The following is a 288,358-nucleotide window of genomic DNA, read 5'->3' as shown; positions in this document are numbered from 1 at the left end:
AATACAGATTTGTTAAGGCGTTTCTGCAGTTCTGTGGTGTGCTCCTCCCAACTGAATTTATTATCAAGTTGTAATCCTAGGAATTTAAGACTGTGAACCTCTTCTGTCTGCTCTTCTTCGTACTTTATGCATATGCTGGATGGAAAGTCTTCATATTGCAGGAATGCAGAAGAAAGGGCCACAGCAACAACTTCTGAGTAGCAGTGACCAAAAAAGTCGGTTTAACATTGATCGATGTGAGGCACTGATTGCAAGTAATTTGCTTAAATCAAAATATACCAGATGAATCAACATTGTGTAAAAGTTACATACCGACAGTGTACGTAAATGTTCTGGAAGAAATATGCAGTGAACTCAAGGACAGCATTATCTGGATTTCAGTTGATGAAACTACAGACACTTGTGGCTGTTACATTGCAAATTTAATTGTTGGTGCTTTAAAACAAGAGCCGCGTTCTTCATATTTAGCAACCTGCAAAGTACTCAAAAAAGTAAATAATTGTGTGATTGCCAGATTTGTGAATGAGCGTATTAGAAAATATTTACAGAATCTTCTGCAGATGAAAGAGTGTTTTTGTTTATTTCAAATGCTGCTCGCTATGTGGTCAAAGCAGGGAAAACCCTCCCAAGTATTTTATCCCAGTTTGAATCATGTGATGTGATGTGATTTGCTCAAGGAGTACATCGCTTTGCTGAAGAAGTATGTTCCACATTTGTGAATATAAATAAACTGATTTCATCCACAAAGAAAGTGTTTCTAAAGGCTCCTGCTCGCATAAAGACCTACAAAGAAAAACCAACAAATGTGCCTTTACCCCCCGAACCGGAGGTAACTTGTTGGGGTATGTCGGTCGAAGCTCTGTTGTTTTACAATGAATATTTCAAGGCCATTAGATGAGTAGTGAACAGCTTCGATAGTGCAGAGGCTTTGCCAGTTTGCCAGTGCAAGGAAGCTTTTAATGTTTCTGGTATTAAAAAAGACATTGCTGTGATAAGTACTCATTTTTCCTATATACCTGCAAGTATTAAAAAGCTTGGAACTCTAGGCTTGGTGTTCAATGAATGTATTCAGTTAAGGAATAAAATTATTCTAGTGAACACCTCATTGCCAGAGGAATTCCCAAGAAAACTTAAAGAAAAGTTTGAAAACATTTTAAACAATAATGCAGGTTTGAACCCTTGTGCAAATTGATAGTTTATTGATGGGATGGGTGAACTTTTACCAGAAGCAATAAGTGCCAACTTATCGCCTAAATTCAAATACTACCCAGTTACCTCAGTTGTAGAATGGTCCTTTTGTGCATATAAAAATGTTTTGAGGGATTTGAAGATACAATCTTAATACTGAACATTTGGACCAGTACTTGCTCATTTATATTTGCAATAGTAGAAAAATGTAAAACAAATTGTAAATGGTGCTTTGGTCCAATAGTATTAATTAAAAGTTAATGCTGTTCAAAAAAATTTATGATTGTATGTTGTTTTTTAAATGAAATATTATGGAGTTTTTGAGTGTGCCCCACTGCGTGCAATATATCTCGAAGTTGGTACTGTACATATTGATTGTTTTGCTGTGACTCGCTCACATCACATCCGCTTGTTACTGACAACAATAGCAAAGAAGGAACAATTCTTGAAGCACAGTATGCATCCCCATTTTGCAAATTTTTAGAAAATAATCCCAGAAAGGCCCCTTCCTAACCTTTACCAGAAAGTTTTCAGAAAATGATAGTGTTTTAAATGTTCAGATTTTGTGCATGGCTGGCGCTCTTCCTCACAGGAAGATATGCACAGGTTTGTATTTGAGATACAATGCACACAGTAACTACCATGCTTTTTTATTATTTGATCTTGCATTTTAAGGTTTTTTATGATGCATATAATCCAGTCTCAAATCGTAAGCTTGTACACTATTGTATTTGTTTAAGAATACCTTCAAGATAGCTCTTGGGCACATTTACTTGTCCGCAGATATTATTGTTCACCAACTCTTTTTTAACGGAAAAAAATTTGAAGGCAACTACTGTAAAACCAGAAAGACCAATAGCCATGAAAACTAGCGATCTGTCATACAAAATCAACACGGACAAACATGAAGAGCCATTGGGTAGTCAAAAAAATGAAACAAAAACATACATCGCTTAACCCCCATCTAACATCCTGCAGTGTCATCATATATCTCAACAAAACAGGAAAGCAAGAAAAACAAAATAATATTCTTTATACTCAGTTTAATAGACCTCATAACAACCATTAACTCCCATTACTAGTTAATTGTTCTATAAGGCTGTCTGGTTAGTTACACAATCTTCTTCTATTGAAGAACGAACCTGCTAATTACCGATCAACACCAAAAGCTGCCGCTATAAGTCAAACACTTGTGTGCTAAATAACAACACACATTTGGATGTTGAATAATGATGATGAGACTCAGCATCCCCACATAGACACAGAACTTATTCTTGTAGGCTTCCCGTATCAGAATGAGGTTGCCCAGCACACAGGGATTCCAAATGTCAGTTTTGATATATTTATATACTACTGTAATAAATCTTCGTCCATTTGGCCATGAAGACGTCTCTTCTGTTCCCAAGGAGGGACAACTAACTCACTCATCAATACGACCAGGTCCTTGTGGCCCCTGAAATATTTTAAGATTTACGCAGTTTTACAGATCAGGGCTGTAGCTACAGTTTGGTCGGCAGCCATCACTACTGGGAGTTACCGCCATAATCTCTCGCATCTCTGCACTTAATTACAACACAATGCAGAATTCAGAAACTGCTGATGAACATCCATGCACAGGCACAGGTGCATAATTTATAGTTCTTTCGGCCTGTCCATACTTGAACTGTAGCTTGTCCAATCTCCATGGATCCCAAAAAGCTTTCTGGAGAAACTATTATCCACTGAAATTAGTCACTGCATCCTATGACACTCTGGAGCTAAGACGTGTGTGCGAGAGAGGAGGAGGGGGGGGGGGGGGGCGGGGGAGTGGAAAAGGCGCACGCGAGAGAGAGAGAGAGAGGGGGGGTGGGGGGGTGGAAAAGAAAGGAGAGTAAGATTATAAAATGAAAGATTGAAAAGCAAGAAAATTAGATCTTATAGAAAGGGAGGCATTACAAGAAAAAGCATAATTTTAATTGAAAGTGCTTGATTTGTTTATTAATTTTGGAAGGATGGTGTGAGAGCGAGTAAGGTTAGAGTGTAAGAGAAAGAAAGATGGGAGGGGAAATTAAAGATGAGTAAATATTAGAAAAAATCTTTTCTATGTTTTTGGGAGGGTGCAAGGGGTATCAGTAGAGGGGAAGAAGGAGATGAATTTGAAACAACAAAAAATAGCATTAAAATCACTCTGTTTATTACTTTTCAAATACGTAGGCAGGGAGCAAATAAAAGGGAAAGGTAATATTTAAAAAAATGTATTTAAAAGCAACTTATGTCAGTTAAAAAACATAATTAAAAGCCAACTCATATTCTCTAATGTTAGGTAAGATATTTTCTTCCACTGGCTCTCACTGACAGAAAGTTGAGAAAAGAAGTAAATGAAATCGAATGTTTTTAGTGTTATGACATCTTGTCCAGAATCCACCATTATTTCTAACTTGTCTTGACATGAAATCTCTAAAGTGTCACACACATTTGCGAGAAGAGGCTTCAAGAACACAGTCTTAGAGAATGTCAGCTACAGCCAGTTAGTTTCTTGGCCAAATATGTGACTGTGTTCGTGTAACCTCAACCCATATATCCTTCATGGGATCCGTGTTTCAGGAGCTCATGGCGGCCAGTCCATGACCTTAATGCTCGTGTTGGACAGCTGCTGCTGAATGAATGTGGACTTACGCACAGGAGAATGATTTTCCTGTAATCTGAATTCTCTTTCAGTGCATAGCATTCACACTGAAGGCTGCCATCAAAGTCTTCACTATACGTGAGTACTGCCTGGAATCGTAAGTTCCCTCAAATCTGTGAAGTACTCCTGCTTCGTATGCAGAAATCCGACCCCCACAGGAAATTGATAGTCACCTTGGTCTTCTAGTCATCACGACATATTCTTCATGATGTCTTGACCCTTGCAATCTGCAAAGCACTGTTGGGCAGTTTTTACGCATGGAAAACACCATCTCCTCATTGAAAATTACACTTTTCCACACCATGTTCATATTGAGCTCTGTAAATTCCAGCTGGAATAAAATATTTTACTGTTTGAGTTTTTCTTTCACTGTGGAGGTTTGTGCATGCAGTCCAGCTGCCCTCAGCCTTCAGTGAATTGTGTCATTGGAACCAAGGAATATGATCTCTTGCTGCAACTGCTTCACAATTAGTGAGGGAAGCTGTCAGGTCTTAACGTGCAAGCTCTGTGTTCTCCTGGTGTGTGCTTAGTCTCTGCCTGCCTGAGCCAGGAACTATGTTGTTAGTGCCTATTTAAACCTCATTCCTCCACGACATCTTTGCAGTAGTACCTCCTGCCAGAATCTCTAATTGAAAACGTGCCTACTTCAGTCAGAGCAATGATTCTATCTCTTAACTGCATGCTCCCAGTGAACCATTGTGACTAATGACCCCAATGATATTTCTGCTTGCTGCTCTTATACTGATAACTGTGTAGGAAGTAAACATATTTTGGTTAAAGGGTGTGGCAGTGGTGACAGTCTGAAGGAAGACTTATTAAAAACGTGTTGCTGCTATAATTCTGCGCTTGCGCGCGTGGCTCCGGTCTGAAGAGGCTGAATGTCAGTAGTTTGCATCTGTAGCAGGCTTGTTTCTTTGAAACATATGTATCTAAACAAAGAAAGAGAATCTATGTCAAACCTCCTGTTGCAAATGATAGTAATAGTAGATTTGACTTTGCTCATAGGCATGTTGAGTTTGTGTAGTCTTTTTGCATAATTAGTGAGTACTAATAATGATGATAAAACACAGTGAATGGCTGTTTGGCCCAATTGTCGAATGCCATTTTCAAGAATATGACCCATAGTAATACATATGTCTCTAATGTCAAGTTCTTAAACAAAATTAAAAAGCATCATGCATAATGGAAAATGTTGGAGCAAATAAATTTATAATCTGTGTCAGGCTGTCGTTGGTTTGTCCTGAATGACATGCATTTATTGGAACCAGAGCCTGAGTCTTATTGGTAAAAGTGATCTGTCACACTTCAGTAACCCTAAATGGTAGAGAGTGAGCCCTTATAAGCACGTTCTTTTAAGATCCATACCCTCTGTGCCTCTTATTTTATGGTATCCAGGTGTTCTCCCTGCAATTTGAACATTCAATCAGGTCCATAACTGTGTCATGAAGTAAGCAGTCCTTAGCACATGGGACTAGGGGAATACAAAGTGAGCAACTGGTATCCCAAATATCAGGAATCAATTACCCTTTCCCTCTGTCTGACGCCGTGCTCGGCCCAGTTTTTGCCAAATGGTGTGATTTTTCTGTCATTTTGTCTACAGTGTACCAATTTTTTTTCTGCTGAGTGTACACATTAAATCTGTGTGACACATTACTGAGGAAGGAAAAAAATCGAAGAATTTAAGTTTCATTCTTGAAACATTAGATTGATGGATTAAGGATCAGTTTTCACATCCCTTCATCACATATGACTTATCTAGTGATGAAGTTCTGAGAAACAAAAAATTCAAATTTTATTTAATTAAATGTAATTCACATACATCATTCCTGTTTGTGTGAATTTAAATGTACTGTTGGCAAACCTTGTCAGTGTATTATAATCAGAAGTGAAGTAGTTAGTGCAGTCACATCTTTGTGAATGTAGTATATTATTAATAGGTCCTTGAAACAGATTCCCTATATTTCTCCATAGTTTCTTATTACTCACTTTTCATTGTTGTATTTTGTGTTGCTTAATTTCTTTGTAGGTTGTGTGAATTTGAAGCCAGTATGCCACCTCGTTTAGGTGGTGTCCCTAGCTCAGCATCGTTGGGCTCCAAAGGATACTTTCCGAATTATTTCAGTATTGGTCGACAAACAGGTATTTTATCAATTTCAGATGCAATAAAATCTTCCAAAATTAGTTTCTTGTGTAAGGAATTTTAAGTGATGTGTGTATATCAGTCATCGCAATTCAGTAGTATAATTATGAAACTGTAGTTTATTTGATTTGAATCTTTTCATATGTTTTCCACCCCACTAATTATTATTATTATTATTATTATTATTATTATTATTATTATTACAATGAACTATTTAAAATGTATTCTTCAGGTGTAATTCCGAAAAGGTTTGAAACTGGTGCAAGGAACAAGCACAAAAAAATTTAATGGCTAATGAAATACTTTAAGTTAGGAAATGTTAGCTGCTACACATTTATAATGTTATTATGATAATCACTTTATTCATTAATGTGTGTACAAATTCAGAGAGAAAGTAATCTGTAATAATTAAAAACTGCAGATGTACAATAATTTATAATTCCATAATAGCTATTGTACCTTAAATACAAGGTGATCAATCATTAACGCAACCACTTTTGTGGCATATAGCTGGATGGTGAAGCTGGCTGCTGTGCCCATGGTGTGAGATAGAGAGGAGGTCCACAGTAAATATAGTATGAGTGTTGCACAAGTTATTTCTAACATACATAACATAAATGTTTCAAAATAAAATTATATTACATGTATTAAGCAAATAGATGCTTGAACTGTCCCCCTTCATTGTTCAAACATTTCTTACATCTGTTTAGGAAATTTCTCATTGCACTCTGCAGTTCCCTCTGATAAATCACGGCAATTTCTTGACAAATGTTAGAATTAAGTTCATATAAAGTGTGTGGATTTGATTGATACCCTTTCTCTTTTAATGCCGCTGCCCCCCCCCCCCTCCCCCCTCTCCCCTCGAAATAAAAATTGTAGTGTTTAAATTGGGCGGGGGGGGGGGGGGGGGTGATGCAAGAGGAGGCGATGTGTTGTTAGTGATGTTGGAACACATCATGAATTTCTTGCAATGAAAAGATGGCTGAATGTGCCATCACAGAGTCCTGTTGAGAGGTCATGAAAGCACAGTCTCTCTCAGTTAAGTGGGGGAAAAAGGGAAGGGGGTACAAAACGTATTCCACATATCTCTTGCTGTTCGTTGTTCCTCTAAATAGAGCCTAGTATTCTCTCACCACTAATAGCACACCGCACTTGTGTTTTTTGATCATGCAGGTGTGCCTTGGGTATTAAGTTAGTCTCTTCAGAATTCCAGTAATTGTTATTTTGTGAATCAATGTATCCACTTAGGTGGAACCATGATTCATCTGAAAATAAAGTTAGGTGAGGGTCAGTTCCCCCATCATGCAAACCTATTCAAAATCCATTCACAGAACAGCAACATTTTTAAGGGTCACCCAGTTTAAGTTCTTGCACTGCAGTTATTTTATAGAGCTGTAACTTCAGTAACTTTGAACACAGCCATAGCCCATTTTCTGAAAAAGATATTGAACTGATTGTCTAGGAGACCTTTCCAGAGCATACCCAATGTTGTCGAGAGCTTCTTCTGTGAGTACTATATGAGATTGTCTTTGCTTCCTATCAAGAACACTTCCCGTTTCACAAATTTATTTAGCAATTGATGAATTGTACTCCAATTATGAACTTGAACATCAAGAAATTCCTGTTGAAATAATCTCCTAACAGCATACACTGATTCTTGTACACATGTATGGATCTTTCAGGAATACACTTTGGCAGGTAGAATACTTGTATTTCACCATTTTACTTGAAATACTTTCCCACATTACACTGTATTTCATCATCTAACAAACACATGCTACCTGCACAACAATTCTACACAAACAAAGGCTTCACAGCGGAGGGGGAAATATACACGCTACCAGCAATGTCGCCCACTGGCTGACTGTGGGGCAAAAAATGCGTGCCAGGTGGTTAGATTAAGGACAAATCATCTAGTACATTATAACACCAAATTGGGTTGTTTTTGATAGTGCACATCTTCTGCAATGAAGTTTTTCAAAGCTTGTAGTAACACTCTGCATTCTCTTATAAATAGCTTTCTGCAGGGTCTGTCCACTCCTAAATGTAAATTTGTGGTGCTAAATATCATTATTCTATCCATCAAAAATGTAAATTATTTTACACCTTCTTCAAATACATGTGGTCTGTTCCGTAGGATCCAAAAATTGTCTGTTTATGAAAATCTAACTGTAGTCCAAATATTGTTTTAATAATTTGAATAAACTGATGTGCTGTATTTTGTTAATTTATTACCAAAAGGAAATGTTTTAACAGGCCCATCCAGACAACATGATGAAACTCGCCAATGCTATATGGGTATCAGCTTACCACAACAATTGAGTGTTCTTTTTCCAACAGAAGAGTGTCATTCACAACAACACTCTGTAGCAACTATGAGGCACAGGTGCTCAGTGTCGTTTAGTGAGATGGATGAAGTTGCAGAAACAGGTACTTAAATTATTTTAGGAGATTGCAAATTGAAGTTATGTTATTTTTTTTTTCAAATAAGAAGTAAGGCATATATTACATATTGTGCATGCATACATAGTCTCACTGTGTATTTGAATGGAAACTCTGGTTCTTGGTATTTCCACAAAGTTTTTCTAACTTGCTTGGCTGTATAAGTAAATTTTCCTGGAGTATCATCTTAGAGGTCATGCATTTTACACTGCAAGTTTGTTATTTCTTTATAATGTATTTGTTTCAAATGGATTATAATTCAAACAAAATGATAATCATCATGAGCTATTTGTGTTAATGAAATTTGGACGTATCCATCTGTAGAAAATGGTTTTAAAGGGTAACACTCTATTCAAAGAATGAATGATAGACATTTCATAAATATTGTGGTACATAGCTTCTTCTTAAATGTAAACACTAGATTGTAACAGCACTGCTAATGTGCCGTCACATGCTTCCATTATTTGACAGATTTAGCATTCAGTGTATATGAATTCCTTTTCTAGATATTCCCTCAACTCCAAATTGTTTTCACTGCATTGTCCAAAGAGTAAATGAATATACAGTTGTATGCAAATGAGAACAGTTCCTATTTTCAAATAGAGTAACCTTTAATTTAGACTGTATTGTAATATTGCACAAACACAATATCAGAATTCCCACCAATCAACTTTTAATTAGCTTCCACATGAAGGAAAACACGTAAACACTGTATGACGTAGTAGTCAATACAGAGACACAAAATCATGCTGTACATTAAGGCATTGTCTCATCATGGAAGTACACAATCATCACATAAACATTAGAGTGGCTGAGGGCCCAACATACCAGCTTATATGCAGCTGTTTTGCACATGGCGTAGCACTTGCTGCTCTGTCTGTACCAATGTAAGGTGACTTCTTCAGGCCAGCTGTGGAGACACACACAGTTTAATTATGCATCTCACTGTATAGGGTCACAATACTCCTTCCCTCTTGGAAAAATTGTTCACTGTAGAGGTGTCCATGTTTTCACGAGAAGGCGCTACTGTTAGAGCAGGTGCTTTGCCACCAGAGGAGAATACAATGTGAAATAGCATGGGTGTGGACAGGTGGGGTGCCCACTCCCCCGTGAGAGACACTGTGGCCGCATCAGGAAGGAATTTATGATTGTAAACAGTCTTTCCGAGAAAGGTCCGCAACTCTTTGACACTAGTGGGATGTGGAAAAACCACAGTGGCATCGAAAATGCTGGTGTAAAACCTTGACACCAGCATGCAAGACTTCATAATAGAGATAGACACTAGATGGCTGAAAAAATTGTGATTTTTCCCAAGTTACTTTCAAGCCAGTGGCCTGCAGCAACATGAACAAAGCGCAAAGGTTCCACAGGTGTGCATCTGTTGAGGTACCAGGGACCACAATATCATCCAGGTAGTTAAAGCACCATAGCATGGAGGCCATGAGTTGCCCCAAAAATTGATGGAAAATTGCACTGGCATTGGTATAACCCAAAGGGGGTATTCACTATGAAAATACATTTGTAATCATCATTCAAAGACGATTGCAAGTAGGCTTCTGACAAGTCTGTTTTGGAAAAATATTGGCCTACAGAAAGCTATCCTAAGAATTCATCCTGATAGGATATCAATAATAGACTGTGAAAATCACCTCAGAGCTGAAGGTTGCCATTATGTTCTGTGACAGTTACCAACATTGTAGACCGTTCATTAGAGGAGACAAGCTTGAAAATACCCAAGGATGTAAGTCGATCAAGTTCTGCTTGGACTTGTTCCCGTAAAGCTATTGGGATTTAGCAGGCACAGAAAACAGGGTCACATCATCGGTTTCATTGTGATGTAAGCCTTGAAATAAGTAACAAACTTGAACCCTTCCAAAAACAGTGAGGAAAATTCTCTGCAGAGCACATCCAGTAGTTGATTTGGAACATGATCTGATACCAGATGCACTTCATCAGAAACAAAAAAAATCTAAAAATTTTGAAGGCGTCTAGCCCAAATAAGCTTTTAGTGTTTGCATCATCCACCACTAGAAAGGTCAAAGACTGAATAACTGCCGTATACATTACATGAGTAGAAAACTATCCCAGTATGGATATTTGTTGTTTGTTGTAAGTCACCAACTGATGAGAAACAGGGGATAACAGCGATGATCCGAGATCCACATAGGTTTGAGAATTTAACATAGTCACTGCAGCACCCTTGTCTACTTGCATTTTTAACAAATTGTGCATTTTTAACAAATTGTGCATTTTTAACAAATTGTGCATTTTTAACATCATGTCCATAAGATGAACTTGTTTGGGGCTACTGTCACTTGAGAAACCAGTTCACTTCCATGTTCATGTGTCTGATGCAGGAGGTTGAGCGTCACACACAGAATCAATATGTCATTTTTTTGCAATAGTTGCATGTCACACAACACTTTGGACGTGCAACTCACTCATGTTGAACAAAACGATAAGGGCAAGATGCAAGAGGAGCACAAGGCCGCTGTTGAAACACTCACTGCTGTTGAAACACTCACTGCTGTTGAAACACTCACTGCTGTTGAAACACTCACTGCTGTTGCTGTTTAGCACAGCAATGCCCCATGCATCATGGAGACCATGATTGCACAGCCGTGATGTCATCCTCCTCCCCCCCATGAGCTAACCGACCATGGCTGATGAGGAGGAGAATCAATGGCCACTACGTCATACCAAGCTTTTGTCTGATTTCCTGCTTCCCTAGATACCCCAAACAACTGGGCAATGTACAAAACCTCTGTGAGAGGGGGATTTTCACATTCTAAAATGGCATTTGCAACTTCCCTATCAGAGATCAAGAGTATTGCAGCATCACGAACGATGAAATTAGTGTACAAGTCCCAATGAGCTTCAGTAACAAACTGGCAATGATGACTAAGCCTGTGATGTTCTGCTGCTCAAGCTTTGTGCGAATGTTATGGCCGCTTTTGACAACAGTATAACTCAGCATGAGCAACAACAACATGGATATGTTTGCATTAATAGTAGAGAGAAACTGATATATTTAATCAAAAGAGAGACTAGCAGGTTCCCGAAGAGGAGCTAGCTGACACAAAAGGTGATAAACACAAGGAGAAATCCATGACAAAAGCTGTACACATATTGGGGTTGATGACACCATTGACATATAGGCCATAGTGAACTGCGAAACTGAACATGCTGAGTAGAACACAACACTTGTCACCAAAAATATTGTAATATTGCGCGCGCGCGCGCGCGCGCACACACACACACACACACACACACACACACACACACACACACACACACACACACACACACACACACACTGTGTGTGTGTGTGTGTGTGTGTGTGTGTGTGTGTGTGTGTCAGAATTTCCACCAACCAACTTTTAATTCTCTTCTATATAAAGGAAAATACTTGGACACTGAATAACATTGTAGTTGTTACGAACACATGAAATGAAGGATTACACTAAGGCACAAACTAACAGTGAAGTATAAACATTAGTGTGGCCGAGGACCCAGCATGCTGTCTTATATATGGCTGTTTTGCACACAGTATAGTGATTGCTACGCCATCTGTTGTGCTGATGTGAGGCTGCCTCTTTAGGCCGGCCATGGAGATTCATGCTGTTTAATTATGTGCGCTCACTGTTAAAGGTTAAAACAGACTATATTGGTGTTTTCATGTGCATTAGATGATTTTATATTTTTTTCTTATGAGAAGTTTTCAACACCTTATGTGTGGCTGTCACTTTAACACTAGTATTAACTCTCATGAACCTAGGAAGTATTTCTTTCTTATTTTAGATGAACCTGTTGGAGCAGATTCGTTGTTGGAATCATCTTCATCTTCATCAGAAACTGAAGACTTGGATGGTGGCTTAAAGGAGGTGCAGAAACCTGTGTCCAAACCTTACCATCATCTGTCAGCAGCATGTTTAGCCTGTTGTCGCACTAGAAGTAGGAAAGTTTCATCGAGTTCGTATCGTCATAGAACAGGTAGTATCTCATTAGTCTCATAAGAAAAAACTCTGGTGTGATATTTACATAAAGAAGTGAGCTCTACAATGTGCTCAGAATAGTAGAAGAACAGAATTACTCTGGATACACTTAGTCACTCCAAACAGCTGTGAGGAATTATATAAATAAGGTAAAACTACAAGGAGACAGTATGGCTGGCCAGTGCCTTCAGGTGCCAGAAATCCTAAGTACCCTTCTAAAAGTACAAAAAACGAACATATCTTTTCTTGGCAAGGAAAGAGGGGAAGATTAGAAATGAGGAGCAGGTCACTCGGGCTCTGGGATGAGAGGGATTCCCCTGTTGTCAAAAAGAGGGAAGTGCCACTGTTCGATTTACCACTGATACTTTATTCATTTCATTACATGTACTTGCATATGAACAGAGTTGGCAGTCATTTGCAACAAGTGCTGATCTTCAGTTTGTCATTGTAAAATTCTTGAGTGTCTGCCCAGGCTCGTTGTCATCTTGAGGTGGTTCCCGATGACTGTTGCTCTGCTCTTGTCGACAGCCTATATCTGTTGACCATTACCCCCTCCATCATTCTGCTCCCGTCAGGGAGCTTTCCACAAAAGGACTCCTTGGAACTGATAAGCAGGAAATCAAGAACCCGTCCTTTCCTGCTCAATGGGTATTATGAACAGATGGGCAACATTGCTGTAGGGTGTTATCTGTTGCTGGTTATGATGAATTTGTTGAGGGAAGATTTCAAGGAGGAGGCCCTGAAGCAAGCACAACTTAAACCAACATGTTTCTACTTTTATGTGGATGACGTGCTCATCATTTGGCCATGTGAGTGGGGCACCTTAGATGAATTTCTCCATCACCTCAACTGACTTCACCCCAGCATACAGTTTACCATGGATGTGGAACAGAATAGTGCCCTCCCATTCCTTGATGTCCTGGTGAAACAGAAACCAGATGACGAGCTAGGCCACAGTGTGTACAGAAAAACTACACAGACTGATGTGTATCGACAGTTATCCCATGGTCACACGAACTCCCAACATGAAGTCATTTTACACACACTTTTTTCACAGAGTGCAATCCATCTGCAGTCAAGACAGCCCTCCAACTCAACTGAAACAGTGAGGTGTGCACCTGACGACGACGACGACGACGACGACGACGACTGTGCAGACACTGGACAACACGGTTCACAGTTGAACATCACTCCCTACAGCAGTGTCATTCCGAAAAAATGGGTGCAGCAGAAAACAGATAAGGCCTGTGTTTAAGCAGATTATACCTAGACAATGGCAGGAAGAAAAAGAGATGCACAAACCACAAGTGTGCATACTGTTTATTGGCAATATCTCCAAGAAAGTCTGGAGAGTCTTGGAGTGAAATAATGTGAAATGTGTATTTTGTCCACCCCCCAAGACAGTCACTCTACTAGGTCCAGTAAAGAGTGATTGAGGCCTTCGCACACAAGCTGTGACCAAATCTCCTGCTAGTGTGGGAAAACATACTTTAGGGAAACTATGCGCAGTAAAAGAGAGGGGCCGTGCACACGTACACCAACTGAATTACACCAGAGCATTAAATCATCCATGGTCAATCATAGTATAAAAGCTGTAGATTACAACTAAATCAATATATGTAGGCAATCTTCCTCAATCTGGGATTGTGTGATTGTAATGGCCTTTGAAATTAGGGTCCAGGATAATGTAATTAATAAAGATATGGCCTATAACTGAGTCAGGTGTGGAATCCTGCACTGTGCCAGAGAAAGAAAAGCATTCCTCTACAGTGAGATCTGCACCTGACGACGACGACGACGACGACGATGATGACTAAGATGATGATGATGACTGTGCAGACACTGGACAACACAGTTCACAGTTGGCATCACCCCATCATCACTCCCTACAGCAGTGTCTTGGACAGCAAAAGGACAGTCATGGAGGGTGACCAACGTATATAATATGCTGACAAGTGCACGCGCACACACACACACAAATGCACCACAAAAATGGGGAGAGGAATTGAATGCCAAAGAAACTCTCCCAGGTAACATGGGTTTATTTAGGAACACAGATCAGGATGGCAGATTGAGACATTCACCCACTTTTGATTACAGGTGTAATGTTTCATAAATGGGGTAATTCTGTTCTGTTGTAATGAATTGAACACAGATAGTGACCTGCTGTTTATACAGATTTCATCATGCAAATTTTCCAACAGACTGTTCTTGTACTGGAAGTAGTTTAGGCATTTATCAGTATTCATAGCTATTCAGGCTCATTCTGCTTTCTTTTACTTTACAGATACTGAAAGCAGCTGTGGTGGAGCTGATAGTCCAGTTATTTTAAATCGTAAAGGCCGGACCTGTAATGCTGCTATGCTGGTTGCTAACTCAGGTGGAAGTGTGGACAGCAACACCTATTTGGAAATACGTATGTTAATAAAGTTTGGTCTTGAATTGTAGGATGCTCACTGTATTCCATGACATAGTCTTTTTTTATGATTTGGTGTTCCCCCTAAAACATTGTTTTACCTCTATATCCAACACTAGCCAAATCCAAGTTTGTAATTAGAAAGCCCATATTTCAGATTTTGGGCTATAATCATGCTGATAGTAAATTTCTCATGTCTTGATAAGTCACCCCAAGTGAATAACAAGGTAACTCAGTGACAAACACAGTGACTAGTTATCAGAAGGTACTTCATGTGCAGTGATACAGCTGTTCATAGAATGGTAAATGCTGAAACAAAAAATAGTGTTGGTTTATCATCTTTGAGTCTCACTAATAATATGATTCTTTGGTTAATATATATCGAAATTCATTATTTATGGTTCCATGATACACCTGATGTTTCTATTGCTTCTACATTGTGTTACATTATTTTTGCTTTCAGTTTTGTCTTACGAAATCTCCACAACCACTTTATAAATTTCCCCCCAATGGTTATATGCTTATTGTGCTGCTGTTAATGTCTTCTGTTGATTTCACTGACAGCCTACATGATTAAATGTGGAGAGCAGTGAAAGAACATAGGTGCACTGTATTGCTTACAATTTTCAACTTGAAAGGAAGGCAGTATATAACATATGGTATATGAAATGACAGTTGATGAAGTATTACTTTAAATACCAATAAAATGCCATTGTAATTAAAGTGACAGTGAAACAAGTAAAGAGATCTGTCAACATTCATTGTGTAGGCCCAAGAGTGACATAGACTTCTGGCTTCATTTACGTATGGTAGATAGTTTCTTGGAAGACTACAGTTGTCAGATTCAGCAATCATCTCCCCCACCTCCCCATCCATACACACACACACACACACACACACACACACAACAACTACTACTACTACTCCCCCTCCACCTCCCCCCCTCCCCTATCCCCTCTGCCTCACCCCTCCTCCCCTATCCCCTCTGCCTCTCTCTCTCTCTCTCTCTCTCTCTCTCTCTCTCTCTCTCTCTCTCTCTCTCTCTTTCAAACCTGTATTTTCTATTTTTGTACTGAAGAAGACACCTGGAACTTAAAGTATTTTAAGTGTTTACTTCATTTCTCGATCATCTATGCCTCTTAATGTTTTTTTTATTTTTTTTAACGTTTTGTGCAGCACCAACCCAACAAGAAGAAGATGAAGATATTGTCTTGAGCAAATCCTTCGTTCGGAAACAAATCTTAAAGAACATAGAACGTATGAGCAACCCAGTGTGGACCAAGATATCAAAGCAATCTTTGCTACAGTAAGTAATTACATCTCATTTAATTTAAGTGCTTTTTGTGTGGGTTGTCCTACTCATTGTCATAACTGAAAAATGGTTCAACATTGTTATGTGAAAATGACTGTTGGACACTATAGGATGGTGTAGTGGTCTTCCTTCTGAGACCTTCATAAAATTGATGTATTTAATTATACCATAAATTAGAAGTAACGAGATGTTTTAATTTTTAAAACTGATGTTTTACCCAGATTTTCACTCTCATACACAACATAGAACTAGTGGGATATGAGCAACAGCTCTTACGCAAAAATGTAACGTGTCTTACAGCACTGGGTATGAGATTTCATGTGTCACGTTATTCCATGAAATGAGTTGCCAAAATATTTACATTGTAAGCATAACCTTTCTTATATTAATATTTGTTTGTTTTTACGGTCGCATGAATAGAAGCAAGACCACAAGAGTTGAATATGACACAAGTGTGGCCACATTCAGGGCACTAGTTTTGTAATGAATATTTGTGACATGTACAAGATGTTGAATAACATTACATGACAGTTTAGATTGCACAATCATAATAAGGGTGTTTCAAAAAGATCCATCGGATTTCTCAAGACTATATCTTCTACATGAATGAAATTAGAAACTTCAGATAAATTTTTTAAGATGTGCATAGAGGTGGAAAAAATCTTTGTTTTCAAAAGAACCATCTAATTATGTGTCCATCACATGCATGAACATACAACCTTGGGGTGCATTCTATAATTACGGGGTTAAGAATAGGCCTGCGGTATTCCTGCCTGTCATAAGAGGCGACTAAAAGGAGTCTCAAACATTTTGGCCCTTATGTGATGGTCCCCTCTTGGGTTTCACCTCCATATTTCAAAATTATTCCGAAGAGTGAACCAATTGAGGAAAAGCGCCTTACTTGGTGCATTGTGTCCATTGTGCGTTGAGACCTTTAGCCAGATTATTCGTTGTTGCATTGCAGTCCCACCTGCTCTCCATCTCTTGGGCATGGATACATTCCTGGGTGCAATTTCCACCATGCACTGTGCACTGACGACAACCATGGACTACTTGTCAGCTAATATCCAGCACGGTAGCCTGTCTGTTGTGCTGGGGCTGCCATGTACCCTGTTTGTTGTAGCCCCCTGACAACACTGATGCTTGCATCGTTAACTCCCCATGTATGCCAAGGAGTAAATGCCTATCTCCCTGGGGCATCGGGACTCCCGGCAATGGCCATGCTGCCAGGTGGCCCTTGATGTGGCTGGGTGGCGCCCGTGGGGAGGGCCCTTGGTCGGAGTGGGTGGCATCAGTGCGGATGACCCACAATGAAGCAGAGTCTGTCATCTGTCGCTGGTCCTCAAGCAGCAGTCTCAAAGCGAGGAAAGCATCAGTTCAATGCCAGGAAATGTAATTCGAACTCGTTCCCCTCCATGGCCACACTGTGGGAGGAACGTCAGGCTAAAGAATGCCATGAGCCATATTCTCCCCGATTCTTAGTTTGTATGCGTTCTGATGGGGAATCTTTCACCACTTTGAAGCCTCAGTTCTTTGTTGAACATTTACAAGACAAGTATGTGGAGGTGGACCGTTTGTCCAATATGTGTTCTGGGTCTGTCCTAATGCGGACAGCATCATCTGCTCAGTTGAGGATGCTCCTCACCTGCGACCACCTGGGTGATGTTCCTGTCTCCATAACGGCCCATAAAAGTCTCAACATGGTCCAGGGTCTTAGCTTTCACAAAGACCTTCTGCAGTCCGATGATCAGATGCACGCCAACCTCGAGCGACGAGGTATTCACTTCATCCAGCGCATATACAGGGGCCCGGAGGACAATAGGGTTGCCACCGGTGCCTTCATCTTGGCTTTCGAGGGGGACACCTTACACAAAAAAGTCAAGGTGATGGTATATCGCTGCAAGCAATGTCCAGCCATACATCCCTCCTCCTATGCGGTGTTTCACGTGGCGTAAGTTTGGACATATGTCTTCAAACTGTAATTCCAGCCTTATATGCTGCGATTGTGGACGTCCTTCTCATCCTTACGCTCCATACCCTCCCCCTCCTGTCTGTGTCAACTGTGGGGGCGCCACTCCACTTGCTCGCTGGAGTGCCCAGTTTTCCAGAAGGAATGAAAAATAATGGAATACAAGACCTTGGATCGTATGACCTACACGGAGGCTAAGAAAAAGTTTGAGCGGTTAAACCCAATCCGCATGTACGCTTCATATGCCGGCGCAACTGCACAAGTTTCCAGTTCCTCAGTGACCACACCTGCCGCATCAGCAGGGGGGCTCCTCCTCTCACTGTTGCTCCCACACCTCCATCTTCGGGAGCAATGCCCTCCCGACCATCGGGGCCGCCGGTCCCTGCATCTGAGCTGAAGGAGTGTCCCCCTTCTTCAGCCCCTCTCCCATGTACGGGGTCCCTTGGGGCTCTACCCTCAAAGGCTCCACATAGTGTACAAGTGGAACTTAGCCAGTGGCTCAAGGAGCTGCAGGTCGAAGGGCTTCCCACTCTTCGACTTTACCTGATGCTGCTTCTGGGAAGCCCTCTCAGTAAACTTCGAAAGAGCGGCAGGAGGACAAACGGAAGGTGAAGAAGAAGAAGAAGAAGAAACAACCCATTCCACCGAAAGAGGTTCCGGTGGTCCCCACTCCACCACTACCCACCAGTTCCACCTCTGAGGACGAGGTGGAGCTTCTAGTGTCCCTTGAGGATCTAGCTCTCGTTGATGCCTCCGATAAAATGTTCCTAGCCATTAGTCCTCCACCAGTGGCAGCAACTGACTCTAAGGAGTAACCTGCATTCTCCATCCTTCCATGCCTTCATAGAACACAGAAAGCATTATCCTCCAGTGGAATTGCGGGGTTTTTTTTTTCCACCACTTGGCTGCACTAAGACAGATTTTGAACTCAACACCTGCTCTCTGTATTGCACTCCAAGAAACCTGGTTCCCAGCAATGCAAACCTCTGCCCTTCATGGCTATCGTGGTTTTTATAAAAATCGGACTGACTGTAACAGGGCATCAGGTAGCGTATGTCTGTGTATCCTTACCTCTGTTTACTCTGAATCAGTGCCTCTTCATACAGCTTTAGAGGCTGTTGCTGCGAGGATAAGGACAACCTTGGATATTACCGTCTGTAATGTCTACCTTCCTCTGGATGGTGAAGTACCTCTTAATGAATTGGCTGCTCTGGTTTCCCAACTCTCGCCACCATTCCTACTGTTGGGGTACTTCAATGCCCATAACTTTTTGTGGGAAGGCGCCATGATTACTGGTCGGGGTATAAATGTCGAGAATCTTCTCTCTCAGCTCGACCTCTGCCATTTAAATACAAGAGACCCCACACACTTCAGTGTGGTTCATGGCTTTCATTCGGCCATTTACCTCTCGCTTTGCAGCCCAGGACTTTCACCATCCATCCATTGGAGGGTTGGTTCATAGCGACTTGTGTGGTAGTGACCACTTTCCAATCTTCCTGTCACTACCCCAGCCTCACATTTCTGGACGTCTGCTGCAATGGGCTCTCAATAGGGCCAATTGGCTGGCTTTCACATCTGCTACCACTGTTGACACTCCCGCTCATGGCGCTATTAATGTGGTGGTCGAGCAGGTCACTGCGTCGATCATATCAGCTGCAGAACTCACGGTTCCTCTTTCTTCCTAGTGCCCTCAGCGTAAAACTGTGCCTTGGTGCTCACCGGAAATCGCTGAGGCCATCAAAGAGCGGCATCCATCGTTGGAGACTCCTTCTTTTTAAGCTGCTCTGTGCCCCTGCCCATGCCCAACGCCTGATACGACGACAGAAGTAGGAGTGCAAGGAACGATATTTTTCCTCCATTGGTTCTCGTACCCCTGCCTCCCAGGTGTGGACTCAGATTTGCCGCCTTTATGGTTACCCGATCCCGCTGGGGGTGCCTGGGATTTCAGTAAATGGGGCAGTGTGCACCGACTCCGGTGAAATTGCCAAGTTATTTTGCTCAGTGTTCTGCATCTACAAGTTATCACCCGGCTTTTTGTTCATTTAAAGAGCGGACAGAACAACAGCACTTGTCTTCCACATCGCACCATCCTGAGCCATACAATGCTCCTTTTACTGAGTGGGAATTCCTCAGTGCCCTTGCCCATTGTCCAGACACAGCTCCAGGCTTTTGACCGAATTCACTCCCAATTTCTCAAACATCTGTCTGTGGCCTCACTGCATCAGATTTTGTATATCTTGAATAGCAGCCCCGTCCCAGTGGCAAGACAGCGTCATCGCCCCAGTGTTGAAACCTGGGAAGAACTCTGCAGCATTGGACAGCTACCGCCCCATTAGCCTCACCAATGTTCATTGCAAATTACTCGAACGAATGGTGAGCCGTAGGTTGTTGGCTCTTGGAGTCTCGGGCCTCCTGGCTCCATCCCAGAGTGGTTTCTACCGAGGCCACTCAATGACAGATAATTTAGTGTGCCTTGAGTCTGCCGTCCAAAGGGCTTTTTCCAGGTGCCAACATCTGGTAGGCATCTTTTTTTATTTACAGAGGGCCTACGACACAACCTGGCACCACCACATCCTTGCCACGTTGCATGAGTGGGGCCTCCGTGGCTCGCTCCCAATTTCTATACGGAACTTTCTCTCCCTACGTGCCTCCCATGTTCAATTAGGAGGCTCCTTTAGCTCCTCCCATATCAAAGAGAATTGGGTCCTGCAGGGCTCTGTATTGAGAATTCCACCATTTTTAGTCGCTATAAATGGCCTAGCAGCAGCTGTAGGGTAGTCATTGTCGCCCTCCTTATACGTTGGCGATTTCTGCCTTTCTTTCAGTTCCTCAACCATTTGTGTTGGTGAACGCCGACTACTACAGGGAGCCATTCAGAAAGCGCAGTCATGGGCTCTCGCCCATGAGTTTCACTTCTCTGCCGACAAGACCTGTGTTTTGCACTTCTGTCGGCGACTTACAGTCCGTCCTGACCCTGCACTTTTTCTTGATGGCCATTTACTACGGGTATCACTTTTTAGGACTGGTTTTCGACACCCGACTAACATGGCTCCCCCAAATTTGTCAGCTTAAGCGAAAGTGCTGGCGGCATCTTAATGCCCTCCACTGCCTGAGCAACACCATTTGGAGGGCAGATCGCTCTACATTGCTGCAGCTCTACAAAGCCGTAGTTCAGTCACGACTCGACTATGGGAGTGTAGTGTATGGTTCATCAGCACCCTCGGCATTGCAGCTGCTTGATACTGTGTACCACTACAGGGTCTGTCTTTCAAATGAGTCCAGTGGCCAGTCTACTAGTGGAAGCTAGAGTCTCTCCATTGCACATCAGGCGCTGCCAACTGATCGCCCACTATGCGGCATATGTCCATAGCTCTCCTCAGCATCCGAATTACCGTCTTTTGTTCCCGAGCACTCTCAGGGTGTATACAACCCGGGACAACCGGAAGATCCGGGAAAAACTCGGGAATATTTTCATCCGGGAGAAAACCGGGAAAAACCTGGGAATTGTTTAGAATTCCGGGAATTTTTCATTGTTTTAGTTTTCAGTTAAATTTTTGTGATTTTGACTGGTAAGAACCATTACTCTAACAAAGGAAATTACTGTATCCCGCTACTACACAAAAATACTGCAGCAAGAAAACATGAACGAGAGGAAAAAAAACGAAAATAAAACTTAAGTTGCAAAGGAAATGAATGATATACAACAACAAAACAGTGCTCATACAAGCATCTGCCAACAGCAAAGTGTGTCAAAGGCTTTAGGAAGACTGCAATGCTTCATAACAACAAATTGCCTCCGATGAGCGTGATGTGACAACTGTTTAAATTAGATTCGTTTGGGCAGTTGTGGGCGGGCTCTTGCGCATGCGCAGTTGAGTTGCGTATGAGTAGTACCTTCTCCCGCTTCTGGATACAGAAGTGTGGCTGGGCGCCACTACTTAATATTGCCCCAGTTGGGAAGTAGTAGTAAATCTGGGGCTGATGCACAGAGCAGTCTGAGTTGAGGTGGGTCGTCTCCACGTGACCTGTGTTTACATTAAGTGATTTTGTTGTTTCCTCTTCGTTTGTTGTTGTCACGTTAAATCATAACAAAACAGATTTTTGTGGCCGGGAGTATCAAATGAATTAAAATACGTTTGCATAATTACGATAGGCCAAAATATGTTATTAGTTTCAGATATTATTTCCACCTTGCTGACTGTCAAGCTTAATCGCCTTGCAGAACAATGAAGTTATTTTTGCCGGTTTGCTAAAGCGATTTGGCTTTCATTATACTTTTCTTCTGAGGCAGTCAATTTACTTGAAACGAAGTATTTAATTTCACACTATTGGCTAGTTTCAACAGTTCGCTGCATTTCAAGTGCACGTATGGCATTATGCCATAATAAAGAACCAAGCATGAGATAATACAGTACTGGTACTCCAAGAAAATTTACATATGAGTGTCCATTTTAAGTCGAATTATGCATTTTAGTATGGTTCACGAAATTCCGACACTCTTGAAGTATCCTCTGATGTCTTGTTTCTTTTATGACATAATGTAATATCTTTTAATGTTTTACACGTACAAACATATATATGGGCTTTCTGCATCATCGTAGCAGCGCAAGCGCGGTGACACCTGTTATCTGGCGCTCTCTTGCAACTGCTGAAACGAACCTATTTTGTACAGGTCGTGGGAAAATATTGCGAATGGTGCTTTCAAAAATGTTACATTCAAAACAAATTTCCTTTTACGCAATATGAACTATGTGCGAGAATGTACGATGAAGTTCTTAAATGACAAAGCGTTTGACTCTGATTTAAAAATCAACTCTTTAAGGAAGACTATTTAGAAGAATTTCGAGCCCAGAAGATCAGACATTTACGTCGTAATTAAACATTTTACTGGCACATTTGTGTGATGTATCTTAAAGTGTATCATGCGCAAAAAAGATAAATATTATATGTGGAAGCTTAACTTCTCTTCCAGCTTATTAATCTTTGAGACTAATATTATATGTGAATGCTATGTATATTAATTTAAACGATTAACTTTTCTTATTTGTATGTTCGCACTACTTAAGAATGGTCTTGGTATTGGCTGACTATATCACGCGTCCTATGCTGTCATCAGCTGGCGAGATCACGACATGAGCTATGACTGGTCTACAAAGCGCATCATAACCTCGATTTCAATGCTTCGTCAGGAAATTCTACGTCAGTATATAAAACCATAAACATTCAAATACACCCTGACTGTGGTTCATCTCCCGGAACAGCGGTCTCAGTCAGGGATAACGATCACTGTATGTGTCCATTCCCTACTGGTTGAACTCGAGTTCTTTCCTTTCCAGCATCTAGTGCGGGTCCATACACATATGCCTCCATGGTGTATGCCTCGGCTGAAACTACGGCTGAACCTATCACGTTTTCATAAGGACTCTGTTCTCCTCCTGAGGCACTCCGCAGTCACTTTTTATCTATCCTTGACGAATCCCGGGGTTCTGAAGTCACCGATACTTACGGCTCGCTGGTTGATGGTTGCATAGGCTTTGCCTATGCTCACTCAGCCTGTATTGAACAGTGCTCCTTGCCAGATGGCAGCAGTATCTTCACTGCCGAGCTAGTGGCCATTTCTCGTGCCCTTGAGCATATTCGTTCCTGCCCCAGTGTGTCCTGCCTGGTCTGCAGCGATTCGCTGAGTGGTTTACAGGCCATTGATCAGTGCTACTCACGCCATCCTCTGGTAACAACTATCCAGGAGTTGGTTTATGCCCTTGAGCGATCTGGTCGATCAGTAGTCTTTGTATGGACCCCAGGGCATGTGGGCATCCCGGGCAATGAGCTCGTTGACAGACTGGCCAAACAGGCCACTCCTAAGCCGCTTCTGGAGATTGGAATACCCGAACCTGACCTCTGATCGGTGTTACGCCGCAAAGTTGTCAGGATTTGGTATGCTGAATGGCGCAGCTTAGTTACACCCAATAAATTCCACGCCATCAAGGAGAGCACAACTGAGTGTAAGTCTTCTCTGCGGCCTTCTCGCAAGGGCCCTGGGGTCCTCTGCCGCCTTCACATCGGCCACACGTGCCTGACACGTGGCTATCTTCTCTGGCATGAGGCCCCACCATGTTATTGCTGCAGTTCACGTTTGACAGTGAACCACCTTTTGGTGGACTGTCCACATCTTGCTGCCTGAGACGGAATTTTAATCTCCCTGACTCCCTTCATTCTATTTTAGGAGACATTGCCTCTACAGCTAACTTGGTTCTATATTTTCTACATAACACTGGTTTTTATTCTTCGGTTTAAGTTTTTTATTTTTCTGTCCTTTGTCTCCCTGTGCTTTCTACCCTTGTCTTTTTAGGTTAGAGATTTTAATGTGTTGCAGAGTGGCTGGCTCATCCTTTTTTTATCCCTGTGATCAGCCATCCCAGGCCATCTGCTCTACTGTTTTAAGCTCTTCTGCCTGTTTCTTGTATGTCTGTGCTTTTCCTGACTTCTGTTGTCCCTAGTGTGTTTAGCTTTGTGTTTTTACTTTTTGTCCATCTCGAACTCCTGTGATGTCCCTGTACGTTTTCAGTTTTATCCCATGGACTTAGTTCAATGGAACAAGGAACTGATGACCAAGTAGTTTGGTTCCGTTATACTTCAAACCAACCAACCTACCTATAATTACCTTTAGGTTTTCATTTATACAGTATAAATGTTGAGTATACCTTCCAATGGCTGCTCAGTAAACATCCACACAATAGTTAAAACTTGGCCCATGCTTCTGTGTCAGTGTTGGTTAGCACATTCACTGCTGGTACTATGCATCATCATACTTCACCCAAATTTTTTCGGAAGGTGAGGTACATACATGGAGTTTTCTCAGACTGACACAAAAACCTTAGTAAAATCAGGTGATTTTGGATACCAATGGTGCAACGAGAGATATGTATGCCCTGTATGGCTGATCCATTATTCAGGTGGCTCGTTGTTGAGAAATACCGTTCTCATATTTGTCAGTGTAGTGGTGTACCATACTGCTGAAAAATGATATTTCTGTCATGTTCTGTTAATTTTGAAAAAAGCCAGCTCTACAACATATCAAAGTATGTGATTCCTGTCCTTCTCTGGAAAAAAGACAGAGCTTTTCTGGCAAAATTGTGCGAAACAAATGGTGCTATGAAGTCTGTCTCCTGTGCTCGACTATCTACATCTACACTCCACAAACCACTATGGAGTGCATGGCAGAGAATACTTTCCATTGTACCAGTTATTAGGGTTTCTTCCCGTTCCATTTACATATGGAGTTCGGGAAGAATGATTGTTTAAATTCCTCTTTGCGTTCTGTAATTAACCTAATATTGTCCTCACGATCACTATGTGAGTGATATGTAGGTGGTTGTAGTGCATTGTTAGTCATCATATAAAACCAGTTCTTCAAACACTGTAAGCAGACTTTCTTGGCATACTCTATGTTTCTCTTCAAGAGTGTCAAGTGAATTTCTTCACTGCCGCTGCAACACTCCCAACACCACCCATGGGGCAGACAAGCCTGTGACAATTCATGCTACCTGTCTCTGTGTATGTTCTATTTGGTATGGGTCCCACACATTTGAGCAAAATTCTAGAACAGGTAACATGAGTGATATGTAAGCAAACTCCTTTGCAGACTGATTGCATTTCCCCAGTATTCTACCAACAAACAGAAGTCTACCACCTCCTTTACTCATGACTGAGTCTACGTGATAATTCCATTTCATATCCCTACAAAGTGTCACACCCGGGTATTTGTATGAGTTGGCAGATTCCAGCTGTGATCCATTGATACTATAGTCATAAGATACTCTTTTTTCGGAGTGAAGTGCACAATTTTACTTTTCTGAACATTTAAAGTAAGTTTCCAGTCTTTCCACAACTTTGAAATCTTGAAGATCTACCTAAATATTTATACAGCTTTTTTTAGGCAGTATTTCGTTATAGATAACTGCATCATCTACAAAAATCTTGAGGTTCTTATTAATATTATCTGCAAGGTCATTAATATACAACATGAAAAGTAAGGGTCCCAACACACTCCTCCGAGGCACACCTGAAGTTATTTCTACATCTGACAAAGACGTTCCATCCTAGAAAACATGCTGTGTCCTCCCTACCAAAAAAGCCTCAGTCCAACCACAAATTTTGTTCGATACCCCGTATCACCTCACTTCCAATAATGAGCATAGATGTGGTACTGAGTCAGATGCTTTTGAGAAATCAAAAAATACTGCATCTACCTGGCTGCCTTGATCCAAAGCTTTCAGTATGGCATATAAGAAAAGGGTGAGGTAGGTTTCGCATGATTGATGTTTACAGAACCCATGCTGATTGGCATGGAGGACATTGTTCTGTTTGAGATACCTCATTATATTTGAGCCCAGAGTATATTCTAAGATTTTACAACAAACTGATGTCAAGGATATTGGATGGTAGTTTTGTGGATCACTTCTACTACCCTTCTTGTAAACAGGTGTGACTTGTGCTTTCTTCCAACTTTTGGGCACAGTTTTTTGTTTTAGGGATCTGTGATAGATTATAATTAGAAGAGTCTCCGATTCAGCTGCAGATTCAGTATAGAATCTGATAGGGATTCCATTGGGCCTTGGAGCTTTGTCCAATTTTAGCTGTTTCTTGACACCATTGCCACTAATACTTATTGCACTCATTTTTTTACAAAAATTAAATTGGTCCACTTCTCCTAGATGTTCTTTTAAAGATGAACATGTCAAAATGGAATGAAACATTTCAGCTTTTGTTTTGATACCCTCAACTTCAGTTCCAGTCTCATTTGCGAGCGATTCAACACTAACTTTGGTGCTGCTAACAGCCTTTACATATGACCAGAATTTCTGTGGGTTTTGTGGAAGATCATTTGACAATATTCTGCTACAGTAGTCTTTGAAGGTTCACACATTGCTCCCTTGACAGGCAAATGCATTTCAGTCAGCATCTCTCTATCTATAGCACTATGCTTTTTTACATCTATTATGCAATAGTCCTGTTTCTTTAGGAGTCCCTTCAAAGTGACTGTATACCATGGAGGGCCGCTCCCATTATGAACATGAACTGTTCTGCTTGGTACGTACCTATCCAGTGCACAGTCATCTAGTCTTTTAAACTTGAGCCATAGTTCCTCTACACCGTCCTGTCTTGTGCTGAAAGTTTCAAGTTCCTGATTGAGATATGACTCCGCAGTTCTTTATCTACTTTACCGAACATATATATCTTTCTACTTATTTTAGTTGTCTTGGGGGGGGGGGGGGGGGGAGCATTCTTTTGAAAGTTACACTTATGCTTCTGGGTCTCCTACAGCACTTGTTATTTGGACAGAATAAAGAGTCGCGTAATCTAAAAAACCCTTGTATGCACCCCACACTCAGGCAGCTTCATCTGTAGCTCAAACTGATCTGTAGTGCACCCCTACAGTTCTCAACCATATTACACAATTCCAGGAAGTTGCCGCCTAGCTTGTCAGAACCTTCAAAGTCTCTGGTTTACCCCTTCCCCTCAACTAAGAACCAGGGGGGCCACAATCAGTTCTGGGGACAATACTGCAAATTATGAGCTTCATGAAACTTAATCTGCGAGGCTGGTCTTCTCAAACTTTCTTGCCAGTCACTGGAATGATGCAACTGTGATCTTGGATTACAGGCATCATTTGTTCTGACATGTGCCACAGTCTGCAGTTGGCTGCAGTGTAATCCCTCAGTAGTTGCTGGAATAGCATCTTCAACAGGTTGAATGAGGACCCTAAGCGTACACACTGATTGCACCTGGTGTTCCTTCCTGTCCCTTGCTTCTATTTCCCTTATGGGGACCATTATTCGCCATACCTTTTAACTTCCAATGAGTGATAGATCCCTACCCTTTTGCATCTGCCATCACTTGAAATAGGACTTAACAGTTTCAGTGAAAGACAACACTTCGAATTGGTTGGTTGGGAGGATCAGTGTAACACCCTGAGTCATCCCTGATTACTGTGTCCCCTGCATAGGACACCTAGATCTACCATTGACACACCACTGGCGATCAAGTAGACAATTAAGGACAGATCTCATACTTCCTGAAGAGGAAACAGGGCTTACGGGAGAGGATAATACTTGAGGTATCTAATGTACAACAGATACCGGTACATGACACTCAGGAACTCTCCCAACAAAGCAATTTGCAGCTGCCGCCGTTGCCAGGGCAATTTTCACCTGCTTGTGAATGTCAACTAACTCATCCCATGTTCAAAAACAGTGTTCACAATGGGGCTGCATTGTAGCTGGTGTAAAGCGTTACAACACAGTGAACAAATAACTTTAAACTGAGCCATTTAACGTGTTCAGCTAAAAAATTACTAATTCCCTACAAGAGTTGAAGCAAATATACAAATAGAGATTTCTATTAAGGCAACCGAAAAACCTTTGGTAAGAATTACTGGTTTCCTAAAACTTTTTGAGTTTAATTATTTTCGGTAACAAACTCGAAAGAGAGTTAATTTACAATAAAAATAGGTAATATACACTCATTGTGAAATGGAAAACTTAGATGTAATACACTATCTTAGTTACAGTATGTGCTACACTAACTAAATCACAAATACTGGTTTACTGCTAATTAGTTTATGCACAGGACAGTGCTAACTTCTTAATATTCTCTGAAATGAATGTTTACTTGCATTGATATACACTGAAATTTGGGTTATCTATTCTTTCCCATTAACTGTGAATGACAAATGATTTGCTACAAAATAAGTTATCCATAACACTCGTATCATAAAAATTTAAGAAATATAGTTTTGTAAGCATCTGAAAATTTTCAAAAGTAATCTGTTTCTCATGTAATTATTCAATAAAATTAGAGAATAATTGTTCTGAATGAAGATGAGCTTATTGTTTCCAAAAAAGTGTACAAATAAGTTTAAGCCTACAATTGACGATAACATTATGAGTTTATTATCTCTCACAAATGTTTGAAATTTCATAATACACATATCAAAAAAAAGTTTGGCATCACCTCGGTTCCCAGAACTCCTGAAGATAGTCATTAACTGTGGGTATTGTATCACAGACACAGTCCCTTTGACTGTTGAGATGTCACTAGACCCGCCCAAAACTGTAAACTACCATGCATGAGCAGTGCCTATTAGACATTGGATGTCCAACATCCGATCAGTTCCAGTCATTCCATCAGGGGGGAGGTACACGGCTCATGTTGTCTGTGTAGTTCAACCATATCTAGACTGTCAATACCGTGGTTCGATCGCGTCTGCATTGTTACTTCGTGTCAGGAAGGGCTTTCAACAAGGGAAGTGTCCAGGTGTCTCGGAGGGAACCAAAGCGATGTTGTGATGCCATGGAGGAGATACAGATGGTGATGACATGCCTTGCTCAGGCTGCCCAAGGGCTACTACTGTAGTACCAATGGATTATGGCTCATAGGAACCCTGACAGCAACACCACCATGTTTAATAATGCTATTTGTACAGCCACAGGATGTCATATTATGACACACACTGTGAACAATAGGCTGCATGATGTGCAACTTCACTCCCAATGGCCATGGCGAGGTCCATCTATGCAACCACAACACCATGCAGCGTGGTATGAATGGGCCCAGCAACATGCCTAATAGACCGCTCAGGATTGGCATCACATTCTCATCACCGATTAGTCTCACATATGCCTTCAACCAGACAGTTTTTGGATACGTGTTTGGAGGCAACCCAGTCAGGCTGAACGCCTTAGACACATTGTCCAGCTAGTGCAGCAAGGTGGAGGTTCCTTGCTGTTTTGAGGTGGCATTACGTGGGGCCAGCATACGCCGCTGGTGGTCATGGAAAGTGCTGTAATGGCTGAATGATATGTGAATGCCATCCTTCGACTAATAGTTCAACCATATCGGAAGCATATTGGTGAGGTATTCGTCTTCATGGATGACAATTTGCACCCCCATCATGCACATCTTGTGAGTGACTTCCTTCAGGATAACGACATCTCTCGACTAGAGTGGCCAGTGGCCAATTGAACGTGCCTGGGATAGATTGAAAAGGGCTGTTTATGGATGACGTGACCCACCAACCACTCTGAGGGATCTACGCCGAATAGCTGTTGATGATTGGGACAATCTGGACCAACACTTTGATGAATTTGTGTGTAGTATACAATGACAAATACAGGCATGCCTCAATGCAAGAGGACGTGCTACTGGATATTAGAGGTACCGGTGTGAACAGTAATCTAGACCACTACCTCTAAAGGTCTCGCTGTATGGTGGTACAACATGCAATGAGTGGCAGTAAAAAGGGTGAAAATGATGTTTATGTTGATCCCTATTCCAATTTTCTGTACAGGTTCCGGAACTCTGGGAACCGAGGTGATGCAAAACTTTTTTGATGTGTGTATATCACAATAAAAAAAAAAGTATTGATACAATCAATGAAAGATTATGCAGCAGCAGTGCGAAGCATAAAATATGCGAATCTGGAATGTCAGACCACCACATTAATCTGCCACACACAGTCTCTCACAAAGGAAAGTTCCAAAGTCGGTTTTGACATATAAGTAAATGTGCAAATCACATGTATCTTTTACTTAGCTAATTGTATGACAACTTCTATACTGGTGTGCTGAAGATGAACACTACAGCATCAGTTTATCTCAGTCAAAATCATGAAAGTGTACACCACCAACATAGCATGAAAGCCTGGAGGAGGTAACAATGATACATAGCTCTTCAGTAACCCATATTCCTACATTGTGATGTTTCACTTTTTTACTTAAATGGAACATAACCTAATCACTGAACACTAAATTTGAAAAGGAAATTCTCTTCCATGCCCAAAACGAATCCACAAAACTCTAGAAAACTCATGAAAAGTGGAATTATATAGGAAATTCTTTTATACTCATTATGTGTTTATTTTTTTCATAATTTACTGTCACTTACAACTGATTACTGAAAAGAATAACATATGCATGCAAAATTGATGAAAATATATCCACATAAAGGATAGACAAGTGTTTACACCACAGCTGGATCAAAATGCACCCATTTAAAAAAATGTTGTGAAATGCATCCCTTACTGTGTGTTTTGATGAATTTCAATATTTTGTAAGTTATAGGGTTGATATGTCACCATTATAACAGCTCCAATCATATGTGAGTTCTATTTAATAGAAATATTTTGTTTCACAGTCTTGTCATATCATTATTCTAGCTGTTAACTAATATGCCAAAATATTTCTAATGTCATAATTTTATTGAAATATTGTGTGGATTAAATAGAACCCACAATGAGTTAAGTAGACTGCAGCTAAAGTCTACAACAACAATGTATAATATGTTTGATATTCTTTTGTATATTTTACTCCTAATTATCTCAAAGTTAATTGTACTGCTGATTTTTGATTATTTTTCAGATTAAAACAAAAATATCCAGCAAGTTTCCAGGATGTTTGTCTGTATTCAGAAGTATCCTATAAGTTGGCCCATTCTACATATCGTCTTATGGCACGGCGTTTTATCCAAGAACTTTTCCTCGACTTGACTTTTGATGTGGTATGGAAAATTCATTTGAAGTAAAACTATTTCTTAACAGTAGGTTAAAAACCCCCTTCATTCCATAAACTGACAATTAAGAAGATATCCTTTATGTTTGAAATATTTGTAAAAAAATGTGACAGTTACACTACATACAACTCTACTTTTTCATATTATCTTCCCTGTAGGAGATCTTTACAACAGTTTCATAAAAGCGGTATATTTGTAGCACTATGACCTCTAGTGTTCGTGCCATGTGACATGGTACATAATTAACCCTCTCCCATTGTTAATGCATTAAAACTCAATGCTCACTTGTTTGTGCAGTCATATGTATATTAATGACAGTACAGAGCCAGGTTACCCTTCATGGGAATATAGCACATACAGTGATGTGCGAATTTCTTGTGTGATGCTGTTAATTATGGTGTATGAGAACTACAAATGAAGTTAATGTGAATCCACTTGCCGAGATACTTTCAGTGGCAGGGGTCTGGGAAGAGGTCTGCAAGCAGCAACAAGAGAGTTTTCTGAACATGTTTTGTTGGATACAGGCTGCCACAGTGAGCTCAAATGGTCAATGTGTTGAGTTATATGCTGTTGTGTACCGAGTTATATGCAATTGTTTGTTCATGAAATGAGATCTATCATGTTAAGCATGTTTGTCTTGTAATTTGAAAATCAGTTATTTTGTCAACATAAAGACATATATATAATAGAGGGAAACATTCATCATGGTAAAATATATCTAAAAACAAAGATGATGTGACTTACCAAACGAAAGCTCTGGCAGGTTGATAGATACACAAACAAACACAAAAAATTCAAGCTTTCGCAACCAACGGTTGCTTCATCAGGAAAGAGGGAAGCAGAGGGAAAGACGAAAGGATGTGGGTTTCAAGGGAGAGGGTAAGGAGTCATTCCAATCCCGGGAGCGGAAAGACTTACCTTAGGGGGAAAAAAAGTTAAGTCTTTCCACTCCCGGGACTGGAATGACTCCTTACCCTCTTCCTTAAAACCCACATCCTTTCGTCTTTCCCTCTCCTTCCCTCTTTCCTGATGAAGCAACCGATGGTTGCGAAAGCTTGAATTTTGTATGTATGTTTGTGCCAGTACTTTCGTTTGGTAAGTCACATCATCTTTGTTTTTAGATATAAAGACATATATATTTATCTTTATGTGATTTTACTTCAGGAAAGTTCACATTTGCACCTGTGTTTGCTTGAGCTCTAAATATATTTTGAGAATTCTGCCTTGAGCAAAACACAATGGCTTGTTTCTCATCTCTGTACTCATATATGTTGTGCCTTAGTGTTATTACAACATCATCAGGTATGTTTCATTGTTAATATTTCTGTCTGTTTTCTGTGGATGACAGTTGTGTACATGCTAGTTTTGGGCAATACATTTCAATTTGGTGAGTGTTTTGCTGTAATTGCTGATTCACATTTCATTAAATTGACCAGCAAAATCCCTATTTGATCCTAGGAAATGATAGCCATGATTTTTCGATTCAAGTACAGAGATTACTTGAAATTTTCTGATTTTGCAAACCTGATTAGGGCCATTGTTTTGACTGTTGTTTTGATTCTGTTTGGTGTAGGATATCTCATTATCTGTAACAATGTGGGAAAACAAACAATTTACAGCTTGTCCATAGGAATCCAAAAACACCTATCCATTTGACATTTTTTGCTATTTGTGTTTATGCATAAACAATATCAATGGGCACATTGGGCAAAATTTGCAATATCTAAGCTTTTCCATGATAACCGTGTAAATAGTATGCATCAAACATGAGGAAATTCACCATGCATAGCACCAGTCGTCAACAGATGACAGTTTTTGGTCCACTTGTTGCACGATTTCATTAGTCTTGATACTGGACCTATCACTCGGATCTTCATCATTCACATTTGTATGGACACTTTTAAGTCTCAGCACCATTGTCTAACCTTTCCTTTACTCACTACTAAGGCCTATAAATTAGACAAACTTACAGTATGCACTGTGTGACTGACAATGAGTTTCAAATCCTTTATGACACATGGTCAGACAAGTACTTAATCAACACAGTGACTTTTGAGGCTTCTTAAACATATAATAAATGGTGCTTTATTCATGGTAGTTTCTTCTCAGCTGCCAACATTTTAATATAAGCAAATGGCTCTTACTTTTTAAATATTCATCGTACATCATCCTTCCAGTGCCTGCAATAGTAGCAGACATTTTCTTGTAATGGAAGTCTGTCCTAATCTTTTTACTATATAACATAGTGGCCTTAGATGAGTGCATTGTCTTCAGTCCTTCAGTCCTTTAGTCTTTGACTGAATATTGTCACTAGAAATGCACTTACAAATTGATGAAACAACTGTAAGCAGCAAAAAGATTGAAATTTTGCAATTTGGTCAACTCGTCACCTATTGAGCTGCATACAAACTGTCAGTGATTCCTCAGTTGCAGTTAATTCGATAAATGTAAGTTGATTATTTTCAGTTGCCTTCTACTAATGTCACAGCACCAAATGACGTTCTACACTCAAACTTTAAGTTTGCATTATGCAGAGATTGTACATGTCGATTACAACTGTGTTTTTTATACCATGTAGTTTTTTTTGTAAATACTAATGTGATAACAATATTAAGAAGATGAAAGATCACTACTCACCATGTAGCGTAGGTGGTGATTCACAGATTGACACAAAAAAAGACTGTCAAGTAAGCTTTGAGCCAAAAAGGCCTTCATCCGAATTAGACAACATACACACAAACACACACTCACAAACACACACTCACAAATGCAACTCACACATGCATGACCACAGTCTCTGGCTGCCTGTGCGTGAATTGCATTTGTATCAGTGTGTGTGTGTGTGGGGGGGGGGGGGGGGGGGGTCAGATAAAGACCATTTGGCTGAATGCCTACTGTATTTACTCGAATGAATCTAAGCCGCACTTTTTTTCCGGTTTTTGTAATCCAAAAAACTGCCTGCGGCTTAGAATCGAGTGCAAAGTAGGCGGAAGTTCCGAAAAATATTGGTAGGTGCCGCCACAACTAACTTTTGCCGTCAAATATACAGGGTGGTCAGAATGTGTGAAATGCTTGTAGGGATGTTACAGGGCAGGTTGTACTGAGACATAAATGTTAAGAAAGAAATTCGATACGTTGCTCCGTTTCCCAGTTATTTAGCATAGAATTTAGCCAATCGCGGCGTCGCGCGCTGTCATTCAAGCGGCCTGCCAGGGCGGTGTTGCCCAACGAGTGATTTGTCTCATTAGTTGAAACTTGAATTTACGCGTGCAAAGATCTGATTGACTAACTTCAGTGCTAAATAACTCGGAAACGGCGCAACGCATCGAATTTCTTTCTTAACATTTATGTCTCAATACAACCTGCCCTGTAACATCCCTACAATTATTTCACATATTTTCTGACCACCCTGTATGTAGCGTTACACAGGCATGCTTTGAAGGCACAAAGATAAATACTGGCGTCAAAACCTCTGCGTCGGTAAATAAATTAAAAAAAAACAAAAAAAAAAAGTTGAAAGGCGAGCTTTTTTCTCTGCCCCGAGTTTCTACCACTGCATTTTCATACATTATCCAACGAAGTAAATAAAAATTCCGTATTGTTCACCTTCGAATGTAGCAGCATTTCAATTTACTATGAAAATTCGACTGGTAAGACTAGGATGTTTGTCAATATGGCCAACTCTACGTTCTGAATTTTTTCCTACCTGTGAGAAGAGATGGTTGTTGATAGGAACTTTTATGAATTGTGAATCACATGCAGTATTCTCTTCACCATAAGAATAATACGAATATAAACTTTTTGCCATGTATTCTTTCGTGTTTGCTGCTATCTCATTTAAATCCTGTCTGCCTAATAAACTACGAAAGTAGAGAGAGACAACAGCAAACGTGGAAGAATATACATATCATGTCATGTTTATACTCGTATTATCCTTATGCCTAATAGTGATACAGTCAGAAATGAAGCACGGCAATTGACTAGATTTTTAAATCTAAGATGACTCTAATTTCTGTGCAGAATGTAATGTACTAAAGAGGCAAAGATTTTCAAACGGAGAAAAATTTTCGCTAAACTCTCGTTCAGAACATCAGCTATCATACGCAGTCTATTATTTGCTTTTTGTTGATCATTATCAAAGAAAGCAGCAGTGTAAGTAACAACAAATAGCAGCCTCTTGCCATGGTTTCGCTAATGAGACAATTCCTGTCTCTTTTTATTGTAAGCGGCGGAAGCACGCACAAAAGCAAGCCGTGCTGCGAGCGGCGACAGGCCGTAAACACTCATTATCAGAATGCGACAAACAGTGCACAGTACAGTAATGCATTTTCAGCTGAGTGACGTAAACACCTATAACAAAGAGAACAGCACTTATCAGATCAAGGACAAATAAGCAATCGATTCAAACAAGATGAAGCACGTGGAAAAGGAAGGGTACCCGTATAAATACGGACGGAGCGCCTGACGCATAGCAATGGCTACCTGGTAAAGCTTAACTGCTGAGTTTATGACTCGAACCAAACTACTGTAGCTGTATCGTCATTCATTCGACCTAAATTGTCTCTCATATTACAATGGACCAACTTTGTTTCGATTTGGGGGTGCGGCCTAAAAATTTTCTCTCCCCTTGAATTTCGAGTCTCAAATTTCAGGTGCGGCTTAGATTCGGGAAATATTTTTTTCTTGATTTCGAGTCTCATTTTTCCAGTGCGGCTTAGATTCGAGTAAATACGGTAGTTGTTTAACAGTCTTTCTAGTGTGCCTAACTGCAACTTATCATCTCCACAATATGGAGAGTAGGACTCTTTCCTTTTCATAATATTGTGATTATTCCATCCTGGATTTTCCACTGTTTAATGTAGTCACAACATATTCAGTTGCTTTGTTTTCCCAAACACTGTCAAATTAGATTGGGTAATGCCAGGAAATTAGATTAGGAGATGAGACACCAAAAGTAGTTGATAAGTTTTTTTTATTTGGGCAGCAAAATAACTGATGATTGCTGAAGAGAGGATATAAAATACAAAATGACAGCAAGGAAAGAGTTTCTGAAAGAGAGAAATTTGTTAACATTGAGCATAAAATTAAGTGTTTGAAAGTATTTTCCTAAGGTTTTTGTCTGAGTGTAGAGTTGGACAGAGTTAAAAATGAGTGATCAACTGTACCACAAGAAGAGAGTAGAAGCTTTTGACACATGCTACAGGAGAATGCTGAAGGTTAGATAGGTAGATCAAATAACTAATGAAGAGGTACCGAATCTAAACAGACAACTCAACTAAAAGAAGGGACTGGTTGGTAGGTCACATCCTGACACTTCAAGGAATTGCCAGTATGCTAATGGAGGGAAGTGTGATGGGAAAATCGGGGGGAGAGAAAAATTGTAGACTGTGACCAAAGCTTTACTATACTAAGTATGTTTAGAGGGATGTAGGTTGAATTAGTATGCAGAGATGAGAGACTTGTGCAGGATAGACTGGTGTAGGAAGTTACATCAAAGCCATCTTTGGACTGAAGATCACAAGCATAACCACCAACCACAAGATTTGTATCAACCAAGATGTTGAACCAAGATATTTTGAATAGAGCAGTACACTTCTTAACAACATTTGAAAACTCTTAAAAAGTGGGTTCAGTAGTATACTTATTTTTTATGTTGAAACTTTTTGAAAATCTTTTGAGAAATGTGGTAAATTTGATGGGCAAGGTGGCTGAAATCCACTATTGTGGTGTAAATACCACCACCTAGGGCTCAGACTCAAAGGCTCTCTCATTATGTCAACTGTTTCGACTGTTTACTTATCTACAATGCAGAATTAACAGGAAATAGCATGTATAGACCTGCCTGCTATGTTATAACTGCTCATTACTTCTTAACCTTTATTGCATGCAGACATGTATACCAATGACAAAAAGCTACAATTTATTTCAGTAGCATATCTGTCAGTATAATAAAGCAGTATAAAGATATCTACCTAGATTTCTAGTGTTACTCATGCCAGGATTTTGTATGCATCTGGACACTAATTCAAACAGGCAGATTGAGGCTGAAGAGGAGAGCTGTAGCTGACAGAGCACGCAAGGAAGCGACTGTGATTCTGTTGCTCATCAATTTGCACAGTTGCATAAGACATATTTCCAAGGGATGTAGCACGAGCCAGATGTCTGTCATTTATATCTTTCATTGACATAAATTACACTCCATTCACCTGTCATTACAACAGGAACTCTTAGATTGTGACTCTAAACATTGTATTGAATTTTGTCATTCTACTCTGCAAAACATGAGGCAAAATGGTAGTATAAATTTCTGTAATATACAGTACTGGGCTACAGACAGTTCCTATTGGATCATCATGTGCAGTGGCAGTGGCTGTAGAGCGTATGTGAATGGTGCAGCCTCACAGGTGATTTCATTGTGACATCTCACTTCACCTCAGTCAGCCATGTTAAATGTAGATCATTTTAACAGCTGTCCAACTTTCATTTCTCTTGTTCTAACACAAACAATGAATGGAAAAAAATTCTCTGGTCATTGGATAGGACACAATCCTGCAGTTAAAGGCCAGCCAGGTACTCCTCACTCCTGTAGGTTTCTTTCTGTGGGGAGCACCTAGCTTCATTCTGTCATGAATCTCTAACCATAACTGATGTTATGCACCACTATATCATCCATTGAAATAATCTTGTTTGTTTATCTGTGTCTTAAGCATTGATTGGAAATTTGTGTTGTAGCTAATGGGAAACAGTTTGAGCAGTTGCTAAAGTGAAGCATAACAACATCTTTTTTAAGGAAAGTATTTCTTTGTAGGAGACTGGTAGTTATCAAATCATAGTGAATGAAGTACTCAGTTAATTGAATACACATGTGGTCACAAAGGTTCTCCCCATCGAGATCGATGGGGAACTCCTTGGAAATAACAAACCGTGCAGGACGTTCAGCTTGATACCGACTCTTAAAGAATGCATATAGGACCCTGTTGATGTAATGGGGTGCTGAGAACTGATGGAATGTAACCAAATGCAAAAAAAGTCTGATGTGGACCTTACCGTGAAACTGGCTATTTTTAAAGGCATAGCTGCAGATAGTGCGATAATATGTTTTATAGGCAAGGAAAAAACAAACATCTAGAGGGTGAATTTGTCCAGTGGTTCCATGTGGTATGAATTTCAATGTCACACACTTTTCACGGGGGATAGTATGCTCTAAAGTAGTATGATTTTTATATGCAGATCAGGAATCGTGCAAAAACAAGTCATTTTGACCAGCTCTTGTCCAAAAGCAGTGCTCACACCATAGTTGTAGTTCTCTTACACCCATTTTCCCACTCTTGCTGTGACGTAAATATTTCCTACTGCCCTTGTGCAAGATTATGCACACAAGAAAGAATCGTAGGTGGCAGAGCACCTCCAACTTCTCGCAGCACAGTAAATAACTTTCTAGCCAATTTACCATACAGATTAACAGTTGGCATAATTGATATGAATGCATTAGGGGACTGATATTAGTTGATCTTGATACAACTCTCCTGGTATCTTTAGTTTCCAGGGTTCCTTTCATATGCATTTCCTTTTCAAATTCTGATTGGTTGGAGTTGAAAGCAAATTCCTTGCTGAACAATGGAATAAGTTTGTTTATCTCATCTACAAAATTTCAGGCTGATTCTGCAGTTTGCTGTGCATTGTCAAGTTGATGCTTTGTTTCAAATTTTGTTACCTTATGCCTTCCAGTTCTGTAGCACTATTTGAAGTAATGCAATCATCCACTGCTTCCCTTGAATTCACTGTGCATAACATAGTAGGTGACTATCATGCACATCCTTTAAATTGTATTGAATATCCATAGTTTTTCTTATGTACTGTGCAGTCATATTGCTGCAGATTTATTCTAAACTTGGTCATAATTGTGAATAGTGTGTGTCTTTTTTTTCACTGCACTGCAGATAATCTTCCATATACATTATTATGTTTAGCATCCACTCCTTGGACAGCTGTTGTCCTTTGTATTGTCATCAGTGTACTTCTCATATACATTGTCTGCACAGTCAAGTGTATATGACACCACACATTCCACTGACTCGTGTTGCAGAAATGCCAATAGTTCATCTGACACTTGTTTCTCATGCTGCGAAATTTCTTGGATCCATTTCTGACGAAATGTTGACTTCGGCAACTGTTGTTCTAGGTATAAAGCAATGTTTACTTTGTTTATCATTGTTCTGCTTTGTTTCGACACCACTAGCACTGTAGCACTGCTGTGAGTTACTTGTCAACTAAGTAGTTCAACTATGCTCTGTAGCCTCATGCTGTGCTCACCACTGGATGCCTCCAGTCCCACCCCCTGTTGCCATTAGCAACCAATATTGCGGTCACTTGTTTAGGTAATATGTGGGGCATCAAGTGCCGCAACAGTGGCCTTTTGCGACCTCACACTCGAGGGATTCCTTATGAGTAAATACACATCAGATAACCTTTTTGCCAACACAAAATCAAATTCAGATCTTTCTACATATTGAAAATGCAGCTATTTCCACAAATACTGCTCACTTAAACATATGGACATACACAGTTTTGAAATAATTATCCTAGGGTCCTTCATGTGTACTAGAAGTCTACATGCTGTTCTAGTTGCAAAAGTCAGAGCTGACGCTGCATCTCTGTCTTATAAAGTAGGACAAGTTGAAATAACTTTTATCTTCGTAGTCTCTCTGTATCTACATGCTGCATTTGATGATGGAGCCTGACATGTGAGCCATGTATAGTGGTGTTTACACCACAATAACTGTGTCCATGTACCTAGCCTCGAAACATTGCACAAAAGTAGCTGAGCAGTATGCCAAAACTATCACCAGGATTAACAAGCGCTATTTAAAGTTGGACACAAGTTTTATCACTGTCCACTTCTTTTCTACAGCTTTCAAAAACCATTGAGAAAAATATGTTGTTATGCACTGTAGTTTCTCAGTTGATACAAGAGTTAAAAATGTTAATAATATAATAAAGAGATACTCCCTCAATATATTATGATTTGCTGAAAACCATGTTTCGATATCTTGAACAGTTCAGGTAATAAAAGTAGTGTTATGTTTATGCAACTCATTCTGTTTTTATAAAAGAAAACATCCAAGAATTTGGTGCCTTTGCAGAATGTGGCCTTTCTTGAAATAAGTTGAAGACTTCACCAATCTGCCGCACTTCAAGAAAGGCCACAATTTGCAATAGTGTTGGAACGTAGGAGGATTTCTTTGTAATCAATAATGTGTGTCATATTTTTCATTTCTTTACACTCAAAAATGGTTCAAATGGCTCTGAGCACTATGCAACTTAACTTCTGAGGTCATCAGTCGCCTAGAACTTAGAACTAATTTAACTTAACTAACCTAAGGACATCACACACATCCATGCCCGAGGCAGGATTCGAACCTGCGACCGGAGCAGTCGCTCGGCTCCAGACTGTAGCGCCTAGAACCACACGGCCACTCCGGCCGGCTTTCTTTACACTCTGCACTCTCATTCTGCTACATTTTTATTGCAACAGAATTTGTTATTCTGTCAGTATTAGGTTAAAATGGTCTTGCTACTTTTGTTTTTCCATAAAACACTTCACACAAAACAATGTGGTTGATCAATAACCTGTCATTGCATGTGTTAAAGATTGTGTATAGTTCTTTAGTAAAGATTTTTTATTAAGAATTTCAACTACCTGCAGTTCACCGGTACAACAGAAACATATGTGCTGTTAAAAATGACATTCGATCACTGCACCTTCACTCCCTAAAATTAATTTTAAACATTTGTGAAAGTATTTGAAAGTGTAGCTTGTAGAAATAAATTTTCCTTTCTTTTCAGTTATACGAGGAACCAGTTGCAATTCTGTCATCGCCAGCTTTATCAGTACATTCGAGAGACGATCCATCACTACCCCTACTTGCAAACAAGGATGCTAAAGATACAGAAGACATCATGTCATCTGCTTCAACTCCTACAGTATATGTCAGTGATGTTAGCAATATTACTGACAAGTCAAATTTTCCATTTCCAGTGGGTTACAGAAATGAGAACTATCCTACCGGAGATACTAGTCAGAAACTGTGTGTTGATAGTGTTTCTCTCTGTGCAGCTGGTGATGAACCAAACGTATATCTGGATTCATGTAGTGGTTCAACGGCTTTGGTAAATGTGTCTCAACAAAGTGAATGTGTAAAACAGTTAACGAGTGATGTGTTGTCAGGAGTTAAGTTTCCTACTACTCAGTATTCTGTAAATAATAGGCTTGGACTCAAGTCACAAGCACAAATTCAGCAGTATTCAGGGCCCTTACATCAGGATAATGGGGATATACCAATGATAGATGAAGCTATTAATTTTACCTGCATTGCATCTACTGAAATATCACGAACAGAGGGAGGTTGTGAGCATCCAGATTTGTATAAGGAAAGGAGTTCTTTGTCAAATAGAAGAGGTATTACACTGCCAAAAGTGGGTATCATTGGATCTGGAGTACATTTACAGAAATCTGCTATAGAAGTAGATGAACTGCTTGGTAAAGGCAATGCTTCCTTACGTATAAATGGTGAAGACTGTGCATTGGGATCTTCAAGACTATCAAATGTTATTAAATCTGAAGACTGCAACGCACCATCCAGTGACAAAACTCTGTTGACAAATTTAGGGGCCAAAGTCATTAAAGAAAAAGAGAACAGTAGGAATGGAAACAGTCCAGAGAAGTTGTATGATGTTAATCGAACAACCAATGAGACAGCCAATCGTAGCTCAAGTTCCTGTGATCATCTAGACTCCACAACTAACCAGTCTCCTTCAGAAGCTGTGATATTGGACAGAGAGGCTGGGCAGTCTTCCAACAAATCTCCAACACCTACCTCTTCCTCTTTTTTACCATTAACAGACATTAACAATGATGTAAACAAAGATAAACCCACAGTGGTTATAAGGCAGCGTAAAATTGCAACTGTTTTGGCACCTAATATATCACTCACAAATTTCAATTCAAGCATATTTTCATCAGCTGATAAACATGAAGACTCAAATGTTCCTAATGACATAAGAAGTAAAACAAGTGCTGTAACTGAAGTCCTCAGTAACAATACAAAATGATGGTAGATGATTATGTGATCCACAACTAAACCAAAGTTCAGGATGTTTTGTGCCATTCGATTGTCTTTCAAAATAAAAAGAGCAGAAAATTGTTGACCTCGGACATAAAAATAACTGTTCAAGGTTTTCCTCTTTGTAAATCAACTGGTACTTTCCCTATGAATTACCTGAAAGACAATTGTTCCAAACATTTGATTTTTAATTTTTTAGATCTGTCACTTTATATGGTGAATGGATTAAAACCTGTGATATATTACATAAGTGTGAAAATCTTTGGGGAAAATGTACCAATCAATTAAAATTCTGTTTCCTGTTAAAAATGCAATGTGGCCAAAATTGTCAAATAGTAGCGATTGCAAAATATTTTTAGACTATATTTAATATTGAGTGGTGTGTACAAAACCGATATTTATTTGCTGTGGAAATTCCTGTTGTTCAGCTAAACTTATTTATTGCTTAAGTTTCTAAATATGTAATATTGTTAAACAATTTTATTTTATTGTTTGAGAAACATTTTACTTCTGCTGACTGTTTTATAATAAATGCGCCTAAGAAATAGACTGTATATGATTCTAGTCAACCCAAGTAATTATTGTAATAACATAAAAATTGTACTTAATTTCTGTTGCAGTGTGACTTCAGATACTGACAAGAGTACTGAAACTGTTTATTTGTAATAAAGTCTGCCCAGTAGGGCATCTCTCCTAATTCTTGTGTTGCTTATTCTGGAATTTAATGTTAATTTTCATAGGAACATCATCATTCAGTTTTAAGTGTTGTAGTCACTAAATTTGCGTTATGATTATGTTTGAAAACATTCCATTTACAAATTCAGAGGAACTAAATATTAGACTGAAAACAGGGGTAATTGTTTTAACAGTTTGCGTTACTGTAGTGTTACCAAGTCAAGTTGACAGTCCATAAACTGAAATTATACGCAGTATACATGTTCACTTTGTGATAACTGGAAGAAAGAAAACTTCTCAACTCTGAAAGTATGGACTCTGGTTCTTGATTTCTGTAACCTCTGATAACACACATGTTGACAAAGATGTGTTGGATAAATAAAAGTACACATTCTGAAAGTACCCACAATGAAGGAAATTTACTGTCATCAGTGCCCTTGACTATGACTCTGTTATAGTTCTAGTTAATAGAGCAAATTGGATAACAGAAAAAAATGATTATTTGTGGAGTCAGAAAGAGCAGTAGGTTCTATGTGGCATGAAATTTTTGAGTCCTAAATGCAAGGGTAAGTCAATTATTGTCCACAAAGTAGTTATAAAATTTTATTGTAATCAAATAGGAAACTTACAAGAACATCATTTTCTGACATAGTCTCCTTGCGTTTGAACACACTTGCTCATAAAAGAAAGTTCTTGGTTGAGCTGTGAGCCAGGAATGCACCACTTCTTTCACTGCTTCGTCTGAGGCAAATCAGCAGCCTCTTAATGCCTGTTTGAGTGGACCAAACAAGTGATAATCAGAAGAGGCAAGATCGGCACTGTAAGGAGGATTATCCAGTACTTCAAATTTGAGTTTCTGGAGCGTTTCAGCAGTGTGGGCAGCAGTATGCGGACGGGCATTGTCATGCAACAACACAACACCTTTTGACAGCAATCCTCAGTGTCTGCTTCGAATTGCAGGCTTTAGCCTGCCAGTAAGCATCTCACTGTAACGCACACTGTTTATTGTTGTGCCCCTTTCCGATAATGTTCCAGTACTGGACCTTGTGTGTTCAAAAAACCATAAGCATCAGTTTTCCTGCAGACGGTTGGGTCTTGAACTTTTTCTTGCACAGCGAATTTGGATGTTTCCATTCCACACTGCGCCGTTTACTCTCCAGCGCATAATGATTGATCCATGTTTCGTCACCAGTAATGATCCTGTCTAAGAAGTTGTCCCCTTTGTTACCATAGTGATCCAAATGTTTCTTTGCAGATGTCCAAGCATGGAAACAAAAATGACAAGATGAACAGAAAAGGTTTTGCTATAAGATCCGTAAGACAAAATAAAACTAAATAAAGTAAGAATAGAGTATAGTCAGCTCTTATTGAAAACAACTCAGAAAAAGTTATAGTAAAGTTATTATTTAGTTTGCTGATTCATCTTATATTTTCAGTGTCTAGTATATGCAGAGGTGCAGCCCAAGCATGTACAGTAACTGCAACCATAAAGTATGAAGGTGAGTCAGTGTTTTCTTTGTGAATACATAATGAGCTCAGCTGGAGTTGAAGACATGCATTTCATGTGAGGAATAATGGGCAGAATGACGTATCATATTGATAAACTGAAGGAAAACGTGTGAAAAAAATCAGGTCTGGAATGGAAACAGTGGATCGTAATGTACGCTTTGCCACACACCGTAAAATATAGATGAAAACAATTTGAAAGTAAAAAAAAATAAAAAAAATTGTACTGAGCATACCACCACAAATACTGTGTGTTTTCTGTATGACACAAAATCAGCTAGTGATACCCCACAGTCTCACAATTTAATCATGTTAAAAATTTGTGGAACAATTTAGAATCCTTCGTTAAAAGGAATCAGTCTGCAAATATAAGTGGTCAGGCGAAATCATTTGTAGAAGCTTGAGGTAAAATATCAGCAGTGGAGAAACTGAAACTAGTGGAATCGATTAATAAATGCTTTCCAGGAGTACTTATGTAGAAGAAACAACACTTGCATTTGGGATGATTATTAGTCTCATACAGAGTAGGCTCTTGTTAAGTTTTCTGTGCATACTTTTGTCAATTTCAGATTTTCAGCCTACTTTATATTGATACTATAGTAGAAATTTATCCCCACATCTACATCTATATGACTACTGTGCAATTCACACTTCAGTGACTGGTAGAGGGTTCACTGAACCACCTTCATAGTATTTCTCTACCATTCCACTCTCAAACAGCACCTGGTAAAAATGGACACTTTGGGTACAAGCTCTGATTTCTCTTATTTTGTAATTATGTTCTTTTCTTCTTATGTGAGTTGGTGTTAATAAAAGGTTTTCACATTCAGATGAGAAAGTTAGTGATGAAATTGCATGAAAATATCTCGCTGCAATGAAAAATGGCTTTGTTTTAACATAACCTTCAAAATCAAATGACCTTCATTCCAGGTTACATATTTTTTCTTTTTAGATTTCCAGTTACATTCAATTTATGTTAGCCCAAGAATTTGGCCTCATAAACTGTTAAAAGAAGTATTTGTGCATCTAAAATGGGTGACTGCCTGGAGTTTGATATTATTTGATGCAATGTTTAATATTTAATTACTTCGTTTACTTCACATGTGAAACAAATATGCAGCATATGCAATCTGTGGTGCACATTGTTGTTAGCACATTGATTTATTTCCTTGAGAACCTCCAGTGCAAAATCTTGGTGTCCAAATGCACTTTACACTTCATGTATGTCAAGATAGATCGTAGACAGATAAGTGAGAAAACAACTACATCAGGCTACTCCAAATGAAGCTGATCTAATGAATGCCATAGTTATGGCAACACAATCAAATGCTTTTTATCCCTAACATATGTACAAAAATATTATTCACCCTGGAAAATGAGTAATGTACTTTCAAACAACGGAAGTTCTAAGGTGGAATAACAATAGTATTATGAAAAAGATAGCTTTCTACTCACCATATAGAGGAGACATTGAGTCAGTTGCACACAGGTACAATGAATAGACTACTATACATTTAAACTTTTGGCCAAAAGATCTGAAACAAAACACACACACACATTCATACAACTAACACACACAAAACCACTGTCTCGTGTTATTAGTCATACATGTACCAGTAACCTGCAAAGAAGAGTTGCTGCTGGATGCCTAATGTCTTGAAATGCTTCATGGTTCCTAAAATGGTGAATCAGGCATGTTACATTTCGTCTTTCTAAACTAATATATTGAGAAAAAATGTGCCGTTGTACTTAATATTTTGGTATACCCGTGAAATATTACCAGGCCCTTGATTATCTCTTTTTTTGTATCAATATGCATTAAAAGTATTGCTTATAGTATAGCTACTCATGCCAAACAAGTAATACAGTTCAGTGAAAAGACCAAATTTTCATCGGGTATTGTGTGCCATTGTAAGCATGCCAGATTGTACATGAGCAATTCACTGTGTCTAGATTGCATCTCCGTTTATGTCTTGGCCGAATGCCTTCGTTCACCAGATGTTTAAAGTAGTTGTTTACAGACTCCAAGAGTACGAAGGATTTATGACATCGTGAGTGTGCATACATTCCTGAAAGTCTCATGAGGCATGCTTTATTAGAAAGACTTTGAAGTTTTTGAGTTTATTGAGATAGACACTTTTATTTCCCAACCCTATTTCTAACAAAGTGATTGGCATACATCCAAAAGTGAGGGATATGACCTTTAAATTTGCCATACTATAAGAAATAAAAAATTATAACTGCATACAGTGTGTATTCTTTAACACCTAATGTCATTTCTTGCTGTAGATCTTTGTGGGTCATTAGTACTTACACAATATTTAATTTCCTCTACCCTTGTGAAACTACTGTTGGCTGAGTTTTCCCAGTAGACTTGGTCAGTTAGGTTTCTACCTGCATTATCTGTGCATAAGGTGGTTGCATACCTGTTGGGTGTTACCTCGCTTCAATTGCTTTGTTTTGGTATGCGGTCACTGTCTCACTGGATTCCTCTCAAGACCAGAAGTGTTGGACAGACTAGAAATTGAGTGACGATATATAAAGGACAACATAACCTACAAAACAGTATTAAGGTACCAACATTCTTCAGCATGTGTCATCATTTGGATGTGTGGGAATTGTACAATACAAGGACCATCAAAAACAAGACAGAAGCCATGTATGAGTACTGTGGAACCATGCGTACATGATAATGCAGTGATTGCTTGTCTATGAGACAACCCCCAGAAGTGTGCACTCTGTCCACAATCTATCAAACTTGTGGCTCAGGAATATGTACAGAGATCAGGAAAAATTTCAAGGGTCACTTCTGAAATGACCGATGAAACGTCAGTGTCTACTGTGTCTGTGACCTCACTTGAAGATCAATCTAGTCTCTTGAATGCCACATTATCAGATCCATCCAACACTTCTACAAAAATTTCTGACAAATGTACATGAAGTTGTCGTTAGACCTGTTTGTGCTTCAGGAGCCTGGTTATTTATGTTAGACACCCAATACTGGAGGAAAGTTTTTCACTTCATTTGTCCTAGCTACAAGCCAACTAACTGCCATGGTATGAGTACCACATTGCTCAATGCTCAATATCTAAGTTTTTACACTGTTGTCACAGATAAGATTAAACATTTAAATGCTCTTGCTGATGGATGGACAGATGTGTCCATTTTCTTTTATGGTATTTGTCCTGGTGACTGCAGAGAAACAGCACAATTACAGATATAAAACACCCAATGGACTAACAGAAAAATGTGTTGTTCTAATTGTGTGTAAAAAGAAAAAAACAAAAAACAAAGAGAAGCCTTCGGCTCCAATTTTTTTCTTGTACACATTAGTTATGTTTCTTTCCATACCAGTGCTACCAATACCAACAGTAATTCTACAATCTAGTACGTCATTTATATACTGTAACACAACTACTAAACAATAATTTTGGTAGAGTGCTACTCTAGTTTCCTTCTTACAAGAATTAATTTGCTCTGGAAATATCATTCAGGCATCACAACTTGCCTTCTAGTTATTTCTGCATAGTTTTACCCTTCAGGATCTTAAAGATTGCTTGTAATCCCATGGCAATTTTAATAGTCCTTGTCATGGAGGGTTCCCTCAGGAAATATAATGCAAATATAGAAGCCATGTTGAGCTGTACTGAATCACCGAGTCACCTTTAATTCATGTCAGTAAATTACTCTCTGACTTTCAGTATGGTTCAGAAGATGCTTTAACCTATATGTTAGCTATAAAACAAACTCCAGTGCATGAAAACTGAATGTTGGTGAACATGAGCATATACAGGACATCCATAATTAAAATTCCAGTTTCAAAATGTTGTAGAAAGAGAACCATTGCTCAGAATAATGTCAAATTTGAATAGAATATTATTAATACAGGAGGAAATGACATGGAACAAAAAAATTAACAAACATTTGACCATTAGATGGTACCGTAAGCATCAGAATATGTACACCAACAGACATGCAGTGCACAGCTGTTCCTCAGTTTGTTCTGAGACTACTTGCATTGTGATTGTCTCCATGAAGGAACATGTGCTGCTGGTAAAACTCCTTTACAAGAACGGTGACTTTGTGCCAGTAGCCCTGCAGAAGTTTTGGACACTCAAGGGTATGAAAAAAGGCATTAGTCTCATGTCTGCTAAGAATCTGGAGAAAATGATAAAAAAATAAAAAATTAGAAAATACAGGTTCTTTTCAAGTGCAATATGGCAGAGGGAGGAAAGCAGTTGATCCATTGTCTGTTGAAAGTGTGGCCACAGCATCGCAGGACGGGTCAAGTAGTGGTGTGTGACCATGCAGTGCACAGGGAATTGCTGAGTGTTGGAAATGCCTGTGAGCGTGGTGCACAAAATCCTACATCTACATCTACATGGATACTCTGCAAATCACATTTAAGTGCCTGGCAGAGGGTTCATCGAACCACCTTCACAAGCCTCTATTATCCCAATCTCGTATAGTGCGCAGAAAGAATGAACACCTATATCTTTCTGTACGAGCTCTGATTTCCCTTATTTTATCGTGGTGATCATTCATCCCTATGTAGGTTAGTCTCAACAAAATATTTTCGCATTCGGAGGAGAAAGTTGGTGATTGGAATTTGGTGAGAAGATTTCCTCGCAATGAAAAACACCTTTCTTTTAATGATTTCCAGCCCAAATCCTGCATCATTTCTGTGACACTCTCTCCCGTATTTCTGTATAATACAAAATGTGCTGCCTTTCTTTGAACTTTTTCTATGGTAAGGATCCCACACTGTGCAGCAGTATTCTAAAAAAGGACGGAGAAGCGTAGTCTCCTTAGTAGGTCTGTTACATTTTCTAAGTGTCCTGCCAATAAAACGCAAACTTTGGTTAGCCTTCCCCACAACATTTTCTATGTGTTCTTTCCAATTTAAGTTGTTTGTAATTGTAATACCTAGGTATTTAGTTGAATTTACGGCTTTTAAATTAGACTGATCCTGTGAAACATCTTGCATTGTTATCCATACAAAATTACCCATGCTCATGAGTTGCTTCCTACTAGATCTCCAGAAAGTGTTCAACATGGTGCACCATTGCAGGCTGTTAAAGAAGTTATGAGCATATGGAATAGGTTCACAGATATGTGAGTGGCTCAAAAATCTTGAAGTTATAGAATCCCGTATGTTGTCCTTGAAAGTGAATATTAATCAGACACAAGGTTATCATCAGGAGTGCACCAGGAAAGTGTGGATGGATTGCTGTTATTCACTATATACATTAATAATATGGCAGACAGGGTGGACAGCAATCTGCAGCTGTTTGCTGATGATTGTGGTGTACGGTAAGGCGTCGTCATTGAGTGACTGTAGGAGGATACAAGATGACTTAGACAAAATTTCTCCTTGGTGTGATGAATGTAAAAAATAATGTAAGTTAATGTGGATGAGTAGGAAAAACAAACTTGTAATGTTCAGATACAGCATTAGTAGTGTCCTGCTTGACACAGTCACATCATTTAAATATCTGGGCACAGTGTTTCATAGCAATATGTAATAGAACTAGCATGTGAGGATTGTAGTCAGAAAGTCGAATGGTTGACTTCAGTTTATTGGAAGAATTCTAGGACAGTGTGGTTCATCTGTAAAGGAGACTGCATATAGGATGCTAGTGCAACCTATTCTTAAGTACTGTTCGAGAGTTTGGGGTCTATACTAGGTACGATTAAAGGAAGAGATTGAAGCAATTCAGAGGTGGGCTGCTAGATTTGTTACTGGTAGGTTCAAACAACACTCAAGTGTCACAGAGGTTCTTCAGAAACTCAAATGGGAATCCCTGGAGGGAAGGTGACATTCTTTTTGAGGAACACAACTGAGAAAATTTAGAGAACCAGCATTTGAAATTGACTGCAGAACGATTCTGTTGCCTCCAACACACATGTCTCGTAAGGACCATGAATATAAGACACAAGAGATTAGGGCTAATATGGAGGCCTATAGCAGTTGTTTTTCCCTTGTTCTGTTTGTAAGTGGAGCAGGAAAGGAACTAATGGTTGTACACAGTATCCTCGACCACATGCTGTAAGGTGGATTGTGGAGTATCAATGTAGATGTAGATGTAAATGACCTGCCAGCAAGACAAATGTTCACTTTGGAATTTCTTGCTCACATGGAAATGGACAATGAATGACCATGAAACACTCTGTGGACAGACAAAGCCCATTTCCACCTCCAAGGACATGTCAATATGCAGAATATGAACAACAGAAAATCTGCACACATATCAGCCAGTACCACTTCATTCTGCAAAGGTGACTGTGTGGTGCAGATTGATGGTGTCATTTATTGTAGCCCTGTAGTTTTTCAAGGAGATAAGCCCTGCAGGTTCTGTTACCTGTACCGTCACTCGTAAACACTGTGAGAGTCCTTTGCACATCAATAGTAATGAGGATAATAAGCAAAGGACACTATATTAGTAATGTGTTGATAAGTCGTGAATTTGGGTCTGATGGGAGGGATATTAGGGTAGCTTGTGCACATGCGATGCTCACTGTGTACGAATGGTGTAGTGCTCGGCACATCTACCTAGTAAGCAGGAGAGCCGGGTTTGAATTCCACACAGCACAAATTTTCAGCTTCCCCATTGATTTAAATCAGTGCTCAATAGCAGCTAATTTCATTAATTCCTTTGTGTCTTAAGTTATGAATCATTTGCTCATCTAGGATTTTTATATGTTGGCATCACCATGGGAAAGTTAAAGAAGTCAAACTGTGGGCATTGCCTGGGATCTTAGTGTGAAAAATGAAAACACTAATGCTGCTTACGGTTTCACAGAAGAAGGGAAAAAAGACCCCCATATTAATAGTGGGGTATAAAAGTAAAAATAGAGGATGTATGCATAACAAATATTGACAGATTTTTTGAAGGTGGTATATGAAAATAAAGACTGCAAAGTGTTTTAAAACTAGACTTCAGAAGAAGCAAAAAGACAGCTATATTAGACATAGAAAAGTTTGTGTATTTTGGTTTTTATTCTTGATACAAACAGTTATGAGGTTTTCCAATGTTACTATTATAGAAGGAAAAGTGCAACAGAAGATGAGTGGAGCAGTAGGAGTACTATCAGAGGTAGTACTAACTATGGAAAACATAGGGAAAGAAAATACTCCAGATTTGGTAGAATTAATGAAAATTATTTTGGTTCAGTTGAGTGAGTTTAGGAGCTTGAAATCAGAAAATAGTGAACAGTTTCAGAAGGCCATAGAGAAATCAGTGGACGGTCACACAATTTCAGGGTAGAAACTAGTGAAATTTAGAGAACATTAGGGGAAACAGTGAGAGACTTAGCAAAGTTGTGTGTAATCTTGATGAATAATAAACAAATTGTCGGTTTAAAATCTTATGTTGAGCTTAAAGGTTATATGTTCCACAGCGGATGTAGTTGGAGACAAAGTAGGTAGTTTAGTAAAGTTGAATTTGCCAAAGAAAAAAGTAAACGTGAAAAGAACTTTGATGAGATTGGAAATGTGATTAAAGATGAAGATGATAACTTCAAGACAGAACTATGTAATATGAAAGAGGCTTTAGAAAATAAAAATGTAAGCTAACTTATTAAGCAGAGGGAAAACGGACTAAATTAAACTCAAAGTTAAATGAAGTGCAAAGAATGTGACCACTGATGTTTGTATTTGCAAAAATGATGTGTCTGTGTGAGAAGGTGAACTTACCAATGGGGAAAAAAAAGAAGTCTTAAAGAAAATCTATTTTAACAGATGTGAGAAGGTGGTAGATTATCAACAACCGTAAACAGGTAATTTGTGTTGGTAAGGAAATGTCAAACATAGAAAATGTTAAAGTAGGTGTGCCTCAAGGATCTGTACTGGGGCCCTTCCTGTTTCTGATAATGATCAATGACCTCCCCTCATTTATTAGATCCACCTTTATTGTATGCAGATGATATGACTTTTCTTCATAGCAGTAACAATCTTAATGATCTTAAAACCTGTTCTGAAAATACACTCACTCATGCAGCATATTGGTTCAGAGCAAATAGTTTCCTGCTAAATGAAAATACACTCCTGGAAATGGAAAAAAGAACGCATTGACACCGGTGTGTCAGATCCACCATACTTGCTCCGGACACTGCGAGAGGGCTGTACAAGGAATGATCACACACACGGCACAGCGGACACACCAGGAACCGCGGTGTTGGCCGTCGAATGGCGCTAGCTGCGCAGCATCTGTGCACCGCCGCCGTCAGTGTCAGCCAGTTTGCCGTGGCATACGGAGCTCCATCGCAGTCTTTAACACTGGTAGCATGCCGCGACAGCGTGGACGTGAACCGTATGTGCAGTTGACGGACTTTGAGCGAGGGCGTATAGTGGGCATGCGGGAGGCCGGGTGGACGTACCGCCGAATTGCTCAACATGTGGGGCGTGAGGTCTCCACAGTACATCGATGTTGTCGCCAGTGGTCGGCGGAAGGTGCACGTGCCCGTCGACCTGGGACCGGACCGCAGCGACGCACGGATGCACGCCAAGACCGTAGGATCCTACGCAGTGCCGTAGGGGACCGCACCGCCACTTCCCAGCAAATTAGGGACACTGTTGCTCCTGGGGTATCGGCGAGGACCATTCGCAACCATCTCCATGAAGCTGGGCTACGGTCCCGCACACCGTTAGGCCGTCTTCCGCTCACGCCCCAACATCGTGCAGCCCGCCTCCAGTGGTGTCGCAACAGGCGTGAATGGAGGGACGAATGGAGACGTGTCGTCTTCAGCGATGAGAGTCGCTTCTGCCTTGGTGCCAATGATGGTCGTATGCGTGTTTGGCGCCGTGCAGGTGAGCGCCACAATCAGGACTGCATACGACCGAGGCACACAGGGCCAACACCCGGCATCATGGTGTGGGGTGCGATCTCCTACACTGGCCGTACACCTCTGGTGATCGTCGAGGGGACACTGAATAGTGCACAGTACATCCTAACCGTCATCGAACCCATCGTTCTACCATTCCTAGACCGGCAAGGGAACTTGCTGTTCCAACAGGACAATGCACGTCTGCATGTATCCCGTGCCACCCAACGTGCTCTAGAAGGTGTAAGTCAACTACCCTGGCCAGAAAGATCTCTGGATTTGTCCCCCATTGAGCATGTTTCGGACTGGATGAAGCGTCGTCTCACGCGGTCTGCACGTCCAGCATGAACGCTGGTCCAACTGAGGCGCCAGGTGGAAATGGCATGGCAAGCCGTTCCACAGGACTACATCCAGCATCTCTACGATCGTCTCCCTGGGAGAATAGCAGCCTGCATTGCTGCGAAAGGTGGATATACACTGTACTAGTGCCGACATTGTGCATGCTCTGTTGCCTGTGTCTATGTGCCTGTGGTTCTGTCAGTGTGATCATGTGATGTATCTGACCCCAGGAATGTGTCAATAAAGTTTCCCCTTCCTGGGACAATGAATTCACGGTGTTCTTATTTCAATTTCCAGGAGTGTAAAACTCAGCAGATAATCTTCACTCTAAAAGACAAGCCACTATCTTATGACCCTAGTTCTGTTAATTTCCTGGGAGTTTATTTAGACAAAAAGTTATCCTGAGGCCAACATGTAAACTATATTAGTAGTAAGCTATCTAGAGTAATTTATTTATTAAGACAACTCAGAAATTGTGTACCTGAAACATACATCAGATCATCTTATTTTGCATTTTTCCAAAGTATAATATCCTATGGCATTATCTTGTGGGGTAACTGTAGTCATATACATGACATCCTATTATTGCAGAAGAAAGCCATTAGGATGATTACAAATTCTTCACATAAGGCTCACTGCAAACCCTTATTTACTAAACAAAAAAATATGACAGTAATAAACCTCTATATATACAATGTCTTAATCTTTACGAAGAAGAACCTACAAGATGTGAAACGTAGAGAAAATGTACATTGTTACAACACAAGAAGCATCAAACACATATACACGCCTTACCACAGACTATCAAAATCAATAAATAGCTATGAAGTCACAGGGCACAAACTATTTAATAAGCTGCCACATGCTATACAGGATCTTCCTGAACATACATTCAAAGAAAGACTGCATGAATGGTGTATTGCCCACCTGTTCTATGATATCAATGAATTCTTCAACTGTAAAATGCAGTAATCCAACAGATGACCCACTGTACATTTATTGTAGTATAAGCTAAAATATTTCAGTAGTCAATACCTTATCACACTTTATTATAAATTCTAACTTCATTTGACATTGTCAATTGCTGTTTGGCCTAAAGACAATAAAATCTTTATTATTATTATTATTATTATTATCATATAAAACATGTCTGTAGGGAGAATAATAAGAATTTGATGATTAAATAATGTTGTTGTTGTTGTTGTTGTGGTCTTCAGTCCTGAGACTGGTTTGATGCAGCTCTCCATGCTACTCTATCCTGTGCAAGCTTCTTCATCTCCCAGTAACTACTGCAACATACATCCTTCTGAATCTGTTTAGTGTATTCATCTCTTGGTCTCCCTCTACGATTTTTACCCTCCACACTGACCTCCAATCCTAAATTGGTGATCCTTTGGTGCCTCAGAACATGTCCTACCAACCGATCCCTTCTTGTGGTCAAGTTGTGCCACAAACTCCTCTTCTCCCCAATGCTATTCAGTACCTCCTCATTAGTTATGCAATCTACCCATCTAATCTTCAGCATTCTTCTGTAGCACCACATCTCAAAAGCTTCTATTCTCTTCTTGTCCAAAGTATTTATCGTTCATGTTTCACTTCCATACATGGCTACACTCCATACAAATACTTTCAGAAACGACTTCCTGGCACTTAAATCTATACTCGATGTTAACAAATTTCTCTTCTTCAGAAATGCCTTCCTTGCCATTGCCAGTCTACATTTTATATCCTCTCTACTTCGACCATCATCAATTATTTTGCTCCCCAAAAGCATAACTCCTTTACTACTTTAAGTGTCTCATTTCCTAATCTAATTCCCTGAGCATCACCCAACTTAATTAGACTACATTCCATTATCCTCGTTTTGCTTTTGTTGATGTTCGTCTTATATCTTATCATTAAATCATATTATGACCAATTTATACCAGACTTATCTGATTTTAGAAATTATTATATAGCTAATAGTTCATGGAAGTTTCATTGTGGAAAAGTGCATGTTAAGTCAAGGTTGTTTGTGATATAACTATTTGAAAAGGTGAAAGGAAATTTGTTAAATGAAAATTATAATATTATGAAACGGATAGATCGCTACTCACCATATCATGGAGATCATGAATCACAGACAGGTGCAATAAAAATACTGCTAAACAATTGAGCTTTTGGCCATACCACCTTCTTGTAAAGTAAACAAAACACACACATTCCTGCAAGCACAACTCACACACACATGACAACTGTCTCTGGCCACTGAGGCCAGACTGCAAGCAACTGCAGATTATGGCAGAAGCAACTGGTTGGTGGGGTGTAAGGAGGAGGCTGGGGTGGAGGTGGGGAGGGATAACAGGATAGGGGTGGGGGACATAAAATGCTGCTTGTGGCACCGTACAGGGACACAGGGGGGACAGGGTAGGACAGCTGGATGCAATCAGGAGGTTAGATGGGGGGGGAGGGGGGGGGAGGGAGTGGAAAGTGAGAGAAGTAAAGAGACTGTGGGTGTGCTGGTGGAACAGAAGGCTGTGTAGTGCTGGAGTGGGAGCAGGGGGAGGGGATAGGTGGGTGAAGGACACTGAATAATGAAGGTTGTGGCCGAGGGGGGGGTTAGGGAACATAGGATATACTGCAGGGAGAGTTCCCACCTGCATAATCCAGAAAAGCTGGTGTGATAGGAAGGATCCAGATGGCGCTGGGTGTGAAGCAGTCATTGACATGAAGATCGTTGTATTGGGCATTGTGCTCAGCCATTGGTTTCATTCAGTTTGAGCAACCTCCCAATTCATTTTTGACTATTTTTCTCATTAAACAGTCAAGACTTGCTATAAGCATAACATCATAATACTCATAGACAATTTCTCATATTTTGACATAATGTAAGTGCTAAACTGTTATCTCCACATTATAAAATATTCTGACCATAGTGTATCATTTCTCAAATAATAATCATCCATCATATGTTCAACACCTTCAAAAATAACAAAACAACCCCTCAACATATTTCAAAAATTAATCCAGTTCACACATAAAGTTACTCATGTAAGACTTGCTTCTCACCTGTTATAATTTTCAAAGACTATGTGGTCTGAAAAATAGTCTTCTCAACTTAAGAATTACCGACAGCAAAATGTACTTTAGATAGTTACAGAAAAGTTGTTAAGGTTTACAGTTACATCTCAGTATTCTCTTCTCATAACAAAATCTTTATCAATGATTCTATTTAACAGCTATATTCAAATGCTATATTCAAATGCTGAATACAGACCTCGAAAACAATAACAGTAAACCAACATGTCCGACTTCTAACTTTCCTGTTACAAATATAGTAGAAAAGTTCCCCAAAATCCAGAATTTAAGTTTATGTATTTTCGATGAAACTAGACAGTACAGCAACTCAATGAATACCTAGTGTCATCAAATGCAAAAACATTTCTCCTCAGAAACATCCACAAAATATTCCTTCTCAAAATGCAGGACTATTCTTCACTATACAAGCATAAATGTAAATATACCTTTTAATCATAGCAGTGTAAAGTATCTTTAGTGTAACCATGTTTCAAATACTTCCAGATTTAATCATTTTGACATAAACTTCATTTCAAAAAGAAAAGAAACTTTTGGAAAAATAAATAACAAACCACTAGCTCAGGGCTTTACATACACCAGTCACATGGTATACAAATGGGTGTATACCTCTGAAGTCTATGAACTTAGAGTGTACATAAATCATCACTATTCTTGAAATCATCTGTGTCTGCTGCTAACTTAAATTTGTTTGAATTCACTTCTTTTAACTTGTTGTTACACACATATGTCGAAAAATACAAAAGTGGCATGGAATATCTCTGAACATAATTTTACACCAAATAACTACAAGCACAACACAAACTCATAACACGTTTAGATTCTCACAGTGCCATTTTTACCTTTCTTATTCTTTTGAGCAAATAAACATTTTCATTGGTACTTACATCTAAATAACTTTTCTTTCCATAGTTTCATTCAAGTTTACGAATACAACAGTATCTTCTTTAGAATAGATTTGAGATATCAATTTGCTAATAGTTTGCATTTGTTTAAATGTTACCCTTTTATTTAAATGTTCTGCTATTTTAATTTCTTTTCAATGCCTTTACTTCTGCTTCTGTTAATATTTAGGTAAACTATGGGTACATTATTGGTAAAACCTTTAATTTCATTTCTGACATGCGAAACAGTTTGTTGAATAACAACACCCCTTGTTACAAACCTATCTACACTGAGAACTACATTTTTGTATCTATTGACAAAATTACATTTTCTGCAGTGCATATGTTTTCAACTTCATTTACCTAATTTAATTCTACATTCACAATTTGTTTTCAACAAGACCGATCCATGCATCTGATTGTCTGTGCCATGGTTATACTGAAAGTTTCCTTTTAGTTTCTGCAACCTGATTAATAAAGTTTAATATCTCATGTCAAAAATTTTTAACTTTGTACTTGTGGCATCGATTTTTACCCCTTAAATAACTTTTTAATGCTTCAGTTCTTCTGCCCATTGACTGATCTAATCTGTTCCTTAGTTCAGTTTCTGACATCTTTATACTACTGCTTAACTCAGTTTTTGACATCTCATTTCTGTTATTTGTTTCTTTCACATTGCTATTTAGATCATTTTCCATTGCTTTGATTTGTCCTCCCAGACATCACGCAAACTGTTTAAAAAGGGCTGTGTTGTCTCCTAAAAGTTCTCTGTGATCAAAACCTCGGAATGGACTGCAAGCACTACTAACATTCCTGTCCACTGCTCCTTCATCATAACTCTGATTAAGTTCTACATTATTATTCAAATTTATTTCTGCCTCACTAAGATTATCACCAATTTCCATGTTGTCTTTCATATCTAATTTTGTATAAATACTTCACAACCTGAAAACGAAGTCTTTCACATTACCTAAGCACTGCTTTTCAATACAAAACAGAAAAAAATTAAACCTGTAGTAATTATCTTTTTCTTTGTTCATAACAATGATGTCCCATGTAATCAATTTCCATTCATTCAGTTCGTTACATTACTTTATTACTAGGTCTGTGTCATTTACCAGTCATGACTGGACAAACTGTGTCAGGATTACATATTTAAGATTTGGTTACAAAAATGGTTCAAATGGCTCTGAGCACTATGAGACTCAACATCTGAGGTCATAAGTCCCCTATAACTTAGAACTACTTAAACCTAACTAACCTAAGGACATCACACACATCCATGCCCCAAGCAGGATTTTAACCTGCAACTGTAGCGGTCACGCGGTTCTAGACTGAAGTGCCTAGAACTGCGAGGCCCCACCGGCCGGCATTTGGTTACAATTTTATATAACATACAGAAAAGTATTCACAATAAGGGCAGACATAAGATATGAGTACAATATTATTTTGTCCATTCACTTTGGACAATATTGAAAAATTCTTCAATAGAATGTAATGGGTGTTCTTTCAAGTTCTGTGCAACTGTCCTTTTGAACAATCCTAGTGGCAGAGAGTGCACTTGTAGGTCCAGTGTACTGAACATTTTTAGGGCTACCCCTGGAAAACTGTCTTGTGTTCCAGTCAATCAACAGCTTGGTACTTCAATGTTCCTCTTGTTGCGGGTGTCGTGATTATGAATGTCTTTTGCCTTGTGCTGAAATCATCTTGGTTTTCCTTTACACTGCTGAGGCATACAAACACATATTAGCTTAATACTGTCATTATCCGTAACCTGGTAAATGTAGGTTTGCAGTGCTCCTGTTTTTTACTTGATGTAATGATCCTGACAGCTTTTTTGGAGCATTAACACCTCCTTACAACCTGCAGGGTGTCCCCATAACAGCAGACCATAATTAATATGGTTATGAAAGAGTGTATAATAGAATGTTAATAGGCACTGGTCAGTTAATAAACCTTTTAGATTTATTAGCAGAGATTGGAGCACACATACTCTGTGTGCTTGTTCATTGTCAGTTTTCCGTCTGTCATGAAGCCTAGTAGTTTGACAGCCTCCATGTTATCCTGGCAGCTGACGTTGCTGAGACTGCAAATCATGTGTTGGGTTTTTTCTTGATTCATTTTTGTCTTATTTTTCATGAACCACTCTTTAATGCTTTCAAAGAGTACATCTGCTGCCAACAGAACTTGTTCAGCCATTTTCACCTTGGCAAAGAGTATGGTATCATCAGCAAACTGTAGAATGTCATATATACAACCTATATTATTCACATAGATAAGGTACAGGAGATGTCCTATGATGGATCCCTGGGGAACATCATGCTCCAATATTTTGCTCTTGGGACGTTGCTCCATGGACTGATACTATTTGTCTTCAGTTTTCAAGGTAGAATTGAAGAGTAGTTAGGACCACACCTTCAACACTTGAGCTTATTAATCAATATCTTGTGCGAGATGCAATAAAATGCCTTGCTCAGGTCGCAGAGTGTCTATGCCACACTCTCTCTATCTTCAAACCCGACTCTTATCTTCATGAATAAGTCCAGTACTGCTGAAACTGTTAACTTTCCCTTGCAAAAACCATGCTGCGTGTCTTGTAAGAGTTTATTGTTTTCAAAGTAATTTTGTATCTGATGTTTTGATACAGACTCCATGACTTTAGCAAGAATGGGTGTTATTGAAATAGGTCTGAAGCTGGTCGCTTTGCATGGGTCGCCTTTTTTGTAGACTGATATTATCTGTGCCACCTTCAGGAAATCTGGAAAGACACCAGAAGATAAACGCTTGTTAATTACTGTGGCTAATGGCTGAGCAACCTCTGGTATTATCTTCTTCGGTGCTGTGCAGGGCATACCATAGATATCTGGACTCACTGAAGGCCTATAGAAGTTCACTATTTTTACAAGGTCCTCAGGGTGTATTTCATCCCAGTTTTTAAATGTGCAGCTTACACTTTTTATATTGGCCATGGGATCTAAGCCTGAAACTGGAATTTCATTTACCGTACTTTCCACTATGCTAACAAAGTACTGGTTGAAGGCATCCGGACTATCATAATTTAAGACAGAAGTAGGATTTTTCCTGTGCTCATTTACCAGATTCCATGCTGCTTTACATGAATTATGAGCCTCTTTAATGAACTTGTCACTGTGTTTCTTTTCTGCTTTTTTGCACCCTTCACTGCCTTTCTGCAGATTTTTTGGCTCTTAAATAGTTACTGTGAAGCAGGTCTTTAGTCAGAAGATCTACGGCTATTTTCATATGGTCTCTGAATATTTTGGTGATGCATTGTAATTTCTTTAGCTCAGATGTATACCACATCTTGCCTTTAATGGGGTTTTCCCTTCATTGTGACCTTTTTGCAGGGTTATTCTTGGAGATTTCTGGTCAAATGTCATCAAATTTTGTACTTAAGGTTTGGAACAGACATTCCAATGAGTCACAATACCCCATTTCTGCAAGTTTCTGTTGTCAGTTTACACTAGACAGTGCTGCTTTAAGGTCATTAAATCTTTTTTCTTTGATAGCCATTTTACTGAATGTGTAACTTGAGTGCCATGTGATTGGTTGCAATTTACTTTTTCTCTCCATACTAAGCTCCATTCCTTGTCAATAATGCTGTTGTCACCATTTATGTTCATAATTTAGAATTTTGCATGGAATTTTGGTTTTTTGGTACATAGTAACTGAAACTTAAAAAATTGGTTAACACATTTTGACTTTTTGAGCATATCCCAGCTCCTCCACCATATTAAAATGTAACTAGCCTTAGTGGCTACATTTCAGTTACTTAACTTGTTCACTGTCAAACAGATATTGAGGTGTCTAACTCAGCTTTAATGTACTGTAGTTCCTCCACTGAAACTATCAGCTGGGTTCAATTTTACACATTGATGGGTGATTTGTGACATGTTCACCAATAAATAATGTAGTCAAAGCGCACAAAATACTTTTAAAATATGTTTTTTTGCATCAAAACAAAAATACAGCTGACATGGACTTAATACAAAAAAACTGACATAAGATTGATGCAATACTAACTTGATACTAACTTGCAGTGTCTACCGGCACAAATCCTTATATAAGATGCAACAATTACATCATCACTTCATCCATCATTTAAATTGGACATAATTGAACTTGCAATTAAAATTCATATTCTTTCATAAAACTGATTATGAATTTTAACTTTACAGATCATTATAATATCTCTGATACAATTAGTATAATGAAATATCACAGTTTTCATATTAAAATAAGTGTATTTATATTTGTGCATGAGTAATGAGAAATTTTCTTTTTGCTTTACAAAAGAAACATATATTCTGTTGTCCCAAACTAGAGAATACTTTCAGGATGAATTGCTATTTAATGTTTTCTGTGTTACCATTCTTTCAAGTTTAATGGAGAGTTATATGCATGAAACTTGAATATATTTATGTTGTCATGAAAATGAAATGAATATTCTATTGTTGTACATATGGTCAACCTGCCATGTGCTAGTCAAATTGGGGGTTTCTTTTTCTGTAATGTTGAATGCTTAATGCTGCCATCTAAAGAAGATTATGTCCTGTAGCACAAAAGTGCCGATGGGAAGATATATTGCAAGAACAACTATCAATGACAGAACACATCCCTTCGAATTTTTGTTTTATCAGCATGTAGTCAGATCAGTAATGTTGTTCTTGGATGGGATTTATTGTAGGCATCACAAACTGCCATAATCTGTAGAAATCAGAGTTCCAGATTGATGAAGCTGTTTCAACAAGCACACATAACAAAGATTGCTCTGGGCACTTGTTGGCCATTAAAGATGTTGGTACCCCACTGCCATCAATGAGATGAGTTCCCGTCATCAATCTAGATTTTCAGTCAAACTGTGAAGCTTTGTAGATTGCAAAAAGCTACTCAGGCTAAAATAATAAATCTACCTGCCAATGATGATTGTAAGGATTGTAGGTTGTCAAGGAGAACTTTGGTTCACAAGTTGTCATGAGCAACCATGACTCATACCCCAAAGTATCTGCATAGGAACAGTCAAACCAGTTCAGAAAGGGCCACTTAATACCATCAGCAAAGAATCGTGATCTGCTACCATTACAGACAATAAAGGAGAGGAAGCTACAACTGAACTGCCTGACTAAGAAACAACATCTGCAAGTAACAGACATTCTGCGCCAATTTTCAGATGTTTCAAACCTGGAGTGGAGATATAACAGATCAAGTACCCCAGGATAAAACACCATGACAACACTGGCGACTGTCCACCAATAATCGAGTGCTTGTATAGTGTGTCACCAGCTACTTGAGAATTGACAGTGATATGTCATCCCACTGTGCATGCTCATCTCAGTAAAATCATTAAAGAGAGATGTGATCAATTGGAGTCATATGTAGATGCATGTAAAAGTTTATTAGTCTGAGTTTGGTAAACACCACATCAAGATCCGAGTGAAAAATCATGAGATATTTGAATTTTTATGTAGCTTAATGGTGCAGATCCACGTGCTCCAGCAGCAAGCATGGTCAGCGACTGGTGAGAGGAATGGGTACTGGTGCCCAGAAAAACGCAAGTCAGCATGATGGAAATTCAGACTATGGCCGCTGGAAGTGTTCAATGGCTGGTGTATGAATACTAACAGTATGAATACTAACAGTGAAAAAACTAAAAATATTGCTTAGTTCACAGAGATGGGCATCCCTGTGCTATGACATGGTGGAGGAATCCAAGGGAGCAAAGAAGGAGAGAGGAGTAATGGTGCATGATAAAGTTACACATTGTCATAGTTAGGAGGGAGGAGAAATTCTGTCAGGTATTGTTCTGAGAGTGACTCCACCGGAGCGATTAATTTAAGCTGGTATAATACTCAGTGCATTAATAATTATGGTGTGACATCACTAACATTAATATTGGCAGCAGTGGAGGTGAGGCATCATTGTTAGGAGAGAACATGACTGGAGTTGGAGGGGTTCAGATGTGTGACGAATGGCAGCTCCACATTTATAATATAACAAGATTTGTTTTTGCCCATATTGAGTCAGTAATGTCTAATCCACAAAACCTGAATAGGAAGTGAATCTGCTTGGTGTTGACAAAGTATATTTTGAATCATGATAACACACACAGACAATGATGATGGTAGGTAATGAATAAAGCTTGTGGTAGGTTAGATGCCATTGCTTCATTGCATGTTGGTAAGTAAAAAGCTTTGTCACTGTCTCAGTGTTGTGATTTTATCATTGCTGACGACCACTTGGTTGTGACGGTAGGGTTAGTTCATTTGTGCGCCTTGGAGAATATTGGGTTAATAATATTGGCCCTCAACAACACATTATGCTTTTACCAGATTTGTCTGCCATTCATTTATGGATGTACCAATCTCTTCCAGGGAGTTGTGTGAGAATAATCAATTATCAGAGTACATACATGACAACACAACATGCTAGCAGCTGCACTGCAGGTAACATCAGGAAAGTTTAACAGGTCGAGGAGGTGCAGATGGACTTTGAAGGTGCAGAGCCAACAGGTAGTTCTGCTGTTCAGTTGAGCCACACACCCCTGTTAGATTTCGTCTTCCTGATACAGGAGCGATTAATTTAAGCTGGTATAATACTCAGTGCATTAATAATTATGGTGTGACATCACTAACATTAATATCGGCAGCAGTGGAGGTGAGGCATCATTGTTAGGAGAGAACATGACTGGAGTTGGAGGGGTTCAGATGTGTGACGAATGGCAGCTCCACATTTATAATATAACAAGATTTGTTTTTGGCCATATTGAGTCAGTAATGTCTAATCCACAAAACCTGAATAGGACGTGAATCTGCTTGGTGTTGACAAGGTATATTTTGAATCATGACAACATACACAGACAATGATGATGGTAGGTAATGAATAAAGCTTGTGGTAGGTTAGATGCCATTGCTTCATTGCATGTTGGTAAGTAAAAAGCTTTGTCACTGTCTCAGTGTTGTGATTTTATCATTGCTGATGACCACTTGGTTGTGACCGTAGGGTTAGTTCATTTGTGCGCCTTGGAGAATATTGGGTTAATAATTATGGCCCTCAACAACACATTAAGATTTTACCAGATTTGTCTGCCATTCATTTATGGATGTACCAATCTCTTCCAGGGAGTTGTGTGAGAATAATCAATTATCAGAGTACATACATGACAACACAACATGCTAGCAGCTGCACTGCAGGTAACATCAGGAAAGTTTAACAGGTCGAGGAGGTGCAGATGGACTTTGAAGGTGCAGAGCCAACAGGTAGTTCTGCTGTTCAGTTGAGCCACGCACCCCTGTTAGATTTTGTCTTCCTGATACAGGTGGTTTGTTTCTGGCAAATTGTTGGTTAGGGTTGGGACAGCAGTTATTTTATCCTGTTGTCAACTGATGTGTTTTGTTTTGACTGGCACTAAAAAGTTTCTAAATGTTTGAAAATGGTGTGTCATCATTCTGGGAAGCAACATGGAAAGTGTGATATAATTAATGATTGAGTTTTTAATTTCTCAAATATTCACCAAGAGTGAGTTTTTAGTTGTAAACTCAAAACTGACAGGTGACAGCTGGAGGTCGAAAAGTGTTCTGTTGGTGGCAAAAGAGAGAGTAAAGTCATAAACATTTGGTCATAAGTGGTCCTAGCTGGCAGATAGGATGTGATGGTACCAGGGCATGCAGCACGGAACAGTGGTTCAGCCATTCAGCTCAGCAGCGGATACAGCTGGAGCAGCAGCAGATGACGCAACAATGAACTCTTCATATTCTATATTCAGCTGTTGGTCACACTAGCAACTGTACAGAACATAATGGTCCAAATTGCGAAATACCCAGCAGATTCCATTTCACCAGGTGGAATAGAGGGTATAGTTGACACAGATAGAATTAAGAGAGAGCTAAGCAGTGCAGAAGTTTTCAATCCCGATATGTACTCAAGAAGAGGAGTGTATGAGTAGGAAATGGGGTTAATATCTCCAAGAATAGTATCTTTTGCAATGTTAGGGAATGTCAAGAATTAATTAGAAACAGAAATGATTACAATCAATTCCAGTGTGTAAATGGAAATAAGTGGGGTTAAGTTTCATGTGTCAGTGGCAATGAAGAAGTTAAAATCATATGTAAAGCATGATATAAAAGAACAGTTTGCCCAATACTGAGTAGCAGGTTGCTGTAAAGTTGAAAAACATGGTTCAGATATGAGCATTGTGCACAAAAACTGTGATGCATGAATTAAGGAACTGAAGGAAAGATTATGAAAAGGTTGGAAGCTAACGAAACTCCCTCTTTTGCTTTCACTCAGCAAATAGGGCTAAAGTATTCAACACATACAAAGACAGGGTCCAAGAAATAAGTTAATATCAGTGATAAGATAATGCTTGATCAATGCACTAATTTTGAGGAGGTTCAGACTAGTTTTTTATCAGCTGTGCCAGCTGTTCTGTTTGAAATGACTCACATACTGTTCAATCAGTGCCCAGCTTCCCAATTGGAGCATAGTTTCCTGTAATTTACAATTTCCCTCATCATTCCTTCTCGAAATTGATGCTGCAACGTGTCATCAACGTGCCTCGCCCCTTTGGCCATACTTTTGGCCTTATGCTGTCGACTAGAGAATAATAAACACTCACAGTAAACCAAAGTCCATTTTGACTCATAGATCTACAGTAAATTCCCTTCATGTCTGCCGAAATTTCTGTCAAATCACATACAAGAAGTTTACTTTGAGCTCCTGAGCTCCTCCCACAGCTCCAGTTTAATAATTTTTAATAGCACACACTGTCTATGACTTCGCTTTAGTTTAGATGCTAGGTCACAACTGTCCACAAATTCTCTAAGTTCATCTTGGAATTAACTTAAATGTGTCAGACAAGACTATGTGCTGAGTGGGGACTTCACTACATTCAAGATTCATATTAGATGTTTGTGTGTTTTTTTTTTTTTTTTTTGTTCTTTTTTCAAAGTCGTAGACCACATTTCCATACCATTTTGTGATTCAGTCAGGCAGTGGCACTGTGTTGATTTCTCATGCAGGTGTGGAGTTTGATTTCTGTGTGGTCAGCACGCATGTGCTGCTGACTCAGTTGTCACTGACCTCAATCTCGAGTGTTGTAACTGTTGCAAAAGATGTCCTCTCTCGTTTACTGCTGTGGCACGGGAGGGTGATTTATTCTTTCTTCTTTCTCATTTCTTTCCTGTGGTACACTAAAAAGGACTGCTCTGCCTGTTGACTGAGCCTGACCTACCTAGAAAGCTCAAGCCAATATGTCCTAAGACAAAGCTTGCTAGTTCTCCTAAGGGAAAATCCTATCTTCTGTACTCTAAGGCACCTTACATTACAGTAAAGGTACTCATTCAGGAACTGAAGCCTGGACCCCACACCTGACACCAGTTTTATACGGAGTGTTCAGAAATTCTCATTACAAACTTCTAGGACTTGTGTAGGGGAGTGGGCACATAATATTTTGAATAGGAACCTATGTCTGGAAACTTACTGTTGCCATGCTACAGTAGTTTGAAAACATGTTTGCTACACAATGTCTGACTCTATCACATACCCTTTCCACCACAATTATGCAACGGCTTTGAGAAAGAGTATCTTTACCATCAACGGGCTTGACTGTGGTGCTCCAAGAAGATGCTGCACACCTGAACTGGAAGAGGCCATACTGCACCACATTGAAGAGAACTGGTCAATGAGGTCACGAGCAATTTCTTTGACTATTAGTGAGTGGAATTGTAAAACAAGTGGTGTATTGGGTCATGCATAATTAATTACTTTTACAAGTGGCCGCATTACCAACATGTTTTTAAATGGTTGTAGCATGGATATGGTACGTTTTGGGACATGAGTTACAATTCAAAATATTATCTACTCAGTCCCCTCTACAAGTTCTAGACATTTCTAACGGGAATTTCCGAACACTCTGTGTGTCATAATCTGCCGTGGGTCATGACATACTTAGTAGCTCACGCTCAGAACAGAGGTGACGCAGGATTTTAGGTAATCCATTTCGTGGTATGCGAGTGGCTGCACACAAGAAAAATGGTGGTGGGGTCAAGCTGTGATTTTCCAGGGCTCTGTGGTTGGAGTCAGTGCAGAAAGACGTGGTTGTTAGGCGTAGGAGGTAGATATGGGGATGGTATGGGAAACGAGACTCTGAGTTGGTTTATCGGTCTGCTTTTTACTGCTTCTTCACATGTTTGCAATAAACATGCAGAAGAGCAGAGACACAGGTTTATAAAAACGTAGATGGGGCGTACTAGATTCTCCAGTAAATTACAAGAACAAAAGGCCAACCTGGCTTATAACTTTGTTAAGATTTGGGTTTATACAGTACAGTATGGTACTACATACCACGAACCATGGAAGTGGCAGACTCTATTGCTCTAATCAAACCCTTGGGTTCACATACTTGTCACAGTGAAAGTGACATACAGACATAGGTACATGTGGAAAAATGTATGCTGGAAACCAATAATGCTAATTTTTAGGTACCTACCTGCAAGCGTATTGCTAGTCCCTCTTAGTATACAAGGTTAACTGAAGATAATGCTAACTCACATGGGTTCCACAGTAGGCTGTCAGTCATCCAAGGCTAGAATTCCTCTGATTGCTGGTCTCTTGAATTCTTGAACTCAGCCTTGCTTGGCATTTGAGGGCCTCTCCATATGGTGTTTGGGGCTGTTTGCTTACGGTGGTGACTGCATCACTTTTTACTTCCAAATCGCAATCAGTGAGCATCAAATCTGTGGTTTCTCAGAGCATATGACTTCTTAATGGTCTGAGGAGAGTGGATTGCACTGTATGCCTCTACCTAAGATATAAGGATTACTGTTAATATTCATACATGGACTTTTTTTTCTGGCAACTTTTCATTATTCAGTCATTACAACGTGCTTTGGGAAGCTTCACTATCATGCAACTCTGTGCAACTGAGGTGAGTAGAACAATTCTTCCATTCCTTGTTCTATTCCCTTCCTCTTTTGTTTTCTCTATAGTACTTTGTAGTGTATACGTGGCATCAGAGAAATTTTCAGGAAGTAATTGGTAGGGAAGTTATTGAAATGACAAGAGAATATATGAAGTAAATAAGAGGTAGATACAGGATGGACTGCAGGTAGTATGAGAAATAAGGAACTACCAAAGTTAGATCAGTGTCAATACAGGTTGTAATATAGGGAAATTAACGAAGTTAAGATGAAGTAGAGACGAGGCATAATTCCAGATAAACCAGGATGTTGGAAGCAACTCTCCAAGGTACAGGGTATTATGTATAACTATACATTAAGAACTATATGAAATAAAATCATCATAACTTCTGAGAGGTTTGTGTTAGGACGCTCAAATTGTGTGGTTTTCCACAGAGCATGATGGGAATTAGTTGGCCATTTGGATGTGAAAATGTGTGAAATGAGCAAAATTGGCGCATTTGGGGACTGAGAGCCCACATTAAATGATCGCAAAGTCTCTTCACCCTAAACAGGTGATGTGTGGTGGCCAGTCATGGAATAATTGGTGCAATATTCCTTGATGGCATGGTGACTACCGAATGGTATGTGAAGGGTTTGGAAGATGATTTCATCCCCATTATCCAAAGTGATCCTGATTTCAAGAAGCTGTCATTCATGCAACATGGAGCTTAACCCCATCGAAGTAGGAGAGTGTTTGATGTCCTGGAGAAGCACTTTGGGGACCACAGTCTGGCTTTTGGGTACCCAGAGGCCACTGGCATGGGCCTCGATTGGCCGCCATATTCTCCAGAACTGAACACATGCTACTCCTTCATGTGGGGCTAATTAAAGTCAAGGTGTGTAGCAATAACCCCAAAGCTATTGCTGAGCTGAAAACAACCATTTAGGAGGTCATTGACCGCGTCAATGTTCCAACACTTGCAGAATTTTGCTATTTGTCTGTGCCACATCATTGCCATGATGGCAGTCATATTGAACATGTCATAACCTAAATCTGACTATCTGTAGTGACATGTTGACTAAAGTATATGCACATAGTAGTTTGTAACTAACTTCCTTTTTTTTTCATATAGTTCAATAATTGTCACACTGTATTTTCGTACGTGTTTTTGTAGACTGAGTGAAAAAAGATTAAAAGAGGACTATGTCTAATGGAAATTTAGTTTGAAACTAAGGTAACGGGGTGAAATGTATAATACGTACCTGGATGAAGTTCTTGTGTCAAGGAGATGAGTGCTTTGTTTTGCAAACTATTGATTGGTCAGTAAATGTGATGCAGTAGGCTAAGGAAACAGAAATTGAGCAGCATAGTGTTAAGTGGAGTAAATTATCTATGTAATGTTTTTGGTAAACTATAGACTGAGACACATAAAGAACCAACATAGCGTTAAATGTTTTAATGTGCATAGTTCCAAGGTTGTAAAGATGAAATAAAGAATGAGCAGCCATTAGTGCCAGGAAAAAGGGTAGAATATGTTGTCTACATATATAAAGATCTGGGAATTAGGTGAACAAAGTGAATGCACTCAACAATGTGTGATATTTGGTGGATCAAACTAAGATATTACAGGGACTGACTGAGTAAAGTAGGTGGAGTAACGGGTGGTAGTTTTTGGTCAAAGTAAACCATGGTGAATAATAGCAGTAAGCTACCAATGTTTTCCCATTCATGAGTAAATGTATTTAAAAACTATCTGGAAAATGTAATCGCACAAAGGGACTGGATCTAGCTTGGAAGCAAATATTGTTATGTGGTAAGGCAGTGAGTGGCCTTCAGGCCTCATTGCAAGGCAAATTTCCTGAGATTTGTGAACCAAGCCCACAGTTCAGAAAGAGAGTTATGGAATAGGGATTGGAGCAGACAGCGGCATTCAAGAGGAAGAAGGCAGCATCATTGCAGAGGTGGCATGCAACAGTACCCGCCTGTATCTCATGCCTACTGTTAGACCTTAAAGTGGAGAATCAGAGTCACTTCCCCCACCCACCAATATCTTTTCAGTCAACATACCAACACTAGCTTGAGAAACTGTGTGGTGAACTCAAGGATGGAGTGTTAGGTATAGCAATAGAGCAACTGTGAAAACAGTATATACATCACATATACAGATGGTCTTATTGTAATTTGATGCATTAGATTTAAGTTCAGATTAGATATACAGAGTGATTATAATTAAAGTTCCAGTTTCAAAATGCTACAAAGAACCACAGCTCAGAATGAAGTCAAATTTGAACAGAATATTATTGAATAAAGGGGAAACACTATGGGGGGGGGGGGGGGAGTTTTCCATTCCATGGCACTGTAGCCAACAGAGTATGCAAAATGAAAGACATGGGGTACACGTATCTTCCTTGCTTTGCGTCTGAGACAATAGGCATTACTGTATCAATACAGGATCGCAAGCTGCTGGTAAAACTTTTTATGAGAACAGTGACTGTGCCCCAATAGCTCTACAGAAGTTCCGGAAGCTCAAGGATTTGAAAAAAGGTGTTGATCCGATGACTAAAAAATGTCTGGAGAAAATGATTATGAAACTCAAAATGACAGGTTCTTCTATGGTGCAATATGTCAGAGGGAGGAAAACAATTGAGCTGAAATCAGTAGAAGACATGGCCACAGCATTGCAGGAGAGGTCAAGTGATGCTGTGCATGGGGGACGGCCTGAACTTTAGACATGCCAGTGAGCATGGTGCATGAAATTCTACAAAACATCCTGCATTGTTATCCATACAAAATTATGCATGTTCGAGACTTACTTCATGCTGAACTCCATTTGCCCTACAAGTCCTTGCTCGCATGGAAGTCAAAAATGAAGGGCCATGGAAAATTCTGCTGACAGATGACGCCCATTTCCACCTCCAGGAATATGTCAATACACAGAACTGCAGAACATGTGGAATGGAAAATCCTCTTGAACATCAACTGGTGACCGAGTGATGTGGAGTAGTGGTTAACACACTGGACTCACATTCGGGAAGATGACTGTTTAAACCCCTGTCCAGCCATCCTGATTTGGGTTTTCCGTGATTTCCCTAAATCACTTCAGGCAAATGCCGGGATGGTTTCTTTGAAAGGGCATGGCTGACTTCCTTCCCCGTTCTTCCCTAATCCGATAGGACCAATGCCCTCACTGTTTGGACCCCTCCCCCAAATCAACCAACCAACCATCAATCGGTACTGCTCCATTCCAGAAAATTAACAGTGTGTTGGTGGTTGACAACATCGTTTATTGCAGCACCATATTTTGTTGAGGAGATGGGTCCTATGGGTCCTGTTACCTTTACTGGCACTGGTAAATGCTATGAGAGTCTTTATCACAGCAACACTTTCCAACCCCTCAACAGCATGTAAGTGTGGGTAGGATCAACTTATACAAAACTAGCAGTCGCTTGAAGATAGGAGCCTGCATACAAAGATTCAAACCTATACAATCAAGTGAGGAATCGAAGACAAAACTTCAGTTTCCTACATATCATTTCCATAGGTGTGGTGAAGAGAAGATGAGAATAATTATGCGGGTACAAAAACATCTGAGCAGTCATTCTCCCGTGCCTCCTGCAGGAATAGAACAGGAAAAAACTCTGATATGTGCTGCAATGAGGATTATTCTCTGCCATGTACTGCACAGTGGTTTGCAGAGTATGGACGTATACGTGACCAACGAACCTAGCAATCCTTCGCAATTGCTAAATACATATGGAAATTGGATACACATTGTACTCTCCTCCTCCCTCCTGTCTCTGTCCATCACCTCCAGTACCCTCTCCCTTTCCATCTCCTCCTCCCTACTCTCTCTCTCTCTTTCTCTCTCTCCCTCCCTGCATCTTCTCTCCCTCTCTCTGCCATCTCCTCCTTCCCCCTCTCTCTGTCCATCCTCTCCCATCTCTGTTCAACTCCTCTTGTCCTCTCCCTTCTCCAACCTCGAGCCTTGTTTATGGTTACTGGAAACGAAACCTCGATTGAGAATTAAAGCTGTGTAAACTGAATGACCAAATCGATTGGGATCTTTGGTACATGTGGTATGAAGAGACATCTCTAGAGCTTCCAGCTCTGTGAGTATGGTAGCTGCAATGACAGTATTTCCCACAGTTTTAATCTGTGAATGGATAAGATTATTAAGTTATAACTTTCCTGCTTTCTGTTACAACCGAGTGCGAGGAGGAAAACAAAAAATACATTGTGTGGATACAATTTTTATGTAAAATTATGTATAAAGACATAGAATATATGCACGAGAATCGATTTGTTTAATGATTTAAATGCCCTTTTATCGTAGTTAAAAGTGACTGCGGCAAAGAAAACGAAACCGCTCATTTCCCCAGCAAAGCATAGTCATTTCTGTCTCACAGTCATTTTTAACAGAAAATGTGTTCATTGTTGTTTAAAAAAATTAGCCTATGTCCATCTCAATCGTGTAAAAATCAAGAGGTAAGTCAGTTAAGAACTTTTCGTAATTTTTATTAACAACATTATGCTCTTTATATATTATATACAATTATACACCATATATATATTTTTAAAAATGTAGCCTATGTCCTGCTAAATGTTAATTAGAGTACAGTATCGTGCAAAAACCTGAAGTGAATTCATCGAGAATTTTTCGAGATTTTTGCTAACAAAATTATGCTCTTTATATATTATATACAATTATACACCATATATATTTTTAAAAACATAGCCTATGTCCTTCCAAATGTTTATTAGACTATCGTGTAAAAATCTAAAGTGAATGTATCAAGAATTTTTCGAGATTGTTGCTAACAACATTTCCCTATTATATATTTATATATATTTATATACCATGTAGTATATTACAAATATGTACCGTAGCCTATGCCTGTTCAAACGTTTATTAAAGCATCGTGTAAAAATTTAAAGTAAATCACTCGAAAACTTTTCGAGATTTTGGTCCACACATTTCACAGCCGTTGTAGCAGCTCCTGCAGAGTCATTTTGGAAATATCAGCCGTCATTTTCCTACAACCTGGCTGTCCAGATCACCTGATCTTAATCAGTGTGACCACTAGCAGTGGAGTTTTCTGAAAGATGCTTTTTGTTCAGTGCTCCAATTACAAACGTAGTTGACTTAAGGGCACACATAGCGCATCACATTCTGAAGGCAACCCTTGTAACAGTCTGAGCTGCTGTGGAACATGCTGTATGTCGATTTCAACTTGTGGCAGAAACCATGGGATAGCATATCTAACATGTCTTGTGCCAGTCTCAGGACAGTTAAAAACACCGATTTCATTGTTGCTTTTTATGCCGTTTTTCCCTCAGGTCCTTTAGAAACTGATTTTATTGTTGCTTTTTATGTGGTTTTTGGTCTCAGGACGATTTGAATCTGATATAATTTTGCTTTTTATTCGGTTTTTGGTCTCAGAATAGTTAGAAACCTATGTCATTTTTGCTTTATATGCGATTTTTTGGTCTTTGGACAATTATAAATCGAATTTTGGCATCCGATGTGGTGCGACTTTGCCATTGTGGATGGTCTTACCTAACAGTGCCATAACTGTTGAATGCTAAACTTGTGCTCTCGCATTGTACGGTACGGTTGATTTAATGTGAAACTCACACCATAACCGTTATATTGGGATTCATCTGCCATTTGTCGCCGTACCCATTTACCCTATAATGCTTACAGTGCCATCCAGTGTAACCATTTCCGCTTTTTTTGTTTTGTTTTGTTTCTTTAACGTTTCCCCCCTCTTCTGCATCTACGTCACTACTGTGCAATTCATACCTAAGTACCTGACAGAGTGTTCTTCGAACCACATTCACACTATTGTTCTACTATTCGACTCTCGAACAGCGCACAGGAAAAATGAACACTTAAATCTTTCTGTACGAGCTCTAATTTCTCTTGTTTTATTATGATGACCATTTCTCACTTAGCAGGTCGGCGACAATAAAACATTTTCACATTCAATGGAGAAAGATGGTGATTGAAATTTCGTGAAAAGATCTCACTGCAGTGCAAAACACCTTTGTTGAATAATTTCCATACCAGCTCGCTTATCATACCTGTGACACTTTCTCTCCTATTTTTCAATAAGTCAAAGTGAACTGCCTTTCTCTGGACTTTTTAGATATCCTCTGTCAGTTCTATCTGGTAAGTATCCCATACCACACAACACTACTCTACCAGTGTCAAACAAGCGTAATGTAAACAATCTCTTTAGTAGACCTGTTGCATCTTTTAACTATTTTGCCAATAAAACACAGCCTTTGGTTTGCCTTATCCACAACATTATCTGGAAATCTAGAAACTTGGAAGTAATTTGAGATCTCCTGTCGATAGCACTCATTACTTTGTGTGAATAAAGAGCTAGTTGTATTTGCATCTTGTAGTCGGATGGGCACAGCCCAGTGGTGCTTCATATACAACACAGTAGATCCATAGCCTTCATTTTGCTGAACAAGAACTATGTGGCAATAGACCATTACCTTAGTATACGTTCTAAAATCTACTGCATATTGACATCAGTGATATGGGTCTGTAATTCTGTAGCTTACTCCTATTTCCTTTCTCGAGTGTTGGTGTGTCCTGCGCAACTTTCCAGACTTTCGGTATGCATCTTTCATTGAACGAGCTGTTGCATATGATTGCTAAATATGAGGCTATTGCGTTGACATGCTCTAAAAGGAATCTAAATGATATGCTGTCTGGACTGGAAGTCTTGCCTTTGCCAAGCGCTTTAAGCTGCTTACTACACAAGTTATACATGTTGGCAATTGTTCTTGATCCGAATTGTGGAATATTTATTTCGTCTTCTTTGGTGAAGGAACTTCGGAAAATTGTGTTTAATAATGCCGATTTAGTGGCGCTGTCATTGGTAATATTGTCGTTGGTATCACCAGTGGCACTGACCTGATCAGTATAGGACAGAGATTGGTGACCATGATGTCATCTAGAGACTATGATTATTAAAGTTAATAAATCAATCAAGATGGCTAGCAGGGTATATTTGCTAGAAAGAGGAGATAAGCAGTTGTTAGCATCCCTCTTGGACAATGAATTGACATGATTTTGTTCTAGTATGTTGGATGTAGAGGGATTATGGACAAGGTTTAAATGGATTGTAAATCATTCTCTGGAGAAGCACGAGGGCTATTCAGAAAGAAAGGTCTGATCGGTTGAAATGGGTGCCATAGTGAAAATAAAACATGTTTTATTTGCAACAGATTCCTTCACTTTCCAGATACTCCTCTACATAGTCATCACTCCAAGTTAGACATTTCTTGTAATGTTGTACCAGCCTTCCAATACCCTCAGCGTAGAAGTTCGCCACTTCTCTGTGCTGGCCTTCACTTCATTGGCTGTACCAAAATGATGTCTTCATAGCCAGTGGTCCTGGAGTTTGCGACCGAGTATTGTTATGCAGAAGAAAATGCATGACAGGTACGTCATATGGGGTTACATGAAATCAGGTGAAATCTCGGTTGGTTGGTTGATTTAGGGGGGAAGGGGGGTGATCAAACAGCGAGGTCATCGGTTCAATGGGATTAGGGAAGGATATGCAAGGAAGTCAGCTGTGCCCTCTCAAAGGAACCATTCTGCCATTTTCCTGAAGTAACTTAGGTAAACCACTGAAAACCTAAACCAGGGTGGCCAGACATGGATTTGACCCGTTCCTCCTGAATGCAAGTCCAGTGTGATAACCATTGTGCCGCCTCGCTCAGTGTGATATCTCACAGTGGGCTCCAATATGTGGTGGGAGACACTATCGTTTTATGCTTCTTTTCGTGCTCCCTGTGTGCTCAGAACTGAAAAGAGCGACGTGATGTAATCGACAGGCATACTAGAGACACTGCCCAATATATCTTCAAGTGTGCCCCAGGGAAATGTGTTGGAACCCATGGCTTTCATGTTGTGTATTAATGATATTGCAGACAATATTAATAGTAAAATCAGGCTTTTTGTAGATGATGCAGTCAAAGAGAGAAGCCGCATAAATACTAAGTCAGCTCTTGATAAGATTTCAAAGTGGTGCAGAGATTGTGAACTTGCTCTAAATTTTCAGAAACGTAAGATCCCACACTTCACAAAATGAAGAAATGTAGTATCCCATGACTTTAATATCAATGATTCACTATTGGAATAGGCCAACAAATACAAATACCTGGGTGTAACACCTTGTAGTGATATGAAATGGAATGATCACATTGGTTCAGTAATTGGTAGTGACATGAAATTCAAAGATCACATAGGTTCAATCATGGATATAGCGGGTAGTAGACTTCAGTTCATTGGTAAAATACTGTGGAAGTGCAACCAGCCTACAAAAGAGATTGCTTACAAAACACTCATGCGACCCATCCTAGAACATTGGTCAAGTGTGTGGGCCCCAAACCAGATAGGACTAACAGGGGATATTGAACATATACAGAAAAGGGCAGCACGAATGGTCAAAGGTTTTTAATTCTTTGGAGAGTGCCACAGAGATACTGAAGGAGCTGAAATGGCAGACTCCTGAAGACAGACATAAACTATGTCGAGAAAGTCTATCAAAGAAGTTTCAAGAACTGGCTTTAAATTATTATTCTAGGGATATATTACAGCCTCCTACACATTGCTCACACAGGGATCATGAGGATAAGATTATAATAATTACTGCACTCACAGAGGCATTCAAGCAAACGTTCTTCCAACACTCCATAGGTGGCTTACTTTCTGAATAACCCTCGTATGTACTAGTAAGTGGATTATGGATGGACTCACCATAATTTAAGAACGAAATTCGGGGCTGAGGAAGCAAAGGCTGTTCCAATGTCGGTTTACAAGAGACTGTGCAATTGACGAGATGCAAAAGTTAGAAATTCGTGCAGCTGTAAAAAGATGGATACAAAGCATATAATAACTACTTCCGTCATATCTTAGCAACAGATCTTGCGAAGAACCCGAGGAAAATTGTGGTCCTACATCAAGTCACCAAGCGGATCTAATGCTTCTCTCCAGTCACTTGTTGACCAGTCAAGTGTGGCAGTAGAATATAGTTAAAGGTAAGTCGGAGAGCCAAATTTCGCGTGTAAGAAATCGCTCACAGAGGAGACTCGTACAAATATGAAGTTTTTTGACCATCACACAGTCTCTTATATGGAGAACATAGTAGTAAGCATCTGTGGCATAGTGAAACAACTGAAGCAGTTGAAAGCAAATAAGACGCCAGGTCGGGATGGAATCCCAATTGGGTTTTACAAAGAGTATACTCTACAGCACTGGTCTCTTACTAAACTAGCTTCCACCGTGAATCTCTCGCCCGGCACAAGGTCCCAAGCGACTAACAAGCAAAATTTCAGATTTGTTGCAAAATTCTTGATCATACTTTCTGTTCGAATGTAGTAAATTTCCTTAAGAAGGAGTCCACGAGTCAGCAGTTTTAGAAAGCACCACTCTTGCGAAACTCACCTTGCCCTTTGCTCACATGATATCCTATGAACCATGGATGAAGAGCAACAGGCAGATTTCATACTACTAGATTTCTTAAAAGCATTTGACATTCTGACCCACTACAGACTGTTAACAAAAGTATGAGAGTAGTATGTATGTCTATTCCAACTCTAATGCAAAGAGCATTTCCAAATCAAATTTCCAGGATGCTGACCAAGAACCCAATTTCCCTGTTCCCCCAACCAATACCCAAATATTAAATTCTGCATAAATACTATGGAAACAAAAATGAAAAACAAAAGCACCCCATCTTCAAGCCACAAGTGGCCCGTCGGGTTCATCTGACTGCCGTGTCATTCTCAGCTGAGGATATGGATAGGAGGGGCATGGGGTCAGCACACCACTCACCCAGTTGTTATGATGGTTTTCTGTGACCGGAGCTGCTACTGCTTGGTCAAATAGCTCCTCAATTGGCATCATAAGGCTGAGTGCATCCCAAAAAACGGCAACAGCGCATGGCGGCCCAGATGGTAACCCATCCAAGTGCCAGTCACACCCAACAGTGCTTAACTTCGGAGATCTGACAGGAACCGGTGCATCCACAGTGGCAAGGCTGCTGCCCCAAACAAAGCTGAGCTATTTAAGAAACTTAGAAAATTATAGCAAAGGAAATCTAAATTTAAATAAATCAAAAATACAAATTTTAAAAACCTTATTCAAATTCAATAATGTGAATTGGACAATGTTTATTTATTTTTTTATCTCATGAAACAAAATGTAAATTTACAAGTCTGTCTAATTTATCATCATCATTTTTTGTGATTTTAGTATTACAATCTGGAAGACTAATCTTATAATTCACATCTAAAGATAATAAAATTCTATCCCCAAATAAAGTAGGTACAAATTCAGCTTTTGAAATGCTATAAGATTTATGTTTCTTAAGCTCTGATAATTTAGTGAACACTTCAGAACAACCTTTAGTATTATTATTAAATTCACTTAACTGATTTTCAGTGCTAACATTCATGGAAATTTGTATTTATAAAGAAAAAATTTAAAGAATAAAGAAAATTAAAATATTTTCAAACATATGGACAACATTGTAATTTTTGAAGAATCTCAGTTTTCAGTTTTTATCTTCTTTAATTTTCCGAAAATATTTCAAAAAGAGATGAAAACAAAAAGATAAAAGTTCTTGAATTTTTTTATAATTTTTTATTCATTTACTTAATTAAAAACATTCAGTAAGCTTTCTATGCTGGGAATCATTTTACTTACTATACATAATAACATATGCAATAGTATAATTTGGAATATTCTCATCAGAGAATGCACACAATTTCATTGTTGTTTTTTGAGTAGTTAAAACCTTCTTTCTTCTAGTCATCCATAAAGAGGGTAATTTAAATAAAATTTAAAGGACTTACATTTACATCATTACTTAATTGAGCTGTTCTTTGAAAATCTCTAAAATAACGATACACTTTTAAGTAACTATTTGTGGATCAATATTCCATAATCCTTGTGGAAAAGCTTCATTTCTTCCATTTTTACCTTGGATATTTTTTAATTTAACATGATCAAATAAAGAAGAAACAAGTAATTGATTATTTTCTCGATTAGTTAGGAAAACAACAAGAATGAAGTATGGCACACCTAATTCTGTAGAATTATAATAATTAGTAATATCAAATTCAACATTTCTTTTTCCCTCTAAACCAGCAAATTCAGTTGTTTGAAGCTCAATGAAGGAAATTGGAATTTTTGGATTTTTTAGTCATTCTTGTTCTAATTCAAGTGAATATTCTGCTTCATATTTAATGACAGGAACATGAATTTCCATACTTTTTACAACAATTTTACCATCCTTTGGAAGGATAGAATTATGATTATCTCAAGTCCAACGAAGAATTGAATCTTCTTGATCTTTTCTTGAACTGCAAGTAAAAATAACATTTAAATTATATTTATCATGTATTTGTTGGTGGATATTTTAAGTTTCACGATTTTAAAGAACAATGAAGTAAATATTGGAATAAAGATAAATTTGGTTTTATAACAACAGATATGACAAGGAATAAATAATCATAGTAAAAATAAAGAAAATATTAATACTCTTTAAAAATTGAACATAAACATAAAATATAAACATTGAATATAAAAAATAAACATAAATGTAAAACACAAAATAAAAAAGTTTATGATAATTTAATTCTTAATAAATGTTCTCAAAATACAATACAAAAATCGTTAAGAAACCAAACAAAATAAAAAATTAAAAGAATAATTAAAAGAAGAGTTTAAGAAAAGGAAAAAAAACAAGTACCAAATATAAAAAATTTGAGAAAGTACATCAGCCTGTTATAGATACAATTGAAAAAGTTAACCAAGGAACTGAAGGATTTTGTGAAAAAGTTTTAAAAGAAATTTGAGAAACTACATCAGTTGAAAAACTTGTAATTGACATTATTTAGATGAACTTAATGATATTCGTCTACATAAATCGTTTGATGATATTCCCAGTAAGTATGACTGCATATTGTGTGAGTCAGATATAAAAGATGTGTTGGAGAGTTATGAAAAAGATAGAACAAAATTTAAAGCAAAGGTGTTAAAAAATAGATATAAGTGAAAAAAATTAGGAATTTATCAATCATAGTATAGATCCAATTTTTGAATTATCACCTGTTGGTCATTATATAAAATTTGTTAAATTACCACTAGACTTTAATGGCGATAAAATAAAAATTGGTGGAATAGAATATGAAGGAACAGATGGATTAATGAAACTTTAAAGTAAAGAACAGATAACAATGGATGATTTAGGAACAGAATTTGATTGACTGTATTTACAGAACTATCCAAGAATTATGTTTGACTCAACTCCAGGATATAATGAAAGGAATCAAAATAAAATAAAATCAAGTAGAGGAAGTAAATACAAATATTCGATTAAAACAATTGTTGGTGAATATTTTCATAGTTTTTAAGAAAGAAATTTTAAAGATTCATTAGAAAAAGTTGGTGAAGGGAGTAAAAAATGTTCAGAAAAACCAGTCCAATATGTATGTATGAATAGTTTTGGAGATTTAAATGATAGACCAACACTAATCCAGGATGAAGAATTAGCAGGAAATAAAAATTATTATAAAAAACTGGAATAATGCAGATGTTAACAAACAAATTTAACAATTTTATTATTAATAATCGCAAAGAAATTCCTTATTTAATTATATTTTGAATAAATTACCACATATGTTCTGGAAAAGTGAAAACATGGAAAAGGTCTAGTAAATTGGTTTCTAAATAATTTACCAATGCCTGAGATGCATCTAACCAGACTTTTTACTAAACTAGAAGAAAGATTATGTTGAGGAGTTCAAGGAAGTAATCCATTAGATGAAAATTTAAGGAACATGATATTGCTTATCCAGATAATTACGATTTAGAAACAAGACATGAAGCAGTTAAAGAATTTCATTTATTTGGAAAAGAAACAATGCCTGTCGCTTGATAAAAATGGATGAGTTTTATAGATTTCAAATTTATTTCTTAATCTATATAAATGAATAACTTTTCAACTGATTATGCTTTGCTACCAAGTGTCAAAACAAAACCAAAATCAGTTAAACTTAAACTCAAAAATGATAAATTAAATTTTGTAGAAACATTTTTAACTGATGTTAAAAAAAAAGAAATAAAGAGAACAAAACTGGTGGAAATTTACTTGTTTCATTAACTATTCCTCTTGTGAAAAGTTTTATTGCATATCTAACAGAAAAGAAAGAAGATGAAGGACTAACACAAGATGAAGTTGGATTTCTTACATTATTATTAGAGAATTAACCTTATGCAGCAACAACTTGCTCACATGGTGGTGGAACTGAAGCAGTTGCAAATGCAGTTATAAATAAGAAAAAAGGTGGTAAAGAATTCGAACCACAAAAAATATAATTTGAAAGTGGAAAAGAAATGAAAATGAATAAAAAATTCAGAGAAAGAATTAAAAAATATAATTATCCTGTATCAAATTTTGAGTTATGAGAACCAGTTATACATATTAACAATTAATCATTTTCATGGTGTATCTATGACTGATGAATTACATACAGAAGCAAAAAAATTAAAATGTCAAATAGTAAGTTTAGATACTTCTGATCATGTTCGCACCACTCAGTTGATTTGTGGTTATAAAAATAGAGATATAAAATTGGTTTTTGATTCGTATGGTGGAAATATTCCAAAACAAAATAGTTAAGTATTTCGGAAAATTTTATGTTTACTACACTTCAACAGAATTCAAAATTTCAATTAAGTAAATTGTGAACATTTGTATTTATTTGGTTATTATGTATGAATTATAAGTTAAATGATATTTTAAATTTAATCAATTGACATTTTAGAATAAACTAACTGACGATTTGGAAAAAATAAAAAAACCTGAATCGTTAGAACGTAAAGATTTTCAATCAAAAATTAAAAATCTTCAATCTTCAGAATATACATAATTAAATGGTATATTAGACAAATTCATTTTAAATGCTAAAGTTATGTTGGTTTTTAAGGTAGAAGACTTGCACATATGAATGATCCAGTACATGCAGGAGATGTAGTAAAGAAAATAATTTACAGATGAGTTATCAAATCTTGTTACAAAACCTGATTATACAAGTATTTTAAAACAGTTGAATAATTATATTAATAAAGAAGAATTTAGTGATTCCTTTACAAAAATGGAAATTAAAGACATGTTTCTGGAATAGATTTAAATCCATACTTAAAAAGTTAATAAAACGTAATCATAAAGTATAGGATAAACAAATTCTTGAATTTACTTTTATGACTGGAGGCAAACAAAAACATAAACACAGATTTTAAGTTTGATCATTTTGATATTTCGATTAGTGTTGAAAACAGACTTTATAAAATAATTTCTGAAATCCATGGAATGAAAATCTTTCACAAATCAAATTTTCTAACTGTAATATTAAAAGAGTAAGCTACAATTGTTACAGTTGATGTAAAGTTAATTGTATTTGGTGAAATAATTTAACTATTTTTAATTCTTTATAAATGAAGGAGGATAATCACACTTATTGTTTGAAATGCAGAAAGTATACTGAAGCACTTCATTCTTACACATTAACAACTAAAATGGAAATCAAAGAATTGAAGGAGTTTGTTCAAATATTGAAACTAAAAAGGATAATTCGTTAAGAAAATTTTGTAGTTGTTTTTGAACTAATGAGTAATGATTTACATAAATCAATTACAAAGAACTTGTAAAGAAAAATGTAATTTCTTTTTGAATAGATGAATTATTGCAATCTGATTTAGTCGAAATGGGTTCTGGAAAGTTGAAACGAATTTCGAAAATTAATGAAGGATAAAAATATTTATTTACTGTTATAGATATTCTTTGAAAATTTGCTTGTTCTAATCCAGTTAAAGACAAAGCAGATGAAAATATAGGTGATTCTGTTTAGAAAAAATTAATCACTAGATCACCAAAAAATTTGAAAGCAGATAATGGTAAGGAATTTTATGACAAAGAATTTCAAGAATTAATGAAAAAATTTAATATTAACCATTATTCAACTTATAGTGAGTTACAAGCAACGCTTAACACTTAAAGATTGAGCATGGAAGAAATTTGCTCTTCAAGGAAATTATAAAAGGATTGACTTAGTTTCGAAATTAGATGACAAACAGAACAAGACAAAACATTCAACAATAAAAATGGCATCCTCGGAAGTAAATAAAAAAACTGAAAAATCTTGTTGAAAACCGTTTATGTATTAGAGATTCGTTAGATACTGAACTGAAATATAAAACAAGAGACAAAGTTAGAATTACTAAACTCAAAGGTCTTCTTGGAAAAGAATATACAGCAAACTGGTCAAATGAAATTTTCGAAATTGAAGATGATAATGATTCCAATACAATCATATGTAAATTGAAAGGTTTAAACGGTGAATCAATAAAATGAATTTTTTATGAAAAAGAATGATTTAAAACGAATTTTCCTTGAGAAAGTTTTAAATAACAAAGCTAATAAAGTTTAAATTAAATGGTTGGGTTTCGATAATTCACACAATAGTTGATTAAATAAAACAAAAGTAATTTTTTAAAATGTTAATAAAACATCTTGTATACAAATGAATATATACTGAATATAGTTTTCCTATTGTTTATTGTATCATGAAAGAAAATAAGGTCTATTGTGATATTGACATAAAGGTTAACAATAACAACTTAATATCAAAGTTATTTGAGGATTTTAAATTTGAGTTGTTGTAATTTTATGATATATTTAATAAATTTTGTTTATTACAGCCACATAAAAATACTTATGAATGTTGTATGGAATGCAATTATGGAAAAAAGTACTTGGAAATTTAGTTTTATATTTTAAGAATCGTTTGTTAATTTAATTACATCTTCAGCCAATTGTTCTCTTGAATAATTATCTAAAATGTTATGGCAAAATGTAACATAGCAGCATATTGTATCTACCACATAATATGTTTGTTGTATGTATAAAAAAACATATATTACAGGCCACTGAAGATGCTTCCCAAATAAAAGAAAAGAAACACATATGGCAATAAACAAACTGCCTTCAGGCAGTTGCATAGATGGAACATACTTCCACGAATTTATAGTAAAGGAAAGATGGAAAACAGAAAAAATTATGATACCCAATAGAATTTTCAAATTCAGGCACATACATCGCTGTGTTCAGAAAATAAGCACCTTACAGATGATATCAGAAGATAAACGAGAGGAATTCGTAGATGAGGCTTTAAGTTACATTTAAATCTTATGTGAAGAACATGGCATTTCTATTGAGCTTCCAGTTTGAATTAGGAGGTGCATTTGTGGTGACAGAAGTAAAGATGATGGCTTAATGTACAAAGATGAATTAAAAAAGAAATGATTTCTTCATTAAATGAAGTAAATGCTGAAATTCATGAAAGTACCGAGGAACTTCATAATTTGGCCTAAATACATGTATATGTAAGGTCTGCAATAACACTGGGCATCCACCTAGACCGACCTCCTCAAGATACTGACAGACAAGAGATTAAACTTGAGAGTGTGCATCCTTCAGCTTTCGTAGCTACAACTGACTATAAGAAACAACTCACTGACCCTGAACCACTATTTACATTAAAGTTTATTTATGAGTCCAAACTTCCAAAAGATTATCCAACACGTTTTTATAATGCTAATTGTGAGGGAAAATTCTCTAAGTTGAAATTACAAAAAATTATTTAAGATCAACAATGGGCACATTAAAATTAAGAAATCTAGATTTTTCCAATCGAACAACAGTTAAAAACTATGCCTTAACCACAAATTAAAGAGTTTACAGTGAAAGAAAAACGCTCAGTATATGATTTCAGTTTAAGAAAGACATTTTATTTTGTATTAATTTGAAGCAAAGACAGAACGTCACAGATTTTTTTGCATTCTGATTCACTACATGACTTTTACAGTCCATGTAAGGTAAGTTAGTGTATCTGTGAACTCTAAGACCTCATACTGATCCTGAATGTTACTATGTTTCAAGTAGATTTGTGTGTACAAAGTGCGGTCTTATATCCTCATATCATGTGTTCCCTCTGTATGGGAGAACACAAAGGCACCTACAGACTAAATTTTTCGTTCGGCTATGGAAACACTTCCCAATGCTGAATACACCAATGAAATCGAAGTTAACGCGTTAATATTCATTCTTGTGTCAAAATTTTCAGTGAAAAGGGAAATAATTTCACGACATTGCCACTAACAAGGGAATGGTCAGACTTGTATGTTGATAACCTGTGTTGCTTTTTTTACCACTGTGAGTTAACACTGCAAGAAGTTTGTATTCAGAATTTTAGCTGCTGACATGACCTGGAAGCCTGTAAACAATTTAATGAAGTAAGACATTACTGTCACGTGGTTTCCGCGCTTATAACTGCATCTTGTACAACCGTGACCTCTCTCGCTACTTTATACCAACGCCATCCAGGGACAAGGTGGCGTTAGCTATGCTCCACTCTCTTGCCACAGCAGTGAGAGAGCTGATTCAACCAGTGAAAGCGATCGTATGATAATTAAACATTCGTTGAGAAATATGGCTGATATGTTATCTACAACATTCTTTCGAAATAGCTATGAAATAGACACAAATAAATATACGGTTTAGAACAAGTCCAAAATTTATTTCTTGTAATTATCGCAAAAATGCGATATATTGATACTATGTTCAAAACATAGGTTTTTTGTGCACCAAGAACATACAAGCAAAGACGACATATGACAGCCCTGCGACTCACAGACGTTGTTAGATGTCTATAGACAAAACTGGGCTGGTGTTAGGAATGAATCAGGCCCAGTATCAGTATCAGTATCGAGGAGTGCCACGCATATTTAATCAAATTCTGAAACTGTGGAGAGCAAAATTGATAATGTACTACTGATGGCAGCTTGAGAATATTGTCACAGTGATAGACAGGAAGTTGCAGTGATCTGCACACAATAATTTTCTCTGTTAGTTTTCTGTAAAATGCCTTCCACTGAGGGAAAAATTCTCTGTCTAAAGGTTGAATTACGTTCGTCATGCCAGGTGGAATCTGAAGTATCTCTACTTCTTTGTCAGGGTGGGCTCGAAATAAAGCTGTTAATGAATCAGACCTTTTATGACCTGACCACGAATCTAGAAGGAGAAAGATTTGTTCCCGAACAATGGAATAAAAGCATAACGCATGAAAAGTGTAACGTTTTCATTTCCCATTTTTCCAGACTTCGATGCGTCTACCACAAGATTGTTTGCGTAGAACATTGTCCTTTTGACACGTGGTCCAAAACGTCCAGTTGGTTCTTGAAGACACACATATAGTTTAGGCAGCAATGAAGCATCCAGACCAATAATTATTATAGGCATTATAATGGATGAATGGGTGAGTGTAGTCGTGGACTGCTCAATCGCCTCAATATGTTTTTTCCCTTTGAATGACAGTGTTCTTTTCGCTCCCATTTCTTTTTGAAAACGTGACTGGTCTGCATTGTACAGGTACGATTCACTAAAACTAGCGATCTTATTTTTTGCATTATAAGAAAAGCTTCTATAATTTCGATTTGTGTCACTTCATTTTCCGACCTGTTTCTCGATACAAATTTTGTTATTTTTCTTGCCACAATTTTATGTAATGTTTTGAAGCGACTAATCCAACTTTGCGAAGCTGTAAATTTTTTAGCGCCTATTGCGTTGGCAATCTCTAACGCCCAATCACGCAAAGTTGTATCGGTGACACTAAATGCCTGTTGTCTGGCATCAGTAAATAACTCAAAAAATCGCTCATTTATCTCTGTCGCAATTTCCACTCGACTCTTACGTCGCCCAGTGACTTCCTTTTCATCTATACAATTCGCGTTTAGAACGGACAAAGCGATACTTATTTTGAACAGTACCTCCACGTAGGCGTTTCTTACCACTTTCGTTCAACCAATACGTTACCTCTTTTTCTTTGTCTGATAAGGTAATTGTAGTTGCTGGTGTTACTTTCGGAGATAATTGATGATGGTAAGTGGCACTATCACTCGAGGAGTCTTCATGAGTGCAACTTTCGTTGGTGTCTTCGCCGTCTGCAATATCGAGTGTTTCAGTTGTTTCTAGCCAGATGTCTGTACCATTTAAATGCTCGTCTTGAAGTTTAACAACCATGTCGCACAACACATAGTCTTCACGCTTCATTTTGCGTCTGAGGTATATCTCCATAGCAAGCAGCAAATCATTTACAGGGTTTGCATCACCTGTGAGGGGAGATTGAATGTTCCCCGTAAAGTGGCTTGCGGAGTATAGATGAACATGTACAGAACATCTTTCACATCTCTAACCAGTTTCGCCTCCAGCCATCCTGATTTAGGTTTTCTGTGATTTCCCTAAATCGCTCCAGGCAAATGCCGGGATGGTTCCTTTCAAAGGGCACAGCCGACTTCCTTCCCCGTCCTTCCCTAATCCGATGAGAACGATGACCTCACTGTCTGGTCTCCTTCCCCAAAGCAACCCAACCCTCTAACCAGTTTCAGGACGGTATGTTTCGAAATACGTACCAGAAATTAAAAGGACTTGCATGCCACAGAAAAGAATATTCGTTTCCCCTTTCCACCAAAACCGAGCAGCGAGATTCCTCTTTAGTGAACGCCGCTATAAGACGGCCGCACATCCCAACCATGCGCACAACGCTCGCGACTCGCCATTTCCAGGGGTGGCCAGCCGTCACTACAAGCGCCAAGCAGGAAACACAGCCATGTTTGTGATTTTTTTAGGTGACTTCCAGTTCATGTCAGCAGCTACAATTTTGCATACAGACCTTTTGCACACTTAAATAACAATGCTAAAAAAAGCAATAAATATTTCGGCATGACAAGTCTAACCATTCCCATGTAAGATCCTATCAATTATGTACTCAATTTACTTGTGTCATCGAGAAACGTAATGTATTCTGTAAGACAGTCTACAATTCCCTGTAAAGGCATTCCAAAACGAGTTTTAAAAAGTTCATTCCGTTTATTATTATTTTTTACAAGTACTAGATCAGTGTTACCGATCTTGAACACAGGTGTTCATTTTCGAGGGCATAACTTCAACACGCAGTGATGTTCGAAATAATTTTTGAAACAGTTTGCTAGAACGCTCTTTCGTGGTAGACTCGATCAAGCAAGCTTTTGCAAGCAATATCGCAGGTGCGTTGAGGGGCCCTAACAGATCGTTTTTACTATACGCCATAAAGTTGTTACAAATAATTAAATAACGTCATTAGGTACTTATAAATAGAAAGTTCTTGATTTTGATGTCAGTAATGCAGCTCTTTTTGAATTGGTTGTTCTCTGACAGCAACCTGATCCAAATCCAAAACATTGTGAAACTTTGACATTCCTTCTCGTCCATGAGAACATCAGCTGCCCTCGATCCTGTGTTCAAACTGAAGTGCGACACATTCTATTTTGTTACTAAAAGTAATCTTAACTATGACAGATCGGTAAGGGAAACTTAAATTAAATTAAAGTTACTCTTTAATTCGTTAGAAGAATGCCACTGTTTTTATCCCTAGCTACAGGGAAGTCCACTCTCTAAATTGAAAGCCTTCTCCAACTAACTATTAGCTCTATGACCTAATATAAGCCTGACACCAAAAGATAATAGAACAACACATAAGTGTTACGAAGCTGCTTTGGGAACTCAAATGGGAATTCCTGGGGAGAAGGAGACGTTCTTTTCAAGAAACACTGTTTTAGAAAAGTTAAAGAACTGGCATTTGAAGCAGGCTGCCGAACGATTCTACTGCCGCCAATATAAATTGGAAGTAATGCCCACAAAGATATGATACGAGAAATTTGGGCTCACAGGGAGGCATATGGACAGTTGTTTTTCCTTCTCTCTATTTGCGAGTGGAACAGGAAAAGAAATGACAAGTAGTGGAACAAAGTACCCTCTGTCACGCACCGTTTGGTGGATTGCGGAGTATCTATGTAGACATAGATGCTGAAGTTAATACATAAGAAGTCAGCCTCGAAAATTAGAGCTGTTAACACATCTGAAACATGCAACCTTTACCCTGAAGGAATCTACCTGCGTTCTATACTCTGCCAGTGTTTCTTATTTGGTCGTAAAAATCTCTAGTCTGGAGGATATTCAGTTTGCATTAAATGTGTCAGCCAGCAAGTGCTGTGGTAACTGATTGTCTGGCTTCCACCCCCATGGAAGCATTCCATTGGCTCGTTCCCCTCTTCTGCTACTGATACCATCCTCCCTGCTTCTACCCCGTTCCTAATTGGTGACACTTAGTGACATAACCACACTATACTATTACTTCCAAAAAATGCTACGATAAACTGAAAAGTTTGTAAATAAAGGTAAGTTGTTTAGGGTGGTGGCATTTTTTTGAACTCAGCAAAGCCAGGTTTAACTGAATTTGTCCCATCAACTAACGGTAAGCCGACACATGGAGCGCGCCTGTCCATAGGCAGACTGGATACACATTGTTTAATGGGAAGTGGAAACGCCTACTTAGCTCCCAGCAACAAGGAAATATTGTAGAACAAATGCTCGGCAAAGAACTCCACAAACTTAAATGAAAATAGCAGAATTTATTGCTATGAATGCCCTTTACCAACAGGCTCAAAAATTATATATTACAAATTACTTACTTCTCAAAGAAAGAATGAATAAATTTTCTTCCTTCAAAGTATTTTAAATATATGAAGCTTTTCTTTGCTGTTATGGACAAGTCACACAAATACTTCATATAAATAATATTTGAAAACGATTTCTTCAGCATAATGGAAAGCATAAGTGAGATACAAAAAATTATGCAGGTAAAATAAATAGCAACGTCTCTATCTAATTTTAATAAGCTTAAACCAAACACTACTACACATTGTCAAAGATCTCTATTATTTTTTACTCAACTGCCAAAAAAGGGGCGTGATAAATGTAAGGTTCATACTAGTTACCAGATTTCGACACTAATTCATTGAGGATTCCAATAGCTATTTCCTAAAGGACTTCATCCTTAAGTTTGTCAGTAGTTTATTGATGGGAGTTTTGGACCAAAGAGCATTTTGGATTAAAAATTCCAGGTTAAAAACCAACTGTCTAACTTCGCAGTTTTTCCCAACCAAAAATTTATCCATACCACAAAAAAATGTTCATTTAAAAATGAACAACAAAGTTGACCTAATTTTAAAAAGTTACAAAAATAAAGTAAAGGAAATTTTTAATTTAATAAAAAAGGAAGAAAATTTAAAAATTTATTAAAAGTCAATAACACGACTCAGACAATTTTTATTTGTTTTTTAGCTTGATAAATAAAATTTAATCCAACAATTTTATTTCATTGATCATCATCATATATAACAATTTTACTATAACACTCTGGAAGAATAATTTTATAATTACCATCTTAGAGTAATAAATCATTTTTCGCCAACCTTATTGCCAAAATTTCAGTTTTTGAAATGAGGTAATATTTATGTTTTATCACTTCTGATAATTTAGTGAACATTTCTGAACATCCATTACAGTAATTTTTAAGTTCAGTTAATAGATTTTCAAAGAAACTTTTTAGGCTAATTTTGTATTGATGTTATTTACATAGAAACAAATTCAAGAAATAAAAATTATAACGCTTTCCAAGCGTTTAGAAAATATTTCAGTTTTCTAAAATCTAAATTTTTTGTTTTTATTTTGTTTAGTATTCTGGAAATATTTAAAAATGTAATGAAAACATGAAGTTAAAAGTTCTTCAATTTTTTCTAAATTTCCAATCATTTATGTAATTATACATTTTCAGTAAGTTAAATTCTTTTTCCATACATAGAATATATGAGCTACTATAATTTGTAATATTTTAATTAAGGAATGCACAATAGATTCATTGTTGTTCCTTGAGTAGTTACAACATTCATTCTTCTAGACATATTAATAACAAAAATAGGATAATTTTAAATAACACAGAATGAACTTACATATTTACATCACTATTTAACTGTGTTATTCTTTTAAAACTCTAAAATATTTACAAGCTTTTAAGAAGTTACTTGGTGGTTCAAGATTTAATAATAGTTAAGGATGAACTTCATCTTCCATTTTTAAAGTAGATATTTTATAATTAGACATTACTGAAAAAAGAATAATATTCTGATTATTTCTTCAGTTAGTTTGGAAAACAGTAAGGTATAGCAAATGCAGTAGAATTATAATAAGTAGTAACATCCAGTACAAAATTTCTTTGTCTCTATAAACCAGCAAATTCTGTTGTTTGGATTTCAAAGAAAGAAATTGGAATTTTTTAATTTTAAGTCTCTCTTGTCCTAGTTCAAGTTCACATTTTGCAACAGGAACACGAATTTTATGCAACAGTTTTTGAAGTGTAGAATTATCATTTTCAGTAGTCCAACGAAGACTAGAATTTCCTGATATTTTCTCAAACTCCAAGTCAAAATCTCCTTGCCACATAATTTCCTTATACTATTTAACAATCCACCAAGTGATTGTAAAGGATAAAGAACTTTGTTTGATTTTAATTTTTCCATTTCTAAGAGAATGTCCTTCTATACTTAATTCATTTGAAAGGGATGAAGTTAATCGAATAAGAGTTGAAGAAGGAAAACAGGATGTTCAGTTTTAGATAAAATATTATTTCTTTTTTGATTGTAATAACATTAAATAAAATAAAAACATAACTTTCAATTAATTTAATATTTGATTTACCATCGATTGCATAAAAAGCAATTCCATCTGTACGAATAACATCAGAAGTCATATAATATGGCCAACAAATAGGATGAACCCAACCATCACCAGTGTAAATATTGATTTATGTGTCAATGTTAGGATGATTTAAAATGTTATTAATTTTCTCATTAATGGGAAATGACTAAAATTGCTAATTTTCTATTTGGACCATGATTTATTGAGGAAAAAAATTATTAATTCATTTCAAAAACAACTTTTACATAAGCACCATTAAAATCAATCAAATTTCCATTTTCATTTGTCTATTTATTTCTAAATTTTGAATAGTAACAGAAATTGTAATGTTTGTATGGTGAATTGGTATATAAATTATTGGAATATTATATCCAGAATCAGGTTTAAATGAATCACTAATATTAGTTTCTCAATGAAAATTTTCATTATGTTTCACAAACATCCCATCAGCAAAAAATAAAATTTGCATTTATTTAGTCATTGATTGATTTTCGTAATATTTTTATCAACAGTTCTTTTATTAACTGTAATAATTTAGTTAGTAAACCCTAAGACTTGCCAACACAATCTTCTTTACCCATTAATAGTATCATACCACTTTCATTAATAATTATGTTTGAAATTTTATCTTGTGTAAAATTAATATTTGGATTTTTGGAATGGGTAAATTTTTTAAAATTTTTCAAATTACGTCGACCTACAGGAACATCTTCATCACAGTAAAATTTTGAATTTTCAATGTAATATTAGGAGTTGAAAACGTTGAATGAGTACCAACAATGAAACAGCTTTGCAAATTTCTCTAACTGGAACAGTTAGTCTCGCTTCCAGAGCAGATGAATTATCACTCAACTGAAACAATATAGTCATTTATATAAGAAAAATTATCTAAATAATGATGGATTGGAACTGAAATGAAGAATTCCAAAGAAATAATTAAAGACAAATAATGGTAAAATTCTACCAAATTCTATTCGACTTGCAATAATACACTCCTGGAAATGGAAAAAAGAACACATTGACACCGGTGTGTCAGACCCACCATACTTGCTCCGGACACTGCGAGAGGGCTGTACAAGCAATGATCACACGCACGGCACAGCGGACACACCAGGAACCGCGGTGTTGGCCGTCGAATGGCGCTAGCTGCGCAGCATTTGTGCACCGCCACCGTCAGTGTCAGTCAGTTTGCCGTGGCATACGGAGCTCCATCGCAGTCTTTAACACTGGTAGCATGCTGTGACAGCGTGGACGTGAACCGTATGTGCAGTTGACGGACTTTGAGCGAGGGCGTATAGTGGGCATGCGAGAGGCTGGGTGGACGTACCGCCGAATTGCTCAACACGTGGGGCGTGAGGTCTCCACAGTACATTGATGATGTCGCCAGTGGTCGGTGGAAGGTGCATGTGCCCGTCGACCTGGGACCGGACCGCAGCGACGCACGGATGCACGCCAAGACCGTAGGATCCTACACAGTGGCGTAGGGGACCGCACCGCTACCTCCCAGCAAAGTAGGGACACTGTTGCTCCTGGGGTATCGGCGAGGACCATTCGCAACCATCTCCATGAAGCTGGGCTATGGTCCCGCACACCGTTAGGCCGTCTTCCGCTCACGCCCCAACATCGTGCAGCCTGCCTCCAGTGGTGTCGCGACAGGCGTGAATGGAGGGATGCATGGAGACGTGTCGTCTTCATCGTTGAGAGTCGCTTCTGCCTTGGTGCCAATGATGGTCGTATGCGTGTTTGGCGAGGTGCAGGTGAGCGCCACAATCAGGACTGCATACGACCGAGGCACACAGGGCCAACACCCGGCATCATGGTGTGGGGAGCGATCTCCTACACTGGCCGTACATCTCTGGTGATCGTCTAGGGGAAACTGAATAGTGCACGGTACATCCAAACCGTCATCGAACCCATCGTTCTGCCATTCCTAGACCGGCAAGGGAACTTGCTGTTCCAACAGGACAATACACGTCCGCATGTATCCCGTGCCACCCAACGTGCTCTAGAAGGTGTAAGTCAACTACCCTGGCCAGCAAGATCTCCGGATCTGTCTCCCGTTGAGCATGTTTGGGACTGGATGAAGCGTCGTCTCACGCAGTCTGCACGTCCAGCACGAACGCTGGTCCAACTGAGGCGCCAGGTGGAAATGGCATGGCAAGCCGTTCCACAGGACTACATCCAGCATCTCTACGATCGTCTGCATGGGAGAATAGCAGCCTGCATTGCTGCGAAAGGTGGATATACACTGTACTAGTGCCGACATTGTGCATGCTCTGTTGCCTGTGTCTATGTGCCTGTGGTTCTGTCAGTGTGATCATGTGATCTATCTGACCCCAGGAATGTGTCATTAAAGTTTCCCCTTCCTGGGACAATGAATTCACGGTGTTCTTATTTCAATTTCCAGGAGTGTAGAACAAGTGACTAAGGAAAACAACATTAATATTTGATAATTATATTATATCACCTGGATGGTTAATCTAAGAAAATTAGTCATTTGCATGTTTATTCTGAAAGTTTAGATAAACCGAAATATCAAGAATGAACAATAAACATGTTGAAAAATCGATAATATATTTTTTTTACAAAAACGTTTTATTGCAAATAATGATTAATGTACACCATTAGATGAGTGAGTAGATAATTCGGTTGTAGTTTTTGATGATTTCATGCTGGAAATATAGTTAGAGTATATTTTACTACAAGAAGAATTAAAGCAATAGATTGTTTTTATAGAAGTCAAACATTTTCAAGAACACCAAAATGATTAAAAATAATTTCAATTTTTTAAAATAATTTTTTACGCAAGATGTTACAAATTTCAAACATATTTATCATGATTTTTAGTGGATATTTAAAGTTTGATGAAATTAAAACAATTTGTAGTAAATGTTTGAATAACGATAAATTTGTTTTATTACGACAGATATGACAAGATACGCTTAATGAAGATATATATAGAGAAAATAGTAAGATTTTTTAAAATGTTGAATGGAAAAATTGAGCATCAACTTTGAAGGAATATGGTAAACATAGTACCTGAGCATGAAAGATAAAAATGAGATGTTGAACATAAACGATAAACAAACTCGTTGAATGTAAATGTTAGACATGAAATCTGATAAATGATAATTATAAACATCAAATATAAAATTAAATATATGATTATCACATTTTTTCTTTAATAAATGATTGCTAAATATGACTTACATATTGTTAAAAAAGACAAACGAAATAGATGAGTAAAAGAACAATTAAAACAAGACTTTAAAAATAGAAAAACCAACCAAGAACAGTGTATGAAAAATATTAACACAAGAGCTTATTACAATTGGAAAAGATATTCAAGGAATTGAAGGATTAGTAGAATCAGTTTCAAATGCTACTGAAGAAAATAGAGAAGGTAAAAAACAAATATGTCCTTATAATCAATATTTTCTGGAAGAATTTCATAATATTCCATGAATTTAACAATATGAAAGTCCACATTTCGACAATACATTATGTGTAACTGAAATGTGTAATTTTATTAATAAATAAGAATAAGTTGTTACAGTCAAAAAGAACAAAATTACAAGAAAAAATGTTAAAACTAATCAATCATAGTGAGGATAATATTTTTGGGTAAGATCTGTTGGTACTTTTATTGCAAAATTAATAGTAAAATTTAATGGCGAAAAAACAAAAGTTGGTGAAAAAGAATATGAAGGAACAGATGGATTAAAAAACAACTAACTAGAAAAGAAATAACTATGGATGATTTAGTTATAGAATTTCATTCTCTTCATTTACAGCTTAAAATAAAAATTATCATAATGAAAAAGTTCGAATAACACAAATGTTAACTAATTTATTTAGTGATTTTATTATTAATGATTCAAAAGGAATTCTTTATTTAGCCATTTTATTGATTAATTTACATTACACATTTTGGAGAATTGGAAAATATGGAAAAGCAATAGTTAATACTTTAATTAAAAAAAATTTTAAATTAATTTCCTTGGTTATAAATTCTGTAATATAGAACAAACTTAGAAGACAAATTAGCTAGAAAGGATAAAGTAATTAATTAAAGAACATGGTATTTCTTATAGAGACAATAAAGAATTAGAAAAAAGGCATGAATAGATAAAAAACGAATTATTTGCAAAAGAAAGAATGCATGCACAAGATTCATCATTAGGTGTAAATAGTGCTGCAACTCGAGTTAGGGTAATATTGGTTGGAAAACGCAAATTATGAAAAGGGTTAAGATGTTGATAAAAAGGATGAGCTTTTGAAAGTTCTTCATAATTTTTAATCTATGTAAATGATATCTTTTCAATTGATTATACTTCCTTACATAGTATCAAAACTTTAAAAAATCAATTAAATTTAAAAAGAATAATTAAGATTTAAATAATTCTGAACCCTTTTTAACTGGTGTTCAGATAAGAAAGAAAGTGGAAATTTGGCTGATACATTAGTTGTTCCTGCGAGAAAAAGGTTATTAAATATATAATGAAATAAAAAGTAACAAAAACACGCTGGTGAATTTTTAGCATTAGCTGCATTACCATATTTAGCCACTATTCGTCCACTTGCTAGTTCTTCTGCAGCAATTGCAAATCCAATAATAAATAAGAAAAAAAGGTGATAAAAATTTGAAGAAGAAAAAGATCTAATTTAGTAATGGAAAAGAACGAAACAGATATCAGATGATTTCATAATCCTTTGATATAGAAGAATTATTTAAACAATTAAAAATTTGATAATTTTATGGTGTTTTGTGGTTGATGTATTACCTAATGACATAAAAATTTTAGAATGTGGAATAGTAAATTTAGGAACTTTTGATCATATTGATACTCATGGAATTTATTATTATACAAATTCAGATAAAAAATATCTTTTTGATTAATTTAGCGGAAATTACCTAAACCACTAGTTAACTATTGGGGAAAAAATAATCTTTACTACAAAACTTTGATAATGTAATTTGTGGACATTTGTGTAAATTTGTTTCAAAACTATTAAGCATGAGGTATAAGATTGATGTTATTGCAAATGTAATAAATTTGTTTTTTTTGGAAGTAAACTCTATAACGATTTGAAATATAAAAGATTTTCAGTCGTTAAAACTAAAAATCAATAATGATTTAATTTCAAAAATTAAAATTTTTCATCTATCAGTAGACTCAAAAATAGTTAATGTAATATTGAAGAAATAATCAAATGTTTTTAAAGTAACTCAAAGTTATATTGGATTTAAAGACAGAAGGATTGCGATTGTAAATGATCAATTGTAGTGAAGAAACATTATTTACAGAATGAGATATCTAATCTTGTTTCACACCCTGAATATACAAGTAATTTCAACAAAACTCAATAGTTATATTACTAAACAAGAAGTAAGGAACTACTTTACAAAAGAGGAAACTTAAAAATCATTTAAAAATAGATTTAGCTCCATAGGTAAATCAGTTAAAGAAAATTAATTATAAAGTACATGAAAAACAAGTTACTGAATTTACTTTTATGGCTGGAGGTGATCAAAATTTTACGGTGTCAACGAATATGATTTTACTCCTAAAAATTTTCTTGTTTTGGTGAAAACATAAACAGAGATATTTCGATGAGTGTTGTTGAAAAAGACATGACAAAATACCTCCTGTTATCGCAAGAACAACAATAGTGCACAAATCCAATTTTCGAATTGTAACTGTTACAGTTGATGTAAAGATAATGGTATTTCATGAAACAGTTTAATTATTTTTATTTTAAATAGAGAATGATAACATTATTTACTGTTTGAAGTCCGAATGTTTACTGAAACAGATAATCCTACTACATTAAGAACCAAGTATGAGAAATAAAGAACAGATGGAATTTGTTAAGCTTGTTAAACTAAAAGGTGCCAATTGGTTAAAAAATTCCAGGTGAAGTACTAAATATTCGTGTACAAATTATGAATGAATTATATAAACCAATTGTAAACAAATTAAAAAAGAAAGGTAATTTCTCTCGGAATCGATTTTTTGTGGCAAGGTGATTTAATAAAAATGGATTCAGGTAATCTGAAAGGAATTTTTAAAAATAAATAAAGCATTTATTAAATGTTATAAATGTTTTTTTCAAAATTTGCTTCTGCTATTTCAGTTAAAGGTAACAAAGGTAAAAATATCATTGATTTTTTCTATAAAATATTCATCCCTAGAAAAACAATTTGCAAACAGGTAATGGTAAAGTAATTTATAATAAGAAATTTCAACAATTAATAATGAAATTTAACATTAATCTTTATTCAAGTTTTAATGAATTAAAAGCAGCTGTGTTGAACGATTTAATAGAACACAAAAAATATGTGGAATAAATTTGCTCTTCAAGCCATATTAATTGGCTTGTGTTAGTTTCTAAACTAAATGATGAACATAACATTACTAATCATTCAACGACAAAAATTGCCCTGAAAGTTGTAAATAGCGAAACTGGAAAAATACTCTGGGAATACATCAGACCGCTTATTGAAAACTGTTTACACAACAAATATCTTAGATTCTGAATCTAAATATAAAATTGTTGATAAAGTATGTATAAGTAAACTGAAAGGAACCTTTGAAACAGATGTACTGCTAATTGGTCAAATGAAATTTTCGGAATTGAAGATGTTAAATTTTCCAGTCCAATCACTTATAAATTGAAAGATTAATACAGCAAATAAATAGAATGAAATCAGTCTGAAGTATAACTATTGAAAACGAATTAACAAGGTAATAAATTTTATTTTAAATTGTTGGGTTTTCACAATTTGCTCAATACTTCAGTAAATCAAACTTACCTAACTTTTTAAAATGTTAATGAGAAATTATATATATAAATGGAGTTAGATCCTGAAAATCGAAAATTGTTAGTTACTGATTATAATATTCATAATGTTCACAGATTCATTGCGGAACGTAGAGTTTATTTGACATTCAAATAAAGGTTAACAAACACAACTTAATGTCAAAATCGTTTGGACATTTTAAATTTCATTTGATGGAATCATATAGGATTTAATGAATTCTGTTCGTTAGACATAGATAATAATTTTTATGAATGTTATTTATGAAAAAAGTTTTTTTCTCTAAGAAATGGCTGCTAGATTATTTATATCCTCATGCAATGATTCTCATGAACATTTATTTTATGTTTTGAAATAATTTTGATGGCAAATAATTTTTAAATTGTCTTTCATTTCTTGTGATTAATTTACTGAATTTGGTACATAATTAACTCCAAAAAATACTTCGCAATTTTGATGCCTGTAGCCGATAATATCTACTGAAATTTTGTACATTTTCAAATTGTGTTTGAATAATGTAATATCTTTAATTAAAGTCGTGTAATTTCAAAATAACAAAGGTTGATCTTAAATTATTTTCACTTAATTGAGGAACAATATGTGACAATAATTTGATTATTTGGTTATTTCTTCAGTTTATTATTCCAAATGCATGACGAATTACTTCACTGAAACATTCTATACTGACACTTTTGATTTTATTTTAATTATCCAGCTGAGTTATTTTCTCTTTCATTTTATACTCACCATGTATTGTAATGGTTGGTAATACTTCTTTATGAAACCAATCATGATAATGTTCTGCAAATGGTATTGTGAACCTATATCTAAAGAATATGTAGCAGGTTCATTAATAAATTTTCTATGTGGATGAATATTTTTAGGTACCAGTGAAGCACAGCACTTGAAATTTTCATATGTATTACAATATAATTGTATAAAATATTGTTTTACAGCATCTTGGTAGTATTTATATCCTAAAGCATCACCAACTACATTTGCAAAAAACTGAAGGTTAATTTTTTCATCAATAGTTATTAACAGTTAGTTGTTGTTATATATATAAGTTTGTTACTTTTATACCTATAAGTGATCTCAGTTATATACAGTAAAATTTAATGAATATTTTTATGTTCTAATTCCAATAATTTTTTTTCTTTATAAATGTAAATTGAAAATACTATGATTTGCGCATTGTGCTATCAAGATAAAGTTATACATAGAGAAATGTAAAAAAATAAATCAGAATATACCTTCAAACAAGTTGTAATGATTTTAAAACACAGAAAAAAAGAACATCATCATAACTGGCAAATTAAAACTTTTCTTGTGAAATGCATGAAAAGAAAATTAAAATTTCTCGAAAGATATTAATAACTGCCATCATTCAAAATTGCAAAACATAGCTTTAATTTTCCAACAAAATAAAGGTTATCATCTTTTAACTTATTTATAATGACAATATAGTAATGTATTAATTCCATCTTGTAATACATCACATTTCTCGTCATCACCACCTAAAACAATTTTGTTACATTTAACTGTGTAAAGTTCATTTTTAAGTGATGTAATAAAATGCATTTTTATATATTGTCTTATTTTGTCAGTTAAACATTTTTTATAATCATCAAAAGTATCTTCAGTTTTCACAACATATTACTTAGCTCCTTTAGATTTTTTCTCCTCTTTATCAACCATGTTATATGCATACATTTTCCTTCTTAAACTAAATTGTTCTACCATAATTTTTACACAATTCTCGTCTTTCATTTTTCCTAAATATTTTTATTTACTAGAAGAAGTCCATATATATTATCTTTTCGATAACCGCTTGTATCAAAGTAATCAACCATTGATTTCATAACCTCTTAAAAATCTATGGTCCTTACAAGATAAATGAAAGAATCAGTATCCATATGTTGTTGTTGCTGTTGTCTTCAGTCCTGAAACTGGTATGATGCAGCTCTCCATGCTACTCTATCCTGTGCAAGATTCTTCATCTCCCATACTTACTGCAACCTACATCCTTCTGAATCTGATTAGTGTATTCATCTCTTGGTCTCCCTCTATGATTTTTACCCTCCAGGCTGCCCTCCAATGCTAAATTTGTGATCCCTTGATGCCTCAGGACATGTCCTACCAACCGATCCCTTCTTCTAGTCAAGTTGTGCCACAAACGTTTCTTCTCCCCAACCCTATTCAATACCTCCTCATTAGTTACATGATCTACCAACCTAATCTACAACATTCTTCTGTAGCACCACATTTCGAAAGCTTCTATTCTCTTCTTGCCCAAAGTATTTATTGTCCATGTTTCACTTCCATACATCCCTACACTCCACACAAATACTTTCAGAAACAATTTTCTGACACTTAAATCGATACTCGGTGTTAACAAATTTCTCTTCTTCAGAAACGCTTTCATTGCCATTGCCAGTCTACATTTTATATCCTCTCTACTTCGACCATCATCAGTTATTTTGCTCCCCATATAGCAAAACTCCTTTACTACTCTAAGTGTCTCATTTCTTAATCTAATTACCTCAGCATCACCCGATTTAATTCCACTACATTTCATTATACTCGTTTTTCTTTGGTGATGTTCATCTTATATCCTCCTTTCAACACACTGTCCATTCTGTGGAACTGCTCTTCCAAGTCCTTTGCTGTCTCTGACAGAATTACAATGTCATTGGCGAACTACAAAGTTTTTATTTCTTCTCCCTCCATTTTAATACCTACTCCGAATTTTTCTTTTGTTTCCTTTACTGCTTGATCAATACACAGATTGAATAACATCAGGGATAGGCTACAACCCTGTCTCACTCCCTTTCCCACCACTGCTTCCTTTTCATGGCCATTGACTCTTATAACTGCCATCTAAGCTCTTGATATTCATACATGTGACTCTCTTTTCTCCAATGGTCTCTTTAATTTTCCTGTAGGCAGTATCTATCTTACCCCTAGTGTGGCAAGCCTCTACATCCTTACATTTGTCCTCTAGCCATCCCTGCTTAGCCATTTTGCACTTCCTGTCGATCTCATTTTTGACACGTTTGTATTCCTTTTTGCCTGCTTCATTTACTTCGTTTTTATATGTTCTCCTTTCATCAATTAAATTCAATATTTCTTCTGTTACCGAAGGATTTCTACTAGCCCTCATTCTTTTACCTACTTGATCCTCTGCTGGCTTCACTACTTCATCACTCAGAGCTACCCATCCTTCTTCTACTGTATTTCTTTCCCCCATTCCTGTTTATTGTTCCCTGATGCCCTACCTGAAACTCTGTACTACCTCTGGTTCTTTCAGTTTATGCAGGTCCCATCTCCTTAAATTCCCACCTTTTTGCAGTTTATTCAGTTTTAATCTACAGTTCATAACCATTAGATTGTGGTCAGAGTTCACTTCTGCCCCTGGATATGTCTTACAATTTAAAACCTGGTTCCTAAATCTCTGTCTTACCATTATATAATCTATGTGATACTTTCAAGTATCTCTAGGATTCTTCCATGTATACAATCTTCTTTTATGATTCTTGAACCAAGTGTTAGCTATGATTAAGTTAAGCTGTGTGCAAAATTCTACCAGACGGCTTCCTTTTTCATTTCTGTCCCCCAATCCATATTCACCCACTATGTTTCCTTCTCTCCCTTTTCCTACTCTCGAATTCCAGTCACCCATGACTATTAAATTTTCGTCTCCCTTCACTCTCTGAATAATTTCTTTTATCTCATCATACATTTCATCAATTTATTCATCATCTGCAGAGCTAGTTGGTATGTAAAGTTGTACTACCGTAGTAGTTTTTTCTCCTGATAACGACGTCCTCTTGAGTAGTCCCCGCCCGGAAATCTGAATAGGGGACAATTTTACCTTCGGATTATTTTACCCAAAGGACGCCATCATCATTTAACCATACAGTAAAGCTGCATGGCCTCGCGAAAACTTATGGCTCTAGTTTCCCCTTGGTTTCAGCCGTTCGCAGTACCAGCACAGCAAGGCCATTATGGTTAGTATTGTAAGGCCAGATCAGTCAATCATCCAGACTGTTGCAACTACTCAAAAAGGCTTCTGCCCCTCTTCAGGAACCACACGTTTGTCTGACATCTCAATGGATACCCCTCCGTTGTGGTCTGTACCTATGGTACAGCCATCTGTAGCGCTGAGGCACACAAGCCTCCCCACCAACGGCAAGGTCTATGGTACATGGGGGTAGGAGTATCCATATAATATATATCAATATTTTAACAATATTTTTGTTTCATAGCTATACAGTGAAAATTGTACATATTTATTTTCGACATATCTAGAATACTCATTCCAATATAAATTGGTTAACTGAACATAATATTTATTTTCTTTATATGAACTGCTACTGTATTTTCTTAAAATACAGTAGTGTCTTCATAGCTAGGTTTTGATTTATATTTCTTATATTTTCTAGATCTGTTATTATTTTAATATTTTGTCTCCTGGTATTTCTAGTATTTTACATTTCTTTTGCAAACACTGAATTATTCATTATCTTGTAGAAATCTCTTTCGAAATCGTTAGCTGCCTTTCTTCTTTTTTCTATATCAAAATCAATTCATTTCTTCAACCAATCTCATTGTTCAGAAGATAATATTCTATGAATTTTCTTTATTTTTAATCCTACATTTAAGCATTGTTTATAATTTTTATAATATGAGGTATGTTTTTCTTTATTATTTAATGTTGTTAATAATTTACTTCCTCCGTCAGGCTTTAATGGTAAATCTAAATGTAAATCATGTAATTTCTTTTGGTATTCTAACTCAACTTCTAAAATATGAACATATTTATATTCATCATCTATTTCAAGTATTAATTGAGAATTAAAACTTTCTGGTTCAACCCAACAGAAATTTTTAAATACCTACAGTTGAGTAATTACCCAACTATATAAAGTATCTGCATCTAGATATGCAAAGGATTTGATTGTTTTTTATCTCAGAATATTACATTTATGTATTATCAGAATTAGGATATTTTTAAAAATTCTCAGAAATTTACCTCGAATTCCTTTTTCAAGTAATAAAACTAAATCATAATTGTGTAATAAATGTAATTCACTTTTTTCATTTTTACCATAGATTCCCAAGATAATCCTTGGGCTGTAAAATTCCAATGTGGATCAAGTTTATAAGTTTAATAGATGTATCTTTATAATATTCAAAGATGTCTGCTAAAATTAAAACATCAGATTTATTATATTATTTTGTATATAGATCTATGTTGAAACTTTCCGACCGAGACTCGAACTCAGGACCTTTGCCTTTCGCAGGCAAGTGCTCTACCATCTGAACTACCGAAGCACAACTCACCCCCAGTACTTAGAGCTTTACTTCTGCCAGTACCTCGTCTCCTACCTTCCAAACTTTACAGAAGCCCTCCTGTGAACCTTGCAGAACTAGTACTCCTGAAAGAAAGGATATTGCAGAGACATGGCTTAGCCACAGCCTGGGGGATGTTTCCAGAGTGAGATTTTCACACTGCAGCGGAGTGTGCGCTGATATGAAACTTTCTGGATAGATCTATGTTTTTAATATTGAATAAAATCATTCTGTTTTGGATAATTTAGTTTCTTGTAATTTTTCTTCAGAGTACATATGTTCATAAGGATAAACTCCTTTTTTAATTATTAAACCTAACTGTTCACCTTCAGAAGATATTGGTATTTATCTAAATTTTCTTTTATGAGATTAGAAGATAATTTATCAATACTTTGAACTTGAATGCATCCAAAAATCTTAATGTTAATCCATCTTCATTGTATTTACTAAAAGAAATATATTTTTGTTCATTGTTTGGAAAAATGCATGAGTAATTTTACTATCTATTGCTACTTCTTTGAAGAACAAATGAACATTGTAATTTGTTAAATTTTGAATATAAACTGGAATAAATTAAGGATTTTGGTAATTAAGATTACAATCTTCATGTACAACTCCTCAACATTTTCCTGTTAAATGGCAATGATCTCTTACTTTCTTTTCACCAAAAATAAATTCTTTTTCACAAATAAAACAAGTTTCTGAATTTTTAAAATTGATTACATATTCTTTAGTCATTATCATTGGAGTATTTCGTCTATATATTATAACAATTTATCTAGATTAGATAAGATTTGAAAGAATTTTTTGCTACATCTTTACCAGTACATGTAACAGGATTTTTATAATCACCATTAGAATACTTAACACAATAACCGAATGAAATTGGTAAATGCTTTTGATATTTGTTAATATATGATTTTTCAGGATTTGGTTGACAAGTGTTAATATCTTTTAACAAATATTCTAAATCTGCATTAATTACAAAAGGTATCTTTAATGAATAATTTTTAAATTAATTTTTTTGTCCTTTTTTATTTTACTTCTTTATATTGTTCTTTTCAATCGCTTTCATGAATCGATAATTTTTCTTGTGAATTATAAATTCTTACTCTGTGTTCACTTGTTTGTGAACTTATTAATCCACATAGATTTATTATACAACAATAACTTGAATTATTTTCTTTTCAAATTAAAAAAGATTAACGTGCTTCTCCTATTTATTTTGTATATGGTAAAGAGGATATGCAATAATTTTTTCTTCTTCATTGCTTGCTGTCTGCAGCTCATGGTCTAGTGGCTGACAGTGCTACCTCTGGATCATGGGGTCTCGCGTTCGATTCCTGGCTAGGTTGGCGATTTTCTCCATCCAGGTACTTGGTGTTAGTGTAGTCCTCATCATCTGATGATCATTCAGGAAGTGTCGAGATTGGAACTGGAATGATTGGGAACTTGTACGGGCTCTGATGGCCTCGATGTTGAGTGCTCCACAAACCAATATCATTATCATCTTCTTCATTGCTTTTGTATGCATAAACATTTATTAAAATAATTGATTTCTTTACAAATTTTGGAATATATTTTAACTGAACAAGAAAATTAATCTTCTCTTTTCGAAAAAATGATATAATTCTAATCCTATACTTTTATAATTATTAACTCTTTCTACATGATGATTAGCTGGATATAAAGCTGATATTACTGAGTAAGAAAAACATTTTTGATCTGCATTTTTTGCATTAATTACAGCTTTTTTTATCTTGAGTTGCTTTTGGTAAATCGATATAAGAAGAACCGTAAATTGGATTGCTTTAATAATATTTAATTCTAAATCATCTATATGAGATAAAGACCAACCAGATCCTTTCCTTTTCATTTCTTCCATTTCAGTTAATATTTTATTCTTTGATTTTTGATAATAATCTTCTGGATCATTTGTCCTTAATAAAACTTGATGAGTTGTCATAAAATTAAATTATTGTATTCTATCTTGATTACTAAATTACAGTAAAATTTCATACTAACTTTAACTGTTGTTCTTTGTATTAAAATATTCCTTAATTTGGTGATTATTTCTTCTTAAATTTGATTAAAAAATATTGTGGTTCGACACTATTATCATTACTGTTGATTCCATAAGGAATTATTCTGGATTGAAAAGTAGAAACTTTTCTATTAATTCGTTCGGGTGATTGGAAAAAATATTCATCATCTAGAAAATCGAAACACAGTAAATATTTCTCATAATCTTTGTGCTTAATTTCTTGATATTTATCTACAAGATGCTTTTGAAAATAATTCTTATTATCGTTACTATTAATTTTACCCTCAGACCTACTAATAAGATTAACTCTCGCTTATTGAGATTAAAATATTTTTTAAATTTTTCGTTTTACAGATTTTAAGAAGATCATCTAAATATTTTTTACTCAAATCGTTATCATTATTTATTTTATTTGAGATTTTTATGGGATCAATTTGTTCTCTTTTTTAAGTTTAGAGTAATATCTTTTTTCATTTTACAGATATGGTGAAGTTCTTTTAAAGATTTTCTGTTCAGTTCATTATTGTTATCATTGTTGTTAATATTGTCAACCGGATTTACTATAAAATTGATTAAGTTTTGCTTATTAAGTTCAGAATAATTCTGCCAATTTACTGTTTTAGAAATTGATCGAAGTTCTTTTATAGTTTTCTTTTTTAGTTCTCTCCTATTCATTTCTTTTTTCATTCTTTCTTATTGAAATAATCAATAAATTTCATCAGGTCTTGTCCTGTTACATTTGTATAACCATTTTCTTTACAATAATTTTCTAAGTCTCTATAACTGAATCCATTTGATTTGATTTTGGCAGAGAAGCTAAAACAACTTTGGTCTAAATTGCCACTGCCCGCACTGAAGCAGACTTTATTGTGCAGTATTGCCCTCTTTACATCTAGTAAAGCTAACCAATTCCCTTAAATAATGCAAGTAGTCCTTTTACCAGTTCTGTGTTAGACACAATTTCCTCAGATCTAGTTGTCCTGAAAATTCTGGTCTCCAATGCTATGCATTCGAAGATTATGTGTGATGCAGTTTCTTCACCCTACATTTAGGGTCTTCTTCCATTATATCCATTTTATGTAGGTGTTTTTTGAAATTCCCAAGGCTCGACATCAGTCCAACCATGAGTTTAATCTAATTCCTGTTCAAGCCCAGGATTACAGATCTTATTTTTGGCATCACTACCTTACCATGTTAATGTTTATAGACCTTGGCCAGTTGGTGATTGTCAGGACAGGTTCCAGTCCAATGAATGGAGACTTTGCCCGCATCCTGGCCAATCTGTCGGCTTGTTCATTGCCACCAATCCCTGAGTGGTCAGGAACTCACACTAGATTTACCCTATTGCTTCTGCCTAACTCCACCAGAGCGCTGTGACATTCTGCAACAATCTTAGATCTTGTTGCAGGAGCTGCCAATGATTTCAAGGCTGCCTGGCTGTCTGAATAGATGTAGATGCTATGGTCTTTGTAGCACCTACGCATATTCTCTTCCACACACGCCCTAATTGCAGTAATTTCAGCTTGAAATACTGAGACCAGTTTTCCTAGAGTCTTGGCTGAACCCTGTACACCCTGGCCCCAGCTCTTGTTCTGATTTTAACCCATCAGTGAACCAGACAATGTCCCCAGTGCGGTGTTGAATTGTTTTTTCCCCACTGCGCCATGCTTCCAATTATTATATTGTAAGGCTTGTTCAAGCAGTTGGGAGTTATTATATAGTCAGCCGACATTTCCCCAGCCACTCCTATATTTACTTCACTCACTATTTTAGTGTGTAATTCTGGATATCCCAATGAGGCATGTCAAGCTTGGCTTCCATCCCAGCAGTTGATGTGCTGCTAATTCCGCCTGTTATGGCTAAGCAGGCCAGTCACTGCGCCTTAGCAAGCTCCTTAGCTGCAACCTGCTGTTCTACCTTCATCCACCCCACTATGGCCCCATAGGAAATCCTAGTTCTAACCATCGTGGTGTATATCCAGTTTGTACCTCTGGGGCTTAGGCCCCAGTTTTTGTAATAAGCCCTTCTGGTACTCATTAGAGCACCTTATGCCTTGGAGCAGATGCTACTAATCTGAGGGGTCCATGTTAGTTTCTCATCCAAGGTAACCCATAGATATTTCACTATCCCCTTCACAGATACAGTTTCAGCGAAAAGCTTTACATTCCAACTTGAGTGTTGGATATGATTCTTAGTTAGTGATACCACAACAGTCTCCTTAGGATTAATCCTTAGATCCTGTTTAATGCACCAGTCTTGCACAATCTCCAGTGCACCTTGTGCTATATTCCTGAGTCAGTATTACTATGACAAGATCATCTGCATATCCTTGGCAAAAGCATTGTCTGGAATTTAGTTCCTCAAAGAGTTTGTTCACCACGAGATTCCGCAACAAAGTGGACAAAACTCCCCCTTGTGGACAACCTCTAGTGGTGTTAATTACCATCTTTTCATTCATCATGGTGGCCCCTATCTTCCTTCCACTAAGCATGGTCCTAGTCCACATACATATAGTCGTCCATAGGTCATGCACATCTGCTGTCCTTACCACAGAATCGAAAGTTGTGTTACTAAAAGCCCTATCGATGTCCAGGAAGATGCAGAGGGCTGTTTCTTGAAAGTGAGGTGCTTTCTCCACCCTCCCAACAAGTTGATGGAGAGCTGTCTCACGTGATTTATGTGGCTGATATGCATGTTGGTTTGAATGTAGAGGAGCCCTAGTTAGCCTCCTCTCCCCAATATGCACATTAACCAGTTTTTTCAATGTTTTAAGAATTAAGGAGGACAGACTGATTGGTCTCATATCCTTGGGCTTGGTATGATCAGTTCTCCCTGGCTTTGGAATAAAGACAACTTTCACTGCCCTCCAGGCATTGGGAAAGATTCCTGCTGGTAAGTTCTGCATAGGACTCTTATAAGATTCTCTTCTGCCTATTGCTGGAAAGCTGGAAACATTCTATCTGGGCCTGGTGGCTTGAATGGTTGGAATGTTCCCACTGCCCATTGGATTTTACTGAAGTTGATACTCTCTTTGGCCGATTCCCAGTCCTCTCGTCGAATGCCTGAAAACCACTGTCTCTCAGGGATCACATTCTGGTCTATGTTATCCGCCAGAGCATATTGAGGAAAGTGAGTTTTGAGGACCAGTTCCAGTGTCTCATGTGCTGCCTTTGTATATTCCCCATCCTCCTTCTTCAACATACCTCTTGGATTAGTTGATACTATAATGATGATTTTGTGAAGTCTGGCTTGAGCAGCCATAACCTCCATTTTCTCACAGAATGCCTTCCAGGATTCCTCCTTTCCTTGTATAATTGGAAGGTTGTATTTTGCACATTGTCCTTTACGTCTCTCAAGGTTAAATAGTCTTCATACCTGTTTTCTTTGCATTTCCAGGTTATTGTTCCATCAAGGCACACTCCTATTCGTGCACTTCTTGGTGATTGAGCAGTTGTCCTGGTATGAGCTCACTATGGCAAAGTTTACAGCTTCTGCTGCTTCCTCAAACTCTACTGGATTCCTTATTGAGGTTTTAATTTCCGATAAGCTTAAGTCAGAGTCCCTCCGATATGCCTCCTAGTCTGTTTTCTTGGGATCTCTATAGGCTGAGGTCTATCTGAATCCTATTTCAACCTTGAATTTAATATAAATGTGGTCCGATGAGGAAGGCCCTGACACCATTTGCCATTGTTTAACATAGCTGCCCAACATGATGGAATCAAAGGTTATGTCAATTACTTCTTCCCTTCTGCTATTCCTGAATATAGGTTTGTCACCCCTATTCAGGACCTCCAAGTTGTTAGACAAGAGAAATTCAAGAAGATACTCACCACTACTGTTAATGTCCTTGCTGTCCCACATTAGGTTGTGGGGATTGGCATCATATCCAACCAACAGTTAGTCACCTTGCCGATGCCAGGCTTTTGTCAGTCTTCTCACCTCCAAAGGCTGTATGCTGAGGCCAAAACAATTTCCCTCGTGATATCTTCCTCACATTGCTGCATTTTGATGGTCACCAGGTCCCTGGAACTGGAATCCATCATTGGCATGAATGAAATTCCATTTTTCACATAGATGCATATTCTGGAGTTTCTTAGATTTCTAGCATAAATCAGCTTACCTCCAGTGCCACCAAGGTCTGATACACCACATTATATGTAGGGTTCTTCTACCAGGGCCATGTCCACTTGATATCTCCCCAGGCTATGGCTCAGGGGCAGCAGTGGCCCCCTTACTGCACTGCAGATTAATCTGCAGCACCTCAAGTCTCCATCTTGCTGCCATCACTGGCTTTGAGGTCTTTGATTACCCTGATGGTGACCTGTGGGAACCTTAAAAACAATGTCAGATCTCACTCTCACATCACTTTCAGTAACTTCTCTTCGACCTCCACCACCAGGGTTCATCCTTCCAATACAGTCTGGTTGACTACTCTCCAATCCTCTATCGAGGCTTTTGGGTTCTGGAGCCTTATTTTCTCAAACAGAATCTTTGAAGAGACATCCTTAAGGATCTTTGGTACCCATATTGAAACCTTTGAGGTCTTAGGAAGCTCAGCTGCTGTCTTGACCAGCAGCTTCACATTGTCCCATGGGGATATTATGGGTACCTTGTCCTTGAGCCATTCTACCATATGCACCCCCTTGCAGATAAAAATGAGGACACCGTGCTCTAGATAGACCCTCCTGAAATTGGGTCCTGGACCAGCTTCCCCTCCCCCCCCCCCCCTCCGCCCTCCCAATCTTTTCAAAGAGGACCATCTGTATGAGCTTCTCCTGCTGTGCGGTGATACCTACCAGTGGATAGCCTTCCTGTCATCTTAAAAATCGAGACTACAGTACTAAAGGTCTAGGAGTGGATAAGGGACATTGTGGGTCACTCTTAGTCTGATCCATCAACTAAAGCTTTTCTGCCAGTAGATCCTCCACGCAGATATGCAAGCCTCTCCACCTGCACGTACAGAGCTTCACCAAGGTGGTGTCACCTGGAGAGGACTGAATCCATACTTTCCTTTCCTATAATTTACTAAGTTTTTTAATAGCTCAATGTTGTTATTCAATTTGTTTTTGTTGTATTTATATAGAATGAAATTTGATTTTATTTTATTAAAAAGTTTACAGTTAAAATGTATATAGGGAAGGTTTGATGATTATTATTTATAAGGAATGAAATTTATTAGATTTGTAAATTTTTAAATGAGAATTTTTTTGGCATAAGCAAATAAGGTTTGATGTTTCTCGTTTATAAAAAATAAAATTTATTGGATTTGTATATTTTTAAATGAGACAATGGGAATTTGGTTTTCTGCAGTATAGGTAAATGAGGTTTGATGGTTCTTATTTATAAGGATTAAAATTTATTAATTTGTAAATTTTTTAATGAGAAAATGAAAATTTCGTTTGGTGGGTGCAGATAAATTTTTAGTTGGGCAAAACTGCGAAACTAGAATCTTTGTTTATAACCTGGAATTTTTAATCCAAAATACTCTTTGGTACAGAACTCTCATCAACATACTACTTTTGTCCAACTACTGTAGTCAATATCCTGCCCCACATGGTGGACATATCTTTTTCGCTGGAAACTCTTTATTTGTTTGAAGATGACAGATATGCTCTTCCAAAATTTATCATTATTATAGCATTTCTGACTATCCAGATGTCAGAATTCGGTTTCCTTTCCTTCTTTTTCCTCTTCTCACTTACTGCTTCTGTTAGAATGCTATTGTCATTCTTTGTACTTCGACACCTATATTCTTCTAAAGCATTAGTATCATCACTGCATACTGGAGAAATACAGTACTGCTGTTTTCCGTTCATTTTTCTCACATACCTGCAGACAGGACTCTCTGACCTACATGCAACGCCATAAACCTCACTTCTGCCACCTTCATGTATGGTAGCAACAACAATTGCTCCTATTTAGTTACAGGAAGTCATTATGGATGATTTATTTTTATAACCCTTCGCTCATGTAGTAATTTATTATGGTCGTCTTTTTTTGTTACCTCAGCCCTCGGATTTGTTTCATGGGCTTCGTGTCCTTGAAGACATTCCAGATGAGCAGAATGTCCATCCTTAATATTATGATGCAATACATCACGCTAAAGTCCTCATGACACTGTCATTATTGTTCAGGAACAGGGGGGCATGTATGAATATGTTCTACAAACGTGACAAAACGCATAATATCCTGAAATACATGTACAAAACCGTACAAGTAAGGAAGTTCTAAAATAATTCGTCTAAAGTAACGCAACTCAAAATATCATCAACACATCATCGCGACTAATGCAATTCACACTACAATCGAGAACATCGAGTTTACGTATGCAGGCTAACTAAGGTTAAATTAGAAAATACCGAAGTTTGTATGGCCAAGGCATGGAAAAGGCACGAATCTTTCAATTTGCAGTATACTTCTGACGGAAAGAAATTGAATAATAATGAGAGAAGCATGTTTACCATCTCGAGTGTGGGCAGCGTTGATGTGAATTTGGTACGAATTTCTCTCACTGCTCCCTGCCTGGTTGATTTTGGAAAGCATTAACTCGTCTGGCAGTCGGAACTTAATGCAGAAAACCCTCCCTTGTTGTATACCATCAACTCGTTTAAGTTGCTAGCTGCTCTGCACAACGATTCGAAAACAAAGAATATCTGAAATTTGTAGAGCACAGTGTCTTGCGCTAGGTTAGGTGTTCGGATCCGATCTTGCACGATTCCTTTTGCTACTAACGAAGTCAAGATTTCGCAACGATGTAGGCATTGTCAGGCAACTCTGCTCTCATAACAGTGATTTGCGAGTGTGGGACTGATTGATTCTGCTAAAATCGCCTGACTTATTCTTGTTATCTCGATTAAATATTCTGAATAATTCCCATTTTATATATCACTGCGAATTAGTGAGATAAACGTTTTTGATTCCAAAAATGTCGTTTCTTCTGTGAGCTAGCCCTACTTTCACCTTTCATTTTGCGAGCCATCTACCTCAGCTACGATTACGATGAGAAAGTGTTCACTGCAGCAATGCCTCGTCCACATAGTTGTTAAGTGTTGCCAGCCGGTGTGACCAAGCGGTTCTAGGCGCTTCAGTCTGGAACCCCGCGACCGCTACGGTCGCAGGTTCGAATCCTGCCTCGGGCATGGATGTGTGTGATGTCCTTAGGTCTTAGGTTAGTTAGGTTTAAGTAGTTCTAAGTTCTAGGGGACTGATGACAACAGATGTTAAGTCCCATAGTGCTCAAAGCCATTTGAACTATTTTTTGTTAAGTGTTCCCTTTCTAAAACGGTGGCAGCTTTCGAAATCAGTTCCAGTTCTTCAACAAAAATTTTATCTTATCACTTCCTTTTGCTTCTACTTTAACTGAGCTGCTATCTGTCATAAGCCAAGTGATGAATCTTAACATGTCATATGTCTCTAGGAAGCATCGTAACAGTTGCCATAGTCGTCTGCATCGCGAATACCACGTTACATCATCAACAACAAAAAATGTGAAGTCTCTGTACAAATTCGAAGCAACTATCAGTGATATGAATGTGTATTTTGTTCACCATCTCAGTATCAAACAAGATGGCATAACCCACAGGAGCAATGAACAAGCTTCTTAGTATGCATTACCTATGGTGGATCTGGAGGCGGAAAGCGAATGACACTGCACAACTGCACTGTTTTGATTCTGCTTCAGTAGTGACACGTTCAGTTTGTCTCTGTGAATGCACGATTTGGTTTTTTATTCTGTGATACTGATGTATTAGTCTATCACACATAATACCTCCACATTTTGCTGGTATTCCTGAAATTTTAGATATGTATAACACTAGACTGGACGTAGAGGCAATCCATTTGAGATCAACAGTATGTGGTATCTTACTGTTTATTGGCATTTTGTACAAGGTCGTTTTGCACACATTTTGAGTTTTGTTCAGATACGTTTCCGTCGCAAGCCGAACAGCATAATTGTGCAACTCATTTGTATTTTTCAATGGTGTATTTCACTGTCGATCTGAAGCTGTCCCTTACATCGGCGTCCAGTAGCGCCTGCTGGCTGGAGCAAGCTGTGGATAGCAGTGAGGACACTGTGAGCTGGCCATGAAATTCTTCATATTGCTATTGCAGTTGAGACTTGGCAGTATTGCTGACGATGTTTGGCACTTCGTGATCGTTCACTCACTTTCGGGATTGGTGCTGAGTGATCCTGCTAAATACTTGTAATATTCTGTTTTCATAATGGCGAATTAATCTGAATAATCATCGCGATTATACGAGACAGAGATAGTGAATTTAATTTTTTGACTCAAGGAAGGTAATTCTATACTTAAATTTCAACCACCAGAACAATGGCAGAAAGCTAAACAAAGGAGTGTCATGTTTGGTGCGTCGTGCTATGCTCACGTCATAATCTAAAGCAAGGGTAGTCAATTGCTGGTTCAGATCCAGTAGGAGCAGCGATGTGTTTCGCCTCGTTTTATTTTCTCTCCCTCTGGAAATAACTAGAACGGAATTCAGTAACAAAATGATAAGAAAAGGTTTGCACTGAGCCAACTTAATATCAGCCTTTTTTTATTTTTTCTAATTTCTAATTATCAACATTCTTCCATAATGCAATAAACTTCATTGATTATTGGACTCCAAAAATGGCTACTTCACATAAGTAACAACTGTTCTTATCTTTAACGTCACCTTATGAAGCTCAACGAGCAATATTGCGCCAGCCTGAGCGGCCGAGCGGTTCTAGGCGCTACAGTCTGGAACCGCGCGATTGCTACGGTCGCAGGTTTGAATCCTACCTTGTGCATGGATGTGTGTGATGTCCTTAGGTTATTTAGGTTTACGTAGTTCTAAGTTCTAGGGGATTGATGACCTCAGATGTTCAGTCACATAGTGCTCAGAGCCATATGAACCATTTTGAACCAATATTGCGATGAGAGAGATCTCCTTGCAGTTGTTCTCTACGTGTCTCGGATAGCAAGGACAGGGTGAGTTCTCAGTTGTAATCGCGGTGTGAGGCAGTGCACTGCAGGTAATTATTTTCGATTTTATTTATTGCCACTGCAAATCGCGAGGAGAAATTCTTTAACGAAGTCTGAAGAAAACGCTAACACAGGGCCGGCCACGGGTGCCAAACCTCACGCGTGCAGTGTGTGGGGGCGGCTGGAGGTCCAAGGCCCGACCTGTCACTCGGCTTTGCTCTGTCCTTCTTAGAAGTACTCGGAATGGTGCAACACTTTATTTAGCGTTGCAGTGCGGCATTTTGCGGTCGGCACAACTATCTGAGTTCACCAGAATCGTGGTGTCAGCAGTTTATCCTTGGCTATTTTTTAGTGGTATGAAGGATGTTCACAGGTCCAGTGGCTGAGCACACAAAGAGATGCAGTCTAGCGATCTATGGTCACAATATTTAAAATTGAATGGGAATGACAGAGGAGAGGAACAAGAATCCTCAATTTGCATAAGCGACTGGTATCACTTATTTGCTACGAAACGACATTATAGTACCATGCAGAAAGAATCTATACTTTAAACAATGAAAGAGAAAAAAGCTACAACTATCGACACAAGGACTCATCGTTCGGGAGTGTAAGGGTAAGTCAAATGAAAACCTTAAATATTTTTTTAAATATTATTTATTGTGCAGAAGTGGTACAAAGCTGTACCACTTTTCAACATAATCTCCCCCCCCCCCCCCCCCCCCATTCACAATGCAAGTCCTCCAGCGCTTACAAAGTGCATAAATTCCTTTAGAAAAAAAATCTTTTGGTAGTCCGGGCAACCACTCATGCTGTTGACAAATATGAAACATAAAACCAAGTCGCATGCAGTGCAGCTACACTGCCATTTAAACGCGGCGCATTCGCAGTTTTCCTCTTCTCCCCCTCCTCGAGCTCAGACAGCGTGCCGTGGCGTTGGGGGAAATGTGAAGCGAGGATGAGTGCTTTGACATTTGGGGCCAGACACGGCCTAAGAGCCGAAATCTCGGCCGCCCATACCTTAACACATTAAATCTTCTCACAAGCATGACTCAGTAATCTACGTTAATGGTCGTAGGTGTCGGCTGCGTGAATACCCCAAGCTTCTTCACTCTACAAAAGTCTCCAAAGAACTTCGACTTGACAGTACACCATACAAATTTGAGTTTTGTTCGTCACGTAGGGTCCACATGTCAGGGGAATAGCTATGAAGTGAATATACTTCCTCGTTCCTAAATCTGTCAATAATGATTAGGTGCCATTGTAGATGTATGACACTAACGTTAGCAGCTTGCTTCCAGCAGAGGGCAGCTGCAAAAAGGGGCAATGTAGTTGGTTTAAATCTAACTGAATACCTTAAATATCACTTTAGATGGATGTTAAGTTCTCCATAGATCCAGATATGGACCTCAGAATGCGCAGTGTGCCTCGGTTATTATAGAGCATACTCTGCAAGGTATTCGCACAGTTTGTCACATACACTGATCAGCCAAAACATTATGACCAATGCCCACCGCGATTTTGGATGTTGCCTGGTGGCATTTGGGCATATGATGCAGTAACAAAAGTTTGTAAACACAGCAGACACAGACAGGGAATCGCGCGAGCGAAAATATGTGCTGCAAACGAGGAAATCCATTGAGATAAGCAACTTTGACAAAGGGCAGATTATTATTATGCAGAGCCTGTGAATGAGTACCTTGAATGTTCACGTGCTACTGTCTTCAGCATCTATGGAAAGGGGTTGAAGGAGAGTGAAACTACTGCTAGGCATTAAATGGTTGGATGTCCACTCCTCTTCACAGAACATGGGGTTCGGAGGCTTGTCTGCTATGTAAAGTAGCATAGGCAGTAATCTGTGGCATCTCTGGCAAAAAAGTACATTGCTGGTGCACGTACAAGTGTTTCGGAGTACACTGTTTATCGTACATTGTTGAACATGGAGGTCAGCAACAGACCACACATGTGTGTTCACATCTTGACTCGACGATATCGGCAATTACGATTGCAGTGGGCATGGGACCATAGTGATTCGAATGTCGATCAATAGAAACAGGCCGGCTCTTCGGGTGAATCACGTTTTTGTTACACTACGTCAATGGTCGTCTCCACAAACGCCGTCACCGATATGAACGGCGGCTCGAAACATGCAGTGCACCATGGACACAGGCTGGTGGGAGCAGTATTGTGCTATTATGCCATGAGAGACAGTCTCCTGTGCTTGCGTGGGACCTGTGGTAGTAGTGGTAGATAGGCTGACAGCTGCAAACCACCTGCATCCCTTCATGCTTGCAGCAGTAAGATTGTTCGTGTTTTCGAGCCGGAACTGTGCTACAGTGGTTTGAGGAGCCTATAGCGAGTTCAGTGTTGATGTCTAGGCAACCAAATTCGCCTGATGTAAATCCTATGGGACCTATCTGGGTCGCTATCGGGCGCCATCACCAAGTATGAAAATCAGCTGCCTGTTATTTACACATAGACATATATAAATCTGCACATGCCGCCACAAGCCTACCAACAAACTGTCGGGTCTCTGATACACAGGATCAGTGATGTATTTCATTCCAGGGATGGACAGACAAGCTTTGCTGACTACCTATGGCTTGACGAAAATATACCAATTTCTGATGAAAAAATATGGAACAAATAAACAAGATATAAAGCATTAAAAACAACGAGGTAAGGTAGTCAGACTGAAATGCAAACTATGAAATTAATTTTGAGCCATACTCATGCTCTTCATACACTGGGGTTACAAAAGTCATGGGATAGTGATAGGCACATACACATATGGTGGTGGTATTGAGGACACAACCTGCAAATGGCAGTCCACTAGCAGAGCTGTTATTTATACTCAGGTGATACATGTGAAAGGGTTTGAGATGCAATATTGGCTGCATCACTGGAATTATCAGACTTTACACATGGATTGGTAACTGGAGCTGGAGATATGGAAATTTCATTTTGGTGGTCATTAGGCACTGAGTCCACAGTGTCAAGAGTGTGCCAAGAATACCAAATTTCAGGCATTACCTCTGATCACCAACAATGCAATGGCCGACGGCCTCTACTTCATGATCGAGAGCAACGGCAATTGCTACACCACGAAGATGACGTGCTACAGACGTGAAATTTAACCGACAGGAAGAAGATGCTGTGATATGCAAATGATTAGATTAGCTTTTCAGAGCATTCACACAAGGTTGGAGGCGTGGCGACACCTACAACGTGCTGACATGAGGAAAGTTTCCAGCCGATTTCTCATACACAAACAGCAGTTAACCGGCGTTGCCTGGTGAAACATTGTTGTGATGCCTCGTGTAAGGAGGAGAAATGTGTACCATCACGTTTCCAACTTCGATAAATGTCAGATTGAAGCCTATCGCAATTGCAGTTTATTGTATCGCGACATTGCTGCTCCCGTTGGTCGAGATCCAATCACTGTTAGCAGAATATGGAATCGGTGAGTTCAGGAGGGTAATACGGAACGCCGTGCTGGATCGCAACGGCCTCCGTATCACTAGCAGTCGAGATGACAGGCATCTTATCTCCATGGCTGTAATGGATCGTGCAGCCACGTCTCGATCCCTGAGTCAACAGATGGGGACGTTTGCAAGACAACAACCATCTGCATGAACAGTTCGGCGACATTTGCAGCAGCATGGACTATCAGCTCGGAGACCATGGCTGCGGTTACCCTGGACACTGCATCACAGACAGGAGCGCCTGCTATGGTGAACTCAATGACGAACCTGGGTGCACGAATGTCAAATCATCATTTTTTCGGATGAATCCAGGTTCTGTTTACAGCATCATGATGGTCGCATCCGTGTTTGGCGACATCGCGATGAATGCACATTGGTCACAGGAGTCACTACACCTGACGAACTGTGGTATCGTGTTGAAGCTGCATGGGCAGCTGTACCTGTACAAGCTATCCAAGCTCTGTTTGACTCAATGCCCAGGCATATCAAGGCCGTTATTATGAGCAGGGATGGTTGTTGTAGGTACTGATTTCTCAGGATCTATGCACCCAAATTGCGTGAAAATGTAGTCGCATGTCAGTTCTAGTATAATATATTTGTCCAATGAATACCCATTTATCCTCTGCATTTCTTCTCGGTGTAGCAATTTTAATGGCTGGTAGTGTAGTTCGGCTACTTGGAGACTATTTGCAACCTTTCATGGACTCCAGGTTCCCAAACAATGATGGAGTTTTTACAAATGACAATGCACCCTGTCACTGGGCCACAATTGTTCGCAATTCATTTGAAGAACATTCTGGACAATTTGAGTGAATGATATGGTCACCCACTGAACATTTATGGGACTGAAAGTTCTGTTCATGCACAAAATCTTGCACCAGCAATACGTTTGTAGTTATGGATGGCTATAGAGGTAGTATGGCTCACTACTTCTGCATAGACCTCCCAACAACTTGTAGAGTCCATGCCACATCAGGGTGCAGCACTATGCCAGTAAAAGCAGCTCCAACACGATATTAATAGGTATCCAAATTACTTTTGTCACCTTAGTGTATTAATGTAATACAATACTCATCATATAAAAACAGGTCATCTCCCTTTGTTGCAATCAAGCATGAAATGCAAATTGCAGACTTTTGTTGTTGTTGTAACTTAACAACAGTAAAGCATTTTATACTCTGAAAAGTGATGAGCAATAGCTGGCGCTTTCGACAGTATGAGGGAGAGCAGTGTCACCGTGGCAGCTGCTGCTGGAGGCCAGCAAATGGGCCTCGGAGAGCTCTGTGCTTGCGCCATTCAGAGGCAGACAGTGTGCCAAGAAATCTTTCACAGAAATGTTACTGGGTGGAACTGTTATTAACAGTGTGTCATAAACTGAACTGCATTATTCTGCGTTACTGTTACACTAAAGATGTCTGCATTCAGATGAAAGATACTATAAGAATTTAGGCAACAAGGGGTTTTTAACGCGAGTCATTGCATTCAAATGATGCACTGTTTACTGATGTACAATGGGTGCAGACGTAGGATAACACCTCGAACAGAAGACTAGACTTCCTCCAAGAACTACCACAGCCTACAATATTGCCATCTTGTGGAGATAGCCAGACTTAGACTATTATCAGTGAAGCCAGTTTATTTGTCCCATGTTGCAGTCAGCGTTCAATTGAACTTTGTGGTGGTTGGCTGCTGGCCAGGTTTCATGCGAAAGATTGTACATCCCATTTCTCTTCATCTACAATGAACCAGTTGGCCACAGTACAAAAACCAGATTCTTAGAGGTATGGCAGCAAAGAAATGTAAAATGAAATGAACATACAGAATACCATAACGCAAAATTGAGCAATACATGCTACGTTATTTGCTCACTATAATCATCCTCTAGTGAGAAACCAGCAAAGCATGCATATCATGCCTGCTTTGACTCTCACATTAAATATGGAGTCACATTTTGGGGAAAACCTAAACCAGTAAACGCACAAATGCAAAAATGGACCAATAGAATGATGTTTGGATGCAAACCTAGACACTCATGTAAACCTCTGTTTAAGATATCTGGTATTCCACCTTTATCATGTATACAGGGTCTGTCCCAAAAGTTCCCAGCATGATTTTTGGTAGTTGGCAGCACTGGCTGGCTTCAGACAGAGAAGTTGGTGAGGAACCTAAGCTTCATAACAAGACCAGTGTCAGTAACCTGGGGCAATTGTCAAGGCAGAGTCACGCTCTGCACAGTGGTATCTACTGCACACTCGTCAAGCAAAAAAGGACAAGTTTTTGGAGTGGTGTTATGCATTCAAGTTGTGCGTCAAACTGGGAGAGCCAGAGCAAAGACGCTCAAAATGCTGTGGAAAGCCTACAGTGAAGGGGTGTTGAAACAAAGCCACACTATTATGTGGCACAAGAGGTTCTGGGAAAGTCATGAGTCTTTCAATGCTGATAACAGCACAGAACGCCCATCAATAACACAAATGCATGGCCCTGTGTAAAAACTGCATCAAGTTGTGGACAAGAACTAATGATTAAGTGTTTGAATTATTCCAGAGGAGTGTGGAATACCCAAAACAACTGTTCACTTCATTTTAACTGAGGTTCTTCAAATGAAAGTCTGCATGAAAATGGTGCCGAAAGTCCTCACAACTGAGATGGAAGAGCAGCGTTTGGTTAAGTGCCAAGAATTGTATGTGCACTATGAAATGGACTCAGAATTTTTAGACAGAGTGATCACAGGGGACAGCATGTGATTTTTGAGTATGATACTGAAACAAAGCATCAAAGCAGCGAGTCACACACCAAGTAGTCTCCTCACCAGAAAAAAAAGCAAGGATATTTGTGGTTCACAGTCAATTTGTGCCATAAGAATGAGTTTTACTCTGAAGTGCTCAAATAATTGTGCAATGAGGTTCGACACATCTGAAGAGAAATTCATGACAGTTGGATTGTGCACCATGACAATGTCTCAAGCCACACTGCATTCATTGTCTCCGAGTTGCTGGTGAAAATATGTGGGTTAACGCTGCCCCAGCCACTCTACAGCTCCAATCTGGTGCCAGTGGATTTCTGCTGTTCCCGAGGATGAAAAGAATCCTGAATGAAACTCAGCATGATGTGCAGTAAGCAGTAAAAGCAGCTGCAATGGCTGCACAGAAGGAGATTCCCATTGGCGATTTTTAGGTTGCCTTCAATTATCAGGTGAAGTGTTGGCGATGATACATTGAACCATGAGGATAGTACTTTGAAAAGTTCTGAGAAGATTGTAAACTGATACTGAATAAATGATTTAAAAAATTCATTCCAGGAACCTTTGGGACAGACCCTGTATACATTATACATACTTACTACCCAGTCGTCACCAGCACTGTAGATCATGTACTGAACTAACAATCAATCTCCACTGCATTCTGTCTGTTGCTGTTAACTCCGAACTGACTACATTCAGAACTTCTGCTTCTTTCTTTACGTCATCTTCCCATCTGTTTCTTGGCCTACCTAGTGAACTTTTTATTATAATGTTGGTAATGAAAGTTCGATTACGGCGTAGGATCTCTATCTGCATTATGGAAATCCTTATCCACTATCTACTTTATTGAAACCCTTATATTATTTAAAATAAATGTAACAGATAAGGAAACTTGCATACCGTCAAAAATTAGCTCATCCGTCATAAAAGCATTTAATGAGGTCAAACCATTGTAAAATCTTTAAAGCCATATTTACATCAACACTGTTTTTATTCCATTGAAGAATAGTTAAATTTATGAAGTGTTGTTGTTGTTGTTGTTGGGGTCTTCAGTCCTGAGACTGGTTTGATGCAGCTCTCCATGCTACTCTATTCTGTGCAAGCTTCTTCATCTCCCAGTACTTGCTGCAACCTACATCCTTCTGAATCTGCTTAGTGTATTCATCTCTTGGTCTCCCTCTATGATTTTTACCCAAAACGCTGCCCTCCAATGCTAAATTTGTGATCCCTTGATGCCTCAAAACATGTCCTACCAACCAGTGCCTTCTTTTTGTCAAGTTGTGCCACAAACTCCTCTTCTCCCCAATTCTATTCAATACCTCCTCATTAGTTATGTGATCTACCCATCTAATCTTCAGCATTCTTCTGTAGCACCACATTTCGAAAGCATCTATTCTCTTCTTGTCCAAACTAGTTATTGTCCACGTTTCACTTCCATACATGGCTACACTCCATACAAATACTTTCAGAAACGACTTCCTGACCATTAAATCTATACTCGATGTTAACAAATTTCTCTTCTTCAGAAATGCTTTCCATGACATTGCCAGTCTACATTATATATCCTCTCTACTTCGACCATCATCAGTTATTTTACTCCCTAAATAGCAAAACTCCTTTACTACTTTAAGTGTCTCATTTCCTAATCTAATTCCCTCAGCATCACCCGATTTAATTTGACTACATTCCATTATCCTCGTTTTGCTTTTGTTGATGGTCATCTTATATCCTCCTTTTAAGACACTGTCCATTCCGTTCAACTGCTCTTCCAAGTCCTTTGCTGTCTCTGACAGAATTACAATGTCATCGGCGAACCTCAAAGTTTTTATTTCTTCTCCGTGAATTTTAATACCTACTCCAAATTTTTCTTTTGTTTCGTTTACTGCTTGCTCAATAGACAGATTGAATAACATCGGGGAGAGGCTACAATACTGTCTCACTCCCTTCCCAACAATTGCTTCCCTTTCATGTCCCTCGACTCTTATAACTGCCATCTGGTTTCTGTACAAATTGTAAATAGCCTTATGCTCCCTGTATTTTACCCCTGCCACCTTTAGAATTTGAAAGAGAGTATTCCAGTCAACATTGTCAAAAGCTTTCTCTAAGTCTACAAATGGTAGAATCATAGGTTTGCCTTTTCTTAATCTTTCTTCTAAGATAAGTCGTAAGGTTAGTATTGCCTCAAGTGTTCCTACATTTCTGCGGAATCCAAACTGATCTTCCGCAAGGTCCATTTCTACCAGTTTTTCCATTCGCCTGTAAAGAATTCGTGTTAGTATTTTGCAGCTGTGACTTATTAAACTGATAGTTCGGTAATTTTCACATCTGTCAACACCTGCTTTCTTTGGGACTGGAATTATTATATTCTTCTTGAAGTCTGAGGGTATTTCACCTGCCTCATAAATCTTGCTCACCAGATGGTAGAGTTCTGTCATGACTGGCTCTCCCAAGGCCGTCAGTAGTTCTAATGGAATGTTGTCTACTCCCGGGGCCTTGTTTTGACTCAGGTCTTTCAGTGCTCCGTCAAACTCTTCCCGCAGTATTGTATCTCCCATTTCATCTTCATCTACATCCTCTTCTATTTCCAGTACATCGCCATTGTATAAACCTTCTATATACTACTTCCACCTTTCCGCCTTCCCTTCTTTGCTTAGAACTGGGTTTCCATCTGAGCTCTTGATATTCATACAAGTGGCTCTCTTTTCTCCAAAGGTCTCTTTAATTTTCCTGTAGGCAGTATCTATCTTACCCCTAGTGAGATAGGCCTCTACATCCTTACATTTGTCCTCTAGCCATCCCTGCTTAGCCTTTTTGCACTTCCTGTTGATCTCATTTTTTAGGCGTTAGTATTCCTTTTTGTCTGCTTCATTTACTGCATTTTTATATTTTCTCCTTTCATCAATTAAATTCAATATTTCTTCTGTTACCCACGGATTTCTATTAGCCCTCGTATTTTTACCTACTTTATCTTCTGCTGCCTTCACTACTTCATCCCTCAGAGCTACCCATTCTTCTTCTACTGTATTTCTTTCCTCCATTCCTGTCAATTGTTCCCTTATGCTCTCCCTGAAACACTCTACAACCTCTGGTTCTTTCAGTTTATCCAGGTCCCATCTCCTTAAATTAGCACCTTTTTGTAGTTTCTTCAGTTTTAATCTACAGTTCATAACCAATAGATTGTGGTCAGAGTCCACATCTGCCCCTGGAAATGTCTTACAATTTAAAACTTGATTCCTAAATCTCTGTCTTACCATTATATAATCTATCTGATACCTTCTAGTATCTCCAGGATTCTTCCATGTATACAACCTTCTTTTATGATTCTTAAACCAAGTATTAGCTATGATTAAGTTATGCTCTGTGCAAAATTCTACCAGACGGCTTCCTCTTTCATTTCTTCCCCCCAATCCATATTCACCTACTATGTTTCCTTCTCTCCCTTTTCCTACTGACGAATTCCAGTCACCCATGACTATTAAATTTTCGTCTCCCTTCACTACCAGAATAATTTCTTTTATCTCATCATAGATTTCCTCAATTTCATCATCATCTGCAGAGCTGGTTGGCATATAAACTTTTACTACTGTAGTAGGCGTGGGCTTTGTGTCTATCTTGGCCACAATAATGCGTTCACTATGCTGTTTGTAGTAGCTTACCTGCACTCCTATGTTTTTATTCATTATTAAACCTACTCCTGCATCATCCCTATTTGATTTTGTATTTATAACCCTGTATTCACCTGACCAAAAGTCTTGTTACTCCTGCCACCGAACTTCACTAATTCCCACTATACCTAACTTTAACCTATCCATTTCCCTTTTTAAATTTTCTAACCTACCTGCCCGATTAAGGGATCTGACAGTCCACGCTCCGATCTGTAGAACGCCAGTTTTCTTTCTCCTGATAACGACGTCCTCTTGGGTAGTCCCCACCCGGAGATCCGAATGGGGGACTATTTTACCTCCGGAATATTTTACCCAAGAGGACGACATCATCATTTAATCATACAGTACAGCTGCATGCCCTCAGGAGAGATTACGGCTGTAGTTTCCCCTTGCTTTCAGCCGTTCGCAGTACCAGCACAGCAAGGCCATTTTGGTTAATGTTACAAGGCCAGATCAGTCAATCATCCAGACTGTTGCCCCTGCAACTACTGAAAAGGCTGCTGCCCCTCTTCAGGAACCACACATTTGTCTGGCCTCTCAACAGATACCCCTCCGTTGTGGTTGCACCTACGGTACGGCCATCTGTATCGCTGAGGCACGCAAGCCTCCCCACCAACGGCAAGGTCCATGGTTCATGGGGGGATTTATGAAGTATACTATACAAATACCAGTACGTTCATGTATGAAGTATATTATTTATAATTGTAGATAAGTATGCAGACAAATCACCTTCAGCTGTATATCTATAAACTTACCTTTCCAATGTCTCATGCATAAGCTGCTTTTGTAGACAACAGGACCATAGCAAATGCAATATGAGTAGGTGCTAAAACTATGCATATCTTTCTGGTTTTACCTCTTTCGATACAGTTTATTGTAACGTGTCAGGGAGAGTTGATTGCTTTAATCTTTCCACATAATGAACATCTGGGAAAGATGAATTTCATGTGTCTATTTGTTGACATTTGATCTGGAAGTATATAAGGTATAATCTGCGGTATTCAATGTGTCTTGACTGTGTGCAACCCTTCCAATAGCTTCTCCTCAGACACAATTCTGCTTTCACCTAAAGTAATAAGCTCTTAAGAGAAAACAGTTGGAATTTTGTTAGAATAATGGTTCAGTGAAAGCATTAATTTCCAAAGGTGAATGAAGAAGACAGGACAATATTTGGCTTTTGGAAAAGTGGTATTAGCAGTGCAATGCACAGCAACGGTAGTCTGTACATGATCAAGGTGAGGATAAAATGATAATATGTTCAAACATTTTCAGATTAAAACAGAACTGGAAAGGTGTCTTGCATAAGGTGGAGTTCCTCGTCCTATTTTGAAAATATCAGTATGGAATGGCTAAAAAGGAAAATATCCTCAAACACTAGCCAGAAATCTCATCACCCATTTTCTGGATATTTAAGGAATAAAGGAGCTGCTGTGATTTGGTCATTGGAGTTTTTCTGAAGAAACTATGGAATACATAGTAACATATACCAAACATGAGATGGCATGGACCAAAATATAAGCACACTAGAGCTGCAGGTGATCATCATTTACTCCTGGCAGTAACACTGTAGAAATTTCAGTATTTGTAGGCTTATCTTACTTTGGTGGAGTGTACAAAATGAGGATTATGCTCACCAGTGAAATCTTTCACCAGTATTTAAAATTTTTTTGAGAGACTGTGCCTGGACCTTATATTAGATTTCTCACTACAATGGTAACATTTGGCACTACATAAAGATGTGCTAGAGAATAATGCCATTTTATAATCACGATCCATGAATTACATCATTACTCTATGAAGAAATGTTTTAAACTACAGAGACTATCACTGTGCTGTATCAGGGCACATATACCGACAAGAAAAAAAAAAAAAAAAACTGATTTTTCTCGGATTTCCCAGTTAAAAATGCACGTTTTCCCAGGTGAAAATACACATTTTCCAGTCTAAAATACACTTTTTCCTTGGAACTGTAAAACTTATCAATCCTTTGAATGGTAAACGTTTCATACACCGATGTAGAACCTCCTGACACTTTAGGAAAAAAAAATGTGCATATTGGAAAGATCTTCGATGCATTGTAACATGTGCGCTGCATATGAATTCCACCAAGCACAGCTAATTAGCTTCCAAAGCATTGAAATCGATATTGCGATGCGCTTTTGTCAGCCAATCATAACACATGTAACGTCCTTATGCCAGCCAAGAGCAACAGCATTAACACACAAAGAGGAAAAGTTAATGGTTTAAATTAATATACATGTAGTATAGCTACAGGAAAGGCTAAGCTTTCACATACATATTATTGTTCTTTTTTGCACATGTTTCCCTTTGTGATAGAGCCAACACGAATGTGCCAGCAAAATTTTAACTAATGACATAAATGTCTGGACTTCTAAGCCCAAATTTTTTGTAAGTTTTGAATGAGAGTCAAACACTCTGCAGTTTAAGAAATTCATCACACATTCTCACATTCATCTTGAGTAAGAGGAATTTTGCTTTGAAAGTAAACTTTCTCAAACCACCATTCACAAAATTTTCCCATGAACTGTTGGAAAGAGATTTGCTTGACCCATGCCAGAGTGTGCCAGAAAACACGCATTATTGCGCATTCGCATCTACAATGTCATAGGAAGCCACTGCTTGGGGTATGCTCTGCTTGTAGGCCTTTAGTAGCATTTCTGTTTGGGATCTCGTGTGTAGTGGGGCATCACATGACCACGTGCAGCATGTTGTTTGGAGGGGACATATGGAGTTATTGTTCTTAGGGCAATTGTTAATCATATCCCATCCACATAATGAATGTAAAATAAGAAAGCAGTCCTTCACATATATTCATTTCAAAACACAACTCTACAATTCAAAGCACCCAAATATTTTGCTACATGGTGATTTTAATGTAGATTTTTTAAATTCGTCATCTGTAATACTGTTGTCTAGCATTTCCAATCAAATTTACATCCATTCAGGAGGTTATAAGGAGGAAAGAAATTTCTTACAAAAATAAAAATAAAAGTTTTTCATGACTTTTTCAAACTGTATAAAAAATTAACAAGGTTATTTGTGGAACCAAGAAACTGTATAATTGGCAGTTTATATTCTACTGCAGGAGTAAATATAAAGCCTTGTTGAGGGTTAAAATGATAAAACACGGTGTGCTGCTAGTCTATTATTTAGCAAAGGATGGCATTTTGTAAATTTAAGATGTAAACAACACAAATTAAGCAATAATGTCAAGCGTAGAGGAGGTACCTGAGAAGTGTTGAAACATGTCTCGTGACTGAAAAACACTGTGTTCCACGGAAAGTTTATATGTAAAATTCTACTAAAGATGTCAATATATTGCAAACAAAACATTTTATTCAATACTACTGCCCAAATTTTCCTGCCTATTCACCTTCAAGTGAATATTGACACAAGTTCATACATATACATGGTGTTACAAAAAGGTACGGCCAAACTATCAGGAAACATTCCTCACACACAAAGAAAGAAAATATGTTAGGTCGACATGTGTCCAGAAATGCTTACTTTCCATGTTAGAGCTCATTTTATTACTTCTCTTCAAATTACATTAATCATGGAATGGAAACACACAGCAACAAAACATACCAGCATGACTTCAAACATTTTGTTACAGGAAATGTTCAAAATGTCCTCCGTTAGCGAGGACACATGCATCCACCCTCCGTCACATGGAATCCCTGATGCAGCCCGTGAGAATGGTGTATTGTATCACAGCCGTCCACAATACGAGCACAAAGAGTCTCTACATTTGGTACAGGGGTTGCGTAGACAAGAGCTTTCAAATGCCCTCATAAATAAAAGTCAAGAGGGTTGAGGTCAGGAGAGCGTTGAGGCCATGGTCCACCTCAACCAATCCATCGGTGACCGAATCTGTTGTTGAGAAGCGTACAAACACTTCGACTAAAATGTGCAGGAGCTCCATTGTGCATGAACCACATGTTGTGTCGTACTTGTAAAAGCACATGTTCTAGCAGCACAGGTAGAGTATCCCGTATGAAACCATGATAACGTGCTACATTGAGCGTAAATGGCAGAACATGGGGCCCAATCAAGACATCAACAACAATGCCTGCCCAAACGTTCACAGCAAATCTGTCTTGATGACGTGATTGCACAACTGCGTGCAGATTCTCATCAGCCCACACACATTGATTGTGAAAATTTACAATTTGATCACGGTGGAATGAAGCCTCATCCATGAAGAGAACATATGCACTGAAATGAGGATTGACACATTGTTGGATGAACCATTCGCAGAAGTGTACCCGTGGAGGCCAATCAGCTGCTGATAGTGCCTGCACACACTGTACATGGTATGGAAACAACTGGTTCTCCCGTAGCACTCTCCATACAGTGACGTGGTCAACGTTACCTTGTACAGCAGCAACTTCTCTGACGCTGACATTAGGGTTATCGTCAACTGCATGAAGAATTGCCTCGTCCATTGCAGGTGTCCTCGTCGTTCTAGGTCTTCCCCAGATCGCGAGTCATAGGCTGGAATGTTCCGTGCTCCCTAAGACGCCGATCAATTGCTTCGAATGTCTTCCTGTCGGGACACCTTCGTTCTGGAAATCTGTCTCGATACAAATGTACTGTGCCACAGATATTGCCCCGTGTTAATCCATACATCAAATGAGCATATGCCAACTCCACATTTGTAAACATTACACTGACTGCAAAACCACGTTCGTGATGAACACAAACCTGTTGATGCTACGTACTGATGTTCTTGATGCTACTACTGTAGAGCAATGAGTCACATGTCAACAGAAGCACCGAAGTCAACATTACCTTCCTTCAATTGGGCCAACTGGCGGTGAATCGAGGAAGTACAGTACATACTGATGAAACTAAAATGAGCTCTAACATGGAAATTAGGCTTTTCCAGACACATGTCCACATAACATCTTTTCTTTATTTGTGTGTGAGGAATGTTTCCTGAAAGTTTGGCCGTACCTTTTTGTAACACCCTGTATAGTGTGAAGAGGTCTTACATTATGTCATAAAACAAGCAAGACATCAGAGAAAACTCCATGAACATCAGAATTTAATAAACCATACCAAATTCCATTTAAAGTGCACATACCTATGTCCAGATTCACAATGAAACAAGTCCTCACCTAGTATTGACCAGTTGCCAGTACCGGTTTTGTATATCTCATGTCTGGTTCTTTATTATGGCATAATGTCACATATGCCAGAAAATGAAAATGTGCTCTTGAAATTCAGTGAACAGTTGAGACTAGCCAATAGTGTGGAATGAAACTGTTTCAAATCAATTGACTGTCTCTGCAGAAAAGATTAATAAACGCCAAATTTCTTTAGCAAGCCAACAAAAATAACTTCATTGTTATGTAAAGCGATTAATGTTTGATTGCCAATAACATGGAACTAAAATAAAATCAGAAAACTGAAACTAATAACATATTTTAGTTTTCTGTAATTATGTGAGTGTATTTTAATTCACTTGATAGCTTCCAGCCACAGAAATCTATTTTGTTTTCATTTGATGTGAGAGCTGTAAATGGAGAGAAAACAGTAAAATCACAAAATTTAAATGTGGGTCATGTGGAGACCTGCCTAAGTGCACCATCTATTGGTAGGAAACACATCAACATGACACCTCACACCCATTATAAGTAGCAGTTCAACCACTGAAATAACCCTCTCAACAGATATAAACCTCACTCTGATCTAAAACTGAACTTTTTAGTCATATTAAATTTTCTATTTTCTCAATTATACTTGGTGAAAAAAAAAGATGTTCCTTCACTTCTGATTTCACCCCCAGCAAATAGGAATTCCATTAATGTAAGAGGAAATAACTTTTCTCCATAAATGTCAGATTACTCAATCATTATCCCAAAACAGACAATTTCATAAGTTGACATGAATAGTTGCAGTGTGTATTAACTTCTGTCCACTCTATATTGATTATTATAGAAAGTTCTGATTTATCATTCATTAATTAACACAAGAGCACGCATGCACCCCGCACCCCACCCCCGCCCACCCCGCCCCGCCCCCCACGAGACATCACTCTAAGGCTGTGTATCATTGACTCTACCCTTGATTATGGCTTCAGTTTGGCAAGGAAATGAGTCAGTGCATTTCTTGGAGTATGCTATATCCAGCTGAAGCCACTCACTGATTAGATTCTGAAGAGTCATCATATGGTAGGATGTTGATTGTCGTAATTCCACCCACTGTTCAGAAGTCCAGTATCCACCCTGTGTGATATATAAACAGGATTATGTTCAAAAGATTCAGTGGAGTCTGATATTGTTATCTTATCCATGGAAAGGGCAATGCTACAGTTATGTGGGACAAGCATGGTTATGTTAAAGAGCGGCAGTTGTTACGGTCTGATCCATTGTATCACCGACTCAGTGCTGAGCTGACAAATAGAGTAGAGAGGAAGACTAAAAGCCTCGTGAAGAAATGTTCCTTGTTGCAAGAGTATATCAAGAGCCTTTACTTTTGTAGTGCTATGCCCTATGTTATATGGCCAAAGATCCAGTAGGGAGGAGTTGCTCTTGCACCTTGTCAATAATATTGATGGTCTGATAGACTGTGTAGTGAAACACCTTGCTAATCTATAAAGGCCCCTACTAGGCTAGTGTGAGCACCACATTAAGAACTTGGCAGATTCTGTTATGCTGATTAGAGGACTGCATTTCAATGACACCAATATTTTAGTAAATTTTCATTTGGTTCTCTCTTCTCTCAAGTGTCTCTGTTTGATCAGTTACAGTTAATTCAGGTTAGGTTTGGTGTTGAATTAACTAATCTTTTTTGACATGTGTTGACCTCCACTTATTTTTTGTTCAATGACCAGTTCCATGAGCAGCAGTCAGATGGAGTTGCGATGGGAAGCCCTATTATTGGCAACCTGTTTACGGAAAATTTTGAAGAATAACCTCGAGTTGGCAGCATTGAAACCTGCATACTATTTTTAGATATGTAGATGATACGTTTATTGTTTGATTTCATGCATGTGAGAATTTAAACAGCATTTTAGAACATCTGAATTCACTCCACCTGTACTTTTGCTTCACTATGGAGATGCAGAAGGATGGCGGACTTCCTTTCCTTGATGCTGTTTATATGTAGGCAACTCACACTGATTAGTATCTTCAGGCTGATAGTTGTCACCACCAGACTTAACGTGAAGAGGTACCTTGTACCTTGGTTTATATAGCTCATATCATCTCAGACCTTGAAAGTCTGTCAGCTGAAATAGCCCACCTTGAAGTCACATTTTGTCAGCTTATAGAAAAAGACCGATCAGACATGTGCTGCACTACAGACCAACCATGAATGGGTATGTGGTTGTGATGATAATGAGGTGGCACCTAAGACTATGGGTTGCCTTACACAGGTGGTTTTTCCAACACGATCTGTCATATTCTGTGGAAACACAGTGTAAAGTGTGTTTTGATCTCTGATTAGGGTCCTTTTAGAGTCTATAAAGAGTGATCTCAGTCTGCGTAAGTTGGATGTCTACTGTACCCTTGCAGTTGTGTCATGTCATCATGGGTCAGACATCTTTGGCTGTATGGTGGCTCTAGTTGTGTGTGTGTGTGTGTGTGTGTGTGTGTGTGTGTGTGTGTGTGTGTGTGTGTGTGTGTGTGTGTGTGTGTGTGTTTTTTGCATATGCTTATTATGGTACCTTCTGTACCCGCAAAACAAACATTACAGAACCACCCCAGTCTGAACTACAACCTCAAAATACTACAGGTTAAATGCCACATTGGGGCAGCAGTGAATCATTTTAAAATAGCTAAAATTGTGACTTGTTGGGTCACACAACCAACTATCTGACACAAACACACCATATCACAGCCATGATTTACGTCAGTATGAAGGGTCACATCACTGCTTGATATCACTTCTACACCGTCTACAGCGCTCCAATGTAACCAGAGTGCTCTTTCAAATGAGTACCAAGTGATGCATTACTGGCATCAGGGGAAGAACCACAGTGGTAATGACCAGGGAAAGGTCCTCAGACATTGGCACTGTGAGGATCTGTAACCTCTGGGCTGTGGGCTCAACTCCAGTCCACAACTAGTAATGAAGGGTGAATCTTTTACAATGACAGTCACTTATGATAGTGAAACATCAGAAAAATCTTTAAACAAATGTTGGCAAAATGTCCCGAGATAAAAACTAACAGGCAATACAGCAACAAGTGGCACAAAAGCTTCAACAATTTAACAGTGTATAGTGTACACAAACTGCATTGTCCCATTCATGGTTGTTCTATTAAAATGCAGTTTTCCTTTCAACTCACACAGGTGCCTGTATGCAGTGATTTTTCTATGCTAAAAAGAGAATTGAGAAAGAGGTTTTTAATCAAGAAACAGAAATTATACAAAGCACAAGGGTGGTAGGGTGGTACAAAATTAGGTTTTTTAAATTTTTTTTAGCAGTTTTCACAGTTAGGCAGAGAAAGGAGATTGAGGTTCATATGCAGAATACCATGAGACAGTAAAATGGTACATGTCATATTTGTCAATACATTTTATTTTGTTATTTGAAAAATTTAAACTCAATGAAAATATAACAAAAAATAGTGGAAGACTGAAATGATCTGCAGTATTTTTAACAACACTGCAGATAACAAAATTCTTTGTTTTGCAATTCAAACTGGCTCACTTCATGAAAAGTGCTTGTCTTGTAAATAATAATATTATTACTTCACTAAATTTTTTCTGCAGTTCATTTCAAAAGTAATTATGTTTGGTCTAGAGCAACACTTATCACATTACAGATATTTTTCAGAAAAAAAATACAAGAATGAATTAACATTCAATTCTTGGCCATGCCAAGAATACCAATTGAGACTTTAAGGTGATGTTGTGTTTCAGTCACTTTTTCAGCCTGTTCATGGCTGTTTCTTATTACTAATAATAGTCTTTTGAACTAGTCACATTAAAACTTTTATTTAAAATATTTGTACTACTATAATTCCATGTAATTTAAAGTAGGAATACAAAATATAATTTTTAAAATACAAAGTCAGACATTACTTTTCAACATCACATTCACATTGGCAAATCAGTTCATCGTATACCCTTCTTCTTGGTGTTCCCTTCTCAATAGCCAAGGAATCAACACTAAGTAATAACTCAAAGACTAGCAGTCTCAATACTGGACACCTTAAGACTAATTAAAGTCAGTAAAACACACTGCAAAATAAATGAGGCTGATATTCCAATTTCAGCAACATGTAAACACCATTTCACCTTTTGATTATTTTTTATTGTACTGAGAAAATAATCTTCCAGAAAGCCCTCTTCCATACCAGTCACCTATAATTTCCACATATAATGTATGATACAAAGAAGTTATTTTAATTTTGTTTTGTTTTCTAAATGGTTATTATATTGCAGCCTCCATGAACTCAACAGTGTACAACACAAGTGGAAAATATTATTAAAGAGAACAACTCTTGTGCACAAGAAAACATTGCAGTTCTATTTTAGAACACATAAGAAATAATATAGCTTTGACAACATGAACAGAACGTAGCAGAATAAAAGCTAATGAAGGAAGTCAGCAATATTCTGTGACCATTGTATAGGTGGTGCAATTTACTTTACACTTACATCCACCCAAGCCATGTTCAACTACTTTTTACCCCCAAATGACCTTCAGACACTTATCCTCATCTCCTCATACAAACAACAAACATTGTTACTAAGAAATACAAGAACCATTTTGGTACCAAATCAAAATACATAGGTAGGTGTCATGCTTAAACTGGTATCTGCTTACTACAGAGAGAGAGAGAGAGAGAGAGAGAGAGAGAGAGAGAGAGAGAGAGAGAGAGAGAGATATGGGGTAGGGGCAGTGGGGGGCAGGATATGGAGAAGGAATAGCAATAGTTGATTATGTTCATGTAACAGAATATTCTATCACAAATACACTTTGCCTGCAGGTTTTTTCCCTACACAGCAGATACCAGTGTGCTGTGGCAGTGGAGATAGTTTCGTATCTGTAGCCTTTTAAGACTTTGTCCATCCTGAATGCTGACACTACACAGACTGTCCAGGCAAGGAGACACAACTGCTACCTGCAATGAAAAAAAAAATTATTTTGTATGATATTTCTAGGAACTATATTTACCATTTTGTGTGGAATTGCATTACAGTACAAACACAAAGCCTGCATTCACCAAAAAGTATGTAAAACTTTGTTAAATATTCTTTTATTGATACTGTCAAACAGCTTTTCAGCATTAAAAAGAAAGGGGGTGAAGGCACCAGATAAGACTGAATCTCAGCCAAAATAAAGATTGTGCATAAAGGAAAAGGGAGAGGAAGTGGAAAGGAGAGGAGGGAGTATCAATAATGAAATGTACAAGCCACAGATATGAACTGTACAGTTGTGTATTAATTCAGTACCACTGCACAGACATGAAATACAAGAACAGAGGTAACAGGTTATCTGTCACCATAAAAAGTAACATTATAGACAGTCAAAGAGATGTCTTGAGTCAACGTAAACAATTAAAAATAGTGAGATTCCAATAATGGTGATTAAAATGGTGGAAAATACTGCTGGTTTCACAAGAAGTGACATAGTAATTTGTAAAAAAAATATTGAGCACTATTAGAGGGGAACACAGGCATCATAGTAACAAAAAGTTGGCATAAATTTGCAAATGCAGTAGATGGGAGAGTAGTAAGCATGTGTTATCTTTTGTTTCTTTTATCACAAGCAGGTGAGAGTAAGTTGGAGAGAAATAGGAGGATGGGTGAAGCTGAGGACCCAAGAAGTGGACACAACATACACTACAGATGTTGACAGGCATACGAGGAAAGGAAGAGAGTAGGAGACAAAAATAATGAAAGGATGGCGAGGCAATGAAAAGACAACACCACTGTACAAATAAAATAGAACAAAGCAGGAAAAAAAGTACAAGTGTTGCAGAAGTTTACAGAACAAGAAATTTTCCTAGAGCAAATTTTCAGCCATGACTGATGATCTATCAAAACAAAAATTAGCTCCCACTTTCTGTGGCAGTAGTATAGAATTTTAACATTAGCTGAGCTAATTGCTCACATTTTCCTGTTTTGTGCTGCACAATATATAGTACCACAGGAAATAAGCTTCAAACCTAATCATTTTGTTACTTTCAGTCATAATGGCTATAATTGTGAATCGTGACTGTGTGGTATGATTATTTATTTCTAGTTTCTGCTACCAGTCACTTTTTTATTTTATGTTTAAGCCAACATAATACAATACATTTCCAACATGTTCTGTTCACCTTCAGAGAAATGTTACATACAGAGAAATGTTACTTAAAATAAAGTTTTAAACTAATCTAGAACTACTTGTTGTCCACTGTTTGTTATTGTAGCAGCTGGTGTGTGTGTGTGTGTGTGTGTGTGTGTGTGTGTGTGTGTGTGTGTGTGTGTGTGTGTGTGTGTGTGGAGGGGGGGGGGGTGGGGGGGGGGATCGGGCTAGAAATCTAAATCAGTGATATCTTCTCTTCTGCTTGTTTTCTTCCTTGTGGTTGACTATGTACGATATCACAGCCTGTATAGGATGCAGAGAGGTTTGTGCCAGTTATGTGTTATGACAATAGTGTGAAAGGTTTTTATATGACAGTTGATCACTTACGATTTCATTGTCTTGCTGCTTCACTTGCATCACTGGTGTAATGGTGGAGCTGTTAATTGACATTACACTATTGCACACTGTATTTTGTCACTGATTGGCAACTTAATTCACGGCACAAATTGCTGCAACATTATGCGCACAACACAAGATGGCGGACTGTAGCATGCAAGTCTGTATTGATTATTGAGGTTTTGTATCGATATTCTTGGTACTGAGAGATTTGTAGTCAATTATTCACATTGACAGATCTTGAATATATTGAGTTAGAGCTGGCTTAAGACTGTTTAAGAATTTTGAGGTTTTGAATTTGGTTATTTCATTAAGAATGTTATCTCCATGCTTTGTATTATGTATGAAAATTTCCATTTCTTCCATGATATCCATTGTTTTACTTTTTCCTATTTTGTGTAAAATTTCAAGGTTGTATTCGATTTTTAAAAGGTGTTCTGTGTCTTTAATGTGTGCTACTGCTGATTTGTTACATTTATCAAGCTTGTAGCAGTCTAAATGTTCTTTGAATTGGCTTCTGAAATTTCTGCCTATTTGGCTGAATTAATATTTATTACATTGGCTGCAGGTAATTTTGTAAATGCCAGATGCATCAAGACTTGTATCTGGTGATTTTATATTGTGAATAAGCTTCCTACATAGGTGGTTGTTGGTGCTGAAGCTTATTTTTACTTCTGTGTTTTTGAATAGTCTTGCTAATTTGTCAGATACTATTCCAAGATATGGCATTTTTACATATTTGACTGCTGGGGATTTGTCAGTTGTGAGTGTAGTTTGATGTTTGTTCAGTTTATTTTTTATCTGTTGCGACATGGTATTAATTAGAGAAGGATCATATCCATTGTTTATTGCAGTATATGTTATGGTTTCTATTTATTGTTGGAGTTCTGTATGTTGAAGTGGAAATTTGTGTACTCTGTACAGCACTGAGGTATAAGCAGCTTTTTTGTGGGGGTGGATGAGTAGAGGAGTTTGATATAGTGGTGGCAGTGCCAGTAGGTTTCCTGTAAATATTGAAAGCTAACTTTTGGTTCTGTTTTGATATTTTTATGTCAAGAAAAGGTATGGTGTTGTTTCCTTCCTGTTCAAGGCCGAATTGAATATTTTTATGTAGGCTATTCAATTTGTTAAAAAGGTTTGTCACTTCATCCTCTGTGCCATCAAATAGAATGAGGTTGTCATCTACATATCTCTTATAGAATTTAACTTTGTTTGCGATGTTAGCATTTAGTGTTGGAATTTTATTTTCTATATGGTTGATAAATATTTCAGCTAATAGGCCACAGAGGGCTTCCCATTGATAGTCCTTGGACCTGCTTGTAAATTTTATTGTTAAAAGAGAATTATGCGAGATCACTAAATTAAGTACATCTACAAGTTGTAGATACGAGAGCACTATCTCTGGCAGCTCTGACTGGAATGTCAAAATGTCGGAACGCATTCTGCGGTTTGAGCTGACAGAGGTAGTGGTGACATAACCATCTTTTGGGTTTGCGGCTCCTGTATTTTTTTCATGTTTCCAGTTAAAATTGTTGGCTATAAGTTCCGCCTTTTATGCAAAAAAATGTTTTTCCTTGCTACCCAAAAACAATTCAGCACCTCTGTGCCATCATCAATGGGTTTTGTTTATTGGACAACTGCAAAAGTGAATATACACTCCTGGAAATTGAAATAAGAACACCGTGAATTCATTGTCCCAGGAAGGGGAAACTTTATTGACACATTCCTGGGGTCAGATACATCACATGATCACACTGACACAACCACAGGCACATCGACACAAGCAACAGAGTATGCACAATGTCGGCACTAGTACAGTGTATATCCACCTTTCGCAGCAATGCAGGCTGCTATTCTCCCATGGAGACGATCGTAGAGATGTTGGATGTAGTCCTGTGGAACGGCTTGCCATGCCATTTCCACCTGGCGCCTCAGTTGGACCAGCGTTCGTACTAGACGTGCAGACCGCGTGAGACGACGTTTCATCCAGTCCCAAACATGCTCAATGGGGGACAGATCAGGAGATCTTGCTGGCCAGGGTAGTTGACTTACACCTTCTAGAGCACGTTGGGTGGCACGGGATACATGCGACGTGCATTGTCCTGTTGGAACAGCAAGTTCCCTTGCCAGTCTAGGAATGGTAGAATGATGGGTTCGATGACGGTCTGGATATACCGTGCACTATTCAGTGTCCCCTCGACGATCACCAGAGGTGTACGGCCAGTGTAGGAGATCGCTCCCCACACCATGATGCCGGGTGTTGGCCGTGTGTGCCTCGGTCATATGCAGTCCTGATTGTGGCGCTCACCTGCACGCGCCAAACACGCATACGACCATCATTGGCACCAAGGCAGAAGCAACTCACATCGCTGAAGACGACATCTCCATTCGTCCCTCCATTCATGCCTGTCGTGACACCACTGGAGGCGGGCTGCACGAAGTTGGGGCGTGAGAGGAAGACGGCCTAACGGTGTGCGAGACCGTAGCCCAGCTTCATGGAGACGGGTTGCGAATGGTCCTCGCCGATACCCCAGGAGCAACAGTGTCCCTAATTTGCTGGGAAGTGGCGGTGCGGTCCCCTACGGCACTGTGTAGGATCCTACGGTCTTGGTGTGCATCCGTGCGTCGCTGCGGTCCGGTCCCAGGTCGACGGGCACGTGCACCTTCCGCCGACCACTGGTGACAACATCGATGTACTGTGGAGACCTCACGCCCCACGTGTTGAGCAATTCGGCGGTACGTCCACCCGGCCTCCCGCATGCCCACTATCCCTCGCTCAAAGTCCGTCAACTGCACATACGGTTCACGTCCACGCTGTCGCGGCATGCTACCAGTGTTAAAGAATGCGATGGAGCTCCGTATGCCACGGCAAACTGGCTGACACTGACGGCGGCGGTGCACAAATGCTGCGCAGCTAGCGCCATTCGACGGCCAACACGGCGGTTCCTGGTGTGTCCGCTGTGCCGTGCGTGTGATCATTGCTTGTACAGCCCTCTCGCAGTGTCCGGAGCAAGTATGGTGGGTCTGACACACCGGTGTCAATGTGTTCTTTTTTCTAGTTCCAGGAGTGTATTTTAGGTTATAACTGATCTAAGAAAATGAGACCTAATGACAGTTTTTGTTCTTACCTTGATTTTACATTATATGGTTTTGCAGGATCATCTGTATGAAGTCCTGCATTGATAGGTTGTCATCTGCAAGCCAGACAATGTAAATGTGAATTTAATTAGCGAGTTAAACTATCCTTGATTTTTAAAAAAATATTATTTTGGTTTGGCAACATGTTTTATGCATATATTTGTTATTGCTCACATTTAGTTGTGTACTTGGCATTGTTTCAGTTTTGATCACCTTTTCACTTCGAAAAATGGGAACTTTAATTTTGTTTAGTTTTATATATATATATCTGTGTGTGTGTGTGTGTGTGTGTGTGTGTGTGTGTGTGTGTGTGTGTGTGTGTGTGTGTGTAAGCTCTTTTAGCAGATTTTGATGCCTTTTCTGTGAACTCAGGACATGGGAGACACCCATAGTTGAATTCAATTGATCAGGAATATATGAACTCACATGCAACACTTTTCAGTCAGTATACACAGGATAAACATGCAGGAACTTTATAAAACAAGATATTCAGAACACCTCAGAGCCCTAAAAAATAACAGCACCCATAGCACATTTGCTGACCACCTAATAGCCCATAATCATTATCCAACTACAATAGCAAAAGACTTAAAAACACTGAAATCCAGCCACAGCTTATACCCCAAACAAACATTGTGTAAAGGCACATTATTTAAAACATTAATGGCACTTTACTGCATAGTGAAAAGGCAATTGCAAAACCAAAAATACACAAAAGGATCAGTCACAAAAAATGTGAGTAGTAACAAATATATACACAAAAAAATGTTACCACACCAAAACCACATTGGGGGGGGGGGGGGGGGGGGGGGGGGGAACAAAAAATAAAAAAATGAGGGATGGGTTAACTCACTCATAAAATTCACATTTACACTGTCTGGTTTGCAGATGACAAGCTATCAGTGCATGACACCATACAGATAGCGTGCGTGTGCTTTCTTTTCTGAATAAGGCTTTGGCTGAAAGCTCACTGTGTAACAGTCTTTTCGTTGTGCCTGTCTGTAGCTCTGCATGTCATATTTATGCTGAGTAGCAATGTATCATTTCCTAATATTGCTGATGAATAATGGCTTATTGATTAACTGTTAGAAACATGAGAAACACAACAAAATATGAAAGTTCAACTAGGAACGTCATGATGACAGAATAAATATAAACCTAGTGATGGAAAACATGACCCACTATGGAACAAGTTGCAACTGATAGGAATTTACTATAAGCAGCCTAACATTTATTTAGATTATCTCAAGGCCTATGAGAAAGCATGTGACACGGAAGGTCCTACAAGAGCCAGTAGTCATGTATGGCGGCATGCAATAACTATTTCCGACTAGTTTAATAATTCTTGACTGTGTGTTTAAAGGCATGCAAGCTCTCGATAGCACACAACAAGTTAAGACTTTTAATGGGTACATTTTCAATTACATATTGATTTCCCATGAAGCCAAACATTTGCGAAGCGTGGCAGACATGCTGACTAATATGACATCCCAAGTTCACTGCGCAGCCCATACTTCTTGTGGGCATTGAGATTATCTGTAACAACTTCACCATTAGTAGGTAATTTAATCGCAGATTCTGTACATATATCGTTATCTTGTTCTAGATGTGTGGCACAGTTGGCAGCTGGTGCAATATTTTTATCTGCAACCTTGCCTTTACGGAGGAGCATGATATTTTCAAAGGAGGTATAACAACATTTTTGAGAACAAAAACGCAAAGGCAGCAATATAAAATCCACAAAGAGTAAGATTGGCAAAATCTCTTATTAGTACAAGGGGCCGAAAACTAGGTGAGATTCTGCTGAATTTATTACTCATTTTAGGACAAAGATTCTGATAATCAGAAGCTTGTTGGGGGTGACATCATCTGAGACTACCTAGGACAACAAACACGAGTCTGAAAAGTGGGGCTGTGGTGTGACAACAAGAGTAACATTTCCCTACTGCTTGCCATTTCCAATGTATTTTGCTTCTACAATGCCAAACACACATTGCATTGCACACACAGTCTATAAGATTTTCATATTTCTGGAATTTACACAGCATTACAATCTTGTTGCAAGCTAATGAGCTGTCCTTTATGCACCCAATGACACACATAATAGTATGGACATCATTAACATGCACCCTACAATGTTCCTCTTGTGGGTTTAGAGCAACACGTTTCAAAACATCAACACAAACAATAATATAATATTTAACTGCAACATGTTGAGGAAGAAAGGAACATTAGGGTTCAACATCCTGCTAACAAAGAAGTTATTACGAGACTGAGCACAAACTCAGAACAGGGGATGGATTGTGGAAGGAAATTAGCTGTATCTTATTTACAGAACCATCCCAGCATTTGCCTTCAATGGTTTGAGGAAACCGCAGAAAATCTACATCTGGCAGGCTACATGAGAAATTGAACCTTGGCCCTTCTAAAATTGGGTCCACAGAGTGGCCACCGAACCACATCTCTAGGTATCCCATACTGAGACTTATAAGCAATAATGCTAGATTATATAATACATACCACCAAAACACTTGCTTATCACATCAGAGCAAACGCCTCTGTCGTCTCCTCTGAAGCCATAACACTGTAAAATGAAACACAATGGGCCACAGAATTACAAATACCGCAAATCCTGGAGGAACTTGACGAAATGGCCACCACCTTGGCATGTTGCGACTGGCTTCCTTCTGTAAAGAAGAAAAAAAAAAGCAACTTGTTAGCTGTGTAGTCATCCTGCCTGAACTCCCCCCTCCCTCCATTGTAATTATTCTATTTCTTCTTATTTAGTTTATTTTATTCCTATTTAATTTATTTATCTTTCTACCTGTGAGCCTTTCTTCCATTTATAATCTATTTATTATACTTTACTTCTATTTTTCTGTCAACTTGCAAATTTTCTTCTCCTCCTCCTCCTCCCCCCTTTTTTCCCCCTCCATGTCCATCTTTACTTCTCATTCTGTTTCTCCTCAATCATCTTTGAACTCAGAGCATTAGTGAGCAATGTGAAATCCTATTTTTATCCATCAACTCTCTCTGAAACACTTTTCTTTATCTTTGTCTCTCTTACTCCTTGTACAAGATAAGTCCCTCTTACTATGGGTCCTGAGTAACCTGCTGGTGCCCTTCCTTCCACCACCACCACCACCACCACCACCACCACCACCACCACCACCACCACAACAACCTTTTTCTTTTTCTTCCCTGGAGAAGGTATGCTTTGTTTAAAAGCTACGAGTGATTATTTTTAATTTTTTTTAATCATCTGTCCTGGGAGTTGTCTCTCCTGAATGTAAGAACTAAACAAGCAAACTGTATCTGAATTCACCAATTCTTATCATATTCAGTTTTCTTTCATATTCATTTAAGATAAATTATCTCATTTAACTGGAGTAATCCTAGAAATGAATCTGCTTAATTTTATATCCATATAATATTAATTAGTTACTATAGTTGTTATTTGACTATATACTGCACAGCATGCAGTGTAACATAATACTACTTACTCGAATTGTTGAGACAGTGTGCTCTAGATTTCCCATCCGGCCACAAACATCATTCAAATCTTTCTGCAACTGAACTACAGCTGTTCTTAATTTATCAGTGACTTCCAATGGTTCTAGCAGCTTCTGTAGTGTTTCTTCTGCAGTCTCTGGAATACACTGATCATCTGTTGATAAATAAACTAATATATGTCTGCTCAAAACGTATATTTAAGAAACCAACACAAAATTGTTACTTGAATGTATTGCAATTTAGTTTAATAACAAACACTAAAAAGAGATTGTCTGGAACATTAGATTCAATGTGGGCATATCAAAAATAAAGCAATAATTCATTTCTATAAGGATTGCAGATGAAATTGCCGTGCTTTTGTTTAGCAAATCATTTTGGGTTTCTCTCCGAGTACTTAGGGGACCCATGGAAAATTGACATTGGGATTTCTGGACTGGGATTTACATACCACTTCTTGCAGATATAAATTCAGTGTTTTAACAATGAACTTGTTCAAAAACGTTGAGAATTAATTTTTTGAAGTTGTAGAGAGAGCTCGAAGTTGAACAGGAAATAAGATCTAAATATAATGCAAACAGTGCAAGGTCCAAAATGAGCAACTATGGAATCTATATTAAATCTGTTTTACTATATCAACCTGAAGACTGAAATTTTACAGATTTTGTTACAGGAAATATTATTGTACCAATGACTAATTACAATCTGATATATGGAATATGGGATACCACCAGTATTTGCATATCAATAATTGCAAAATACTCTGTAGCAATTATACACACCATAAGTCGAGCAATTATATTGCACTGGCACGTGAATTGGTCAGGGCAGTGTAGCTGTGAACATGATTTAAATTGAACCTGGAAGGTTTTTGATGGCAAAAACTACTGCCTGTATTATACTAATATATTTAACACTCCATTTACTAAACAATTCAGCTCTGTTCTCAGGGTTACAAACTTGCAATTACTCACATTTAGCACTGTGTGCTGGCTTCCAATCACAACCTCATTATTGAATGTGGTATATGAGTCTGATGACTACAGGACAAGTTGCTGGAGATGCAGAATATTTTGGAATACTGGCACCATCATGTCTCCAAATTATATACTTGTTACTCCTAATATCCACCTATGAAAGAAATCAGTGGGCTGTTGAGGATCCATCTAAATGGCTAGAAGGATTCAGTGGAGTTGCTAAGTACAATAGGCAGTATATGACTACTTTGACACACTAGTCAAGTAGTAGTTCAAGAGCAACTGAGACATGCTCAACAGATACAAAATGCACAGCTACAGATGTGAAGGGTATCTTCACAATAGAGAACTTTTTCGAGTGGTGCCACTAGATTAATACAATGTGCTACAAAAGAGTAGCCCTAAAGAAGTTTGACAAATTTTCAAATGTCCTGTGACATTGTTAGAACAACATCAGGTTATTACATCCAATATAAGCAAACAGTAAAAAAGAACAGGTACTGAAATTTCTGACCTTAACTGGTATCAACTCCAGGCAACAGGAGGCAGCACCAGTGTTTCAAGAAGATGTGCATTGGTCTTTGCTACCCCCTCTCTATTACTGGTTATTCATTCACGTGAGACTTACACAAAAGCTATAAAACAACAGACAAGCTTCCTAGTAATCTAAGTGTAAAAGCCACATAGCCAATTAAAATGTAGAGCTGATACCTGGAGCACAGTGGAAAATACATTGCATTTTCGATGGGCACAAAAACACTGTTGTCACGAAAGCAAAAGACTGCTTGTCAAATATGCCATGAGATATTGACTATTACAATATCATCCACACTAGCCTATTGTGAGTGAACAATGACAGACTTCAGGGTGAAGACCACGATTTGTTTCATGGCTGAGGACACTTCGAACTGGGCTGCAGTTATTGCAAGTTCTCATGTAAAGGTTCTAGCAGTTACAATGAGGAAATCTTAAAACAGGGCCATCATATGGAGGTGAGGCCACCACAGACGGAAATCATCCGTGAAAGGAAATTCCACAAATATCTTCATTAAAAATCTTCCTGTCTCTGTACTAGTAGACTCTGTAGCTTTCTTTTCTGTCATATTTGATGTCTGTCAACAAAGGCTGAAAAAGACTATTTTCTGAGGTTCAACACACACACACACACACACACACACACACACACACACACACTCTTTTGAATGTTTTGAACAAAAAGTATGTCAGTCAACTGGAACACAATTCAGAATAACATCAGCAACCGAACAAGGCCTTTTAAATTTTTTATTCTTCCACATATTTCAGGCATTACAAGCAATTATAAGGTAAAGAAGATTGGAGCTCCCAACTGATTAAGTGATGTCACTAAGTCTGAGTAACAAAACTGTTCTTAGCAGTTGTGGACAACTGAAGATATTACTATGCCACAGTTCTCTACAAGATAAAATACAGTCAAAAATTCGGAATTGCAGCTGAACTGTAACCGATTATGAAAGAGCACTCACACTCAAGAAAGAAACTTACATTTCAGTGTTTATCTTCAGTATAAAAATTGGATGGCAGCAACACTGGACTGTTGATTGCTCGAAACAACCACAACTCACCTCTAATGGTGTTTGCCGAGTAACAGAAAAATCAGTACAGGAAGGTCAGCCCAGCTTCATTGAAAAAATATCATTACAAGGGTAGCTACTACCCAAGCCCCAGTATTTCCCGTCTCAACCAGGGAGACACATCGATAGGTATTTGTTGTGCACACTGTTCTGTAGCCTCAAATTATGTGAGAAGTATGCTATTGAAATATGGTCCACCAGAACAGCTTTTATTATATTTTATTTCCCACCACCAGTTTTGAGCGATGGGTCAGTCTCAGGTGGCACCTAGATACAATCAAACTATTATCAGAATATATACAGTTCTTTGTTGTATTATAATTATAACATATGGTATAAGATCTTAAACATCACGTTTAAGATATAATCTACTTTTGTTTTGTCATATTTGTGAATGTAGGCAAAAATTATAATACAACAAAAAGCTGTACATTTACATATGTATAAATATACAGTGTGGTTCATTGATAGTGACCGGGCCAAATATCTCACGAAATAAGCATCAAATGAAAAAACTGCAAAGAACGATACTCGTCTAGCTTGAAGGAAGAAACCAGATGGCGCTATGGTTGGCCCGATAGATGGCACTGCCATATGTCACACAGAGATAAACTGCGTTTTCTTTTTCTTTTTTTTTTTTTTTTTAATAGGAAACCCTACTTTTTATTACATATTCATGTAGTATGTAAAGAAATACGAATGTTTTAGTTGGACCACTTTTTTCGCTTTGTGACAGATGGCGCTGTAATAGTCAAAAACGTACAAGTACGTGGTATCACATAACATTCCACCAGTGTGGACGGTATTTGCTTCATGATACATTACCCGTGTTAAAATGGACTATTTACCAATTGCAGAGAAGGTCGATATTGTGCTGGTGTGTGGCTATTGTGATCAAAATGCCCAACAGGCGTGTGCTATGTATGCCGCTCGGTATCCTGGAAGACATCATCCAAGTGTCTGGACCATTCGCCGGATAGTTACATTATTTAAGGAAACAGGAAGTGTTCAGCCACATGTGAAACATCAACCATGACCTGCAACAAATGATGATGGCCAAGTAGGTGTTTCAGCTGCTGTCGCGGCTAATCCGCACATCAGTAGCAGACAAATTGCGTGAGAATCGGGAATCTCAAAAACATCGGTCTTGAGAGTGCTACATCAACAAAGATTGCACCCGTACCATGTTTCTATGCACCAGGAATTTCTTGGCAACATCTTTGAACATCGTGTACAGTTCTGCCACTGGGCACAAGAGAAATTACGGAACGATGACAGATTTCTTGCATGCGTTCTGTTTAGCAACAAAGTGTTATTCACCAAGAGTGGTAACGTAAACCAGCATAATATGCACTATTGGGCAATGGAAAATCCACGATGACTGCGACAAGTGGAACATAAGCAATCTTTGCCCCCATTTTATTGATGGCAATCTAAATGGTGCAATGTATGCTGATTTCCTACGTAATGTTCTACTGATGTTACTACAAGATGTTTCACTGCATGACAGAATGGTGATGTACTTCCAACATGATGGATGTCCGGCACGCAGCTCGCTTGTGGTTGAAGCGGTATTGAATAGCATATTTCATGACAGGTGGATTGGTCGTCTAAGCACCCTATCACAGCCCGCACATTCACCAGATCTGACACCCCTAGATTTCTTTCTGTGGGGAAAGTTGAAGGATATTTGCTATCATGATCCACTGGCAATGCCCGACAACATATGTCAGCGCATAGTCAATGCGTGTGCAAACATTATGGAAGGCGAACTACTCGCTGTTGAGAGGAACGTCGTTAGACGAAAAAGTGGTCCAACTAAAACATTCATATTTCTTTACGTACTACACGAATATGTAATAAAAATTGGGGTTCCTATGGAGAAAAAAAAAAAAAAAAAAAACAAAAAAAAAAAAAAAAAAAAAAAAAACGCTCAGTTCATATCTGTTTGACCTATGGCAGCACCATCTAGCGGGCCAACCATTGCGTGATCTGGTTTCCCCCTTCAAGCTAGACAAGTTTCATTCTTTGTAGTTTTTTTTGTTTGATGCTTATTTCATGAGATAATTGGCCTGGTCACAATCAATGGACCACCCTGTATATGCTGATTATAGCTTTATTGTATCTATGTGCTTTCAAATTTGAATGAGAAACAAGACAGAATAGACAATGCAAGGAGAAATACTGTATCAATATTCAGGTCATTCACCCATTAGTGCTCAAGAAGGATTCCCCCTTCCAAGAAACAGGTAATTCCCAATAAAGTGGAGAACGTGCTAGAAGGTGAGATCATTCAATCGTCTGATAGCCCACTATCCTCTCCTGTGGCCCTCATGAAGAAGGGTTGTTTCAGAAAGGAGACCACAGCAGCGAGGTCATCGGTCTCATCAGAATGGGAAGAACGGGGAAGGAAGTCGGCCGTACCCTTTTAAAGGAACCATCCCGCCATTTGCCTGCAGTGATTTAGGGAAATCATGGAAAACCTAAATCAGGATCGCCGGATACGGGATTGAACCGTCGTCCTCCCAAATACGAGTCCAGTGTCTAACCACTGTGCCACCTCGCTCGGCGGCCCTCATGAAGAAAAAAGATGGCACATGGTATATCTGGTTTGGTTACCAATGATAGAAACATATCATCAGAGAGTACATCTATACATTGCTGTAAGTCAGTGACATCTCAGACTGTTGGAAACATTATTATTATTTCTCCACAGATACACAATTTCACTACTAACAGATTATGCTGACCGAGAAACGATGGCCTCTAAAAATACAATGTTATGTTGGGTGACGTATGCAATGTTGCTGGCACCCAAACACACATGGTGCATAATATACTTTATCTGTTCAATCAGCAAGCTGCGTGTTATTCACTACTGTAATGGACTACCATTCTTGATGCTGACTGACCAGCACAAAGAATCAATCAGGATAACTACCATGGTGGACTATTGGGTAAATTAGAATGATTTGGTATACAAGAGTGAAAGTAAAAATTAATGTGCTGGCAGTCATTCAGCAATACACTTAAAGAACCTGCCAAGGTCAAAATACATGTCATCACAAGACATTGAGACTGGAAAGGGGAAGATACAACAAAAGGAAGATACTATCAAACTGTAACTCCAATTAATGGATGCAGCAGTGCATACAACAAATTACGATGAAGTATGATGAATATGACTGCTTGTCCAAATTCATTATGGCCAACTACTTTGAAGGTGTTTCATGACACTGCACCTAATTACCCTGAGACATGGTACAATACTAGACAAAATTTGACACAAATATCACTGGCCAGAGCTGTACACACTACGCTAAGAGTTTTAGATAATTCATGTGCTTCACTTACAAATGGGACATCTGGTGACCATTCCACCCGAATTTGCCTCATTTCAGAACACTGAACCTGATCTCTTGAGGGAATACCTTCACTTGACAAATGGGAATCCAGGGTCAATAGTGTGAACCAACCGTCTTAGGCCTTACATTGCCACCAAGATAATGTTGACTTCTGTGGCTGTAAAAACTGCCGACTTCCTTGTGGAAGACATTACTCTGAATCACTAAGCCCCAGCTGTAATAATCTGTGATGGTGTAAAACAAGTGCCTGAAATGATTTCACATTGTAATAAAGAGTCACTATGGCATTTTCTTTAAGAAATTCAGGAAAACCTTATACAACATAAATCTGAATGACCAGATGGGGATTTGAACTCTGTTCCTTTTGGTATGGAGTTGACATTCGTAATCACTTCATCAAGAAGAGACAAACACGAAGACATTGTCAATGTCTCCGCATTGATGAAAAGAGTTATCTTTGAACAGAGAATTGGTAGAGAGGATATAACCAGAAGTTGAGAAGGTTCAAGTACTATCACGTGAAGGCCACACAAGAAGTTCAGGATGAAGACTATTAAACAGCAAAACACTGTTTTCTGAGTAGGGGAAGCACATTCCCAAAGCCTTTGTGTCATATAGTATTGTAGCACTTACGAGTCACTGACTGACGTTGTACTGGTCCCAAGTTCAATTCAAAACTGTTGCCTGAATGTGTAACTTAACATTTGAGAAATTTAGAATAGTCCAAAACTCAATGTTATATATAAATAGGAGCACATTTCACTCACTAGGAATTTATCTGTGACATGCAATAAATATTCTTTCACTAATCAACAATCCAGCTCTCAAATTTTATACAAAATCCTGGTGTGTATGTGTCATTATTTCAAATCATGTCATAACCATCCATATAACACAATCTAAAGTATTAGGAACATAAAATATGAAGAATTGTGACACGCTTTAATTGGGCCACTGCCTCACGAACCAAAACCTGAATAAACTTTTCAACTATGGTAAGCCTCACTTGTGTAATTTCTCAAAATAAGTAGAACTTCTAGCATTGCATTACAATCAATAATAACCCTGTCATGAATGATTAAAAGTGCTAGCAACACTTGTCCTAGGAGTTCACAGTAGCTAAACTGCACAGATTTAACTGCAACAGCTTCCACAAAGAATAACTTCATAGGTCATAATATTGAGAGACACTTTCTATGCTTTTGATTTTCAAACAAATTTGTCAATTTGATTGAATAATAGCTGCATGGTGGTGTTCTCCTTCCATTGGTACCTCTGAAAGTTTGCCATGTTTCTATTTCAAATATTTGTTTGTTTACAAAACAGTTGTTTGCAAGAGGAGAAAGTATGAAATTTGGCACACTGATAAGAAATGTGAAAATGGTGAAGAAAATGCTCCACAAAAATATACACCAATGATGTGTATTACAACATGAACAAATGAAGATTATGAGGAAATGTATGATAGAGTGACAAACAGACTGCAGACTAACTAGTTACCACATTGCTTTTTCTATTTTTTTAATTACTCTCACCACTGACCTAAAATAACATCTTTCACAGCACGAACTGTATTTTCATATTCCACACACTGCACCAGCTGTAAAATTTCTAAAGAATTCTTCTGGAAATATAATGCTGATATAAAACCATTTCTGGTTTTTTGGCACGTAAAATTACAACTGATTTCAGCTTCTGAAGACGGAGGTTCACGTAAAACAGTTCTCAATTATTACAAAAACAGTAAGAGACAAGTAGCACAAAAATTTGCAATGGTAAGTAATACAAGATCAGGTGGAAAATATTAGTTTCTCCCGAGTCTAAGTCCATGCTGTCAGTACATGGTAGTCTTTCTGATAAAGGAATGAAGAGTAGTAAAATATGTGAAGTATAATGCAATATCAAGGTGCTTACCTGTTTGTATGTTTACTCGTTGACTGTTACGTTCACGAGAACGTCCTCTTTCCTGGTATGATGCTCTGGCATTTTGACATGCAGCCTCTATAGATTCAGGGTTATGCCTACCCTTCAGACTACTTGGCTTCTTTTTATAACCATTTGAGACTACAGAAGGCTGATCAGTATAGAGAGGATCACTTCCATTAACAGCATCATTCATGGTTGGTGGTGGTCTAATTGTAACTTTTAGTGCGGTTTCTTTAGGGGTATTGTCTGGTTCTGCCTGCATAAGTAAAATTATTTTGAAATTTTAAAATTTTCAGAGATTAAAAGTCTTTAAAAATCTGAAGCATATACATAAAAATAGATCAGAGTTTGGGATGAAAAATTTTATGCAAAAATCCAGTAACCAATAAAACAACTGGATATGTTACTATTTAACCATGAGCAAACCTACAAGTTTATTTCTGACAGACTTTCATTAATAGAACTAATCCTGCCCCATGACTCCACAGGGACATAGGTATATTATGGTACTTATATAGACTAACTATAAATATTATTATAATTTAAGCCAGAACAAATTATAAAGTAAAGAAGGCTCATAAACACATTTTATCTTGTATCAAAATGTAAGTTTTCAATTCAGAATGAAAAAGTACAGATCATCTTATATTGGATATTGGTGCAGTCAAATGTACATTTCAAATTAACACTACACATCAAACTGTATTCTGAAGATGCGTATGGCCAATGACTGTACCTCAACTGTGTCAATGAACTCTTCATCATCATCCTCATCCATCTCATCTAGTTGTGGTGAAGGACTGTAGCTGCTTGCTGGACTTGTCTCAAGGCTTGATGTCAAAGGATGGCCATTTGTTGTAATTTGTATTCTGCTGGGTGATGCCTCTCTTGATGCTACAAAAATAAGCAAATTAATTTGATTCATTTTATTATACTTGGTCCAACATAACAAGTAACCTTACATATATTAAAAATTTTGCTTAATCATTCTCATAATAATAATTATGTGGGATCTACAGCATGCACAAATATGACAGAACTGATACTGACAAAATTGATGAGATTAATATGATAACTGAAATTCTGGACAGAGTATAAACAGTGGCATCATGGAAACAAGGAGCTGAGGAACAACTAAGATGGGAGACAATAGCAGCAGAGGGTCAGAATATGTGGACAGAGTTCACCCAATTGCAGGCACAGGAACATTTGGGGTGTGGGAGCAGGGCCGGCGCGGGTGGTTGGGGTTGGGGTTGTGGTTGTGGTTGTGTGCGGGCCGGCGCGGGTGGTTGGGGTTGGGGGCGGGCCGGCGCGGGTGGTTGGGAGGTGGGAGTAGGCCCGGCATGGCAGGCAGAGAGGGGTTGGGTGGATATTAAGAACAGGTGTTACACTAATGTCAATCATATGCATATAACTCGTGGCAAAACATTGGTTGTAGAAGTGGTTTTAAGGGATGTTTTTGGATATTTCTCATTTAACAGCACAATAAATGATTGCAACAGCCTGGCAGAAGGTATAGATCTGTTGCTCCAGTCTATGGTGAAGCTGTACAACAAGGAGTGATCTTATATGGTTGGTTAGTTGAATTTGGTTGACTATTAGCAGAATTAGAATCTGATTTTATATAAAAGAAACATTTGATAAAGTTTCAAATAACTGCTGTAGATATGACACAATTACTAAATCTTTTTATTTTTTCTTTCCTTTATCAACAATTTTTTGTTGTTGTTGTTGTTGTTTGCGAAACAACCAGAGCTCCTAGTGAAAATAGAAAGCACTGTAGCAGAAATCATTACAGATGCTAAAAGAGGACTAAAGCCAGAGACAAGTGCAGCCGAAGTTTTTATCATAGACCCATCAGTGTTCAGAGGGGATAAGACTAAATTCAGTTGGTGGTATCATGTGTGTTGCTGTAACACAGTTTCTCTTGTGGTGAAATATGAGTGGACAGTAGTTGTGAGTTGGTACGGGTAAAGGTAGATGATACAGTTGTGGAAAAGTTGGCAGAAAGTGGAAGTCTCATTCTGAATAGGTGCCTGACACAATCTGTTCTAGCTGGTGATGACTTCAATCTACCCTTGATAGACTGGCGAAATAGTGCGGTTAAGTTGGTAGTGGACATAAAACACGGTCTGAAATTGTACTAAATTCTTCCTCCGAAAATTAGTTTGAGCAACTGTTCCAGAAGCCAATTCAAACAGTAAATGGTTGTGATAATATACTAGACTTCTTGGGGGGGGGGGGGAGGGGGGGGGGAAGAAAAGAAGCATATTGAGAACATCAAGATGGATGCAGATATTAGTGACCACAGAGTCTTTGTAGCGAGACTAAATTTCTAACATTGAAGTTCACCAATAATACATGAAAATTATTTCTATTTAAAAAAACCAGATAAAATGTGCTCGACACCTTCACATGAGACAGTCCCCAATCCTCCAAAACTATTTAAGCATAGAGCAGATTGAGGCGTGTGTGGCTCGTCTTCGTGCCATCTCTTATTTAACATCCTGTTTTCACCGTACTACCACCTCATTATGTTAATTTCAATTACTGATGTCACTAAGTTCCTGCCTTGCCAGCCCGTGAGTGACAGCAGAAGCAGTAGCAGCAGTGCTTATCGATGTAGGCCTTGCCATATTATTTTTACTGGATTGCTATTACTTCCAGGTTATTGTGCGTCGTCGGGAGGAGTTGGAAAGTGCCAGCACTGTAGTTCAGACCAGCCAGTCGGACAGTTGGGATACGGCAGAAGTTCGGTCAGGTTGGAGCGGCAGGGAGGTTCGGATAGCCATGACTCGCCCGACGGTTGCCGACACACATGGCTTCAGTGGGGACAGTCTCAGTTGATCATCGATCGTGCAAGTGTTCGTGAAACTGTGTTTAGTTTGTGTGTCTTGACTGACAAGTTAATTTAAATGTTGTTGGCGTACTGGCTCTGGACTGGTTGGTTGGTTGGTTGGTGTGGAGTAGCGAGGAAGGACAGGATAGCCATCACTCGCCCGACGATTGCCGACACACACACATTTGAGTGGCAACAACTTTGCTTTGTCCATTTGGTCAGTCTCCTGATTAGACAACGTGTATTTGGGTCATCCACCACTTATGGGTTGTCTGTGATCCATTCTTGTTGTTGTTCCAGTCTCTCCTGTTAGCATCATTTGAGTTTTTGTGCAAGTGTGGAATGGAACTGATCTTGATCATTGGTCTGTTGATTGTTTGTCGGTTGGGTTGTCATCGGATTGTGAATGGCTGGCCCAACTGCCTGTCTCACCTAAGCGAGCGTTAGTGTTTGAATTCCAGGCCAACCCTCGACCATCTGAGTGCCCTTGGATGTACTGCCCCCCCTTTTTTTATTTGTTCTTGTTTTTTGTACTTGTATGGCTTCTAGCCAATGTTTTTTAAAATTAAGGTTGCTTTGCCCTTAAGGCGTAAGATTCTTTAAGCCTTCAGCCTAATTTAAAGAACTGTTTCACACAAGACCTTTGGCATTTTAAAGGTTTTAATGTTGTTGAATTTTAAGTGTTAGGCCTTCAGCTGATTTGAATTTAACTTGTTTACTCTTTAAGTGTTTGATTCTTTGGGCCTTCAGCCTAACTGAAGAACTGTTTTAAGATAAGGCTTAGCCTTTTAAATTTCTGTTTTGGTTGAGTTTTGCCTAATTAAGAACTGTTTTATGATTTTCCTCTTACATGTTTACCTCAGTAATAAAGAAAGTTATTTTTACACGTGTGGAAGGTACGCCACGTGTCCGGCCGTGTTATGAAAATTGGTGAGCCCACTCGAGTGTTGATACAAGATGGAACTGATCCACCAAGGTACATGAAACACTGTTGCAGAAGCAACAAAACTCATGCCCAATTTAAAAAAAAAAATGCAAAATCTCTGACATTGGTGATGTTTCACAGAAGCTTGAAATTTAATGTGGACTTCAATGCAAGATGCTTAAAGTTTCCGCAACAAAAATCTCAAAATATGGCACTAAATCCAAAGAGATTCTGGTTGTATAATTAGACTTGAATGAGTAAGTAACCCCTGGTCATCGTGTGAGGCTGGTTAAATCCGATAACTTGACTTTCAGGTTGCAGGTTGCATTGTGTAGGAAAAGGAGAACTTGGTAATTTCCTTTTTCCATTTTGCAATTCAAAGAGCCCAGCCACTCTTCCATAAGACCACTGCTTTTTTATTGCATTGTCACGTGGCTGATAGCATACTGTCAGCTGTGTTTTTGAAAGAGCAGGGTTTTGCCGCATTTCCTGTCACCAGTGGCTTCTCCATTTCACCTAACATGTTTCCACAGAGCAGTATAGTGAGTCTTTCCTTGGGTATTTTTCTGCCAAGAGGGGAGGAAAACGGTGCTTCTTTTCACCTCAAATTGCTAGAGATTTTGAAGGTAATGCATGATAAAAACAGTCTCATTTCATCAGCACTGAACACACATTTCGGGTCATAATTTGCAATTAGGTTGTGCAATGTTGTCTTCCTTTCTGTTGTTAAGTTTCCCGCACATCCTTAGCTTCCCCAACACTTCATTCCACACAATGTTGTGTCTAGCTTTCAAACTGTCCAGTCATCCCTTGGATACCTTAAACTCCATATTCCCAAGCTTTCAGCACCTCACAATGTGCATGAAGAAGAAATATGAATTTTTCACTTCCTACATTATCTCATTAATTTCTTCATTCCCATCTTCTTTGCCTTTCTTTTCATTTGCCTGTTCCTTTTCATCCATTCATAATGTATATTACCCTTGTTTCTTAAAGTTTCATAAATTTGTATTTTACCATATTTTAATTGCAACATCATTTGGCCACACAGTTTGTCTTTCCCACTTACCTCAATTATCTCAGTCTTTCTGATAAGTCAGAGACACATACTTTTTGTTCAGCATCATAGTGTCACTGAAAGTGCTACAAGTCAACTGAAACTGGCAGGAAACAATGAAGGTAGTACATTTCTTTGGAGTGCTTGACCTTGCCAGGTAAAGCCATTGTTTAATAGAACAACAATCACCTCTTTCTCAGAATAGCTTTGTCAGGGCTGTATGATCTTCATGTTAAAGTAACATCCTTATATAGACAAGGCCAGTGATCTTTCCTCAGTGGTAACATCAGTCACCGAAGTTAAGCGCTGTCTGGCTTGGTTACCACTTGGATGGGTGACCGTCTGGTTTGCTGAGCACTGTTAGCAAGTGGGGTGAACTCATGCCTTGTGAGGCATACTGAGCATGCTATTTGATTGAGAAGTAGCAGCTCCAGCCACAAAAGCTGACAACAGCAGAGGGAGCAGATGTGCTGACCACATGTCCCTACATATCCACATCTAGTGACACCTATAGGCTGAGGATGACATGGCGGTCAGTCAGTACCATTAGGGTCTTCCAATACCTGTTCAGTCATGGAGGAGAGAGAGAATAGACAAGAATAACTAAGGTATACCGTAATACAGTAGTACTGAGTGAACTTTTCCTGCATCATCAGGGTGTCTACATGGACAATGAAAAATAATTCTCGGAATTTTCCTGGATTTCCCAGTTGAAAATACACCTTCTCCTGGGTGAAAATACACTTTTTCCATGTTAAGTGACAGTATAATTCTTCTTGGCACTTATCAATCCTTTTATGGTTTATGGTTTTATACACCGGCATAGAATTTCGCGGCACTTCATAAGATGAAACTCAGGGGAAAAAACACGTTTTGGAAAGATCTTTGATGTGCAGCAACATATACACTGCATATTTCCATGTTACGAAGGTATAAATTCGAATTCCACCAAACACCACATGTTACTTTCCAAAGCATTAAAATCGAGATTGTGACACGTTTTTGTAAGCCAGTCACAGCTCATGTTACCAGATGTTGCCAGCTGATGACAGCATTTGACACGTGATGTAGTCAGCCAATAGCAAGACACACAAATAAGAAAAATTAATAGCTTCAATTAATGTACAATTGTTGCTACAAGAAAAGAAAAGCTATCACATATAATATTGGTCTCTAAGATTAATAAGCTGCAAGAGAAGCTAAGCTTCCACATATATTGTTGATCTTTTTTGCGCATCATACATCACATAAATGTGCCAGTAAAATTTTTTAATAACGATGTAAATGTCTGATCTTCTGGGCTCGAAATTCTTCCTATGGTCGTCCCCAAAGAGTTTAAATGAGAGTCAAACGCTCTGTGAATTAAGAAATTCGTTGTACACTCTCTCACATAGTTTATCTTACATAAAAGGAAATTTACTTTGAAAGTAACGCTTTTCAAAGCAATATTTGCAATATCTTTCCGTGACCTATTAGAAAGGTACGTTTCAGCATTTGCCAGAGAGCGCCAGATAACAGGCGTCACTGCACTTGCGCAGCTATGACGACGCAGGAAGCCCGCATGTTCGTACGTGTGAAACATTAAAATATCTTGCATTAAAACGAATCTAATGTAAAAAACTGTCACTTCACGCTCATTGGAGGCAATTTGTTGTTAAGAAGCACTGCACAGTCATCCTAAAGCCTTTGACACACTTTGCTGCTGGCAGACGCTTGTATGAGCACTGTACTTTGTTGTTGTATATGTCGCATTTTCTTTGCGACTTAAGTTTAACTTTAGTTTCTCTCATTCAGGTTTTGTTGCTGCAGTATTATTCTGCAGAAGCAGGATACAGTATTTTTTTTTTGTTAGAGTATTGGTTCTTACCAGTCAAAATCACAAAAATTTAACTGAAAACTAAAACAATGAAAAATTCCCGGAACACAAAAGGATTCCCGGGTTTTTCCCGGTTATCTCCCAGATGAAAAAATTCCCGGGTTTTTCCTGGATCTCCCGGTTGTCCTGGGTCGTAGACACCCTGATCATACAATGAATTATTAATCACATCTTAAACTTTGCATTCCATTTCTGCAGTAGGCCTGTTCCGACTTGTACAAAAAATAAGCATATAAAAGTATATTGAATGCATTAGGACTGAAATATCTGTACAGTTTGTCCAGATTTCTGAATTGTACATGTTCTTCTTTGATCAGGTTTTACTGTAACTGACTGGAAGTTATCTAGTGAAACCTAAGTGATTTTATCGGCGCTTTGCTGGTATTAATCTATATAAATGATTTAGGAGACAATCTGAGCAGCTCTCTTAAGACTGCTGGCAGATTATCCAATTGTCATACTTTATGGTTTTCATAAGTGAAGATTGTCTTATAGAAGATGTGCACACCTAGCACAGAGAGTAGAGAAGGAAAATGTCACATGTATGTATACAATTCTCTGATTTCAGATATATTTAGTTGACAAAGAATGAACATTTTTTCACCAAATGCCACCCATAGGTGTGATCCACATGTATGACAATAGCACTTAGCACATAGGTAGACCTAGTGAAAATGTTTTTGCTTGTATCAGGTCTTAATTTGAACTTTACTTTTCTCTATCTGGTTAATATCCAACTAGAGTTCAATTCTCAAGTTGTTTCTCTATCTGGTTAATATCCAACTAGAGTTCAATTCTCAAGTTGTACCGTGTATCATAGCCACATAAATCTGTGGGTCTCCCTATAAGTAGCTGCACCACAGATTGGTAGGACCTAAGAGGAAAGAGACTACAATAAGGGTATCAGCATCAAGCTTCATTATTCACACACTGACCATATTTTCTGTATTATTATTATTATTATTATTATTATTATTATTATTATTATTATTATTATTTCCTTTCTCAGATGTTATGTCTGGTTAAAAATGGAAAGTGACGCGGACCTTGATCAAGCGTGACTTCCTTTTAACTGTACGGTATATGTTACATTGCATTTAGGAACTTTCAGGTAATTCAACATGTATCAATAATTACCGATTTCTGTAGTTGTATATATATGTTTGGATGTAGCTGTATTGTGTTGATGTACTGGTGGATATTGTGTGGTATGACTCCTGTAGTTGATAGTATAATTGGTATAATGCCAACTTTATCCTGATGCCACATGTCCTCGACTTCCTCAGCCAGTTGGATGTATTTTTCCATTTTTTCTCATGTTTTCTTCTGTATATTTATTGTATTGGGTATAGATATTTCAATTAGTTGTGTTAATTTCTTCTTTTTATTGGTGAGTATGACGTCAGGTTTGTTATGTGGTGTTGTTTTACCTGTTATAATGGCTCTGTTCCAGTATAATTTGTATTCATCGTTCTCCAGTACATTTTGTGGTGCATACTTGTATGTGGGAATGTGTTGTTTTATTAGTTTACGTTGTATGGCAAGTTGTTGACGTATTATTTTTGCTACATTGTCATGTCTTCTGGGGTATTCTGTATTTGCTAGTATTGTACATCCGATTGTGATGTGATCTACTGTTTCTATTTGTTGTTTGCAAAGTCTGCATTTATCTGTTGTGGTATTGGGATTTTTAATAATACGCTTGCTGTAATATCTGGTGTTTATTGTTTGATCCTGTATTGCAATCATGAATCCTTCCGTCTCACTGTATATATTGCCTTTTCTTAGCCATGTGTTGGTTGCGTCTTGATCGATGTGTGGCTGTGTTAGATGATATGGGTGCTTGCCATGTAGTGTTTTCTTTTTCCAGTTTACTTTCTTCTTATCTGTTGATGTTATGTGATGTAAAGAGTTGTAGAAGTGGTTATGAAATTGCAATGGTGTAGCCGACATATTTATATGAGTGATTGCTTTGTGTATTTTGCTAGTTTCTGCTTGTTCTATAAATAATTTTCTTAAATTGTCTACCTGTCCATGATGTATGTTTTTTATGTCGATAAATCCCCTTCCTTCTTCCTTTCTGCTTGATGTGAATCTTTCTGTTGCTGAATGTATGTGATGTATTCTATATTTGTGGCATTGTGATTGCGTAAGTGTATTGAGTGCTTCTAGGTCTGTGTTACTCCATTTCACTACTCCAAATGAGTAGGTCAATATTGGTATAGCATAAGTATTTATAGCTTTTGTCTTGTTTCTTGCTGTCAATTCTGTTTTCAGTATTTTTGTTAGTCTTTGTCTATATTTTTCTTTTAGTTCTTCTTCGTGTGAAGTATTGCAAGGATGGTTTGCAGAGTCCACAGGACTTTAAGCATTGTTTCATCACTGTGGATGAAACATGGATACATTACTATACTCCTGAGACCAAACAACAATCTAAACAACGGGTTACCATGGGAGAATCTGCACCAAGAAAGGCGAAAACCAGTCCTTCAGCCGGAAAGGTTATGGTGACTGCCTTTTGGGATTCGAAAGGGATAGTCCTCATCGACTATCTGTAAAAAGGTAAAACTATTACAGGTGCATATTATTCATCGTTATTGGACCATTTGAAAACCAAGCTGCAAGAAAAACGCCAGCAACTGGACTGCAAAAAGGTCCTTTTCCATCACGACAACGCACCAGCACACCCCTCAGTAGTTGTGGTTGCAAAATTAATGGAAATAGGATTCCAACTGGTTTCACATCCCCCCTATTCTCCAGACTTTGCTCCCTCTGACTGCTATTTGTTCCCCAATTTGAAGAAACAGCTGGCAGGACAAAGATTTTATTCAAACGAGGTGACTGCAGCAACTAATAGCTATTTGCAGACTTTGACAATTCCTATTATTCGGAAGGAATCAACAAATTAGAACAGCGTTGGACAAAGTGTACAAGTCTAAAAGGAGAATATGTTGAAAAATAAAAAAAAAAAGGTTTACCCCAAACATGTAATTAGTTTTTATTTTTGCACGGACTTTTCAAGCGCTCCTCGTATAACTACAAAATGTTTGCAAGATCACATGTTCCTCGATCCAGGATGTACACAGGGTGTTCATTTTAACTGAAGACATTGAAATATCTCAAAAACTATGCATTGGATAAAAAAAAAGTTATAATTCCAATTTGTTTGTCTCTGAGGGGGACATCCAACGATACCACACTTGGTCTGCCACACCATCCCATGCGTGGCTGGCGGGGCACAATTTTGATATCTTTAATGGAAACCCTTTCTGGTCTTGAAAACTGACATAGGGCTGGGATAGCGGTGTGCCGACCACATGCCCCTCCATATCTGTATCATGTGATGCCTATGGGCTGAGGAAGGCACAGTGGCCGGTCGGTACCATTGGGCCTTCATGGCCTGTTCGGGAGGAGTTTAGTTTTTTTTTAAACTGGAAACCCTCATTTTTTTTTAATAGCAGATTATAATTCTAATGCAAAATCTACATAGGTTTTGTCTGAAGCATTTTCTTCATTTCATTACATATGACACTAATCAGAGGAATAGAAATGGGTACACAATCTTAATTTACGACAGCTACCTAAATGCTGGAAGTGTAGGACAGGCCAATAATTGGTAACTTATAATTGGAAACACCATTCACACTGTTGTATTCCTCCATCTAACAGGGGACTACTCAAAGCACCACTGTGGCCATGGAGCGAAGTATCACATCATGCAGTACACTACGACTGGTGCTCCATATTGTGTAAATAGGGGCTCTAAACATTACAATACTTGTGCAGCATTTATTGCCTGCACACTTGCCTATCATTTGGAGAACAGATGTCCAAGTGAATATTGTAACCATAGAAGAAAAAATTGAAATAATCCTGATTTACAGAGAATGTAGGAGAAATGGGGAGGCTGCTGTTGCTTTGTATGCCGAGCATTTTCCAGAGAAAGCTCACTCTCTTTCATTCTTTTACAAGGTTGTGAATGCCTTTGCATCTAATAACACTGTAGAGACTCACAAAAGGAAATGAGAAGCTAATGAAATAACTGAGTAGTGGCAGTGTATCGCAAACCATCGATAAGTGCCTAACAATTACAGTGCAATTCCAGTATATTGGTAGGTACTATTGTCACAGTACTATACTATCATAAGTATCACCATACCACATGTCACTGCATCAAGAACTTCATAGCACCGATTTCCATAACCGGTCAGTATTTTGTGTATGAGCACAGCAATAAATCCAAATGACCCTCATGTTCTTTACCGAGGTATTATTTTCTGATGAGTCTACATTCACAAACCATGGCAGCATTAACTGGCACAACATGCATTACTGGAGTGTAGACAATCCCCTCTGGTTACACCAAGTTGGAGGTTGGATGCTTAAAGGGACCAAGCTACTACATCATCAGTCCCTTAGTCCTCTAACAGACAGGTTTATACGACTGTAGACCAGACAACCTAACACGCAAAACACAGGGGACAAAAACCACCAAGGTCTACCAATTTCAGTGGTAAAGGACAAGAAGAAGAAAGGTAGGCAGTGGAATAAAGGAAGCAAGGTGCCCTATCTAGGAAGTAGCCAGAAGCCCCTGAAAGCAGAGTGCAATGAGGGGACATACATCGCCCAGCCCCCACCACTTACCAGAGGTACTCTACTTTGGAATTGCCTCAGAAAGACTAGCAACAAGGACAGTGCAAGAGAAGCACACAGAGACAAAAGACAAATAAGTCTAACAGACCACACAAGATGGGGGAAGAAGAGTAAAAGAGTAGGTAGGGTAAGGACAGAGCTGGACCACTGAGCCCAGGCATGTGTAGCCCGGTCTGGGCAGAAGAGGCTGATAAGGTTAAGAGCTCTCCTTTGCAGAAAGTGGTAAAAGCCCACTTCACGAATAAAATGTAAAACCAAGTCAGCCACTGGGGCATCATCTCCTAACACCAGGTGCAGCGAGTCGAAGATATTAAGAATCCACCCCAGGGCAGCTAGGTTGTGACAGTCCAGCAAAATGTGGACCACTGTCAAACGGGTGCCACAACAACAATGGGGTGGGTTTCACTATGGAGGAGAGGGCAGAGGGCTTTGGTATGAACCGAGTCTTTTGGACTGGTAGTTTGAATGATTAGGGGAGCAGCGAATGTTGGTAGCATAATTGACAAGCTGTCGTTGGCAGCAGTCGAGGAACCCCAGCCTCCACGAGTAAGCTGTTCACAAGGCTAGTTGAAAAAGATCCTATCACGAGCCAAACCCCACAGTGGTGTGTCAGATCCACTGTCCAAAACACTGAGGGTAATACAAAACCATATGCCAGATTATCATAATGAAAGCAGGAATGTATCAGGGCTTTGCAAAGCTGCAGAAGGGTGGTGCAATCTGCACCCAGCTGGTGTTACTGAGGCAGCAAAGTGTATTAAGGTGCACTCAGCACTTTTGCTTAAGCTGACGAAGATTGAGAATTCCTGTCAATGGATAATTGCAGATCAGTCCTAAGAAGTGATAAGCCTCAACCAAAATGAGCAGTTGGTCGTCGAGGGATAATTCTGGTCACGAGTGAACAGTACGACATTGACAGAAGTGCACGACATGAGTCTTGGTGGCGGAAAATCAAAAGCCATGGGTGAGGCCCCATGCCTGTGCATTTGCAGTTGACGTTCAGTGACACCAACACTACAGGAGGAATAGTGAGGCAAAATTTGTCAGCATACAAGGGGGGTAATACTGAGGACCACACAGCTGCTGCTAGACCATTGATGGCTACTAGAAGAGGCACACTCAGGACAGAGCCCTGTGGGACCCCATTCTCTTGGATATGGGGGTACTGTGGAAAGCACCAACTCGAAAGCACCCAGAAAGCACTGCATGACAAAAATTTTAGGATTAAAATTTGGAGCAGATCTCAGATGCCTCACCCACATAAGGTAGCAAGAACGTGATGACATGTGGTGTCTTAAGCCTTTTGCAGATTGAAGAATAGGGCTATAAGGTGTTGTTGATTGGCTAAAGCTGTTCAGATGGCAGACTACAGGTAAACCAGATTATCAGTAGTGGAACAGCCTTGGTGGAAATTGCCCTGGGATAGAGGCAGAAGACCTCGAGACTCGAAGAGCCAACACAGATGCTGGCTCACCATGCATTCACGCAACTTACAGAAAACATTGGTGAGACTTATTGGGCAATAACTTTCTATCCCTAGAGCAGTATTGAGCCAATGGTGGTTTCTCCCCATTGCTTGGGAACTTGCCATCTTTAACCACATCTGGAGTGAGGGCAAGGATATGATGCTGACGGTCTACTGGTGGGTGCTTGATTATTTGGATGTGGATGTCGTCTGGCCCTGGGGCTGTATCACAGTATCGGGCAAGGACACTGATGAATTCCCACTCGCTGAATGGACCATTTTATGGCTCCAGGTGGCATGTTGTAAAAGATCATTTCTTTTGCTCCAACTGCTGTTTTAGGACATGAAAGGCATGTTGATAATTCTCAGACACTGGCATTTGATCATAGTGTAGCGCAAAATGTTTGGTGACAGAGCCTGGGCCATTGTAAACAGTGCCATTCAAGGTAATATCAGACACACCTACAGGTGCCTGTTATCCATAGACACACCTGATCTTAGCGCAAACCTGCGAAGGAGAGGTACATGGTCCGATGATTGAAACATACCATTCCCAGCATTTTTTTCATTAGGTGGCAGACATGGGCTTGGAGCCTCTTAAAGGTGATGGGCTGCTCCACTGATGGGTGCCACTTATGGCATTGCAGAGCCTACGTATAATCTCAAATGGCCTCTGCAATTTCAGAGGACCACGAATATACTATTTTTCATTGGGATGGGCCCAAATAACAGACGATCGCTAAATCAGCTGCCGAAATAAGGGCTCAGTTGTATTGTGGACTGTCTTATTGATGTCTCCATGTGGCGGGGAGTGAGGGTGAACAGCAGAGGCGAAAGCATCCCAGTCAGCACGAGAGCCCATCTGGGCAGTGTCCAGGTGAGTGACACTGAAGGAGGGACAGGAAGATTGGGAAGTTGTCAGTACCACACAGGTCATCCTTGACCCCTCCAGTAGATGGGTGGCAGAAGACAAGGGATGCAAATGGAAAAGGCTCCGTGTGCTACACTGAAGTATGTGAGGATACCAGCATTCAGGAGGCAAAGGTCAAGTTGCACCAGTAAATTTTCAAGGTCCTTATTGTGGCCAGTGACCATGGTTCTGCCCCACAAAGGGATGTGGGCACTGAAATTACCCCAGATTAGAAAATGTGGGGTGCGAGACAAGGAACCAATGCAAACAGTATGTTCTGAGACACTTCAACATCGGGAGGAAGGTAAACATTGCAGATGGTATCATCTTGAAATGCCCTTACTGAACAGCCACAGCCTCCAAAGGTGTATTAAGAGGCACAAGTTCACTATATGGAGTCTCTGGTACATGTGTGCGAACTCCACCTGACATCCTGTCATTGGTAGCATGATTCTTATAATATCCCCGTTATCCATGAAGGGCCGGTGTCCATGCTGCTGGAAACAAAGTTTCCTGAAGGAAAGTCCAGAAGGCAGGGGGAAGTGCTTAAAAGATGTCGTAGCTCAGACAGGTAATGGAGAAATTGCTATAATTCCACTATAATAATGTTGTCGATGTACAGTGAGGCCATGAAGGGACCAAGAGGACAGATTATGGCTTATGGTCACCTGCTGTCACTGTTTGTGGGGTTATGACATCAATATACATAGGTTCCAGGTTTCATTGTGTGGTGCGAACCGGGGCCTCAGGGGCCACCGGAGTCTCCGCCCCGTTGGAACAGGCAGGATCTGGTGGCATGAGGCCACTGGAATGTCCTCCTTATTGGAGGAATTTTTCTTGTCTTTCCTAGCCTTAAGAGGATTTCGATGACTGCAAGGGCTTCTCTGAATCAGTTTCAGGTAAAGTGGAGGATCGCGAAGCCTTGCAACGAGCAGCCTGTGGCTCCTTCAGCCACTGTCTGGTGTCCAGTTGTAGACCAGCAAGAACCATTGAAGATAGTGACCGGAGGAAGTCCTTCCTGGTGAGAGAAGCCAGAAGAAGGCGAGTTGTCTTCAGCTGGGAGATGGGGGAGAAAGAGATGAAGCTAGTGTTTTAATGCAAAGACAAGTGCCCAAATTTCAAGCACATTAAGCAGTGCATAGAGGGGGAACATATGGTTTTGCATCACATCAGAATACCATCACCTTGACCTTTTCAGGCAATGAATCACCCTCAAATGCCAAGATGAAGGCACCGGTAGCAACCCTATTGTCCTTTGGCCCCCTACGTACACCATGGACAAAATGTACACCCTGTTACTCCAAGTTGGCATGTAGAACATCGTCAGAGTTTAAGAGCAAGTGTCTCTGGAAATTGATGCCCTGAACTAAATTCAGACTGTTATTGGGAGTGAAAATCACCGGTGTGACACTCAGCTTGTTTTAAGTGAGGACTGCCTCTGATTGGGCAGGAGATGCTGCTTTGATCAAAACTGGCCCACTTTTCATTTTAGACATGGCTGCCACTTCTCCAAACTTGTCTTCTAAGTTCTCCACAAAGAACACAGGGCTTGTGGCCAAGAAGGAATGACCATCAGTCCTTGTACAAACCAAGTATTGTGGGGATTATTGCTCAGCTAGATGCTTAGCCCTACGTTCCTTCAATGGTGAAGCCAGGGAAGGAAACATTTTAGGGTTGTATTTTTCAGCATTGAAAGAGAACTATCCTTCCATAGAGACTGCTGGAGCCATATGGACACCAGTAGGAAATAACCTCATCCACTTCATTTGCGGCTGATCTGCCATGGTGCCACCCATTCTGAATGGGAGTTCTCCCAATGGGCACTACCCACCTGACCAATAATCCACTACTCTAAGTCCAAGTGCCCCAGTCATGATGCACACATACTCCTTGCCAGGCCTGAGGAGTTTCCAGCTCAGGCACCAACAGCGCAATCCCTGCGTGGTCAGGGGGCTACCACCATGCAGGTATTTGACAACCCTCCCCTCCCACAATGTGAGGCAACTGTGCTGGGTATAAAGTGTATTACTGTATTAAAGAGAAGGCTGCACAGATGGAAATGCATGAATGTGGAGCACACACCACATTGGGTGACCTTCCCTGCACAACCTGCACTTTTGGAGAAGTTTGACCAGCCACCAATCTTCAATTTGGTGACAGGTTAAACCCAATAATGGGGACTGTGTGTGTATTTGATGAAAACTTGTACAATATGCTGCAACTAGAAACTCGCGGCCGAATCATAAACCAGGACCAAGCAGGGTTCGCACCAAGAAAAGCATCCAATGGAGAGGCACAGGGAGAAATTGAAAGTAGAAGTATAAGCATGCAGCACAGAAAGGAAGCAATGCTGCAAAGGCTGGGGACCCATGGTAGCCATGCACATGCTCAAAAGAGAGTTGCGAGTCCCTTGGGTGGACACGGCAAGTTGACAAATGTCCTTAGACGATTAACGAAAGGTGTGGCATCATGGGGGTCAAACTCGTTGGTCCGTATTTTATTGATGGTACATTGAATGGATGAAAATATTGAACATTTTTGGAACAGGAACTACTGGTACTACAGCAGGCTGTTGCCCTGGGCATTCGACAACTTATGTGGTTACAGCATGATGGCTGCCCTGTGCATTATGCAATTGAAGTGCAGGAGGAATTAGATTATTGGATTGGTAGAGCTGGCCCTATTAATTGGCCCCCTAGATAACTGGATTTCCTTCTGTCGAAGTATTTAAAATATACGGTGTACCAGCAAGTGCAAACACGCCATGAAGACATGGTCAACTGCATCAGAAACACCTGTTCTGACATTCCTGCAGATATGGTTCTTTCCTGCATATGATCATTTGAAAAGAGGATCACTAAGTGTACTACAGTTGGCAGTACTACATTTGAACACTTATTCTTATTAGGAAAGTAGAGTAACATTTGCCATGAGCCATGGCCACCATGGGACATTAAGTAGTCCCCTGTTCAATTTGCTGGAGAAATACAATGTTTCAAATGGGGTTTCCAACAAGAAGTTATGAAATACTGGCCTCTGCTATCCTCGTAGCATGGAGGTGTGGTTCCACATGCCATTTTATATTGAAGGCCCACTGAGTAGCATGTCATAAATTACAATTGTGTACCCATTTCTAGTCCTCTGATTAAAGTGCCATCTGCAGCAAATTGAAGGAAATGCTTCAAACAAAACATAGGTACATTTTGCCTTAGAAATGTAATCTGCAATAAAAAATGGGGGTTTCCACTGCCTAGATGAACTCGTGGCTCTATATACAACAAACAGCCATACCAACGAATGATGTAGCACATGAACAGGGGTCAGTGAATAGGGCAGAATGCTCAAAATTTTTGGGTGTATATATTGATGAAAACGAGAACTGTAAGAAGAATATTACTGAGCTGCACTAACAATTAAGTTCAGCTATTTCTGCTCTTCATATAACTGCTAGCCTTGGAAACTAATTAATCAACTTCCTATCATATTTTCTGTATTTACACTCAATAATGTCTTACGGAATAATTTTCGGGTGTAACTCATCACTTAGAAAGAAATTATTGATTGCACAAAAGCAAGCGGTAAGAATAATATGTTATATTCATCCATGGTCATCATGTAAGTACCTCATCGAGTGCACATTCATATTGAAAATTTTCTTGTTCATGAAAGCTTTAATTTTAAAACGTACTTCTTTCAAAAATATAAAAAAAAATATAAAAATAAAAAATTCAGTGACAGTTTTCTAGCCCTGATTTTTCTAATAACGATAATTTACAATTCCACTTAAATAACCTGTTGGTTTGTTCATATAATTTGAAAATTTAACTTTCTAGAAATTTTTAACAAACTTTGGAAATCCCCATACACATTAAATTGCTCTCCCATCAAGTAGTAAAAAATAATTTTGCTATTTTCTAATTATACAACTCTTAGTTAAACAAACTTAGTTCACTGCCTAGTGTATCTTTGTTCCTCCTAATCTTCCTGTCTCTTGTGTTAATACCTAAACCAGAAGAGATTATTATTTTACCAGTTTTAAATTTTCTTTAATGTAGAAGTATATAAACAGGCACTGTGTACACTATTGTGTGCTCAGGAGTGAAATTGTAAACAACATGTTGGGAAAGACATGCCATTCATAAACATTAACATCACAGGTGCTATAGTTTTTAGTTTATACACTAGGAGCACTGCTGTCACATCAAGTGATGAGCCTGTCCGAGACCTTGAGTAAGTATGTGAATCAGACCCACGGGTCACCAACAATTGCCCATATCCAGTTTAAAGCAATAAATTAAATGAATGTAACAATTCATATGATATTAAGTCATTATTTATTGCGAATGACCTTATTAATTACCTACAGAATGTTTTTGAAGGTGAACATCAACAAGCTTCTTGAAACAAAGTCACAGATCACTAAATCTGTATACTGATGAGGATTTTGTGATGTGCAATAGCATGTAGTCTGCAAAAACATACAACTAGAGAGGCCAAAAATGGCCTCGTCTATTCAGATAACTGTGGATCAAAATTTTCTAATACGGATTCATGCAGAAACTACTAGCAGAAGTGAATCTATATAGGCTGATTTTGAAGCTTCGACATGTGCACAATGAACAAATTTGTGGCGATAAAAGTGTAGATCCATTTTGATAATGCTCTGACATGAGCTGCTTCCCCCCCCCCCCCCCCTCCCTCTCCCAGCAGTTACTGAGGAATAAGGGGACAGGGGAGGAATTGTTCTGCCTGTGCTTGAAAACAGCTCACAAAATTTGAAAAAAACTGAAGTTCTGCACACACTGGCAGGAAGATATCATCGACTATCCTTGTAGCAATAGAATTAACTGTAGATAAAAATCAATCTATTAGCAACACACTAGGCTATGAGGTAAAGCCTACATGTTAGTATGCTATATGAAAATCCCTCATGATAATATTAAGAACAACAACAACAGAAGCAACAACATGCACAGCTCTACTGTTAATATACTAACAACTCTTATTTGATATATGTTATACGGAAGTTCTTGTAAAATACAATTACTTTTGGATTGAAGGAGACCACTCATGAAAATGCAGAAGCATTGAGTTGTCAGTCAATAAGCACCCACAGTCCAGCTGGTACCATGTAAGGGGGGCGGGAGAGGGAGAGAGCAGCTCAACTCCCAAAGCTAGCATCTGTTGTACACACCTATTGCCAAATCAAAGCTTTAGCTTTTCTTCTTTAATCTACAAGTTTGGGTAAAAACTACACTAAACAAATATGAATGTTGGATTAGGCAAACATCTATTCCCTCGCACATCCACAACAGTATATTATCAAAAAGGTCTATTTAGAAATACACAGGTAATTTTGTAAGGTACACATGCTGCGTTGTGGGGCAAACATTATGTATGGGAATGAAGAATGCAGACAGCATAGTGCTGTGTGGCAAGCTAGGGAGAGTCCTGTTCACCATCTATATGTATGGATGATATGAATACATTGGGTGTCTCTTATGCTTTGACTTCACGTCATGTAACATGGAAATTTTATAATAATTTCTGTAAGATCATATTATGATAGCATTAGGTGTTGAAACCAGTCATTTTGTAACAGCAAAAGTATCTACACTGCAATCACTGTGTATGAAGTATGTTGTTCATTTCGACACATACAACTGCAGATATCTGCAGTATTTATTAATTTTGCAACTGTTAAAATAAGTGACAACTTTGGAATTAAAAAGTGCCAGTACTACTGAAACAAAATGGACGAACTACTTTTATCGCTGCTCAAAATCTTGATACCAAGCTATCACCACTCATGTTTCCAGATTTTTGCTTAAATTATATACTTAAAATATTCTATTTGAAGAAGCACTTTAAATAAAACTGACAAATAGTGTGGCAGCTAACTAAAACATACCAAAGGGTGATCCACTAAGGGGAGAACCAGGTTGTGAACGTATTCTTTCGATTACATTTCCAACTAAAAGCTCAAGGTCTTCAACAGGCACCGAATCATAAAATGAACCCAAGCTGCCTAAGAAGTTAGCAACATTATCCGTGTATGACATTGTCTCCACTATCTGAAACACACAATTACAAGCACTTTAGAAGCAATTACAATATGAACAACCACCACCACCACCACCACCACCACCACCACCACCACCACCACCACCACCACCACCAGTGGGCTCTAAATTAGTACAAGAGCAAGGAATACTATTCGTTAATTTTTTTCCAACCACTAATTAAAATTTTAGACTTTTAATTATCTTTTGGTTACTGCTATGTTGCACGTTGGGACCAAATACATCATCTATGTAAATTGTGAAATATAAACTCAATATGTCAACTCAAACGAAGCAAAAATGTGGCCATGTGTGAACTGGCCAGTTCTTACACTTCAGACAACTCCTTAAAATATATTCCCTCTTCACAGCAATACTAATCTTTTGGATCCATTGTCCCTTTAAAACCCTGATCTAAATCAATTTGTTTTCTTATGGTTTCAAAAATCACTTTGCAGCTGTCTAGCAAAATTTCATATATGACGATTAACTAAAAGTTTAAAGATTGGTTTGAACGCCACAGTTTTTTTTTTACAAAGCATAGTCCTGTTGGAGGTGGTATGTTCTTACTTTCTTGAACTGACTTACTTAGCCAATTGTGTGACAACACTGATGCCAAATCATGGTGCAGTGTGGCATTTTTCACATTAACTAACAATGACACAGGTGAAAGAAGAGATTAGTGACAGATAACCACTAAGTCACCTAAGTAACTACTGAAGAGTCTCAGACTGTTTCAAAGAAAAGTATTAAACAGTATACAGGTTATTGAATATGCTTATTAGCACTTCAGAATAAGTCAGTCTGTTCTAAGAATACGAATAGCAGACCGCACAAACCTTAATATGCTAAACCCTGCTGCAGAAATTCACTGTGAGCCAAAGCAAAATTAATTACCACCATGACAGAGGATACTTTCGTTAATATTTGCCTGTAATCCTTTGGACTAGGAGCATTCAGGCTCCTAGTGCCAAAATATTATTTGTGCACAGAAAAGAATAAGCCTGTAGTCTGACCTCTGGGGAAAGGGGGGGGGATAGGAGGTTTGATAGGAACCTGGGAATGCACAGATCAGTAGATCAGTCTAGACCAACTTGCTGACTCGTTAAAAGGATGGCAGTCTGAAATTGCTATCATGGAGAGAAAAATGGATCATCATGATCTAGGTGTACTTGGACTCAGCAAGACACAGTGGAAAGGACGTGGCCACTTCTTGTCTCAAGCAAAGAACACACTGTATTTTTTTGGATGTGGGTAGAAATGGCCTATAGTGACTCCTAAGAACCTCTGTAAGGCTTTCATGGGTTAAGGGCCCATTTTTGATAGAATAATCTCCACTAAACTGAAAGCTTCTCCTTGCAGTAACACATCATTTAGGTTTATTCTCCCACTGCAGCTCCCTTGGACATAGAAATCGATGCATTTTGTAAGTTGCTGGAAAATACCATGAAAAAGCTACCTAAAATGGAAATATCACTCATCCAGGGTGATTTTAATGGGAAGATATGAGACTATAGACAATGGACACATTATTGAGTGAAGCAGTTACTGGAATTTTTTGTGGGCAATGACTTGTCCACCTTTTTCCAGTATCATCCACGATGTCACTACACATGGATTTCTCCTGGTGTTAGGGTCATAAATACAATCAATTTCATTTTGGTGTGCCAACGTCATCTTACTTCAGTCCTGTATTTCAAGAGCTATCCCGGTGCAGACTATGGAAGTGGTCATAGTATGCTAAACATAAAAATACGGATAAAACAAATTGATCAAGAAGGGCAGAATACGGCAGGTTCTATTACAGACAAAAAGCTTCAAAGAGTTTGAAGAAAGAATACGGCTCAAACTCTGGCAATTAACGGAGGAAGGAGTAACCTTAGTACTCAGTGATTCATTCTTCAGACTCATTGCCTCAATTCTTTGTGGCAGTCTTATTCACCCTGCTATGCAAAGAATCATGTCTTCGAACAATAGGCAGCATGTTACTTAACTTCAAAGTATTGTAAGCTTTCATTTGAGAACAACTCGATGTTGTTGTTGTCTTCAGTCCTGAGACTGGTTTGATGCAGCTCTCCATGCTACTCTATCCTGTGCAAGCTGCTTCATCTCCCAGTACCTACTGCAACCTACATCCTTCTGAATCTGCTTAGTGTACTCATCTCTCGGTCTCCCTCTACGATTTTTACCCTCCACGCTGCCCTCCAATGCTAAATTTGTGATCCCTTGATGCCTCAAAACATGTCCTACCAACCGATCCCTTCCTTCTAGTCAAGTTGCGCCACAAACTTCTCTTCTCCCCAATCCTATTCAATACCTCCTCATTAGTTACGTGATCTATCCACCTTATCTTCAGTATTCTTCTGTAGCACCACATTTCGAAAGCTTCTATTCTCTTCTTGTCCAAACTAGTTATCGTCCATGTTTCACTTCCATACATGGCTACACTCCAAACAAATACTTTCAGAAACGACTTCCTGATACATAAATCTATATTCGATGTTAACAAATTTCTCTTCTTCAGAAATGCTTTCCTTGCCATTGCCAGTCTACATTTTATATCCTCTCTACTTCGACCATCATCAGTTATTTTACTTCCTAAATAGCAAAACTCCTTTACTACTTTAAGTGTCTCATTTCCTAATCTAATTCCCTCAGCATCACCCGATTTAATTTGACTACATTCCATTATCCTCGTTTTGCTTTTGTTAATGTTCATCTTATATCCTCCTTTCAAGACACTGTCCATTCCGTTCAACTGCTCTTCCAAGTCCTTTGCCGCCTCTGACAGAATTACAATGTCATCGGCGAACCTCAAAGTTTTTACTTCGTCTCCATGAATTTTAATACCTACTCCAAATTTTTGTTTTGTTTCCTTTACTGCTTGCTCAATATACAGATTGAATAACATCGGGGAGAGGCTACACCCCTGTCTCACTCCTTTCCCAACCACTGCTTCCCTTTCATGCCCCTCGACTCTTATTACTGCCATCTGGTTTCTGTACAAATTATAAATAGCCTTTCGCTCCCTGTATTTTACCCCTGCCGCCTTTAGAATTTGAAAAAGAGTATTCCAGTCAACATTGTCAAAAGCTTTCTCTAAGTCTACAAATGCTAGAAACGTAGGTTTGCCTTTTCTTAATCTTTCTTCTAAGATAAGTCGTAAGGTCAGTATTGCCTCACGTGTTCCAACATTTCGACGGAATCCAAACTGATCCTCCCCGAGGTCTGCATCTACCAGTTTTTCCATTCGTCTGTAAAGAATTCGCGTTAGTATTTTGCAGCCGTGGCTTATTAAACTGATAGTTCGGTAATTTTCACATCTGTCAGCACCTGCTTTCTTTGGGATTGGAATTATTATATTCTTCTTGAAGTCTGAGGGTATTTCGCCTGCCTCATACATCTTGCTCACCAGCTGGTAGAGTTTTGTCATGACTGGCTCTCCCAAGGCCGTCAGTAGTTCTAATGGAATGTTGTCTACTCCGGGGGCCTTGTTTCGACTCAGGTCTTTCAGTGCTCTGTCAAACTCTTCACGCAGTATCGTATCTCCCATTTCGTCTTCATCTACATCCTCTTCTATTTCCATAATATTGTCCTCAAGTACATCGCCCTTATATAAACCTTCTATATACTCCTTCCACCTTTCTGCCTTCCCTTCTTTGCTTAGAACTGGGCTGCCATCTGAGCTCTTGATATTCATACACGTGGTTCTCTTCTCTCCAAAGGTCTCTTTAATTTTCCTGTAGGCAGTATCTATCTTACCCCTAGTGAGATAAGCTTCTACATCCTTACATTTGTCCTCTAGCCATCCCTGTTTAGCCATTTTGCACTTCCTGTCGATCTCATTTTTGAGACGTTTGTATTCCTTTTTGCCTGCTTCATTTACTGCATTTTTATATTTTCTCCTTTCATCAATTAAATTCAATATTTCTTCTGTTACCCAAGGATTTCTAGCAGCCCTCGTCTTTGTACCTAGTTTATCCTCTGCTGCCTTCACTACTACATCCCTCAGAGCTACCCATTCTTCTTCTACTGTATTTCTTTCCCCTATTCCTGTCAATTGTTCCCTTATGCTCTCTCTGAAACTCTGTACAACCTCTGGTTCTTTCAGTTTATCCAGGTCCCATCTCCTTAATTTCCCACCTTTTTGCAGTTTCTTCAGTTTTAATCTACAGGTCATAACCAATAGATTGTGGTCAGAGTCCACATCTGCCCCTGGAAATGTCTTACAACTTAAAACCTGGTTCCTAAATCTCTGTCTTACCATTATATAATCTATCTGATACCTTTTAGTATCTCCAGGGTTCTTCCACGTATACAACCTTCTTTCATGATTCTGAAACCAAGTGTTAGCTATGATTAAGTTGTGCTCTGTGCAAAATTCTACTAGGCGGCTTCCTCTTTCATTTCTTAGCCCCAATCCATATTCACCTACTATGTTTCCTTCTCTCCCTTTTCCTACACTCGAATTCCAGTCACCCATTACTATTAAATTTTCGTCTCCCTTCACTATCTGAATAATTTCTTTTATTTCATCGTACATTTCTTCAATTTCTTCATCATCTGCAGAGCTAGTTGGCATATAAACTTGTACTACTGTAGTAGGTGTGGGCTTCGTATCTATCTTGGCCACAATAATGCGTTCACTATGCTGTTTGTAGTAGCTTACCCGCATTCCTATTTTCCTATTCATTATTAAACCTACTCCTGCATTATCCCTATTTGATTTTGTGTTTATAACCCTGTAGTCACCTGACCAGAAGTCTTGTTCCTCCTGCCACCGAACTTCACTAATTCCCACTATATCTAACTTTAACCTATCCATTTCCCTTTTTAAATTTTCTAACCTACCTGCCCGATTAAGGGATCTGACATTCCACGCTCCGATCCGTAGAACGCCATTTTTCTTTCTCCTGGTAACGACATCCTCCTGAGTAGTCCCCGCCCGGAGATCCGAATGGGGGACTATTTTACCTCCGGAATATTTTACCCAAGAGGATGCCATCATCATTTAATCATACAGTAAAGCTGCATGTCCTCGGGAAAAATTACGGCTGTAGTTTCCCCTTGCTTTCAGCCGTTCGCAGTACCAGCACAGCAAGGCCGTTTTGGTTAATGTTGCAAGGCCAGATCAGTCAATCATCCAGACTGTTGCTCCTGCAACTACTGAAAAGGCTGCCGCCCCTCTTCAGGAACCACACGTTTGTCTGGCCTCTCAACAGATACCCCTCCGTTGTGGTTGCACCTACGGTACGGCCATCTGTATCGCTGAGGCACGCAAGCCTCCCCACCAACGGCAAGGTCCATGGTTCATGGGGGGAGGAACAACTCGATAGGAAAAAAAAAGACATGAAAACTCAACATCTGTGTGTTTTTAATTTTTCCTACAAAAAGTAAAACATGTCTGACAAACTACTTCAGCAAGGAATCCACTTTTGATTCATTTGTATAAACTTTTATCAGCAGTGTAGCAGATGACTCAACTTTCAGCTTTCTGTTTCCTTTCAATCAAAGCTAGATTGTTTGCACAGTGGCATTGAGAAATAAATCATAGTTCAGCCAATTTCCTCAAACTATGAGGACTGGAACTTAAATAGTGACAACTATTTATTCACAACCAATACAAATGAGTTAATGTTTTCACCAGTGTTGTGTAGAACCCACTGCCAGCAATGTGAAAGGTGTAAGTATACTGTTAGCAGAGCCTGTTCTGCTGATGGTGAGAATGGAGCGGTCTACTGTGTGTCAAATCTCTGGAGCGATTGCCATGAAGTGGTTCCTTCATCTTCAGAATCAAATCAAAGTTGCAAGTACTTAAGTAGTGTTACTGTTTGTTTTTGGAGCATCACCTGCAACCAGCTTTGCGAAGGAAGCGGCGACACTTTCTGTGCAACCCACCCATCATTTTGCACAACAATGCACGGGCACATACAGTGCAAGCTGTGGCTGCTCTGTTCGGTCAATGGGACTGGGAAGTACTGTGCCATCCACCATACTCTCCGGACTTAAGTTATTGTGACTTTGATTTGATTCCGAAGATGAAGGAACCACTTCGAGGCATTCGCTTCAGAACTGTTCCAGAGATTTGACAGGCAGTAGAGCGCTCCATTCACACCATCAACAGAACAGGCTCTGCTAACGGTATATTATGCCTTCCACATTGCTGGCAAAGGGTTCTACACATTACTGATAACTAAAGGACAGTAACAGGTGCAAACATGTGACTCTTTAATATTGGTTGTGAATAAATAGTTGCCACTATTGAAGTTCCAACCCTCTTATTTATAAATTACATACACAAACCTTCCTCATAAATCAGTCTACATATTAGTAAAAACCAAATCAAAATCAGTACAGTAGTTCTTGGGATTCTCCCACATATACAGAAAGAAACAAATGAAGGACTTAAATTTACACATGTAGTGAAGACTTCCACTCATTATTACAAGACAAAATAATATTCTGGGGGAGTTCTTCAGTTATACATAAAATATTCACGACACAAAAATGTACAATAAGAATAGTGTGCAACATATGCCCTCAGTCTACCTGTAGACGACTATTGGAGCTGGTAGAGACATTAACAGTGGCTTCATGAGATTTGTTTAGATATTGGTTTAAGCAACCAAACATAATTAATACATCTTCACATCGCATTTATTCCCTTATTATAGCTTGCATTACAAAAAACTTTAACAGTTTGAAAATAATATTACCATTGATTAACTCAGTACAACTGTCTTTACCCCAAAGATTTGTTTGAACACTACAGTGCTTTACTAGATATGGCATTGTTTGGGTATGTCACCTTCTGACCTTCAAACCGACTGATGTACCTAGCCATTTAAAGGGGATTACAGTTTAGTATTGATTCCTACCAATGGTACAATTGCACTATTTGTTACCAGGGCTGAAAGAAGTGACAGAGTATAGAAAATTCCAGGACTTACAAGGAACCTCAGACTTTCAGATTTTTAGTTCAACTCTTACCTGACAACAACAGGGAGACCTCTGACATGCCTAACTGATTGAACTCACAGTTGGCAGGTAGATTATGTACAAAATAAAATGAAAGACTAAGATATTTTGTGTCAACATGGCTCCATTTTTGAGAAAACAATCCCTGAACTTCATTACACGTAGTAGACTCAAAATTGATGGGATCAACAGGCAACTGAAAACTGAGCATTTTTCTTTATTGTATGTGGCAATCACAAGTGTGTATTTTCCTAGAGATTGAGGAAAGAAACTTATGACTCCACCTTACGTATCCATCAGATAAACTCCCTTCAATGAAAGCATTGCTGGTGTTGTGAAAAAGGCATCTGGCTGGAGAGCGTCTGGCTTCGTCAATGCACCCTGCAGCTTTTTAACTTATATTTTTTCCATATTGAAACTGGTAGAAATAGGAGCTGGTTAATAAGGTAATCAATAAGGCATAACAACAAAGTAGGTAAATAAATTTCTCAAACAACTTGGATTAGTACGGAATTAAGATTTTAGCCCTGGCTGCCTTGTGATGACTTTTTCACTAACTTTTTCACTGACTTTTCATGTCCTCATTTCTCTTTGAACAATTACATGGGTGGTACTTGTCATATAAACATTTGAAGTAAGCAAGTACTCGTGGCACCAAGAAGATGTAGTGAATGCAGTCTTCATGCAACTACATTGTTCTTTAGAAAGATTTGGTAGAAACAGGTCTTGGTATACAGTTTAAAATATTTATTTTATAGCAATTAATTTTAAGGAATACCATGCATATGATAACATTGTCTGAGAAATCATTGCTGAAAACTGATGATGAATTATGCTATGAACTGTCTTTGCACCCCCAAAGTTGTGCAATTCCTGCTGGGTTTTCAGATGAACACTGCAATTCTGAAACATCCAAATAAGGTTGTGTACCACGCCTCACTGTAATCAACCAATGCACGATCAGTTGTCTGTGGTTCAGGCCAGTTAGTCTTTATATGGATATGCTTAATCAATAACTAAAATAATTTTTCAGCACTTTATGGGCCACATGGTTTGTGGATGGGAGCATTGGGTCAAATATGATGTGTTGAAGATGCCATCTCTATATGTAGAATTAGATTTTACGATGAATTTGTAAACCTCACAATTTATGTTAATGAGAGAGACTAGTTTGGCTTCAATTAGAAACAAAAATATGATCAAACACTGACTGCAAATGCAGAACAACATGATCTCAGATGTGAAATTCCAAAAGGGTGTACACCTAGTGACATGATCAGCAGAAAAACGAAATGTAATTACATTCAAAGCAGCTCCATCTGGCAACGCTATATATAATTTAGATTTGGTATTTGCAATAAATAGTAAGTGTTAAACAGGAAGATCATTCAGCAAGTCATTAAATAATCCTTCATTACAATAATATTTTTTGTTTCTGCACTGTACATCAACATTTTCATCAATTACAGCTATTATAAATTTTGAGGGGAATATTAATTGAAAAGGGAAGATTTCGCAATTCTGAAATTTCAAGAGAGACTGAAATACTGGAGTACTGAAATGATATTATTCAAAATGAAGATGAACAAAACAATCAAAATTTAACAACATATAAAGTTTTCACTGTCCATATGATGAAGATTTCACAACTTTCTTTCCAGTGATTACTCAGCTTTCTGCAAAAATTTACAAAAATATCAGGATATTTTCAATGATACACTAACACAATGGAGAAAAAATTATTTTTGTTACTATCAAACAAATGTTGTTAAGTAGCAGACATATTGAGGAGTGATAGAGTAATGACTGCAATATTTTTAAAATGACTCATTCAAGACATACAGTTGAATGTTCTTATTAGTGCTCACTTTTGCAGAATAATTACTTTATACATTACCCCAAAGACGATTTCAGATAATAAGGAATAAGCACATGCTAAGCAATTACTGTAAAAATTTTCCAGCATTCAAAAATATATTTTTCACATAACTGTGACATTAAATGAAAATATGTATAATTGTATGTACATCTCCTCATTTTTTGTGCCTTTGCCCCACATCGGTGCAGGGTAGGCATTGTTGTGAACAGATTTGGCATGGTTAGTTTAAGGGGTTGCCAGATGCCCCTCTTATCAACACCCCCCCCCCCCCCCCCCCCCTCCACCCCAGGGACGGAATATTTTTCTCCCAAACTGCCAGCATGTAGTGTCATGTGGAAGAGAGAGAAAGTGTCAATCTTTTCAAATCATGTAACTGAGGCACGACTAGTACCAGTCCCTTATTCACCTAGTGGGATGTGAGAAACTGCCTGAATACCACAGGCTGGCCCGCACACCAACCCTCGTTGTTAATCCACTGGGCAGATTTGATCTGGGACTGGTGCACCAACCTGTCCCAGAAGTGGCATTTTGGCATGCACAGCTATCTGAGAAGATCCGTAGGTAACTGTATGTACATGATCTAAATATTTGCAGTACATTTAGGAATGTAGTGACATTCAGATAATATCAGACACTGAGTTTTCTGATTAACCTGATCTCCATACGAAATAAGATTATCTGATGAAACTAATATTACTAATAAATATATAAGCACTAAAATTTAACTACTAATGTTTGTGTATTAATAATTTCAAACCTTCTTTAGTTCCTCTACATAGTTGTTCATAGCCTCTTCTTTGCTCATATCACCAAGCTTGCTCCACGCTTCCCACTTCATCTTTTTTACAACCTCCCAAAATGATGGACGAGGAGCTGTACATGGGCCCTCAGTTGCTTGTTTATAATATGCATAGAACCTAAGCATTAACTCATGGGATGGTTGGTATGATCCTGGAAAAAAATATTAGAATTTATTACAACATTGGTACAAAATGTGTTAGAGGAAGAAACACACACACACACACACACACACACACACACACACACACACACACACACAGAGAGAGAGAGAGAGAGAAAGAGAGAAAGAGAGAGAGAGAGAGAGAGAGAGAGAGAGAGAGAGAGAGAGAGCGCATTTAAGTTAAAGTGCATGGAGAAGTGTTAATGCATCTACAATTCTATCTATGTGCGTGCATGTGTGTATTAAAATTACAACTGCAACAGAGTGCTGTTCCAATTTCCACAGATAAAGCATAATAATTGCTTCTATATGAAAACCATTCTTGAATACCAACACTCTTTGATAATTGCCCACAACTGCAAAAACTATGGTGAATTTTAACTGAATTGGTTTCTGATTAATTTACTGTTCAGAAACTGACAAGTAGATCAATAAGGCATCTCCTTTCATAACTTAGATACCAAACACTAGTGACACCTTAGATAGTACAGCACACATCTGTTAAAGGATTAAGAATTCCTGCATTTTAGCAAACAGAACAAAGAGTTTTTGAGTTTTATTTAGTAGGAGGAAAAATTCACACTAGAGTTATCTACGAAAGTGTGGGCAGTATATACATGGCTGATGCATTACGATTTGGAATTGTTACTGTTTTAATTGTATAATTATCATAGAAAACTGTATCTCATACTATGATAAATGTCTCAAAAAATGTTGGCCGAGAGTGATGTTAGGTGAACACAATGACCAAGACAGAGTCCTGCGTACAAGTCCTTTTACATCACTCAGTTTTAATCCACAACCAACTGAGTGTATAAAACATGAATGAGAATTACTATGTTTAGATATTGCTGCTTCAGTTTTTCCTCTAGGTATTCTTCCAGAAAGCATAAAAGAACTCAGTGATTAAGCCCTGAGGCTCATGCAAAGCTGACTTGTTGCCATATCATACTGTGCTAAACGGAGTCATCAAACTTGTACTCTTCACCCCAAAAGTCTCTCTATTACAGTTATCTGAATTAAAGCCAGAAATAGAAACACAGTTGTGAACCACTTCCTTCTCTAATATATATTTAAAAAAATTAAAAAAAAAGAACACCATTCAGCCATCTGATGTAAGCACTGCAATAATTCGAACTATACATCTTAATGAAAGGATCAAACTATCAGCATAAAATGAGTCAGCAATGAATTGCTGCTTAGTTTCTTCTCTGTGCTGTAAAAAAAATTTAGATGATTATTTACAAAAGATTGACAACTCTAACTGATGAGCAGACTGGCCATACACAATCATACATCAGGTCTAACATACAAAACAGACGAGAACCTGAATCTAAAAAATGGAATGTATACAGCCAAAATGAAATTTCAAGATCGGATACTTCTGTCACTAGCAAAAATAAACGAGAAAAAACTTACGGAATGAAATCAATATATATTCAAATGAAACAAATATATGAGGCATATTTGAAAAGTGAAGACCATTTGATTCCATTTAAATGTTGGCAGCTCTTAAAGCTGAACACCTATCGATTGTTTATGAAGCTCACCTGACTGCGAATGAAAGTAACAAAAATCATTGCTTCCACCAGTTGCAAAGTATGTGGTGTAATTCAGTTATTATGCACTAAAGATCTACAGTTGCTGCAGTGTACTAGGATTTGTGTCCAGTTTATGGGACTCCAAAAATGAGTGAAGGACAGGTTTGACAGGTCTGACGGATGTGACCATAAAAAATGTACATGAAGAGTGGCCGATTCAGTACCTAGACCAGTGAAATCATGCAATAGATGGATCAAAAACTGCAATATGATTGACAGCTGATGACTGGTGTACATACACATGTATTTTATTGTGTTGAATGCACTATTACTTACACAAATTGTGTACAAGGTGGACATCGAAAATGCTTACAGGCCAACACAAAGTGCAACTTACAGGCCAACACAAAGTGCAAACCATGCCATGTGGATGAGTGTTGCTGGAGCACTGTTGACAAGAAGGACGATTTGCTTCTTCCCCATTGTTATGGGTGATAAGACATGGATATCATAGAACAACACAGCATCAAAATCATTCAACTTCACCAAAGCAAAACAGTCAAGCACTCTAAACTGTACACCAAAAAAGATATCTACTGTTTTCTAGGACAAAAAAATGTGTCTTGCACTTCATGGACCGTGGGTCAAGAATTACAGGTGCCGTGTACTGCAAAACACTTACCACAGTAAGAAGTGCCATCCAGATTAGACAGTGCAGGAAATGATTGTCAGGGATAGTCCTCCTCAATTACAATGTACAACGTTTGCCCACACAAAGTCACTTGTGCCAAAGATAAAATTCAACATTTCCATGAGGAACTTTTGGCTAACCACCTCATCTGAACTCTCATTCATGACTATTACCTCTCCTTCCACTTCAAACAATGGCTTCATGGACATTGGGCTGAAGACGACGACAGACTCAAGACTGCCATAGTCAAATGGCTCATTTCCCAGGCAAGTAACTTTCTATGCAGACAGACTGAAGAAGCTAGTGATTGATTGGAAGTGAAGTAGGGATGTATGAAATTGAAACTACCAATCCTTTTATGACAGATGTCTGAGTATGCCTGAAAAAAATGAAAGAGGCAAATGCAACAAGCATGAGGGAAAGGATGGTGCTGCAGAGAGAGTGAAAAACATTAAAGGTAAGTTTGGTTCAGACAGAGAGGGGAGGGACATAAGTAGACAAAAATACTGGAGGCAGGAACAAACACTTCAGTCAAAGCAGATGGTAAGAGTCAAATGTTTGCCACATATGTAGCATACAGAACATTCAAATGATTCTAGTGATAAAATGAAACACAATTAAAGACATCACAGGTAGCATGTGTAACATAATAAGTTAGGTAACGATGAAGTGGTTAACCAGACCTCAGAGGCATTATCACAATGATTCTACTGTGTGTGCAGTTACGTGGATGTGTTTTAAGTTTCATAGGAACTGTTATTCAACAAGTATGTTTCAGTGGTTGGGCTCCAACATACAGACCTTGACTGCCCTCTTGCTGGTTTTATGCCTGCACAGGGCACGTCTGACACTTGCTGCCCAACACCTGGAACCAATTTTGAACAAACTCCCATCATATATTAAGCACACTAATCATTCTCCAGACTGTCTACTTTCTTCCCTTCCAACTTATAACCTACAACCTACTCTTTAAATTGACAGGAGCTCCATGATTATTAACATTTTTTCTCCATACAGCAATATTTCTGTCCCCATTTATTTATAGTAAATATTTACTCTACCTTTGTGGGTGATTTCTTTTAGGTAACCATACTTTTCAGTGGAAATTTTAGCTGGTTCCATGGGACCATGAGAGACTTGGTTGTCTCAGATATTTGTACTGAGAGTTTGCCTAAACTTCTAAATTTCCTGAAGCAACATTTATTACTTTTCACTTCTCACATTTACTCAGCTGTCTTTAAAATGAGGAGGCATTTCTGTCAGCTTTTTTGCCCCTCACTTGTGACTGGAAAAAAATGTATTTTTATAACAATGTCAACTTTGGTTTCCTTGCCTGTGGGCCTTACCAGGCATGTTCTGCTCATTTCTTCTAGAGACAAAGTGTACTCAAGATAAATTAAATGTGGAATATTAAGTATGATTTCTTAGCACTACCTCTCTGAAGAAGGAATACTAAAGAAAAGGGAGAAAAAATTGAGCTGACCCCGCGTATGCCAAAGAAATCCAGGTCACATTATATCATTGCTATGCATTCATTATGCTTCATCAAGGTCTGCTATTTAGCCTTTAGCAGCAGAATTAAAAAGAAAATTGTGAAGTGTCAGCTGATACGAGGATACTTCAAGAAATAAGATACACCACTGCACAACAGTGCTGCATTTTCAGAAGTGGCTACTTGTTTCGTTGTGATATGGATAACAGCATACTTTTGGACTGGCAACTGTAAATGTACTCTAAATATGACATATACAGGACAGTACAGTTCTTGTGGGCAAACCATTTAAATTGCACATACATTCACCATGAAATTTTGGCAGTATTGAACAAAATTTAATGTTGTGTTCCAGCCATAGTGAAGTGCTGCCAATAACTTTAGCAAGTCTGAACATATGTGTGTGATGCCAACTAAGAATTCCAGATTCTGCACCATATGATTTCTATATTTTTGGAAAGCTGAAGGAACACTTGAGGAAAGAGATTTTCTAACACTGACGACATTCTCACAACGGTTCTTAAATGGTTCTGTGACCAAGGAGTAGATTTCTGTTGACATGGAACTGAACATCTGGTAGACTGTTTACAGAGACTCGGTGACAGTTGAAAAATAGTATCATGTATTTGTCAGTTTGAAGTGTAGTGCAGTATTCAATGACAGTTACCCGAGTTGACACAATAATGTGTAACTTACTTTGTTTTATGTCCCTCTTACAACTCCAACATTAACACTACTCTGTTTTCCACAATTATCGTGCAAATTTGATCAAATAAGTATCTAATTACCACATGGGAAGCCCCATGACAGTCCTGTGCAAGTACAGAGTACAATTCGTTACAAAATTTCTCACCTAAAACTGATATTCCACAACTGACAACAAAGAAATGAACTCAATCTTAAACTGTACACTTCTAAGAGTAACGTCTTAGACATCTTATACAGATAACTTTATTGAAGTTTCTCCATATATATCCAATCATCAAAATAGGCTACATATTTCATGACTTTCAGTGGTAATGTCACACTCATTCTTTCCGCATGGTCCTTCTAGTTCTCTCTATATTCATCTATTATATTATTTGGTGGTTATTTCATTTTTTCCTTATATCTTCATTTTTTTTATTTTAGCGAATAACAATAAGTTCAATTACATCTACTTACTCCAGGACACCATTTACAAAAAACATAACTGATAGTTGCTCAGTATGTGTAAATTACGTACTACACTTACCACCACCTCATCCAGTATTTTACACATTTTTCAAATATACCATATGGCTGTTCACACACAAAAAAAATTGTTGGAGAGGCTCTGCAGTGGCCACTACAAAAGTTGCACTGTAATTTGAATACTGTAGTACAATCTTAAGTAGCCTGAATCATCGTTTCCCCTTTGTTCACATCATAACTCTCTATATTTGTCTCACAGAACAGTAGATATAGAAGTCTGATTACCAATATATACAAACTACAATGATCTTGAAGAATAGTAGTTATAATAATACATTCCATAATGTCCTGTCTTCAACACTACAGGCAATTTGATCCTCCGACGTTTGAACTGACTGACCCAGTCACTAATTTGGGGGGGATGGGGGGTTTAATGGGGACTTCAAACAATGGTGCAATTCAACATAACTCTACTTTAACTCTCAGCCTATATCTTATCTACCTCTTGTACTTTCAATTCCTCCCTTGTTGAATATCTGTTCCTCAGATTTTCAGTCAGCATAATGTTTTCTTCTGCCCATTCATTCACCTTCATTCAACCAATTGTGTATCTTTTTCATTCTCAGTCGCTTGTACGTTCTGCATTTAAATCTCCCCACATTTCACCTATGTATTATATTCATTCAATTTTATTCTCTATGCTCACCACTTTATATCTAAATTTTACTCTGTAAACTAAATTCTGCAATTTAGATGCTGCAATCAATTTTTTGTGTTTTGTTTCACCTCAGTACCCTATTGTTCTATCAGTAGAACTTACGATCCTAGGTGACTTACACTTCTGTCTCCTAGCTCATCCAAATCCCTTTATCATACTATTGCTTTTTGTTTTACACAGTTCAGTTTGTAGCTTCACCTTTTTAAATGCAAATTTTAAAATTATATTTATTTTTCATCCCTTTCAAAGTTTACAAAACTTTGAGTGAATTACATAATAAAAATAATAAATCAAAAGAAAGAAATAAGACAAATTACAGTGCTCAGGAAATCAAAAGTTAATATGATTTATTTATTAATTGTATTTTGTGTCTACGATCAGATTTTCTTGATGGAAGCCATTTTATTGTGTAGGCTGTTCTTTTGTTTCGAAATAAACATTTCATTATTTAGTAATTTTCTGATTTTGCTCCTTTAGAAATTATAAAGCTGCCTGGAGCAAAAAGCAATAACATAAGGTGCAGCAACTTAGAGTAAGATGAAGTGTGTTGGCAAACTCACCAACACACTTTTTAAAATCAATGAATGGAATGCTTTACTGGAAAAGCAGGGGCATTCGGTCTCAATGTGGACATAGCCAAGGAAGGACAATTGATCTATTCTAAGAATTCATTAGCAGTTTAAAGGTTTAGTAACATTTCCTGTTTCTAATGACTCACAGAGCTTGCTAGAGTGTTGGAAGAGGTTTGCTACCCCTTGTTTTTAGGATGAAGTGTCTTAGTAGTGGGAGGTGGTCATCACTAAGTTTTATGGTCTGTTAATTCACTTGTGGTGAATTGTTAATTAAGTTTATTTTTGTGATATCCACACGAGTTGGTACCTGTACCATAGTACCTTTTTCTGTGAAGCTCATGAGGCAAGAGGATATACAGTGAGCAGTCAGAACATTATGATCACTGACGTACTATCAATATAAAACCCTTCCAGGCGATGGTGTCACCTGGTGAGGAACGACCGATACACATATGCACTGCACATGTCATATCAGTGAGTGTGCTGTCCATGTGTAGAATGGGGAAGATGAACGATCTAGCTTATATGAGCTTGACTACGGGCAGACTGTGATGGCCTGGAGGCTCGGCATGAGCATTTTGGAAATTCAGGATAAGATAGTCACTTTGCGGCAGAGTGTTCACTGATATGAAACTTCTAGGCAGATTAAAACTGTATGCTGCACCGAGACTTGAACTCGGGACCTTTGCCTTCACAGGCAAGTGCTCTACCAACTGAGGTACCCAAGCACGACTCACGACCCGTCCTCACAGCTTCAATTCTGCAGCACCACATCTCCCATTCGCAGAAGAGCTTCTGTGAAGTTTGGAAGGCACTTACATCTTACATCCCTTCATGATGATAATGTTTCCCAATGGTACTGTCATTTTTCAACCAGATAATGCACCATGTCACAGGAGTGTGATAGTGTTGTTCAAGGAACACAGTGCCGAGTTCCAATTGTTGTGGTGACCCTCCAAATAACCAGGGCTGAGCCCGACTTAACACATCTGCGATGTGATTGAACGTGGTGTCAGAGCTCATAGCCTCCTCCCTGAAATTTACAGAAATTAGGTGACTTGTATGTGCAGATGGGTGCCAACTCCCTCCAGCAGCCTACCAAAGCCTCACTGCTTCCATGCCACGATGCACTACTGTTATCTGTGCCAAAGGTGGACATACCGACTATTAGGCAGGTGGGCATAATATTCCGACTGATGGGCGTATTACGGATAACACTGACCAGTGTTTGAAGACAGCTCATAAGATCACAGAATAAGAGGAAACTCTAGCCTTCCTCAGTCCATATGTGCTTCAAGGCTGAAGTGATAACCAGTTCAAATACACTATGTGATCAAAAGTATCCGGACACCTGGCGGAAAATGCCTTAGAAGCTTGTAGCACAGTCCATCGATAATGCTGGAATTCACTATGGTGTTGGCCCACCTTCAGCCTTGATGATAGCTTCCACTCTCACAGGCATACGTTCAATCACAGCTGGAAGGTTTCTATGTGAATAGCAGCCCATTCTTCGTGGAATACTGCACTGAGGAGGGTGAGGCCTGGCATGAAGTCTACGTTCAAAAACATTCCAAAGGTGTTCTGTAGGATTCAGGTCAGGACTCTGTGCAGGTCAGTCCATTACAGGGATATTCTTGTCGTGTAACCACTCCGCCACAGGCCGTGCATTATGAACAGGTGGTCGATTGTATTTCCGAATTGTTCTTCAACAGTGGGAAGCAAGAAGGTGCTTCGAACATCAGTGTAGGACTGTGGTGGGATAGTGCCACGGAAAACAACAAGGGGTGCAAGCCCTCTCAATGTGAAACACGACCACACCGTAACAGCACCGCATACGTATTTTACTGTTTGCACTACACGCAGTGGCAGATGGCGTTCACTGGGCACCCACAGCCTGCCATCGGATCGCCACATTGTGTACCGTGATTCGTCACCCCACACAGCTTTTTCCCACAGGTCAATCGTCCAATGTTTACGCTCTTTACACCAAGCGAGGCGTCGTTTGGCGTTTACCGATGTGATGTGTGGCTTAATGAGCAGCCACTCGACCACGAAATCGAAGTTTTCTCACCTCCCGCCTGTCATAGTACTTGCAGTGGATCATGATGCAGTTTGGAATTCCTGTGTGATGGTCTGGATAGATATCTGCCTATTAAACATTACGACCCTCTTCAACTATCAGCAGTCTCTGTCAAGTCAACAGACGAGATCAGCCTGTACGCTTTTGTGCTGTACGTGTTCCTTCGCGTTTCCACTTCACTATCACATTGGAAACAGTGGACCTAGGGGTGTTCAGGAGTGTGGAAATCTCGCGTATGACACGCTGCGGGAATTAGTGTGGGTGAATAGACATGCAACTGTTGTGTTAATGACGGACCAGATGAACCAAGGGGGGATATCAATAGTGTACCCACAATTGTTCAGCAAACACTGCTGCAGTATGAGCCTCCTCTGCAGGCACCTGGTTCATGCACCCAGGCTGACTGCTGTTCATTGGCGATGAAGGCTGGAATTTGTATGTCAATACAGCAACCATACATCCACCGAGTGAAAATAGGTGGACTTTTCAGATGAAATACATTTTATGCTCCATTGGATAGATGACGATTGGTGTGTACAGTGTGAAATGTTTTATGCTCCATCGGGCACATGGCCATTGGTGGATATTGAGTGAAACGTCGGAAAGCAAACACCCTGCTATAATTATGTTCTGCGGAATGTTTTCATGTCATTCCCTGGGTTATTTCGTCATCCTGGAAGGCAAAATGGATCAACACAGGGGTGCATTTATGTTTGGGGACGAAGTCCACCCCTACATGTAATTTTTTTTTCCCTCTGCAAGACGGTATCTACCAGCAGGTCAGTGTAATGTGGCACATAGCTGGCAGTGTACGTGCATGATTCGAAGAGCACCAGGATGAATTTACAGTACTCTCCTGCCCAACAAGCTCCCCAGATTTAAATCCAGTCGATATCTGTGGGTCCACCTCGCTCAGGCTGTTCGTGATATGGGTATTCAACTCAAGAAACCTAGCACTGGAGTCGTCTTGGCTCTACATTCGTGTCAGTACCTTCCAGAGTCTCACTGACACATTCTCGCAGTGTGCTACGAATGGTTGTTATTCAGGCTTCTGACAAGTGTTCATATTAATATGACTGGACAGTGTATATTTTGGTATTAAGTGCAGTTTCCATCCAATGTAAAATGGCGGCTTGTCAAACTCTGAGCACAAGCTGGGAACAGGCCTGTTGTAAAATGCCCCCTGCGGCCAGCGTTAAGTTCCTCATTGAGGAACTTGAGGCAGGAAAGCAGAGTAGAGTCATATACCCATAATCGTGATGGAATCTTACAAATCCTGCACAAAACTACAGCGACCTAGATCTGGCAGCTCCTCGTTTCTTGTGACTGGAGCATTTTAAATTTTTGTAACCTTTGAGGAAGCATGTGTCATTAACTGCACCGTCCAGTCACATTAATGTGACCACCTGTCAGAAGACTGAATAACGAACTTTGCGGTATGAGACGTGCAGGAAGAGTGTCTGTGAGACTGTGGAAGGTAGCGACAGGAAATGTGAAATCTTAGACAGGGATATGGAGCCAAGTCAACTCCTGCGCCGTGGCCAGCTGCGCTTGTTTTCTCAGTTAAAGATCAAGGGCACAAAGAGCCCGATCGAGGTGGTTCAAATGGCTCTGAGCACTATGGGACTCAACATCTGAGGTCATCAGTCCCCTAGAACTTAGAACTACTTAAACCTAACTAACCTAAGGACATCACACACATCCATGCCCGAGGCAGGATCGAGATGATCCCACATATTCTCGATTGGGTATAAATCTGGGGTGTCTGGTGGCCAGTGGAGTATAGTGAGCTAATCCTGGTGCTCTTCAAACCACACATGTACACTGCGAGCTGTGTGACACGTTACACTGCCCTGGTGCGGAAAAACAAACTGCATGTATGGGTGCACACGGTCCCCAGGGATAGATGCATACTTTTAATGATCCACTGTATCTTCCAGAATGATGAGATCACCCAGAGAATGCCACAAAAGCAGTCCCCATACCATAACGCACCTTCCTCCAGCCTGGACCTTTCCGATGATTGTTGCAGGGTGTGTGGCATCTGTCCAATGGCGGATAAAACGAGACTTGTCTGAAAATGCCACCTCTCCCCACTCAGTGGACGTCCAGTTGCGATAAGTACTAGCAAGCAAATTCCAGCCTTCGTCACCAATGAACAGCAACCGGCACGAATGCATGAACCAGGACCCTGCTGTGGAGGCCCATACGCAGCAACGTTCACTTAACGGTCATTGAGGAGACACTGTTTGGTGGTATCCCCCTTGGTTCACCTGGGATGTCAGCTGCTCAAAAGTTGCAAGTCTATTCGCCCGTATACATCCCCACAGCCGTCGTTCATCCAGACATCTATGGCCTGTGGTGCACTACAGTTGCCTCGGAAACTTGGATAGCGCCATTCTGGCATGCACTGTACGGTTTAACCATGGCCATACACGATCAGTTTACAGACTTAACCGTTCGTACGAAATCCAATGATCTTTTTTTTTTTTTTTTTTTCCTTCAAGTCCGCCTTATCTTCCAACTGCCTGTATTGTTACATGGAACAGAAGAGGATGAAAGTGACGGCCATGACAAAAATATAATTTTTTTGGATATAATTACAGACCTCATTATTTCTCAGGGGCGGGGAAGACAAAATCTCGAGCTCTTTTTCAAATTAATTTGCTAAGTACTGTGCGTCAGCAATTAAGAGTGTGCTGAGTTTATAAGGAACTACTTTATATGCCTAAATGATTGCAATAACATAAAAGACACGCGAGAATCCCGTAACATAGTCCAAGCTGTGTCTCACCAGTCTGATTAGCTTAACGCGCACCGAACGAATTAAAAAACTGAAATGCCGTATCCTGCAACGAGCCACTTCCTCGCACCGAGGAGCACCCAACTAGTACTACGGTATTTTCTGATATTTCTCCAATCGGCTACCGAATGGAACTATTGAAGCTCTGAAACTTCCAATCATATTTCGCAAAGCAAATACTAACAGTTGTCTTGATAGCAGTTCTTATCAATACTCACCAGTTACCTGTCTTCTGTGATTCCAGTGCCCTTAAAAGACATCTCTTTTGGTAACGGAGCTTGGCAGCGTGCCATAAACACAATCACGCCCATTAAATTAGCAGCCTGGATCCGACAGTACGACTGATGGCCAAGGTTAATGGCTCGAGTTTAAAATTTGGGCACGCGCTCTCGACTAACGACGCGGAGAAGCTACTAGTCGCCCACGGCACCGATACCAGCGGCAGCTCACTACTGATCGTCCTCAATCTACAGCTGCCGCTAACAATTACAACGCGATGACAAATTATCACCACAAAAAGTTAACATTAAGATATCTTCGTGAAACAAGATCCTGTAACTTCAGTGGAACAATTCCAGTAACGATCCAATGATTGAAGTTAGTTTCTTCAACGCCCACCGGTCGAAGATTTGTACGGCAAATTCACAGAAATTAAGATTTTTATCTCGAGACCAAACTTATGAAGTGAAAATGACTGATCACAAAACAATTCATATTTCTGGTTCGAGTAATGGTCCGCTACAAGGCATTTAAATCTTAAATTACTGATGTATTGAATGACACAAACTTTTTCATAAATATTAGGTTGGTGTATATGTTCATAGCGTTTTTCTTTGTTCAATAAACCCAGCAGATACACAACAGATATTTAGTCATCAACAATATATTATCCTTCGCTGCTTACAACACCCTGCCAACGCTGAGGTAAGTTTTCGATTCCGCGACTGAAGATATCCGGTGGTTTTCAGGCCAGGAACTCGTCGAGCCATGTTTCGGAGCGCATATTCATCCGCAAAGTTAGTTCCTTGAACGTTATTCAATAGAGAGGAAAGGTAAAAATCAGAGGGCGCAAGATCAGGTGAAAGTGTCAGCATAGCATAACAGAAGCAATTCATAGTACGCCACACTGACCCTGTTCCACCAGATGCATAACATCTTTTGTGGATGCGCGCAGGTCTTTGTACAGTGAGTTACTGCTTTGTTTTGGCTCAGTCATTACTTTCTTTTCCTTATGTTAACGTAAAGATATGATATCTCGTCACCACTAACGATACAGTGGAGTGGAATGGTCGATGTTGTTCACAAGCCATTTGACGAAGAGCTTGCAGAGATGCACATGTGGGCACCCACTGATTTTTGTGATTTTTGGCTTAGAGAATGCCGTACCCATACACCCAATTTTTGAATCCTCTTCATTACATGCCAATGTCGCAAGACGGTGAAATGATAACCTTTGCCATTTCTAGATTACACTGACGGGGAACATTGTAGGTGAATGCGTTTAAATCATCTTCATCAAAACCGAAGGTCTTCCTGAACGTGGAGAGTCACTAATGTCAAACCGCTCATTCTCAAAACGATTAAACCATTTTCTTGTCATATTCTATCCAATGGCATTATCCCCTTACACTGAGCTATTTTTTCTGGCCGCCTCTGCTACTTTCACCCTTATACCGAATTCAAACAGAAGAATAAGTCAGAAATGTTCCGATTCCTCCTCTTGGCATTCCACGTTCTAGCGTCACTATTTCCACGAGACAAAATGTCAATATGTAAACTTAAATAGCAACAGCGAACTACAAATAAAAAATGACAATGGATAAATAAACCCATAGCAGCCTGAATACCAACATGTAAAACACAAACGCTACGAACTTACGCAACCAACATAATAGCAAGCACACGAGGCAACTGCTCGAAGGGAGGAAGAAAGATTAGTATTTAATGTTCCATCGACAACGATGTGATTAGAAGCGGACCAAAGTTCAGATTAGGTAAGGCTGAGGAAGGAAATAGGCCGTGCTCTTTCAAAGGAACGATGCCGGCATTTGCCTCAAATGATTTAGGGAAATCAAAGGAAACCTAAATCTGGATAGTAAGACAGGGATTCGAACCACGAATAGCGGCAAAACGTCCCCTTGCAGACGAAACCGAACATATTCTAAGCTTAGTATAGTACAGCGACGTACTGCTGTATTCTGAAAGATCGCCTTACGACGAGCAGAGGCTGAAAACGCTTGGCGACAGGTTGCAGTAAATAAAATTCGCACATCATAAAGCAGAACTCATTTTGTGACTGATATCGGCATTGCAGAAAGTTAATTTTTGTTGAAGAGTTGCGGGATTTATATCGGTGAAAATGACACCGGGATCCCAGAATGAAATTTTCACTCTGCAGCGAAGTGTGCGCTGATGTGAAACTTCCTGGCAGATTAAAACTGTGTGCCGGACCGAAACTCGAAGTCGGGACCTTTTTGTTTCACGGGCAAGTGATCTACCGATTGAGCTACCCAAGCACGACTCATTACCCGTCCTCACAGCTTTAATTCCGCCTGAACCTCGTCTTCTGCCTTCCAAACTTCACAGATGCTCTCCTGCGAAACTTGCAGAACTAGCATTCCTGGTAGAAAGGTGAAGTTTCACATCAGCGCGCACTCCGCTGCAGAGCAAAAATTTCATTCTAGAAACATACCCCAGGCTGGAGCAAAGCCATGTCTCCGCAATATCCTTTTTTCCAAGAGTGCTACTTTTGCAAGGTTCGTAGGAGAGCTGTGAAGTTTGGAAGGTAGGAAACGAGGTACTGGCGGAAGCTGTGAGTGCAGATCGTGAGCCGTGCGCTTCGGTAGCTCCGTTGGCAGATCACTTGCTTGCGAAAGGCATAGGCCCAGAGTTCGAGTCTCGGTCCGGCACACAGTTTCAATCTGCCAGGAAGTTTCGTGGTACCGGGTGGTTATAATTAAAGCGCAGCTATGCACAAGGATCCAGTGTACGCTGTAATTATCGTATGACTACGGAATTTGTTGATATTTTGTTTTCGTGCGGAACCGATTTACGCTAGAAAAAATTAATTCCAATTTTGTCCATCAAATGAAATCTGACCCTGTGAAGGCAAGAAAGAGTATGGAATTCTTTCCACGTGTAATGGATTAGGATCGGGATGTGAATAGAGAAGGTGAAACAAGTGAGAAAGGCATAATGTTGATTTCATTATTAACCACCGCTTACACAATTTGTTCAATATGACCACTGGAGGCGCCGACTAGATGCTGTACAGCGCCAGATTAGCAACTGGTGGCTAAAATTGAAACTAACTTTTTCCACGTAAATCGGTTCCGCATTAGCATATCTACCACGTTTCACTGCCGTGCGATAATTTTAGACCACTCTGGACCTTCGTGAGTACCTGCACTTGAATTTTACCCTGTAGCAGAAGCTTCTCATTTTTAGACAACTCACCCGCACAGTACGAAATTACAAAAGCTGTCTCTCGTGGTTTCAGCACGAGTCGTCTGTTCTTCTTGCTATATCTGTGTGGCTGATGACCCAACTTACTTTAAGCAAGAGGCAGAATTGGAATCAAGCAGCGGACTATTCAAGGTACACTGACGAACCAAAACATAACCTGTTGCTTAGAAGTGCATTGGTCCACTTTTGGAACACATTAAAGCAGCGAGTGTGCTTGGTATGAAATAGACAAGTCCTAGGTAGGTTTATGGAGGTATGGACCAACAGATGTCTAAGCATGTAGCATAGTACGGCCCCACCCCCCATACAGGCCTGCAACCATGGCGCGGTGGATGTTTCGATCAGGGGTTCGGTGTAATAAGAAAAGTGATTCATCCGACCAGGTGACACGTTCCCACTGATCCACGGTCCAATTTCTGCCCATAGCAATCATAAGTGACGACGTCAATCTTTTTTCCTTTCTTTTTAGGGCTCAGAAACAACTGAGGTCATAAGCGCCCACGTCATAACCTTAGAACACCAATAAGTAAAAGTTAAAAGCTGCTATACGTTAAGCCCAATCGATGGAAAGAAACAGAGCTAAAAACGACTTCTCCTTAGAGAAAGGTCCACAAAAGATTCCGTAGAGACACCGGAGACCCGAACCAATGATTAACTGTCCGTCGCCATACAGCTACGACGGATAGAAAGTAAAACGGTCGACAGCCTACGCGTCGTTCGCTAAAACGGCCGATAACTCAGACGCCAAACACACACTGGAACGTACACGGTTAAAAAAAGGACATTGGGTCAGGAAATGGCGAACCGCCAAATGATGTTGACAATGAGCACAAAGTGGTGCAGGGTCACCACATAACAAATGGCAATGGCTAAAGTGACAGTGCCCAACACGCAACCTAGCTAAAATGACCTCCTCCCGACAAGAAGGCCAAGAGGAGGTCGACCAATCCGTTGGGAGAGATGTAATCCCCGGGATTTTCTTCCCGTGAAGAAAGACCAGTGGCGATGCCAAAGTGACATTTTCCGACAACCAGCAACACGAAGATAATCCCAATGAATGGAAGCGCTTGCAGGCAGAGGTACGAGGACTGCAGCCTAGGCAGCAGGGTACTTTTCCTTTCAGCCAGATCTCCTGCGTGGCATGCTCATCGAGATACATGGCACTCGTCGGATGAGGTGGCACGAGCACCATTACAATTGATACAGTTGGAGGGAGGGAGGGAGGGAGGGAGGAGGAGGGATAATCGCCCGCATGAGCATATCTACAAGAAGTAAAGAGATTTGGCTGTGTCTTGACAGGATACGCAAGTGTGTTATAAAGTTGACACTGGTAGCATTGCATCAGGTTTGGAATATATGGTCGGACCATGATGGCTTCATAGCCTACCTTAATCGTCGATTGAAACACTACTCGATGAAATGTGAGAAAAAGTGCATGTAGGCACTAAGTTGGCATAAATCTTTTTCATTGCCCAATGGACTGCAGTAATACCCTGATCAGAGAGGGATTTTGAATATTCCCCTCGGTTAGGCCATCAAGCAGTGAAGTGTAAATAACACCACGTGAGGAATTCAGCATACGATGGGCCTCGATACGAACAGGACTGCAATGGTGGAACAAAGCTGTGAGCAGTTGTTGGACTCGAAAATCCCAATTGATCTCCAGAAGGAAAGTCCCCTTACGTAAGTGAGTAGGATTTCACAAGGCCTACAGCTGCACCAATACCTTCCTGAATAATAAACGGATTAACTGTAGCAAAACACTGACCATCTACAGTATACGAAACTGCGAGGAACTGAGGCGTAGATGGGAGAGTTGTTGAATCTTTAGCCTCATTCCGTTTACGTTTAGGACATGTACACTGTGATGATGGTGACTGGCTTACTGCGAAAAAATACCACACAACTGCCAGCGTCTCGGATGGCGCGCTCCTTCCAATTGGAAGCCCTTCGGCCGCCTTAGGTTATTGTTTATACCTCAGGTCACACCTCCTGAACGCCAGACAGAGGGACCAATTGGCAGCTAAGAAGGTAACAGCTCAGGCAATCACCACTATCTGGACCTGGCCTGTACGAGGGAGTATGTGCGAACTCTACCTGTCGACCGGGGGCTGGGAATTATGCGTTAACCAGTCACCTGTTGCGCGTCAAACGCGTGGGCCAGCCTTCGGGAGCGCACAGGGAGGAAGAGGAAACAAAGAGGGACCTCAAAAGCCGAAGCAGAGAAAGGGGAGGAGATGCAGAACAAAGAAAGAAGGAAAAATAGACGAGGGACTGTTCCGACGCCGGGCTACCGAAACGTCAGAAGGCATTCCCAAACATATCCAGGACATGTTCCGGAAGCGAGGCGAAGAAGAATAGCAGGAGCATAGATGTATGCAGCACCTGAAGTGATGAGAAGCTGGGGCCCCGTGGTAGCCAAGCACACCAAACAGTGGTGGCCTCATGGGGGAGGGGGGGGGGGGGGCGCCGTGTACGATGTCAATGGATCAACACGGGAAGACGTCGTCTGCTTCGGAGTATTTTAAACAATGTGTGGTGTACTGCGTGCTCTGAGCTAGCGATGGGAAAAACAGACCGGTTAAAACTAATGCCGGTATGTTAGTTATGAATGACCGGTACTTTTCAGTATTTGTTTGGACTATTATAACAAGTGATTTTTATTTTTTACTAATAACCGAGTAAAACAACCGAAATATTAATTAGGCATAGCAGCAGTACTAAAATGTTTCGTTTTATATAAAGCTTTTGCTTGGGTTTATTTAAGGTTCGCTATTTTTTATTTGTAGTTCATTGTTGCTATTTGAGTTTACATATTGCCATTGTATCGTTTGGAGATGAAGTGACAAGTGGAGAAATCTGAACATTTTCGACATATTCTATTGTCTGAGTTCAATAGAGGGATGACAGCAGTGGAGGCAGCCAGACTCATTTTCGCCGTGTATGGGGATAATGCCATTGGATAGAACACGGCAAGAAAATGGTTTTCTCGTTTTGAGGAGAATCTGTTTGACATTAGCGATTCTCCACGTTCAGAAATACCTTCGGTTTTCATTGAGATGCTTTAAACGAATTAACCCACAATGATCCACGTCAGTTCAATATAGAAGTGGCAAATGATGTTATTCCACTATCGTACGACACTTGCAAGCAATCAGGGAGGTTCAAAAATCGGGTGTATGGGTACCGCAGTCTCTAAGCCAAAAACCAGAAAAATCAGCGGGTGCCCATATGGGCATTTCTGCTTGCTGTTCATCAAATGGATCGTGAACAACACCGACCACTTCCGTCCTGTATCGTTACTGATGTAATGGTGTCTTTATGCTAACATCGGGAAAAGAAAGGAGGGGCTGAGCCCAAAAAAGTAGCAACAGCCGTACGAAGACCTGTGTGCATCCACAAAATATATTGTTATGCATCTGGTGGAACAGTGTCAGTGTGGCGTTATATGAATAGCTTCCCCAAGGTGTAATCAACTCTGCTGACGTTTATTGTCAACAACTGAGGAGTCTTGCTGACGCAATCAACGAACAGCTTCCAGGTAGACTGCGTGAAGTGATGGTACTCTATGATAACGCCTGCCCGCATTCTGCTAGACTGACAAAAAACACTATACAGAAGTTGGGTTGGGAAGTCATTCCGCTTCCACCTAATTCACCTGATCTTGCGCGCTCAGTTTTTCGTCTTTTCCCCTCTCTAACAACCTTCAAGGTACTTCCTTTTCCGATAAAAATGCCCTCCGAACATGGATCGACGAGATCTTCGCATCATATCCACACGATTTCTACAGTCGCGGAATCTAAATGTTACCCAAACGTTGGCAGGGTATTGTTAATAATGAAGGAGAATATATTATTGGTGACTAAAGTATCCGTTATGTGTACCTGTTGTGTTTGTTAAACTTATGGAAAAACGTTACGAACTTATGCACCAACCCAATATTTATCAATTGTAAACAGGATACGAAGTTAATAAAATTCTTCTGGGTTTGTGACCGCATTATCAACTATAGAATACTGACGTTTCTGTGACTATTGCAAGACACCTTCCTCAGAATGTCTAGTTGACAATGCAGTCGCAAAACCAGAAGAATTTTATTGACTGCGACAACGGCCATGGAAGCCTACGTTTAAGCAGGATACAAAGTTCTACATTTCTGGGCTGTCAGAGCGTGCTGATCTCACAGATGAAGAATATCGAGCACCTAATAAATCGATTATGTTTAGCTTCACAGAAGTTCCTAATCTTTCTGACACCATTAGCCTTCAGTGCAATCAGATACTAACTAGTGCCCCCGCCCATTCGTATCCCCTGCTCCCTTGCAACGTTTCTTACGCTTGGGGGCAATAAAAATATATTCAGAGTCCTCGTTCAATCGTGCCACAAATCCAACTTGTGGACTTCATCAATGCCATGTGATTAATTTCAATGGCTGCAGAGTCTGGGTGATAAGTGACCTTTATTTCACATTCAAATGTGACGCAGCATGCGAAAGTTGCTGAGTGTGGACGGGTTATTCCTGTAATGGGAACTGCAGACCTGAAGATGGTTCTAGAGGAAACGAAACCGGTCATGTGAATAAATATTTTGCAATCAAGGCGGATTTTAAGTAACATTGCATAAAAAAGTGATTGCAGTATTCCTGCAGACATAATGTCTGTTTTTGCAAAATTACCACCACGTTACGAACAACTTCACTATTATATACACAAGAACAATTGTCAGCGTTTGAGACATAGGAAGCAGTAAATCAATGCCTTTTGCACATTTTCATCCAGCAGTGCTCTACGGGATAATATTTGAAGTAGCTCCACACTTAAAGAAAATATGTCGAGTATGTGCGGTACAGTGAAAAGTACATATATTACACAAAATAGAGTTATATAAACTGTAAGCCGGATTCAAACACATTAACACCTTGCAGACGTTATTTAAGGACTACGAAATACTAACAGCAGCTTCATAGTACATTTGATCACTGGAAATATTTGGTATCAACATATAGAGTGCGAGAATAATACTACAAGAAAAAATGCACATTATCCCGTAGCGAAATTTATTCTGGTTCTGGAAGCTATGTAGTTCTCCGTCCTACCAACTGAAATTAAATATCTATCAGAGTGTAGTATTCGTTTGAAACAAAAATTTCTGTTGTTTCGCCTTAGACCACCTTATATAGCATAAGTGGTCAGTTATAACCGGAACGGATCAATATACACACTTTTGGATATATTTGTAACTAATATTTAAAACTGTTTTACGAATGACATGTTTCACAAAATAATGTTTATCGTCAGTATCAATTACACAACATGCGACAGCCCGAACTTTACGCTCCCATTGCTCTGTCCGCTACACTACTGGCCATTAAAATTGCTACACCACGAAGATGACGTGCTACAAACGCGAAATTTAACCGACAGAAAAAAGATGCTCTGATATGCAAATGATTAGCTTCTCAGAGCATTCACACAATGTTGGCGCCGGTGACGACACCTACAACGTGCTGACATGAGGAAAGTTTCCAACCGATTTCTCATACACAGACACCAGTTGACCAGCGTTGCCTGGTGAAACGTTGTTGTGATGCCTCGTGTAAGGAGGAGAAATGCGTACCACCACGTTTCCGACTTTGATAAAGGTCGGATTGTATCCACCCGCGATTGCGGTTTATCGTATCGCGACATTGCTGCTCGTGTTCGTTGAGATCCAAAGACTGTTAGCAAAATGTGGAATCGGTGGGTTCAGGAGGGTAATACGGAACGCCGTGCTGGATCCCAACGGCCTCGTATCACTAGCAGTCGAAAAAATAGTCCCAATGGCGCTGAGCACTATGGGACTTAACATCTATGGTCATCAGTCCCCTAGAACTTAGAACTACTTAAACCTAACTAACCTACGGACATCACACAACACTCAATCACCACGCAGTAGCAGTCGAGATGACAGGCATCTTATCCGCATGGCTCTAACGGGTCGTGCAACCACATCTCGATCCCTGAGTCAACAGATGGGGACTTTTGCAAGACAACAACCATCTGCACCAACAGTTCGACGACGTTTGCAGCAGCATGGACTATCAGCTCGGAGACCATGGCTGCGGTCACCCCTGACGCTGCATCACAGACAGGAGCGCCTGCGATGATGTACTCGACGACGAACCTGGGTGCACGAATGGCAAAACCTCATTTTTTTTGATGAATCCAGGTTCTGTTTACAGCATCATGATGGTCGCATCCGTGTCTGGCGACATCGTGGTGAACGCACATTGGAAGCGTGTATTCGTCATCGCCATACTGGCGTATCACCCGGCGTGATGGCATGGGGTGTCATTGGTTACACGCCTCGGTCACCTCTTGTTCGCATTGACGGTACTTTGAACAGTGGACGTTACATTTCAGATGTGTTACGACCCGAGGCTCTACCCTTCATCCGATCCCTGCGAAACCCTACATTTCAGCAGGATAAGGCACGACCGCATGTTGCAGGTCCTGTACAGGCCTTTCTGGGTACAGAGAATGTTCGACTGCTGCCCTGACCAGCACATTCTCCAGATCTCTCACCAACTGAAAAAGTCTGGTCAATGGTGGCCGAGCAACTGGCTAGTCACAATACGCCAGTCACTACTCTTGGTGAACTGTGGTATCGTGTTGAAGCTGCATGGACAGCTGTACCTGTACACGCCATCCAAGCTCTGACTCAATGCCCAGGAGTATCAAGGCCGTTATTAGGCCCAGAGGTGGTTGTTTTGGGTACTGATTTCTCAGGATCTATGCACCCAAATTGCGTGAAAATGTAATCACATGTCAGTTCTAGTATAATATATTTGTCCAATGAATACCCTTTTATCATCTGCATTTCTTCTTGGTGTAGAAATTTTAATGTACAGTAGTGTATTTTAACTGTAATATCTTCTGCTGTCATCAAATGACATCTGCACTCTTATATCTTACAATAAAAGTAGTTTCATCCTTGTGAAATCAAGCAATACGCCGCGATAATACTTTAGACAAAGTTATTAACTATACGACAATACTTTACCTGAAACTCATTTCGACATACCTGAGGTATCTGATTTTCGCAATAGATAGAACGTTTACTAGTATAACTTTCACAAGCTGGTTTTCGGATTGGAAAGCCATTGTCAGGCAAATGTGCAAGTAGCGGTTTGCGAAATTGGTAAATTTAACAACATTATTCACAGTTTCGCATTTTTCATTCTTAAATATAGCATTCAGTATGACACTGAATCTAAAATGCCGATCGAAGGCTCAGAAAAAGCGAGAGTCATGCCTGACAGAGGTACTTCGCCATGTCACTGACCTGTGTGAGACAATGTATTATTCATGGTAGAGGTGCTCGGCGCAGTTTCACTCTTATGTAAACCACCTCTTTGTTTCTGCTCTACTTTTATCCCCACAGAGTACACAAGCAAACATGATAACTTTCGTTTTAATAAGGCACTCAATGGAAGCAATTTATTCATTTATTTATTTGGGGGAGCGGGGATGGAGGTTGCCGCCCCAGAAACTGCTTGAGAAATTTTTCATCATTGATCTCTGACATAACTTTTCTATTTTTAATCAGATGAAATACTTTCCAACCTATGCTGCTATTTTCATAAAATTTACTTGTACCATCACAGTAAGCAACGAATAAAAGACGAAATTGGCAAAAGTAAAAAATCAATTATTTTAAAGTTGTGATTTCACTTTAGAACCAATGGGACACACTGTTTTCAACCATCCACCATATCGTGAGATATATTTTACAGCAATTTCGCATTTTTCCTAGACACATTCCCACATCTCTGAACTTCCATGAACTCGTAATGCGTAAAACTAATTATAGTCCTATATAACAAGCGACAATGGGCCTAAAATTTAATAAACTTTTATCAAAAGTGCATACTGCTCCAGCGGTTTCACTTCGAAACCACTCATAACAGGAATAGTACAAACTCAAATTTACATTACAATAACGTTAGATACACTTACTTCCACTGTCAATGGTCTCAATACAATCACTATACAATTGCGCTTCATTCGTAGAAGCACCTCAGTGTATCACTAAAGGTCTCTGTCTTGCAAGCAGCATTGTGGTTTCATGTGAGAGGGACTGGTACCTCAAAAAATTAATAAAATTATGGCTTCAGGTACAAACCGTTGGTACTCAATGGGTTAAATAGTACTACAATTACAATGGTGTGTAACTGTATAAACTATTCTCCTTCTCCGCTAAAGTATATATCTGAGAGTAAAGCGAAAATTCCCGACCTGGTGCAGAATGAGCATTGACACTTGGTTTTTTAAGGTTAGTATATGTTGCAATAACTTACACAAAGTGTCCACTTAATCCGCAAAATAAGTCTGTTTATAAGAATTCTTAAAGCAGCAGTGACTGCTTCATTAAATTATATCGTACTGCAATAAAATTTTTAATTTTTGACAGCTTATCGAGAATGGAAATTAAGATAGCTTTTGACAATGGAAATTCGTCCAAACTGTTGACGACTTATAAGAATCCTACCAGTTAAGTTTAAACAGTAACGAAATGGGAGGTCGAATTCTGACGTGTCCGTACTCCCCTTGAGGCTGATATTTGGAGGAGTCTAAAAATTGCAACTCCAACTGAAAACACCAAGAAAGTGCTGTTACCGCTGTATCAAATAGCTGACTATGTATAGATCAGAAGTTCATGTACTGTTCTTCTTACACGAATAATTATTTCAGAGCAGGCGGCGCCTTCGTTGTATGTTGACCAAAAGCTAATATGTAGGCGAATCTATCAATTATTTTTGCGCAGTTTTAGGAAGAACCAAACTGATTTTGTGCGTAGATTTTTGCCTTGCATGCTAGAAAAGCAGCAGCTCTCAAAACAGAGGGTGGAATGTGGTGGCCTTGCTGCAAAAAAAGGGCAAAGTCGATTCCGCGTGCCACAAAGGTTATGGACAATGCTTTCTGATATGTAAAAGTGATTCTACTGATTACTTACTTTGCAAATGACAGAACAATAAATGGGGAACACCATGCAAGTCTTCAGTAACAAGTAAGAAAAACTGCGCGGTGAGTTGCCCGGACTGCAACACAAATATCGGCTTCCGTTCCAGGACATTGTACCTACCCACGTATGTGGTTTGGCAATGGGTAAACAGAGGAGCTTCAAGTGAGAATTTCTGGAGCATACACTCTATTCACCAGGTTTGGCAACTAGTGATTTCCACGTATTCCCACATCTCCAGGAAACTGTGGTTGCCAAACGTTGTATGTCCAATGAATAAATTAGTTATGACATTCGTAGATGCGTATTTTCAGACGTTTAGGAATCGCAATTCAACGATGGAATCCAAACATTGGGAAAAAACCACTGTCAACGAAGTACATTGACGTAAGGGGAAACACACGGAAAAATGCATTTGTTACTTCTGAAAAACTCTGTCGTAGTCAGCATGCTTCGTTTGAAAGTCTGTTCGACCAGGTTACGACATACAGAAAGCGATGAGAGCGGTCAGCTGGATGGAAGTGTTTCTCGACTTTTGGGTGGCTTTTTGTACAGTTCCAAACCATCGGTTACTCAATAATACATGCATCTAGGGAATACATGATCACACACGCCACTCGTTCGGAAACTTCCTTGTCAGGTAGAACGTAAGCGAACGTAATATCGAGCGTACATACATAAATGTGTTAGCTGACATTGTCAGCAGCCGAAAACCCGAGAGAGGTGGCAGTGTTTAGCGCACTGGCCTCGCCTTCGAGAGGACGACAGTTCAAACCCGCGTCCGCCCGTCCAGATTTAGATTTTCCGTGATTTCCCTAAACAGCTCCATGCAAATTAAGGGATGGTTCCTTCGAAAGGGCACGGCCGATTTCCTTCCGAATCCGTGGAATATTCCGAGTGTGTGCTCCGTCTCTAATGACCTCTCTGTCGACGGAAAGTTATACCCTGATCTTTCTCCCTTTTGGGGCACTAACATTGGAGTATTCTCACCACACGCCATGCACGGGAGGATATATACATTTTTGCTGCAGAAGACTCTTTAATGGGAAATGGGAACGGTACTAAGTCAGTATTAGCAACTGTTCTCTCTCTCTCTCTCTCTCTCTCTCTCTCTCTCTCTCTCTCTCTCTCTCTCTCTCTCTCTCTCTCTCTCTCACACACACACACACACACACACACACACACACACACACACACACACACACAGAGAGAGAGAGAGAGAGAGAGAGAGAGAGAGAGAGAGAGAATACCCTAATCGCAACAGGTATAAAGTCAATCCGCTTTCCCATAATTCACAGTGTGTGAAGTTTAGGGGGAGCATTTTGTAATCGAGTAAATATCGGGAAACTCCTTCCTTCGATGACTGACAGCTACTTACTATCAGTACTATCCTCCAGTATGTGAGGGTCGAGGGAGCGGAGGAGAGGGGGAGATGGCCACTCTGCAACACACTGAAACTCACATCCCAAAAGAAGAGACAAGATAAAAAAAATTGAAATACGAACGAAAACTCGATTCCTAGTCAACTAAAGTAAAATGGCTGCTCCTTATTTAGAGAGTAGTCTCACTCTTGTACGAAAATAAAACTTTCTATTAAAGCGGATACACGACTGGCACTAACGCTGATGTGTCTACTTGGCGAAATAAATTAGCTACATGTCGAAGGACAGTGCCTGAGATAAGTAGGGGTGACTTTTACCCTTAACTGTGATCTGAAGGAAGTAGCATCCAGTTTAGTTCTTGCTCGAATTAAATGCACGTTGTTTTTCCTCACTTCCAGTGCCGTCCGCAGCTCGTGGTCTAGTGGCTAGCGTTGCTACTTCTGGATCACTGGGTCCCGGGTTCGATTCCCGGCCGGTTTGGGGATTTTCTCTGCCCGGGGACTGGGTGTTTGTATCATCATCATCATCATCATCATTCGTGATAGTGGCTGGATTGTACTGTGAAAAAATTGGAGCTCTACACGGGCGCTGATAACCGCGCAGTTGAGCGCCCTACAAACCAATCGTCATCATCACTTCCAGAGTCTTTTTTAAATAGCTACACGAATTTCAGACTCGATAGCCACTGACTCCGTGGCTGCTGTGTCCACTTTCCTGGATTCCCATCTGTCCCAGTGTCTGGGAGTGTGTCAAAATCTACAATTACTTTCCTCGATGGTGGTAAGACTGCTTAAGGGTCTGAATAATTACTGCTGCTGAATTTCCCGGAGGATAGAGACAAACTGAGGTTACGAGGAAGATGATCTCTCAGTCGAGCCGCATACACATCACAGCCTTCAAGGTCACCATTGCAAAAGGTAAATTCTGTGCTCCGTGCCTAAAACAACTGGAGGTGTTAAGCGCTTTGGGAGGACGGCGGGACAGGGGGCTCAACTGTTTAAAATAAAAGTATTCATACAGAGTTATCTGTTGAAAAAGTTTAAAATCTATTTTTAAAAATTCTACTGTCTCCTGATTGTCAGCTGAAAATTATGCGACAATGTTGTGAGATTAGAGGATTTAAGGACAAAAAATTATACACGATTAAGTCACAATGGGCTTGGCTTCTTTATACGACGTGATATTGTTAATGGAAGTACCATTCTCTTCTTCACAAACTTAGGGAGAGGAGACAGTGGTACGATACTGGACTAGCATTTGGAATGATGTTCATTTAGATAGCCGGGTGATCGTCCACATTTGCGTTTTGCGTGACTTCTTTAGATCGTTTAATGTAAATGACGGGATGGTTCCTCTGAAAAGACACTGCTGTTTTCCTTCCCCATTTTTGCGCTTCGTCTCTAACGACTCCGTCGTCGACGGGGCGCTAAACCCTAATGTTTCATCCTTCCCTTTTCCTCTTTCAAAAATATCTGAAAGAACGCCACGGCCTCGGTATCTGAGTTAACATTGCAGGAAATAGTGTATATACAGGGTGATTCAAAATTAATATCTCTTAAGACAAAGCCTACATTGGTGATTCAATAGTCTTGGCCAACAAGACGCAGTCGTATTCAGCGATATGACAAAAACTATCATTCCAAGCAAAAGAGTCTAGTACACATGAGCTGTAAAATGCATACTTAGGAGCTATGAGCACTTTTTCAGTAGAAGACGTGTTTCACAATAGCGAAAATGAACAAGTGCTCATAACTCTTAAGGTACGGATTTTAGAGCCTATGTTTTCTAGACTTTTTGCTTCGATTGATCGTTCCTGCCATATTCCTAAATACGACTTTGTTTTATGGTCCAAGACTGCTGAGTCATCAATGTAGACCTTTTCCTATGGGGCAGTCTTTGGAGTCTGTCCATGGAGCCGGCCGAGGAAATCTGCAAGTAAGACTTCGAGATCTACGAATATATGCAGTTGGTGAATCCTATGTAGAAAATTCCGTGATGTAGCCGCCTCCAACAATGACCGTTACGAACTGTGAAATACCATACCAAAGCAACGAATTCACATTGAAAAAGACCACAGAACCTGATTTGAACCCCAGAACTGAGACTAGGCAATGGTTCTCTCTACACAGATAGGGAGACCAAGTTTACAGGGTGGTCGGAAATTCCCATTACAGACTTCTAGGGCTTGTAGAGGGGAGTGAGTACATAGTATTTTGAATAGAAACCCATGTCCGGAAATGTCACCCAACGAGACTACAGAGCGCCAAAGTTATAGGCGCGGGCGTCTGTAAATATACGTATACACGGGGTGATTCCGTGATGGTGTTGATTTGTAGGATGGTAGAGAACGATAAATGTATTAATTTGAAGTAAGGATCCCTGTACCGGAAACTAAAGAGTCGAACGTCATAAACGAAAACCGATCTGATACCTCTGACAGTTTAATACATGTAACGGTTCTTGTGTTGCGAAGAGTTTAGGGTTGGTAACTTTCAGAGGTGCTAATATGGACAAAAACAAGAAAAAATACCCAAAAAACGTGGGCTCTAAAGTGCGTACGTTAACAGCTATGAACACTTGCTCAATAGAGGAGATGTGTTACACGTTAGTCAAAATGAACGAATGGTCATAGCTCCTCAGGTGTGCATTTTAGAGCCCACGTTCATTTGACGTTTTGTCTTGTTTTGTCCATACTACCACCACTGAAAGTTACCAACCCTGTACTCTTTGCAACACAAGAACCGCTACATGTATTAAACTGCCAGAGGTATCAGAACGGTTTTCGTTTATGACAGACTCGTTCGTTTCCGGTTCAGGAATCTTTACTTCAATTTAATGCATTTATCGTTCTCCATCATCCTAGAACTCTTGTAACATCACGGAATCACCCCGTGTATACTTACATTTAAAGACGACCGCGCCTATAACTTTGACGCTCTGTAGTCTCGTTTGGTTCCTATTCAAAATTCGATGTATTCACTCCCCTCTACAAGCCCTAGAAGTCTGTAACGGGAATTTCCGACCACCCTGTATAGTAACTAGTCGGGAAAGCAGATTTCAGGACAGGATTAAAATGGTTTCTTTTATCTAGCAGGCAACTTGTCATGTTTCTCATATAAAGTTAGTTAGAGAGAGAGAGAGAGAGAGAGAGAGAGAGAGAGAGAGAGAGAGAGAGAGCGACTTCCGTATTGCGTTGCTGGACGTTTACGTGACGTGGTGTGTAACGGCCTACAGACAACGCTGCGCCCACTTGCTGAAGAATAGTAAGCTTCGTCGTACGGAGAACTGAAACTTCATGGCAATATCAGCGAAATATTTCGACATTGTTTAAGCTACGTCTCGAGGACTAGAGATTTCGATTTTAGCACAAGTTCGACACTAGAACCGCTTTCTGAAATGCCCCGGACAGCCTCTAGTCTAATATACTCTGAAGTTAGCTGCGACGCAATGTGGAAGTCACGAACTGCTACCATGCTATCTTCTTGCTGTCTTCAACGGTATCTGCAAATTTTTCCAATGCTACCTGAAGACCAGTGGTGTTCTCTACAACTGTCCTATGCTTTAATCTCTCCAAGAGCCGTATGCCTGCCAGTAATTTCAGAGAGATCTGTGACTCAGAGAAGCGTTTTCAGAGCTCGGCTATAGGCCGTGGAATATATGATTAATTGGCATAGCGGACTGTGTTTACGATATGATACAACCTTCCCTGGATGCTGTCTCTTTCTAAACAGAGACAGCGTTCAGTTCGGCTTGCTGAGTGCACCGTTTGACGCCTTGCTTTTGGGCACCTTTCGGTCAGATAGGAGGTCCCGATTTGGAAGTGATCACTGGAGTGTATGTATGTGATCGTTTCACACTGGCCAGCGTTGTGAGGGTAAAAAGGCACAGCAAACTTTCAGTTCTCCCAGTTACCAAGCATACCACACACTGTATTGAACTGCGTGCTGTCAAGCGTTCACAATCTTTCTGGCGTCATACTATAACTTCAGAGTTTCGTAAATGGCAAACCAAATGACGTCGCGAACAACAAATATCTGTCCTGGTAATGACACGTCACATTACACAGGATGACACCCCCCCCCCCTTTCCGATAAGAGCCCTATACAGGGTGATCAAAAAGTCAGTATAAATTTGAAAACTTAATAAACCACGGAATAATGTAGATAGAGAGGTAAAAATTGACACACACGCTTGGAATGACATGGAGTTTTATTAGAACCAAAAAAACACCCCATATTGCTAGAAACGTGAAAGATCGTGTGCTCAGCCGCCACTTTCGTCATGCTTGGCCTCCCAGGTCCCCAGACCTCAGTCCGTGCGATTATTGGCTTTGGGGTTACCTGAAGTCGCAAGTGTATCGCGATCGACCGACATCTCTAGGGATGTTGAAAGACAACATCCGACGCCAATGCCTCACCATAACTCCGGACATGCTTTACAGTACTGTTCACAACATTATTCCAGCTATTGTTGAGAAACGATGGTGGACATATTGAGCATTTCCTGTAAAGAACATCAGCTCTGCTTTGTCTTACTTTGTTATGCTAATTATTGCTATTCTGATCAGATGAAGCGCCATCTGTCTGAAAGTTTTTGAACGTTTGTATTTCTAAGGCTATAATAAAACCACATGTCATTCTAACCACGTGTGTCAATTTGTACCTCTCTATCTACATTATTCCGTGATTTTTTCAGTTTTCAAATTTATACTGACTTAATGATCACCCGGTACATACGTATGAAATACAATTCCGTGAATCTTGTCTCTCTCTCTCTCTCTCTCTCTCCCTCCCCCCCCCCCCCCCCCCCCATTATCAGCTCCTGCACAAACTTAAAGTTTGTTTTCATCGGAGACTCCAACGCTAAATGGGATACACTTTTTATGTCTTTTACGATACGTGGATAGGTACGTCACTTAACGACGCAGCTGTCTAACAGAAAAACACTGATAAGGTAAATAACTTCAAACATCTTCAACTACACTTACAAAGATACAACACTAAACGTGAGAAGAACCTAAAACGACTTTAGTAACGTGAATCAGGGATCTCTACTGTCATTAAAAATGTTTCACTCGCACGTGCGTATTGTGTACAAATGAAAGAGCAACACCTGATTCGTTACGAGTATAACGGTGGACTATTGAGGGTGAAGTTCATGGACGCGTTACGATAACGATTATCGATGTACATAGGACTTTGTCCATTTGAACAGAGTACCTGCGATACTCTTGTCACGTGAACACAAATGCTCGCTGCCGAAATAAATCTTCAGTTATAAATTCTCAATACTGTTTATGTCTTAAGGTTCGCCGTCTCCGCGTGTATGAATTTAATAGCTCTGGTGGTCACGTTTTTGTTCATAATCTCTCGCTCCATTATTTTACTTCTTGAAAATACTAAATATTGCAATGCTCGAAATCGGTAAAATTTTTTCGTAGCCGGCAATCCATAAAGGTGCATTTCCGGATCGATACGCAATAACTACAGCAAAAATAAAAATTTGTTTCTGGATATGTTCTGCTCTGGCAAACCCAATAAGAAAAAACTCTATCCAGAAACAACTTTATTTGTAAGAAAATAAGGACAAAAGACAGAACTTGTCATCAAGATGAATACAGCAAAACGTAACATATCCCGCGCTTAATTTGTTTGGCTCGTCGCTTACGTCCTGAGCCCTTTTCTGTTGCCAAGTGTGATCAGCTTAACACTGAGGACAGTAATATTGTGTTACCTGTAACTAGAGTGAATTTTGGTTGCCAAAGTTTAAATAACTCACACTACGCAATCAGTACCGCGGCCTATACTATTCTCATAACTGGATAAAAGCATAATTGAGATTAAATATATTATAACGCATAAGAAGTTCTTATTGGCTCATTACATCTGATAGTTTTCCAGGGCAGGCTTCCGAATATCCGTCTCAGACGTGCACAGCACTGGATTACGCCTTGAGAAGGGCCACACAGCACTGCCTCGTAGGTTTTGCACGTTCTTCACTCTACCGCCTTACGTAACTGAAGTAGTAGGCTTACCACACATCCAGGGTTATGCCCGACACTCCTTGTTTTTTAGTGCTGTCCGGGGTCGCAAAAATGTCCAGTGTTTGAAAATTTTATGACTGACGAGGATTTTTTTTTAAAATTTAAATCTATGTTCGACATTACCTTTTTAAACAATCTTATGGCGCAAGCCTCTTTCAACCGATCTCTGAACAAACGTTGTCGTCGATGGGAAGGCGACAAGTTCTGCCACATCTTTCCATTTGCTTGTGCTTGTGTTGTTTTCGTCTGTGAAGTATTTAGTCTACATGTTTTCGATCGTTTTATCTCTATTCTTTTTTTTCTTATCGTTCAGCAATGGGCAAAAGAAAAGGGTGAATTTAATGTCAACCTAAAACAGGAGTTTTTGAAATTGTGTAATGACAGCAATGACCGTGTTTATTGCACACAATGTAATGGAGAATTTTATGTTGCACATAAAGGAAAACATGATATTAAAGACCACGTGAAAACAGTTTAACATAGAAACGCTATTAATGCTTGTACTTCACTAAACATACGAAATTTTTAAAAATCAGAGATGGGAACTGTGAACGGGAGTATGCTTCTAAAGTGGCTACACTTTTATACAACACTGCTAGACACGAACTCAGTTTCACATCTAAACTGGTTAGTGACAGGACCCAAAAGCTTCCATCTGCTAGAACCAAAATCGAAGCAGTTCCTGTTAATGTTATTTCGCCTTTTATATTTGATAACGTGCTGCGTTCTCTGGAAAACATTATGTTAACAGAAACTATGAATAGCTCACACAGCATTGACGTAAAACGTGTTCCGACTGTTTTAATAACTTTCAGTCTGGAGAAGGTAATTCAAATTAAACTTTTAAATTTAGACGAAACGCCATGTGAAAGTGCTCAAATTTTGATTCAGCGTCTTTTGTAGTGTGTGAAAAAATACGAACTTTTCTTAAAGTTCGTTTTTTGGGTTCAAAGTGATTTAGACAGACCTTTTTATGAATTGGTTGTTCAGCTCACATTGTACACACAACATTTCTGATAAAAGTAAAAAAGTCATGTCAATGAGAAACGCAACTGCGTGTGTAAAGTAAACTTGAATTTTAAGTAAATTCAAAAATATCTACTGCGTTAGATCTAAAAATACATGGCTAAGCCTATCAAGTACGGCCAAAATGACAATGTATTATCCGACAAACACACACAAATGTATTTTTGTTTTTAACATCAGCATCAGCTCAAATAAGTTCATCGGACGAAAAGTCAGTTACCCGAAGGCGCACGCACAATGAATCGTCAAGGATTGACAGACGGCGAAGCGATCTAGTAAGTGCTCAACCGCGCGCGCACTGCCTCTACGTGAGCATAAGAAAGTAGCAATCAATGTGACATTTATGTTTCAAGCAGTCCGCCGACATAGCTGAGTGGTCGGCGAGGCAGAATGCCATGCGAGGGCCAGGGTTCGATTCCCGGCCAGGTCGGAGATTTTCTCCGCTCGAGGACAGGGCGTTGTATCATCATCATCATCATCATCATCATCATCATCATCATCATCATCATCATCATCATCCATACGCGAGTCACCGAAGTGGCGTCAACTAAAAAGTCTTGCACCAGACAACAGGTGTACCGGGGGGGGGGGGGGGAGAGGGGTGGGGGTGGCCGTCCTAGTCGCACGCACACTTCCTTTATGTTTCAAGCGGACATTGTATGTGAACATGGGTAAATGTAAGGACGATGACAGAGTGGCAAAAAGGGGCAATCGTGTTTGGCCGCGCCCATGGCCACACGGTGTGTGAAGTCGCTAGATTTTTTGTTGTTTCGCGGCGCTGTCTACAAGCAGTGATGAAATACGTGGCCACAAAACGCGTCATAAAGGTTGTCGCAAAAAAGATCCTGACAGAGGGACCGGAGACGCGTTTCACGGCTCGTGAATCAAGGTCAGCCCCTCACCTGTTAGCGATTGCGACGAGAACCGCATGCAACGAACATTTGGAGTCTGTCATCTCGCAAGAAGCCATTGCTCACACTGGCACATAATGCTGCGCGTCTTCAATGGGCTAGGAAGCATCTAACGTGGACTAATTGACGTCGCGTGGTCTGACGAATCACGTTTTTGGCGATATTAAAATGACGCAAGTAGTAGGGTGCGCCGAAGGCCAAATGAAGCATTTCATCAGGAATGTGTGTAAGGTCAGGTTCAAGGCGTAGGTGGGTCTGTGATTTTTTTTTTTTTTTAATCATGAACAGAGTGGTATTGAAAACCCCGTCTTTCAAGACAGCAGCAGAGTTCATCGTGCTGGAAGAATACGTGACTGGTTTCCTGAACAGTTCCACACTTTGCATCTCGACTGGTCTGCGAAAATCCCCCCACGACTTTAACCACATAGTAAATCTGTGGGACATGTTGGCACAGCGGGTAAAACGCCGACATCAGCATCCCCGCAATTTGGTGGGACTGTGCGATCAAATCCCCAGCGGATGGCATAACCAGGATTCGACGTAACTGCACAACTTTCTGCATTCACTTCCTAATCGAATCGAGGCGGTTATCAGTCCCAGGGGCGGAGGTGGGGCAGGAGGGGGGGGGGGGGGCGGGAGGAAGAGGAGGTTGGTATTTAACGTCCCGTCGACAACGAGATCATTACAGACGGAGCACAAGCTCGGATTAGGAGAGGATGAGGAAGGAAACCGGGCGTGCCCTTTCAAAGGAACCATCCGGCCACTTTCCTGAAGCAATTTAGGGAAACCAAAATCAGGATAGCCGGACGCAGGTTTTAACCGTCGTCCTTCCTAATGCGAGTCCAGTGTGCTAACCACTGCGCCACCTCGCTCGGTAGGGCGGCATTACACGCTATTAAATGATGCTTGTAATATTTCTCTAGGGATTTTTTTTTGTCCCTTGAACTTACGTAGCATATTACATCACAATACTGTTAGCGTGTTCAGTATGGTTAAATCCACATAACCAAGAGGATGAAACATACTATTCTCTAGATGGCCCTAATTCGTTGTCAAATTTTGCAATGAATTTGTGGCCGATATCTTCAAAGTTTATTTTTCTCAACGATACTCTCGAGTTTTCAAGTTAGTTTCCGTTGAATTTGAACTTTTGCAGCCTTTTATTGGCGGGACATTTGTATTCTTAACCGAATCTCAGGCTTAGCTATCAGTTTGAAAGACACTGTTTTTTTATGGGAATAGAAGGGCGTCAACAGTGATCTGAAATACGATTACACGCATACTGCTTAGCTCCAAGAACAAAAATGATGGCACGAGGGTCACCTGTGAGACTTTACTGAATAATTGCAACGAATCATTGAAAATAAATGATCCGCCTGAAGAAGAAAATGTTCGTAAATGTTAATCATTTAAATACGGACGTAAGATATCAGCAAAACATACAAATCAAGCCTGATAACTTACATAATACGGCATTCAGTACATCCTGAATTGTTTGGGATGTTATCTTTCAGGAATCAAATTTGTTCGACATATTCGAAACTTCTTCGAATGACGATGACTGAGATAAAGCTCTTTATTTTTCATCAGGAATTATGCAATCATGTGATATGTTCTTGTCCAAATAACACAACCCGAAATCATTTTATAAACAACATATTTCTCACAAAAACCAAAGGGAAAATCTGTTAAGCTCTTAAATGAAACAGGTAAAGAATCCAACGAACAAAACTCTAGTCTTAATTTATAGTCTACACGAGGAAGGGAAATCAGGGTATAACGTCGCGTCGACGGCAAGGTCATTTTAGACGAGCAAAAGCTCGGATTAGAATAATGACGGGAAAGGGAATCGTTCCTGTCGCTTTCGAAGTACCATCTCGGCATTTGCCGTAAGCGATTTATGGATACCACGGAAAATTTGCATCTGGATGGCCAGGTGGGAATTTGAACGCCCATCCTCTCGAATAAGAGTAAAGTGTGTTAACATTGCGCCACCCAGCTCGTTAGCCGAGTTGTGCGGATATGGGATGCGGTAGATGTTTCTGCGGAGCCCCAAATAGTTTTTTGCCTTCACATTCGCTAGCTTTGCCAGTTCATAACCAAACTATCACATTCCAAACTATCACATTCCAAACTATCACATTCCAAACTATCACATTCCAAACTATCACATTCCAAACTATCACATTCCAAACTATCACATTCCAAACTATCACATTCCAAACTATCACATTCCAAACTATCACATTCCAAACTATCACATTCCAAACTATCACATTCCAAACTATCACATTCCAAACTATCACATTCCAAACTATCACATTCCAAACTATCACATTCCAAACTATCACATTCCAAACTATCACATTCCAAACTATCACATTCCAAACTATCACATTCCAAACTATCACATTCCAAACTATCACATTCCAAACTATCACATTCCAAACTATCACATTCCAAACTATCACATTCCAAACTATCACATTCCAAACTATCACATTCCAAACTATCACATTCCAAACTATCACATTCCAAACTATCACATTCCAAACTATCACATTCCAAACTATCACATTCCAAACTATCACATTCCAAACTATCACATTCCAAACTATCACATTCCAAACTATCACATTCCAAACTATCACATTCCAAACTATCACATTCCAAACTATCACATTCCAAACTATCACATTCCAAACTATCACATTCCAAACTATCACATTCCAAACTATCACATTCCAAACTATCACATTCCAAACTATCACATTCCAAACTATCACATTCCAAACTATCACATTCCAAACTATCACATTCCAAACTATCACATTCCAAACTATCACATTCCAAACTATCACATTCCAAACTATCACATTCCAAACTATCACATTCCAAACTATCACATTCCAAACTATCACATTCCAAACTATCACATTCCAAACTATCACATTCCAAACTATCACATTCCAAACTATCACATTCCAAACTATCACATTCCAAACTTACTTAGGCTTCGTCCGAAGGGGTGCAAACCAGCCTGAAACTTCCTGGCAGATTAAAACTGTGTGCCGGACTGAGACTCGAATTCGGGACCTTTGCCTTTCGCGGGCAAGTGCTCTACCAGCTGAACTACCCAAGCGCGACTCACACCCCGTCCTCACAGCCTTACTTTTGCGCAGGAGAGCTTCTGTAAAGTTTGGTGGGTAGGAGACGAGGTACTGGCAGAAGTAAAGCTGTGAGGACGGGGCGTGAGTCATGCTTGGGTAGCTCAGTTGGTAGAGCACTTGCCCGCGAAAGGCAAAAGTCCCGAGTTCGAGTCTCGGTCTGGCACATAGTTTTAATCTGCCAGGAAGTTTCATATCAGCGCACACTCCGCTGCAGAGTGAAAATCTCGTTCTGGCCAAATAAATTATTATAAAAAGTGATTGGTCGCAGTTTTTCAATCTTTCAAAATACATTAAAACTGTCAGTCACTGTGGTAGATCATTGCACTCTTGCTACACTGCTGGACAGGAATCAAATTCTTAGAGTGGTTTATCTCGGCGAGAGCCTACGCTCCGCAGAAATGTGTCACCGCACAAGTGTTCCAAACCCTGATAGTCCGCTCACTGAAATCATTGTAATGCGCGCGTGTGCGAGAAGTACCCGTATCGGACACCTATGATGTTACGCATGTTGGTAGCCACATTACTTCTTATCAACTGTTGGAACTCGTGTTTACACGTTTTCGCAATCGCAGTCGAGTTTTAATTTGTAGCCATGGCAACGTGAGCAGTCATATTCTACACTACTGAGGAGAGCTTAGTGACCAGTGTGTCGGTGCACGAACGACAACACACAGGGCAGACAATTAGAGATTTTGGGAGCATTCCAGGAAAGATTTAATAAGACCCCACCGCGAAAGGCAACATTTTTGTATTGGGAAATACGTGCTTTCGCTTTAGGCAGTGTATAGACAAGCGGCGGAGTGGAAGTAAGAATGCACGAGAAGGAACATGAGCCGGCGTCCCTGCTTCGATTGAACAGTCTCCTATGAACTTGACACTTCGAGGACAACAATGTGACACCACATGAAAAATGACATTATGGTCAAACCTTTTCGACCGACGTTGGTAAACGAGTTATCGGGTATAGACCGAAATGAGCGCGTTTTAGCATCCCGTGCTCTGTCAACTCAGTTTGCAAATGCAGTGAACCGTGCCTATGTTTTCAGATGAATGTGCTATTTATCGCAGCTCACGTGCTTAAAATATTGTCGTTTGGGCCAAAGAGAATCCTCATTACACAGTCGAGTTTGAAAGCAACCCGCCTCACGTAATGATATGGGCAGCGATGACAACACAACCTCTGCTTGGACCGTACATGGCGCAAATTAGTTACACATGTTACAAACTTGGTTAATACCTTGAGGAAAAGGGTCTCTCAGAATGGATATGGATTCAGCAATGCGGAACGCCTCCTCACCACGCTCTTGCAGTGCGCGAGCTCCTTTGAAATGGCCACCAAGAAGTTCCTCGTCGCGGGGAGTCATTAAGACGCAAGTATTTGCACGTCGTTATGTTACAAACGAAGAACTGTGTGAGGCTACTGAGACTGCATTTCTCACTGTGATAACGGACATTCTGAAAAAATATGTCAAGGAGAACATGGAGACGTATGTAAATTAATTTACAGCACGACTAGGAACATGCCGATATACTTGACACTTAATACGTCAGTACGTATTTGCGCTAAAACAATAAAAATCTATTAGCATTCGATATTTGAGGGTACGTAAACTCCTCGTCCATCCTGCATACCTGTAGAGTATCAGTGAAATTGTAGAAATCGGATTTATTTAGTAGCAAGCGGCTGACATGAGATGAAGAAGTTTCAGTTGTTTACTCTTGTTTGGACAAGAAGCTTTTGAAATGTGGTGCTACAGAAGAATGCTGAAGATTAGATGGGTAGATCATATAACTAATGAGGAAGTATTGAATAGGATTGGGGAGAAGAGAAGTTTGTGGCACAACTTGACCAGAAGAAGGCATCAGTTGGTAGGACATGTTCTGAGGCATCAAGGGATCACCAATATAGTATTGGAGGGCAGCGTGGAGGGTAAAAATCGTAGAGGGAGACCAAGAGATGAATACACTAAGCAGATTCAGAAGGATGTAGGTTGCAGTAGGTACTGGGAGATGAAGAAGCTTGCACATGATAGAGTAGCATGGAGAGCTTCATCAAACCAGTCTCAGGACTGAAGACCACAACAAGAACAACAACAACAACTACTCTAGTTTACGACCGACAATGATTCTTATTTGCATGGGTACTATACTCAGCATTCCTCTAATCTGCCACATCTCTAGCTGCACAAAAGATGTTATTAACCACTGCTAGAAAGTAAAGAAGGGAGGAAGATCAAAGTTTAACGTTCCATCGATGAACCAATCTAAGAGGTGCAGTGCGAGCTTGCATCAGTGAAGCTATCGACAGTGTCATTTCAATAGAACCACCACAGCATTTGTCGATTTTAGGAACCACTGAAAAACTCTGGATGACCGGTATGGTAATTGAACCTGAGTCCTCCCGAATGCGAGTCCGCTATCCACTGGTGATTGTAAGGTCCTTTCCCAAGGTTATCATAACCAACGTCGAGTGGCACGCACTCTGCGAAATAATCGACAAACAACGCTGCGTCACGTGATACCGCAGTTACACGTCCGAGTTGGCACGCTTTTATCCGACATGGCTGCGAGGCGTTCATTGAATGTGGGGACTATAAATCTGTGGTTGGGTCGAATTAGTTAGGAGCAGGTCGTTGCCTTTAGGGCATTACGCGTACCACATCAGGTCACGGGACTACGCTTTTACAGTATTGAACACGCTTGTCATGGACCTGTGGTATATGTGTGACATGGGTTACTGCAGTGTGGACCACTTCTACGAATTTCCTTCCTAGGCCAGACGATGTTGACTGATTAACAATAAAGTTTATTTTAGGATCAATCGCAGTTCTTCATGCAGTTTACATACTGCTATTGGATACATGAAAACAGAACTTTGCGTATGTGCATAAGGCATGGGCTGTTTGAAATCCATTGCATGAGCATTATTGAGAAATTAAAGCAATTTCCAGACTCGTGTTCACCGAAATGCTCGCATTTGTGTCATTGGCTTCTTCGTGTATAAAGTCTTAAGAACGTCAGTACTAAAAGGATGTTCGGCGTAATAATCAGCAGTCAAATTATTCATCAGAAATTCTTAATTTAGAAAAACCAACAAAGCATTCTGTTTTATTTAATTTCATCTTCAGCGTGATTTCACTAGTTACCAACAATAAGAAAGAATATTTTTTTAACGTAGAAGTAAACATGTTACTTTAAAGTAATTAAACACTATTTCTTCACAATTAGGAAAACAGGAAAATTTCTTTATTTATAAACACAGAAGTAATAAATATTTGTCTGCAAAAAATGTTCACAGATATGTTCTTCTATCTAAGTGTCAATCATTTTACAGTATGAATGACGCACTGCTTGTTCTTCGTCCAAAATTATTCACTATTTTATGCCGCTAAACAAATTTCTTGTGTACACACAACAATACGGCGATAGCTGCGTGAAGAAAAAGAACACACATTCACATTTAAATTTGTCTTAATACGAGACTTAAGGCAATGCGTGAAATTTTCAGAATATCCGACTGGTGGACTGATATCTGAGCAGCAGATATGCTGTAAACAAACTGAATGATACGTTATCACAAGTGTCCCCGAGGGCAAGTTCCATATTCAGACATACATGGGCACTTCTTGGCGCAATTTCTAATATCTGCAGGACGACATACATCCACACATTCAGTCTTGTACTGTCACAGAAGTCACCAAACATGCTTTAATATATTGCGTTACTTCGGTGAATGTATTTAAAAAGATGTTTCTACCTGCTAGTCCGCTAAAAGTGTGCTAAATGTACTAGCTTCCACTAGACAAAACAGCTACTTCGTTCTAATTTCAGAATGGTTCCCATTATTGTACGATAATCACGCGAGTGTCCCACATGCATCTATAGAATAATTAATTGCTTGCGGAGTGCACACGCGATTATCGTGCAATAACGGAAACCAATCTGAAATAAGAAGTAAACCTGTTAATGTCTGCCCCCTTAGCTGAGTGGTCAGCGCGTGTGACTGCCATGCGGCGGGCCCAGGATCGGTTCCCGGCCTGGTCCGAAATTTTCTCCGTTGGGGAACTTTGTGTTGTGTTGTCCTTATTTCATCATCATCGACACGCAAGTCGCCCAATGCCACGTCACCTGAAAAGACTTGCAACTCGGCGGCCTAACTTCCCAGTTGCGGACTCCCGGCCATCAATGCCATACGATAATTTCATTTCATTTACTGAATAATGCTACGAATTTAAACTGAATACAATTCTTAACTGTAGTTTGTATTACTTGCGCTGCTCCACCCGAATACCATTTTCATTTAACGGCGCTTTCATCTGAAGTGTGAGTGTGTGTGTGTGTGTGTGTGTGTGTGTGTGTGTGTGTGTAAAAGTAATAATTAACTGCTAAGGTCATCAGTCCCTACGCTTACACACTACTTAACCTAAATTATCCTAAGGACACACACACACACACACACACACACACACACACACAAACGCGCGCGCGCGCGCGCCCGTCCGACTCGAACCTCCGCCAGAACCAGCCTCACAGTCCATGACTGCAGCACCTTAGAACGCTCGGCTAATCCTACGAGGCTTGAGAGCAGTGTCTGGAATGCCTTGTTGACTGTTTCACATAGAAGGAGATCCATCTTAAATATCCAGAAGCCAATTCAAATCTAATACGAAAAATTTTGTAAACAGCAGTCCACACTCTCTCAGTATGAGGATAACATAGTGCGCATTTTTACCACTGACAACAGCAATGTGGCAGTTACGTGACTTTCCTCATGCATCAGTACTGAGTCTTCGGCTCAGGACCACTTTCTTTTAAGTTATGGATATTATACTACTTACAAAGTCCAACCTTTGAACAACAGCAACGATTAACGGTTCACAGGCTGCTCAAAATCACTGTACGTCTCTATAAGAGAGAGAGAGAGAGAGAGAGAGAGAGAGAGAGAGAGAGAGAGAATACAAAATATTCTAAATATTTACGACCGCGGAATATAAGCAATAGCTGAGGTCATCAAATTTCTTATTCACTCTCGTTACGTGTATGGCGCAAATCGTTACTGAATTCCATAGGCTGCCCTAATAACGTCAGCACTGTACCATAAAAAGTACCAGTGCCACTTTTTGAAGCCTTTCTAAGTCAATCGAGTTATCTCAGACTGGATTATGGTATTAGAGACTTGAGCAGTTGCTGGATATCAGCAATATATGACGGATTGTCAAGATTTCATGAGACCGCTGTTATGTCGGTGTCTCAAGCTACATACAGGGTGTTTCAAAAATGACCGGTATATTTGAAACGGCAATACAAACTAAACGAACAGCGATAGAAATACACCGTTTGTTGCAATATGCTTGGGACAACAGTACATTTTCAGACAGACAAACTTTCGAAATTACAATAGTTACAATTGTCAACAACAGATGGCGCTGCGGTCTGGAAAACTCTATAGTACGATATTTTTCACATATCCACCATGCGTAGCAATAATATGGCGTAGTCTCTGAATGAAATTACCCGAAACCTTTGACAACGTGTCTGGCGGAATGGCATCACATGCAGATGAGATGTACTGCTTCAGCTGTTCAATTGTTTCTGGATTCTGGCGGTACACCTGGTCTTTCAAGTGTCCCCACAGAAAGAAGTCACAGGGGTTCATGTCTGGCGAATAGGGAGGCCAATCCACGCCGCCTCCTGTATGTTTCGGATAGCCCAAAGCAATCACACGATCATCGAAATATTCATTCAGCAAATTAAAGACGTCGGCCGTGCGATGTGGCCGGGCACCATCTTGCATAAACCACGAGGTGTTCGCAGTGTCGTCTAAGGCAGTTTGTACCGCCACAAATTCACGAAGAATGTCCAGATCGCGTGATGCAGTAATCGTTTCGGATCTGAAAAATGGGCCAATGATTCCTTTGGAAGAAATGGCGGCCCAGACCAGTACTTTTTGAGGACGCAGGGACGATGGGACTGCAACATGGGGCTTTTCGGTACCCCATATGCGCCAGTTCTGTTTATTGACAAAGCCGTCCAGGTAAAAATAAGCTTCGTCAGTAAACCAAATGCTGCCCACATGCATATCGCCGTCATCAATCCTGTGAACTATATCGTTAGCGAATGTCTCTCGTGCACCAATGGTAGCGGCGCTGAGGGGTTGCCACGTTTGAATTTTGTATGGATAGAGGTGTAAACTCTGGCACATGAGACGATACGTGGACGTTGGCGTCATTTGGACCGCAGCTGCAACATGGCGAACGGAAACCTGAGGCCGCTGTTGGATCACCTGCTGCACTAGCTGCGCGTTGCCCTCTGTGGTTGCCGTACGCGGTCACCCTATCTTTCCAGCACGTTCATCCGTCACGTTCCCAGTCCGTTGAAATTTTTCAAACAGATCCTTTATTGTATCGCTTTTCGGTCCTTTGGTTACATTAAACATCCGTTGAAAACTTCGTCTTGTTGCAACAACACTGTGTTCTAGGCGGTGGAATCCCAACACCAGAAAAATCCTCTGTTCTAAGGGATAAACCATGTTGTCCACAGCACACTTGCACGTTATGAACAGCACACGCTTACAGCAGAAAGACGACGTACAGAATGGCGCACCCACAGACTGCGTTGTCTTCTATATCTTTCACATCACTTGCAGCGCCATCTGTTGTTGAAAATTGTAACTACTGTAATTTCGAAAGTTTGTCCGCCTCAAAATGTACTGTTGTCCCAAGCATATTGCAACAAACGGTTTATTTCTATCGCTGCTCGTTTAGTTTTTATTGCCGTTTCAAATATACCGGTCATTTTTGAAACACCCTGTAAATACTCTGAGGTGACAGAAGTCGTGGGATACCGATATACACATATACAGATGGCGGTAGTATCACATACACGAAATAAAAAGGGCTGTGCATTGGCGGAGTTGTACTCGGGTGATTCACGTGAAAACGTTTCCGACGCGATTATGGCCGCACCACGGGAATTAACAGACTTTGAATGTGGAATGAGCTAGACACATGGGACGGGCCGTTTCGGAGATCATTAGCGCATTCAATATTCCGAGATCCACAGTGTCAACAGAGTGCTGTGAATACCAAATTTCAGGCATTAGCGCTCACCAGGAACAACGCAGTGGCTGAGGGCCTCTACTTAACGACCGAGTGCAGCGGCGTTTGCGTTGAGTCGTTCGTGCTAGCAGACAGTAACAATACATGAAATAACAGCAGAAATCAATGTGGGACCTATGACGAACCTGCTTTGGACATTAAGGGGACCGACGCGAGTGCCTTTGCTGCAGCGTCTCTCCTGGACTAGTTACCATATTGGTTGGACAGACGACTGGAAAAATGTGGAGTTATCAGATAAATCCCGATATCAGTTGGTAAGAGCTGCGGTGGGGTTCAGATGTGGCAAAGACCCCACGAAACCATGGACCCAAGTTGTCAACATGGCATTGTGAAAGCTGGGAGTGACTCCATAATGGTGAGGGCTGTGTCTACATGGAATGGAATGGGTGATGTAAATTATTCGTCCTTACGCAGCCGCGGATTCAAGGTTCTACACTCCTGGAAATTGAAATAAGAACACCGTGAATTCATTGTCCCAGGAAGGGGAAACTTTATTGACACATTCCTGGGGTCAGATACATCACATGACCACACTGACAGAACCACAGGCACCTAGACACAGGCAACAGAGCATGCACAATGTCGGCACTAGTACAGTGTATATCCACCTTTCGCAGCAATGCAGGCTGCTATTCTCCCATGGAGACGATCGTAGAGATGCTGGATGTAGTCCTGTGGAACGGCTTGCCATGCCATTTCCACCTGGCGCCTCAGTTGGACCAGCGTTCGTGCTGGACGTGCAGACCGCGTGAGATGACGCTTCATCCAGTCCCAAACATGCTCAATGGGGGACAGATCCGGAGATCTTGCTGGCCAGGGTAGTTGACTTACACCTTCTAAAGCACGTTGGGTGGCACGGGATACATGCGGACGTGCATTGTCCTGTTGGAACAGCAAGTTCCCTTGCCGGTCTAGGAATGGTAGAACGATGGGTTCGATGACGGTTTGGATGTACCGTGCACTATTCAGTGTCCCCTCGACGATCACCAGAGGTGTACGGCCAGTGTAGGAGATCGCTCCCCACACCATGATGCCGGGTGTTGGCCCTGTGTGCCTCGGTCGTATGCAGTCCTGATTGTGGGCGACACCACTGGAGGCGGGCTGCACGATGTTGGGGCGTGAGCGGAAGACGGCCTAACGGTGTGCGGGACCGTAGCCCAGCTTCATGGATACGGTTGAGAATGGTCCTCGCCGATACCCCAGGAGCAACAGTGTCCCTAATTTGCTGGGAAGTGGCGGTGCGGTCCCCTACAGCACTGCGTAGGATCCTACGGTCTTGGCGTGCATCCGTGCGTCGCTGCGGTCCGGTCCCAGGTCGACGGGCACGTGCACCTTCCGCCGACCACTGGCGACAACATCGATGTACTGTGGAGACCTCACGCCCCACGTGTTGAGCAATTCGGCGGTACGTCCACCCGGCCTCCCGCATGCCCATTATACGCCCTCGCTCAAAGTCCGTCAACTGCACATACGGTTCACGTCCACGCTGTCGCGGCATGCTACCAGTGTTAAAGACTGCGATGGAGCTCCGTATGCCACGGCAAACTGGCTGACACTGACGGCGGCGGTGCACAAATGCTGCGCAGCTAGCGCCATTCGACGGCCAACACCGCGGTTCCTGGTGTGTCCGCTGTGCCGTGCGTGTGATCATTGCTTGTACAGCCCTCTCGCAGTGTCCGGAGCAAGTATGGTGGGTCTGACACACCGGTGTCAATGTGTTATTTTTTCCATTTCCAGGATTGTATTTTGGGGGAGGGCGGGGGTGTGGGAATCCTGTTTGTGTCAGGGTCTCCAAATCCTTCCCAAACTTTAACTGCCTTCAGCACCACTTTTAATGTGCCATTGACGCCTACGATAATAACAGGAATATTAAATCATATATTTTTAATACAGTAATTTTTTATTTCAGTGAGTACTTCGCTTTGGTGTAAGTTCCAAGAATACCATTTCAGACAGATACATCTGGAAAGCCGTGACTTAGGAACTATAATAGTGACAGACTCTCATAATTCTGACTTCAAAATATGCACACATTAAAACCAAAATTTGCATTCACCATTTTCAATATTTAACTTAGCACTGCGTTTATGAACACAGGTCTGCAGTATGTAACTATGCGAAATTGTAAATGAGGGATATGGTGTTTCAGTGATTTTCCTTTATGTTCCGGAAGCTGGTCTTCAATTTTGTTCTCAGTGGGGGCAGGGTTTTTTCCTTTCTGCCTTGGCTTACCCAACATCCTATGCTTTACCGGTATAACCCGTGGACTCTCAAACGGTGTTGTATTTGTTGTCGGCAGAGGTGCTGTCATCTTGCGAATGGGCGCCCTTTTCTGGTTCGAATATTCTCCGCAAGCGGTCAGAATGCAAGCTCACCCACGTGAGCAAATAGCCGAAAAGTAGCTTGACATTTTCGAGACTAAATTTTTACGCTTCTTTATTCTCAGAAAATTTGGTGAGAGAATTGGAAATTTACGTATGTAAAAGTATAAACGCTTTCACTATAAGCTTTTTTGAGAGCGCTCTGGATTCCCACGAAGCTGCCTGCCCTACTTTCAGTTCATGCCTGCAGACCTCAAGACTTGCGTTAATGTCTAATTTGTGCTCAAAAACGCATGGTGAAACAGGTAAAACACGGGCTAGAGATGTCCTTCTGAAGCAGTAAGCGGAACAGTCTGGTTACTATCCAGGACTGGTGCAGAAAATATTTGTAATCGAGACTGTCGCGAAATAGACCCTTGTTGACGAACATCACAGAGATTATCCGCTACCAAGTTTTGTACTGCAGTCTTGGCTGGAGGCTTCGCCAAATCACTTCCAGTTAAACTCTTGTGCAAACAATTGCGCACAAGTTTTCCATGAAATGTCTTTCATGTAACACTCGCTAATCAACACGCGCCGTTTTATTGTGAACACCTTTTTGTGTTGCATTTAATTAGTCACTAACCACGTCCGCTACTCGCACTCCTCAAACGCAATGACACAGCGAAGTACTCGGCAAAAAGCATATGGGGAAACGTGCATGCGCAAACATGTGCCAGCAACCGAGTGGTGCATCGAAATCACGGTTTCCAGCATTGTCTGTGTTGGGCAGTTGTTCTCCTCATCAATGAGGGTCAGTCCCGCGTCACTCTTACGGCTATCTTCCGGGCCATTTTTATTGTATTACGAAGTAGATTCTTGACGGCATTTCCAGTCAAATGGTTCAAATGGCTCTGAGCACTATGGGGCTTAACATCTGTGGTCATCAGTCCCCTAGAACTTAGAACTACTTAAACCTACCTAACCTAAGGACATCACACACATCCATGCCCGAAGCAGGATTCGAACCTGCGACCTTAGCAGTCACGCGGTTCCGGACTGAGCGCCTAGAACCGCGAGACCACCGCGGCAGGCGCATTTCCAGTCGTCTCGGTTTTTGCTCGCAGTCTATTAAAGATTCAAGAACCCATCGTCCATTCTATGGCGCATATACAACACGAATTGTAAATCCATCGGAAGCGCTACTGATGAATCTCTCGTTTGCTATTGCCTTTAGCTTAGTACGAGGAAGCCACTGGAACATTTTAATAGATCGTGTACTACGTAAGAAACAGACCATCAATAACTTCACATGTTCTCATTATCAATCAATAATGCAAGCAATACGAAAGGCATACTTTTATGAAACGGACTAGTAGATTGTAGTCAGACAGCTTTGTCAGCACGACCTTTATCCGCGGAAGGTAAGAATCTCGATTTGAATACCGGTCGACAGTACAGTTTTAATCTGGTAGGAAGATTCACACAAATTTTGCTAGCAATATATTTCTTAAATTTTGTGCGTGTTTGAATCTCGTGTTTTTAACTGTAAGTGAAATTAAGGCAGTCTGCAGTGCAGTTTTCTTCTTAACAGCCAGCTACATAGCTCAAATGTTTCAAATGGCTCTAAGCACTATGGGACTTTACATCTGAGTTCTTCAGTCCCCTAGACTTAGAACTACTTAAACGTAACTAACCTAAGGACATCCCACACATCCATGCCCGAGGCAGGATTCGAGCCTGCGACCGTAGCGGTCGCGCGGTTCCAGACTGTAGCGCCTAGAACCACTCTGCCACTCCGCCCGGCGACCAGCAACAGTATATAAGGGTTCACATGAGAGTCTTCAGACAGAAAGATTGGCAGCACTGCAAATACACACACAATGCACAAACGGGGGCCGCAGTATGTAGAAATCAGTCAACAAATACTTATAGTTTTAATCCAAGTTTATACCTGTCGACATTCAACAACGTAACTACGGAAAAAAGTTGGCTGTATGAATTTGATCTGATATTAAAGTAGCAGTAATTCATCAGTACCTTGCCCAATGAGGCTATTCAAATAAAAGTGAATAACAGCAAGGAAGGAAATACGAAGGTTACGGTTTAACGTCCCGTTGACGATGCGACTATTAGAAACGGAGAATAAGTCGTATTGGGGAAGGAAAGAGAGTATCCTCGTCAATGAGACCATGTTGGAAATCACCATTATCAGTTCTAAAAAGCCACGGAAAGTCTAAATCTGGATGGTCGAACCGAGATTTGAATCCCACCTCTCAAGAATGCGAATCCATTGCCCCAAATTCAACAGTATTACGTTAGTAACCTAGAGAACATTTGTCTACTGGTGTACGATCACTAAAGCTTTTCGAAGGAATCGAGGAGAACAGGCAAAAGGCGAGCCTGTGAGGGCTCATGGCTCCTCAAAATGCGTCTGCGCACTGAAAAGCCGAAATACAAGCATATACTGAGAAATCAATACACACACTTCCGCACCTACACTATTGCCCAAATTTCTCCAGGCGGGATTTCTTTCTTTTCCTAAAACTGAAACAAGTCCTTCGTGGCCATCGTATTGAGTTCATAAAGTGGATTTGTGCCCCTACTAACAGTTCCCGAATTGGAAACCTCTGCTGTAAACAATATTAAAGGACAGTCGATGAGTAACAGAGTTATTGCATATAAAACATGGATAATGATGTGCTTTATTCATATTAACTGATAATTCAACGACAAACCGAGATATGGCAGCTCTATCTCAAATCTCAGTTTCTCGCTATTGGCAACTTTGTCAGGATGTGTGAATGTGGAAAAAAAAGTGCCAAAAACATGGTTGCCAGTAGCAGCAACATATGCTGTGTTATTGCCAGAAAAGGGGTTTTCAGGGGCGATTTGTTGGAATCTGAGGATTATATGGATACCTACAGCTCAGATAAAGCTCCTGTATATCTCCGCGAACAGAAAAGCCCTTCAAAAGTTATTGCTAATCAGGTAAATGAATTTTTATTTAAGCAAGAAACAATGTTAAGTTCTGTTCCTTACCATAGTTTCTGTGAATGTACGTGAAAGGATGAGAGTAGAAATGTTACGGGCCATCCTTAACATTGTTTACGTGCTGTAGAAAGATGCTGGTTAAAATTTATTTTATACAGGGTGATTCACGAAGATATGCAAAAATTTTAATATTCTATTCTACAAGTAAAACTAAAGAAAAAGTTCACATAAACATAGGTCCACAGATGTTTAGTTACGGAGTTAAGGCTAGTAAAAGATTTTGCCTGAAATTTAGCAACTTCGTTAATATGAAGTCATTGCAAAACTGTACGAGGCTAAAGTAAAGCACGATTTCCATTTATTTTGTTGTTACTGATCTGGTGAATCTAATAAAACATGTCCCAGACGTGTATCTGCAGTAGTTTTCCAGAACATCCAAATAAGCAAAGACGTAATTTCGTAAAATTTTTAATTTATAACTACTTGGGCCAATTTGCTTTTTAAATTCCAGACAATTGCACAAAGTTTTCAACAGAGAATTTAATTTTGGAAAAACGATGGTAATAACGTTAACTGAAACTGTAAGAATGTGTCAGATAATCTGCTTTTATTAATACCATAGCACACGTGAATTCATTTTAAACCAGAAAAAAACAAAGCTCTGTGTTAAAGAAGTTGTACAGTGTATATACAGTTTCACAATACATTCACAATAAATGTTGAAAAAACGTCGCCATAGAGTTTAATGCATATAGCTGCGCGTGTATGAACAGATTTTGTTGCTCGTTTGAGTTTCACAGGGTTGTTCTTAATTTCGTCTACTGCATTCATAATGCGAGCAAGTAATACCTCAAGTGTATTGACTTTGTCCCCAGAAACTGAACAATACAGAAAACCAACTCGTTTCAAGGTTAGGAAACGACTGAAACAACTCACTAAAAGTTGCCAACAATGACAAACGTTTCTACATTCTTAATGGAAAGTAAACAAATTTGCTTTTATAATAATCTAATAAACACGTCTGGGATATGTTTTATTAGATTCACCAGATCAGTAACAACAAAATAAATGGAAATCGTGCTTTACTTTAACCTCTTGCAGTTTTGCGATTGCTTTATGTTAGGGAAGTTGCTGAATTTCAGGCAAAAATCTTTTGTTAGTCTTAACTCCGTAACTTAACATTTGCCGACCTATGTATATATGGACATTTTTCTTCAGTTTTACTTGTAGAATAACATATTAAAATATTTGCATATCTTCGTGAGTCACCCTGCATAGTCCAAAGTTTGATTAATCTTTGAGCCTGTTATACTTCAATTACTACAATAACTATTTATGCAACTCTTAGCATCAAACAGTAAAACAAATCGGACCTTTTAACATTGTATTTCTGAGTCATTTCGCAATAAAGCTTCGTTAAGTCGACAAGCAAGTAAACAGTGGTAAGTCAGTGCTAAACCATGTTGAGTGTTCTAAGTTTGCAAGTGAACAATGTTGAATACCCACTGACGAATTTTTAAGAATAAAATTCTGGTTCGAGTTTTCCGTTTTAAAACTATATAAAAGATACATTTGAAAATAATTACGTATCTGAATAAAAAGTTACTTTGTATTGACTTGAAATATTTTAGGAGATTTTATTGAAATTGTTCTGAGCAATTTCTCAAAACAACCGGTGGTTACAGCCGAGGCCTTCAGTTAACTTTCAAGGACGCGTATCCTGCGGCCTTCATTAAGTTGTTTGAGAGCCTGGGAAGAAGTAGGCAGCTTATGCATATTTCTTGGAAGAGATGTTAAGCTCACGAGAAGTCAGGAATTTGCATTACTTTTCCGAAGGCTCCAAGAGTGATCATTGTAAGTGAGGCAACTAATCCTGTCTTTTATCTTACACAGCTGACTGGTAAATAAAATAATAAAATTATTAGATACGCACGGCCCTAACAATTCTGTTCCGTCTCCTGCGCGAGTTTAGAGAATCTCAGTAGACAATGGTAGATACCTAACCAATGTTACACCTGTGAAGTTATGGTGTCAGCATGACTTCTAGCCAACGTATCTTACCCGATACAGCTAACCGATCAGACTGCGAGAGATAAATAATTTTCTGAAAATTTATATATAGACCGAGTGTCTCTCCTAGAGCCTCATCGGACGCATTTCTATGCGGTTGCTGCAGATATTTGCAATTTGCCGTTTGCAATGTGCAAATTGAATCAGCCCAAACAAATACGGTGTTTCTTGTGACGGCCTGTCACCGAAAACTTCGGTTTGTTTCTCGTTAGAAACAAATCCCTCTCTTTCCTTTCGTTGTCGTATTGGGTCCGCTGTTTACATGTTTTGACAAATTTATTTTAATCTCGTGGCTGAGTGCTCTTCCAGTCTCTTAGTCGTCAGTCAACCTACGGTGGGCATTCGTGTGCGCCATTTGTGAATTCTGTAAACTTTTTTTGAAATAAATTTCTGACATTTGACTTAATTGTTCATTTATTATATACAATAATGGTTTCGGCTTTATAGCTATTCTCAAGTGAATGTTGAAATGTTAAAATATGACCGACCTGTCGGTGACATGTCATCGTAGGAAATATATATTTCTGGTATTTACGACGATGACAAGTCACAGACAGGTTAGACACATTTTAACATTTGAACATGCACTTCAGAATGACTACAAAGCCGAAATCACGATTGTGTACAATAAATGAACAATTAATAGTCAAATGGCGGAAATTTCGTTAAAAAATTCTATTTGACTGAGGTTCCCCACGAAGAGAAAATTAACTTTGTTTTGAGTATTACGGTATTTAACTGCGTATCGTATTTTCTGAGGAAGAGAATAGGGAGCAACCCAGCATTTGCCCAAATGGGCGTGGAAAACCGCCTAAAACCACTCACACAAGGCGGCTGGTGTAGCATACTATACCAATCGTTAATCCACAGCGCGTATTCGATTCTGGTCTGCCTAATCTCGCAAGCTAGTGCGCTGCGCGTTAAGCTCTACGAGCAGGTCTCGTCTAAAACTTTCTTTTTCTTTCTTTTTAAGGAATTTTATGCACCCAGGAAAAGAAAGTCACTACTATAAAATTACACTACTGATGAAAAACTGCTAGAACCAGTGTCTACCGTAAAATATCTTTGTGTAACTATCCACACTGACTACATAAAACAGATATTACGAAGAGCAGATGTCAGACAGGTTCGATGGAAGAATCTCAAGGAAATTAAACTCATCCACGAAAAAAGTGGCTTATAAGGCGATTGCTCGACCGATTCTTGAGTCTTGTTAATCAATTGGGACGCTTACACGGTAGGACTGATAGTAGGGGCAGAGAGAGAGAGAGAGAGAGAGAGAGAGAGAGAGAACCCTAATCGCATCAGGTCCAGCGAAGAGCGACGCGTTTTGCTACGGGATTCCTTATTGTGGTACCAGAAGTACCCTCGGCCAAACACCATTACCTGGCTTGCGGAGTATGATGTAGATGTAGATATTGTATTGTATAAAGTGGTCCAAAATCAGTCTAGTGCGATATTCGGCTTTACAATACGTATTAGCAGCCCACTCGGAGAACAAAACAGGTCGATTGGGGGGGGGGGGGGGGGGGGAATCGTGTAGTCGCAGATTTTTGCCCTGAGCTAAGAGAGTCCTGAAAAATATTCAAAATTGTAACCGGCGAAGTGTGAGCGTCGGGGTGGAGGAGACCGGGCTAGAAGGTCATTTCTTCTATGTTATTCTCTAATAACTAAGACCACGGCTCCTCGAGAAAATGTTTACCGGTATTAAATTAAACTACACTAAATTTCCTACAAAAAAGGCCCTATTCATTTCTTCCTCGGACTAATAGATCCCGCGTTGCAGAGGATGCAAAAATCTCAGATTATTACAAGTATGTTCTAACGGTATAACAATGTTTATGTTTCAATGAAGTGGGTTGAAAACGAATATTAAATGTGTGTACCACTTAGAAGTGTATTAGAGTCTTGTTAAGGGATAAATTGTGTTCCATGGGTGTAACAGAACTTAGGGGAGAAGTTTGGGGTGGAAACGCGAGTGAAGGTAGGTGTTCATGCACTTCCCTCTTTCAAAGGTCTGCAAACTTAAGATCGAGCAAGTGATTCCCCACTATCTATCCCACTGTGTCACAAGAAGCAACTACTGGGTGTTTCACAAAGTTATAAAGACCCTCCACAGTGTGTCTTATGAATCACTGTTGGCGCACTGTGCAGACATGCCTAGGGAGAGTTTATTTTGCACAAAACGCGTTAACAGAGGTACTCAGGGTACCCTCCGCCACACACCGTCAGGTGGCTTGCGGAGTGTAGATGTAGATGTAGAACACTACAAGGAATACAGATACGAGTTATTAGTAACGTTAAAGGAAGTCGTGCATATGCACAGAATCTATGGAAATCTGCGCACTGTTCTACACAGCTAGTGTGGACACTGACTCTTAGTCATCCTGTATGGTAACCATAGTGTTCTCCTGGGAAAGGCAACTTCCCACCATGACGATGTACGCTTTTCAGTTTACAGACATACTACCTCCTCAGAATTTCCTATGCCGTTCTCTTTTGTGAGTAGACAAACAAAAATCACTGAGCTCGTGTTTACATAATGGAGTTCCTTTCTGTTTATTAATGAGTACTTATTTGCAGTTGGTAAGAAGGCTATTATGCAAATAAGCTGAACAGGAGGAACTGTAAGCTGTCTTCCACATTGAAGAGTCTAACATACTGTCAATATGTATTCTATAAGGAATACTTTTCACAGCATGAGGCGCATCAAATGCACAACCCAGCCTCAGTATTCCCAAAAATCGGAAGAGGCCCAGAGGCTTTAATTATCTGTCCGACCCCGGTAACTGCGTAGTCGGCGCGACAGAATGTCTATCCTCAGGGCTCGTGTTCGATTCCTGGAGATTTTCTCCGCTCAGGGACTGTGTTTGTGTTGTCCTAATCATCATCATTTCATTTCATCCTCATCGACGTGGCGTCAAATCTAAAGACTTGCACCAGGCGAACGGTCTACCCGACGGGAGGCCCTAGTCATACGAATTTACGTTTCAATTATCTCTTCCTCCAACAGGTCAACTAGGTGTTACATTACTTTAGATATTTCGACATGAGTCTTGCAGTGCATTACAGCAGATTACTGTTGTATACTTTAACACTACCAGCCTCATTCCATCCAACATATCTTGGAAGATATACTGTGGATGTGTTGTAAGCAAATGGCACCACTCAGTGCAGCCCATATTACTAATGCCACAATTTTTTGAATGGGAAAGTTTTATGCAGTCTACCAGCAACACAGTTTAGTGGTACTAGAAGAGCAGCAACTTTTCGGTCAATCATTAATTCACCACCAGGTGGGTGACAAACACAATTACACGGCTTTACAATGCAGTGTCAACAAAATACAGCTGCAAGGTACCACATATACAAATCCAATCCCTTTCCCACCAACATTACAGAGGCCACTGACAACATCATATTTAGAAATTAAACTCACAGGAATGTGTTTTACATAAAAAAACTCGCCTAACAACTGCAAATAACGAGACATCCAATAAACTGAAAATAACTCTACTATATGAACAAGCTCAGGGAATATTTGTCTATTCGCTTAAGAAAACAGGACAGGAAATGCAGGAGAGGTAAAAGGCTATCTGCAAACAACGGTTGGGGTCGAACAAGTCACCTTTCCCAGAAGAACACTACATCTCACATACTGGATGACTAAGGATCAACGTGTATTTTGTCCATATTCGTTACTTACGTTAATGTTATTAATAACTAGTATCTGCATTCCTTGTCATGTAAACGCGCTGTGTGGAAAACAAACATCACCCACTTGGAACGACTGCTCACCGCGGCGCCACTGATATACAAGGCACGCTGTGGGGTCCGCGTAACTTCGTGAACATCCTGTAGCTGCTTCTTGTTACGTAGTGGTGCAGGCAGAGTGGGGAATCTCGTGTTCGACCGAGAAGTGCATGGCCACAATCGGAGGGGGGGGGGGGGGGGAGAGAGACCTATCTTCCCCCACGCGCTTCTACCCCACACCTCTCCCCCTCCATCCTGTTACATCCACGGAACACAATTTATACCTTAATACGGCTTTACTGCACTAAGATGTGGTACACAAATTAATAATAGTTTTTAATCCTCTTATAGATAAATATCAATTTTATACTATTAGAACAATAGTTTTTAATAACCTACGATTTTTCCATTCCCTGCAACGCAGAAACTATTAGTCCTAGACAAAAAATGAATAGGACCTTTTGAGTAGCTTCATTTTGTACTGGGAAACATTTTCGCTACGAACCGCGGTTCTAAAGTTATTAGAGAAAAACAAAGTTACTTTCAGAACGACCCCCTCCTCCCAACGTGACACCCCACTGCACAAGATTTTTGTTTGTTTGTTGTTCGTGACACTCCCTCCAAGACCGGTGCAAACATTTGCGACTATGCGATTTTTGCCATGATTTTCCTTCGCTGAGTGGACTACAACAGGGCAGTGTTCTAGTGGGTAGAGCAGTCTACTCCCCAGATAGAGACGGTGATTTTTCCTCGTTCAGTTCCTCCAGGACGGCTCTAGGTCTACTCAGCCTGCTATCAAACTAGTACGGGGGTCTTTCCCGGTGGTGAAAGGGGGCCATGACGATAGGTCCGCCACCTTCCCCCCCTCGTAGTGTCGCAAGAACAAAGGCTACTACTATACCTGCCTCAGGCCAGTAGTCTGGTCACGATTTGACTTTATTTTAATTATTAACAGCGACAGCAAAACAAGAATATATCTAGGTGGTGGTGGTTAGCGTTTAACGTCCCGTCGACAACGAGGCCATTAGAGACGGAGCGCAAGCTCGAGGTAGGGAAGGAAATCGGCCGTGCCCTTTCAAAGGAACCATCCCGGCATTTGCCTGAAACGATTTAAGGAAATCACGGAAAACCTAAATCAGGATGGCCGGAGACGGGATTGAACCGTCGTCCTCCCGAATGCGAGTCCAAGAATATATCTACTTCAGCAGTATGTAGCGCTGCTGTGTGGCAGTAGCATACAGCACGTCGTGGCCTGCGTACGAAACGAATGAATCGGAGAAGATAAACGATGATACGAACCGAGCGGCGTTCAATACGTTACACACAATTTTTCTCCTGTACGCAAGTTGGTTTTATTCAGGAGTCTCCGATCTTTTGGCTATAAACCCCTGTTTTTCAACATAATCTCCCTTCAATGCGACGCCCTTACGCCACCTTACTAGAAGGACCTGTATGTCTGCACAGTACCACTACTGGACGACGTCGGGGACATCTTGCTATATCAGTAACCTCCCCATCGTCCACGTACTGCTTCCCGCGGAGTGCAACCTTCATTGTGCCAAACAGGTGGAAGGTCTGAGAATCGGGCTGTAGAGTGGATGAGGAAGAACAGGTTTGCACGAACTTGTTGCGATGACAGACGCCTGGCCCAAAGACTCACCGTGCTTTTGTTCACTGCTAGGTGTCCTTAGACATTCCGCAGGTGCCTATTAATCTCTGCGATGCTGTGATTTTCCGCCACAAGAAACTCAATGACAGCTCTCTGCTTGGAACCCACTTTCATTATAGACATCATTTTGAAGGCTAAGTATAGCGCCACCACCTATCGGAACTTCATGAAACTACTGGGGCTGAAGCGGGAATACCCCACGACGTACCTCTACAGATTCCGCAATTTTTAACGGAAACTGGCCAAGAAAGAAACGCCCCTCGTGTGTGTTAAAAGATATGTCGTTAAACTGAACATTGTGCACGGTTAATCTGGAAGCGCTCCACTGAGTGACAACATACAATTCTTTTTAAAAAATTCTGTAACGAGAAATAAATCGATGATTTCCGATTATACTGGGCGTCGCATGAAACACGTCAAGAGGAGGCCTTCATCTAAAATTTCAAAAATAAAATGTGCAAACATGTGCCGCAGCACCAGAGAAACACTAGAGAAAATGCGCCTGACGACTCTCAAGGAGGGAAGGAGGGAGGGAGAGTTCAATGAAAGACACAAACATTCGACACGATTCTCGTGAAGGTTTCCTAGCTTGTCATTAACTTTCCGAGATCTATCTGCCGTAGTCCCACACTTGCGTGCAAAACTTGAGGACGGAAGTATGTTGTGTCAGTGCAGAACAACACAGCTCGAATAAACTTTGACCACGCATCGAAAGAACTGTTCTAGTGTACTACAGAAGGTAACAGAGAATACGAAATGAGACGAACGAAATGAAACTTTTATTCAGAGACAGTAGTTAGATTTATGATGGTGCCCTAGACATTACAGAAGGTAGGACGGCTCTTAATAGGATGTGAGATGACCACGGCCAACAATGCATGCTCTGCAGCGTGCTCCTACGCTGGCCGAAAGATTGGCAAGGAGTTCTAGTGGTAGGGCGTCCAATTCCTCCACCAGTATAGTTTTCAATTGCTGGGTGGTCGTTGATGCATGAGGACGTACTGCAAAACTTCTGACCTACGCATCCCACACGTCTCGATGGGACTTAAGTCATGGGGAACGGGCAAGTCAGTCCGTTCGCACAATATACTCTCTTTCTAATAGTTCCTCCACCTGCACTGTTCGATGCGGTGGCGCATTATCATCCATAATTAGTCACACTGGAACGTACAAAGGGCGTTCAAAAAGTTTTGCATAGTAGTCTTTTTTTTTTCAGGAGCAGAATGAAATTTTTTGTAAACATACTTGGAACATTTAGCTGTAAGTTGGTATATAAAAGTATTTTCTTTTATTTACAGGTGAGCCATAATGGACCGTGAGGTAGATGTCAGGTTTCGACAACGTCGGTCATGTCTCTGCCACATCAATTCACAGAAAGTTGCTCCCTGTTTATGAGGAGAACACAGTGGATCGCAGCAGTATCCAGCGGTGGTTGCACAGGTTTATAAACGGCGATTTCTCTCTACTGGACAATCCACGATGTGGTAGACCATAGACGGCAGTAAGTGATGTGAATAAGGACACCATTGATCAAATCACCTAAAATAACAGATGTGTGACGACGCGACAACTTGCTGAAATGACTCGTTTGTCATTGGGTAGTGTAGTATCACTAGTACAGTCACTAGGGTATAGAAAAATCTCTGCACGTTGGGTGCCTAGATTATTGACAAGAGGAAGAATGTGTGCGAGGGTCTCACGAAGACCTTTAATGAAGAGTGGAAACAGTGCTTTGACGGTGTCATTACCACGATGAAACAGTTGTTTTTGTACGAAACTGAGAGCAAAACCCAATCCATGGAGTGGCGTCATCCGGGTTCCCCTCGAAAGAACAAACCAAGACTTTCACGAACAGCAGGCCAAAAGGTGATGGCCTCCTTCTTCTGGGATCAGTATGGTGTCATTTTCATTGACTTTTTGGAACCTGGCTCCACAATTAAACGGGACCATTACCGTTTGTTATTGGACAAGCTGCGACGTGCCATCAAGACCCACAGATCACAGCCTCAGGGTCAGGTTCATCAGACTACACCACGACAATGACAAACCCCCCACAGCCCTTATGACACAGGAGAAAGCCAGGAAAATGGGTTTGAAAATTCTTCTTCATCCTCCCTACCGTCCGGACTTTGCTCCGTCTGATGGCCCACATGCGCAGTAAAACATTTGATAGCGAGAAAGACCTTATTTCCTGTTTCAAGCGATGGTGTAAAAGTCAATCCTCAGAATTTTACCAAAATGCATTTACATTATGGAAAGAACGTTGGGCCAGATGCGCCACAGCTGATGCAGGCTACATTGAGTAGGCTCAATATATAGCTAAATGTTCCAAGTATGCTCACAAAAAATTTCATTCTCACCCTGCAAAAAATAAAAAAATTAGAGAAGAATGTGCAAAACTTTTTGAACGCCCTTTGCAGCACAGGGTCACAACAACGTTGACTGGTAAGTGTACCGTGTTCAATAATTTGGAAAAGGGTGGGCCCATGCAAGTTTATGCCGCCCCACAGCGTAACGCATGGACCAACAAAACGACCATGTTCCTGGGTGCATTACGTGTTGCCACACGAGCGTACGTCCAGAATCACTTCTGAGACTGCATCTAATCTCATCCGAGAAGAGCACGCGACCTCCACTCCTCGTTGATCTAATCGATATGGTCTTGGCACCATCGCACATGGCGCCGCCGATGTTTGGGTCTCAACGGAACACAACATACTGACGATCGGACAAAGATCACCCTTATGCAGTCACTGTGCCTCTGTGTAACATGGAATTGCGTCCCCGGCGGTTCTGTTGAATGTCACTGTAACTGCACACACTGTTTGACGTGGGTCCCTTCTTGCCTGTTGTACAATGTTGCACTTCATCCGCTGCTGCAGTTGATCACGACCGACAATCTCCCCTCTTTCGGGTAGCAGTGCCTGTGGTTCGGAACGCTATGAGCAATATCAAACTCCTAAGCTCCAACTCGTCACACTTCGCTCTCCTTCCAGTTTCCCGATGATTCTTCCACATGTGAAGTCATTCAAATGTTGTCTTTGGGACATGTTGTAATGAAGCACCGTAACAGCTTGCTGATTGACACACTGTCTTTTCCAGTTCCTTCAACTGCCTGGGCTTGCGGAGCCAGCCCCATTTGTAGCTACAGTCACGTTGACATGTCATGTGACGTCCAACTTTCTGCGCACTACTGGGAGGCCTCTGGCAACATCTTTCCGCACTTTCATTCATTTCCACCGAGTCAATATGTTATTTTACTTTATCTATGTCATTCTGAAGTTCAGCAGAGCAGTTTTTGTTCACCAATTCAGACAGTAACAAACGTTAGCTCACAATAGGCAGCGACAAGCGAGACTGTAGATCAGAGCTGGCCTACCACGCAAAACCCTCGGTAAGGAAACCCCAAGGTCTACCAAAGGTCAAGGAAGGCTAGATAAGGGGCAAAAAAGACGAAAGGGTGACACAGGAAGAAAGGCATTAGAGGTGCCCCAGCTACGGAGCTGGAAGCCCCCCCCCCCCCCCCCCCCCAAGCAGATGGAATACACATTCGTCACTTACCAGAGGTAGCTTCTCAGAAATTGTCTAGGAAAGACTAGCAAGGCAAAAGGAGGACAGATAGACAAAAGTAGAACAAACCACAGACAGGGGGAGAAATAGCAAAAGAGCGTGTAGGGTGAGGGCCAGGGTGGACCATCCAGCCCAGATCGCAGCAGCCCGGTCTAGACCGAGGAGACAATAAAAGTGTTCTGCCAACCTCTCAGTGGGCCGATAATGTTACGTGGCCCTCTGTTAAAGAGAGTGGTAAAAGTCCCCTTCATGAATAAAACAAAGGTAAGTAAGCCACTGAGGTATCGTCTCCTAACTCCAGTGGTAGCTAGTCACGAAGATTAAGTGTCTGCCGCAGGAAGGCTAGGTTGGGACAGTTCAGCAAAATGTGGACCACCATCAAACGGGAACCACAACGACAGTGGGGTGGGTTCTTGCGACAGAGAAGATGACCGTGAGTCAGCCACGAATGGCCATACGGAACAGGCAAAAGACAGGGGAGTCCTTACGAAATGCCTGCATAAAGGACCTCCACAGATTCGTAGTCTACTATATCACCCGTAGTTAGTGTGGTGAAGTCAGAGTGAGCCATTCCGTATTCCAGATCCACGAAACTTGACGACTTGATAAAGACTGGAAGTCTGTTTCCGTAATACCGATAAAGGGTCGGCTTAGCAGTAGCCAGTTTGGGAAGGCTATCAGCGAGTTCATTCCCTGGGATTCCAACGACGTCAGGGTACAGATGAAGAGATGAAGGTCACTGAGCATCCACATTGTTCAAGGGAATACAGAGAATCCTGGATAGCCATGACCAAGGATGACGTATGTAACACAAGCCGAGGGCTTTCATACTGCTTAAGGAGCCGCTGCAGATGAGAAAGAACTCACTGGTGTAGGAACTGATGTCCTCAAGAGCACTAAAGGTGGCTACCAACTCCACAGTGAAAATACTACAGCCATCCAACAAGGAGCGCAGTTCAGTAGGTCCCGTGTGAGTATACGCAACGCCTACGTGACCAGCAACCATTGAGCCATCAGTATAGACTACTTCTGAACCCTGGGGTGCGCTGAGGATGGAGAAAAATTGGTGGTTAGATGAATGGAACGCAAATGATATGATTAAGAATTCTTTCGCATGTAATTGTTTCGATTACGTTTCTTATGGTGAAGAAGGAACATGTCTTCCCTGAAAAAGTTCCGATCGGGATGGGTGCTCCAGCGCGGTGGCAGATACTTGCTCTGCCACGTACAGGAAGTGTCGCAGCCGACTTTATTGGCCACTATAGATCAATTGCAGCGGCGTTGTGCCTGTGCTCGCGCGGTCGTGGTTACGCAACACCTGATGCAGCCGGTCCTCGGGCTGCAGCATCCTCTTCTCCGATCTCCCCTGGCTGCTGCTGACTTAGTCATCAACACAGCGGCAGAAAGTGCTTATAAATTTTTAACGCCTTCTAACTACGATTTGGGTCAGAGCATTAAGTGACTTGGCACTGCCTTGTGCTAATGTGGCACCCAAGTGTACTGAAGGAAGGGTACGACCGATCAATTACCTTCCCTGAAGGAATGACTTACAACGAGCGTATCCACGGTTAGTGGGAGTCCTGGTCTTCAGTATTAACCGACACCAGCATTGCGTCCCCTAATCGTCCACTTTGTATACACCACATCTCGTACGAAGGGAAGCCAAAGTTTTAATTGTCACACAGAAGAAACGGGTACGTAATTTTGTTTGTTTGCAGGTAATATCTACAGCCCTGGTAAACACTGAAATCCCCGCGGCACAATGCCTGAAGAGCCAAAACAAAATGACATTTTGTCAATGGACTGCCTCGAACAGTGTATTTCACGAGTGCACATCCTAATAGTGTAATATGGAGCTATACTTGGTGAAACTGATATATGGACTTGAAAATGACCATAAGTGTGTAACTAAGTGGCAAAACTATCACCACAGCACGACTGTAATAATGGTGCTTCATCTTTTTTGATCTCCAACTGTATAAACATGTACATGAATATATAAACACCTTAAGATGGGCGCAAGCCCGAAATCGGTCATGTGACGAATAAACAACCTTTTATTGTGACTGGTAGCGGATATTTTTCTACAACCCCATATAGGAAGTCACGGAGTTCGACAGCATCCCCTATGGATAAAATTCATAAAATGTTAATTACAAAACTATGTTTTCGATGTGATAATTAAAACTTTATTATATCCGTCTACTATCATGGGCAGTTTTCCAGAAAAATTCAGAACTTCATATTTCTACGCATGTGGATCTCTTTCTATACGCGTAACGAAATCGTTGTATTCGAAATACGGGAATATTCGGCGTTTCAAAACATGATTTTCAAAGCCGAAATGTATTCTAATCAGTAGCGAGCCCGATTTTGTCTTTCACCACATTCCACACAGGGTAGAAATGCTAAATGTTAAGGATGATGGTTACTGTTAGTGAACAGCTACTAGCTGTCGGCAAAAGACATTCGTCTACGCGCTGATGTGGCAAAAAATAATCCTTGATGGTGCGAACGAGGAGAACAGTTCTCAAAAATACACAGCCGGTAAAAGAATTAGTACACTCTTTTAAAGGTTTACAATTCACTCAAAATTTGTTACACCAGTGCATATGAAGTACATGAAATTATTACATTTACAAATCACTAGCACAAGCAGTTCTGAGGTACCCGGTATCGACCCATAGTGAACATCCATATTAATGAGTGGTGTAGTCTCCACGAGCGACAGTGCAGCCTCTGACTGCCAGCCTGTCGATCGTACAGATGGCGAATACCGTCCTCGGATACGTTATTCCACGCCTGCTCGACCTGTTCACGTAGTTCTGTAAGAGTTGTCAGTTGACTATTCGCACCAATCACTCCTCGTCCTCTTATACCCTACACATGCTTGACTGGAGACAAGTCTACAGATTGTGCTGGACAGGGAAGTTGCTGCACGTCTTGAAGAGCACATTGAGTTTCAAAAGGCAGTGCGTGGGCGAACATTATCTTGTTAGAACAACACGTCACATTACTGTTGCAAGAATGGCAAAAGAATTGGTCTAAAAACATTCTGCATATACAAAGTGCTAGTCAGCGTCCCCTCCAGAAACACCAAACGTGATGGACAGTTGCAGCTTATTGCACCCCAGACTGTAAGGCCTGGAGAGGGGTCAGCATGTCTTGTAAGCATGCACTCTACGAGACAGCACTCACCAGGTCTACGTCATATGCGACCTCTAAAGTATTCCGCGCGCCATTCCATCTTCCAAGTGATCCTCTGATGGCACCAGTGGAAGGCGGGCTAGAAGCGAGCGTGCCCGTAGTCCCATTGCCAACAACGAGTTCGCAACAGTGCCGACACGTTTGAGCTCACACGCTTTCTTATCCGTGTTGTGGTAGCTGTAAGATCTGCCGTGAGCATCTGTGCTGCGTGGACGCCCAGAACCTTGTCCACAAGTGTAGCGCTCTCGCGGTTCCAGACTGAAGCGCAGGTATTTAACTGCTGTATAGCCGTCAGTAGATCTGTATGTTCTTTGCATAGGCATCGTTTGCTATGCACTACTCGCAAGCGTGGGCTTCATTAACTGCTTGGACTGGGTAAGCTGACTTCTCGCTACTGCAGTTCTACAAGTGGATTTGCAGGCACGTGGCTTTTAATTTCATTACTGGCATCAGTCTACGTCGAAATGGTAAATTTTTCACTGTAGCAGAAAATGAAGGTGCAAAAGTAGGCGGTTGCTGGGCTTTACACGAGTTTTTTTGTTTCGTATTATCGTACTCCCTTTGTCACTTTAATTTACTGAATCATCTTCAGCTCCAAGTGAACGGAACGATATCCGCTCTCGAGAGGCTCGTTCCACAATTAGCACACAATGGTGGACATGTACATGGGCCGCTTTGGCAAAATTTACACTTGTTACCCAATCTTTAAATATATAGTACGTCCACACTGCTAGCATGTAAAACACCTTCAAGGTCTTTGTATGTATGATGACACCTTTAAGCGTATAAATTCTGATTTCATAAAGTCGAGAAAAACAGCTGTCTTGAAACTCAGCACAAATCAGTGAGGCTGTAATTTGACATGACCCATAAAAAACCATTCTTTTTTAAAAACCCACAAAAAACAATAAAACATAACTATAATGAAAATTTCATTAACATACAAAATGTTCCACAGCTAGCCTTTTACAAATTAAACGAGCCATCATATTTACTGACGGTAATTATTTACTGTCACAAGAATTTATTTTATTAACATTGTGTTTTAACTTTCTTTGGAATACAAAGAACACGGCTAAACAATGTTTACACTTCTAGAAAAAAAAGACCTCGATGCAGAATCTTGATGACCTAAGTAAAATTTCATACTTTTTGGAAGCATGCAGAAATTTTTAGATTTTCTCTAATTTATCTGGTCTTTTCTCATCTAAATTATTTCTTTTTGATCAAACAAGCCCGTTGGTGCAAAAAATTGTCAATGGATGCAGTGTCGGCAGAGCAAGGAAAGAGGCACTAATAAAGTAGTTGTAAGAATAGCTAGCGTTTTGAATAAATTAATCAATTTAAATAGAGCCATTTAATCATCAATACAAAAAAATCCAAAAACCCCAATTAAATCCACAAAAAACCCATTTTATCCAATGGATTGATTTTTCTTTAAATACCTGGATTTTTCTCAGCCCTTGCACAAATGCAACTATCTTTTACAGTTCAACATTGGCACCTTTCATGGTACTTTGTACATTACTCACGCCATCAGCTTCCCACCTTTTTTCAATTCCCTAGTGTCAACGTCACATGTGCAACAGTCCCTATGAGTGTAAACATATTGTGGGAGCTGATCTGTGTTCAACTGCTATGACCTCGTCTCATTCTTGTGGGTGTTCAGGAGGGCTTAATTCATCACTTTTCTTGTAGGGATGCGTCTTTATTTTGTGTGTGATAGCGATACAGACAAAGTGGACCACCGAGGTCCCAACGCTCTGTGACGTATGTCACATCGCTGCATCGCATGGTGGTAGCTGAAGCAGCCACATACCTTTCAGTTACAAAGGGCTGGTGGGACTCACCACCCCGCAACTCCTGAGTACCTGGTTCGGCAACCTGCGTTCACAGTGGCACTGACAACGGTCGTCAGACACCGTCGCCAGAGGTCAACCGATAACACAGGGCGACAGCTTGGCCAGTGTGTCCGATCTTCGTCAGTTTTTGGCAGGTCAATGAGGTGAGGTTAGGATCTATTCTATGTATGAAGTTGGTTAGATTTACCCTCTTAGGGTGGGGTGGATACCACGGCGCCTGTGTGCTTGAATACGAGTGCTGCATAGTGACTTCTGCTATTTAAGTGACACCGAATGCATATTCCTATCTCGTAAAGAACGTGGCGATAACTGATACACACTGTCCTTCTCGTAAAGAAAATGGTGAGTACTAATAAAGTCCGTCCTCAGTTATCGGAATACCAGAAGAGTTTTACGAATACATGAGATGATGGGAGAAATGTTCTGTTACATACTCGAGATCATTCGTGGTAACCTTGAAATGCAGGTTGTAAACACTCTGTTCCAATGTGTTTACACTCATCACCTGTTCGGAAAATTCGAATAGAGATCAACGTAAACATCATTTCCGCCCTTTTTATTGCTCATGAAAACCACACATTGCATGTTGTACCCCCATACAGCGAGATCTTCAGAGGTGGTGATCCAGATTGCTGTACATACCGGTACCTCTAATATCCAGTAGCACATCCTCTTGCATTGGTGCATGTATGTATTCCTCGTGGCATAGTATCCACAACTTAATCAAGGCACTGTTGGTCCAGATTGTACCACTTCTCTAAGGCGATTCGACGTAGACCAACATAGTGGTTGTTGGTTCACGTCGTCCATAAACATCTCGTTCCAATACATCCCAGCCATGTTCGATAGCGTTCATGTCTGAAGAACATGCTGGCCACTCTAGTCGAGCGATGTCGTGATCCTGAAGGAAGTCATTCACAAGATGTGCACGATGGTGGGGCGCGAATTGTTGTCCATGAAGACGAATGCCTCCCCAACATCCTGCCGATATGGTTGCACTATGGGTCAGAGGATGGCATTCACGTATCGTAAAGCCATTACAGTGCTTTCCATGACTACCAGCAGGGTACGTCGGCCCATCATAATGCCACCCTAAAACAGCACGGAACCTCCACCTTGCTGCACTCGTCCGACAATGTGTCTAACGCGTTCAGCCTGATCGGGGTTGTCTTCAAACACGTCTCCGACGATTGTCTGGTTGAAGGCACATGTGACACTCATCGGTGAAAAGAACTTGATGCCAATCCTGAGCGGTCAATTTGGCATACTGCTGGGCCGATCTGTATCGCGCTGCATGGTGTAGTGGTTGCACAGATAGACCTTGCCTTGGACGTCGGGAGTGAAGTTGCGCATCGTGCAGCCTACTGCGCACAGTTTGGGTCGCAATACGGCGTCCTGTGGCTGCACGAAAAGCATTAATCAACATGGTGGCGTTGCTGTCAGTGTTCCTCAGAGCCATAATCCGTAGGTAGCGGTCATCCACTGAAGTAGTAGCCCTCGGGCGGCCTGAGCGAGGCGTGTCATCGACAGTTCCTGTCTCTCCGTATCTCCTCCATGTCCGAACAACATCGCTTTGGTTCACTCCGAGACGCCTGGACACTTCCCTTGTTGACAGCCCTTCCTGGTACAAAGTAACAATGCGGACGCGATCGAACCGCGGTATTGACCGTCTAGGCATGGTTGAACTACAGACAACACGAGCCGTGTATCCCTTTCCTGGTGGAATGACTGGAACTGATCGGCTGTCGGACCCCCTCCGTAAAATAGGCGCTGCTCTTGCATGGCTGTTTATATCCTTGGGCGGGTTTAGTGACATCTCTGAACAGTCAAAGGGACTGTGCCTGTAATACACTATACAACGTCTATCTTCAGGAGTTGTGGGAACTGGGGTGATGCAAAACTTTTTTTGATGCGTATATTTAAAGTTGTTCAGACGTACGTCAACTTTCAATAACTCATGTAGCACACGAATGAAAAACAGACAAAGTGTAGTATAAAAAACTCTGAAAACCTAAAGCACTAAGAAGTGGAAATACGAGTACATACCGTACACCACATTTGCAAACCACTTCATATTAACAGACTCACTACACTACTGGCAGTAATAATAATTTGTAGACTACTAATGACAACCTACCACAAAAAAAGATTCAATACAGTAGGTGTAAGCATAACATAGGCCACCCTTTTCACTTTAACAAATTATGTTTTTGAGGTTATAATCTATGTAATGTATAATGGAATGTAGTCGAATTAACTCGGGTGATGCTGAGGGAACTAGGTTAGGGAATGAGACACTTAAAGTAGTTTTGTTATTTGGGGAGCAAAATAACTGATGATGGTCGAAGTAGAGAGGGTATAAAATGTAGACTGGTAATGGCAAAGAAAGCGTTTCTGAAGAAGAGAAATTTGTTAACATCGAGTATAGATTTAAGTGTCAGGAAGTCGTTTCTGAGAGTATTTGCATGGAGTGTAGCCATGTATGGAAGTGAAACATGGAAGATAAATAGTTTGGACAAGAAGAGAATAGAAGCTTTCGAAATGTTGTGCTGCAGAAAAATGCTGAAGATTAGATGGGTAGATCACATAACTAATGAGGAGGTATTGAATAGAATTGGGGAGGAGTTTGTGGCACAACTTGACTAGAAGAAGGGATCGGTTGGTAGGACATGTCCTGGGGCATCAAGGGATCACCAGTTTAGTATTGGAGGGCAGTGTGGAGGGTAAAAATCATAGAGGGAGACCAAGAGATGAATACACTAAGCAGAGTCAGGAGGATGTAGTCAGCAGTACGTACTGGGAGATGAAGCAGCTTGCACAGGATAGAGTAGCATGGAGAGCTGCATCAAACCAGTCTCAGGACTGAAGACCACAACATCAACACCAACCTATGCCTAAAATTTCGAAAGAAGATTTTGCTCATTTGAGGTTTCGAATAAACCTGCGATTTCAGTCCATAGATACCAAACTATAACACGATTGATATTTTCATCCTCAACATGCCACACAATTTCCTTTTCTCGTATTAAACTTAACAGTTTCTCACGCTCTGTAACGTCGGTCGAATTGAGTGAAGAAAACGAACCGATTTCGACTTCAGCGATTGTCGTTCGAAGTCTGTACGTTCGGGAGATAAGATCTCACATCTACAGCTACGTGATTAATCTGCTATTCACAATAAAGTGCTTGGCAGAGGGTTCAGTGAACCACCTTCAGGCTGTGTCTCTACCGTTCCACCCTCGAACGGCATGCGGGAAAAACTAGCACTTTTTATCGTGATGATCATTTCTCCCTATATAGGTGGGCGCCAACAGAATGTTTTCGCAATCGGAGGAGAAAACTGGTGATTGAAATTTAATGAAAAGATACCGTTGCAACGAAAAACGCCTTTGTTTTAATGATTGCCACTCCAATTCACGTATCATGTCTGTGACACTATCTCCCCTATTTCACGATAATACAAAACGAGCTGCCCTTCTTTGAACTTTTTCGATGTCATCCGTCAGTCCCAACTGAGGCAGATCCCACGTAGCACAGCAATATTCCAGAACAGGGGGGACAAGCGTGGTGTAAGCAGTCTCTTTAGTAGACCTGTTGCACCTTCTAAATATTCTGCCAATGAATCGCAGTCTTTGGTTTGCTATACCCACAATATTATCTATGTGATCGTTCCAATTTAGATTATTTGTAAGTGCAATCCCTAGGTATTTAGCTGAATTTACAGCATTCAGATTTGTGTGACTTATCGCAAAATCGAAATTTAGCTGATTTCTTTTAGTACTCATGTGAATACATTCACACTTTTCTTTATTCAGGGTCAATTGCCACTTTTCGCATCATACAATTATCTTATCTAAATCATTATGCAAGACGTTTTGATCATCTGATGACTTTACAAGACGTTAAATGACAGCATCATCTGCAAACAGTCTATGTCAACATAGATAAGGAACAATAGAGGGCCTGTAACACTCCCTTGGGGAACGCCGGATATTACTTCTGTTTTACTCGATGACTTTCCGTCTATTACTACGAACTGCGACCTTTCTGACAGGAAATCACGAATCCAGTCGCACAACTGAGGCGATACTCCGTAGGCACGCAGTTTGGTTTGAAGACGCTTGTGAGGAACGGTGTCGAAACCCTTCTGGAAATCTAAAAATTTGCAATCAATTTGACATCCCCTGTCGATAGCACTTATTATTTCGTGAGTATGAAGAGCTAGTAGTGTTTCACAGGAACGATATTTTCTGAATCCGTGCTGACTGTGTGTCAATAAATCGTTTTCTTCGAGGTACTTTGTAATCTACATCTACATGATTACTCTGCAATTCACATTTAAGTGCGTGGCAGAGGGTTCATCGAACCGCAATCATACTATCTCTCTACCATTCCACTCCCGAGCACGCGGGAAAAACGGAGACCTAAACCTTTCTGTTCGAGCTCTGATTTCTCTTATTATATTTTGATGATCATTCCTACCTATGTAGTTGGACTCAACAAAATATTTTCGCATTCGGAAGGGAAAGTTGGTGACTGAAATTTCATAAATAGATCTCGCCGCAACGAAAAACGTCTTTGCTTTAATAACTTCCATCCTAACTCGCGTATCATATCTGCCACACTGTCTCCCCTATTACGTGATAGTACAAAACGAGCTGCCTTTTTTGCACCCTTTCAATGTCCTCCATCAATCCCACCAGGTAAGGATCCCACACCGCGCAGCAATATTCTAACAGAGGAAAAATGAGTGTAGTGTAAGCTGTCTCTTTAGTGGACATGTCGCATCTTCTAAGTGTCCTGCCAATGAAACGCAACCTTTGGCTCGCTTTCCCCACAATGTTATGTATGTGGTCTTTCCAACTGAAGTTGTTCGTAATTTTTACACCTAGGTACTTAGTTGAATGGACAGCCTTGAGAATTGTACTATTTATCGAGTAATCGAATTCCAATGGATTTCTTTTGGAACTCATGTGGATCACCTCACACTTTTCGTTATTTAGCGCCAACTGCCACCTGCCACACCATACAGCAATCTTTTCTAAATCGCTTTGCAATTTATACTGGTCTTCAGATGACCTTACTAGACGGTAAATTACAGCATCATCTGCGAACAACCTAAGAGAGCTGCTCAGATTGTCACCCAGGTCATTCATACAGATCTAGATCAAGAACAGCAGAGGTCCCAGGACGCTTCCCTGGGGAAAGCCTGATATCACTTCAGTTTTACTCGATGATTTGCCGTCTATTACTACGAACTGTGACTTTCCTGAAAGGAAATCACGAATCCATTCGCACAACTGAGACGATACCCCTTACGCCCGCAGCTTGATTAGAAGTCGCCTGTGAATAACGGTGTCAAAAGCTTTCCGGAAATCTAGAAATACGAAATCAACTTCAGATCCCCTGTCGATAGCGGCCATTACTTCGTGCGAATAAAGAGCTAGCTGAGTTGCAGAAGAACGATGTTTTATAAAACCATGCTGATTGAGTTGCAGAAGAACGATGTTTTATAAAACCATGCTGATAACGTATCAATAGATCGTTCCCTTCGAGGTGATTCATAATGTTTGAATCCAGTATATGCTCCAAAACCCTACTGCAAAACCGACGCAATGATATAGGTCTGTAGTCCGATGGATTACTCCTACTACCCTTCTTAAACACTGGTGCGACCTGCGCAATTTTCCAATCTTTAGGTACAGATCTATCGGTGAGCGAGCGGTTGTATATGATTGCTAAGTAGGGAGCTATTGTATCAGCGTAATCTGAAAGGAACCTAATCGGTATACAATCTGGACCTGAAGACTTGCCCGTATCAAGCGATTTGAGTTGCTTCGCAACCCCTAAGGTATCTACTTCTAAGAAACTCATGCTAGCAGCGGTTCGTGTTTCAAATTCGGGAATATTCCATTCGTCTTCCCTGGTGAAGGAGTTTCGGAAAACTGCGTTCAATAACTCCGCTTTAGAGGCACAGTCGTCGGTAACAGTACCATCGGCACTGCGCAGCGAAGGTATTGACTGCATCTTGCCGCTTGTGTACTTTACATACGAACAGAATTTCTTCGGAATTTCTACCAAATTTCGAGACAATATTTCGTTGTGGAACCTATTAAATGCATCTCGCATTGAAGTACGTGCCAAATTTCGCGCGTCTGTAAATTTTAGCCGATCTTCGGGATTTCGCGTTCTTCTGAACTTCGCATGCTTTTTCCGTTGCCTCTGCAACAGCGATCGGACCTGTTTTGTGTACCATGGGGGATCAGTTCCATCTCTTACCAATTTATGGGTTATGAATATCTCAATTGCTGTTGCTACTATATCTTTTGAGCCACATCTCGTCTACATTTGCATAGTCAGTTCGGAAGGAATAGAGATTGTCTCTTATGAAGGCTTCTAGTGACACTTTATCCGCTTTTAAAATAAAATTATTTTGCGTTTGTTTCTTGTGGATTTGGAAGAAACGGTATTGAGTCTAGCTACAACGACCTTGTGATCACTAATCCCTGAATCAGTCATGATGTTCTCTATTAGCTCTGGATTGTTTGTGGCTACGAGGTCAAGTGTGTTTTCGCAACCATTTACAATTCGCGTGGGTTCGTGGACTAACTGCTCGAAATAATTTTCGGAGAAAGCATTTAGGACAATCTCGGAAGACGTTTTCTGCCTACCACCGGTTTTGAACAACTATTTTTGCCAACATATCGAGGGAAGGTTGAATTCCCCACCAACTATAACGGTATGAGTGGGGTATTTATTTGTTACGAGACTCACATTTTCTCTGAACTGTTCAGCAACTATATCATCGGAGTCTGGGGGTCGGTAGAAGGAGGCAATTATTAACTTAGTTCGGCTGTTAAGTATAACCTCCACCCATACCAATTCGCACGGAGTATCTAATTCGACTTCACTACAAGATAAACCACTACTAACAGACACAAACACTCCACCACCAATTCTGCCTAATCTATCTTTCCTGAACACCGTCTGAGACTTCGTAAATATTTCTGCAGAACTTATTTCTTTCTGTACCTTTAAGGGTTTCAGCTTCTGTGCTTTCTATTAGCGCTTGAAGCTCAGGAACTTTCCCAGCACAACTACAACACTTTACATCTACAATTACGACTGTTCCTTGATCCAAGCACGTCCTGTATTTGCCATGCACCCTTTCAGATTGCAGCCGACCCCGTACTTTCCCGAGTCCATCTAACCTAAGAAACCACCCAGTCCAAGCCATACAGCCTCCGCTACCCGTGTAGCCGCCAACTGAGTGTAGTGAACTCCTGACCTATTCAGCGGAACCCGAAACCCCACCACCCTATGGCACAAGTCAAGGAATCTGCAGCCAACACGGTTGCAAAACCGTCCGAGCCTCTGATTCAGAACCTCCACCTGGCTCTGCACCAAAGGTCCGCAGTCGGTTCTGTCAACGATGCTGCAGATGGTGAGCTCTGCCTTCATCTCGTAAGCAAGACCGGCAGCCTTCACCAAATCAGATAGCCGCTGGAATCCAGAGAGAATTTCCTCAGATCCAAAGCGACATACGTCGTTAGTTCCGACATGTGCCACCACCTGCAACTGGCTGCACCCTGTGCTCTTCATGGCATCCGGAAGGACCCTTTCCACATCAGGAATGACTCCACCCGGAATGCACACGGAGTGCACACTGGATTTGTTTCCCTCCTTAGCCGCAATATCCCTAAGGAGCCTAACATTGGAGCTCCCAACTGCCAATAAGCCTACCCTCTGCGATTTCCCGGACCTTGAAGGCTGAGAATCATCCTCTGAAACAGGGCAGGCAGTTGCATCTGGCTCAGCCAGAGACAGTATATGTTCCAAAACCCTACCGCAAATCGACGTTAGTGATATAGGCCTGTAATTCAGCGGATTAGTCCTACTTCCCTTTTTGGATATTGGTGTGATCGGCTGTAGTGTGACCGAGCACATAGTGGTGTATTGATTTGATGTAGGCCGTCGACGGAATCCACCGATACCTGAGGCACTGTGACCGCAGCTTAACCCGGCCGAGTTTCGTGAGGTGCTCGTCGTTTGATATGACCCAGGAAGCATATGTGGCTCATCAAACTCCACTGATATGGTGCGTATTACCGTCCGTGGTGCGGTACAAGTACAAACAACAGCAAACATACTTCACTGCAAGAAGAGGAATTTCATGTGCTTGCAGCACTTTGGTTTGCTTCATATACAACACATTATTGCATGTTTCTGACTAGCAGTCATTGCTCTAAACGTGGACGGGTTTATACTGTCAGTAGTCATAATGTTCTGGCCGATCAGTGTATTCAGGTTGTACATTCAATGATCTGAAAATCCACTTTTGCAGTTTGCTGTATGAGCCCTTCCGTTATGCTTTATCATTTGTGTTTGTTTTGGCTCAATACCATAAGGCCATTTGTGTATGCCTATCACTTGTGGTAGCTATTCAATTTTGCACCATTCCATTGCTAAAATATGCATGCCCGATGACCTTGTCAAACAACAGATTAAATGAAAGTGATGACATTATATCACTATGCTACATGAAATGTGAATGCTCCTTCTGAAGTGTTAATGTATTAATAACTGCACAGTGATTACAGTTTAATGTATGGTACATTACTGGAGACAGAACGCCACTAAGACTGTGGTGGGGGGGGGGGGGGGGGGGGGGAAATCAGTCGGCATTATTTATGAAGAGTTACTCTGGGAATTACTGACATCAATCTAGCATGCAATCGATTCTTTAGTTCATCCCAAAGAAGTTTGATGGATTTCAGACAGTGCCTTTGAGCAGATCCATCCACAAAATCTATCTGATGATCTATGATCCATGACTGAATGTTCCAAGGGTTGTAGGCAGGAAAAATATTATGCTGTTATATGTAAGTGAGCATATTACTTTTAACAGTAAAAAGTTTTCTAAATTGTAGCAAAGTTTTCTAAATTGTAGCAAAGTTTTCTAAATTGTAGCAAAGTTTTCTAAATTGTAGCAAAGTTTTCTAAATTGTAGCAAAGTTTTCTAAATTGTAGCAAAGTTTCCTAAATTGTAGCAAAGTTTTCTAAATTGTAGCAATTGTAATAAAATTATCAACTAAATTATTTAATATCTAAATTGATATTATGTATAAGTAATTTTCAACAGCCCATGACTACAACTTCGCTGATGACTGTGTCCGAACATACAGGGAGGGAAGAGTTATGTGATGTCCCTACAGTACAACACATGGATTGCCAGATCAAACTTTATTCTTTTCATTGACTCATTCTATCAGAAACCAAGTCTATGGTGACAAATTTTATTTACACTTATATACCTTTGGGAAAGAGCCTTGTGTCTTATCTGTCCACATTCATTGTGGTGTCCCAGCACATTTGGGCATGGCCAGATTGTTTATACCACGATTATTGCACCAATAAAGCAACACAATGGCTCTCTTCAGTATCTCACTGCAGCACACCAACCGGATTCTAGGCTTTGAGAGACTTAATAGGTATTCGTCAAGGATACTACTGGAGGAACAGCATTAAATCAATGAGGAAGAAATGTTTCCTACTCTGGCCACCTCAAGGTCGTAACAAATACAGCACTACAGTTTAACTGGGTATGTGTCAAGGTGAACATCAGTTGTGCCTTTTCTCCCTAATGAAATTGTCCCACCATTTGCTTGAAATGATGTAGGAAAATCTCAAACCTAAAATAGGGATTTGACCCACCCCCCGCCCCCCCCCCCCCCCCATTTCCTCCGCAAAATAAAATTCAGTTTGAAAATACAACAGAGTTGGCTTTCAAAAAGTGTGGACAGATTATTTACTATCTTTTTCATTTTTTATTTCTACTGGCTGCTCAGTTGAAAACAAACTTTACTCAGCATGACTAGCTACTTTTGACCTAAGGTCACAGTGAAGCACACACATAGATATGGACACACAACCACAATAAGGATTTGTCAGAAATTATGTGGCATGGCTGTAAGTGGGAGTAATTAAGTGTAACAGGCACTGAATACAACCCCCATCAATGTATACCATGACTGTTATATTTTAGATTATATTAACTTTTTTTTGACTTTACTGTCTTCCTACATCATTAGTTTCATAAGGCTGCCTCTAAAGATGCAGGTGCCCATGGAATAAAAACATAATGGGTCATAACATGTCTTGTCTCTGTCACTTCTTATGCTTTAAGCTAGATCAAAACTGACTTCAGTGTGGATTTTATGTATGTTAAGAAACAGTTTCTACAGTCTTACATTTCTTGAATAGACCACACTGAAAGAAGCATTGATGAATGCCTGCTGAAAAATAGAGAGCATAACAATGAATGCTCACAGTTTAAATCTCAAAATTAGGGGTTTGTCACATTCCTCATTCAACTGGCAAATTTCTGAAACAGCTTTAATCCATACATCTGTTAAAGAAATGTTATCTTGTGCAACATTCCAGTATCATTAACCATGATGTACACAGGGAAGCCTAAAAGCAAATGTCTTTGCAGACTATAACAAATAAAACATGACACTCCAAAGGTTATGAAGAAGAGAGATGTTTAGTGCAAGGGATAATCTAATTAACAAGAAATAAATAAAAGCCCAGATTTGATTTTCAGTCGCTGGACTTACAAGAAAAGACAGTTTACACTGTGGTCAAAGAGTGTTAGACTGAAGGTACCCCCAATATGCAGGGCACAATGTGCAGGGAGAGCCAGGAAAAGGTATATAATCCTAATACCACCAAATCATCTTCAAACGGGAAGCTTTGCTCTCGTGAGATCAAGGAAACATATGGCAAATAAAGGCCAACAGTGGAGCCCTGGGACTCTATAAAAATGTGTTAAAGATATTTGCCTGTGACTACCTTGTAGACACCTATTTGCTGTCATTCTAGTCTAAAAAAAATATCTGTAGGATTCATAAATCAATATCTATTACCAGTGGTAAATAGTTTTGGTAGGCAACATTTCAAATAAAATAAGTATCAGCATTATAATGAACACAATGTAAGAAAAAAAACATGAAATTAAGTTCTGCTTTAAGTTTCAATACAATAAAGCACATTTTTTACACATGTTTACAAACTATTTTGGAACAACAATATTAAATACTAATTACAATGAATTAACTTTCTGTTGATTTACACACTTAAATGTGAGTATGACCTTGCAACAGAAACTATTCCACAGCAGACCACAATGTTTGGAGCATGACAGAAGTAAAAACATCACTCACAGTTGCACAATAACCTACACAATGCTAAGTTCAGATAATTATAATGCATATAAAAAACTTATTTATATCAAACCACTAAAGGAACTAACTGCAATATAAAACTGTCTGATAATAAACTAATGTTTTGAAATGTGTACCAATACAAAAGGTAGTCTTGGGTATTATATTACGGGAAGGAGGAAAGGGCATATTTCCTCAGGAATGAAGTTCTTCATCTACATCTACATCACTACTCTGCAATTCACATTTAAGTGCTTGGCAGAGGGTTCATCGAACCACAATCATACTATCTCTCTACTATTCCACTCCCGAACAGCGAGCGGGAAAAACGAACACCTAAACCTTTCTACATTAACCCTCCAGGCACAGTTAGTTTCATGTTCCACGAATCATTTTGCATAATAGTTCATAAAGATGTGGAATGAGTCATTCTACATTCAAATCACAAATTAATTTGTACATAAAGTTCATTCTGAACATTTCTCAGTTTTTTGTCCACAGAGAAAAAGATATTCCGATGTTGTGAGTTAGTAACGCCCACCCACCACCTTTTACAAATTACAGTAACAGAAATTCTTCTATGGACTAGAAGGTGTTATCAAGGAGAAACTTTCTCAGTTTCTTTTCAAATTTTACTCCACCACCACCACCACCACCAAATTACACTCTTTATCTTCATAATTGTTCAAACATGTCCAAAAACACCATAAGAATTTTTAGACCCTCTAATTTATGCTGAAGACATAAAATATTTACCTTAAGACAGAATTACTCTGTAGTTACATACGAGATGCTATTAAAATTTTCAGAACTGGTGCTGCCGTCTGTTGAAAACCTTACCTTTGGACTAATGGCCACCATCACCCTCGAAGAAGTTCCCATCCACGCTTATACACCGGTCCCAGTGCTTCTGCCACTGGTCAAACTTTTTCTGGAAGTCCTGTTTTTTGAGGGTGTTTATCACTGCCAGCGATGCTTCTTGAATCCTCTCTGGAGTGTCGAACCGATGGCCTTTCAACTTGAGTTTCTGTTTTAGGAACAATGCAAAGTCGCAAGGTGCCAAATCTGGCGAGTACAGTGGGTGAGGTACAACCACCAAGTTGTTTTTCTGCCAAAAAGGTCCCTGTGAGCAAAGACGTGTGACAACACGCGTTGTTGTGATGCACCAGCCAGTTTTCTTGACGCCAAAGTTTGAGCCGTTGTCATTACACATTTTCACGGAGCCGCCACAAAACGTCACAGTAGTATGCGGAATTCACTGTTTGGTTGGGTTGGATGAATTATTTGTGCACAATTCCCTTGGCATCAAACAAAATGATGATCATGCTCTTCACTTTGCTCTTCACCTGTATCGCTTTTTTGTGTCTTGGAGAGCCCAGTCTCTTCCACTGGGATGATTGTTGCTTTGTCTCTGGGTCATAACCGTAAATCCAGCTCTCGTCCCCAGTGATAACCCATGACAAGAGGTTGGATCATCAGATGCGGTCTGACGAAGACCTGTGCACACTTCAACACGCACCGCCTTCTGATCAGCAGTCAAGATCCTTGGCACAAATTTTGCATTGACACATTGCATGCCCAATTCATCAGTCAACATTCATTGACATTACCCATAACCAATACCCACTTCATCCGCAAGGTGTTTAATGGTTCGACATCAATCCACATGAACCAATTGTTGAAGTTTGGCAACAATGTCTGGCGTTGCGCGGCTAATGGGCCTACCAGTGTGAGCATCATCTTCAACGCCTGTACGGTTGGCCCTGAACCAAGCATGCCACTCAAACACACATGTACGGTTCATGCTCTGTCCCCCAAACAATTGTTGCATCATTCACAGAGTATTACGGAAATCACTGTTGACACGCATCACGTCCTCCCAGCTGAATGCCACTCTGCACACTAACTCATGAGATATGCAACTCTCGTCACCTAGCGGTGCAGAGATCTACTGCTCCTACTTTCCAGATGGGAGCACCAGTCCCAAAAATTTTGGATTCCACCTAGTATACCACGATTCATAAATTCTGATGTTGCAGTCTTCAGGGCAAAGACTAGTCTGATGCAGCTCTCCACACAAATCTATTAGGTACAATTCTCTTCACCTCTATATAGCTACAGCAACCCACATCTTTCTGAACCTGCTTACTGTAATCAACCTACACAAATTCCACCTCCGAAACTTCCCTCAAATACCAAATTTACAATTCCTTGCCTCAGGACGTGTCCTGTCAACTGATCCTTTTTTTTTTTTAAATCATGTTGTGCCATAAATTTCTTTCCTCCACAATTCAATACTGTATCTTTTTATTCGTTATCTGATTTACCCATATAATATTTCCCGAATGACATAATCCTCATACATAGTTCCCATTCATAGATATAAATGATGGATGAATGGCGATACGACAAAACTTATTTGATTGCAGACAGACACGTTTCACAATACTCGTTCATAACACAAAAATCGAATTCTGTACAACTGTGTAAGGTGAAAACCTGATTGTTACCACACTATTGAAGGAAAAAACGAGTAACAGCATTCTTTTTCAGAAGGCACATTAATTACTTCTGTAATTGAGGCTTTGTAGTAAAATTCTTAATACATAAAATTTGTAAGGAACTCGTTTGGTATGAAATTCAAACCTGGAGTTAAAAATGTGAAAAGAACATGGACATTTCAAAATAATGACAGTCATTGCCTTCAAAGCGTTAAAGTTTCTTCTCTGATTCTCTCTTCTATACATTAATACACTTGTAGAAAACCCCAGAAGAAAGATAAATAATTGTTATACAGACAGACAACCACTCATCATACAGGGGAATACTGAGTGCTGGGCATGCACACAGTGCCACGATTACTTCTGTAACCTGATGAACTTTCACTGTTCTGTGCACAAGCAGCCAATCTACTGACAGAGCAACTTCACCACTCAGGTCCAGCATCAAGATGTCACACTGATGAAGAATGGAACTTTGAAAACTGACCAGCAATCTTCACTGCTTTTTAAAATTGTTTTCTGAATTGCTTAATGCACGCACAGTTCAACGTGTGACTGTCAGCCCTCATCCCATTATAAATGTATAAACCATGAACATTACACAACTAACTGACCATCAGCTCCAACAGAAGGATTTTACTTTTAAAAACTAAAAACACTTTTGATGATGTTTCATTTAAGATAAAAGAAACTGAATGATGGACTCACCCGGACTACTGAACAGAATACTCCTTATTGCACCAGCTTTAACTGCAAGACAATTTAATTTATTTCACACATAGTACTATAGGAGTAATAATGACAGCCATAAGCCATTAAACAGAATGCATAGTCAATCACACATTTGCGTGTTCCACAAATTGTGCACGCTAACTTGTCTGGAACTCTAACGTAGCAGTTGCTTCACGAAAGTGATATCTCCCACATGATGGTGAAGCAACTCATTTGGTCTCAAAATGCAGATTTCTTAAAGGAATGGGTAAACTGTGTGTGACACTCTAATTACAGCACAGGATCACAAATTGAATCATACTTGTTCAGGTCTGTTGGGGAAAATTATTCTATATTTGGTCAATATAGTGAAAAACATTTAAAAACTTTATGTACTGTACTGTAAAAACCACAGTCCATATACTCCAGAGGCCTACATAAAGTTTGCAATCTGACACTACATACTTCAACATCTTATTTCATACCTAGAAGAATTCTGTGGATCTTTGATGTAGTTACTCTTACTCATGTATCTATTTATTTTCATTATTTGAGCATTTTGCACACTACTGATGTTAACAGCTTGTACAAATTGGATAATATGTAATGATACATATAATAAACAGTTAAATCAACTAGATTTGCATACAAACATACAACAAGTATAGCCTATGTGAAAATTTCAAATTATCTTTTTCACAATCACGAAAATCCATTATAGCAGTGAAAGCCTTGTTTTTAGCTCAATTTTGTATAACATTTCTGAAGGTTTTTAATGAGGCAGTGAGTGGCTATGGTGACAGGGCACTGTGCATCTAGTGGCAGTGCAGTGAACAATTTTGCTTCAAGGTCTGTATGGCTATTCTGAGTCTTGCTTAGTCTTGTAAAGGGTTAGTCACTGTTTTCTTTACGATGTGTATTGCGACAATGAAATGATTGCCTTAATTTGTAGCTATCTCTTGAGTTTTCTTTTGTGCAGACTACAAACTAAGTATAAGTAATGATGGTAGTGCCACGACACCTAGTTTCTTTTAGAGAGCTCACAGGACACATTGTTTTTGAATACATCAGCAACACATCTGGTGACGTTTCCCTGGCACATTAAAATTCTCTTCTCCAGTGAAGCTGCTCCAAAGCAGTGTTCAGTACATTCTGTGGCTATGAAAAAATGCGTAATAGGTGTTAAGCATCAGTTTTCGCTCTCACATGCTCTAAGTTAGCGTAACAGGTATATGGTTGTTGATAACTCAGTGCATACAGAATCTGTGTGGAGGTTCCACGTTAATTTGGAATCTAAGTGTACACCAAAAATTTTAACATACATAAAATCATTTTTGGTATTGTATTAACTAGAAATTACATTTTTGGTTTTCCTCTGGTTTCCAATTAATTCATTGCCTTTAAACCAGATATTCTTATGCCTGCTGTGCTTTGTTCTTTCAGATCCTCTGACACTTCCAGTTGCAATGAAAATTTCATCGGCATACAGAACAAATCTAAATGTCATGATACTGAGCAGGCCATTACTATAAATTATAAACAACAATAAGAAGGCGGTATACATGGAAGAAGCCTGGAGATACTGACAGGTTTCAGATAGATTATATAATGGTAAGACAGAGATTTAGGAACCAGGTTTTAAATCTTAAGACATTTCCAGGGGCAGATGTGGACTCTGACCACAATCTATTGGTTATGACCTGTAGATTAAAACTGAAGAAACTGCAAAAAGGTGGGAATTTAAGGAGATGTGACCTGGATAAACTGAAAGAACCAGAGGTTGTACAGAGTTTCAAGGAGAGCATAAGGGAACAATTGACAGGAATGGAGGAGAGAAATACAGTAGAAGAAGAATGGGTAGCTTTGAGGGATGAAGTAGTGAAGGCAGCAGAGGATCAAGTAGGTAAAAAGACGAGGGCTAGTAGAAATCCTTGAGTAACAGAAGAAATATTGAATTTAATTCATGAAAGGAGAAAATATAAAAATGCAGTAAGTGAAGCAGACAAAAAGGAATACAAACATCTCAAAAATGAGATTGACAGGAAGTGCAAAATGGCTAAGCAGGGATGGCTAGAGGACAAATGTAAGGATGTAGAGGCTTATCTCACTAGGGTTAAGATAGATACTGCCTACAGGAAAATTAAAGAGACCTTTGGAGATAAGAGAACCACTTGTATGGACATCAAGAGCTCAGATGGAAACCCAGTTCTAAGCAAAGAAGGGAAAGCAGAAAGGTGGAAGGAGTATATAGAGGGTCTATACAAGGGCGATGTACTTGAGGACAATATTATGAAAATGGAAGAGGATGTAGATGAAGATGAAATGGGAGATATGATATTGCATAAAGAGTTTGACAGTGCTCTGAAAGACCTGAGTCGAAACAAGGCCCTCGGAGTAAACAACATTCCATTGGAACTACTGACGGCCTTGGGAGAGCCAGTCCTGACAAAACTCTACCATCTGGTGAGCAAGATGTATGAAACAGGCGAAATACCCGCAGACTTCAAGAAGAATATAATAATTCCAATCCCAAAGAAAGCAGGTGTTGACAGATGTGAAAATTACCGAACTATCAGTTTAATAAGCCACAGCTGCAAAATACTAACACGAAATCTTTACAGACGAATGGAAAAACTAGTAGAAGCCGGCCTCGGGGAAGATCAGTTTGGATTCTGTAGAAATGTCGGAACACGTGAGGCAATACTGACCTTACGACTTATCTTAGAGGAAAGATTAAGGAAAGGCAAACCTACATTTCTAGCATTTGTAGACTTCGAGAAAGCTTTGACAACGTTGACTGGAATATTCTCTTTCAAATTCTAAAGATGGCAGGGGTAAAATACAGAGAGCGAAAGACTATTTACAATTTGTACAGAAACCAGATGGCAGTTATTAGAGTCGAGGGACATGAAAGGGAAGCAGTGGTTGGGAAGGGAGTGAGACAGGGTTGTAGTCTCTCCCCGATGTTATTCAATCTGTATATTGAGCAAGCAGTGAAGGAAACAAAAGCAAAATTCGGAGTAGGTATTAAAATCCATGGAGAAGAAATAAAAACTTTGAGGTTTGCCGATGATATCGTAATTCTGTCAGAGACAGCAAAGGACCTGGAAGAGCAGTTGAATGGAATGGACAGTGTCTTGAAAGGAGGATATAAGATGAACATCAACAAAAGCAAAATGAGGATAATGGAATGTAGTAGAATTAAGTCGGGTGATGCTGAGAGAATTAGATTAGGAAATGAGACACTTAAAGTAGTAAAGGAGTTTTGCTATTTGGGGATCAAAATAACTGATGATGGTCGAAGTAGAGAGGATATGAAATGTAGACTGGCAATGGCAAGGAAATCGTTTCTGAAGAAGAGAAATTTGTTAACATCGAGCATAGATTTAAGTGTCAGGAAGTCGTTTCTGAAAGTATTTGTATGGAGTGTATCCATGTATGGAAGTGAAACATGGACGATAAATAGTTTGGACAAGAAGAGAATAGAAGCTTTCGAAATGTGGTGCTACAGAAGACTGCTGAAGATTAGATGGGTAGATCACATAACTAATAAGGAAGTATTGAACAGGATTGGGGAGAAGAGGAGTTTGTGGCACAACTTGACTAGAAGAAGGTATCGGTTGGTAGGACATGTTCTGAGGCATCAAGGGATCACCAATTTAGTATTGGAGGGCAGCGTGGAGGGTAAAAATCGAAGAGGGAGACCAAGAGATGACTACACTAAGCAGATTCAGAAGGATGTAGGTTGCAGTAGGTACTGGGAGATGAAGAAGCTTGGAGAGCTGCATCAAACCAGTCTCAGGACTGAAGACCACAACAAGAACAAGGGTCCCAGCACAGAACCTTTGGGGGGGGGGGGGGGGGGGGGGGGGAATCCAGGGCTCATACAATTAAAATGTATCAATCCCTTCCTACTCTCAACATATGGTTCTATAAGTGTTCTGAATATCGAATGCCTTAGCACCTAAGTTGTCTATTAGAATACGATGACTTCTTACTGAGTCAAATGACTTGCTCAGATCAATCAGAAGGGCATCAACAAACTACTTTGCTTCAAAGGCACTGAGGATTGTTGAAACAACATTTTCAACACCTTTCAGTGAAATGAATTTTCCCTGAAGACATACTGAGTGTGGGTGTTCCGTTGTAGGTGAAACATTTGTAAATATTTTGATATATGCAATGTTCTACTGTAATTATTGAAAGTATAACTGAAACAGTTATCAGTAGGTATCAATATGAGTTGCTTCCCTTTTATGGTATCTTTAAGCAGTCTAGATAAGAACAACTCACAAAAACCCAATTTATTAGTACCACAACATGGTCATAGCAAATTGTCTGAAGTCTTTTTAATATCAAAATTTGACAAACTATACAATCATCTGATTTTCAGCTGCTCGGGAATATAACGCCATATGGATTCACACAATGAAAGTAACTGAGTGAACACCAACTTTTATGTATGTTACAGTCTTACACTGTTAAGCCAGCAAACTTTTTTTCTTTTGAAGCACACTATCAAATATGTTTGCAGGCAAATTTATTTCTTTTTAAAGTGTCCGCTTGGTGCTAAATCTTCATCAACTCACTGCTTGCATAATGCAAAGTGAACCTGCATGGTGTTTGGTGAACTAGGTGACAATATGTGACAGTACAAACTACACTCATGACAAGGTGAAAGTGAAAATGGTCTTTCTCTAACCCAAAGATGATGTATCACAAGGGTGATCATATTGTGTGGATGACTACAAAAAATGCTTGCACAGTGTAGTTTTCTAACTATGTTGTGCTGGATTATATTTGAAAGGACAAGGAAAGGAAAGGAAAGGAAAGGAAAGAGTGTAAACATGTTTGATAAAAACGTTTTCCTTTTTCAACAACACCAAGGGAGTTTTATAGCTCAACAATGCATTTTTTTTTTTTTTTTTTTTTTGTGAGTTACTAACAACAGTATTACATCCGAACTGGATAAGAAACTGCAGGGAACTTTATAATTTTACAGACAAATTGTGTGCATTGTTGTATGGCTGGGTGCTGTCTGCTACCTCTCCTCCCCTGGCAGTCAGTTAAACATTTTTCACAATCACTACAAAAGGTTACTTATGGACTGAACTTCAATATGTCAATGTGGTATGCTAACCTGGAAGGAAGGAGGGTTGGTGCGTGTGCTGTCACGTCAACATATCATATGATTCATGTGACACACAGAGTCAACAGAAAAAGTCGGTTGTTTCCCGTTACAAAACAAAAGAATTTTTAAAGCAAAATTTTAGGTTGCCGTTTGATAGGGTGATCCCAGATTACTTTAGTGCTATATTCAGTTTAGTGATATGTACTATCAGAGACAGTAAAACATGAAAAGTAACCAGTGCCCAACAGGGATAGCACTGCCCTGATCCGCACTGTCGGCTAGTGCAGTAAGCAGCCCTGCTGAGTTGCTGCTAGAGTACTGGTTAATTCTCATGTTTTACTGTTCCTATTAAATCATACTGATATGACAAATACCAAATTAGATTAATTTGGGATGGCTCTATGGAATGGGCAAGTGAGGTTTCACTTTGAAAATAATTTCTTCAGCAACAGAAAAACTGGCACTATCCATTAACACTGGATGTTATACAAGAGATGTGATAAGCAGTATTTTACAAAAATGAAATTGAAAATGTCTCTCCTACGAGTTGGCAGGCTCTTTTTCCCTCTGGAGTTTTGTCAGATATTTTCAATTTTGTTTTCGCAAATGAAACTTTTTTTTTTTAACAGACCATAACAGCCATAACCAACAGACCTCAGAGTGCAAGACTTCAAGTGGCAAGCAGTTCTGTGGTACAGAGTTTCACTATGGGTTCAATGGATCTGTGCACAAGAAAACATTTTCAGTACCTGGAACAGACTGTCCGCTTTGCACAACAATATTGAAATAGTTTAGAGTTTTTTTGAAAGGGGTGATTAAATTGTTATTTACTCAGCAGTCAAGAGAATATTGCTGCTGTACAAAATTAGTGCAGAAAGATTGAGGTGCCTTGCAACATCAGTTAGGGAACATTCCTTTGGACTGTTTGAACCTACAAAATACACCATTATGCAAGGACATATTAAAGATTGAGGAGACATTCTATGAAGGCACTGGGATAAGAGCAGGTGGAAAATGGAAACTACCAATCTGTCAAGGGAAAAAAAGGGCAGTTATTTACTTTGTTCTAATGGCAATCTTGGAAAGTATAGTGCTCGACACTGAAAAACCGAATATCAAGAGGTGTTATATGGAACACATTCCACATCAAGTAGCAAAACAATTCGAAACAATCAGTCCAAGACTGAGATATCACAACTACCAATACTTAAATGGCAACTATTCAGCTTTAGTACTCTCACAAATTTGTGAGAAACTTCTTACAACAACCTGTCCGATATGACTGATGTTTCTGAAAATGATGACTTGGCTCAACTATTAATTTTTTGTAGTGAAAGACAATGACTGTGCCAATCTGTAAATGAGTTCATAAAAATACTCACTGACTGGTCTCGAAAGGTGGAAAAAATATCCCATGTATAGTAGAACGAGTATTGAGAAAGAAAAATTAATGAGACTTAATTGTAAAGCTGTAACTGGTCAAGGACTTTTGGTACCTGAAACTACTGAAAGATAACTAGTAAACTACATAACTACTAAAACATAAAAATATGAATGCATGCAATGGAACAATAACCTAAAATGACCAACAGAAGCATCAGATTCCACTTGTCTGCTTTGACCCATGATGTAACTGTAGTGGTGTGTGTGACGACACTACGGCACGGGGTTTCCGAGTTATTGTGTTGTAGATGTCATGTTGTTGTATTTGATCATGACCCCCCCCCCCCCCCCCCCTCTCTCTCTCTCTCTCTCTCTCTCACTCACACATTCTGTAGTGATGGTGATGTGTGTTGTGTATTTATGGTAGGTTGGTTGTGTTTTCATTGATGTAGTGAATATGGGGTATTTGGCTTTTGGTTCCACTTCTTAGAGGAGCTGTAGGTGCTATTTGCTTAGTATCGATATGACGTATACAGGGCAGGGGAAATGTTTGACTCCTGTAGCTTTGTTGGTGTAGTAGAATGTTGTAATTTAAATTTTTGATATTTGTTCTGGGACGGTGGGGTGCTTTTTTATTATTATTGCATATTTAGCTCGTCCCCACCCTACATCCCCAATTTCCTGCGGTTGTCTGGCTGGTTTCATTTTTTTTTTGGTGCGAGACATTATTATGTCATTCTTATTTTTGTTCAGTGTCTACGCAGTGACATCATTGTCGTCATTTTGTTTATGCTGGGACTACCCATTTCCATCACATTGATGGCGTCATGGGTCAAAGCAGAAAGATGGAATCTGACACTTCTGTAATGCCCCTAAAAGTACATACAGTAAATACAGCATTTAGTTGGTGGAGTGCTTTCAGGCAACAATAATGTAAAAAGGGAAAGGTAATTACAATTGTTCCTCATGCACTTTACTACAACATGCTACCCATATCTACAGTATACAGGGATGTAACAAAATGTGTGGCTAAACTTTCAGTACACATTCCTCACACATGGAAGAAGAAAATGTGTTAAGTGGACATATTTTTGGAAATGCTTTAGTTCCACATTAAAAATAATTTTCTACGACTCTTCAGAGTAGGTTGACATTAAACACAGGAAACATACAGAAATGGACTGTATTAGCATACCACGTGAAGCTTGCTCTTAACTGAAGAGCTCAAAATGTTCTCCATTAGCAATAATACGTGCATTAACCCACTATCACATTAAATTCTATATGTTATGATGTAACACTAGAGAACTGAATACAGTTTGGAAGACTTCTTCAATACAGGAACGTAGATTGTTCTGCATATTGTTATGTTTGATACACAAGAGCTTTCAAGTACCACAGCAGATAAAAGTGCAGTTGGTTTAGGCTAGGAGAATGCAGAGGTCATCTGATTTGTCCATCTCATGCTATACATTTGACACAGAATCCTGTGCACTTAAGAATTACAACTTAACTAGGCATAACCACGGGGAAGTTTGACTATTTTGTGGGGAAAAAAATGTGGTATGCTGGTACAGTCTGATCCTTGCTGTTTCCTACAGTTAATGTATCATGAAGAATTTCAGGAAACGAGGTTTTAAATGGAAATATGAGGAAAGTATCCTGAAAGTCTGGATTATCGTTCTCTTACACCCAACATAATAAAAATATAACAGGAATGTAATCTTTCTTTGGGCATAATCAAGGAGTGAAAACATAACACTTCTCATGCAAGATATGTGGCTCACAATTAATAATTACTGTGGGATAACACAACCGTGCATTAGTGCATATCTAGATACAGGAAACAGAAGCCTATGGTTAATACATTCTACATGGCAGTAAGCCACAATATCATGCCAGATTAGTAAGCTAGCTAGCCCTATTACAACCAATAATTTCACACCTCTAAACACGTGATTTAGATTTCAATTTTTAAGTAACTGATACTAGATTGGTAGTATGGACAAAATCTTTGGAAGTATCTAACAGTAGGCTTTCTTTAATAAAAAGTTGTTAATGCAAGCAATCCAGGTCACAGTATCAGCAGCAATAGAATAGACAAGAGAAACTAATTAGCATGTTCCATATCATAACATGTTACTGTGCACATCATTTGTGGAACACACAATTAACTAGCAAATTATAACAAGTTACCTTGTACTTCTACTGTCACCAGTACTTTACAATATGGCTATAGCAACATATCAAGAATTTTGAAACATTTTCTTGTCAGAACTGTTCACACAATACCAACAGACAAAAATACAGGTAACACCAGTGTGACAAAATTCTGTACAAGAGCACAAAGGAGGAAGTGTAAATGACCATTCTGCAGGAGCTGATATTAATCAGCCTTAGTAGAATGTCAACAGTTATGACACCGAGTTAAATGTGATTGTTACATGACAAACAAAACACAGCCAAGCGGCTATTCATAAATTGTCACCATCACATAATATAGAGCAACTACTGCAGTGAAGTGGCAGACTAAAAATTGTCTACAAGTCAGCGATGTCCATCTAATTAGCAATTCAAACAGTAATGGTGAAAGAAGAGGTTAAAAATAAATGCAAATGCTACAATGCAACTTAATTTAGAGAAAATATCTTTTATATTCTGATACAACAGACAGGCATTAATAACAAATGAAGTACCTAATACATTGCATTGCTGTTAAAAAAGCACAAAAGTAGCGCAAAGCTTCTTCCACCAGGTATAACAGCAAAATACAAGAAAAAACCTGAAAAAAAATCTGACTGAATCGCACCTTCACCGTAAGAAAACCTGCCACAGTTATGCAGAGCAATTAATGAGTGCCATAACATGTATAAGCACACAGCAAAGCTAAAGTATGTACAGAATAACACTAATGTTTAATTGCTGTTCTTTATAACAATCCATCTGCTGTTTTCAATTTTACTCTGCACACTGTTTATTTTCCAACCCCACTGGCAAAACACTAACATCCCATCAATAGTGTCATCATTAGAGACAGAGCAAAAGCTCCAATTATGAAAGTATATGGAATAAAATGTGCTGTCATGCACTGATCAAAGGAACTATCTTGGCAATTTAGGGAAAGCATGGAAAACATAACTCAGCCTGGTTGGATGTGGATTTGAACCACCAGCTTCCAAATGTGAGTCCAGTGTGCTAACCACTCCATCATCTCACCGGTATGAATAAAATCCGAAGAATCTATTGCGAAAATTAGGGCCAAAATTGTAGAAATAATTTTTGAGCACTAAACCATCAATGGTTTCTTCCAGAAACATTTTACAATGAACTCTGACAGATTTTCCTTGTCAAACATGTAAAAATTGTGAAAGCATACAAAGAGCAAGTCCATGAAACGATCTGTTTAATAGTGTGAGGTTTCACACACAGTTACAGGAGCAAAGTAAATTAGTTGCACATTTATGTTACATTCCAACCTATAATTTATTTATTTTAAAAAAATCTCTTATGCTGTTAGTGACATATATCGTGCCGCCACCACCACCACCACCACCACCACAAAAAACAATGACAACAACAAAATCAGCACATGAATGGCTGATAACAATAGTCCAGTTTAAATGAAGAAGTATGTTTATTTTCTAAAATAGTTCATACTCCCTTAAGACCAAAACAATGTAATTATACAAAAAATGTGACTAGCAAAAATGGTTATTTATGGAATAATTGCCCCCCCCCCTCTCTCTCTCTCTCTCTCTCTCTCTCTCTCTCTCACACACACACACACACACACACACACACACACACACACAAGAGGAGGAGGGGCGCGAGGAAACTAAACTATTTAAATCAGTCAGGATTAGAACAATCTATCGGCATGCCATGTTTAGTCTAACATTTGTCAATATACTACTTTCACAGTAGACACGAGGTAAACATTTTTACGAATTTTCCCAAGTTATTAGCAGTAAATAATACTGTTTCACCTGCTAACTAGCAATGGCATCAATTGGCAGAAACAAACATTGAATGTCAACATTCTGAATGGAAGAACATACAATTCCTTGCACAGTATAAAAGCTAGAAGACTCTTCATGAAGCTAAAACGCTACTACTTGTAAGGTATCGTCCTGTGATTTTATAATTTGATAGTCATTGCAAGTAGCTGGTAACTCTAGGCAAACCGTGACGTTATAAACACTGAGCTCCTTTCTGATTACTGCAAATGGGGTCTTTAAGTGAAGGGAAGCACTAAAACTAACATTTAACAAAATGCTAGTGACAGTGAATCGATTCCTTCCATATCTTACTACAAGAACGACATAGAATACCGAAACAGTTGGAGATTGTCCTCAGCTTAGAGCTATAGTAACAGTAACAACATTTTTAGCCACTCATTACTCTATTCAAGAGCCTCGTTGCAAATTGTGCTTAGCTTCCAAGCGAATGCACGTCATTAGTTTATATATTTATGGCTTTTAATTGTAGTTATCAAATTTAAAAGTATTGTTTCAACACATCAGAATTTTATCACTGCCTATCTACTCACGGAATGAATGCAATAAAAACTTCAGGAACTTTACTGAAGTCCTCGTTTAAACGGTAATGCTACAATATCACAACAATAATAAAAAACTATGATACTTTTCATTCAAACCTATTCGCACAGCAGTAATCACTGACACACCAAATAATTATTTAAATGATATATTTCGCTGGTTAAAATATAAAAACGCACAATGTACCTACCATTTTTCGGTAAATTCCGGATGACATTAACAGCTGCTCTAAATTTTTCTTCAGTAGTCATTGCGGGAGCTAGCTTTCACACCACTTCCCCCAACCAGCACAAACGCTTCGTACACACTGCCACTTCCAACTCCACTGAGCACTGACGTCTACTCAGGTTTGCTTCTCGACCAAAGTAAAACAACTGCGCATCACGTGACGCTACACAGAGTCGACTGACACTGTTTCAAGGATACACAGCAGGCGCAGCGCGTGTGCTTCCAGCAATAATGAAATAGAGTATGAACATATACAATAGGAAGATAATTAATTCTACATGCACACACGTTATAGTGTACTATGTAGAACAGCTATTGTAGTCTTCACTGAAGATCGCTAAACGTGCACCATTAAAAAGTAACAAATGCCTCGCTTTCCAAAACATACAGAAAGAAGTGGTAAATTTTTTGCTTGAAGAATTCGCTTGCACAGCTCCAGAACTGTAGAAATTGCGGGCCGCTATTGTCTCGGGGCATATTCGCTGCCTCGTAGAGCAGAGGCCAAGGTTCGAGTCCCGCCTTGGCATTAGATTGGAGGCTTTAAATTCACCGTGACCTTTTATGCACCGGTACACTATAGCTACAACATTGAAACAAAAATTTGCTGATTATAAATGAACTAATATGTGATTGTAAATTCAAATGTGGTTGCCTTCAAAACGAATGGCGTGGTTACACAATATATATAGCCTATTAAGGAATGCAGATTAAAATAATCAGAGCTTGAGAGAAATTACGTTCACATAAAATGACAATACAATAAGATTTCATTGTAGGTCTGAACAGACTGGCTATAATGGTCCCTGTGCACTTGATCAAAAAAAAATTGTAATTTGTTTACATTTGCGACACCACAAGCCATGTATTCCCTTATCAATAAGTCATCATCATGTGACAAGCCACGCTGCTTTTCAATTACGACAGTACGCCCCTCTCTCTCCACCTGTTGTCTTGAAACACTTAGACAAAAGTTTTAATTATTATGTCAAATATGGAAGTGGCTGGAGATTTTTTTAAAAATACGCAAAAGGCAGTGGGAGAGAAATATAAAAATACAAACAGGCGTTGATGGGAAATTTACAAATCCAAGAAGGCGATGGTGGGAAATTTAAAAATGCAAGATGAGACTGACGAGAAATTAAAAAAAAATAGCAGTCATTAAAATGAAAGAGCCAATCATAGAGCAGTATTTTTTACGTAAAATGAGTTAGACCAACTGGTATGTAGTCCACCATCTTCAAACGTATTTAATTTCCTTTCACCGTAAAATATTCCGGAGGTAAAATAGTCCCCCATTCGGATCTCCGGGCGGGGACTACTCAGGAGGATGTCGTTATCAGGAGAAAGAAAACTGGCGTTCTACGGATCGGAGCGTGGAATGTCAGATCCCTTAATCGGGCAGGTAGGTTAGAAAATTTAAAAAGGGAAATGGATAGGTTAAAGTTAGATATAGTGGGAATTAGTGAAGTTCGGTGGCAGGAGGAACAAGACTTCTGGTCAGGTGATTACAGGGTTATAAACACAAAATCAAATAGGGGTAATGCAGGAGTAGGTTTAATAATGAATAGGAAAATAGGAATGCGGGTAAGCTACTACAAACAGCATAGTGAACGCATTATTGTGGCCAAGATAGATACGAAGCCCACACCTACTACAGTAGTACAAGTTTATATGGCAACTAGCTCTGCAGATGACGAAGAAATTGAAGAAATGTACGATGAAATAAAAGAAATTATTCAGATAGTGAAGGGAGACGAAAATTTAATAGTAATGGGTGACTGGAATTCGAGTGTAGGAAAAGGGAGAGAAGGAAACATAGTAGGTGAATATGGATTGGGGCTAAGAAATGAAAGAGGAAGCCGCCTAGTAGAATTTTGTACAGAGCACAACTTAGTCATAGGTAACACTTGGTTTAAGAATCATGAAAGAAGGTTGTATACGTGGAAGAACCCTGGAGATACTAAAAGGTATCAGATAGATTATATAATGGTAAGACAGAGATTTAGGAACCAGGTTTTAAGTTGTAAGACATTTCCAGGGGCAGATGTGGACTCTGACCACAATCTATTGGTTATGACCTGTAGATTAAAACTGAAGAAACTGCAAAAATGTGGGAAATTAAGGAGATGGGACCTGGATAAACTGAAAGAACCAGAGGTTGTACAGAGTTTCAGGGAGAGCATAAGGGAACAATTGACAGGAATAGGCAAAAGAAATACAGTAGAAGAAGAATGGGTAGCTCTGAGGGATGAAGTAGTGAAGGCAGCAGAGGATAAAGTAGGTAAAAAGACGATGGCTGCTAGAAATCCTTGGGTAACAGAAGAAATATTGAATTTAATTGATGAAAGGAGAAAATATAAAAATGCAGTAAATGAAGCAGGCAAAAAGGAATACAAACGTCTCAAAAAAGAGATCGACAGGAAGTGCAAAAAGGCTAAGCAGGGATGGCTAGAGGACAAATGTAAGGATGTAGCAGCTTATCTCACTAGGGGTAAGATAGATACTGCCTACAGGAAAATTAAAGAGACCTTTGGAGAGAAGAGAACCACGTGTATGAATATCAAGAGCTCAGATGGCAACCCAGTTCTAAGCAAAGAAGGGAAGGCAGAAAGGTGGAAGGAGTATATAGAAGGTTTATACAAGGGTGATGTACTTGAGGACAATATTATGGAAATTGAAGAGGATGTAGATGAAGACGAAATGGGTGATACGATATTGCGTGAAGAGTTTGACAGAGCACTGAAAGACCTGAGTCGGAACAAGGCCCCCGGAGTGGACAACATTCCATTGGAACTACTGACGGCCTTGGGAGAGCCAGTCATGACGAAACTCTACCAGCTGGTGAGCAAGATGTATGAGACAGGCCAAATACCCTCAGACTTCAAGAAGAATATAATAATTCCAATCCTAAAGAAAGCAGGTGCTGACAGATGTGAAAATTACCGAACTATCAGTTTAATAAGTCACAGCTGCAAAATACTAACGCGAATTCTTTACAGACGAATGGAAAAACTGATAGATGCGGACCTCGGGGAGGATCAGTTTGGATTCCGTAGAAATGTTGGAACACGTGAGGCAATACTGACCTTACGACTTACCTTAGAAGAAAGATTAAGAAAAGGCAAACCTACGTTTCTAGCATTTGTAGACTTAGAGAAAGCTTTTGACAATGTTGACTGGAATACTCTTTTTCAAATTCTAAAGGTGGCAGGGGTAAAATACAGGGAGCGAAAGGCTACTTACAATTTGTACAGAAACCAGATGGCAGTCATAAGAGTCGAGGGGCATGAAAGGGAAGCAGTGGTTGGGAAAGGAGTGAGACTGGGTTGTAGCCTCTCCCCGATGTTATTCAATCTGTATATTGAGCAAGCAGTAAAGGAAACAAAAGAAAAATTTGGAGTAGGTATTAAAATTCATGGAGACGAAGTAAAAACTTTGAGGTTCGCCGATGACATTGTAATTCTGTCAGAGACGGCAAAGGACTTGGAAGAGCAGTTGAACGGAATGGACAGTGTCTTGAAAGGAGGATATAAGATGAACATCAACAAAAGCAAAACGAGGATAATGGAATGTAGTCCAATTAAATCGGGTGATGCTGAGGGAATTAGATTAGGAAATGAGACACTTAAAGTAGTAAAGGAGTTTTGCTATTTAGGAAGTAAAATAACTGATGATGGTCGAAGTAGAGAGGATATAAAATGTAGACTGGCAATGGCAAGGAAAGCGTTTCTGAAGAAGAGAAATTTGTTAACATCGAATATAGATTTAAGCGTCAGGAAGTCATTTCTGAAAATATTTGTTTGGAGTGTAGCCATGTATGGAAGTGAAACATGGACGATAACTAGTTTGGACAAGAAGAGAATAGAAGCTTTCGAAATGTGGTGCTACAGAAGAATACTGAAGATAAGGTGGATAGATCACGTAACTAATGAGGAGGTATTGAATAGGATTGGGGAGAAGAGAAGTTTATGGCACAACTTGACTAGAAGAAGGGATCGGTTGGTAGGACATGTTTTGAGGCATCAAGGGATCACAAATTTAGCATTGGAGGGCAGTGTGGAGGGTAAAAATCGTAGAGGGAGACCGAGAGATGAGTACACTAAGCAGATTCAGAAGGATGTAGGTTGCAGTAGGTACTGGGAGATGAAGAAGCTTGCACAGGATAGAGTAGCATGGAGAGCTGCATCAAACCAGTCTCAGGACTGAAGACCACAACAACAACATATCTAAAATAAGTATTGCCAAGAGTTTCTTATTCACCTTCAACACTTTTTAGAATATGATCTATTGTAAAGCATAGGTTGTTACAATTCGAGTAAATATCTGAGACATCTGCATTGGCTAACCAAGTTTTTACAGCGGTATCTGTCTTAATAAAATTGAACTGACACTGAACTGCATTTTATGGCAAACAGTACAGAATGTGAACACATATGCATTTGTTAAGATCTGACTTTCTGTTACGACTAGCTTGCAATATTGGCAATTTAATTCTGCCTATATGTACAATTCTCCTTTGAAATCGAATAATGTCTCTCGCCATCTGTTCCCAGGATCCAAAGCATGCTATTAACTAAGTGAAAACCCATGCAATTTTTATGTGTGAGGTTTTAAAATCTATAGAATTTGCAAAATGCCCTTCTCTGGATGTCTATTTTCATTTGCATCTTCCCATTCTGCAGTTGAGCCTCTCACTTTATTTTCCGCAGCTATTCTAAACTTGAAGTAATAATCCCTGGTTGTTGAAGTTCGCCGGCCCGTGCGACCGAGCGGTTCTAGGCACTTCAGTCTGGAACCGCGCGACCGCTACGCTCAGGAAAATCGGAAATATACATTCCCTAATCGATTCCGTTGGTGGAGAAGATTCGATGGTTCAAAGCTAGGTACTCCATTGCAAAAACTACATTGCTGTAATATTACAATGAATCTCACATTCGGAAAAGCTGTATGGCAAAGATCAGGACACTTACCATGGCGGTGATGTAGCCAACAACTGGTTTTCGGGGTGGACTGGCGAACGCCTACGAAGACAGTCCCCATCTTCCCACCTGCGTTCTGTATGTGGGTGATCTCAAGGATGGAACAATACCTGTCCCAAGGGTTTGCACCTGTTTTGATGTAGCCGACAACCGACTTTTCTGGGAAGGACTGGTGAACACCGACAAAGGCATTCCCTGTCTTACCAGCTGCAATCGGTATATGGATGGTCATGAAGGATGTGAACAATACCCAACATTCTGAACCTGCAGGTTTCAGTTTCCCCCTGTTTAAGCGTTCCTATAGATTCCCACCAAATTAGTGGGCAGAACTTCAGTCTGTACAGGCAGAACATTAATAAAACCCAGAAACTGCAGGGACATAATCCTGACCAGAGACGGAGAAAAAAAGGTCCTATGGAACTTGTGCCTGGAAATGCATTGTTGCCACAATAGATGACACTGATGAAAGGAAGTTTCTCTGACCACTTGCCGTGTGTTCCTTGTGTGTTGCAGGATGTGTGATTGACACAGGATACTATAAGCAGCAGACTGGTCTGATATCCATATCGGAAACAAGTTGATATGGTGTTTGTGTACGGCTAACCAAATGGAAATGCTCCAGAGGCAGTACAGCTATACTTAAACAAGTACCCTCACAGACACCAGTCACATCACACAATATTTCAAACCCTTCTGGACGTTTTTATGATCATGGGTCCTTTTAGACAGACGAACATGCAGGGAGGCGACGGACTGTGCATACACCAGATTTGGATAATCGAGTTCTGCCTCTCGACCGTTTCCGTCTGCTCGGCTGTACACAGACACCATCTCGACTTGCTCCTGACATTAATACTGAACCATTCTGCTGCTTACAGTACAGTGCGTCAATCACACAGACAAGGAACACATGGCACATAGTCAGAGGAACTTTCATTCATCAGCATCATCTACCATGGCAACGTTCCATTTCGGGACACACGTTCATAGGACCGTTTTCCCTCCATTTCCAGTCAGGAATCGGTCCTTGCAGTTTGTCCAGTATATTAATCTTCATCCTGTATAAGCCCTACCCCTTCCACAGTCATCTCCATTCTACTCTAGATTGTGACTACGTTCGGTCACTATCGTTAGTGCACCCGTTCGCCTCTTTTGTGAAGTAGTCGTCATCTAACACAGCCATGAAGCGATCAGCATTTTCAAGCAGCGTCAGTGGCAGAGGGAAACGTCCGATGCAGTGCCTGGAGGAATTTCCGTGTAAGTACACATTTTCACAGCAAGTGTTTCTGTGTTCGTTGCTGTGAGTCTTCAAATTTCGACTTATATTTAAGTTATTTCGTTGCTCGTGTTCACATTTCGTTACAACGAAATGAGTAGCAAGTGTACATCAAATTAATGTGTTTAGATTTCGAAGCATATTTTCGTTATTTCATTGCATGAGTTTATCAATTCAGTAGCATATTTTCACTAGAAGAAAGTTTCCTTGTTGTTACAACATTCATTCATGAAATGTTGCCTGACCTCGATTAGCAGTGCAGGCTGAGAGGCAGCAGACTGTCGAGCCTGTACAGCCCTCGGAACAGCCTCCAGCGGTGATTCCATGTTAAGTACACATTCTTGTGAAAATTTTTTTTCGTAATGTTGTATTCCCTGTATGTGTTTAAGTTTTTAAATCTATATGCTTACTGTTGAATGTGATTTCGAGGAGTTGCACCCTCCCTCACAAGCCTATCGTAGATGTCATGTAAGTAAACATTCTTTTCGTTAATTTTTTTTCATAGTGCTGTTCCCGATTTTTAAATCAGTATGTTATTAAACTTCCTGGCAGATTAAAACTGTGTGCCGGACCGAGACTCGAACTCGGGACCTTTGCCTTTCGCGGGCAAGTGCTCTACCAACTGAGCTGCCCAAGCACGACTCACGGCCCATCCTCACAGCTTTACTTCTGCCAGTATCTCGTCTCCTACCTTCCAAACTTTACAGAAGCTCTCCTGCGAACCCTGCAGATCCAGCACTCCTGAAAGAAAGGATACTGCGGAGACATGGCTTAGCCACAGCCTGGGGGATGTTTCCAGAATGAGATTTTCACTCTGCAGCGGACTGTGCTCTGATATGAAACCTCCTTGCAGATTAAAACTGTGTGCCAGATCTAGACTCGAACTCCAGACCTTTGCCTTTCGTGGTCAAGTGCTCTACCAACTGAGCTACCTAAGCACGACTCACGCCCCGTCCTCACAGCTTTACTTCTGCCAGTATCTCGTCTCTTACCTTCCAAACTTTACAGAAACTTGGGTACCTGAGTTGCTAGAGCACTTGCCTGCGAAAGGCAAAGGTCCCGAGTTCGAGTCTCGGTGCGGCACACAGTTTTAATCTGACAGGAAGTTTCATATCAGCGCACACTCCGCTGCAGAGTGAAAATCTCATTCCACTATGTTATTGTTGTTGTAGGTGATATCGGTGAGTTAGACTGGTTGGTTCTTGCTGCGCTATGCAAGGAGGTACTGCATTGAGAACTGCTGCTCTGAGAATTTGAGCCGGCCGGTGTGGCCGAGCGGTTCTAGGCACTACAGTGTGGAACCGCGCGACCGCTACGGTCGCAGGTTCGAATCCTGCCTCGGGCATTGACGTGTGTGATGTCCTTAGGTTAGTTAGGTTTAAGTAGTTCTAAGTTCAAGGGACTGATGACCTCAGACGTTAAGTCCCATAGTGTTCACAGCCATTTGAACCATTTTGAGAATTTGAGCCAGAGATGTCGGCGCAGGCGGAGGCTGATGGAGGTAATTTATTTTTTATAATACATATAATCAGTGTTCTTTCTTGCCTTGCAGCAGCAGCAGCAGCAGGCGAGTTTATACCATGTGTACTTATTTTTCTTTCTTCTTCCTCTACAGTCAGTAAGCCAACACTGTCAGGGGTTTGGTCCACTACACCATCCTTGCAGTACACAGTAGCGTAGGTGCTGGGGCAAATGAAGAGAGCATTACCAAAATACGACCCTGTGTGACACCCCTCACCCGCCACGACGAGGCTCGCGGTTGCACGAGCCGCAGCAGCCTCAGCTGCCACCGCCCCCGTTGCTCTCGCCTTGCCGCCTCCACCGCCGCCTCCGACGCCACGGCACCACTCTGCCACCATGGGCTTCAACCCCTCCAGTCGTTAGGACATCGCCACTGCAGGCAACCAGCTTAAGGCCGCGAAATGCCGGCAGCTCACGGCAGCCATCCGTGCGGTGTGCGGACATTTGCCACGCCGGACATTTGCCACGATTTTGCCTGCTCCGAAGGGTTGGGTCCGTTGTCTCCCCCTCCTCCTCCTCCTCATCGGTTACTGAGCCTTTCCGCTGGTTTACTTAACATAGAACCAGAATCTCTTAGGATTTTATGCCACATTTCTAGAGAGAGTTTCGTTGTGGAAACTATTAAATGCATCTCGCATTCAAATCAGCACCAAATTTCGAGAATCAGTAAAACTTTTCCAATCTTGAGATTTTGCGTTCGTCTAAATTATACTTGCCTTTTCCGGTGCTCCTGCAGCAGCTTTCTGTCGTGTTTTGTGTACCATGGGGGATCAGTTCCGTCTCTTATTAAGTTATTTGGTATGAATCTCTCGAGTGCTGTTGACACTATTTCTTTGAACTTAAGCCATATATGGCCTTCACTTACATAGTTTGGAAGGATTGGAGACTGTCTCTTACAAAGACGTCAAGCGAATTTTTGGTAGCTTTTATAAATAGATATATTTCGCGTTTAGTTTTGGTGAGTTTCTTTGATACGGAATTGAGCCTGGCTACGACTGTGTGTTCACGAATCCCTGTATCCGTCGTGATGCTCAGGATTATTTGTGGCTAAGAGGTCAAGTGTGTTTTCGTAATCATTTACAATTTGAATGGCCTCGTGAACTAATTGTTCAAAATAATTGTAAAAAAGAATTTAGAACAATTACGGAAGTTGTTTTCTATCTACAATAGGGTCTGAAAATGTATGTTTGTCAACATACGGAAGGTATATTGCCAACTATAATTGTATGAGTAGGGTACATATTTGTGATGAGACTCAAGTTTTCTTTGAACTGTTCAGCAACTGTTTCATCTGAGACCGGGAGTAGGTAAAAGGAGCCAGTTATTAATTTATTCCGGTTGTCGAATATAACCTCTGCCCATACTAAGTCACAGGAACTATCTGCTTCAGTGTCGCTTGTGAGCTGGAACACACATTACATTATTTTTCCTTAAGTTGTGCTTCTTGTTTCTGCTGTAGTGTAGATCATTACAATTATGGCTTTTCCCTCCAAAACCTTGGATGCTTTCTCTGTGCCCCTGTAAATACCAGAGCTAAACAATATTGAACAACAACGTACGTTACAAGCATAGCATTCTGTAATACTTCATTTCTAACATTTTAAAATTGTTCGTCTGCTTCAGATGACATGTCAATCATAGATGTTCTTATCTCTATTTAGTGAATGTATTTTCAGTCATGTTTTGAACACTGTCCTGCTACACTTTACTAACTAATGTTTCTCCTGCAAGAGATATCGCTTGCAGTACAGTTAGTCAGTGGGCAAGCAGGCTGCGCGATGAAAGCGGCACGGCAATATTGAGGATTGCCCTCGCAGTGGCAGGCCTCGTACTGCACACACTCCAGACAATGTGCAGAGACTTAACGAATTGGTGACTGCTGACAGACGCATCACAGTGAGCGAATTGTCATGCTACGTTTGGATGTGGGAAGGAAGTGTTTGCAGAGTACTGAAAGTGTTGGCGTCAAAAAAGGTTTGTGCCAGGTGGGTTCCCAGGATGTTGACAGTGGCTCACAAAGAAACAAGAAAAACGGTATGCACCGAACTTTTGGAACAGTATGAGAATGGTGGAGATGAATTTCTTGAAAGGATTGTGACAGGTGATGAAACATGGCTCCATCATTTTTTACCAGAGACGAAGAGGCAGTCAATGGAGTGGCATTATGTAAATTCAGCCAAGAAAAAAATTCAAAACCACACCTTCTGCTGAAAAAGTTATGGCTATGGTGTTTTTCTATTACGAAGGACTCTTGCTTGTGGACATCATGCCAAGTGGAACCACCATAAATTCTGATGCATATGTGATGACACTGAAGAAACTACAAGCTCGTCTGAATCGTGTTCGACCACATCGGCAAAATAAGGATGTTTTGCTGTAGCACAACAATGCACCGCCACATGCCAGTAAAAAACCATGGAAGCGATCAGAAAACTGGGATGGACAACACTGAAACACCCGCCTTACAGTCCTGACCTGGCTCCATGTGACTATCATCTCTTTGGGCAACTGAAAGACTCTCTTCGTGGAACAAGGTTTGAAGATGATGACTCCCTTGTGCACGCTGCCAAACAGTGGCTCCAACAGGTTGGTCCAAACTTTTACCGTTCGGGTATACAGGCGCTGGTTTCAAGATGGCGTTAGGCAGTTGAGAGGCATGGAAATTATGTGGAGAAGTGAAATTATTGTTCCTAAAGGATGTATCTACACACTGTAAAACTTTCAAACATGTAGAACAAAAGATGGATTTTTAAAAAATAGTGTGCATTTTTGGAGTGACCCTCGTACATCTCGAAATTCACTTGCATGTCTTTGATCCAATAAATTTGGGATCCAGCTATATCAAGCTTCATAAGAATATGGAGACAAAGCAGGCATGTATTAATGTCCAAAATAAAAAACTCATATTTTTGCATTGTTAATTTGGGCTTGTGAGAAAAATTATAAGAAAGATCCATAGCATACACTCGATACAGCAGAGATATTGACGTTCGTGGGTTTTATAACTTTGAACGTATCAAGTTCCCTATTAAGATCCTGGGCGTACCTAAATTTGAGGCACAGAATACTGGGATATCAGTTCACGTTTGTTGTCTGAAGGAGAACAAGCCAGATTAAGATGGCAAAGTTACAAAGTTGTCAGACTCCTTCATTTCTCTGAATTTGCCAGTCACTTGTAAATATGCTGCTATTCTCTAATGGAGATAATAATAATAATAATAATTAGAATAAGAATAATAATCACTACATGTACATCAAATATATGTATCAACTCCCTTCATCCCAATTGTAAAAAAAAAATCGTATAAAGCATTTTTGCCTTAGGTGCCTCAATGCATTGTCCACAATTGGGTTATTGGCAAAGTACACGTGGACTGCTCTACCAACAAACCAATATGTGTTGTCGTGCCCACTGAGGAAACCAATACCTTAAAGATTAAGAATGCCCACCGTTAGAAACGTTGCCATTTTGTAGCGTATGGTGACTTTGTGTGCCTCCTCACTACTGTGACACACTGCGAAAGCGACCTTACAGTCTCACATACCATCTTCACAGAAAAGCATGTAGTATATGTGGCAGTGTACCAGGTTGTATATTCATACGATTCAAGTCTTAGTCATAAAAAATCATATTTTGGGGATAATCCGGCGATTTGGCTACTCACTCAGCTTGAAGAACTTTCGTGGGAGGTTGATAAGCTTTACAGTACCAACATTCCCATAGCCAAGTCAAATTAGAATGATTATTTGCACAAGAAGGTGGTTGATTATCATATCGGTAGGCAGCCGCTATACTGGGAAATGGAAACTCCTCATAGGGACAACTGTCATCTAACAGGGAAGTTCTACAGTGCCACCTGTAACACATGCAGTCTGAAGTACAAATAACCACATACATACCCATCTTTTTCCACAATTTGAGGGGTGTGATACCCAATTTCTTGTTGGACACTTGGCTGATTTCGGTACTGTGAAGGATTACATCAGTGTCCTGTTTGAGAGTGTCGAGAAATATATTTAATTCTCCAAATGAATGACAGCAAGAATTATGCTCAGCTTTCTGGACTCATTACATTTTATGTAGGAACCACTCCAGGAACTTGCTGAAACTCTGCTTCAGGATGATATGCATATCACTCAAGGTGCTTATTCCAGGGACACAAGGTTTCAGCTTGTGACAAGGAAGGTGGTTTTCCCAAACAAGTATCTGGATTGTATTGGAAAACTCAGTGAAACCCCACTACCCGACATAACTGCATTCACCAATAACCTTACAGGCGATGCCATATTGGATGCAGAGTATGAGCATGATGTGAATGTTTGGCAGGAGTTCAACATCCTAAATTTAGGGGAGCCTGCAGAGCTTTGTATGGACATAGACGTGTATTTGCTTGCAGATGTTTTTTAGAAATTCTGAAGTTTATGCCTGATCACATATTCTGTGGACACTGCCTCTTGTTACACAGTACCTCTATTATCTTGGGACACTATGCTCAAGTAAATGAAAGTCGACGTTTAAGTATTGACCAATGTTCACATGCTTCTCGTCTGCAAGTGAAGGATCCGTGGAAGACTTTGCTAATATTTCCATAGTCACGTAATGCAAATAAACCACGGATGGACGAGAGGTTCAATGCACCCCTTGATTCAAGCTACATCATGTACCTGGATGTGAATAAGTTGTAAGAGTATGCCATGCAATAATCGCTGCCAATTAGTGAGTTCCGATGGCTGCCCAAAAACGAATGTAAGAGATTAGGTGGAACTATCCATGGCGTGGCAGCTGATTCTGGTGTACAGTATGTCGTGGAGGCACACCTCAAATGCTCTATTAGTATGGATGATGCACACAGCGATTTGCCACTATGTACAGAGCAACTAGTTCTGTGAGGAGGGTCCATCCCCAAACTGATGACAACGCTGGGGAACTAGCAAAGATACCTCATGCATTACAGAAACCTCCAGTAGTGTCTCAGCTTAGGGACGGAACTGGTTAGAATCACCTGCACCATCTCCTTTAAGTAGTCACTCTGGTTAAAAGAATACAGGATGTTACAAAAAGATACGGCCAAACTTTCAGGAATCGTTCCTCACACACAAAGAAAGAAAATATGTTATGTGGACATGTGTCCGGAAACACTTACTTTCCATGTTAGAGCTCGTTTTATTACTTCTCTTCAAATCACATTAATCATGGAATGGAAACACACAGCAACAGAACGTACTAGCGTGACTTCAAACACATTGTTACAGGAAATGTTCAAAATATCCTCCGTTAGCGAGGATGCATGCATCCACCCTCCATCGCATGGAATCCCTGATGCGCTGATGCAGCCCTGGAGAATGGCGTATTGTATCACAGCCGTCCACAATACGAGCATGAAGAGTCTCTACATTTGGTACCACGGTTGCATAGACAAGAGATTTCAAATGCCCCCATAAATGAAAGTCAAGAAGGTTGAGGTCAGGAGAGCGTGGAGGCCACGGAATTGGTCCGCCTCTACCAATCCATCGGTCACCGAGTCTGTTGTTGAGAAGCGTACGAACGCTTCGACTGAAATGTGCAGGAGCTCCATCGTGCATGAACCACATGTTGTGTCGTACTTGTAAAGGCACATGTTCTAGCAGCACAGGTAGAATATCCCGTATGAAATCATGATAACGTGCTCCATTGAGCATAGGTGGAACAACATGGGGCCTAATCAAGACATCACCAACAATGACTGCCCAAACGTTCACAGAAAATCTGTGTTGATGACGTGATTGCACAATTGTGTGAGGATTCTCGTCAGCTCACACATGTTGATTGTGAAAATTTACAATTTGATCACGATGCAATGAAGCCTCATCCGTAAAGATAACATTTGCACTGAAAAGAGGATTGACACATTGTTGGATGAACCATTCGTGGAAGCGTACCCGTGGAGGCCAATCAGCTGCTGATAGTGCCTGCACACGCTGTACATGGTACGGAAACAACTGGTTCTCCCGTAGCACTCTCCATACAGTGACGTGGTCAACGTTACCTTGTACAGCAGCAACTTCTCTGACGCTGACATTAGGGTTATCGTCAACTGCACGAAGAATTGCCTCGTCCATTGCAGGTGTCCTCGTCGTTCTAGGTCTTCCCCAGTCGTGAGTCATAGGATGGAATGTTCAGTGCTCCCTAAGACGCCGATCAATTGCTTCGAATGTCTTCCTGTCGGGACACCTTTGTTCTGGAAATCTGTCTCGATACAAACGCACCGCGCCACGGCTATTGCCCCGTGCTAATCCATACTTCAAATGGGCATCTGCCAACTCCGCATTTGTAAACATTGCACTGACTGCAAAACCACGTTCGTGACGTACACTAACCTGTTGATGCTGCATACTGATGTGCTTGATGCTAGTACTGACGATACTAAAATGAGCTCTAGCATGGAAATTAAGCGTTTCCGGATACATGTCCACATAACATCTTTTCTTTATTTGTGTGTGAGGAATGTTTCCTGAAAGTTTGGCCGTACCTTTTTGTAACACCCTGTATATTGATTTAAATATCGAAATGAGGGTTTCTGTGAAGAATGATTTTGAAAAAGATTGTTTAAACTAATAAATAACGCAATTTTCGGCAATACGATGGAAAATTTGAGAAAACGCATCGAAGTTGTTATTAGAACACAATGGGATGGGCGTTGGAGTGTAAAGAAATGTATCACCAGACTAAATTGTAGATAGGTCACTATCTTTAGTAAGAACTTCTTTGCTATGGAGATGGTGAAGACTGCAGTAGAATTCATGAAATCTCTCTATGTGGGGATGTATGTATTAGACCTGTACAAATTCCATGTATACCAATTCCATTATTATTACAAAAATTCATTTCGATGATTAAAAGTTACTTTATATGGATACAGATAGCTTCGTCTATTGGGTGAACGGCTGCTATCCATTTGAAGCAATGAGGTGTCCCACCAATGCATTCAAAATGTCTTTCTATGTGGCCAATAATCATTACAGTATTGTTCTACAGAACGAGAAGGTTATTGGTCTTATGGAAGACAAGGCTATTGAGTTGCCAGTTTTCGAGTTTGTGGGCCTCATATCCAAAATGTATACATATTGCACATTGGGAGGTGCCACCCAGAGGCCGGAAAAGGTCGTGCATTTTGCAGCATGAAGGGTCCTCATGACTGAAGACTACTTGTAGTGCCTGTACAGTTGTGTTTGTCGTGCTCCATCACAGCTACAACACATGGTTCAGAAAACTAGTATTCAGTGGTGAGGGCATGCCGCCTCATGACAATAAGTGAGTCATTTGTGAGGACGAGACTGAAACTCGCTCATACTCACACTGTTCACTTAATGAGAGCGGTGTTTATGAAAGACAGTATAAATACTGGTTGTATGTGAAATGGTATGTTCCATGTATCATAGTGCAAAATTTTGTGTGTGGATATACAGGGTGGTCCATTGATAGTGACCTGACCAAATATCTCACGAAATAAGCATCATATGAAAAAACTAAAAAAGAACGAAACTCGTCTAGCTTGAAGGGGGAAACCAGATGGCGCTATGGTTAGCCCGCTAGATGGCGCTGCCATAGGTCAAACGGACATCAACTGCGTTTTTTAAAAAAGGAAACCCATTTTTTATTACATTTTCGTGTAGTACGTAAAGAAATATGAATGGTTTAGGTGGACCACTTTTTTCACTTTGTGATAGATGGCGCTGTAATAGCCACAAACGTGTAAGTACGCGGTATCACGTAACATTCCGCCAGTGCGGACGGTTTTTGCTTTGCGATACGTTACCCGTGTTAAAATGGACCGTTTACCAATTGTGGAAAAGGTCGATATTGTGTTGATGTATGGCTCTTGTGATCAAATTGCCCAACGGGGGTGTGCTATGTATGCTGCTCGGCATCCTGAACGACATCATCCAAGTGTCCGGACCGTTCGCCAGATAGTTACGTTATTTAAGGAAACGGGAAGTGTTCAGCCACATGTGAAACGTGAACCACGACCTGCAACAAATGATGATGCCCAAGTAGGTGTTTTAGCTGCTGTCTCGGCTAATCTGCACAGCAGTAGCAGACAAAGTTCGCGAGAATTGGGAATCTCAAAAACGTCGGTGTTGAGAATGCTACATCAACATCGATTGCACCTGTACCATATTTCTATGCACCAGGAATTGCATGGCGACGACTTTGAAGGTCGTGTACAGTTCTGCCACTGGGCACAAGAGAAATTACGGGATGATGACAGACTTTCTGCACGCGTTCCATTTAGCGACGAAGCGTCACTCAACAACAGCGGTAATGTAAACCAGCGTAATATGCACTATTGGGCAACGACAAATCCGCGATGACTGCGACAAGTGGAACATCAGCGACCTTGGAGGGTTAATGTATGGTGCGGCATTATGGGAGGAACGATAATTGGCCCCCATTTTATCGATGGCAATCTAAATGGTGCAATGTATGCTGATTTCCTATGTAATGTTCTACCGATGTTACTACAAGATGTTTCACTGCATGACAGAACGGCGATGTACTTTCAAAATGATGGATGTCTGGCACACAGCTCGCGTGCGGTTGAAGCGGTATTGAATAA

General features: G+C 39.7%; 2 protein-coding genes across 3 annotated transcripts in view; one reads left to right on the top strand and one right to left on the bottom strand.

Moving 5' to 3' along the window:
* Positions 1-43,516, top strand: part of LOC126298424 (rapamycin-insensitive companion of mTOR-like) — a gene marked incomplete in the record, with an annotated part of 194,615 nt that extends 151,099 nt beyond the window's left edge. Inside the window, 7 exon segments of the mRNA XM_049989753.1 lie at positions 5,880-5,992; positions 8,250-8,423; positions 12,237-12,428; positions 14,718-14,846; positions 16,023-16,152; positions 31,546-31,684; positions 41,543-43,516. Coding sequence (XP_049845710.1) covers positions 5,880-5,992; positions 8,250-8,423; positions 12,237-12,428; positions 14,718-14,846; positions 16,023-16,152; positions 31,546-31,684; positions 41,543-42,808 — 2,143 coding nt within the window.
* Positions 43,517-134,368: 90,852 nt separating this feature from the next.
* On the bottom strand, positions 134,369-272,164 carry LOC126298011 (acyl-CoA-binding domain-containing protein 5). Of its 2 annotated transcripts, XM_049989330.1 has the most exons (9): positions 271,948-272,114; positions 260,682-260,723; positions 181,434-181,627; positions 171,669-171,831; positions 152,769-152,926; positions 152,021-152,288; positions 144,145-144,308; positions 143,162-143,328; positions 134,369-135,938 (listed from the first exon to the last, which is right to left on the bottom strand). In XM_049989330.1, the coding sequence occupies exons 1-8, from the start codon at positions 272,006-272,008 to the stop codon at positions 143,185-143,187; spliced, it is 1,194 nt and encodes a 397-aa protein (XP_049845287.1). In that variant the 5' UTR covers positions 272,009-272,114; the 3' UTR covers positions 134,369-135,938; positions 143,162-143,184. The 2 variants fall into 2 exon arrangements, with proteins under 2 accessions (XP_049845287.1, XP_049845288.1); XM_049989331.1 differs by lacking the exon at positions 260,682-260,723 and having other exon boundaries at positions 271,948-272,164.
* Positions 272,165-288,358: the final 16,194 nt, after the last annotated feature.

Source organism: Schistocerca gregaria, chromosome X, assembly GCF_023897955.1.
Source record: "Schistocerca gregaria isolate iqSchGreg1 chromosome X, iqSchGreg1.2, whole genome shotgun sequence".
Classification (NCBI taxonomy): domain Eukaryota; kingdom Metazoa; phylum Arthropoda; class Insecta; order Orthoptera; family Acrididae; genus Schistocerca; species Schistocerca gregaria.
This window is presented reverse-complemented; position numbering and strand designations above follow the sequence as displayed.

Coding starts and splice junctions, on each gene's coding strand:
- LOC126298011 (XM_049989330.1), bottom strand. CDS start 272,008: ATGACTACTGAAGAAAAATTTAGAGCAGCTGTTAATGTCATCCGGAAT. Junction 181,628..260,681: donor TATTCTGTTCAGTAGTCCGG/GTGAGTCCATCA, acceptor ATTTTTTTCCAG/GATCATACCAACCATCCCAT. Junction 171,832..181,433: donor ATGTAGAGGAACTAAAGAAG/GTTTGAAATTAT, acceptor TGTGTGTTTCAG/ATAGTGGAGACAATGTCATA.